General features: G+C 43.2%; 3 protein-coding genes, 3 long non-coding RNA genes and 1 other non-coding gene across 14 annotated transcripts; 3 read left to right on the top strand and 4 right to left on the bottom strand.

Moving 5' to 3' along the window:
• The first annotated feature begins 75162 nt into the window (after positions 1-75162).
• Positions 75163-199229, top strand: SPRED2 (sprouty related EVH1 domain containing 2). 6 transcript variants are annotated; one of them, XM_044926069.2, is made up of 7 exons: positions 88918-89356; positions 90385-90561; positions 163871-164048; positions 172699-172867; positions 175751-175815; positions 193547-193696; positions 195897-199229. In XM_044926069.2, exons 3-7 carry the CDS (start codon positions 163905-163907, stop codon positions 196560-196562), a joined length of 1194 nt encoding a protein of 397 aa, XP_044782004.1. In that variant the 5' UTR covers positions 88918-89356; positions 90385-90561; positions 163871-163904; the 3' UTR covers positions 196563-199229. The 6 variants fall into 6 exon arrangements, with proteins under 6 accessions (XP_006053591.1, XP_044782004.1, XP_044782002.1 ...); XM_044926068.2 differs by lacking the exons at positions 88918-89356; positions 90385-90561 and adding exons at positions 93758-95182; positions 95274-95346; XM_006053529.4 differs by lacking the exons at positions 88918-89356; positions 90385-90561 and adding an exon at positions 75163-75825.
• Positions 89345-94600, bottom strand: LOC123328552. The gene is made up of 3 exons (XR_006543446.1): positions 94468-94600; positions 90961-91086; positions 89345-89480 (listed from the first exon to the last, which is right to left on the bottom strand). It is a non-coding gene; the product is annotated as an uncharacterized LOC123328552 (long non-coding RNA).
• On the top strand, positions 186599-186671 carry TRNAV-UAC. Its single transcript has one exon. It is a non-coding gene; the product is annotated as a tRNA-Val (tRNA).
• On the bottom strand, positions 190384-196528 carry LOC123328551. Of its 2 annotated transcripts, XR_006639807.1 has the most exons (4): positions 196395-196528; positions 195396-195434; positions 190866-191060; positions 190384-190545 (listed from the first exon to the last, which is right to left on the bottom strand). It is a non-coding gene; the product is annotated as an uncharacterized LOC123328551 (long non-coding RNA). The 2 variants fall into 2 exon arrangements; XR_006543445.2 differs by having other exon boundaries at positions 190384-191060.
• A 36294-nt stretch (positions 199230-235523) lies between the features above and the next one.
• Positions 235524-240774, bottom strand: LOC112578089. The gene is made up of 2 exons (XR_006543444.1): positions 238096-240774; positions 235524-236844 (listed from the first exon to the last, which is right to left on the bottom strand). It is a non-coding gene; the product is annotated as an uncharacterized LOC112578089 (long non-coding RNA).
• Positions 240775-243009: 2235 nt separating this feature from the next.
• ACTR2 (actin related protein 2) lies at positions 243010-280762 on the bottom strand. Of its 2 annotated transcripts, XM_044926063.1 has the most exons (10): positions 280589-280762; positions 273224-273334; positions 271143-271157; positions 267520-267735; positions 264077-264149; positions 260591-260727; positions 259155-259304; positions 255849-255994; positions 248023-248155; positions 243010-244670 (listed from the first exon to the last, which is right to left on the bottom strand). In XM_044926063.1, exons 1-10 carry the CDS (start codon positions 280634-280636, stop codon positions 244500-244502), a joined length of 1200 nt encoding a protein of 399 aa, XP_044781998.1. In that variant the 5' UTR covers positions 280637-280762; the 3' UTR covers positions 243010-244499. The 2 variants fall into 2 exon arrangements, with proteins under 2 accessions (XP_044781998.1, XP_006053590.1); XM_006053528.3 differs by lacking the exon at positions 271143-271157 and having other exon boundaries at positions 280589-280760.
• On the top strand, positions 277618-278147 carry LOC112578088 (cytochrome b-c1 complex subunit 6, mitochondrial). The gene has a single exon (XM_044926064.1). The coding sequence runs from the start codon at positions 277684-277686 to the stop codon at positions 277957-277959; it is 276 nt and encodes a 91-aa protein (XP_044781999.1). The 5' UTR covers positions 277618-277683; the 3' UTR covers positions 277960-278147.
• Positions 280763-288358: the final 7596 nt, after the last annotated feature.

Below are 288358 nucleotides of genomic sequence, written 5' to 3'. Positions count from 1 at the left end.
CAGGCTCCTCCGTCCATGGGATTTTCCAGGCAAGAATACTGGAGTGGGTTGCCATTTCCTTCTCCATATATACACTAAGTGGGGGAAAAAATCCAGAATCCCTCCCCCAAAGAGCACAAAATGTATGATTATATTTATGTAAAATTTTAGAAATGCATACTGATCTATAGCAACATTCAGAAAATGAATAGTTGCCTGGGGATAGATAGAAAAGTGTAGGGTGGTTAACATGCTCAATATATTTTTTAAAAATATTTATGTATTTACTTCTATATTTGACTGTGCTAGATCTTAATTGTTGCATGCAGGATCTTTAGTTGCAACGTGGGGGATCTATTTCCCTGACCAGGGATCGAACCTGACCCCACTGCATTGGGAATGTGATGTCTTATCCACGGGACCCCCACGGAAGTCCCAATATGCTTGTTATTTTGACTGTAGTGATGGTTTCACAAGTGTGTACATTCGTAAGGTATATACCTACTTATCAAATTGTACATTGTAAACAAGTGCTATTTATGGTATGTCTATTATACCTCAACAAAGCTGTTTAAAAATACATATAATAGTTTGATCTCTAGGTTCCCTCCCCAACTCTGTGCAACTGGGCAACTGCTCTTCCACAATCCTGCTGTTAGACTCAGGCTGTTTTCTAGAGGAAGGTAACAGAGGGCCCAGGACACAGCAGGTACAATTGATGGCAAGGGAATTATGACAAAACATGAAAGTCTGTGTACTGAATACTGAGACTGTCAGCCCTCTAGCCCCACTTGGCTCCTGGAACCCCGGCAGCCAGGCCTATCTCCTCCAGGCAGAAGGCTGGAAGTCTTCTCTGAGCAATCCTATTGGCCCAAGAAGAAAGGCTTAAACACCGTGACACTGGAGATTTCCTAAAGAAACAGTCAGATAACCCTATGATGAAGTCCTCAATCAACAAGCCCCACTCACAAGATCAGAGCTTCTAATTGGCTTTAAAATATCCTTCTCTTTTACGTGAGCAGACAACTCAAGTTAGAATTTAACTATTCTGAGAACATAAAAGGGATAGAAAAACTACTTGAATGGGGGACTGGGGAGCATTATTGGAAAGATAGAGAAACGATTGTGTTCGTTAGGGAGCAGTCATTAGAAAATGCCCAAAATTTAAATTGCCTAAGAAGCAGCCATTTAAGCCCATTATTAGGTCATGCAAAGCTAAATATTAAAAGAACCAGCTGAAAAAATTGAAAATGGTTGCCTCTTGGGAAGAGAAAACACGAATGGATGAGGAAATTGCTTCAGCAAGTCTAGGAGAATAAGGTGGGTCTTTATGTACACCTGTAACTTTTATAAAAACTGGGGGAAAGTCAAACAGAGAAAAGACAAATGTCATATTATATCATTTACATGTGGAATCCAAAAATATGGGTACAAATGAACTAATTTACAAGACAGAAATAGAATTATAAATGTAGAAAATAAACATGGTTACTATGGGAGTAACCATTGATGCTTTTGAACTGTCGTGTTGGAGAAGACTCTTGAGAGTCCCCTGGACTAGAAGGAGATCCAACCAGTCCATTCTGAAGGAGATCAGCCCTGGGATTTCTTTGGAAGGAATGATGCTAAAGCTGAAACTCCAGTGCTTTGGCCACCTCATGTGAAGAGTTGACTCATTGGAAAAGAGTCTGATGCTGGGAGGGATTAGGGGCAGGAGGAGAAGGGGACAACAGAGGATGAGATGGCTAGATGGCATCACTGATTTGATGGACGTGAGTCTGTGTGTACTCTGGGAATTAGTGATGGACAGGGAGGCCTGACATGCCGTGATTCTTGGGGTTGCAAAGAGTCAGACACGACTGAGCGACTGAACTGAACTGAACTGAACTAAACTATGGGAGTAAGGGGGGATAAACTGGGAGATTGGGACTGACATATACATACTACTGTATATAAAATAGTTAATAATATAGATAACTGTGTAGCATGGGGAACTCTGCTCAATACTCTGTAATGACCTATATAGGAAAAGAATCTTAAAAAAAGTGGATAAATGTACATGTGTAACTGATTCATTTTGTTGTACAGCAGAAATTAACATTTTTTAAAAATGTTTATTTTTGGCTGTGCTAGGTCTTTGTTGCTGCTCTGACTTTCTCTAGTTGTCAAGAGTGGGGACTGCTCTCTAGCTGCAATGAGAGCTCTTTTCTTGTTGCTGAGCACAGGCTCCGGGCATGAGAGCTTCAGTAGTTGCAGCTCCCAGGCTTAAGAGCACAATCTCAATAGTTGTGACACACGGGCTTAGTTGCTCCAAAGCATGTGGGATCTTCCCCATCAGGGATCGAACCCGTGTTTCCTACATTGGAAGGCAGATCCTTTACCACTGAGCCACCAGGGAAGCCCAGAAACTAACATTTTGAATAAACTATACTCCAATAAATATCTATTAACAAAAAAATAACAGGGAGGAGAGAAAGAAATTTCAGTTCAGCTCAGTTCAGTTGCTCAGTCATGTCCGACTCTTTGCAACCCCATGGACTGCAGCACACCGGGCTTCCCTGTCCATCACCAACTACTGGAGCCTACTCAAACATATGTCCATCGCGTGATGCCATCCAACCATCTCATCCTCTGTCATCCCCTTCTCCTCCCGCCTTCAATCTTTCCCAGCATCAGGGTCTTTTCAAATGAGTCAGTTCTTCACATCAGGTGGCCAAAGTATTGGAGTTTCAGCTTCAGTCCTTCTAATGAATATTCAGGACTGATTTCCTTTAGAATTGACTGGTTGCCTCTCCTTGCAGTCCAAGGGACTCTCAAGAGTCTTCTCCAACATCACAGTTCAAAAGCATCAATTCTTCAGCACTCAGCTTTCTTTATAGTCCAACTCTCACATCCATACATGACTACTGGAAAAACCATAGTTTTGACTAAATGGATGTTTGTTGGCAAAGTAATGCCTCTGCTTTTTAATATGCTGTCTAGGTTGGTCATAGTTTTTCTTCCAAGGAGCGAGCGTCTTTTACTTTCATGGTTGCAGTCTCCATCTGCAGTGATTTTGGAGCCCAAAAAATAAAGTCTGTCACTGTTTCCATTGTTTCCCCATCTAGTTGCCATGAAGTGATGGAACCAGATGTCATGATCTTCGTTTTTTGAATGTTGAGCTTTAAGCCAACTTTTTCACTCTCCACTTTCACTTTCATCAAGAGGCTCTTTAGTTTTTCTTCACTTTCTGCCATGAGGGTGATGTCATCTACATATCTGAGGTTATTGATATTTCTCCCAACAATCTTGATTCCAGCTTGTACTTCATCCAGCCCAGAATTTCTCATGATGTACTCTGCATATAAGTTAAATAAGCAGGGTGACAATATACAGCCTTGACATACTCCTTTCCTGATTTGGAACCAGTCTGTTGTTCCATGTCCAGTTCTCACTGTTGCTTCCTGACCTGCGTACAGATTTCTCAGGAGGAAGGTCAGGTGGTCTGGTATTCCCGTCTCTTGAATTTTCCACAGTTGGTTGTGATCCACACAGTCAAAGGCTTTGGCATAGTCAATAAAGCAGAAATAGATGTTTATCTGGAACTCTCTTGCTTTTTCAATGATCCAAAGGATGTTGGCAATTTGATCTCTGGTTCCTCTGCCTTTTCTAAGTCCAGCTTGAACATCTAGAAGTTCACGGTTCATGTACTGTTGAAGCCTGGCTTGGAGAATTTTCAGCATTGCTTTGCTGGAGTGTGAGATGAGTACAATTGTGCGGTAGTTTGAGCATTCTTTGGCACTGCCTTCCTTTGGGATTGGGATGAAAAGTGGGTCATTATCTAGCTCATATTCAATATTCTCCATTTATGTCATAAATGTCTTTTTGCAGCTTGTTTAAATCAGGATCCAAACAAGATCCACACATTGTATTTGTTGGGTTTTTTTAAAGGTTTTTTAAACTGTAATTGTCTGCCCTCCCATACTTTCCCCAGACCTAATGTTTGTTGAAAAAACTGGGTCATCTGTAATTTTCGAATTTCCCGAATTCTACCTTCAGGTTGTATCCTGCTGGTTGGTGTCCCTTAACATATTTCTCCATCCCATCGGGGAGTGGATCTCTATCTGGGTCATGAAGATCTTTTCTGTGTAGTTCTTCTGTGTATTCTTGCCACCTCTTCTTAATATCTTCTGCTTCTGTTAGGGCCATACCATTTCTGTCCTTTATTGTGCTCATCTTTGCATGAAATGTTCCCTTAGATTCTCTAATTTTCTTGAAGAGATTTAGTTAAAGCTGAATAAAGCTCTTGGAAAGTCAATAGATAGGAGATGGCCATATATCCCTATTTGCCAAAGACACACCTGGTTTTCAGCTCTTAAGGAGGCTCTCTCTTGCTCTCCAGATACCTGTGTCACTAACTTGATAATGGGCATGTCAGGCTGACACCTCCTAAACCCACTGATGGACATTAGGATCACCTTAACGTGAGACAGAGTAGCCTCCTCCTGATGCCACAGGAAGTTCTCAGCACTGCCTATGAAATATCCTTGCCTCCCTCACAAAAAAGAAAACTTGAATCTAATCAAGTCTCTCAGTCAGGGTTTCTCAAAATTCACACTTGGGGACACATAATTTCTTGTGTGTATAGGACGTTTAGCAGCTTCTCTGGCCTCTACCCACTAGAAGCGAATAGCACTATCAGCTGGCTGTGACAGTCAATGTGCCTCTACACTTGGCCAAACGGAGGGGAGGAAGGAGGTGGCAATCTCTTCCAGGTGAGAACCACGGCTCTACATCTAAGTACCAACTTCCAGGAAATGGGATGGAGAAATATGTTAAGGGACACCAACCAGCAGGATACAACCTGAAGGTAGAATTCAGGAAATTCGAAAAGTACAGATGACCCAGTTTTTTCAACAAACATTAGGTCTGGGGAAAGTATGGGAGGGCAGACAATTACAGTTGAAAAAACCTTTTTAAAAAATCAACAAATACAATGTGTGGATCTTGTTTGGATCCTGATTTAAACAAGCTGTAAAAGACATTTATGACATAAATGGAGAATATTGAATATGAGCTAGATAATATCCGCCTGCCAATGCAGGAGACGTGAGAGATACAGGTTCGATGGCTTGGAGTAGGAAATGGCAACACACTCCAATATTCTTGCCTGGAAAATTCCATGGGCAGAGGAAGCTGGTGGGCTACAGTCCATGGGGTCGCAAAGAGTCGGATGTGACTGAGCACACACACACACAAGCATTATGGCACTAAGAGATGTTCATTTTGTGGGTGTGATAATGGTACTGTGGTTGTGTTATTTTTAAAAGCTTTCTGTTACAGATACACACGGCTGTATTAACAGATCAAATGACATAATGTCTGATTGCAAAGGAGGATGTTGTGGATCAGATCAAACGAAAATGTCAGACCACTACTGGTTACTGCAACTAACTAACGGGTACCTGTGCATTCATTAAACTTGCTTCTCTACTTTTGTGTATGTTTGAAACTCTCCATGATATTGGTTTTTGAAAAACCTGCACGAACTCTTTGGCCAACCCAGTAAAAACTTAAAAGAAAGAAAGTCCAAGAAAGGAATAAAGCATGGCTTACTAGGAGACACATGGTCTGGGAGTCTAGAACTTGGGGTTTTATTCCAGTTCCTCATTAAGCAGTCTGGTCATTTTAGTGGGAGAGTCACTGCTCTGGTCTATAGAATAAAGGTCTTGAGTTAATAAGAGGTTTTCAGAGATTCCACAGCATGCCTTGAAAAGTGAGTTGAACAACACCCCCGAGGACCAGAGTCTGAATCTGTAGTGGAGACCCTGGTGGTGCTCTGGCCCAAGGCTCCCAGATTCCCTCCTCAGCCCCTCGACTAGTTTAGAAGTAGCAAGATCAGCTGTGCTAGAACATTCTGAATTAGAAAGCGCCTGCTGAAAAAGGCTTGCGTCAAACCCCTCTTTGAGCGGCTGGGGCTGCAGTGTGAGCAACTTGTCAGGAAAGTGTGAATTACAAGTCAGTATTACAAAAGTGTTTATTTTCAGCCTTTCCCAAAAACAGTGAGAAAGAGGAAGGCATGCATAATAAAGCAGCTGGGCATCTGAGGCTAAAGTTGGCTCTTTCTTCTCCCTCCCTCCCAGCCTCCCACCTAGCTCTTTCCTGTGACCCTGAGGGCAGCGAAGTGGAAGAGGGTAGGTGGAGAGGCAGGGAGGAAGGAGGTCCGGCCACTCACAGTAGGGGTGCAGAGTGCAGGGTGACAAAGAAACAACTCAAGTCCCAGTCTTCCATCCCCCTGCCGAGCCCTCCTGCCTCAAAGGAAATGATTAATGAGGGACTGACCGCCAAATGCCACAAAGGAAGACCTTTAGAGAAAGTTCTCTGAAACATCCCTGAAAATAGCCTCCAAAAGACCTCTGCCCTTGCTTTGAAGAAGACAGAAAACATGCCTTGCCACCATGGGTAGAGCATCACCCATGGTGAAAGGAAGCTAGGAGTTTGCACTGATTCCCTCCCCCGTACTCTCTCCCCTGGACCTGAACTGAAACATCAGCTTCCCTCCCTCAACCTACCAGAAAGGCCCCCCAGTGGTCTTCGGCCCCCAGAGTGACCCTTCGCAGAGGCAAACCTACCCAAGCCACTCATGCTCCTCTTTAAGCTGTTTTCACATACCTCATCTCTGTGGGCTTAAAATCCAGCGTCTAGGACCTCCAGCAGAGGCAGTGAGTGCTGCTGCTGCTGCTGCTGCTAAGTCGCTTCAGTCGTGTCCAACTCTGTGCGACCCCAGAGACGGCAGCCCACCAGGCTCCCCGGTCCCTGGGATTCTCCAGGCAAGAACTCTGGAGTGGGTTGCCATTTCCTTCTCCAATGCATGAAAGTGAGTGCTAGAGATTTAAAAGCACCCACAGAAATCACAGGAGCCATAGAAGTCCCTGGATAAACCTAGAATGAATGTATGCATGTTTATAACATACATAAGCTGGCCTAGGTGTGGAACAAAGGAATCCTGCCCAGACACGGGGTTCTCGGCTTTCGGCCTGGTCCTAATGGCCTTTCCTGCCCTGCACCTTTCCAGTCTCCCCAGATCTCTTTGGTTACCGAACAGCAGCCCCCTACCCTGCAGAGAGTTATGTGGGAAGGGCTCCCCAATCTGAGAGCGTGCAGGGGATGGAGCGGCTTCAGGAGGGAACAGAGGGTTTATTCCTAAACTGTTGTCCACGTGTACCACCAATCAAAGCAGTCCAGAGGAAGAGACAAACAAGGACCCGAAGGGTGAAGAGAGCCCCGGGAAGCCAGTAGCTGAGCCAGATCCATTCTGGAGATGAAGCACAACCCCTGAGGGAGCTTCACAAACAAATGCTCAGTTACATCAGCAGCATAGGAATAAATTCTCCTAAGAAAATACTTAAGCTAGTTCAGATTAAGCTACTGCATTGGTTGGCTGTGTGCTCAGTCAGTCGGTCATGTTCAACTCTTTGCAACCCATGAGCTGTAGCCTGCCAGGCTCCTCTGTCCATGGGAGTTTCCAGGTAAGAATGCTGGAGTGGATTGCCAGTTCCTACTTCAGGGGATTTTCCTGACCCAGGGACTGAGCCTGCGTCTTTTGCATCTCCTGCATTGGCAGATGGATTTTTTACCACTGAGCCACCTGGGAAGCCCACTGCCTTAAGTTAGGATGTATTTAATTGTATCAGAATGCCTGCCTACAATGGGTTAAGCAATAAAGGCATTTAAATATCTCAGGCCACAAGAAGTTTGAAGAAGAAAAATATTTGCTTTGAAACACCGAGATGTCAGTATGCCAGAATGAACTCCACCATTTTCCAAGTCTCTGCCTCATGGTCATAAGAGGGTTGCCATAGCTCCAAGCATCACATTTTCAAACAACACCACTCTAAGACAGGAAGTGTAAAGGCAAACTCTTTGTCCACTACATTTTCTCTTTGTTATTAGAGAAAAAAGTACTTGTAGAAGTCACCAGCAGACTAGGTAGCATGCCTACCACTAAATAAATCACAGGGAAAGAGAACTGGTCTAAGTGTACTTGACTTAGATCAGCCATGCCTGGACCTGCCTTCCCTGAGTAGTGTTGCCCTTTAAATACTTGAACAAAATTTGAATTATTAGCATGAAAGAATGGAAGAGGGTAGGAAATGGCCACCACCGGTGTCTACCACAACTAAAGTCCCCTTTGACCCCCCAGCCTCTTCCTACGCCCTGGTGCAGTCTACTATTATCATTTGGACTGTAGCCTATCAGGCTTCTCGGTCCATGGGTTTTTCCAGGCAAGAATACTGGAGTGGGTTGCCATTTCCTTCTCCAGGAGATCTTCCTCCTGACCCAGGGATTGAACCCAGGTCTCCTGCATTGTAGGCAGACGTTTTACCATCTGAGCCACCAGGGAAGTCCATTCCAGACCTTATGCATGTGTATATACATATACACCATACACCATAATAAACAGTAGACTTAAGAGCATTTAATAGATTTATCATAGTGTGTGAATGTGTGTGTGTGTGTGTGAGAAAGAGAGAGAGCGAGATAAACACACCATCCACTCCAAGTATCTTTCTGCAATCTGCTTCACCATTCAAGGATACATCTCAGTGATCCATCCACACCAATATTTATTGATCTCTTCCATCCTTGTGACTGCTGCACCATGTTCCCTAGAATGGCTGTGTCACCGTTCATTTAGATACTTCCCCATTGAGAGCCTCTTGGTTATTTTTAGAGCAGCTTCTACTCACTTCTGTGCACACAGGCACTGGGTGTTCTCCATTTGACCGTCCAGCCCCTTTCTCTACTCTGTGTTCAGATTGCTGACTGCTGTAAATACATGAGCTGGCTCTTCTGCTCTCTGGCATCTGGTTGGGTGAAACTTATGTGAGTGGCCCGAAATGAGCCGCTGCAAGAGAGAGGAGTTGGGGTGTTTATTCCCCTCAGTCATTTCAGTATTTGTGGTTCAGTATTTGTGGCACAGTATAGGCTTAGTGGTTCCATGGCATGGGATCGAACCCATATTCCCTGCATTGGCAGGCAGATTCTTATCCACTGTACCATCAGGGAAGTCCAGGCATCTTTAATTGGTTGTTTCCAAACGAGAGAAAGTATTCCTGGTTCTCATAGTGCAGGACCAAGAAAATGCCATCTACAGGAACACCCCCTCCCCTCCCCACCCTGCCAGCCCCAGGACCAGGATAAGAGCTCAAAGGCTCCCTCTTACGACTCTGGGCTCTCCAGTACTTCACCTCATGCCTTCTCTTAAACGCAACACCAAGTTCTCTACTTTCGACCCTAGATGAATTTAGCAACCAGTTAACACGTTTCCAGAGCTTCAGCACAGCAGCTAAGAATATAGGCTGTGAAGGTAGATTATTCGAGGTTCAAATTCTGACTCCACCACTCACCAGCTGAGAGGCTGCTTGACAGCTCTTTAACTGTTCTGTGCCTCCTTTTTCTCACTGGAAGATTGAAATAACCCTATTACTTGTCTCATAGAGTTGTTTTAAAGATCACATAGTGATAGTTCAGTCATGTCCAACTCTTTGGGACCCCACAGACTGTAGCAGGCTTCTTTGTCCGTGAAATTCTCCAGGCAAGAATACTGGAGCAGGTTGCTATTTCCTTCTTCAGAAAGATCACATACAATCTATCTAAAAATACAACTAAAAGATCTCAACACAGAACCTAGTCTAGAGAGAGCCTCCAGTGCAAGGTTATAGATAAGGCTTGCTTGACACAACACATGTTGCTGTAGGAGGGGAAAGAAGTCATGGCCTTATCCCCTGGTAAAGAATCTGCCTGCAATGCAGGGGACCCAGGTTCAATCCCTGGGTCAGGAAGATCCCCTAGAGTAGGAAATGGCAACCCACTCCAGTATTCTTCCCTGAAGAGTTCCATGAACAGAGGAGTCTGGTGGGCTATAGTCCATGGGATACCTTCAAGGAGCCTACTTCCCCTGTGGTCCAGTGGTTGAGAGTATACCTTTCAGTGCAGGGCACAAGGGTTCATTCTCTAGTCTGGGAACTAGGATCCCACATACCATGGGGCCACAACTAAGACCTGATGCAAGCAAAAATAAATAATTCATTAAGTTTAAAAAATAAAAAAGTGTGCAATTCAGTGGGCTTTTAAAATTTTTAAATAAAAATAAAATATATCTAAAAGATCTCAACAAGAGCCTAGTCCAGAGAGAGCCCTCCACATGGTAATAGATATGACTCACTCAACACTATATATGTTTCTGTAGGAGGGAAAAGAAGCCATGGCCCTAGCCTCAAGGAGCCTGAAATCTGCTTTGTAAGACACGAAGAGCCTTCTTATAATCATGGACAACACAGATGACCCCATATTCAAAGAGCAGATTGCCTGATATAAGTTCCAGCGCAACAGTAGTCTGGTGCTCCTTTCACATATTTCACTTTTCACATTGCCTAACAGGTTCTAGACTAGACAGACCTTTGTTGGAGAAAGCTGAGTGCCGAAGAATTGATGCTTTTGAACTGTGGTGTTGGAGAAGACTCTTGAGAGTCCCTTGGACTGCTAGGAGATCCAACCAGTCCATTCTGAAGGAGATCAGCCCTGGGTGTTCTTTGGAAGGAATGATGCTGAAGCTGAAACTCCAATACTTGGGCCACCTCATGCAAAGAGTTGACTCATTGGAAAAGACCCTGATGCTGGGAGGGATTGGGGGCAGGAAAAGAAGGGGACGACAGAGGATGAGATGGCTGGATGGCATCACCAACTCGATGGACATGAGTTTGAGTGAACTCCGGGAGTTGGTGATGGACAGGGAGGCCTGGCATGCTGTGATTCATGGGGTCGCAAAGAGTCGGACACGACTGAGCGACTGAACTGAACTGACTGAACTGAACAGGTTCTTGAGGTTAAATGCCAAGCATTGTTGTTCTTGTTATGCCCAGTGTTTGCACACAGTAGGCATTCAAACGCGATTTTGTCTAAATACCCAAAGAACGTTTGGATAGCATATCAGAACAAGCACTTCTTTCCAAATTACTTTGAAACTGAAGCATCGTTTATTCTCATAACAACCTTGTGAGGTCGCTAATACTATGAGCACCTGCATTTTCCAAAATAAGGAAAGGAGGGATCAAAAAAAGTAAAAAATTAGCATCTTGTTCAAGTCATACAGTCACTTTACCATGGAGCTTGTCTGGGACCCTAGGTCCTTGACCATAAACGTGGAGCCTCATCCTCTACAGACCACAGAAGTCCATCAGCTGAAGAAGTATACCTTCTGTCAAGTGTCTTCTTCTGGCTTCTGCTGTGCTCTCTCTTTTTTAAACTTCCTCTTTGCTCTCTCTAGCTGAGACAGCTGGCTCCAGTTTTTTGTTTTTTTTTTCCTTTAGCCAAAGGGAATCTAATTCATTAGGATTTCTTTTCAGGGAGGCAGAGACTCTCCTATTTATCCAAGCTTCTATCAGACATATAAATGCATAATATAGTCATTAAACTCTGAAATTTATGGCACAGTCATAACCACACACAGCTATTAGCAAGTTCATTACCTCCAGTGGGAGATATCGCCATGCTTGCTACTCTCTCCTCTTCGCAAGGCCAGAGAAAGTAAGCTCATTGGCTATGGGAAATCTTTGTTTTGTCGAGGAATCCTCCTAAAAGCAGTTATATTACTGATAAATCATACTTTATTTGTAATGCATTGAAAGGCAATGTTTAAAAAAAAACTTTTATAAAAAAAAAAATTGCCCTTTGAGAAAAAAACTCAAACAATACTAAAATGTGTAAAGTAAAAAGTGAAAATTCTCAAGAGAATGAGAACATAAGCCACAACCTGAGAGAAAATATTTTCAAAAGACACATCTAATAGAGGGCTGATATCCAAAATATACAAAGAACTCTTACAATTCAACAATAAGAAAATGAACAACCTGATTAAACAATGGACCAAAGACCTGAACAGACACCTCATCAAAGATTTGTAGATGGAAAATAAGCATATTAAAAGATGCTCAACATCGTATGTCAATAGGGAATTGCAGATTAAAGCAGCAATGATATACCACTGCATACCTATTAGAATGTGCGTGTGTGTGCACTTAGTCGCTCAGTCATGTCAGAGTCTTTGTGGCCACATGGACTGTAGCCTGCCAGGCTCCTCTGTCTTTGAGATTCTCAGGACAAGAATAGTTGGAGAAATCATTCCCTTCTCCAGGGGATCTTCCTGACCCAAGGATTGAACCCACATCTCCCACATTGCAGGCAAATTCTTTACCATCTGAGCCACCAGAGAAGCCCCACCGGAGCACAAATTCAAATTGCTAACAGCGCCCAGGGATCTGGAGCAACATGAACTCTCATTCATTGCTGGTAGGAATGCAAAATGGTATAGCCACTTCAGAAGACAGCTTGGGAGTTTCTTACAAAGTTATATTCTCACCATATGATTCTGCAATTTCATCCCTTGATATTTATCCAAATGAGTTAAAAACTTATGTCCACACAATACCCTGTACACTGATGTTTATAGCAGCTTTATTCATAATTGCCAACATTTGGAAGCAACCAAGATGCCCTTCAACAGGTGAACAGATAAATAAACTGTAGTACATCCAGACAATGGAATATTAATTAGTACTGAAAAGAAGTTAGCTATCAAGCCATGAAAAGACACAGATGAACTTTTAATGCATTTTACTAAGTGAAAGAAGCCAATCAGGAAAGGCTACATACTGTGTGATTCCAACTATATGACATTCTGAAGAAAGGTAAAGCTACGAAGGTAGCAAAAAGATCAGTGGTTGTCAGGGGTTGTAGAGAGGGAAGGATGAATAGAGAGCCCTGAGGATTTTCAGGGCAGTGAATATACTCTGCATGATACTGTAATGCTAGGTACATATCATTATACACTTGTCAAAACCCTTAGAATGTACAACACCAAGAGTAAACTCTAATGTCAACTATGAGCTCTGGTTGGTAATAATGTGTCAGTGTAGGTCATTAATTGTAACAAATGTACCTCTCTGGTGGGAGATGTTGATGGTGAGAGAGGCTAGAGATATGGGGGAGGGAATGGATAAGCAGTATCTGCATCTCCCCCTCAGTTTTGCTATTCATTTAGTTCAGTTCAGTTCAGTTCATTCACTTAGTCATGTCTGGCTCTTTGCGACCCCATAGACTGTAGCACACCAGGCTTCCCTGTCCATCACCAACTCTCAGAGCTTGCTCAAACTCATGTTCATCGAGTCGGTGATGCCATCCAACCACCTCATCTTCTGTCATCCCCTCCTCCTCCTGTCTTCCTGCTATTCATTTAAAACTGCTCTAAAAATAAAGTATTTTTTAAAGTGGCTATGCCCCCAATCACACTCCCTATGTGTAATTGTTATTAAATGTTTAATGTATTTATTTCTAGTCTTTCTTCTCACGCACACATAACATGTGTGTGCAAATTTTTTAAAGGTCAGCAAAAGCTACATGAAAATGATTATATCAGTGTCTCCTTATAATGGTGGAAATACTTAAAAAGTATACAGTTGTTCAAATAAGGAATACAGTTGTCCCTCAGTATCCACAGGGTATTGGTTCCAGGACTCTCCCCCCTCCCACCATTCCCCTGACCCCCAACTCCCCTACCAAGACACTAAAATCCATGGATGCTCAAATGCCCTTTGTAAAACTGTATATTTCCCTATAACCTACATGTATCCTCCTGTATACTTTAAGTCATTCCTGGATTACCCGTACTACCTATTATAATGCAAATACTATATAAATAGTTGTAAATACAATGTGAGCTTCCCAGGTGGTAAAAATCTGCCTGCCAATGCAGGAGACTCAAGAGACTCCTGCTCGATCCCTGGGTGGGGAAGATACCCTGGAGAAGGAAATAGCAACCCACTCCAATATTCTTGCCTGGAAAAGTCCATGGACAGAGGAGCCTGGCATGCTACAGTCCATGGAGTCACAGAGTCAGACACAACTAAGCGGCCAAGCATAGTGTAAATCTATGTAAACCGTTACTGATGTGTGGCAAATTCAAGTTTTACTCTTCGGAACATTCTGCAATTAAAATATATATATATTTTTTTTGGGAGGAGCCAAGATGGCGGAGGAGTAGGACGGGGAGAACACTTTCTCCCCCACAAATTCATCAAAAGAGCATCTAAACGTCGAGTAAATTCCACAAAACAACTTCTGAATGCCGGCAGAGGACATCAGGCACCCAGAAAAGCAGCCCAACTCTTCGAAAGGAGAGAGAAGAAATACAGCTCCATCAACCAGAACATCAACACAAGCTTCCCTAACCAGGAAACCTTGACAAGCCACCTGTACAAACCCACACACAGCGAGGAAACGCCACAATAAAGAGAACTCCACAAACTGCCAGAATACAGAAAGGACACCCCAAACTCAGCAATTTAAACAAGATGAAGAGACAGAGGAATAGCCAGCAGATAAAGGAACAGGATAAATGCCCACCAAACCAAACAAAAGAGGAAGAGATAGGGAATCTACCTGATAAAGAATTCCGAATAATGATAGTGAAATTGATCCAAAATCTTGAAATTAAAATGGAATCACAGATAAATAGCCTGGAGGCAAGGATTGAGAAGATGCAAGAAAGGTTTAACAAGGACTTAGAAGAAATAAAAAAGAGTCAATATATAATGAATAATGCAATAAGTGAAATTAAAAACACTCTGGAGGCAACAAATAGTAGAATAACAGAGGCAGAAGATAGGATTAGTGAATTAGAAGATAGAATGGTAGAAATAAATGAATCAGAGAGGATAAAAGAAAAACGAATTAAAAGAAATGAGGACAATCTCAGAGACCTCCAGGACAATATTAAACGCTACAACATTCGAATCATAGGGGTCCCAGAAGAAGAAGACAAAAAGAAAGACCATGAGAAAATACTTGAGGAGATAATAGTTGAAAACTTCCCTAAAATGGGGAAGGAAATAATCACCCAAGTCCAAGAAACCCAGAGAGTCCCAAACAGGATAAACCCAAGGCGAAACACCCCAAGACACATAGTAATCAAATTAACAAAGATCAAACACAAAGAACAAATATTAAAAGCAGCAAGGGAAAAACAACAAATAACACACAAGGGAATTCCCATAAGGATAACAGCTGATCTTTCAATAGAAACTCTTCAAGCCAGGAGGGAATGGCAAGACATACTTAAAATGATGAAAGAAAATAACCTACAGCCCAGATTATTGTACCCAGCAAGGATCTCATTCAAGTATGAAGGAGAAATCAAAAGCTTTTCAGACAAGCAAAAGCTGAGAGAATTCTGCACCACCAAACCAGCTCTCCAACAAATACTAAAGGATATTCTCTAGACAGGAAACACAAAAATGGTGTATAAATTCGAACCCAAAACAATAAAGTAAATGGCAACGGGGTCATACTTATCAGTAATTACCTTAAACGTAAATGGGTTGAATGCCCCAACCAAAAGACAAAGACTGGCTGAATGGATACAAAAACAAGACCCCTGCATATGTTGTCTACAAGAGACCCACCTCAAAACAGGGGACACATACAGACTGAAAGTGAAGGGCTGGAAAAAGATTTTCCATGCGAATAGGGACCAAAAGAAAGCAGGAGTAGCAATACTCATATCAGATAAAATAGACTTTAAAACAAAGACTGTGAAAAGAGACAAAGATGGTCACTACATAATGATCAAAGGATCAATCCAAGAAGAAGATATAACAATTATAAATATATATGCACCCAACACGGGAGCACCGCAGTATGTAAGACAAATGCTAACAAGTATGAAAGGAGAAATTAACAATAACACAATAATAGTGGGAGACTTTAATACCCCACTCACACCTATGGATAGATCAACTAAACAGAAAATTAACAAGGAAACACAAACTTTAAACGATACAATAGACCAGTTAGACCTAATTGATATCTATAGGACATTTCATCCCAAAACAATGAATTTCACCTTCTTCTCAAGCGCACATGGAACCTTCTCCAGGATAGATCACATCCTGGGCCATAAAGCTAGCCTTGGTAAATTCAAAAAAATAGAAATCATTCCAAGCATCTTTTCTGACCACAATGCAGTAAGATTAGATCTCAATTACAGGAGAAAAACTATTAAAAAATCCAACATATGGAGGCTGAACAACACACTGCTGAATAACCAACAAATCACAGAAGAAATCAAAAAAGAAATCAAAATTTGCATAGAAATGAATGAAAATGAAAACACAACAACCCAAAACCTGTGGGACACCGTAAAAGCAGTCCTAAGGGGAAAGTTCATAGCAATCCAGGCACACCTCAAGAAACAAGAAAAAAGTCAAATAAATAACCTAACTCTACACCTAAAGCAACTAGAAAAGGAAGAAATGAAGAACCCCAGGGTTAGTAGAAGGAAAGAAATCTTAAAAATTAGAGCAGAAATAAATGCAAAAGAAACAAAAGAGACCATAGCAAAAATCAACAAAGCCAAAAGCTGGTTCTTTGAAAGGATAAATAAAATTGACAAACCATTAGCCAGACTCATCAAGAAACAAAGGGAGAAAAATCAAATCAATAAAATTAGAAATGAAAATGGAGAGATCACAACAGACAACACAGAAATACAAAGGATCATAAGAGACTACTATCAACAATTATATGCCAATAAAATGGACAACGAGGAAGAAATGGACAAATTCTTAGAAAAGTACAACTTTCCAAAACTCGATCAGGAAGAAATAGAAAATCTTAACAGACCCATCACAAGCACGGAAATTGAAACTGTAATCAAAAATCTTCCAGCAAACAAAAGCCCAGGTCCAGACGGCTTCACAGCTGAATTCTACCAAAAATTTAGAGAAGAGCTAACACCTATCCTGCTCAAACTCTTCCAGAAAATTGCAGAGGATGGCAAACTTCCAAACTCATTCTATGAGGCCACCATCACCCTAATACCAAAACCTGACAAAGATCCCACAAAAAAAGAAAACTACAGGCCAATATCACTGATGAACATAGATGCAAAAATCCTTAACAAAATTCTAGCAATCAGAATCCAACAACACATTAAAAAGATCATACACCATGACCAAGTGGGCTTTATCCCAGGGATGCAAGGATTCTTCAATATCCGCAAATCAATCAATGTAATACACCACATTAACAAATTGAAAAATAAAAACCATATGATTATCTCAATAGATGCAGAGAAAGCCTTTGACAAAATTCAACATCCATTTATGATAAAAACTCTCCAGAAAGCAGGAATAGAAGGAACATACCTCAACATAATCAAAGCTATATATGACAAACCCACAGCAAACATTATCCTCAATGGTGAAAAATTGAAAGCATTTCCTCTAAAGTCAGGAACAAGACAAGGGTGCCCACTTTCACCATTACTATTCAACATAGTTTTGGAAGTTTTGGCCACAGCAATCAGAGCAGAAAAAGAAATAAAAGGAATCCAAATTGGAAAAGAAGAAGTAAAGCTCTCACTGTTTGCAGATGACATGATCCTCTACATAGAAAACCCTAAAGACTCCACCAGAAAATTACTAGAACTAATCAATGACTATAGTAAAGTTGCAGGATATAAAATCAACACACAGAAATCCCTTGCATTCCTATACACTAATAATGAGAAAACAGAAAGAGAAATTAAGGAAACAATTCCATTCACCATTGCAACGGAAAGAATAAAATACTTAGGAATATATCTACCTAAAGAAACTAAAGAGCTATGTATAGAAAACTATAAAACACTGGTGAAAGAAATCAAAGAGGACACTAACAGATGGAGAAATATACCATGTTCATGGATTGGAAGAATCAATGTAGTGAAAATGAGTATACTACCCAAAGCAATCTATAGATTCAATGCAATCCCTATCAAGCTACCAACAGCATTCTTCACAGAGCTAGAACAAATAATTTCACAATTTGTATGGAAAAACAAAAAACCTCGAATAGCCAAAGCGATCTTGAGAAAGAAGAATGGAACGGGAGGAATCAACCTACCGGACTTCAGGCTCTACTACAAAGCCACAGTTATCAAGACAGTATGGTACTGGCACAAAGACAGAAATATAGATCAATGGAACAAAATAGAAAGCCCAGAGATAAATCCACGCACATATGGACACCTTATCTTCGACAAAGGAGGCAAGAATATACAATGGATTAAAGACAATCTCTTTAACAAGTGGTGCTGGGAACTCTGGTCAACCACTTGTAAAAGAATGAAACTAGAACACTTTCTAACACCATACACAAAAATAAACTCAAAATGGATTAAAGATCTAAACGTAAGACCAGAAACTATAAAACTCCTAGAGGAGAACATAGGCAAAACACTCTCTGACATACATCACAGCAGGATCCTCTATGACCCACCTCCCAGAATATTGGCAATAAAAGCAAAAATAAACAAATGGGACCTAATTAACCTTAAAAGCTTCTGCACATCAAAGGAAACTATTAGCAAGGTGAAAAGACAGCCTTCAGAATGGGAGAAGATAATAGCAAATGAAGCAACTGACAAACAACTAATATCGAGAATATACAAGCAACTCCTACAGCTCAACTCCAGAAAAATAAATGACCCAATCAAAAAATGGGCCAAAGAACTAAATAGACATTTCTCCAAAGAAGACATACAGATGGCTAACAAACACATGAAAAGATGCTCAGCATCACTCATTATCAGAGAAATGCAAATCAAAACCACTATGAGGTACCATTTCACGCCAGTCAGAATGGCTGCAATCCAAAAGTCTACAAGTAATAAATGCTGGAGAGGGTGTGGAGAAAAGGGAACCCTCTTACACTGTTGGTGGGAATGCAAACTAGTACAGCCACTATGGAGAACAGTGTGGAGATTCCTTAAAAAACTGGAAATAGACATGCCTTATGATCCAGCAATCCCACTGCTGGGCATACACACTGAGAAAACCAGAAGGGAAAGAGACACGAGTACCCCAATGTTCATCGCAGCACTGTTTATAATAGCCAGGACATGGAAGCAACCTAGATGTCCATCAGCAGATGAATGGATAAGAAAGCTGTGGTACATATACACAATGGAGTATTATTCAGCCATTAAAAAGAATACATTTGAATCAGTTCTAATGAGGTGGATGAAACTGGAGCCTATTATACAGAGTGAAGTAAGCCAGAAAGAAAAACACCAATACAGTATACTAACGCATATATATGGAATTTAGAAAGATGGTAACAATAACCCTGTGTACGAGACAGCAAAAGAGACACTGATGTATAGAACAGTCTTATGGACTCTGTGGGAGAGGGAGAGGGTGGGAAGATTTGGGAGAATGGCATTGAAACATGTAAAATATCATGTATGAAATGAGTTGCCAGTCCAGGTTCGATGCACGATACTGGATGCTTGGGGCTGGTGCACTGGGACGACCCAGAGGGATGGAATGGGGAGGGAGGAGGGAGGAGGGTTCAGGATGGGGAACACATGTAAACCTGTGGCGGATTCATTTTGATATTTGGCAAATCTAATACAGTTATGTAAAGTTTAAAAATAAAATAAAATTAATTAATTAGAAAAAAAAAAAAAAATATATATATATATATATATTTTTTTTGACCCATATAGTTGGTTGAATCCATGTATGCAGAACCCACAGGTATGAAGGGCTGACTCTAGTTGAGTAAACTATGACTTACTGCCAACTGAGCCCTGTACAGTGGAAAACTCTGGAGACCACAAGGTAGTTAGAATAGGGTAGTAGTTGTAATAGAGTCAAACAGAACTGGATTTAAGTTCCCATCTTGCTATTAAATACATACCTTAATTTTCCTCTGTGCCATAAAAATATTAGTGCTCCCCTGAAGGTTGTTTGTATAGATTAACTTAAAAGTGAGACTGCTTATGAAGTCCTCAGCAACATGCCTGGCACCTCAATGTTGCATTGGCCACAGTCCCTCCTTGAGGGTAGACCCTTATCTCAGTGATCCTTGCTCCCCAGCAGTTTAACTCCATGCCTGGCACAAAGTAAGCAGTAAAATAAATACTGGCTGCGTTGAACTCGAGTAGAATATTGTAAATTTTTTAAATCAATATTTAGGGACTTCCTTGCTATCCCTGGGTCAGGAAGATTCCCTGGAGAAGGGAACAGCCACCCACTCCAGTATTCTTTCCTGGAGAATTCCATGGACAGAGTAGCCTGACAGGCTACAGCCCACAGGGTCACAGAGTCAGACACAACTGAGCAACTAACAACATTGGTGGTCCAGTGGCTAAGACTTCACCCTCCCAATGCAGAGGCCTGGGTTTGATCCCTGGTCAGGGAACTAAATCCCATATGCCACAACTAAAAGTTCACATTTTACAACTAAAGATCCAGAGTGCCAAAACTAAGACCCAACTCAGCCAAATAAAAAAATTTTAATTAATAAAATAAAATCAATATTTAGAGACAAGCTGTGGGATTTGGGATTTCAAGGAAGACTATATTTAATAGAGAAAATGAAAGGCAGACATGAAGTTGGATGATATAGGAAAGTCGAGGTCAGGGAAGCCGCCACCGTCCTGCATGATGTGGCAGGACCAACGCAGGTAACCTCAGGTCCTGCAGCACCTAGGAAGTGACTCCCAAGGGGCTGCCAGGACCTGCGGGCCAGACCTCCCGCCTCCCGCAGCAATGAGCTCACCTCTGTGCTTCTGTCACGGCTGTCAGTTGACTCACTGAGAGAGAAAGAGAGCCCAAACCTGGGCAAAGAAAAGCAGAAAAGTAAATTCTGATAGGGGAGGAGGGAAGATGCTCATGACTCATCCTGCAGAATACTGCAGGAGCATTTTTTTAAAACTAAGAATTTTAGGGGTTTTTTAAAAAATAATTTTATTTATTTGGTTTTGGCTGTGCTAGGCCTTCATTGCCATGAGGGCTTTCATCTAATTGCGGCCAGTGGGGGCTACTCTCTCGTTGCAGTGCGTAGGCTTCTCACTGCTGCAGCTCCTCTTGTTGTGAAGCATGCGCTCTAGGGTACGCAGGCTTCAGTAGCTGCGGCTGGCTCCCAGGCTCTAGAGCACAGGCTCAGTAGTTGTGGTTCACGGGCTTAGTTGCTCCAAGGCACGTGGGATCTTCCTGAATCAGGGATCAAACCCGTGTCTCCTGCACTGGCAGGCAGATTCTCTAGTGCTGAGCCACCAGAAAAGCCTCAACAACTTTAGTTTCATATGACAAACAATATTGCCCATTGCAGAGAAGTCATCCATAATCTCACCAGTCAGACAAAAGCCCTATTATAACCATGGTCTTATTTTCTCATGGATCTTTTCCTATACCTGCATGCATGTGTCATACATGTCTCAGATATGTAACATATTACACGTGTGTATGTGTTTTCCATATATTACACCCTTTTATCATGTCAATAGACAATCATCCATGACATTGTTAATGGCAGAATAGAATTCCAGTGTCTGGCTAAACCATACTTTATGGAACCCATCATCAATTGTCAGACATTTGGGTCATTTCCAAAATCTTGCTCTCCTAAACAGTGCTGCCAGGAACTTAGAGCCGTGCAGTGACTGTCTGATCTTCTCTCACAGAGGGTGAAAGAGAATGACAGGCTGCTGAATTGACTTCAGCCCAAACCATCTTCCCCTCTCTCCACCCCACCCCCATGATACCTGGTCCTTTGGAGCTCAGGTGGAGGAAGCCACAGTCAAGATCTTGGATTCCTGAGGATTTGGCCTCCTCCCAGAGGGGTGTCTGAGCCTTTTTGAACCCACATAATTAGACACGAGGGCCCTGAAATCAGGCCAGCTCTCACCAAAACTGGGAAGCAGATGAAGGAAGCCTTGGTTCCCCCTAACTGCCCTCCCTAGTACTGTCCAGTCCTTCCAGGAGGCACCTGCCCACTGCCTCACTGCCCCATCTCAGCGTCTGACACCCTCATTTCTGCAGCTGCAACAGTAGTCAGGCTCTAAAAAGCCATACCTTCCAGTAATGTATACTTTTCAAGAAGTTCCTGTAACATCTTGGGTCAATCAAAATGCTTTGAACTAAACACTGTCAGGGGCACAGGTGGGGAAGACATTACCACTGCCCCCAAGCGGCTTATACTCTGTAGTATAGTTTCCTCAGTTCATTCAGTCGCTCAGTCGTGTCCGACTCTGCGACCCCACAGACTGCAGAGCGCCAGGCCTCTGTAGTAGTTTCTTAAGGTTGCCATAACCAAGTGGCACCCCTGGGTGTCTCAGAACAACAGACATTTATTGTCTTACAGTTCTGGAGGCTACAAGTCAAAAAGCAAGGTGTCTACTCCCTCTGACAGCTCCCTCTTCCCTGTGTCTAATGGTTGCCAGCAGCCCTTGGCATTCGTTGGCTGGAAACTTCACCCCTGCAGTCTCTGTCTCTGCTTTCTCACAGCCTCTTCCCTGTGGATCTGTGTCTCTTTGTTCAAATCTCCCTCTCCTTACTGGACAGTAGTGGTATAGGATTAAGCCCACTCTTATTTAGTGTGGTCTCATCTTGCCCGTGCACTGCAAATAGAGAAAGCCAGGGTGCAGCAATGAAGACCCAGTGCAGCCAAGAATAAAATAATAAATAAAGTTTTGAAAAATGTTTTTAAGAGGATCACATGCTGAAGTTCTGGGTAGATATGGACTTCGGGGGAACACATTCACCTCAGGACACATTCTGATAGAAGCAATGATGAAACAGAAAGAGTCATCCCCCCAGGCACACAACTGCCACACAGCTTTAAATGGACCAGGAAGGATCAGACGTGGGAGTGAGCACAGAGTGCAAGGATCTGTGAACCCGAGGGTGCCCGCGAGGCACCTTTAAGTCACTCTGTCTCACACCTCCTAGTCTGGCTATGCCTATAAATTAGATTTGCTGTGAGTTTCCACTGGGCCCACTGAAGCCCTCCAGTGGATTAAGGAACATTTCTTGAATTCTCTCCAGCTCTGCTCACAGCCCCTTTCCTTTGAACCATAGGTTCTGGAGAATATCAGGGGGAAAGACAGACCTAAATGAGGAACGTATAAAGGCAAAATTGCAATACCTTTCCCTCCAAAGTGCTGTGTTTTTACAGATCTTTTCCCTTGTCCTCTGTTATCTCAGGTTGTAAAAGCTGAGGGAGGGGCCGGAAGCAGCAGTCTCCTCTTGGAACCAATCAGCTCACTCTTTTCCTTCCCAGGCTGTGACACTGCAGGGCCCCCAGCTCTTGCGGAGACCAGGAGTACTCAGTGCTTCTCTAGAGTTCCTATGGGAGTCTCTGCGTTCCCAGAGCTGACCTTCAGTGCTGGAAGAGCCGGCGGAGGCTGAGATTTGAGCTTCACCCCAGCACAACCAATTCTTTGCAGAGGCAGCAAGGTTCTCATCAGAGGCGTGGGCATCAGACCTAAACCTTCCCCTTGGACCACTCCAACGAGGTTTATTAGCTTTCTCCACCAGCTCTTGTGACTAACAGGAGTAAATTCATCACAACTGCTTTCATCATAGCCCCCCGGCACATGGTCCCACAGGGGCGAAGACCCCTGAGCCCAGGCTCTCTTCTGCAGGCCTCCTGGCCTGAAAGCTCTCATTGACTGCTGGTGGAGAGCAGTCTGAAAGCACCAGGGAGGGAAGCCATTGGGAGCAACCCCTAAGCAATGAATAACAGGAGATGGTGAAGAACACCCCAGCTTTTTGCCCTTAAAGAGAGGCAGGGACAACTCTGAGCTGTGCTTTCGGCCCTTGCCCAGCAGGACTGAGCTCCTGATGCCCTCAGTGGTAACCTGTTTATTAAAGTATCCTGTACTGCAGACTTCCCTGGTGGTCCTGTGGCTAAGGCTCTGTGCTCTCCATACAGGGGGCCTGGGTTCAAACCTTGATTAGGAAACTGGATCTCGCATGCCGTAACTAAAGAGCCCTCATGCTGCAAGTAAGACACGGTGCAGTGAAATAAATTAATTAATATTAAAAATAAATAAAGTATCCTGTATTCTCTCACTTCCCTACTTCCTTCCGGTGCTTTCTGGAATCACCTCCCAAATAAACTGCTGCTGCTGCTGCTGCTAGTCACTTCAGTCGTGTCCAACTCTGTGTGACCCCACAGACGGCCTCCCACCAGGCTCCCCCATCCCTGGGATTCTCCAGGCAAGAACATTGGAGTGGGTTGCCATTTCCTTCTCCAATGCATAAAAGTGAAAAGTGAAAGTGAAGTTGGTCAGCCGTGTCCTACTGTTTGAGACCCCATGGACTGTAGCCTACCAGGCTCCTCCATCTATGGGATTTTCCAGGCAAGGATTTTCTACTTGCACTCAAACCCGGGATCCCAGCCCAGCTTCAGGGTGCCCAGCTTAAGACACCCCATGGTGTTAGTGTGCATTTCCCTGTTGAACAGTGATTTCCCTAAGGACAGGCCCCAATCATAGTCCTCTGAGTACCTGCCACGTGGTCCTTGCCAAATGCTATATATGCATTACCTCATCGCACCTGCCAAACAACCCTTATTATTTCCACTTTATAAATGAGGGAAGAGAAGCTCAGAAAGTTTAAGTCCGTCTGTCCAAGGTCACACAGCAGAGAAGCAGAGCCAGCATCTGAACAAGGAGGTCTCTTTCTGAAGCCTGCACTAGGCTTCAGATGTTGATGTCTGCTGTCAGGAATGGTATTTAGTTCATATTTAGGGAAGGAAGGAAGATGCTAGCAAGCAACCTTGGAAAACACTGGTACAAAATGGTCACTATTCGGATCCTGGAGATAGGGCTGAAGAGCAGTCAATTTCCCTAACATGTTTAAGATCCAGCGAGGATAAAACCATTAGAGCATCCACAATTTCCTCAAGTCCTTTTATCTATTTTTGGTTGCTGTTGATTCAAGAAGCATTTATTGATCCTATGGTGTCTAAGACACTAGACCAGGCCCTGTGGAGGATACAAATTCAAGGAGTATACCATCCACCAGAGAGAAGGGAGAATTTGGGGACGTATGGATAAAGATAAGGCAAAAATACCTGAAAAGATAAAGTGTAAGACCAGAGGTATCATCAGGCAGAAGTTATGCATTACCAAGAGAGATGATCAGAAAAGGGCCACACTTTCGGAAGAGAAAGTGACCTCTGGGAGCCGGAGCAGACAGACCACAGACAACTGGAGGATTTGGAGCTTGAAGAATGTAGACAAATTGATGGCAGGAACTGGGACAGGGAGGGAGAATGAAGGGGACAGACAGGTGAGCAAAACCACTGAGCAAAGAAATCAAGGCGATTATCTTCAGTATTCTGCCCGGACCCTTCCTCGAGTCAAAGCTAACTGGGGGGACGTCCCTGGCAGTCTAGTGGTTAAAAGGTCAGCTTCCACTGCAGGGGGTGTGAGTTCAATCCCTGGTAAGATCCTGCATGCTGCTCAGTGCAGACAAAAAAATAAAATAAAATAATTAAAGCAAATCAAAAAACCTAGGGTTCTCAAAAAAAGAAAAGAAAGAAAGAAAGCTAAAACAAATTAGGGATGAAAACAAGATGTTTGCCAGAAGCAAAACCGAGGTTACAGAGACAATCCCTGAGGACGTTAGACACATGGTAGTTCACAACTGCTTTTCCAGTCGAGACACGCATAGAGGATCACAGATCACAAACACAGAGGTCGCCTTTCCTTCAGGTCTGAAGGGTGACTGAGAATGATGACGCATGTGCCCGCCACAGCTCCCTGAGGCAAATGCTTGGCACCAGAGGACACTGCCTCACCGCCAGCTCTCTGTTGTGCTTGGACCACACCGCCTGGAACCTGGGAGTCACGAACTTTGGAGGTTGAAGATATTTCCCTGAAGGCTTGGCAGCCAGCACCTCATTTGCAGCTCACAACTGTACTGGGGGAGGGTTTCTCCTTTGCTTGCCCTCACCTTCTCCCCAGTGAGGGAGTGGGCACACTGGACAAGAAAGGGAAAAGCTCAGCCAAGCAAGTACTCTGCACGGTTCTGTGAAGAGGTTGGGCACGAAAAGCCTTGCGGGCTCTAAGAACACAGGCAGAACTCACTCAAAAAGACCTCACCCTGGCAGCGGTGTCCAGAGCTCAGACCCCCCCTTCCCAGCTATCCTACAACCACCCCCAATAAACATACAGTCTAAGTAAAAGCAACATGTGCTCTGGAAACACGGTTTCAAGACCTACCAGATGGCTGCCCCCAGGCCTCTTCCAGATAGAAATTCCATGGCCACCCTTCCTGCCAGCTCATGGGGGCAACTAGAGGTTTACAGCCAGGGTGCTAGGAAGACAAAGGCTGGATCCAGGTCGCAGGAAGTTCCAAAAAGCTTTGCTGTTTACTCAGCAAGAGCTTGAAGCTCAACCAACTCCGGCAGTGGCTGAAGTGACATTGTGCAGCCTACAGACCTACGCAGGGATGGCTTTCCCCACATGCTGCCACAGACCAGGGGAGGGTGGCGGTATGAAGGTCCGTGGGTTGCCCTCTAGCACGTGGGAGCAGAAGATACCTGTTTCTTCATCCTCTCTTTCCCCACCCCCGATGTTCCTGTCTTGTATTTCACAAAGCCTCTCAGGAGACAGCCAATTCAGTAACTCATTCCTTAGCTGCCTCTCCCACCTTCTGTTTCACTCTCAAACAAAGAACTCACATATAAGCATTCCCATCAAGCTCTGCTTTTGGAAGGGCTTCCCTGGTAGCTCAGTTGGTAAAGAATCTGCCTGCAATGCAGGAGACCCCAGTTCAATTCCTGGGTCGGGAAGATCCACTGGAGAAGGGTTAGGCTACCCACCCCAGTATTCATGAGCTTCCCTGGTGGCTCAGCTGGTAAAGAATCTACCTGCAATCTGGGAGACCTGGGTTCAATCCCTGGGTTGGGAAGATCCCCTGGAGAAAGGAAAGGCTACCCACTCCAGTATTCTGGACTGGAGAATTCCATATACTGCATAGTCCATGGGGTCACAAAGAGTTGGACATGACTGAGCGACTTTCACTTCACTTCTGCTTTTGGAAGAACCTAGGCTAAGGCGCTCAGGAACCTTCCAAGATATCACTGGACTTCTGAAAATGGCTCCCTAGGGCACAGCGGAGTGGGTTTCCTCCATCCTTGCTCACGTTTTTCTCAAATGTGAACCTTTCTATCATAACCAAGCAGGCATTAACTCTGAGACAGGTTCTTGGCACACCCAGCCCGAAGAAGGAGGAGAAAATGATCCATCTACCCACACCAAGAAGGCATGGCAAGTGAATTCTTCTCACCAAGTTTCATTTTGCCAGTTCACTAGAACCCATCTTGTGGGAGGGCCACTGACTCACCATGTAAAAATGGGAAGAGCGGTTTCATTAGAAGTGGGATGCTTCACACACCTCTTACGTACACACATCAGGACACAACGTGGGGTGACGTGGTTTGCCTAACATCTAAATGTCCTCAACTTGATACAGAGATTTTTAACCAAATATAGCAAAGAGGCTTCGATTGAGAATCTAGCTTCTCTTCTGAGGCAGATGATGCGTGAGAATTAGGGAGAGGGGTAGAGAAGTGGGGGAGAATGGGAATAGAGTTAAAATAAACCTGAAAGGAAAGAGCAGAATTCTCAAGCAGGGAGGGGAGGAAAACTTCATCTATATCTTCCGTCTGATACCTGAATCTGACCATAATGCCTTTCGAAACGACATAGGAAACATCTGGAAATATGTATGTCATGGGCAGGGAGGGAGGTTGAGTTTTGTCTGGGATATGAGAAATAAGATTACAAATAGTGAAGAAAAAAAGAGTAGCATTTAGTTTTCCATACTCATCACAGATCTAAAAGTCACATTTTAATCTTAAGACTTTGTTGTGATTATAACATTATCATTTTTCCATATAAAGACTAAAACAAAAAAAATATTTTGGAGGTTTTTGGAAGGTATGATCAAAAGAAAATTTTTGCTCCCTGCCTTCTCCCCTGCAGCAGGGGCTATCACATCTCCAGGAGCCTGGATATCAAGTCCTAGAGCATCTTGGAGTCTGGCTAGAATCATGAGCTGTGCAAATCCCACTCCTAAGTGTTTACTCAAGAGAAATGAAAATTTCCACTCGCAAGAAAACCTGTACACATATGTTTATGCACCTGTACCCAAACTGGGTACCCCAAATATTCTTCAACTAGTGAATGGAAACCAACGTGGTACATCCATACAATGTACTGATAATAGTACTTATTCAAAAAGAAAAAAGGAACCAACAGCAGGTGTATGCAGCAATAGAAGAAGGAATCTCACATGCACTTTGCTAAGTCAAACAAGCCAATTTCAAAGGGCTATATGGTTCCATTTATTCTGGAAAAGGCAAAATGGGCAGAAAACAGATTATTGGATGCCCAGAGCCACTGGTGAATGGAAGGAGGGGACTGACTACAAGGGGGGCCACGGAATGTTTGAGGGTGATTTAGCCACTTTAAATGTTGGTTGTGGTGGTAGGTTTACAACTGTATGCATTTGTTGCATACAGCTGTAAATTGCTCATAGAATTGTACACCACTAAAAAGGGTAAATTTTACTGTATGTAAATTATTGCTGTTTAGTCACTAAGTCACATCTGACTCTTTTGCGACCCCAACTTTAAAGAAAAAAAAAGACGTGAAGTGTGCAGTCCTCAGCCTGGGAAAGAACCTCAGGCCCACCACTTTCTTTTGTGTGACTTTGGACAAGTTACTTAAGCTTTCTGGGTCTCAGTTTCCTCATCTGTACATGAGGGTTCAATAGTTCCTACTTCATGGGTTTGTTACAACGATTCAGTGAGTAAACACACAGCCTGACACCCACTCAGCATCTGATCTCATGATGACCATTCAGCCAAGAGTCACTGCATAGTCCCTTTCTACTGGGTCCAGATAGCTCTTTACCACCCCAGGCCTCCCACCACTTACCCTCTGTCCAGCCTGGACTCCTGGGGAAAAATTGATGCCATCCCTTAGAATACTGGGAAGCGAGGGTTGGAATTTGGTGTTACTGAAACCTGGCTTTGAATCCCAACCAAAAAGCTGGCATCTCTGGGAGTTTTAAAACCTCTTTCCTGCAGCCCTAGCGGCGCCCCTCAGCAGAGCCAGTGAGCTCATAAAAGCCATGGCAGGCGGAAGATGCGTGGGCTCTTGCACTTGGGTTTGGGAATGGCAACCCACTCTAGTATTCTTGCCTAGAGAATTCCATGGGCAGAGGAACCTGGCAGGCTATAGCCCATAGGGTCACAAAGAATCAGACATGACTGAAGCACACAAGCATTGTTTGACTTCAGGTTCTAATACTTTTCTTTCTTTGCTGTGTGTGTGTGAGAAAGAGAGAGAAAGAGAAAGAGATTCTCCTAGCTAAAACTTTCTATTGTGTATTAATGAAAACCCTACTGCCCAATTAAACTCTTTTAAAGAAACTTAGTAGATTTTCCTAGCAGTCCGGTGCTGAACACTCTACACTTCCACTGCAGGGGACACAGGTTCGACCCCTAGTTAGGGAACTAAAATCCCACATGGCACACAGCATGGCTAAAAAATTTTAAAAAGATTTTCCTTAGTGAGGAAGTTCTATAGATCACTCCATTCACTACATTAAGTAACAAGATGTGCTGTGCTTAGTTGCTCAGTTACTTAGTTGCTTAGTTACTCTTTGCGACTCCATGGACTGTAGCCCACCAGGCTCCTCTGTCCATGGGGATTCTCCAGGCAAGAATACTGGAGTGGGTTGCCATGCCCTCCTCCATGGGATCTTCCCAACTCAGGGATCCAACCCAGGCCTCCCGCACTACACGCAGATTCTTTACCATCTGAGCCACAAGGGAAGCCCTTAACAAGATGAATCCCCTCTAAAGAAGTTTTTACTGATGAAGATCGATTAGAATGGAGTTCAGGGCCTGGACTGCACTGTGGGCAGGGTCTGGGCGTGCATTCGTTCATTCACAGAGGCAGTCACGCAACCAGCATGCAGGCAGCAGCCCATCTATGCTAGGGTCCCCTGTTTGGAGGGGTTGGGGCTGGGGTGCAAGAGAGAGTCACATCCTTCCTTCCCAACTTCTGCCCCTGCATGTACACAAGGGCAGCTACAGACACCTCACTCCTTGGGGTCCTGGGTTTCTCTCCTGTCATTGTTGAGGCCCATTCCAGACCCATCCCAGAACCTAGACGAGGGTGGTATTGCTGCCCTACAGAAGAGGAATGTTTTAAGGTTACCATTTCCTTCCCCAAGGGATCTTCCCAACCTAGGGATCGAATCCAGAGTCTCCTGCATTGCAGGCAGATTCTTTACCATCCAAGCCACTGGGGAAGCCCATGTTTTCTAACAGCAATGACTAATTTACAAGTTTCCTTTTCTTTTACTGCTTTGGAGCTACTTTGAAACTCTTGTGGACTAGAGAGATACACAGCCCCTCAGATGGGGTGAGGAAGTGAGGGGTGAGCATAAGAGGGCAATTGCTATTTATAAATTTTTTATTCCCTAAAATTTTTTTTAAATGTCAATGGTCCTAAATGATGTCAGGATGTTAGGAGTTCATATTCATGAGTTACAATATACTCTGTACTTTTCATATGTTTGAAATATTTCTTAATAATTTTTTAAAGACATACTTCCTTCTTTTTTAAGTAACTGAAACTGCGGTGTGGGGCATTCTTTTTTTATCATAGAAATGATATTTCTGTGTTTACCTGAGTAATCAATGTTTCCATGCTGATTCTTTTGTCTCTCTCTCTCTTTCTCCTTCTCTCTCTCTCTTTCTGTCTCTCTCTCTCCCCTCCAAATATTCTATGGGATGCTGCCTAAACAGCTTTGATGTTCAAACTGACTTATGACTTAAATCCTAACTGCCAGAAGCACGGTTACTTCAGTTCCTTTAAACGCTTCCTACTGGCGGGTCAGCTGTACCTCGGAATCCCCGGGGTCCTGGACTTCCTGCTGATGGCACAGCTTTGAGCTCTCTTTGCTCAAGGACAGGTTTGGGAGAGAACTCTCCCTAGCTGGGCTGGAAACAAGAAAAGGACTACATTTCAAAGGAAAGGGGGAGGGGAGGGGTGGATCAGCCTCGCCTCAAAGGCTAAAAATAATCCGGCTTTATAGACTTCTTCCTCCAACTAGCCTGGGCCGGAAATGGGGAGGGGGGAAGACAGGGTAGGATCTTGGCATCCTGTTAAGTGTGTGCTGGTCAGAAAAGAGTTAAACTGGGATCCTCCATCCCAGGTTTTCTCCCAAATCAGCCTCTTATAACTAGAGATCATCACTCATCTCTTGGGTAATAAATGAAATTATTAATAGGAGAAACCAAGTGGTGTTCTATCCATTTGTCCTGCCAGGAAGAGGAAAGCCCAGGCAGGCTGGGGATGCAAGGCAGCCTCCCTGAGCCTGTATACTCAGCACACCTGAGCCTGGGCACCTGGCATCTCCAGGCACAGAATCTCATCCTGGTAAGGGGTTTGAGGGCTAATGAAAATCCAACCCTCTCTTTCTCTAGAGGGTTTCATGACAAAAGAAATAATGGACAGCAACTGTTTTCAGCCTCCTCGAGGAAATCCAAGTGATGTTCCAGGCTACTTGGGTCAGATGCAAGCTTCCCCTTTAGCCAATCACGGATTTTTCTCTTCACTGGGTTTCATTTACTCCTGGGGTGTAAACTCTCCCAGTGAGACAAGGACTCCTTACTGTACAGGAGGCTTCTCCTCCCCTACACATATCTGGGTGTTTGTAAACCTGACCGATATTCTCTCCAGGACAACGACTTCCTTTACCAACAAAAGTTAGAGACATCCCGGAAGTCCAGTAGCTGGCAGGCACTGGGGAATGTGAAAGCTACAACCTGGACAAAGATTCTGTGCTTGTCTGAACCCTAGTCATGATCCTGAGCTGTGCACTTCCTTGTAACATCCAGTTTTGGCAGGAACCCTGCTAAGTCAAGTTTAACCAGAACCCTCCCCACCCTCAACACCTTATGGGGCCCCTCATCTTCTACCATCCCCAGGTGATGCCTGGTCACCCTGGTCTATCTTCAGCAAGAGTCCTATGAAGTCATTTAGCCAGAATCCCCATCACCCTTGATGTTTCCCATTAGTAAATTTTCATCCGCTGACCTCCATTCTGCTCTCTGGCTGTGAATTCCCATTTGCCCATGCTGTATTTTGAGTTGAGCCCAATCTCTCTCCCCAACTATAAAACCCCATTCACTGAGTATTTTTTCTTTTTTCTTTAACAGTCTCCTCCTGGATCCCTGGGGCAGACATCCTTCCCAGGAATGGTAGGCAAGGAGAATTTTCTGCTCCTTTGGATCCACCGGGTAAATGAACTACCTCCCTACAAACTAATTCTTCAGTGAGACGGCCCATGTGTGGAACCCCACACCACAACTGACTCCAGTAATTCTTCAACATGGGAATCTCACTTAAGAGGGCTCGAAGCTGCTATATAGCCAGTTTCCCTTTTCTTGATGAAAATGCCACCCCTGCTGGTTTTAAAGATGTATCAAGAATCCCAGCCTCCCCAACCCAAGTGTCAATGCTAAAAGTTTACCAGGACCTCTTATGCTACAGAAACATGTCAGCTTTTACATGGGGATGGCGCTGAATAAGGACAGTTCCATGCAACTTTTAAAAAATTGAACCTAATTGATTTATTATCTGGGTCTTTGCTGCTTTGCACAGGCTTTTTCTAGTTGCGGTGAGTGTGGACTACTCTCTAGTTGCAGTGCAGGGGCTTCTCATTGTGGTGGCTTCTTTTGTTGTGGAGTACAGGTTCTAGGTGCATGGGCTTAGTAGTCATGGCATGGTCTCAGTTGCTCCATGGCATGTGGAATCTTCCCAGACCAGGAAATGAACTCATGTCCCCTACATCAGCAGGTAGATTTCTAACTATAACATCACCAGGGAAGTCCCTCTATGCAATTTCTGAATGAGGTAAGAAGGTCATCGTTGTCTGGATGTGAATGCAAAAAACTGGCAGGTTTCTCCCCTTAAATTTCTAAATATACTCCTTTGAATTACTTAGAAGAAGGAATGTGACGAGCCAACATCTGTTGAGGGTTTTCCCATCGCCAGGCCCTGTGCTCAGCCTTTGCAGAGATCATCTCATTTAATTTACAAGGGTGGGACTAAAGTTTTAACAGGGACATGAAATGTTCCATGGCCACTCTAGCTTCACCAGTGAAGCTGGGATTGGAGCACCCGTCCCTTAGCTCTGCATCCGGGTCTCCCAACCACGACCTCCAGAAGGGCCCTTGTTGAGATGCAAGTGGTCCATGGGTGGCAAGTATACAAGAATAAACACTGGGATGACGCAGGAGATAGATGGGTCCTGGGCTGAGCTGCAGGTGTTTGTCCCCTGTGGACAGATACTGCAAGATAGAGGAAGAGGAGCTGAGCCCTGCCCCAACAAGAGACCACATATATCTCATTCTCAAAGTCAAGGAGGCCTCCCCAACTCTGCATGCGCAGGTAGGCTCTTTGGAGGTGAAAAGGGGAGTGATGTCAACCTACCGATAGGCCTCTTCGCTAGAATCCATCTTGGCTAAGAGATACGTGCACGCACACGGAAGGACCTTCAGATAAACAAATACAGACTCAGAACCAGACAAAGCAAGATGATTGGCCAAGGAAACCCCAAAGAATGCCCCATATAAATGATTCAAACTACCACAAGATCATGACTCTTTTTCTGAGCCTGCCCATGTGTCCATTCTTTTCCCTGTAATAAACACTTTACTTGTTTCACTATGTTCCATTTCTTTGTGGAAATTCATTTTTCTGAAAAGCCATAAAGGCCAGGGACTTGTCATTGGCCACTGGTCTGGTGGTTAGGAAATCCTGCTTCAAGCCACTGCAGGCCAAGGCCACCCAAGATCAGGAAGACATGTGCTTGAACCTCTAGGTCACCTCCGAACTTTTTGTGTGATTGTGAGGAATAGTACAACCTTTCCTGGCCTCAGAGATGAAAACAGGAAATAATGGTATTAGGTCAGCTTCCTTCACAAGGGTGGTGGATGGGTTTTACTGCTAATCTTTAAGGGATGCAGAAAGGGGTTAGGCAACACAGAAGGGAAGTTATCAAGATTCCTCGGGCTTGCCATGCTTCATAGAAAGCATCCCTTGGCCCAACTGCATTCCCCTTCTAGATGGTACCTAGAAGACCAACCTTCCCCACAGCCTTCCTGGGTTCAGTAAACACAAGGGAGTTTTGGGGGGAAACAACAAACTTGTAATGGGCCACTTAGACCCTCTTCCCCGGATCTCAGAGGCATCATTTATATCTCAAGGGAAGTCATAGGGGGGCCCCTTTTCTGGGTGCTGGAGGCAACAAAGAGGAAAAAACTTTTGAGGGCCTAGCAACACAGCCACTATCTTTGAAACAGTCCCAACAGATAGATGTCTGAGGCAGATCCTGAATCGTCCTCATAACTGGCATCACACATCTTTGATGTTTGATCTATCTCTTTTAAAATATATGCAATGTTTTCATTCTAGTCCTACCATGCCCACTTATCTTAATTAAAAAAAATACTTGCAAGGATGTCCCTGGTGATCCAGGGGTTAAGACCCTGTGCTCCCCATGCAGGGGGCACAGTTTGATCCCTGAATAGGGCTCTAAGATCCAGCATGCTGCACAGTGCAACCAAAAAATAAATTAATTAATTTTTAAAAATCCTTTGGATTATTTAGTCAAACTACTTCTCTCTCCCTCTAAAACCTTGAGTAGCAGTGTTAATTGTTGAGCACAGTGCCAGAAACTTGACAGACATCATCTCATTTGAGCCTCACCAGAATCCTAACAGGAAAATACAATGACCCCTCCCCCTGCACAGATGGGGAAACCGTTCTCCACGCCATTGCTGCTGCCACCATGCAGAGGCACAGGCGTTAGCCTGTGGTCCTCTCTCCTTGGGTATTAGGGATGAATCCCTTCCCCTCATTAAGAGTCTTTGTAAATAAAGTCATCTTTTAAATAAAAGGATATGTGAGAATTATCAATATTACCCTAAACATAATTTCCTCAAACTATCCACTTCTCTAAGATTAAGGAGCCCCTCCCACATCTTCAAAAGGCCTGAAACAGAAAATTGCCTTGGGTATTGCATTATTTCAGGTAAAGATTCAGTTTAATGCAGTGATTAAGCTGCTTGGATTCAAAGCATGGGTATAGGAGTTACAAATCCCTACTAAGCCACTGCCCCCTTGTGTGATCTTGGGCTAATCATTTACTCGCAGCTTCAGTTATTCACCCATAAATTGAAGATAATAATAGGACCCATTCATGGGTTGTGGGGAGGATTCAATGTGCTAACACACACACACACACACACACACAGTGTATCACAAAGTAAGTGATCAATATATGTCAGATGTTTTTATTAAAGAGATTTTGGATGGAGATTGCTTTAAGCAACTCCTTTTAGTCAACAATGCCTAAAACCACACTTCTAATAGTGGATAATAGACTGCTATTGATTTCAAATTCATCTTCAGATATCAGACCAGATCTACTGACATTTGACTATGAAAATGTGATCCCTGAAGCAATGTCTGGAATTATGAGTGTGGCAGTGGGTGTCACTGTAAAGTCTACTGACTTCTGTCACCCAACTGAACTTCTTTAGGAATCTGAAATCCATTTACAGGGAAGAACAAATCCACAAAGGGATCAATTACCTAAAATGGGGTGATCCCTCTGAGACCATGTCAGTTTCGACTTAAAAATAAATTCACAACCTAAAAGTTGAATTATGTTATATTTGGTGGGAATTTTTAGGGCTTCGAGCCCAAGAGGTAGCATCTCAAGTAACCCTAAGAGAACTGCTCTGAGGAGGTGGGGGGGAGGAGGGCGGGGGACGGTAAGCCAGGATATATAATTTTGAAACAAAGGGCAAATAGTCTGAATGTCAAAAAAATATTGTTAATCAAAGAAAACCAGATGTCTCAAGCTAAGGACTTTAGCGTCATTCTATGTATGGGAAGATGCAAGAGTCTGGGCTCACTGAAATCATTCCTTTGATATGCACCTCAGCCAGCTATCTGGAGCCAATATCCTCTATTTTCACATCCAGAGTTTTCTCAGGGCTCACCTTAGGGAGTGGTTGCGATCTGATGGCTGCTAGATCGCAGGCAATGTTCCATTTATTGTCAGCACTAAGCCTTGGTGGCCGCAGGTAGAATGAGAGCACAGTGGCCTTGCTCAGGTGGTGCCCTAATCACTCTCAACCCAGGCTGAACTGTCCGTGTCTGCGCCCCCCTCCCCTCCAGCCTATAGTCTCATCTCTCTGCTGGACCAAGAACTCACAGAGACGGGGCCATACAGGCTTCAGTGGTGGGTATACTAACTCTGACACATGGTACATGTCCTGTAAATCCTTTCAGAATGAATTAATGGGAGGCTGTAAAATTCTCTCCACCCTTCCCTAGGATATATCTGTGTAACCAGTGCCAGTCCTATGGTCTGTATATATGGGTCACGGGTCTTGCAGCCTTCTTTTCCCAGATCTGGATATATAGTTGCCTTTCAGCTAAGCGTAACCTCAGAAAAAATCAGGTCATTCAGGCACAATCTTTATATTCTTTATGTATTTTTAAATATTTGTTTCTATTTATGTATTTATTTGGCTGCACTGGGTCTTAGTTGCAGCAGGTGGGATCCAGTTCCCTGACAAGGGATCAAACCTGGGACCCCTGTATTGGGAGGGCAGACTCTTAGCCACTGGACCACCAGGGAAGTCCCTATGTATTTTTTAATTTTAATTACATACATATCTTAGTCTCCCTGGTATTATCTTTCTCAAATATTTCTTTAGCTGGACTAATTTAGACAAGTGAAAGGGAGTATCTATTTTATGTTGATTCCATTAGCTCTGGTTTCTTGATCTAGTTTCTGAATTAGGAGAAAGATGGGGAAGGGGCACCTTTCCACAGCCTTCTAGACTTCAACCTCATGAAAGGACATAGGAGTTATGACTGTTCTCCCAAAACTCTCATTAGAGTGTGTTCTTGTCTCCCTACTCCAATCCTATATATGAAGACAGCAGAGAAGTAACACACCAAATGAACTTAATAAGAGCTTCCCTCCATGGACTTCATGGAGCCTGAATCCCCTACCCATAAATAGATTAGTCTAGTGTCCTGACAGAGACCCTGATTTATCATCATTGACCCTGCCTCTTGCTGGCTGTGACATTTTAGATAACTATTTAACTTCCCTAGGCCTCAGTTCTTCATTTATAAAAGCAGGAGCAGCCTCCAGAAAAAATAATAATAATTTTTAGTGTTCTCTGTAATACGAAAGTCTGGATCACCCTTCACAAACACAAGGAATGATCAGTCTCCCTAGAAAATGCCCTCCATCCCCACAGCATGAGCTGGTGGGAGGTTTTAAGAACGAAACTTCCTAGGGAAAGAGAGAAGGTGCCAGAAGATCACAGATCATGCTCAGAACAAAAAAAAAAAGAGGCTGCAGAACTCCCTGAACTGTCTCCCCAAACCTTTATGGAGACATGAGGCTATCTCCCTGAAAGTTGCCTTTCCCTTGGGAACGAATAGAAGCAGCAGTTGTCCTGAAGTCATACCAATGGAAACCTTTGGCTTGAACTAGAAGCTCCTGATATATTAACTAATGTACGAACTGGCCCCCTCTGAAGGCAGAATATGTCCAGAGTTGCCTTAAGAACTAATAGTATACACCTTGTGCTCTATAATCCAAGGCTGTTTTGGATCTTAGTAATTATAAGTACATTTAAAAAAGAAAAAAAAATCAATGCTCTAAGCAGCCAGAAGTCATTGCTGCTGCTGCTGCTAAGTCGCTTCAGTCGTGTCCGACTCTGTGCGACCCCATAGATGGCAGCTCACCAGGCTCCCCCGTCCCTGGGATTCTCCAGGCAAGAACACTGGAGTGGGTTGCCATCTCCTTCTCCAATGCATGAAAGTCATTAGAGTTACTCAAACTTTCCTTCAACATATGTAGCCATTGGTTCTGCTGGAGTCTGCCTATGGCATTTGGGCTTGTGCAGACACCAAACTATTCAGCCAGCAGACAAATCATAGGAAGCTCCAATCATCCAATCAAGAGACCAAGAAAATATGGGTCATAAATCTCTGATTCTTCCACCGCTCACCAAGGACACGGTCTGGCCATCTTCTGACCTTACTGATGGCAGCTCTGGGGAGCTGGGATGGCCCGGGACCACTTTCTCTCCTCTTTCTCTAAGTTGTACCCTGAGACTGTAGTGCACAAATATCAGAGAACTTTCTTTTTCTTACAAAAAAGGTGTCCATGTTTCTCAGAGTTACCTGAGAAGTTTTTGTTTAATGCCTCAGCCTTAATCCTGAAAAGGTTCCATCTCAGAACTCTCTTTGCCTTTGGCCATGAGCAGGCTCCCAAGTTCCCCCCGTAAGTCTTGCCCTGCCCTCCGGTGCTGTGAGAGTTGGAAGTCACAGGAGCACAGTCTGCCTCTAAATCTGGGTTCACCAAGGGCCAGTTCTGTGGCCGGGGCTCCCTGCAGTGAACTGGTAGAGCATGGGGAGGAGGCTGTGTTCTCCCAGGTGGTGACTGGCATGGCGTTCCAGGCCCCTCAGCCTCCATCCTGGCACCACTGGATCTGAGGAGATCAATAGCTCAGCATCCACAACTCATTCCAGCAGATCAATTGGGAAGCGCTGCTGTAGAGCCTCTGCCCTCTAACCCATGGTTTCCTCATCTGCAAAATGGAAGCATAACACCAACCACACTGGGCGGTTGAGCCCCTGAGATTATTATGGAGGCAAAGTGCTCAGTACAGTGTCCGGCACACAGCGGGCAGTCACCAATGCTGGTGCTTTCCCGTTGCCCCTCCTCTATTTTGAAGTCCACTATGAAGGCCTGTAAGAACCATCTGATTTTCCAACTCTCAGATGGTATCATCTGTCAAAGCTTGTAGAGAGCTAGGATGAAGAGTGCCTTTCAGCCTTTCTTCTATTAAGAAAAAATTATCCACTGAGGCAACAGTGTAAATCAACTGTGCTGTGTGCTGTGTGGTGTCGCTCAGTTGTATTTAATTCTTGGTGACCCCATGGAGTGTGGCCCACCAGGCTCCTCTGTCCATGGAATTCTCCAGGCAAGAATACTGGAGTGGGTCGCCATTTCCTACTCCAGGGGATCTTCCCGACCCAGGGATCAAATGCACGTTTCTTAGTCTCCTTCCCAACCCAGGGATGGAACCTGCGTCACTTGTGTCTCGTGCGTTGGCAGGCAGGTTCTTTTCCACTAGTGCCACCTCGGAAGCCAGTAAATCAACTACACCTCAATTAAAAAAAGGAGAAAAGAGAACATTATCTAACACCCTTCCCATGTTGCACAAGAGCATTTCGAACAAGCCCACCTGCAGGCTATCTGATGCTCTACAGAGAGGTTCTCTAAGCGTGGCACCTGGATCAGCATCTGAACCTGTTAGAAATGCAGATTATTGGGCTCCACCCGGGACAGATTGAATCAGAAACTGAAGTTGGGGCTCTGCAACCTGTGTTTTATAAACTATCTAGGACGGCTGCACTGGTCTGAGGAAACACAACTTTGTGCTTACAAAACTCCCCGAGACAAGTAGCTATACAACTGTTGGCTGTCACAAATTAGCATATGTAAATCTAAGATTGTGGTGATATATACATTGGAACCAAAGCCTCCAATCAGAGATCCAGTCAGAGGACTGGAGATCTCATTTTGCTGTGCTTAGTCACTCAGTCGTGTTCAACTCTTTGCAACCCCATGGACTGTAGCCTGCCAGGCTCCTCTGTCCATGGGATTCTCCAGGCAAGAATACTGGAGTGGGTTGACATGCCCTCCTTCAGGGGATCTTCCCAACCCAAGGATGGAACTCATGTCCCTTAAGTCTCCTGCATTGGCAGGTGGGTTACCACTAGCACCCCTTGGGAAGCCCCTGGAGATCTCTAGCGGAAGCCTCAGGGCTGCCACCAAACAGGCAGGCGGAAACCAAGAAGGCAGAGGGCGGCATAAGCCGCATGTGGTTGATGGGCTGAAGGAAACTGGAGGCAAGTCTGGATGAGACAGACTCAGCTGCATGAGGCCTTAAGATCATACCTAGGAAGGCTCCAAGCCACCTGGGACAGCTTCAGCCTTCTAGCTAAGACTCAGGTCTCAGGTGGGAAAGGGTGCAAAACAGGTGAAGTGGATTAGGAGGGACAAATCTCCAGTTATAAAAAAGTCATGGGGGTGTAATCTACAGCATAAGAAATACAGTCGATAATAATGTAGTACCTTTGTATGAAGACAGACAGTTGCTAGACTTCTTGGTGATCAATTCATAATGTATATTTCATAATCATTTCATAATGTATCATTTCATTTAATAATGTATGCAAATATCCAGTCACTACATAGTACATTATGTAGAAACTAACTTAATTAAACTAACTTAATTAGCATCACTTAACTAACTTAATAAAACTAACTTAATAAAAACTTAATAAAACTAACTTAATAAAAAATAGGGACTTCCTAAGGACTTTGACCTTCCACTGCAGAGTGCATGGGTTTGATTCCCGGTTGGTGAACTATGATCCCACATGTCATGTGGCCAAATAAATAAATAGATGGATATTTTTAAAAACTGATCTCATAGAAACAAAGAAAACGAAAGAAAACAGAAACTAAACAAGAAGACTGATCTCCACTGGCTGACACTTTTAAGTCTTGAAGACCCCAGGCCTACCTGTCTGTCATGTGCTGTCTCCCCAGGTTACTGGCTGAGGCTCACTTCCCAAGCACCTCCTGGAGAAATCATGCTAATAGAAGAATCACTTTCTTAATGCTATGAAAGTTGTGTGTTCATCATAATTCAAATCATTGCCAACTAATGGGCTTCCCTGATAGTTCATTTAGTAAAGAATCCACCTGCAATGCAGGAGACCCTAGTTCAATCCCTGGGTTGGGAAGATTCGCTGGAGAAGGGATAGGCTGCCCACTCCAGTATTCTTGGGCTTCTCCTGTGGCTCAGCTGGTAAAGAATCTGCCTGCAATGCGGGAGACCTGGGTCGGGTAGATCCCCTGGAGAAGGGAAAGGCTACCCACTCCAGTATACTGGCCTGGAGAATTCCATGGACTGTATAGTCCATGGGGTCACAAAGAGTCAGACACCACTGAGTGACTTTCACTTTCAGTGAACTAACACCACTGGTACTCCTTTATTTGAAAATATATATATTGTTTTAAATTTTGATTGAGCTGGGCTTTATTATAGTGCACAGGCTTCTCTAGTTGTGGTACATGGGTTAGTTACCCCACGGAATGTGGGATCTTAGTTCCCCAACCAAGAATGGGATCCTCGTCCCCTATATTGGAAGGCGGGTTCTTAACCACTGGACCACCAGGGAAGTCGCCCTTGGTGATCCTTTTAACTGACTTTATTGTTCTGTAACCACTGAAAAGCATTTAAAAGTTTTTGATTATTTTTTTTAAGCACTGACTAGGCCAAGCTGGTAGTGTGGAAATGTGTTCTATTAATACTTGGTGAAAAAGGGAGGGGAAAGGGCTGAAGAGAGTGAGCCAGTGAGCAAGCCGGGAATTGTCAGGCACTGCAGCTGGGTACATCCTGCTTGGGCTGCCTGAAGGACTGACTGAGGAATAATTGGCAAAGCTCTGTGGGCTGAAGAGTATCTGTACAAAGCATGCGTGATATATAAAAAGAGAGAAAGAAGGAAGCAGTAGAGACGCTGATGAGGTTGTCTGGATTGGTATCGAGATATGGGTACCTATGAGAATTTGTGGAACAATCTTAAAAAGATCTTATGGTTTTCCAAATGCTTTTGTGAACACTTAGTGAGCTTTTGCTATGAGTGAGGTGTTAGGTCTACAAGGAGGACTTGAAAGTCCTCAAACAGCTCATGTTCTAGTTATTAGTATATAACCTCACCTGTATCTGGCCTATGGAATCCAAGTGAAATGTTTGCTGCAATCAGATTGATAGCATTGTAGATATATTTTCAGTGGAGAAGATTGGAAGATCAGCTTAATTTACCCTGTATAATCCTGGGGGAAGCAATTGAGAGCACAAAATCTGGAATCAAATTATCTGTTCATTAGCTGTGTGATCCTGAGCAAGGAATCTAACCTCTCTGTGCTTCAGTTTTCCTCATCTGCAAAATGGGGGTAATAATAGTACCTACCTGAGAAGGCAACTGTACGAGTTAGTTAATAATATACGTAAGGCACCTTGGAGAGATCTTGTGCTGTGTGCTTGGTTGATTGGTCGTGTCTGACTCTTTGTGATCCTATGGACTGTAGCCCGCCAGGCTCCTTTATCCATGAGGATTCTCCAGGTAAGAATACTGAAGTGGGTTGCCATGCTCTCCTCCAGGGGATCTTCCCAACCCAGGGATCAAACCTACATCTCCTGCATTGCAAGCAGATTCTTTACCATCTGAGCCACCAGAGAGAGATCTTGGCACTTAATAAACACTATTTGTGTTACCCCTTACTATCTTTAGTTTGTATAAATTTGGAGATCAACTTGAGAGGATATTTTACTCAGCCCTAGTTAAAGGAATGACAGCAGGGTAAGAAAATGGAGACGGCAAGGAGGTAGTTTTGCAAGGTCATTCGGTCAAGACATTGCTCTAGAAAAATGTCCTGGCATCTTATGGAGTCCCAGCACATCCTTTCTTGGTGAGTCAGAAACTGGTTTTGGCTGGCACTGTCCACAGGTTTATGTTCTCGCATGGTGCCCACACCTTTACCCCTTTGTGGTCTAACACCCCAGAGAGAAGCAGACTAACGCCATTCTCCAGACAAACCAAACCAGGAAGGAGCCATGTTAAGAAGCAAGTTTTAAAAAACAACAGTAACAACAAAACATACTTCATGGGGGAGACCTGCAAATAGAATGTTAATCCTTGACAGCCATCCATAGTGAGTTCCACGGCCGGAAGCCATCTGTCTGATAAGTCATTCAGAAAAGCTCCCCATCCTTGGGTCTTTAAAGATGAATGCCTATCAGCAAGAATGGCCCCAGCTGCGTGCCGAAGCCTCAAGGCCCTGACTTCTCTTCCTGGCTCTAATGTCCCTTCTGAAGTCATCCAGGCAAGTCACTTAGCCACTTAGTTTCCCTATCTGGAAAAAGGATAAACCATTCAGGTGCCTTTTGTTCCTCCTTATCTCCCTCGGGAGTCTAAGGTATCTGTGTACCTAGGAATCCTATCTGAAGTGTCCAGTGTTACAGAAACCAACAAAATGCCTGGCTGATTGACCAACAAAATGCCTGGCTGGATTCATTGATGTTTCAGGAATTTGAATAACTGGAGGATGTGGGAGTACATGTTGGGTCTGGCCCAGTCTTGTGTGATACACATCTGGTGATATAAACAAGGGAGAAAATCCTATCCTTTCCAAAAGACACTATTCTGAAGTATTACTACTGTCCTCTGGTTCCTGAACCTATACATGGCACATTCTTGCTCACTCCTGTATGGAAATACTTTCTTTCCTTTGCTCTACCCACTGTGCCCAGTAAGAGAAACGTGAGGCTGCTGCTGAAACCAGTGTGGCTTGGAAACAACCTTATTGTAAACCAAGTCTTCCAAGTTTTGAAGCCACAGGGTGTGTCAACAGGCACCCACCCACGCCTTCTTTACCACTTCAATGGAAAGCAAGCTTAGCCAGAATTAGAGGATTTGAAGCAACCAAAGAAAGTTAAAGCCAAAGAGAGACAGAGTGGGATTGTCTTAGTGGTCTGCTTTCAGACCTATTTACACTCCTGCCTGATCAAACAATACGTAGCTTGACGGACTTTATCTGGCATTAGAGTTACCTGGTAGTGTAGTAGTGTTAGCTGCTCAGTTGTGTCCGACTCATTGCAATCCCTCGGACTGTAGCCCACCAGGCTCCCCTGTCCACGGAATTTTCCAGGCAAGAATACTGGAGTCGGTTGCCAGTCCCATCTCCAGGGGATCTTCCTGACCCAGGGGTCAAACCTGGGTTTCCTGCATTTCAGGCAGATTCTTTACTGTTTGAGCTACAGGAAAGACCTTCAGAGTTACCTGGGGAGCTTGTTAAAATTCAGATTGCTGGGCCTACCCTAGTAATTTTGAATTCAGAAGGACCTCAAAAATTGCCTGTTTCCTACAGATTTGAAGGAGATACTAGCACTGTCCATCCAGGGAATCACATTTGGAGAACCATTAGGTCAAAAGGTATATTTTTACAGGTGAAAAATCTTATGTTGTGTCTAATTAGAGTGACCAGGTATCCTGGTCTTCTTGGGATTGAAAGTTTTCCTTTAATTCAGAACTTTTCCGTGATGAAAGTGGGATGCTTCTGAGTAAAGGAGGATGGTAGGTTACCCTAAAAATAGAAGAGATGCCGACGTCCTATCTTTTTAAAGTTTGGATTAATTCAGGAGGCTAACTAGTTAGTTAAGAATTTACTAAGTCCCAGAGGCCACATATGGGGATATTAGACAAAGTAAAGACAACAGTTGTAGTTCTTGTCCTCCAAAAATTTCCAAGATGAGTAACACATTTTTATTGACTGCCTACTTATCTGCTAGGTATTTGTGGGGGGTGGGGAGGGTATATTGGTACATAAGATAACACATTTCTGATGCTGGGAAAGATCAAGGACAGAAGGAGACAAGGGCATCAGAGGATGAGATGGCTAGATGGCATCACTGATGCAACAGACATGAACTTGGGCAAGCTTCAGAAGATGGTGAGGGACAGAGAGGCCTGGAGTGGCGCAGTTCATAGTGTCACAAAGAGTTGGACATGACTGGGCGACTGAACAACAACAACAAGATACACCTTGGACCTGCCCTCACGGAGCTGACTATCTAATGGGGAAAACAGGGAACCCAGTGAACAAAGGTGAAATGGAAATAATTTGCACCTTGAAGTAGAGTTATAAGGCTTAATCAAGTTAATGTCTGCAGACTACAACAGGGAACAGTATGTTACAATTATTATAATCACATGGCCCAAATCTTCTGAAAAGTCCTGATTTATGAGATCATATTTCCCAGTTATTTTTTCCCAGAGAGAAAAAAAGTGCCAGGAAGATAGAATGCAGGAGAACTGAGACTTAGTTCTGGCTGGGCTATTCACTTCTGTTTGACCTTGAAAGGGTCATTCATGTCTTTGCTCCTCAATTTCCACATAAGAATCAGATGAAATATTATTATGGAAACACTTTCAATATCAACAAACTGATTTATTTGGAAGGCAATTTATTTGGAAAGATATCTCATGAATTCTAGCATCACAAATTCCCTATTGCAACAAAAGTATTCAAATCAGAATAATTATCAAGAACTGTGGTTCATTTATGGAAATGTTTTTAAAAATATAGAGAGCCTTCTTGTTCTTTAGTCACTAAGTTGTGTCTGATTCTTTTGTGACCCCATGGACTGGAGCTTGCCAGGCTCCTCTGTGCATGGGATTTCCCAGCTAAGAATACTGGAGTGGGATGCCATTTCCTTCTCCAGGAGATCTTCCTGACCCAGGGATCGAACCCAAGCCTCCTGTAGGGCTGGCAGATTCTTTACCATTAAGCCACCATGGAAGCCTATATAGAGCCTAGGTGAGTACAAAGTTTTCACTTTAAAGGAAGGAGCTTCATGCTTTAAGATGAGAGTTTTCTGAGGACAAGGGGAAATTTTTTGAAGACTTAAAAATTTGCACCACTCTATTTGAATTCAAATTTCTAAAGCCAGAGAGTCTAACAAATACCTAAGTAGAATTGGGGGGGGTGGGGAATGCACGTCTAATGTGGCTTCTATTTCTTCATCTTAAAAAAAGTGTTTTTTGTAAAGTTGAAAGCTATTTAAGTACATTTTCTAAGGCTTCCTTTTTTCTTCACTGGGTATATGTATGTGCAGACATTCTAGGGACATAAGATATATATCTGAATCATGTAATCCCCTGCTGTCAACAATTAAGTAGCTTCCCAGGTGGCACAAGTGGTAAAGAATCTGCCTGCCAGTGCAGGAGACTAAGAAACGTGCATTTGATCCCTGGGTCAGGAAGATCCCCTGGAGTAGGAAATGGCACCCCACTTCAGTATTCTTGCTGAGAGAATTTCATGAACAGAGGAGCCTGGCAGGCTACAGTCCATGGGGTCACAAAGAGTCAGACACAATTGAGCATCTGAGCATGGCCCTTAGGTTAAGGATGAAATTACCTTGGACTAAGGATTGTCAACTCTGGCTGCTTTAGCTGAGGGACCCTAAAAAAAGAAGACAACCAGTATACCTACCTAGTCCCTCCTCCGACTGAATCAGAACCTTTATGGGTAGTGCCTGGATACTACAATTTGTAAAAGCCATGTGAAAAAAAAAGATGAGGGTACTTCCCTAGTGGTTCAGTAACTAAGACCCCAAGCTACCAATGCAGGGAGCCCGAGCTCAGTCCCTGGTCAGGGAACTAGATCCCACATGCCACAGCTAAGACCCGAGGCAGCCAAATTAAAAGGAAATAAATGAAAAGCCATGTGATCTGGTGCTTGTTGCCTCTCTGGTTGCCCCTGCCACTGCCCTCTCCTCCCTGGCTCTGCTCAGCCTCCCTGGCCAAGTCCTCGATCCTGGACATAGTCCAGGGCTTTTGCACCTGCTGCTCCTCCATCTTGGCTTAAGTTTTCCTTCCCTGACCTGCCAGAACTATACCAAATTGCTTCAGTGCACATGCTCCTAGCACCAGACCCTGGCCTCCTTAGCCCATCTCATGGCTGCCTGGCACACTTACCTGTGAGATCCTTGAGATCAGAGGCTGGTTGGTTTCTGCTCAGTATGTTTTCCCAAGCTCCAGTGAAGTGCTTGACAACAAGAGGCGCTCAGTGCTGATAACAAAAGTGGAAAATGAATGACAGGATGGAAACAGTCCAATATTTTATGTCACAGGTTTTAAGAGATTAAAATATATATTATATAAATAAATATAATATGAAATATATATATTTTTTTAAGTCATGTGCAAATCTAAAGAAGTATTGTCATAAAACATTGAACTTCATTTAATCTTAGCTACAGCTTTCCCAGCCAAGCTTCAAAGACAAGCATCATTTGGAAAATAAAACTACAGAACTAATATAACGAGCCATATCCTGTTGAGAGTTATTTTGGGAGGTGCCTACAAAAGGAGGGTTGTCTGCTGCCTTTTCAAGGCCACGCTAGGGATCCACAGTTTGAGGCCTCCCTTCCAGAGAGATTGTCTGAAAAAGGAGTTAGGCCTCGCGGTAACTACATGCAAATCCCGGTTCTGCTCTCATCCTGCTTCCACGGGGGCCTGACTGTTAGTTGGTCAGTTAGTTCATAAATAATGTACACATACATCCTCAGTCCCTCAGTTGTGTCAGACTCTTTTGAGACCCCCTGGACTGTAGCCTGCCAGGCTTCTCTGTCCATGGGATTTCCCAGGCAAGAATATTAGAGTGGCTTGCCATTTTCTTCTCCAGGGGACCTTCCTGATCCTGGGATTGAATCCAGGTCTCCTGCGTCTCCTGCATTGGCAGGTGGATTCTTTACCGCTGAGCCACTAGCTGTTCCTAAATCCAGAAATGCAAATCAACTGTGACTTCAGTTCACATATTCATAGCTTGAAACCTCAAGAGCTTGAGTCTGCCATAGCTGCTGCTGTAAGCCTCTGAAAAAAGCCAAAGCTGCTCATCTTACAATTAAACTGTTAAGCCACAAAACAGACAACCGGGTTCAGATCCTACTTCTACCTCTAATTACCAGTGAAAGACTTTATGCAAGTTACTTAACCTTTCTCTACTTAGTTTTTCTTGTCCCTAAAAAGGGTTTAACATTAATAGTACCGACTCGCATGGGATGGTTGGTAGGCTAAATGAATTAATACACATGACATCCTTAGAACAGTACCTGGCACATAGTAAATACTCAGTAAATATTAGTGACTATCCCTGTTGGTAGCATTTCAAGCACAGCTTAGACGAGGGAGAGGTTCCTGAGGGTGCGTTTTCTTCTGCAAGCCAAGCCAAGCGCCAGTTCACCAGGGAGTTTCAATCTGAAAGGGAAGGAAGACAATCTGCTTTGCTTGCAGCTACCAGGAGCAGAGCTCCAAACTGAAGGAGAAAGCCCCCAGGCTTTTAAGAAGGGTAAATATGTGCCAAGAGAAATGCATTTCACTTGGATTATGCCACCAGAAAAAAGAGAGGGGGGATTATATGACCTACAGATGCCCTTAATTTTAGTCAAGATGAATGTGAAAAGGAAGTATTGATAAAAGCCATTTCCTGCAGCTCATCCCATAATTGATGCCTAGCATTTGTACCCTATTTTGTATAGAGCGGAGCTCTGCTATAGTAGAGCAGAGCTCTCTATTTCTTTTTATTTGCTTTGAGCAGAGGAGAAGCAATCCCACACAAAGGAAAGTGTGCCAAAGGGAAACCAGAGGCTGGAATTCCCGGTTTAGTGTGACACCCACCTTCTCTGGACCTTGGTTTTCTCATCTATAAAGTGTAGAAGATGCACTGAATTCTCCCCAAGGTCCATTCCAAGAGCAAAAGAAAAATACTCAGAAAGACTTAAACTTTACAGAAAGGGGGATTAAGCTCTAGAAAAGAAAGCCAAGGTGAGTGGAGATGCAGGAAAGAGGGTAGATTAGGGATACAGAGGTAGGTTGCAGGATCTCCTACAAAAGGAGTGTTGTCTGCTGCCTTTTCAGGGCCACAGCTTTACAGCTTTCCCTATAAAGTCATCTGTTGTGAGACGCAGGTGTGGTCAGCATGAGGAAGCTGGAGATGGGATAGGGGGCTGAAGGAGCTCTGTAAAGTTTTGTTGTGATTACATTGTTTTTTCTTTACCCTGCCATGATTTATTATACATGCATAACTTGGGGAATAAACTGCTCTCGGTTCTTACCCACCTCAAAACTGAGAACAAGAGCTCTTGGCTCAGAATTTAGTCAAGTCACTTCCAGAAAGTTCAGGAGGTAAGAAAGTGTCCATTCATAGGTACCTGGCTCCTTTCTTAACCCTGGGATCTTGTATTACCTCTGAGAATTCCTGCTTGTCTATAAGAGGGAAATGTGAAGTGTGTGTATATGTATCTAGGAGATCCAAAATCACCCACCTACATTTATACAATGGAATATTGCTCAGCCATAAAAAGGAATGAATTTGAGTCAGTTGTAGTGAGGTGGATGAACCTAGACTCTCTTATACAGAGTGCAGTAAGTCAGAAAAAGAAAAACAAACATATATTATTGCATATATAAGGAATCTAGAAAAATGGTACTGATGATCCTAGTAGGGAACAGACTTGTGGACACAGCAGGGGAAGGTGAGGGTGGGACAAATTGGGAAAGTAGCACTGACATATATACACTATTATGTGCAAATCACTAAGTTGTGTCCGACTCTTGGGAAGTTGCTAAATAGCACAGGGAGCCCAGCCTGGTGCCCTGTGATGACCTAGAGGGTGGGATGGGGGAAGGGGAGGGAAACTTAAGAGGGAAGGGATATATATACGTAATTATGACTGGTTCGCATTGTTGTACAGCAGAAACCAACACAAAATTGTAAGTAAAGCCATTTTCCACTAATTAAAAAATAAAATAAAATCATCCACTGAAATTGTCAGGAGAATGATGGGAAAAGCTAAAGGTCAACTTAGAGAGACTATGCGTATTCCCCACACCAACACCCATTCCCTGCATCTTGTGCCCCAGAAGGAGAGAGAGAGAACAGATCACATGCCCCAGGTAGCCACTGGTCCAAGGAGGATGAGAGACACATGAAACACAGTTGAATCCAACCTGGTGCTTGGATCCCAGAGTGAAAAGCCAGCCTAGCTCAGCTAAGCCAAGCCAACCTGTAGACCTATGAGCATGCAAATAAAGGACCATTGTTTGAGCTTCAGGATAATTAGTTAGACAGCATAACTGTGGTGGTAGCAAACTGATACACTACTTTATGTCATAGGAATCCAACTCTAGAAAAGGGGGAGAAGGATACAGGCTAATACTTTGGAGTAGCACAAGCAGCTATTGTTCAATCGCCCAGTTGTATCCAACTCTTTGTGACCCCATCAACTGCCACACGCCAGGCCTCCCTCTCCCTCACCATCTCCCAAAGTTTGCCCAAGTTCATGTCCATAGAATTGGTGACGCCATCCAGCCATCTCATCTTCTGATACCCTCTTCTCCTTCTGCCTTCAATCTTTCCCAGCATCAGGGACTTTTCCAGTTAGTCGGCTGTTTGCATCAGATGACCAAAATACTGGAGCTTCAGCTTCAGCATCAGTCCTTCCAAAGAGTATTCAGGGTTGATTTCCCTTCAGATTGACTGGTTTGATATTCTTGCTGATCTCCTTGCTGTCCAGGGAATTTTCAGAAGTCTTCTCCAGCACCACAGTTCTAAGGCATCATTTCTTTGGCACTCTGCTTTCTTTACATAAGCAGTACATAACTATTTTATCTCATAAGCTATGCTGATTCACTCATTCACTTATTCATTCATTCAAAAGATATATAATAAGCCACCTTTATATTGAAGGCAGGAGGAGAAGGGGATGACAGAGGATGAGATGGTTGGATGGCATCATCAACTCAATGGACATGAGTTTGAGTAAACTCCGGGAGTTGGTGATGGACAGGGAGGCCTGGTGTGCTGAGTGCATGGGGTCGCAAAGAGTCGGACATGACTGAGTGACTGAACTGAACTGAATAAGCCACCTACTATGTTTTACACACTGGGAGCAAAACAGTGAATAAAACACATGAAAATCCCTGCTCCATCGAGCCTGTATTCCACGGAGCGTGTATGTGAGATGCGTTTGCTACAGGCGTCCGTGAGCAGAGGAAATGGTTTCAGAGCATCTCTACCTTGACACAGCCAACTCATTTACATTTGTTTAGCTATTACACCACAGGCTTTTAGCCATTCATGCAACCCAACTTAGTTCCCTTCTCTACTTCTCTTTTGAAAGGAATGACTTGCCCTGAGTTCCTACTATTTACAAGCGCTAAAGCTACATCACTTTTAATCATGACAAAATCTTTAGAGTGAGGTTAACAGTACAGATTTCCCCCACTCTCTAAAAGGAGAGTGTTCCTGTGAAACCTTTTCTAAGTCGAAATGGTGTAAAGCAAAGAAGCAATTACCTTAGGATGCATCTTGATAACAGATACATAGAGTAAATGGAGATAAAGCACAGATGCTCACAGACACAACTAAAAGCAGTGGGGCTGGATACTGAGATGCTGAGAGTGGTTCCCAGGAAAGGAGCTTGGTGGTTTCACTGTTGTTGTTTGAGGTGCCTTGCCTCTACGTTGGCTCCAGCAAAACCAATGTTGAATGCCTTTTTCACTTTTTACCTTTTTGTCTGAAAAATGAAAACCCTCTTCAGATTTCTTGCAGTTATAGAAAACAGGTACTTTTATAAAATTGAAGGGGCATAAAAGCAAACTTTCCAAAAATAGAGGATACATGTATTCTCATTATCTGCTTTAGGAAAGAGATGAGAGGTTAAGTCACACAGCTGAGAAAGACCTGGGATTTGAACCAGCTAATCACGATGGTGTGATCACTGACCTAGAGCCAGACATCCTGGAATGTGAAATCAAGTGGGCCTTAGAAAGCATCACTACAAACAAAGCTAGTGGAGGTGATAGAATTCCAGTTGAGCTATTCTAAATCCTGAAAGATGATGCTGTGAAAGTGCTGCACTCAATATGCCAGCAAATTTGGAAGACTCAGCAGTGGCGTCAGGACTGGAAAAGGTCAGTTTTCATTCCAATCCCAAAGAAAGGCAATGCCAAAGAATGCTCAAACTACCACACAATTGTACTCATCTCACATACTAGTAAAGTAATGCTCAAAATTCTCCAGGCCAGGCTTCAGCAATATGTGAACCATGAACTTTCTGATGTTCAAGCTGGTTTTAGAAAAGGCAGAGGAACCAGAGATCAAATTGCCAATATCTGCTGGATCATGGAAAAAGCAAGAGAGTTCCAGAAAAACATCTATTTCTGCTTTATTGACTATGCCAAAGCCTTTGACTGTGTGGATCACATTAAACTGGAAAATTCTTTAAGAGATGGGAATACCAGACCACCTGACCTGCCTCTTGAGAAATCTGTATGCAGGTCAGGAAGCAACAGTTAGAACTGGACATGGAACAACACACTGGTTCCAAATAGGAAAAGGAGTATGTCAAGGCTGTATATTGTCACCCTGCTTATTTAACTTATATGCAGAGTACATCATGAGAAACGCTGGACTGGAAGAAACACAAGCTGGAATCAAGATTGCCAGGAGAAATATCAATAACCTCAGATATGCAGATGACACCACCCTTATGGCAGAAAGTGAGGAGGAACTCAAAAGCCTCTTGATGAAAATGAAAGTGGAGAGTGAAAAAGTTGGGTTAAAGCTCAACATTCAGAAAACGAAGATCATGGCATCCGGTCCCACCACTTCATGGGAAATAGATGGGGAAACAGTGGAAACAGTGTCAGACTTTATTTTTTTGGGCTCCAAAATCACTGCAGATGGTGACAGCAACCATGAAATTAAAAGATGCTTACTCCTTGGAAGGAGAGTTATGTCCAACCTAGATAGCATATTGAAAAGCAGAGACGTTACTTTGCCAACAAAGGTCCATCTAGTCAAGGCTATGGTTTTTCCTGTGGTCATGTATGGATGTGAGAGTTGGACTGTGAAGAAGGCTGAGCGCCGAAGAATTGATGCTTTTGAACTGTGGTGTTGGAGAAGACTCTTGAGAGTCCCTTGGACTGCAAGGAGATCCAACCAGTCCATTCTGAAGATCAGCCCTGGGATTTCTTTGGAGGGAATGATGCTGAAGCTGAAACTCCAGTACTTTGGCCACCTCATGTGAAGAGCTGACTCATTGGAAAAGACTCTGATGCTGGGAGGGATTGGGGGCAGGAGGAGAAGGGGACGACAGAGGATGAGATGGCTGGATGGCATCACTGACTCGATGGACTTGAGTCTCAGTGAACTCTGGGAGTTGGTGATGGACAGGGAGGCCTGGCGTGCTGTGATTCATGGGGTCGCAAAGAGTCAGACACGACTGAGCGACTGAACTGAACTGAGAGAACATTTTCTTTTAGTCTAAAACCCTCCAGGGCAATGTCGGACTTGTGAGAGACAATAAGGTTCATCCAAAGAGGACTTTGTAGCTATCTATCAGATCAGATCAGGTCAGTCACTCAGTCGTGTCCGACTCTTTGTGACCCCATGAATCACAGCATGCCAGGCCTTCCTGTCCATCCTCAACTCCCGGAGTTCACTCAGACTCACGTCCATCGAGTCAGTGATGCCATCCAGCCATCTCATCCTCTGTCATCCCCTTCTCCTCCTGCCCCCAATCCCTCCCAGCATCAGAGTCTTTTCCAATGAGTCAACTCTTCGCATGAGGTGGCCAAAGTACTGGATTTTCAGCCTTAGCGTCAGTCCTTCCAATGAACACCCTGGACTGATCTCCTTCAGAATGGACTGGGTGGATCTCCTTGCAGTCCAAGGGACTCTCAAGAGTCTTCTCCAATACCACAGTTCAAAAGCATCAATTCTTCGGTGCTCAGCCTTCTTCACAGTCCAACTCTCACATCCATACATGACCACAGGAAAAACCATAGCCTTGACTAGACGGACCTTCGTTGGCAAAGTAATGTCTCTGCTTTTCAATATGCTATCTAGGTTGGACATAACTCTCCTTCCAAGGAGTAAGCATCTTTTAATTTCATGGTTGCTGTCACCATCTGCAGTGATTTTGGAGCCCAAAAAATAAAGTCTGACACTGTTTCCACTGTTTCCCCATCTATTTCCCATGAAGTGGTGGGATTGGATGCCATGATCTTCGTTTTCTGAATGTTGAGCTTTAAGCCAACTTTTTCACTCTCCACTTTCACTTTCATCAAGAGGCTTTTGAGTTCTTCTTCACTTTCTGCCATAAGGGTGGTGTCATCTGCATATCTGAGGTTATTGATATTTCTCCTGGCAATCTTGATTCCAGCTTGTGTTTCTTCCAGTCCAGCAGTTCTCATGATGTACTCTGCATATAATTAAATAAGCAGGGTGACAATATACAGCCTTGACATACTCCTTTTCCTATTTGGAACCAGTCTGTTGTTCCATGTCCAGATAATTTCATGGTATAATGAAAATGGTGGTTTCTGGTGACCCCTCTATGACTTCATCTTTTCTGACTAAATAAATGAGTTTCTTTTTTTCTGATTCAAATTTCATGAGCACATGTGGTTTAAGCCAACTAGAAATTCTTCAAATGGCTACACATCTCAGAACATGGAATCCTAATTAGAGCTTCAAATTTCTGGTCCAGAATCTAATCCCAAACCCTACTCCAAAAAAACAAAAACAAAATACAAAGCAACAGAAAACTGTTTGCCCTGGAATAATAATCTTAGACGTCAATATGAATAATCAAATATTAAAGATAATGGCTCTATGGACCAAATCTGAACATTAAAAATGGTGATAATAAAGGATTATAACATTGAACAAAAGGAAAAGGAATCTAGAACTCAGAGTTACACATTTTTAAAAGGTGGGATGGAATGCTTTTTTTCCAACAAATAAATGATAGATAATAAGTGTAGAAGGAATGAAATAATCAGAATATTACCATTTTCCAACCACTGATGAAATAATAAATGCTTTGAGCAAAGATTATCAGTAGTTGCTAAGGCACTGGGTAAAATGTTTGGAGAACAGGATATTTCTTGGTCTCAGAGTATTACTTCTCTTTTATTCTTCATTACTGACAAAGGGTAAAAAGTACCTTTACAACAGAACTATCTGATGGGTACCACCAAAACCAAGCAGTCAAAATTAGCATCACCAATAACAGGGCAAATTGATATACACCTCCTGAGGACTTGCAATGGGAAATCCCCAAAATGTCCATGTTATGTTCTTGCCAAAAAATATTTATCCAGAGTGCCTGATCACAAGGAAACAATCTGGCAAGTCCAGGTTTAAGCCATTCAAAAGGACAACTGGTCTGGACTCTTTAAAAATGTCAATGTTGTGAAAGACAAACAAGAACAACAAGTGAGGAGACTGTTCTAAATGAAAGGAAACCAAAGAGCTGTGACAAACCAGTGCAAAACAACGCAACAGCTGATCCTTGATTGGGTTGAGGGTGAGGGGCATGGAATGGGAAAGACTTTTAAAGATATTTCTGGGACAATTGGAAAACTTGGGACTTTCAGATAATAATATTTTACTAATTTTAGATTTTGTGGATATGATAATGAGATTGTGTTTTATAAGAAAATGTCTTTAACCTTTTGGAAAAGCATGATGAAGTGTTTGCAGTGAAGTACCAAGTTGTCTTCAATTTACTTTCTAAAGGTTTACCATGTATGTGTCTGTGGATAGTGAAGGGGTTCAGAACAAGCCTCCCCAAAATGTGCCGTTTCACCATGCGAATTATTCTGAGCTGAAGATAATGGACACCCAAAAGACGAAGGAAGAACTTTTTACCTCCCCTTAACTGCCTAAAAGAATTTAGATAGAAGGCCTGGCTCATAGACAGCTATTACCAGAGATAACTTTCATCTAAATGAGCTATCTGTCCAGCATGTGTGTGTGCTAAAGTCGTTTCAGTTGTGTCTGATTCTTTGTGACCCTATGGACTGTAGCCCACCAGGCTCCTCTGTCTGTGAGATTCTCAGGGAAGAATACTGGAGTGGGTTGCCATGCCCACCCCCAGGGGATCTTTCTGACCCAGGGATCGAACCTGCATCTCTTATGTCTCTAGCACTGCCAGGCGGGTTCTGTACCACTAGCACCACCTGGGAAACCCATTTGTTTGGCAGGGCGACCACCTAATTGCCAAACATCTGCTCTTCTTGCTGTCCTGAAACTTACCCCCTCTCCTTTGAAGTCCCAGGCCCCTATCCCATTACTTATCTCAGGGTGGCATCTAAGCTTACAACCACTCTTGCCCTCAGGTCTCAGATTCTTATGGGGGTCCCATGTGTATGTAATTAAATTCATTTTCCTCCTGTTAATCTGTCTTACATTGATTTGATTATTAGACCAACCAAAGAATCAAGAAGAGTAGAGGAAAAATTTTTCCTCCCCAACATTAGATAGATAAACAGATAGATAGAGAATAGACAATCTCAGTATGAAAGAAGAAAAGAGGATAGAAAAGGAAAGCAAATGCTAACAACTGTTAATCTAGTTGAAGAATCCATGGATTTCATTGCTTTTCCATTCAACTTTATTATAAATTTTTTAAAAATCAGAAAAAAAATTGAGGAGCAAAAAATAGAGGTGTTGGAACAGAAGACATCTCCATTCCTTACCTTGTTGGCATTTGAACAATGCCAAGATCTGAAACAGATCATCCTTGGAAGATGTGTTCCTATCTGAAACCCTGGGTCAGGTCAACTGCCCTCACCGCAAACCCGCACTGAATGTCTAGCATTTTAGTTCCGTGCCCTTGGAAGCTGACCATAGGGCACTGGCTCCTTCCTTGAATCTGGAACATCATGATGATTGTCTGGGGCTGGCTTTGACAGACAAGAGGATATTGGGCTTTGCTGGGAGACTGTGAAGGGTGAGTCAGGAAAAGAAGGAGATGAGGGGGCAGAGAGATGGGATGTTTGCAGCCAGGAAACAGGGAATGTGTGGGAAACGTGGAGGAGGGGAGTCTGGAAAAAGATGAAGGAGCAGAGGCTTATCTAAAACCACTTTCATACAAACATAGCAGCGGAAGTCTTATTCAGTCTTGTTTATTTACCTACCGCAGGTTCCCACTGTGAAGTAGGCAGACAGCACTTACCTGCATTTCCTCATCCTGCAAGTGAGCATAATTCCTTCCATATTCTTTCATCCAAGCCATCCTTTCCTTACAAACAGCTGGTCTTCTTCAAGTTAATGTGCCTAAAGGAAGGAACAAAAAACTTTAGTGTTGGCATACGTGTGGAGGCAGATGGTAGGAAGGCACAGGTAAAAACAGGAAGACCATTTCAGAAGTTTTACAGGCATCCCAGTGATGGGTAACGGTGTCCTGGACCAGGGGGTTACAGAAGTGGTCTGAGGCAGTCAGACTCTGGATGCATTTGCAGGCAGAAGTCAAGTGTCACACTGCTGCCTGGCCTACAAACATCACCGGCCCCTCCAAAGTCCCTTCAGCAGCCCTGTCTCTGTGGTTTACATTCTTCATTAACTGAAGGGTTTGGTTTTTAGAGCCACAAGGCAATTGGAGTAGACAGATGAAGGCAAATCCATCTTTGATCCTGGAAACTCAATTCAAAGAGCACACCTTTCTGATAAAGATGAGTCAGCAACCTCAGAGGAAGTTGGATTCAGCTCAACAAAAGGTTCCATCTTCTCCAGGAAGCCTTACTTCACAATGTGATGCCTGCCTCCTATGTCAAAGGCAGTGTCATCTATACCACTATCTTATCTGACATGAGTATTGTACTTTATCAATGTTTTACACTATTTGGATAGGTCTTTCCTAACTCCTGGACTAATCACACCTCCTGTTCTATTTTCCCATGGTGTCTTAGTCTTTCCCTGTTATAATTCTCACTATAGTTTGTTGTAGATATTTGTTTAATTATCTGAACTTCCCAGGTGGCTCAGATGGTAAAGAATCTGCCTGCAATGTGGAAGACCCAGCTTCAATCCCTGGGTCAGGAAGATCCCCTGGAGAAGGGAATGGCAACCCACTCCAGTATTCTTGCCTGAAGAATTCCATGGACAGAGGAGCCTGGTGATCTACAGTCCATGGGGTCACAAAGAGTCAGACACGACTGAGTGACTAACACTGAATTTGCCTTTCTTGCTAAATTGAAAAGCTTTATGAGGAAAAGAGAATGCTATACCTCTGGTACCTAACATAGTGAATTCTTGAATTCTATTCTTGAACTCTATTCAAGAATAGAATTTATCCCTACAAGTGAATGAGTAAATAATTAGTAACTTTTAATTTTCAAAACAACTCTTGCCAGGTGGGTGTTATTGTGTCCACTTCATCAATGCAGGGAAGGAGCTATTGGAAGAAGATGGTCATCACAAAGTTAGTTAGTGGAAGAACTAACTGGCAGTGGTAACCAGGTCCCAATCCTCTCCATCACACTCCACTTGGAACCTAGAAGAACCACCCATTCATTTAGTCAACACACACATTTTGATTATTCCTTACATGTCAAGCTTTACTTAGGGAACATATGCTCATGGAGGACATACTAAAAGGAGTAAGATTTGTGTTCAGATGTGGGAAACAAGAAGCAGAGAAATGGACGTGCAAATATGTAATTGCCTTATAGGGTGGTCAGTACCAAGGGCTCTCCTAGGAGGAATGTTTAAATCTGCCCGGGTGAGGGAAGGTTTTAATGGGTCCATTTCATTTGGGTTTGGGGGAAAAAAAAAAGTATTTTTCTAGGAACTGAGCAGGAAAGGTTATTAAAGGATAAAGCTCATTGCTGGCATCTCCAAAGTTGAATAATTTCATTTCCAGCTCTGTTACTGACTCTCCATCCTACTCAAGTCCCAGAAGCTGGCTTCAGGAAATGGAGGAGTCAGTCCCAGGACTCTAGGCTTGCTTAACTCAAAAACAGTCAACACAACAGGAGACCCATTGTGCAGAGCCAGGGTGCGTTTTGGGCTCACCTACGTGGGCCAGCATACATAGATTAAAACATCACCTATATGAATGACATTCGCTGGATTCAGGCAATGCTCAACTCTCACCGTCACACATGTGGCTCCAACATCTCATTTCAATTGATACATGAAATTTATTTTTGCTATAAATAAAAATGTAGGTCATCAGGTCATCTGACATGGAATAAAGTGAGTTACAACTTGCTGTGAGTAATAGAGCACTGGAGCAAGGGGAGACCACTGGTTTACTGAAGCAATGGCAACCCACTCCAGTACTCTTGCCTGGAAAATCCCACGGGCGGAGGAGCCTGGTGGGCTGCAGTCCGTGGGGTCTCTGGAAGTTGGACACTACTGAGCAACTTCACTTTGACTTTTCACTTTCATGCATTGGAGAAGGAAATGGAAACCCACTCCAGTGTTCTTGTCTGGAGAATCCCAGGGACGGGGGAGCCTGGTGGGCTGCCGTTTATGGGGTCGCACAGGGTCGGACACGACTGGAGCGACTTGGCAGCAGTAGCAGCAGCAGGAAAAGTCATCTCCTAAGAATATAACAGACCAGCCAGGGCAGTCAACTGTCCTTCTGAGATGTGGCGCTGAAGGCAGCCAAGAGACAAAGATTAATCTGTGAGCACTGTCATACCACACTAGGAATTAGGGACCAAGGGGCAGCTATGATCATAAACAGTTAATTGACAGGAACTTTTAAAATAAGAAGGCATAGTGATCATATTTACATTTTAGAAGGATAATGGACAACAGTATGTTAGGGGAGCAAAGGACAGAGGCAGGGAGATTGTTTAGAAGGTTAATGAAAAAAATGCCATGAGAGATGATGAGGCATCTATCCGGTTAATGAGAATGAAGAGGAGGAAATGGATTCAGAAACTATTTAGGAAATACAGTCATCAAGACCTGGATGACTAATCACATATCAGGGGTGAGAAAATAGGAAGAGGAGAGGATGACGCCTGAGTTTCTGACTTGGGAAAGTATCTGGATGGTGGTTAGAAGAAGAGAGAGAGCAGGAGAAAGAATCTTTTATGTGTGTGTATGTGTGTGTGTGTGTGTGTGTTCATCTTTGTAACTGTTGAAGTGATTGTGGACCACAGACATAGGTTTACAGTAGGTAGCTGGATATGTGATCTGCAATTTGGGAGAAATTACCTGTCTATGCCTGTGGCTGATTCGTGTTGATATAGGGCAGAAACCAGCACAACATTGTAAAGCAATTATCTTCCAATTAAAAAAAAGTAATCATTAAAAAAAAACATTCACCACATGTACTTTATCATTTTCTCTCTCATACATATTTACTATTACATACTTTAGTATGTACTTCCTTAAAATAAGGATCTTCTCTTACATAACCATAGTATAATCATCAAAATCAAAATATTAACATTGATCCAATGTTATTATTTAAACTATAACTTTTGCCAGTTGTCTCACTCCCGGGCTTTATCACAAAGAAAAATATATTTTCCAGTCCAGGAAACCAACCCAGAATCAAACATTGCATTTTGTTGTCATGTGGCTTTAGTCTGCTTTAATCTAGAAAGTTCCTCAAACCGTCATCTTTCATATCATTGACATTTTTGAAAATCATAGGGCAATTACTTGTAAAACTGTATTTGGGTTTTTCTGTTTTCTCGTGATTCTGCTTACATATTTTTGACTAGAATCCTACAGAAATGATATGATGTCCTCCTTGGGGCATCATTTTAGGAGGTGATCACTTGGTTAAGGGAGTAAAATGATACTGGTCAGATTTCCCTTCTACAAAGTTACTATTTTCCCCTTAAATTAAATTAATAAGAATGTGAGGAAGCTGCCTGGCAACTCCAATCAATGTTGTGCTGCTGTGTGTGAGCTCAGTAGTGTCTGACTTTTTGCAACCCCATGGACTCTAACCTGCAAGGCTCCTGTGTCCATGGAATTTTTCAGGTGAGAATACTGAAGTGGGTTCCCATTTCCTTCTTCAGGGGATCCTCCCAACCCAGGGATTGAACCTGCATCTCTTGCATCTCTTGCATCGGCAGGTGAATTCTTTACCACTGCACCACCTGGGAAGCCTATAAATGTCATGTTTCTCATCAAATTTTCATCTGCTGATTTTAGCATTCATTAATCTTGCCTGAAATAATATTAAGGTGACTGCAAAATCATGATTTTCTAATTCTGTCATTTATTCTGGAATTCATTACTTTTCTTTTTACTATATATTATATAGACCAACTTTTCTTCCTCCTCCATTTATTTGTTTGTTTCAGTCTCAACTCATGGATTCCTAGTTTATTCAATGAGTTAAAGTCAACAACTATCTTTACATATTTTGATGCTCAAAGTGTTGCAGGTTTGCCGTTACGGGCCCCTTTAAGCTGAATTCTGTGTCCTTTTGACATGTACCCATCCTTCTTTGAGCACTTTCCTTATTTGAGATGATTATTTTTACTAGGGCACATTACCATCTTGATAAAATCATGCTTCTGTTTGCAAGGAACAATGGGAGAAATGGAGATTGTGTGGGCCACCAGCTGTGTCTACCACACCTTGCTCCTCACCATCCAAGAGCTGGTGGCTTGAATCCAGGCCGACAGTCTTGCTTTGTTCTGACAAAACAACCTTGCACCCACATTTCAAAAAGAGCCTTGAGGCCTTATAATTTCATCCAGGCCTTTCCTCACTGTTATCCTTTACCACCATCCAAAATGAGTACTCCTATGGCCAAGGCCCTGTGTTGTACAATTCCAGGGGTTGTCATTCATATTAGGGACTATGAATGACCTACCAGAGCAAGGGCTGACAAACTTTCTGTAAAGGGCCAGATAGTAAATACTTTTAGCTATGTGTGGGCCATTTGGTCTTTGTGTAAACTACTCAGTTCTACTCTTGGAGTGTGAAGGCAGCCATAGACCATATGTAAATGAATCAGCATGGCTGTGATCCAATAAAACTTTGTTTATAAATACTGACATTAAATTCCATATCATTTTCCTGCATCATGAAATACTATTCTTAATTGTAATTTTACAAATGTAGAAACCATTCTCAGCTGATGGGCTCTACAAAAATAGGCAGCTGGTTAGAAACGACCATAGTTGTCCACTCCCTGCTCTGCTCAGCCCAGAGCTGTCCGAGGCAGTGGCCCTGCCTCCAGCCAGGTCTCTTCTCCCTTATCCTAATCTCTAATCTGCCACCCTGCTCTGGGTTTTCTTTCCAACTTCTGCCCTCTCCTTTCTCAGGCCTTTTCCTCTGTGCCCCAGAACCTCCATTCAATTATAAACAAATTTCTTTTCACCTTTTAACCCTTTAGTTCTTTCCTTAACAGCATAGTGACTGTTTTCCCTAAGGTACTTTCTTCCTCTGTTGAATTCTAGAACTGATACTATTCATTATCCCATGCCTGTGGGCATGGGAAGTGGTGTTGGCACTCTCTATATTCCTCATTCCTACTGCAAAAGCTTTTTTCTTCCACCCTCTCCAAAAACCCCTTCCTCAAATAATAGCTAACATACCCTGGGTCAGATTTTCCCAACCTCTAGCAGGTATGTACTATTATTATCCCCATTTTGCAAGAGCACAGAGAGGTTAAAGGTCATTCAGCAGGGCCAGGATTCTAATCCCACCAGTTCGCACTTACTACCCAGAAGTTACATGGCTATTTTTTTTAAAAATATATTTATTTATTTGGTTGAGCCAGGTCTTAGTTGTGGCAAATAGTATCTTTAATTGTGGCATGCAGAATCTCGTTACCTGACTAGAGATCCAACTCAGGCCCCCTACACTGGCAGTGTGGCATCTTAGCCACTGGTCTGTCAGGGAAGTCCCTTCGTCATGATTATGCACCATGTGGATAACTATCCACCATCCTAGCCCACTCTCCATTAGCAGTTTAGTGCATGGGCAGACACAGATGCACACAACTTGAGTCGTTTGAAGAAGATTTAACAGAGGAGCAATTTATAAAATGATTTATAAAAGTGTTGGGCAGTCTTCCTCAACCTTTTATCATTATCATCCACCCTAAGGAGAAAAACTAAATCAATTTACTGGTAACTTTACTAATTAACTAAATTAATAAAACATCCAGTTCACCCCGACCCAATCGATTCTTCCCACTACAGTGAAAGTTATCTTTCTAACTGGAAACCGTGGGTGCCTCTGGGACAGTGAACTGCATGGCTGGAGGCGGGCAAAGGGAAGACCTTTTCAGCTTTTGAATGTGGTACAATAGTCATGTATCATCTAATTTTAAAATAAAATGTAATTTTAAAAATTGACCTAAAATGCAAATATGGTCATTCTTTCTCAGGCTCAAAACACTTTTGTAGCCCATCTGCCTCCAAATCCAAATCCAAATTTGTTCACATGTCATATCAGGCCCTTCAGCATGTTTCTTTAGCCTCATCTGTACCACTTTCCCGGAGAAGGCAATGGCACCCCACTCCAGTACTCTTGCCTGGAAAATCCCATGGGCAGAGGAGCCTGGTAGGCTGCAGTCCATGGGGTCGCTAAGAGTCAGACACGGCTGAGTGACTTCACTTCCACTTTCATGCATTGGAGAAGGAAATGGCAACCCACTCCAGTGTTCTTGCCTGGAGAATCCCAGGGACAGCGGAGCCTGGTAGGCCGCAGTCCATGGGGTTGCACAGAGTCGAACACAACTGAAGTGACGCAGCAGCAGCAGCAGCAGTACCACTTTCCACCTTAAACCCTGTGTCAGGACATGTGAATTACTGAAAAGTGAATGCATTCCCTAAGCAATTTCTTCCTTGGCTGCCAGTTCTTTTTATATCAGGAATCCATTTTTTGTATAGGCTTCCCTGGTGGCTTAGATGGTAAAGAATTTGCCCGCAAAGCAAGAGACCAGGGTTTAATCCCTGGGTTGAGAAGATCCCCTGGAGAAGGGAATAACTACCCACTCCAGTATTCTTGCCTGGAGAATTCCATGAACAGAGGAGCCTGGAGAGTTATAGTCCATAGGGTTGAAAAGAGTCGGACACAATTGAGCAAATAACACTTAATGTATCTGTTTTTGTATGCTTACAGTTTTTACATCTTTAGCACGAAAAGCCTCCCCCTTCCCACTCTCCTTCCTCCTGCTGAATTCTTCTTCATTCTTCAAGATCCAACTAAAAGAACTCTGGACTCCCATGAAAATAGCTGCCCATCTTCTCCTCCATGCCACCGCTCTAGAGTAGGTGATTAAAAGCACAAGCTTTGACGTCAGACTTGTGTGGGTTTAGATCCTGGATTTGTCACATACCAGTTGGTGACTTTGGGCAAGTTATTTAACTTCAGTGCTTCCGCATCCCTGTTTGTAAAATGGAGATTAAAATACATAGTTCCTCTCTTAGAAGGAAAGTATTCATTCAGCAAATATTTCCTAACTATCTATCATACATCAAAACAGAAAAAAACTCCTGCTATGGCATAACTTAGATTTTAGAGCAGAGTTTGGCAAACTACAGTCCCTGCACCAAACTGAGTCACCTGTTTTGTAGATAAAGTTTTCTTGGAACACAGCCATACTCATTCATTTATGTACTGTCTGTGGTCACTTTCCGAGCTATACTGGCTGAGATTAATGGTTGTGACATGGATCACAGGGCTGGCAGAGCCAAAACTATTTACTTTTAAGAAAATATTTATTGTTAAGAAACAGTTTTTTAGCTCCTGCTTTGGTGAAATTGAGTTGTAGTTTAAAATTTAAAACATTGCCTGGCACTTGGGAAGCTCTCAGTAGATGCCAGCATTACTAACATTACTGCATACTCTTACAATAACGCTTAGCTGCTCAGTAACAGAGAAGTAAAGAGGAATCAGAAGTTGACCACGTGGAAGCTGCTGGAGGAAGAGTTTTAAGAAGGTGGAAGTGGTCAGCTAGGTTAGGTTACCAATCAATACTGAAGAAAGATCACCAGATTTAGCAATCAGATAAAGAGATCTAACCCCAGAGCAGCTTGGGTGAAGTTTTGTTGTTGTTGTTTAGTTGCTAGATCATGTCCGATTCTTTCTCGGCCTGGTGGACTGTAGCCTGCCAGGCTGCTCTCCATTTCCTTCTCCAGGGGATCTTCCCAATGCAGAGATTAAACTTGCCTCTCCTGCAGCTCCTGCACTACAGGTGGATTCTTTACCACTGAGCCCCCAGGGACCAACAACAACAATAAACCTCAGAGCAGCTTGTGTGAAGTGGTGAAAACAAAAGCTAGACTATGGTAGGTGTAGGAGGGAATGGAAATGAGGAAGAAGAGATAGGAAAGTAGAGATTATACAGCTACGGGAGAGCAAGCACTGAGATAAAAATGAACACATTTAATCTGCTACCAGCATTTTAAAAGATCTGCTAACCAAAAATATCAGGTTTGATATGTTGGAGTATCTGATGGTTTTTCTGCTCATCCTTTACCATCTGAGCCACTGGGGAATCCGCTAAGCTGTTTGGTGTTGGGTAAAAGGTTAATGGTTAAAATTTGAGTCCAGAACTAGAAGACAGACTTCAGGCAGAACCTTCAAGTCCAGGCTATTGAAAGATTTATGATGATGTTGCTGATGATAATGTTTGTTCTTTTTGTGATGTTGATCATTGTGTTAACTGGTGTGAAATGAGAATTCCAATGCAAACGATGATGTAAATTTGCTTACAGATTATTTATTGTTAATTGTGAAACAAAAATGATACAGGATGTTTTAAAATACATATTGTATTTTATTCAAATATATACTATATAAAGGAAAAAAGTCTATAAAGATACACATTCAGAGTATTAACAGGGGTTATACCAAGGAGGTAGGATTATTGAAATGTTATTTCCCTTGCAATATTTTTTTACACTTCAAATATTTGTACAATGAACAGGGCTTACTTTTATCATCACAAATAACAAGGGAACAAACCATCACATGTTAAGAGCACACAACCTATCAGTTCAGTTCAGTTGCTCAGTTGTGTCCAACTCTTTGCGACCCCATGGACTGCAGCACACCAGGCCTCCCTGTCATCACCAACTCCCAGAGTTTACTCAAACTCATGTCCATTAAGCCAGTGATGCCATCCAACCATCTCATGTGTACTGGTAAAAAGTGGCTTAAATAACAAGGACGTACTCTTACACATAACCTAGAGTCCAGAGGTAGGTGAGTTCCAAGTCTGGTTAACTCAGGAGCTCAACAACTTCAGGATTCTTGGTCAGCTCTTCTTTGACTATTTTGGTTTTCACCTCCTGGGAGCGCTGAACATCACTGGTAGAGGGGAGCACTCCCTCTAACCACATATCTCTCTTTTGTTCATAGATTCAAATCTTTCCCAGAATTTCCCTAGCAGACACCTTTCATTTTACTGGTCACCCTGTGACAGTTCAGTGTAAGGAAGCACAGAAAAAAAAAACAAACAAACACCACCCAGTTAAAAGAAGAAACCATAGCCACCCCTAAACCAAGAACTAGAGAAAGGGATTACCATCACTGCCCTAGACCAGCAGTGCTCAGTAGAATTTAACATGAGCAAAAATGCAAGATAAAAATGTACAGCTCCCTGAGTAGTTTTTGGAAAGCCAAAAGCAACTTTTCATTTTCCCCTTTAGGAATGAGCTTCCACATCAATAAGCAACAATGCCTCCCATCACCATAACTAGAACTAAGTGCCAAGGGTACATCCTGTATTATTCCAACAAAGGCACCTTAGTTATGGAATTTGGACTTTGAGTTCCTGAGGTATGATTTTGGATGTGACCCTGACTATCTGTGTGGTCTTAATGGAGTCCCTTGGCTTATCTGATTTCCTGTTTCCTCATCTTAAACCAGGTGGTTCTTTAATGTTCTTTCAACTTGAGTACTCCATGATTTTATTAATATACTACTGTTCAACTGTGGACCTTCCCAGCCCCTATCTGAAACCAGAAAGCTAGGCCAGCAGCACACAAGGAGTCACTCAGAAGGGCATTTTCTCTGATGCCATAGAGCAAAATTCACTTTTAGGGGAAAAGAAAGAAGGCAAGAATGATGATGTGTCATTCACTTACTCAGTAAGTATTACAGGGTACCCACTCATTAAAAAACACCTTGATGCTGGGAAAGAGTGAGGGCAGGAGGAGAAGGGGACAACAGAGGAGATGGTTGGATGGTATAACTGACTCAATGGACATGAGTTTGAACAAGCTCTGGGAGATGGTGAAGGACAGGGTAGCCTGGCTTGCTGCAGTCCATGGGGTCGCAAAGAGTCGGACATGACTGAGCAACTAAACAACAATTGTAGCCAGAGTGACTACTGGATAAGAGAGAAAAAGATGTGTTCTCTGCTCTCCGTAAGCTTGGGAGACAAGCAGATATCAAATTACAAAAGCTGTAAAGAGCTCTAGGACAGAAAATAATGAGAGCACGCAACGGAGGAGCACCCAGCCCAGCTAAGAGGAGGGCAAGTGATGCTCGACTGAGGCGTAGAGTATTTGGTTTCCTCTCCTGGCATCATGGGAAATTGCCTGGCCTACAGGGCATCTTATCCTATCCTTTATCTGCTTCTCTTCTCTGACTTAACTGTTTTTTTGTCCCTTTCTTTGGTGCCTTTGCTCAGCTGTCTGTACATCTGGGATCTGGCGAGAGGTCCACAGGGAAACTTACAGCAAACTGAAGGTTTTTATTTCAGATCCTTCCACCACCATGATTTCTATAATCATCATAATCACCTCCACTACCATCAGTTCCACCACCATCACACTACCTTCACCACTACCTCTCAACTTTTCATCATCACTTTCCCATCAAGAACACCACCTCTTCCACCATCAAAAAAGTATACAAGTGAGCTTTGCTTTAGTTCCAAAATGATGCATAAAATCTGAGTTAATATAATGAACAAATTAAGGGATGATTTTGCTTTGCCAGATTATTCCAACTATAGTAACCTTAAATAAAATTTCCCTAGTGTTTTTTATATGTGTTTTGGTGTTTTTGCTTTTTTTAACAAACATTTCAATTGTCTAGATCTCTTTAGGGATATACCTATTTTAAGAAGAAAAACATATCAGAGACAGGCTTTTCATGTGAGGAAGAAGGGAAAAGCATAAGTTCAAAAGGTCTCTCTTTATTTGCTAAATTATTGAGAAGAGTTTTATAGCATGCACAAATCTATTAAATATTAAGCACACTTAGTCACTTAGCCATAAATCAATGATTGTAAAGGCAGAGGTTAATTCTATCAATAGTACTCCTATACATAAATAGGATACCTATATGTAGACATATAATACTTATATTAAAAATATTTATTTAGTTGTATATTTTCTAATACATTTATCATATACTTGTATAAATCATTATAAACCATATGTGTGATCAATGTATATTATTATTATAAATATCCTTCTCTAATTGTGAAATTTGGGCTAGAGATTGAAGTAGACTATAAAAAGATTACAGATTCCTCCCATCCTTGTATGCACATCCCTTGCCATGTGACTCCGCTCCTCTTCTCTTCAGGAAGGAGAGTCTATTTCCCTGGGTCTTGACTTTTGACTCTGGGTTGGCTGTGTGACTTCTCTGGCTAATGAGACAGTATTAACAAATGTGATGCAAGTAGAGGCTTGAAAAATGCATGCACTTTGGGGTTTGCCTTGCTGATCTGGGAACCCTGCCACCCCCACCATGTGATCTAGTCTGGGCAGGCCTTCTAGAGGATAACAGATCTCGTGGAGCAGAGATGAGCTCCTCCAGCTCAGGCTAGACCAGTCAGCCTGCCAATCACCAGATACAGGAGAGCCCTTCCTGGCTCATCCAGCCCTAGCTAAGCTGGCTGAGGTTAGAGCAGTCACCCTGTTGAAAAACCGGAGACTCATGAGATAATAAAATGTTTATTTGGTTTTTGGCCACGCTGTCCTGCATGCGGGATCTTAGTTCCACCACCAAGGATCAAGTTGGCACCCCCTGTAGTGGAAGCAGAGAGACTTAACCAGTGAACAGCGGGGGAAGTCCCTTGTGGTGGTTTGTTACACAGCAAAAGCTAACTGATAAAGGGACCATATCTTACTGAATTTTGTTTTCCTCTTTTCCTTTACCCATTCCAAAAAGCTTGGGTAGAATGTTTGGTTTATTGGAGCCACAGTTGCTACAAACATATGATCTTTCATTTTCTTCCAATTCTACAAGTTTATGTTCTTTTATATTATGAAACATCCTTTCTCAGTTATAAGCTTTACAGAAGAAAGGGACTGGGGAATAAAGGCAGAAAAATGAGGCATAAGGTTAAGAATGTGAAGGGAACTGGTGATGTGAAATAGGGTGGTGACAATGGAAAGCTGAGGCCAAAAAGAGAGGCTGGTACAACTCATAAAATGTTGACTAACTTCCTGGGAGAAGTCTGTTCTATTAAGTCAGAATCTCTGTGAAACTCCCTGGCACTGACCCCAGACGTTCCTATGTGAAATTGCAAACATACATTCTAAAATTCCCTTATGTTCCATTACTTAGTTCCTCTCAATCTTTTTCACTCTCCTAAATATGGCTTTCTCTTTTGGTAGTTAGAATTATTTTGGCTGGAAGTGACAGAAGCCCAATTGATCTAAAAAGTCCAGATCATCCTCAAGTTTGAGGCAAGGTTGACTCCAGTTGCTCAAATGACGTCCTCAGGGAACTGTCCCTCCATTTCTATCTCGAGGTTCTGCTTTCCTATGTTCTAGCTTCCCTTTATATCCCTCAATCCCCGACATACTTAGTTGGTCTCAGAGTTGAGTGGTAACAACTGTCTATTGGTGACCAAGCCCTTCTCCTTTTACCCTAATCATGTTGAAGACTCTAAGATACATCCAATTTCCCAGGTCAACAACTTATAAGTTATCCCAGACCTTTCCATTAGTCTCCATATCTAATAGGTCAGAAAGCCAACTCATTTCCATCCCACTTGTGTCTTTGGAATTATTTTCCATCTCCATGGCCAATGCCACTGTGCTTTGTCATGAATTATTATTTCTGTCATGGAAGAAGAAAATTTCTCCCTAACCATCTTTTGCTTCCTGCAAATCATTCTCCATGCCTGGAGTAATCTGTTAAAAGTGTAAATCTGAGTTTAGCATTCCCTGCTTAAAATGTCTTATGAAACTTATATATGCTGCTCCATAAGTTTGGGGTACAAACATTATTCCATTTGGGGAGTTTTCCAGTAGATCACTTGAACCTCAGCTGCCATGTTGGCAGAGATCTTTTGTTGAGTTTCCCAGAAGCAGAGTCTGGGCTGGGGCTAAGTGTTGTTTTAGAGGCCTCATTGCTTCCCTGCCACTGGGCTCTGACTGAGCTCACTCTAATCTATTTTATTATTTGGCCTAATTTATAATAGTCTTGGAGTAGGAGATTGAAGATTGGTATCTTTCCTTCCAAGAGGCCAGGAAATCCTCATGTAAAACGCTGTGTACTTATTGCCAAGCTTGGCCTACTTTGGGTCACAGAGTGGGGCCTTGATGCAGTCATAAAGGATTCTTTTATGTCAGAGTGAAAAACTCAAATGCCTACAGGAGCCAGAAGCCTGACAGACGGGCCAGCCACCATTCATTCACCAAGAGTCAACTGTTATCAAACAAGAATTTGGCACTCATAGTTCCTTCATCTTTGGAGTATTTTTTAAGAGGAGCCAAAAATCTTGATTTTTTATGTGAAGTGGTCTGATTTTAAACTGTTAGTTTCTTTTTTTTTTGAAAAAAGGTATGCATAAACAGAATTTATCTGGAGCCTTATCTGACCGTGGGGCTATCAGTTTCCAAACCCCCAGACAATGGATGCCCAATGTCTCTATGTTTGTGCAACCAAGGGGACACTGCAAAGAGCTGGGACTGGACAAAGCTCAGCTGTGAACCTGCTCCAAAAGATTCCAAGACTTCAAGATAGTCTAACCTCCTTTAGCATGACCTCTGTTGCCTCCCAGACCCATCCTTCTCAGTCTTTCTGTTACCCTGGCTCCCCACCCTGTCCACCTTGGGGCTTCTGGGTTCACTGGGCTGTCAGTTATCTACACGGTCTCGCCTTCCTTCAGGATGTGGCTCAGACACCCTGTATTCTGGGGAGCCTTCCTTTCCCTGACCTCTGCTTTCTCTCCTGCTTACCTCATGTTTTAAAGGTGTCAGCCATTGCCCTAATGTTTTCTGTATAGGACTGTTGCCTCACCTTACAGAAAACCTTGGAGGGCAGGACCCTGGGTTCATGGTCTCCTATAATCCCAAAGCGTCACAAAGGACCTGGCATTTTAAATCCAGGTTGAAGCAATGAGCCTCTGGTTTGAAAAATAATGACCAGGCCACTGCCTTTCACTTATCGGAAATGCATTGGTGAAGAACCAGTCATTTATTTTGAGAAAATAAGTCGAAACTTGGTGTTTAAGAGAAAGGGTTAAAAAGAAAAAAACAAAAACCCTCTGCACACTATCATTTTTAAAACAACCATGTATTTGTGAATACAGTTGGGAAGAATAAGTTTTTGTACTTCCTCATCTTTGGACATAGCAGAAGCTTCTAAGAAACAAGAGAGTGGCTAAACTGACCCGTGGCACTGCTTTTCTTCCAGACCTCAGAGGTCCCCAGGGCTTTTACAGTTAGGGATGTCTGCTGCCTCCGAGAAAGGGAACCAGCTCCTCCGACTGAAGCAGCACTTCTCGGAGGCCGAAGGCGAGTGAGCAGCCACAGCCGAAAAGACCCTTTGCATAATCTATCTTACAATGAGGCTGTAGAGTTGTAAACTGAAACTCCAGAGGCAAACCATCAGCGGTTACGTTTTCTCGATGAGACGGTTGCCCAGCCCTGTCAATCATTTATTCTTGCTTTCTCTCCCTCCGGGACACACACACACACACACACACACACACACACACACACGAGGCTCGGTGGACCGCTGCCTTTTCACACACACATACACACACGAGGTTCGGTGGACCGCTGCCTTGACTCTGAGTCTCTCTCCTACACACACACACACGAGGTTCAGTGGACCGCTGCCTTGACTTAGTCTCTCCCCTACCTGAAGTGAGCCATCAGGAAGCAGCGAGGTTTCATTCATAATACATGAACTCAAGAGAGCAGGGAGGCAGGAATGAGAGCCTTTCATCTCTGCTATTTAAAATCCCAGCCTTGCAGCTGAAAGGGAAAATGACCCGGGAGTGAAAGCATCGGGGATGAAGTATTCACGATAACGGGACCAGCGAGCGCGTCAGCGGCCAGCCCGTCGGCTATTTATACAGCGCCGATTATGCAATCGGGCTCCAGCCATTCATGCCGGGATTGGGACGCCGCGCCCCGCAGGGGCATCGTTCCCGGACGCCGGGTCAGTTTCTAAGTTTGCATCATCCGTTTCTTTTCGAGAGAGCTTGGGTTTCCATTCCGGCCGGCGGGTCTGGTGCGGGGGAGGGCGGAGCAGCCGGGCTGCACATTCGTTTGGCACACCCAGGCACACACGACTGCTTGTTTAAACAGAAAAATAAAGGCACCCGAGAGCCCGGGGCGCGGCCAAGCTGCGCGCAAGGCTGGGCTCCTGGCAAGACCGGAAGGAACTGATAAAGCTGGCGCTAATGATACCCGCTCCCTCCCAGGTCGGAAGTGTCCTCCGAGCGCCGGTCATTGAGAAATACCGAAGGGGCAGGATGAGGGTGAGATGAGGACAGGCGGGGCGCAGCTGCGCACGCCTCGCGGGGCGGGGAGTCGGGGGCACTGCGGCAGTTGGGGGGCTCCTGAGGGCCGCGGTCGGGCGGCACAAACCACCTTAGGGCACAGTGGAGTCCTCCCCAACCACCCCCTACCCTGCAACCCCCCTAACCCTGGGGGAGGGCGAAGGGAGTCACTATCACCAGCCCATTCCCGAGAGATCTACACCAGCGCCCAGTCGGACCCAGACGGGCGAAAAGTGGGAGGACGCAGAAAGGGGGCGAAGGACAAGAGAGAGCGGATTGTGGAGGAGAAAATGTCCGCTTCTCCCCGCGCCCGTGCGGGGCGGGAGGGGACGAGGGCCGAGGCTTCCGATTGAAACTAGCACGCGGGTCTACTGAGCATGCCCGTCCCGAGGCCGCCGAGGGTCTCTCGGGTTCCGGGCTTTCCCGGCGGCCAGCCCGGAGGATTCGGAAGGGGGTGCTCCTCCGCCCCGGACTCGGGTTCGGAGGCGAGTAGCTGGGGGTCCTACGGGAGACTCCGCTGAGTTACCCTGAAGTGTGAGCAGATCGACATTACTTTTGACACACTGTACGAGACACCCTTGGGTTGCCTGCCCCTTGTTTTGCTGTTTGTCGGGGCGAGACAAGGATGTGGGTATTTAGCTCTTTTCAGCAATGTCATTAAAACTCTGAATCCGTGATATCCCCAATTATGGTAACTATCCAGTAGGCTTTGATAACACCCTGCTATTCCGATCAATAAACATCTGAGTTATTCACTCAATACCGCCATTTATTCTCGGAGCTGCCAGTCATAATTAGCGATTGATGTGGGAGGGGTGACCTGCTTGGGACATTTTCATCAAAAAGATTCCTTTTGCGTAATGAACAAGGCAAAAATTGGAAGGTTTTCTTTAGAGGAACATAAAGGACCAGGAGCGAAAGGGAGAGCATTTGATAATCCACTGGCTAAAGGGAAGCAAGGGTTGCCGTTAATCTCGTATTTGCAGTGTGCTTTACACAGTGCCTTCATTTTATAGCCATTTAATCCTCCAACAACGCTATGTTGTGGATATTACCTTGTTAATACAGGATAGTGTGAGGCTCAGAGAACTTAAGGACCTGCTGGAGTCTGGCAGCAGAACATCCAAGTTGGGACTTGGTGACTGTTGGACCTTGGAATGTTTTCTTTTGCTCCTGGGTTGGGCCAGTCATTCACTGTTATTAGCAGGGAGATGGATGAATGAGTTGTAATGACAGATTCAGCTTGCCTACCTGCAGAAAATAATCATCTCACCTGTAACCTTGTCATTTGAGTACTCTGAACTAGAGGGTGACGCCCATTGGGTGGATATTTCTGACAAGACAAATGTCCATGTTCCTGAAGTTCAGGAATGACTGAATACGACTTCTTTCAAACATTGCTGAGAACAGCAACAAATGGGCAAAGGTGAGAACTGGGTAGATGCCTTCACCTCATGGGGATTTAGATGCCAATGAGGTCTTGTTTTGTTCAGTGCTTTCTCATAAACCCTCAGTGGTCTCAAAGACTGAGAAAGACAAGTGTGGCCTTGGTATCCTTGTTTTATAAAGAAACTGAAGAATTGCTAAAAGCCTCACTCAGGGTCTTGGGGCTACTAGGAGGAAACCAGAACCTAGGTGTTCCTCCCCTGTCTAGTGCCCTTTTTACCACCACATACCAGCACTTAGCATGGAGTGGTTGATTGGGTTTAACCCCAATCTGTGTCCACAAAGATCATGGTTAAGATTAAACACAAAGCCTAGGGTAAACCACTAGTTTTCCCTTGACTCAAGGTGAAAACTCTTAACTTTCTTCAGAGTACTGTGACTCTCCAAATGCATACATATACCCTTTACCTGTGCAACATTTGAGGCATATATTTAGTCTTCTCTTAATTGGTTCAGTGATTGCCATTAAGTTAAAATTTTTTGTGTAGTGTCTTGGGACAGTCAGGAGAATCTAAAAGTGCTCGGAGAGCAGGAAGGAACAGAGACTATATCTCTTGCTCCCTAGCTAGACCCCAGAAGGAAATATTCACTGGCTATGGAATTTCTGGGACCCCTGCAAAGTAGCAATGTGAAGCCCCTAGTTTAAACACCATAAAGAATTTCAAAACTGCAACAGCAGAGCATCAAGCCAAGCAAAGACCCTGGCACAGTTGTGCAGGTTGCTTGCCCTTTGCCTAGACAGTGCTGTGTTTAAAAGTACGGGCCTATCCTGGCGCACGGTTCCAGGCCGGGTTAGGAAAATAATTTAAAAACAAAGGGGAGATAGAACAGAAGCAGGGGTCGCCACCTCACTGTGCCGAAGCCCATGGGGCTGGCAACCTCTGGGCCAGAAACTGGCATTCAAGGGCCCAGGACAAGGACTATCCTCCACCAACTTGAGATTTATTTAAAAAACATATTTGGATTTGCATTTTAACCTGGGAAAGTCCTTCATTTCTACCGGAATGCAAACGCTCCTGGCTTCTGCTGGATTTTTTTTTTTCAATGTACAAATAATGATTCCTTAAAAACGCCCAAGCCCCTACCAAGAAAAGAGATCCCGAGATTCACGAGAAACTGAAAAGCCTCTGCCATTCAGAATCTTGGCAAATGCACCTGTTCCGCTCCCACCCTCCCGACCCAAGGTGGGGTTAGTCGGTCTTCCGAAGGCCAGCAACCCTCCGGCCACCCCAGAGCTTCCTGTCTTCCCCCTCCTCCTCTTCCCTCCGATTTTTAATCCAGGGGTTTGGGAGGAGGGAGGGAACCGGAGGCCAGATGTGTGCGAGTCCCCCGCTGCCACCTCCTCCCTCCTCTCGGGCATCTTAAAACCCGGAGCGCTAACGCGGGAGGATCCGGAGTTAAACGCGGCGCAAACAACTCCGCTCCGGGGCTCCTCAGGGAGTGGAAGCCGGGAGGGACTTGGCGGGGGGCGGGGGAGGAGGGGGGGGAAGGAAGTCGGGCATGCTCAGTAGGCCGGACAAAGTTTTTTTTTTTTTTTTTTTTTCCTCCTTTTTTTTTTTTTTTTTTTTCGGTCGCAAGTAGGAAGCTTTTTGCACTCCACCACCTCTGGCCGCTGGGAAGACGTCATCGCTTCCGCCCTACTTCCTCCTCCTGTTGGCGGTGGTGAGAATCCAATATGGAGTAAATCGGTAGAGTCGAGAGATGGGGCTCGGACGGGGCGCCCTGCACCGCCTTCCGGGCGCACCTCCCCTGGCCGCCGAGCGCTCCCCGGAACCGTGATTGGCCCGGCCCCCCTGGGGCAACCCCGGGCCGAGCCCCCGCCCGCGGCCGGCCCTCTTCTCCTGCTCTCAGCAGTCCCCGCCGCTCCACCGCGCGCTTGTTTTTCTCCTCCTCTCCCCTACCGCCGTCCCCTGCCCAAATCTCCCCGCTCCGCCCGCTCCCGAGCCTTCGGAGCCCCCGCCCGCCTTTGCCCCTCGGCCCTGCGGCGCTCACTCCCCGCGAAGCTTGCCTGTGCACCCCTTCTCCCAGACCTCACCCCGCGCTCCCGTCGCCCTGCTTCCCCTTCTGGCTTCTGCGGCGCCCCCTTCATCTCTAGCAGCTCCCCCCAACCAAATCAGGCGATCTCCGGAGATGTGAAGAAGGGGGGTGGGGGGGGAGGATGAGCGGAAAGGAAGATGAAGGGAGCAAAGCTGCCCGCCGCGGGACAGGCGTCTAGGTGAACAGGAAAATGACCGAAGAAACACACCCGGACGAGTAAGTTTGGCCGCGGGGGTGGGACGAGGGTGCCCCGTAAGGGCAGCGTGGGGGCCGGGGCTGAGGACGCGGGCGGGGACGCTGTTTGGGTGAACTTGGCTTGGGGTGCAGCGACTCGCTGGTCTGTGGGGTGTGGGACGCGAGATTTCCCCCCTTGTTGATGAAGTGAGGAGGGGGCGAAAACTGCTGCAGGCTGGAGGGGGCGCGTGTTGGGTCGGCGGGCTGGTGGCCGCTGCAGGGGCCAAGGGCGCGCGGGTGACCTCCGGGCGGTCCCCGATCCCTCTCCGGGGACTCAAATCACCCCTCCTCTCGAGATCCTCGGCGGCGGGAGCGGAACACCTGACACCCCCGCTCCGGCTTCCAGGGGTCGGTGGGTTTTGACCCGGTGACTTTTGTGACTCTCCCGCCCCCTCCGCTAGCCCCGCGGTCCCTTCGGAAGCCCACTGGGGCCCAGGCTCCGCCATGTCGTTTTCTTGAATCGCTCTCATTTGCATACCACATTTTCATTCATAAAAAACACTGCGGAGCTAAGGGAGGACTGGGCGCGGGTTGCGATAGGGTCTGCGTGCACCCGGGTCCCCGCGCGGGCCGGCGTGCTGGAGCAGCCCTGGGGCCCCGCGGTGCGTGTGCGTGTGTGTGCACGCGTTTGCCGGCCGGGGACAGGCGCCCCGCGGGGTCTGGGCTGCTCGGGGGGCGGATCCGAGGGTGTGTGGCGGGGGAGGGTGGGAGCCTGCGGGGCAGCGCGCTGCGGGGCCCTTGTGTGTATATCTCTGTGTGTCTCTGTGTATATCTTTGTGTATATCTGTGTGTGCGCGCGTGCACAGGAGTGCGTGCCCGGCCCGCGGGCCCGAGGCGAACAAAGCTAGGGGCTCTTCGCTGGAGGGGCTGTCCGGCGGCCCCACCTCCCCTCGCGGGACCCGTGCCTTCCTTCAGCCCCTGGCCGAGGTGCAGCTTTTCGTGGACCTGCGGCCGCCGAGGCGGCTTTGCCTTTCTTCTGCCAGCGCCCGAGGCGTTTCCAATCGCGGGTGCGACTAGAGGTTGGACTGCCGGGCCGGGTGCCTGAGATCGTCGGCCTCGGGTCCGAGCGGTCACCGCATCGCGGCGGCCGCTGCTGCTCCGTGGCTGTGCCCGCCACAGCCACTTTTTTTTTTGTGAATAAGACGCTCTCCTTTATTGTCACATGATATCTCTCCCCTCCTCCCCTGCACATTCATAAATCCGGAGCCTGTCTCGGCTCCTTTCATTCAGAGCTGCCATTAGCCAAGGTAGCGGCGGCGCCGGCTGGGGCGCAGAGAGCGGGTCGGCAGCCACGGGAACTTGCCTAGAGGGAGGCCCAGCGTGTGTCTGCGCCGACTTGGGGGCTGCGGGTATCCAGCGCCAGAGGCCCCGGGTCTTTTGGCCCCGCGAGCATTGAGACCCAATGCAGAGAGGGGAAGTGACTCAGGGCTGGCCGGCGGGGAGGGCTTGTCTTGCAGCAGGTGATAGAATGCTGTGCTGTAAGCATCTACTCACTTTTTTTTTTTTTTTAGTGTCCCGTTGTCCTTTGGCGTCTGCTGTCGCCCGGCTGGGCGGGAGGGGGTGTTGGGAGAGTTGGTGTTTGGGAAAGGGTATTTCCTTTCTCTGGGTCCCCAGGGAGCTTTGGCTGCAGTAACCCCTAGTCTGCCAGACACCCGACTTAGGACACCTGTCCCATAAGTAGCCTGAGAGGATCTTACCTGGTGTGCATGTCCCATGTCCCACCACATCTGTTGGTCTTTCTATGTTAGACCTTTGCTTGGCCTTCATAGACTGTATCTTGAAATGGTAAAATGAAAAATGTTGCCCTTCTAGGGCTGAAATATGGGGTGGGGTAAGGAATATGCTGCTGGGCCTTGCCCCCTTTTGGACATGATTATTAATAATAAACAGGTATTTTTATGGGTCCTTGTTTGTCCCTGCACACACAAATAGCAGTAGTAGCAGGAAGGGAAGGTTGCCGTGCTCAGGGCTTGTTGGAGATTGATTGGTTCATCACCCTAGATTGGGGTTCCTAGCCTCCTTTGCTCAAGGATGCTGGCCTGGCCGCTTCCTTTCTAAAGCAGGTCAGCTTTGTATCCTATCCCATCTGATATCCAAAGCAAAGGGATTTCAGGTGGAATCACCAGCAAGAAATAAATATTTCTCTTCCAGGCTTTCAGAGCAGTTTGGCATGGAACTGGCTGTCCCTACCGCTGTCAGAAGCCCAGTTAAGACAATGGATATTTGAGGATAGGTTCTGGTTTCAGTTAGAGAATCAGAAAGCTGTGGCACCTTAGCCTGCTGCAAAAATGGCCTTTTCTGAATTACTTTTAATGCAATGACCTTGTCATGAGACAAGAAATGCCTGGTAAAAAAATGGGCTGCATGGGCTGTATAAACTGCCATTTGTGGACACTGTCCATTATATTGTTCATCGTTCTTATGTAATGGCGCATCAGAAAAATTCCTTTTAAATGCTGGTGCCCAGAAGAACGTTTCTTTCAGACTTACAGGGCATGCTGTGATTGGTTTTCTGTTTTGTTTTATTATTTACTACCACCGTCTCAAGCTCAGAGCTAAAATTTTTGCGTGGTTATGGTAGCCATATTAGCTTAGGTTTTTGCTAGATTTATTTCCCACTCCTCTGTATGCATTTCTATCTATTTTCTGTTTTCTGTTCTAATGGTTTTTATGTTTGAGCTTCCTCAGGAACCTTTTGGAAGTAGGCAAGTGTTACAAGGAAGTGACATCAAACTGGAAACTAAAGGGAGATATATTTGTGTCTTAGGTAAAATAGATCTTCCTGACAGCCCACATATATTTAAGGTTTTTATTAAACAATACAGGTATTTAAATATATTACATTTAGCAATAAATCAAAACCTTGCAAGTGGTAAAATTGTGCTTAATTTTTAAAAATATATGTTTTGTCTTCTAATATTCTTTTTTCTGTCATTTTAAAATTCCTCTCTAATGAATATATGCTTATAAATTTAGTAAAGCTCTTTTTGCTGATGGTCCTAAACAATAGCTTCAGTATAAAAAGTACCCTGACCCTTCTGTCCCTCTCCACACAGAAATGCATGTTAAGATTTATAACTCTAAAAAAAAAAAAAAAAGATTTATAACTCTACAGATTTTTTCAGTAAGTGAAAATTAAAGATAATTAAATTAAAAATTAAAGATAATTAAAATAATTCAATAAATTATTGAAAGTGACCTTTTGTACAGAAGAAATGGAAAAAAATTTTTTTAAATCATGTGTGTTTCGTCTATATCTTTAAATCACTGGATCATGGCTATAAATGATTTGGAAATTTGCAGACAAAATGAAGAAACTCTTCTCAAGGAGCAGTAACTCAAGAGCCACTCAGCTACCGTTCAGCTTTCTATTTTGTTGATGAACTCTTCTCGGAAACACACATCTTGCTGAGGATGGATTTATAACTCCGCCCTCACTCATACTTTCCCTAATGTTGAAAGGTTTCCCATTTGGAAAAAAACTTAAAAAGCTTAAATATTTTTTGCTGAACCATTTCAAAGAAATTAGACACTAGGACTCTTATATTCAATTACTTGAGCTTACTTTCCAAAAGATAAGCATACTCTTATGTGAAACCACAAGACAATGATTACACTTCACAGAATTAAGAATAATTCCCTGATGTCTTTACTCTCAGTCTCAACTGACTGAAAAATGTCTAACTGGTTATTTCAGCCAAAGGCCAAAGATCCTGCTTTAAATGCATTTGTAACATATGGCTCAAGGCTTAGCCATTTGGTCACCTTCTGATCCAAGGCAAGTTACTGATGTATCTCACTTTGCTTTTATCTGAGTGAATAAAATGGGAATAAAAACTACTGATTTCGTGGAGTTGCTGTGAGAATTAAATGAGCTAGCCTGTGTAAAGCTTACAGCACACACTAGGAATAACACAGGTTTCTGGCGTCGGCTCATCGCTGGACACCGAAAGAGGTTTTTTACAGTCTCACTTTCAAATAACCATGTGAGGGAGGTGTTACCACATTTAACCGATGAGGAAGCTTACATTACTTACCGAAGACAGCAAATATTTTTTATAGCGCTTTACTCCTTTAGTCTTTATAACAGTTCTATGCTGTATATGGTTTTGTTTGTTGTTTAGTCGCTCAGTCATGTCTGACTCTTTAGCCACCCCATGGACTGTAGCTCGCCTGACTTCTCCGTCCACAGGATTCTCCAGGCAAGAATACTGGAGTGAGTTGCCATTTCCTTCTCCAGGGGATCTTCTCAATCTGGGGATCGAACTCGTGTCTCCTGCATTGGCAGACGGCTTCTTTACCACTGAGCCTCCAGGGAAGCACATATGGTTTTATTACCTCCATTTATAGGGGGGTGAAATCAAGACCCAGAGAGGTTAAATAACCCTAGTAGGCTGTCTCAGGAAGGACTGTGTTTTCAAGCACCACAAGGTGCTATCTCAGAAGGGCAGAGGGTGGCCAGCCTTAGTCATTCTGACTTTAAAGCTCAGACCGTTTCTGCCCGTCATACTGTCCCTAATTCTTCTGAATTAGTGACATCCTGTCATTGCCATAACTTTTTTCACTTCCCTTATCTTCCCTGAAAATGCTATGAGGCACATACTGTATTAAAGTGAATTTAAGTAAACTTGGGCTTGTTACACCTTAAGAAAATGGAAGGAATGTGAATTCAGAGTTGATTATTACTGGAATGTTAGCTCTATAGTTATTGAAGTAAGTAGTTATGAAAATTAGACACAATGGAACAAGTATTGATCCCTTCCCTTTGCCTTAGCCTTAAAAAAGTAGGTGTGTTTCTGCTCTACCAGAATAGAATCCTGGAGTCGACTAAGAATTGGAATCTTGATCTCTTAGAAAATCTTGGTCTCTTCCTTAGAAAATCTTGAAAGCAAAACAAAACAAAAAACTTGGAAAGACCTTTAACAACTTATAAGCCAGGACATTGTCATTGTATAAAGTTAAGAGCCTACTGCAAGGTTATAGTCTTGGTAGGTGGTGGGCGTTCACTAACCTCCATCTGCTGAGTTTGTTTCCACAGGGATCTTAACAGATGCTACTTCCCTTCCAGCTGTACCTGATTCCCTCTGCTTTCTGATCCCTTTAACCAATAACATATATAAAAAGTGGATCAGTATCAGTATTAAAACTGTTCTTCTGAATGGTCCACTCGCTCATGCTGTTTATTCCAGAATGTTCTTTTCCTTTCCAACATGTGAAATCCTGCTCATTCCCCTACTACTAGCCCTGAGTCATTCCTCTTCTGAGGTCCTCCCGGACTTTCCCCTCCCTCACTCCCTAAGGAAAAATTGTGGACTCTTTATAGCACTTTCCCTCCACACTGTATGACAGTTATCACCATTTAGAGTTGGGTTTATTATACACAGCTACATCTGTCCCAAAATATGACCTTTTGGGATTCAGGGTTACTTCTGTTGCCTAGTTTTCTACTTGTTGGCCTAATATCATCAGGCACATTGTGGTTGCTTTTAATAAAGATCTATTAAGTTAAAAAAAACAAATCTGATTATTTTAAAATGTTGTTTTGTCCCTGTTGACAAATGCAATAATTATAATTGTTGTATTTGGTTAACTTAGGGTGTGTATAAGCCTCCTTCTGAGAAACTCCCATGTTTTACCTGTAGCCCTTGACGTGTCTTGTGGAAACTGGTTGAGAACTATCTGGTGTTGGTGATCTGTGATGCAAAAGTCAAAAGCGTTTTGATTCCAATCACTGTTGTGGGAACTGGGAAGTGGAAGGGTCTAAACTCAATAAGCCTGGTTTTCTGCCTCTTCAGGATAGTGTCTGCCGAGATCAAAATATTAACAATTTGCAATAGCTACAGGGTTCTCGTGGAGTCTTAACACTTGAAGTTGGAGACAGCTGTGCCGATGAGCGCCACTGTTGGCGGAGTTCCTATGTTACGGGGTGGAACACAAATATACAGTCTAACAGCAAAATCCTCAGAAACTTGAACAAGATGATAATAGAGGCGGAGCAGGAAGTTTTTGCATTTGGCTGTTTGTTTTGGCTTATTTTCTCTTAAGTAAATTGGGCTGCTTTTTTTTTTAAAAGACCCAGTCATATTGATAAACTTGTTAACTATTGTAAATGTTTCTTTTTGATCAGTATTTTTTAAGGCATTGTCTAAGGGCTTTTAGTCACTGGAGTAGAAGGAATATTTTGCACTGGTGGGCAGCATGCTCTGTGAAGCAAAATGTGTTTTCTGCGCGCCTGCCATGGTAGGCATGCACGACGGTTACCGCAGCTTGATGGGGTCCCTGTCGGGAAGGAAGTCAGGCCAGGATCTTAGTAAAATGCTTGATATTAACTGGCATAGGTCTTGGCTAAATTAAGGACCAACTGTTTTGTAATTACTCATTTCTCAGGTAATACACATGATAGCAAATCCTGCTTATGTTATTTATGCTACTTTCAAAGGACAGCTGAATATTTATTTTAAAACAGAATTTCTATGTTGATTGCCCCAAGAGCATGCAGACAATTAAGAATCCACCTGCAATGCAGGAGACCTGCGTTTGATCCCTAGGTTGGGAAGATTCCCTGGAGAAAGGAATGGCTACCCCACTCCAGTATTCTTGCCCAGAGAATCCCATGAACAGTAAAGTCTGGCAGGCTATAATCCACAGGGTCGCAAAGAGTTGGACACGACTGAGCAGGTAAGCACACACAGGAGCATACAGGTGAAGAAACAAATTTTTACTTCATCCTGGCATTTAGCAGTTGTGATTGAAGAGATAAAACAATATGAGCACCTTCAAAATGTATGGGTTTGGCTCCTCCTCTTTGTAAAAATAACGATTTTTCAAATTGCGGTTCCAATCTTAGATATATTTCCTGTGGTCCATTCATAAGTGCTTAAAACTTAATTATCAGGGTGAGTTGTTAAAATTGTCCTTCCTGGTTCATCCTTGTCTTTCATTTTCACTGTTTATTCCTCTTACTTTTTTTTCTCATTGCTTTGGCTCTGGCCTCCAGTATTGATTTTTCAGATAAACACTGTTTATTTTGTATTTGCATCCCACCCTGAGAATGCACCCAGAAGCTTGGCCCATCTGCCCTTCCAGGTGTGGGAATAATAGCTTATTGACCTGTACACCCATCTTCAGGCAGAGTGCTAAGCCCCATAGTAGGCTTTCTGCAAACATTCATTGATTGATTAAATGTTCATTAATTGAAAAAGTTTTACCTTATATAAAAAATTAAATGATTATTCATATTGTATGTACATCCAGAAAGACTTGAAGTTGTTTGTTTTTAAAAACTACTCAGAGGGGCAGGCTGCCATTATGGTGGTGCAGGAAACGTGGGCTTTGGGGTCATTCTCTACTTCTTTCCTCTTCTGATGCTTACTGTCAGTTTACTTACCTATGTAATAGCATCCTTCGCTCTCTTGCCACCGCTGTCTGGTCTAGAACTCATATTATCAACAGCGTTCAAATTCTTTCTAAAACAAAGCATCAGTAGGCTTGTGGGGGGAATGGATGAGGCTGAGAGTTCTCTTAGGAGTAAGCTGGCGTATGGCTTGTTTTGTCTATTTGTGTGCCATATTGGTGTTTGTGTTTATATTTCCATCCAGGGAATATAGTGGATGCTCGGCCAGAGATTTAATCATCTACATCCCAATAAGTTTACTCATTTTTTGTAGAACTTTTAAAGCTGAATAAGTGTAAATATAGTCTTAAACAGAGTAATTAAATGTCTCTCCTTTGTTTAATAGGTTAAATCAAAATCTGGGATTTTTCTTGGGCTCAAAATTCTGAAACAGGTCTGCTGTGCCTGGATGGTGTGCCCTGGCCTAACGCTACTTCTGGCCCCTAAGGCTAATGCTTGTCTTCTTGTTAGACTGTGGGTCAACAAGTTTCAGGCTTCCCAGGTGGCACAGTGGTAAAGAATCTGCCTGCCAATGGTGGACACACAGGAGTCTCGCAGGTTCGATCCCTGGGTTGGGAAGATCCTCTAGAGGAGGAAAGGCAACCCGATGCACTATTCTTGCCTGGAAAATTCCATGAACAGAGGAGCCATGGGGTCGCAAAGAGTCATACATGACTGAGCACGCATGCACAGATTTCAGATTAGGAGTCTGCTGTTTGTGAACCAGTTCTGTTCTTACATGTCTTTTTATCCTAAGGAAAAGTAGTGGATATCAGATGACAGGTGTCCATTGGAAATGTAGTATTCTCTGAATCTAAGGAACTTCACTTTAGAAAATACTTGGTCACTAATTGAAAAGCCATGTATAAATTATTTATTGGATAAAATAAATAGTAGTTAGGGTGAGACTGGAGGAGAGGGAGTGACTGGCTGCAGAGTGCCCTTCACTTACTTCACACAGTGTTCCAGCCACCTTCCTGCCAGACAGGACCCCAGCTGTGGCTCAGAGGGAGCCTTTGCCCTCGGGGAGCTTACATTCTAGGGCGCTAGGCACTTCCTTATGCCTTAAGGGCGTGACACCAGAGTTATCTGGATGATGGACTGATTGGCCACCAGAGGTGTTTGCCCTCTTCGTCCTCTGCAGAGTTACCCCTCAAGCTGCAGGCGTTGGGATTCCCAGATTTGGGGTACAGGGAACTCCTTGTTCAAAGCTTTAGAGGAGCTCCACACCCTTCCCAGATTCCCTAACAAGTTCTTGAGTAATTTTTAGGGTGAGTGTGTGTTGTGTGTTCATACACGTACACTCATGCACTCACATGTGGATGGATTTTGTCCATGAATCAACAGTGTCCACAGCTGCAGGCGAAGAAAAGATTCAGCCAGGTTAAGTATCTTGTCTGAGGTCACAGAGCAGGATTTGTTATTTTTACCCAGGTCCTTTGACTTCACATCTTGTGTCTGTAGAACAACTATTTATGAACAACTGCATAGATCCTCAGTTTTTGCAAAGAATCTGTTGCATGTACAGTTTGACTTATATTACCATTGAGCAAATGAAATAGAACTCTGTAAAGGGCTTCCTTAGTGGCTCAAACGGTAAAGAATCCACCTGTGTTACAGGAGACCCAGGTTCCATCTATGGGTCGGGAAGATCCCCTGAAGTAGGAAATGGCAACTCACTCTAGTATTCTTGCCTGGAAAGCTCCCTGGACAGAGGAGCCTGATGGGCTACAGTCCACAGGGTTGCATAGAGTTGGTCACAGCTGAAGTGACTTAGCATGCATGAACAGAATCCCATAAATGCCTCAGGACAGCGAGGTGACATTTTTTCCTCGCTCTCCTGTTCAGCTCTGTGGAGCAGAGAACCAGTACCCACAGAGATGGCATTTTCTGTACTGATACAAAGAGCAGTTCTACAGAGACTGCTTTTGGAAAGACAACCAGCCACCTTGCCCTTGATGGAGTGTGTGTGAGCAAAATAGTTAACGAAGCTTGCTGTTCATTAAGACCTGGTTTTAGCCTAGCTATTTTGAGAAGAGGATTAAACTTGAATGTGCATGGGAATCTTATAAAATGAGGATTCTGGTTTAGGAAGGCCTGAGATGCTGCCATTTTAACCAACTTCCCGATGCTGCTGGCGCAGATCCAAGGACCCCTGTTTGAGTAGCAAGAGCCTGTCTTTGTGATGACGGTGAGCTCCCAGCTGCCAGGTTTGTGTCTTCAGAGGCAACCTCACATACTTGGCATTTGGAACTTGCTGAAGAAGCTCATTGGTCAAGAAGGTGGTGTTTCCACACAGAGAGATATTATCAAGGGCCTGCCTTTACCCATTGTTGGCAGGACTTTCAGCTTTGAGGTGTAGCTTGATCTTTAGATGGTAAGGTGCTGGAAGAATTTTTTCTTTTCTTACGACTTAAAAAAAAAAGTTCTTGGTGAATGCCAAACAGCCCAAGAAATCCATCACTGAAAGAGAAATAGGAAGTCCCAGCACTTTGTGTATAATGTCTGTCAGCTGGCATTCTGCACCTTCCAGACAAATGGGTCTCCTATGGAAAGCCAGCCACCCTGGGAGCAAGCACACTCAGCCCTAGAAGAAATCACAGGAAGTAATTAAACCGAGAAGGTCAGAGAAAGAGGAAGCGGTTGTGTTGTTTCTGATGCGAATAGCATTGTTGTTCCTGGGGATCAAGATGATGATGTTTAAGTCTTCTGGAATGTGACTGCTTGGGGACTTGATTGTATTTAAATTGCAGCCCTTTTAGTTTATTCTTTTAGACTGCAATCTAGTTAGGAAATGAATTGCTCTTAGGTCTTATCAGGAATCCCCACGTGCCTAAACAGAAGTCTTAGGCAGCGAGTTGCTTATAGCTTAGCAAATTGCACTTAAATAAAATGAATGTCAAGACTATTAGAGGTTAATTTTAGGTGTCTGGAGTTCTCCCTAATTCTCCTGATTAAACACTTTAACATAATAGTTTCCTTAATTGGAATAATGATAGAATATTAGCATGCATATTAAACCATTTACCCAAATTTGAATAGGGTTAAAATGCAAATTATCCATCACTTGTCAGCACTTACTCTTTAGAGATAATTCCTGGGGAGAAACTGAAAGTGGCTTTCTACCTGAGGCAGCATTGCCAGGAAAGCCAAGAATAGACCGGAGGACTAGAATAAGACCCTTCTCCCCCAAAAAAGAAGTGCTGGAAATACCACCGCCTGTGATAGTAGTAAATACAACAAGAAGGTAGATGGAATGAGAAATCTGAAGTGAGCTGACTATGGACCCTTTCTGGTGGTATCTTCATTGGCCCATTGGTAGATTTCAGAGGAAGGTGATAAGAGACTTAAGGTCCTTCCCCAGCATTTAGGGGCTTCCCTGGTGGCTCAGATGGTAAATAATCTGCCTGCTGTGCAGGAGATCTGGGTTCGATCCCTGGGTCAGGAAGATCCCCTGGAGAAGGGAGTGGCAACCCACTATAGTATTCTTGCCTGGAGAATCCTATGGACAGAGGAGCCTGGCAGTCTACAGCCCATGGGACCGAAAAGAGTTGGACATGACTGAGTGAGTAACATGCACGCCCAGCATTTAGGCATCCACCTCTGAAGTCTTGAACCAATGCCTCTACCCAGCAGTTTCCCAAGTGGCTGGGGACCCATAAGCACTTCAAGTGTTGTTTGTGAAGCAAATATGTATATAGCATCACCCACTTACATGTATTACTCTTTCAATGTATGCCGTTGCATTTATAAAATAATAAAATAGAACCTCAATAAAATACTACTGAATTCATGGTGGATGTTTGTCATATTTTTCTCAACTCACAGTTGTTAAAAAATACGGCTATAATCTCTGGGGCAAGAGGGCTGGTCCCTTAGTTTTTCTGCCCTTGCATACTTACACTTAATTGGGAATCATTGCTGTGACCCTCATTCTGTATGTAAGGACATGAGTGTGGTCATTCAGGGGGCTTCCCAGGTGGCTCAGTGGTAAAGAATCTGCCTGCCAAGCAGGAGACCTCGGTTCGATCCCTGGGTTGGGAAGATCCCCTGGAGAAGAAAAAGACTACCCACTCCAGTATTCTGGCCTGGAGAATTCCATGGACATTCACGTGGGATGCATATGCAGAGGGTGTGTTTATACTCCGGGCGATTGAGGATTGGGTGGAAGGTCTGAAGGAAAGCAGAGGGCGTTAGTTGGAGGTGGGTGGGGGGAGTTGAAAATGAGTCAGGACCTTCCCCCACAGAGACTTGGTACAAAGTTGGGTCTTCTCATAAGGAGGAGGGCCTGGGGGAGCTTGTCTTCTGTCTTCCAGCTTTCCCCACTTTCTCCTCTTGCATTTATCGAACACCTGCATTGTGCAGCACAGGACTCTCTATTGTGGGGAAAAAGGATACACCCAACAGGAGAAGCTTTTGAATGGATACCAAGTAGCAGAGCAGATGGGGAGCAGTTTGCTTTGTGCAGCAAGTTCTGGGAGTTGGGAAACTTCGGTCCCCTTCACTTCTTTGCCACCAATGTGCCCAAGATGTCAGGTGGTCTCTCCGGACGTGGCTTTCTCGTCTCTAAAATAAAGGGATTGAATAGTAATGATACTGAAGAACTCTTGTAGTTCCAGTATGGTAAGGAGAGTTCTTTTTTAAAAAAAACTAATTGTATTTATTTATTTTTGGCTGTGCTGGGTCTTCTTCACTGCTTTCCTCTAGTTGTGGCAGTCGGGGGCTACTCTCTAGATGTGGTGCGTGGGGTTCTTGTGGCGGCGTCTCTTGTTGTGGAACACGGGATCCAGGGCGCAGGGGCTCGGTAGTTGCAGCTCCTGGGCTCTAGAGCACAGGTTCAGTAGTTGTGGCACATTCAGTGGATTCTCTACCACTGAGCCACCAGGGAAGCCCCAGAGTCCCTCTTTTAAGAAAACTTTTGTAAGTATAATATTCTTTTTAAAAATAGAGACAAATGCAAAGAAGTTAAAGTACCTCTTGCTGCACTAGCCAAGGGGAAAGTTCACTTTCATCCAGGTGACTTGAATTTTAGCGGACTCAGATAAGGATGGTGGTGGGGATAGTTGGGGAGGGGGCAGGTCAGGCAGGTTGGAGAGGAGGCATCCGGCGTCCAAAGGTTTCTTTCACAGACAAGGAAATCCCACCCCTGGGTATATGCCGGGGCAACTCTGAGAAAAAGCTGGTCCGGGTAGGTGAGGCTAAATTTTAGGCTTATTGCATGCCAGGCTATCAAAATCCATCTTTGAGCTTTCGTGCTTTAGGTGGAATGGTGCTGTTTAAAGTTCTGAATCAAAGAAATGATAAAGTGATGTACTGTCGGTAAATTCCAATTAGTTGGAGGCTACGGGCTAGGCTAGGCTGGAGTCAGAGAGGCCCCTAAGAGTTCTTACCCCACCGGATCTGGGCAGGGCTTTCCTTCTGGCTGTAATGAACCGAAGCAGGCACTGCTCTAGGAATCTTTGTTCTGAAGAGGTTGTTATGTTTATTGGAAGATAGGGAAGCTGTGAAATTCAAAGCAAAGTTAACCAACCTACTTTGTAGATCAAACTTTCAGGCTAGTAAGAAATCAAGTGAGGGTTTGGGGTTTTTCTTTTTGTTGTTGTTGTTTTTTTACTACTTCTTGTATTTTTACTATTTTTTTTTAGTATAGTTTAAATTTAAACTTTTTTTTTTTTTTTTAGTATTGTTTCTCCTGCAGGAACACAGCACTGCTCAGTTGAAATTGCCCTTGTGAAGTGGAGACTACATCGCCCTTTCTCAGTAAAGTAAAATGGTTGCGACTTGACCATAAAATGTAGAGCTGGAGAGCAGCTTAGGAAAATGCCATCTCCCTTCTTGCAATCCAGAGAAGTCGAGCGATGAACCCAGGGTCACACAGCTAGTTGGTTCCTTGGGATATGTAGGCAAGCAGATGTCATCTGCCCTTGGCTCCAGTCCTGTTTTGGGTGTTGTGTCAGACATTCATGACAGTTGTTACCCTGAACCGTTGAACTCCCTGGACACCAGAAAAAGATGATTATAACTTGTTCAATTTAAATAAACGTAGCCCGTGTTGCCGAGGAGCCATCAACATTGAACAGAGTGCCAGCCTCGGTCAGCCCCTGAACACGTGGAGAATAGGTGAGCTGCCAGACACTGTTCCTGTGTGGTTCACCTTCGGGTGGTAGGGGGGTCCCATATGTGTGTTTCAAGAACAGGAGGGTAGGGAGTGGAGGCAGAGGAGTGTTTCATTCAGCTCTCCATCCTGGGGAAGAAAAGATGAGGCCTTTGATGAGACGTTGAAATACACGTGACCAAGGTTTTTGCACCTGGGCACTAGCAAAAATGTTTGAAACTTCCCTGAGGCTTGTCCTTCCTCCCCAGCTCCAGGGACTTCTCTCCTCCCCATGTGTTTGCTTTTGAGGTTAACTGCCAAGGCGATGTGGTCATAGACAGCAGGAAATAATATTTGATATGCAGGTCTCAGGGGTGGGGGTGGGGGATTGGTAGATACCAGCATGGGAAGGGTGCCAGTTTTGGCACACTAGGGTGAGAACTCCGAACATTTCTAAGCCAACAGGTGCCTGTTACAGCAAAGAGAGGGAGGGAAGAGTTGACGAGCTAGTCATATAATGAGTATTTTTTATGGTAGCATGTTTATTTTAATTTTTGTAAGGCCGCTGCCCCACAAGTTAACTCTGATAAAATTGGGATTTTTCTCTTTACCAAATGAGATAGCCACTAAGTGTTATAACCGTGTAGAAACCTAGGCTTGAGGAAGAATAAAAATCTCCAAAGCAAGACACGCTCTCCCCAAGAGCCCACAGTCAAACACACATGCTGGGAAGCATGTGCCACCTTGCCATGATGAGATGATCCATTTCCCAGTCCTGCTTTGGAACTATAGTTCTCAGTCAGGGCTCCTCTTGGATAACAAGATTCATACTGCTTGTGTCAGATGGATAACGTGTACTTAAAAAATTTCCTTCTCTTGGTATTTTACATGCTCCCCCTTTAGTCTCCATCAGCTGGGCATCCTTCTTATTCATAGAGTAAAGGATCCCTTGTGAGCCTAAAGATTGCTTTGTGGGGTTTCAGGTTCCACATCACATTGCTTTTGGATCATCCAAACCATCAGGGCGGTTTGCTTATAAATGATTTGCCCACAGATCCTCCTTCCACAATCCTCTTGTTCCACATGGAGCAGTGCAGCAGTGACCAGGAGAAGAGACCACTGTGGTCCAATCCACCCATGCCCGCAGCCTGAACCAGAACTCCTCCCCAGACTGTCCTAACAAGGGCAGTTTATCAGTTTTAACAAGAGGCCGCAGGAGGAACATATCCAGGTTGGTTTGGCATGCTTTCTAGGACACAACATCTGTCTGTCTTTCCACTTTCACCTTTCTGTTCCCTAGACCAACTGAATTAGAATTTCACCCTCACACCCTGTGTCAGTATTTCAAAAAAATCTAGATTATACTGTGTCTTAGACTAATCAAGATTTGGAAGAAGGGAACACCCACCAAGCCTAGAGGGCTATGACCAATAAAGATGGCACCACACAAGCCTTCCTCTTTTGAAAGATCCCCCTGGGTGATGGGTGTTAACCAGACTTTATTGTGGTGATCATTTTTTAGGTATATACAAATAGCAAATCATGTTGTACACCTGAAACTAATATAATGTTAAATGTCAGTTGTAGCTAAAAAAAAATGTTCCCGTATCACTGCCCCTGAGTCATTTACCTGAGTCATCTGTCATACAGAAGGGAATTCAGGTCACACACATCCTTATCAGGGGAGGGGACCATTGCTGTTTTCCTTCCCACTCTTTCTTCATGATTCCATCTCATTCACGTTAGTAAATCATCTCTTAGGGAGGAAGATACCAAATTGATGGATGTTACATGTAAAGTGAAACCATAAGAGACAATGCAAAATAAATTCTAATTGTTGATTCAAGAGGCTTTTTTTTTTTTAATGAAGAACACTCTAAAACACACCAAAAAATCACCTACAGCTGTCCAAAATTACAACTGTTTTTTATTAACTTTTTAAAAAGTTTGACTGAAACTTTAAAAGCCCTAATAATTTTTTTCAGAAGTTTTCCTTAGTGATGTAATACAGATGCCTTTAGGATATGAATTTAGCTATTTTAATTAAGTAGTAAATACAGGAGTGTTTTTTTATTTTGTCTTTTAGGGGGTGGGTAGAATGGGGCCAGTTATTTTACAGGAAACAAGAATTGTTCTTGAATTTGATTTTTGACAAACCTTTTGTCTTTATAAGACCGGCATCTGTTTGAATTTAAAGGAAAACAGATATAGAATCATATGCTTTACCTAGAACTGAAAAATACATTGAGTTAAGACAGATGTTGCTAACAAAACTGATGCCAGGTATTAAGATTGTAGCTTGTCATCTGAAAATGTGGCACAGGATGTAAATGTGGGAGAGGTTGCAAAAGTGTTTTAATATCTTAGGAGAAAGTGTGAAGGGCGCTCTTAAAAACGGGAGAGTCTTGCACAACAGTGTGAACGTATGTACTTAATGTCACTGAACCATACACTTAAAGATGGGTCCAATGGTAAATTTTACAATGTGCATATTTTGCTACCACTAAAACAGGTTATTTATTTATTTTAAATGAGACCAAGTCAACTAATGACGTCATAAGAAATCTCAAAGACTTCTTTCTGGAAAAAATGGCCGTCTGAGCACAACTGCGTGAGCCGGAGTTGTGAAATCAAATCAATTTCACATCCTTACCTGTAGGTTTCCAGTTCCTGTCAATCTGTGCCTAGTCTCCTAGGCTCCCCTCTTCTACCTCCCCCCACCGCAAAAAACAGCTCCGCTCAAGACTCAAGACGTTGGAGGCAAGATAGACTTTGAGATGAGGCCAATGGTGCTAAAGTTTGTGTATCGCCTAAAGGTTCTTGCAGTGAGTGAGTGTATTTCTGCCTAACCTAATGAGTCTTGAGAAAGGATTGGAACCTCCCAGAAAGCTTTCAAGGTCCAGACGGCCTTGCAGGAGAGCTTACAGCGGAGCTGGCCTTGGGTGCGAGTGCTGTGGGTGATGAGCCCCTCCCAGGCAGGAGATCAGGATCACCGGGAGGCTGGCACAATAATAACCAGGGAAGCACCCATGGGTGAGCACTTCATGTCCAGAGCCTCAGTGGTGACAACCATATGGAACAACAGCACAAAAAAAAAGTGTAAAGAACCAAAGAGGCGTGTCAGCCCGTCTGCCTTTCCTCTGTTTGGAAAGGAGGAGTCAAAACCTGGCAGGCGAAATTCATAATCACTTAATTTAAGCAAACGCATGAGAACGAGTGTGTGCTGAGGCCATGCCCGTGAGAAAAACAACTCTCCCTTTCAACGTGTTAGGCTCTTGTTTATGTGAGACGTGCTGTTTTCCTCTTTAAGTCGTTTTGCTAGTGGCCCATGGGTGGAAACTGGGTCCATAGAGGCTCTGAAATGGCATACACCTCGAGTGGGAATATTAGCAACTTCTTCTACAGCTTTCGTGAATTTTGCAATAAAAATACCAAGTCTATTTTACCTGCGGTTCATCACTTTGGTTGTTGGAAATCTATAGTCCTTTATGAACTGTTTGTAGATTTGACACTTTCTGGCCTTGTCAAACGTGTCACCACGTTTGACACTTAATTTGGCACTCTCCATGTTGAGTAGGAAAAAAGCAAATGCTGTCATGAACCACTTTGATAAGCTTTGGGGAAAGGGTTACTCATGATTGAGGGCATATTTGCTCATGTGAGAGCACCCCACCCCAGGGATGGAAACGCAGGGTCTGTGGAGATCTTACTAATGCAGGGCTGGTAAGTAGGTGCTGTTCTGCTGCCCCAGATGGCTCTTCTCCCTCTGCCCAGATAATTCCAAGATAAGGGGCCCTCGTGCCAGGTGACATGGATATGTGGCCCTGATCGTCAGCAGCTTGTCTATGGAACTACTGTCCTCTGTGGCCATGACAGCCAGCTCTCTGCTGTTCTATCTCCCCGCTGATACATGAGGAGAGCTTCTGCTGCCCAGACACCGTCCCAGTCTCCTTATCAGTGTTCATGTCCAGCCGTGTGTCTTATAAAACAGGGATCCAGAACTGGAGGTGTTTCTCCAGCTGCTTCAGGCTCGTGGATGCTGTGCATGTTGACGTCTCCCTGACATGGGGGCTGTGGTCAGTGTAGAGATAACGGGCTATATGTGTGGAAAATGTGGCTCCCTGTGCTGAATGTGCACCCTTGACTTTGTGGATGGGTCTCAGCTGTTCTGGGGGAGCTGATCTCTTTCCCATTCAGAGACATAAAGAAGGCTCTCCTGTTGCCAGCCTGAGAACTTGCTGGGGTCAGTTATTGCTCTTGGATAATGGGCAGGGGGGGGAAAGGGAGTTCCCTCCTGCTTCAGAAGATCCCTCCGCTCCTGAATGAAGGACTCTGGTCTTCTGTGTTCCCCAGCTTGTATTCTTTAGTGGGAATAAGGAAGAACAGGTGAGAAGGTGAGTGAACTGCTTATAGCACTGAAATCGTAGTTTTTCAAAGCTGGTCCTGGGCCATCTACTCAGAGTTGGTAGTCTGGAGAGCTTGTTAGAATACAGATGTCAGCAGGCTATCCAGACCTCCTGGATCAGCCTCTCTGGGCATGTGGCCTGGAGAATCTGTATTTTTGAAAAGCTCCCCAAGTGAATCCTCTGCCTGCAAGCCAAAGTTTGAGATCTATTCCCTAAATTGTAACTATATCCTGGATGTTCGTTTTCTGAAACATCCAACTACGGAGTACTCAGGAATCTTAAAGGCCACCTTTGTGCCTTACTCCAGCCACCCAGTGCTTTTAATAGTTCCTGAGTGTGTGTTTACACTATCTGCATTTTATGAAGTCCATAAAGACATATTTACTCAACAAGTCACCAGCGCTCCAAAGGTCAGCTTCCCTCGATTTGTATGAAAGGCTCTTAACTCCAAAGTCAATTAACACCAAGATGGAAGCCAATTAAGACAAGGAAGTGAGCTGTTTAGGCCGACACTCCATCCCTAACTTTTGTCCCCTGTTGTAATTTAGTTTTACAAGTTCCTTCAGGCCAGTTAACTTTGCTTAGCTTATGCCTGTGTGGCCCGGTCCAGTGCACAGGTAAAGTGCCATTTGACAGGTCATCATGTGAGAGTGCTGTTTGAAGGCACGTAATTAAAGTAACGATTAAATGATACCGTGTCAGCACTTTGGCAACTGACCAAATCAGCTTACCTGCTTGCACGCCGCTGGGGTACCCTAGGAACGCTGGGGAAGGAGGGCAGGGAGACCCAGTCTCCCTCCGTGTGGCTTGTAGAGCCTGCTGTTGGGTGGCTTGCACGTCGCTGGGGTACCCTAGAAATGCTGGGGAAGGAGGGCAGGGAGACTCAGTCTCCCTCTGTGGGGCTTGTAGAGCCTGCTGCTGGGTGGCTTGCATGCCATGGGGTTACCCTAGAAATGCTGGGGAAGGAGGGCAGGGAGACTCAGTCTCCCTCTGTGGGGCTTGTAGAGCCTGCTGCTGGGTGGCTTGCATGCCATGGGGTTACCCTAGAAATGCTGGGGAAGGAGGGCAGGGAGACTCAGTCTCCCTCCGTGTGGCTGGCTTTGTAGAGCCTGCTGTGTTGGGTGAGTCTTGCCTGGGCCCAGAGCTGAGTCATTCCTCAGAGGATTAAGTGAGATAACCTGGGTTGCGTATTCAGCACAGTGCCTGGTACATGGAGCGCAAGCAGTTGAAAAAAGGCTATCTGCTACAGCTGATGTTGATGATTATAACATAAAAATGGAAAACCCTGAGAGAGAACGAACACTTCGGGTTAGCAGTTGCAGTAGTCGGGAACTTCAGCGGATAGGCATTCCACAGTGAAGGCAGCCAGAGCAGGCAGCCTCTGGACCCCTTCCAGATGCCAGCCAGCCAGGTGCACTGCCCTGAGACCCACTCCCCCAGGGAAAGGTATGGGCCATAGCTCCTTCTGATTTTTACTGTAGATTCAGTGCCTGACATCTTTTCCCTACCTTCTCATCTATGAAATTCTCATCCTTAGGAGCAAAAAGCTAGGTCCCCTTTTGATATGATTTGAGAACCATTTTCATCTATTGAGGTCAAGAACCAAGATGGTAAGTGCAAATAGAGATAAAAGGGAGACTGCCCGAGCACTGGATGGGAGGGGAGGTTGGGGGAGAACAGATACATGTATGTATATGTGTGGCTGAGCCCCTTTGCTGTTTACCTGAAACGGTCACAACATTGTTTAATCGGCTCTACCCCAATACAAAATAAAAAAGTTGAAAATTAAGTTAAATTTTAAAAGGGAGACTGCCTGAGAAGGAGGTTTGACCAAATGCCAAGACCATGTTGGAGATCCTGGCACTGCAGGGACGAGGGACAGCCCTGTCTAGGCTGCTTGCAGATTCTGACATCTGTATGTGAATTTATACTTTTTTTTTTTACTTTGCATTAAAAATTATTCTTGAAATCTTCATCCGGAAACTAAGTTTTTATTACTGTAGGTGAGACTGTTGAGGTGGATTTATTTTTTTTAATATTTTTGTTTATATATTTGACTGCGCCAGGTCTCAGTTGCAAGTGGAATCTTTAGTTGCGGCATTCAAACTCTTAGTTGCAGCATGCGGGATCTGGTTTCCTAACCAGGGATTGTACTCAGGCCCTCTGCGTTGGGAGCACAGACTCTTAGCCACTGGACCACCACAGTCTCTGTTCTTTTTAAAATAGTGTACAACATGTAAATTACTAAAGAGCTGCATTACTGCAGGAAAGCAGGGAGGCAGTAGGACCTCTCTGTAAAGACTGGAGGATTTAGACAAGTGCTGTCCAATGCAAATACCTCAGGAACTGCATAAGTGACATTAAATGGTCTGGGAGCAGTGTGTTTTAAAAAAAATAAATAGGTGAGATTAATTTTAATAAATTTTATTTATTTAACTCAACCTGTCTAAATAGTTGTTTCAATATGTATGTAATCAATAATAAAAATTGTTATTGAGATATTTTGCATTTTGGATACAACACCTTTGAAAGGCAGTGTATATTTTACACTTGTAGAGCACGTCGTTTGGACCAGCTGTATTCCAGGTGTTCAGTAGCCCCAGGGGCCTCCTTGTATCAACGTCCTTCTAGACTGAGGCAGGCCTGATGTCACCTCCTCTCTGTTACTTATTAGCCATGTGACCAGGGGTAAATCACCTGAACCATTCAAAACCTCAAGTAAAAGAGAAACCATAATATCTCCTTTCCTAGGCTGTTGTAAGTATTAAGTCCGATGATGTATGTTCCTAAGAATCCACGAAGAGGTGCTCTGTAATTGGCATCTACGATGTTGAAATCACTGTTAATTGCCTGGTGGTGGTTTAGTCACTCAGTCGTGTGTGATTCTTGTGACTCCATGGACTGTAGCCCGCCAGGCTCCTCTGTCCGTGGGATTTCCCAGGCAAGGATACTGAAGTGGCTTGCCACTTCCTTCTCCAGGGGATCTTCCTGACCCAGGGATTAAACTTGAGTCTCCTGCTGTTCCTGAGGGTATGGATTAAAGGATGAGGGCTATGATGAAAGCCAGCATCGGGGCAGTATTTATAGGCTGAAGGAAAACTCCAGAAAACCTGACAGATTCCTGGGACTGGAGACTGGGATTTTGTACACAAAAGCCTTGAAAGGGGACTTTAGGGCTGGCTGAGCAATTTGCAGCTCTACCACCAGTTCGCTTCCTAGGTGGTTCAGTGGTAAACAGTCTGCCTGCCAATGTTGGAGATTCAGGTTCAATCTCTAGGTCGGGAAGATCCCCTGGAGGAGGTCATGGCAACCCACTCCCATATTTTTACCTGGAGAATCCTTTGGATAGAAGAGCCTGGCTGGCTCAGTCATAGGGTCGCAAAGAGTCGGACACGACTGAAGCGACTCAGCACATGTGCACACATACCTTTTATGGGCTTCCTCGGTGGTGCTAGTGGTAAAGAACCCTGCCTGCCAATGCAGGAGACATAAGAGATATGGGTTCGACCCCTGGGTCAGGAAAATCCCCTGGAGGAGGACATGGCAACCCACTCCAGTATTCCTGTCTGGAGAATCCCGTGGACAGAGGAATGTGGCAGGGTTACAGTCCAAGGGTCGCAAAGAGTCAGACACGATTGAGGCGACTGAGCACGCACGCAAGGTGTAAACAGAAGGGACAGATCATGCCCGTCTGATAAACAGCCCCAGCGAGACAGGAGAAGGGACCCAAGAGACTGGATTTGTGAGGAACTCTCTCGAGCTGAAACAGAGACAGGTAAATCCTGTCGAAGCCAAGTGAGTGCGCATGGGGGATCTAGTGCCCCTCACCCATTTGGTTTATTGACTACCAAGATTCTAGACTTTGCCAAGGATTTGTGATGGTGTAAGATACCCTAAGGGACTCTGAGAAAGAAGGAGGAAAGTGGAGGAACAGAGGCCTGGCCTGGGGTGATGGCATGCTGGGGAGTTACCCTCCACACGTGGGCTATGTCATAACGTTCTGATAACATTCTTTTTTTTTTCTTCCTGCCCTTTTAGTCCTCTGCTTCCTCGCCCAGCTTTTGATATTTTTATTGTTCGTTCTGGAGAGTAAAATTACAACCGGGGCGTCACACCGTTTTGTGTTAGTAGTAGTATTTTAAGATTTAAGACACTGCCAACAGCCAAAGGGAGACTTGTTCTGGAACTGGAGTTCTGGGGAGTTACCTGTGCTCCCCAGGTGAAGCTTGAGCCAATACAGTGTCTTCACAGGTAAAAGGACAGCAGGATCCAAATTCAAGTTGGTCTTTTGATTTAAGCAAAACAGACACCAACATCTAGATTTGCAGAGCACGTGCGTTCAGGTGTGTGTGACAATCTTCTGTACAGCAGGACTCAGCATGGAAACTTCCCTGGTGGTCCCATGCTTAAGACTGTGCTTCCAACGCAGCAGGCATGGGTTCGATCCCTGGTCAGAGAACTAAGATCCCACATGCCACGCTGCATGGCCAAGAAATCTTTTTTTAAAAAAGATTCAGCATAAAATTACTTGAAATAAGCAGCATCCCTTCACTCAACCTGGATCAGAGAGAAGCTTTGTGTGCCGTGCACCCACCTCTTTGATTTTACTAGCTTTTCTCCTGCATCTGTGGCCACACAGCTTCAGGGTCAATCAAACCCCCTCTCACTGAATCTTTACTTGACAAGGAGAATTTAAATGTCTCTAAAGATTGTCATTTGATGGGTTTTCGCTGCAGACAATGTTTCCCTCGAATTCAGGCATAGATGTTAATTGCCCACCTCCCCACCACACAGACTCGAGTGTGCAGCAGGCACACACGGCGAGGGGGAGCCATTTGTTGTTAAGAAGTCATTGTGATTTGGGAGTTTTTCATTGTTAACATTAGCTGTGAGGTCAGAGGCTGCATTGTGTGACAGTTAACCATGAATTAAGTTGCTGAATGCCCCATTTAAGAAAGAGATTCAACTTTTCACTGCCCCAGGTAGTGTCCAGTGACTTGAAGCAGAAGCCCGCTTGAGCGGTGGGCGGGCGAGTGGCTGGTGGCCCGCCCTGCCTCACTCAGGTCTGAGTGCAGAACAGCGATCTTATCTCTAAGGAAGTGGCGGCTCCCTTTATCTGGCCATTCTGGTGGAACAGGTTCGCTCCCAGCAAAGGAGAACTTGATGTTAACTATTTCTGACCTGTCACACCTGCAGCCCAGAGGGCTGGTTTGTCAAGCAGAAGGAAAGGGAAATAAAAACACACCCTGAAGTCTGTTGCCATCTGCCCCTGACCTCAATAGAAAAGACCCTCCCCAGAGATAAAAAGTCAGGACATTTCAGGTGTGGTGCACAGAGGGTGTAGTGGTGGACTTGGTTTCCACGACCACTTAGCCCGTCCCATCGTCACGGCCTCTCTAAAAGCTCTTTGACATCTTTGAGACAAGAGTGGGTGCACAGATAAAAATGTGGGTTTCACTTTGCAAAACTAGGCTCTTCGATTTAGGGGAGGAGGAGGGGGTGGACACTGGTGTTGCTTACTGCATTTTGAACATTTTGATTAATTAATCTTGACCGCCACGGAGAGTGAATTCTAAGGAGGTTGAAGGACTGCAAAGTGTGTGGGTGGAGCTTTGGGTGAGCAGGATTAGGAAGCGTACTTTCTCATGTTTTCTCTGTGGGGCACAAGCTGAGGGATTTACTGCCTCTGGGATGGTGTTTGTGGCTCCGGGCGTTTTGCCTGGGCTCTGAAGGGCTGGCATCCACCTCTGGGCTGTTGCTCTTCCAACCTGGGGGTAGCATCAGGAGCTCCAAAGAGTGTCCATCAACAACATCTAGGCCGGAAGTGCCATTTAACAGATGGGGACACTAAGGCTCCTAGGAAGTGGAGCCCCAGGTGACACAGTGGGATGGCAGGGAAGTCTGGGCGGCTTGGTGGCTTTCTGTCCCCACGGGGATCATCCAAATGAGTGCCAGGAAGAAAGGGTGTGTGTGTATTTGGGGGGTTGCTGCCCATTGTAGGGGTCAGCTTGCAGAATTAGTTTTGAAGCACAAAAAGCCCCTGCAAGAAAGTGAGGACGGTCCCTGGGCAAAGAGGTCTTCTCAGACAGGCGGGATCCGGGTAGGAGGAGGAGGGCCAATGAGTGTGAGGACTTGTGGAGGAGCTCAGATGTAGCTGCTTAAATTAGTTCAAAGTGAGAAATGTAATTACTATACTTGCTCAAACCAAATGTCTGAACATTGTTATAAAACGAGGTGTAATCACAGAAAAGAGGATTGCTCCCAGCATTCCTCCCACAAAATCGCCTTTGTGTTCAGCAGAGCCCAACGAGTGCTGATTAATCTTCTGGGGGTGTTGAAGGCCCATTAAGTTCAGGTGTGTGTATTGGACTTAATTGGGTGGGGGAGTTTTCATCCTGCTCCTTTGGACAATCATTCACAGTTACTTTGTATTTGTAACGAATTCATGATGAAGGAAAAAAAGAATCATTTTTTAACATTTTAGCTCGGAATCCTTTCGAGTCAGAAGAAAAGAACTAAGCAAGAAGGAAAACGGGAATCGACAGCACTGGCCCTTGTTAACTGCTATTTTAGTGATAAAAGGAAAGATGAGAAGGATATTTCAGTAACTCCCTGAGAAACAGCTTTCTCTATCAATATTTTTATGTCAATTCTGTACTTGCCTCCACCGAACTGAGACGTGCTGTAAGAAGGCAGTTTGAGTCCTGATTCGGCCATTTGTTAGTCAGGTGACCTAGAGCAATTGCATAAACTCTGAGCCTTAATTTCCTCTTCTGGAAAGTGGGCTGATGGAGGTACAGTTAAATATCAATAGATCACCTGGCACGGAAGAAAATGCGTGGTAAACGTTAGCAAGCTGCCATTGTCATCCCCATCGTTTCTAATCATATTTATAACATTGTGTAAATACTGCACCAAAGATGGGAGGGAAGTGGGGAATGAAACCAAGAAAGGTTTCCAGGCCAGTTGTTGGGGAGGGAAGGAGAGATTAGTTTGGCAGAAGGAAAAGGCTGATGTCCAAGTTGGGGACCTGTATGTGGGATGACTGTCATGCCTGCATTTGCAAGAAACCAGTGCTGAAGCTGAAACTCCAGTACTTTGGCCACCTCATGCGAAGAGTTGACTCATTGGAAAAGACCCTGATGCTGGGAGGGATTGGGGCAGGAGGAGAAGGGGACGACAGAGGATGAGATGGCTGGATGGCATCACCGACTCGATGGACATGAGTTTGGGTGAACTCCAGGGGTTGGTGATGGACAGGGAGGCCTGGCGTGCTGCGATTCATGGAGTCTCAGTCGGACACGCCTGAGCGACTGAACTGAACTGAACTCGAAGTTTTGTAGACCTGCACTTGTACTCTTTGCTGCTCAGTGGCTTCTCCTAGATCTTGTGTCCCAGACTTGTGTGTGTGGTGGAGGGGATTGTTGACTCTCCAATTCCAGAGACCCCAGGTCCACTCTTATCTGTGTACCCTAGGGTTTAGTTCCAGGTGGACAGTGGGCAGTTTGCCTGTTTTGTTTGTTGCTGCATTTAGTGCCTGGTTAAGCAAGATCTGCCAAATGAATGAATGAGATCCAGTAGGAATGAGCATCTAATGTTAGATTATACGTGCTCCTTGAGAAAAATCCCCAAGAAAACTGTCTTTACTGAGACTGTTCAGCTGTCCAATAAGAGACAAACTTTTGAAACAACTTGGTTTGGTTAAAGATATGTTGTATATACTTGTGCTTACTTAGTTCCCCTGTAATTCATTAATATATTTAATATATGTGGTTAACTTTGTGAGTATATGTGGTTACAGCTTTTAACTTTATTTTACGTGGTTGCCTGCTTACACACAATCCTTAGAACTCTTAAAGGGGAGTATAATGAGCATGAATGTACCTTTTTTTTTCACACTGACAATGCTGCTGCTTCTGGAATAAAGTGTTTAAATATCATATTCACCTAATTACTGGTCTGACCAGCATAGTGCGAGCAAGTGCCTTGAGGTCCAGGCCTTTTAGACCAGGGCATGAAAGTAGGATGTGAGTCACCTGGTGGGGGGATCTTGTTGAGCTACAAGTTCCAATTCAGCGGGCTGCAAGCCTGTATTTCTGATGTTGACTGGGGGATTTTGCAGAAACTAATGCCTAGGGCCGGTGATTTGTTTTGTAAGTGAATATTGAAGCACCCCTGTTTGAATATCAACAACTTTTTTTGCATGTAATGTATTTATTTGAAACGTTGTGTATATCTTACTAAAGCATTGTAATAATTCGTGAGAGCGTGATAGGCAGTATAGCAGGCATCTCTGTGCAGGGAACAGAACATCTATTACAAGTATACTGTGTGCTTTCCCCCGGAAGAGCAGATTGTGCTTTCTGGCAGCTTTTTTTTTTAAGTCCTGTGGGTATTACTTCCTTTAAAATATATTCTTTTATTTTACCTGATAGCGGACAAGGTGATCTTTGTCCTTGTAGAAAGGACAAAGGAGGGCTCTTGTAGAAATGAGAAATTTTGTAATGTGTCACTTGAAAATTTTACAGTATTATACTTTCATTTATAATATACACTATACACAAGGTTGGAACAAAAATCTAATGGCGCAAAATGTGAATGATAACAACAATCATAAGTTGTATAATAAACCCTTGATCAGTTTTAAGCTCTAACAGCTTTCCACAGTGATGTTAATTGTATCTCCGATCAATAACGTTCCTGTAGCAAAAGACATATACAATAATGTTCTAGTAGCAAAAGCCATATATGTCTCCAGTCAATGATGTGTGAAGTTTTCCTGATACTGCTGCAGGCTGCGCTTTGGACCAAATTTTGAGTAGCCAGGCTCCTCTGTCCATGAAAATTTCTAGGCAAGAATACTGGAGTGAGTATTCCTTCTCCTGGGGATCTTCCTGACCCAGGGATGGAACCTGGGTCTCCTGCATTGCAGGCAGAGTCTTTACTCTAAGCTACCATGGAAGCCTCCTCCTATACTTTATCCTTTCTGGAAATAGTTGTTTCCTTAGGAGGGCCATTGTTTGGTTTGTACATGACAAACAGTACTGCCAAGTATAGCTGCTTCTTGAAACTTGGACGTTTCAGGATTCACTGTGGACCTTGAGTGAAGTCTGATGCTTTATATTTGGCTTCTGGGGATGTATTTGGGATTTTGGATGTAAATCAAATGCTAGTTGGTTCAGTGTTAGTTAAAAGTAAGGATTGTGCCAATAAATTCTTTGGCAGAGGTATAAAATGCCCCAAACATGGTAGATTCATTTCTGTTTCTCACTTTGACCAAATGTGCTCATCAGCCTCTAACCCTTTTTTGGTTAATACTGGCACAAATTTTCTGCCGTCTTGCAAAGTAAAAACCTTAATTATGATTTTTTTGCATACCTATACCTTGCCTGTTGATCTTAATAACTTCAGATGCAGCTGCTTTGTGGAATTACATTGCTGTAATTCAGGCACTCATATAGGTGTACACTTAACATCTACTTTGTCTTAAGATGCTGTGATTGCGTAGTGAACTCTGATGGGAATTACTATGTGTTTATTACTAAGGCTTCATCTCCTTAGGTGCCGGAATGCGCCCCCACCCCCAGGTGCCATTTCGTCTAATGGCTTTATGTACTATTCTGTGTACAGATGACTCAGGTTGATTCCTCCAGGCTGGCGATTCCCAGAGCTCCAGATTTGTGTCGGTATCACTACATGGATGTCTAAGATACATCTAAATTTAAATGTCCAAAACAGACCTTCCACTCTCCTGGAGCTGGGCAGCCCATTCACCCCCTTCTCCCTGTCACTGACAAATGACACACCATTCACTCAGTAGTCCAACTTTAAATTTGGGTAGGAGGTACCACTGTCTATTGATTTATATGTTCATGGTCAGTCTGCCTGTACATGCGCAGGAACCACATTTGTCTTCTCTAGAGTATACTAGTGTCACCTAGAAAGTACCTGAATTTCAGTACAGTAGAATCTTAAGTAGTTGTTAAATTAATGAATGACTTTATCTTGAATGCAAAGAACTTTGGCGTTCTGCCAACAGTTGGTATTTATTCATGACTGTTTGGGCAAAAAGTAAAATAACAAAAGGGAAAGTCACTCAGTCTGTCGGACTCTGTGACCCCATGGAATAGTCCATGGAATTCTGCACTCCACACTGCAGGCAGATTCTTTACCAGCTGAACCACCAGGGAAGCCCAAGAATACTGGAGTGGGTAGCCTATTCCTTCTCCAGTGGATCTTCCCAACCCAGGAATCAAACTGGGGTCTCCTGCATTGCAGGCAGATTCTTTATCAGCTGGGTTACCAGGGAAGCCCCCAAATAACAAAATAAACATATTATTCTTAAAGATTTTTTTGCTTTGTTGTATTGCAAAGAAGTCTTTTTACCATGTTGGAAGGTGAGGTACTCCTGCTGCTACTGCTGCTGCTAAGTCACTTCAGTTGTGTCCAACTCTGTGTGACCCCATAGACGGCAGCCCACCAGGCTCCCCCGTCCCTGGGATTCTCCAGGCAAGAACACTGGAGTGGGTTGCCATTTCCTTCTCCAATGCATGAAAGTGAAAAGTCAAAGTAAAGTCGCTCAGTCGTGTCCGACTCTTAGCAACCTCAGGGACTGCAGCCTACCAGGCTCCTCCATCCATGGGATTTTCCAGGCAAGAATACAGGAGTCGGGTGCCATTGCCTTCTCCAAGGTGCTCCTAGTAGTGGTCAAGTTGCTACATGTACCTTTAGAGTTACCTAAGAAAATGAATGGATATTTATGTTTTAATATCCTGATTGCTTTACCATTTATAATCAGTGAGTGGTCTAAATGTCAGCATTGATTTAATTAAATTATTGACCCACCACTACTGGCAAATACTTCTTGAGCTCCCACTACTTATGAATCTTTGTACTTGATGCTAGAAGGGAAAAGAAAAAATGGTATAATACATGGTGACTGACCTTGTAATTCTGTTTGTAAACATTCAGTCCTTGACTTCTGGTTAAACATAGTAAACTAACAAGTGTATGTATTTATATATCTGCTTCTTCCCAAAACCCTAATAAAATGACAGTGAGGAATGAAAACAGTATGAACCCAGAAACCTCCCAGAGAGATAGCAACCAAATCTTGCAAGATGAAATGCCAGTGTGTGAATGCTGGCTTAGCAGAGAAAGCTGAAAGCAGACTGCCTGCTGGGTGGGTGGTGCAAAGTTGGGGGTGGGATAGATGGCAGTTTCTGCTACAGAATTCTAAAGGCTAGGGTTCCAATGCAGTCCTGAACCAAAAACTGGGAGTGAAAGACCATTCCATCAGGGCTTGGGAGAAAGAAAGAGAACACCACACAATCCAGAAATCCAGCACAGAACAGAAATAGAGGAAAGAAGCTGCAGCCATGCAGCCAGTCTAGAGGGCGTGGTGCAGGATGGATGGTCCCAGAAGGGGTGGCACTTTGAGCAGAAATGCTTTTGATCCTATTGAGAGCACGTTTTTCAGCTCTGGCCCAGGGTGTAGATAAAATAGTAATCGATACACTGAAAAGTAAGCAACCATTTTAAAAGAAGGCCCGTTTTTAATGTAGGAATAAAACAAAGCTTATAAGAAAGAAAACATAACCATCACATTTTACAAGGTCCACTTCAAATATTTATATAATCATACTAAAGTAAAAGTGTCACTCAGTCATGTCTGACTCTGTGACCCCCATGGCTTGGGGCCTCCCAGGCTCCTCTGTCCAAGGATTTCTCCAGGCAAGAATACTGGAGTTTGCCATTTCCTTCTCAGGGGATCTTCCCAACCCACAGATCAAACCCAGGTCTCCTGCTTTGCAGGCAGATTCTTTACCATCTGAGCCACCATTGAAGCCAATAATCATACCACTGTACCACCAAATCTTGATTTAATTAAAATGTCATATATTATTTAAGGAGGAGTGAGGAGTGAAATTGTGGAAGGTGATGTAAGAGAGCTAAGCCTGAGAAAGTCAGTGGATAATCACTAAAATTGATGGCAGAAGGGCTGTGCATCAGTGGTTTCACTGGAAAAGTGTTTGTACCTGTATATCCTCTGAGGCTGCAGATAACCCTATCACATGCTTTGGAGGAAGTGCCATGTCTGAAGAAGTCTAACTAAGAGTCCCATCCTCAAGAAGCTGGCAGTCTGGTTAGAAAGGTCAGAGTCTGAATTAAATATAATTACGTTACCTTGTATTGTGAACAAAGGTCAAAAAAGTGCCAAAAACATTGTAGAAATTTGATGGGAGAAAGGGGAGATTTATCTCTTTTTTAAAAATTTATTTATTTTTAACTGAAGGATAATTGCTTTACAGTTTTGTGTTGGTTTCTGCCAAACGTTGACACGAATCAGCCATAGGTTTACAAATGTCTCCTCCCTCTTGACCCTCCTTCCCACCTCCCGTCCCATCCCACCCCTCTATGTCAGACTTTTACCTTGGTTTTAGGCACTTGAGAGAAGCTTCACAGAAGAGAAGGGGATTCAATTTTGCCTTGATAGATTGGTAGGATTTGGATAAAAAGGAAAAGAAAGATGTCCTAAACCACCTATGCCAGTTGCCAAGAAGAAGAGTTAATGTATCTTATTTGTTCAAGAGGGTGGCTACGAGGCCTGGGTCTATTACTTGGTATTGCTGTTGGCTGACTTCTGGCCGGCCTGGGTCATCTTCAGGGTTTCCATCCATGCTGGGGTGAGGGTCTCATAGGCCAGGCCGTGTCGATCACATAAGTCTGGCGAATGGAGGGTCAGGATATAATGAGCATCTGTTTCTATATCAAAATTTTTCTCTGTCAGTATTTCATTCAAAACAAAGAAAAGCCAAGTCTTTCCCTTTTCTTACGGCCATGACTGAATTTTTCTTGCATGAACGGTTCTTGTGTTCTTATTTAAAAGAAGAATTTGGCATATGGCAGACCTCCTCAAGCTATCTTTAGTTGGTTGTGGGGTGTAAGTGATTAAGAATGCAGCTGTACTTGTTACCAGCACAGGCTTTTAAGGAGTGAACTGCTAAGCAGACATGCCTGGTAGAAGTTTAGAATAGCCTCTTGGGATCCAAGATCTAGTTTTTCAAGCACAGGATATATAAGTCCCCTCCCCTCAGGATTGAAGCCTGGAGGGCTGTTTGTGCCTAGAGGCAGCATGACTTATTTGTTTAAAATGGCGGCCACTCTTGGCTCTGGTAGGGGCAGCCAGGCTTCACTTGCAGTAGACAGGAGGAGGCTGACTTCATTTTACTTTGTGTAGTTTGGCTTCAGTGCTCCTTTGGAATAAAACTTTCTTTACTTCTCCGGTGTGTCCCGGGACAAATTCATCTCTGTCCTGTTGCTCAGTTACACCATGGTGCTGGGTCCTTAGTCTTCAAAGCTTGGAACTCTCTCTTGCCTTTCCTCCAAAAATTTGTTCTTTCGCTCAGCAAATATTTACCAACGTTCTGCCCTACGCAGGACTGTGTGGCGAACACAAAGATGAATCAGGCGTGGGGCCTGTCCGTAAATGTCGTCAGCCAAGTCCAGGGCATCTTACAGTGGGGCAGACACTCAGGAGCTTTCACCGTGAAGGGCCCAAGAGTAAGGCTACTTGCTGTAGGTTTTCAGAAGGGGAAGGAAATTAGATGGGTGGGTTTCAGGTAAACCCCTCATGGAGAAGGTCACATCTGGGTTGAGCCTTGCAGGACAGGCTTAGCTGTGCAGAGAAAGAGGTGTTGTAGGTCAAAGTATTTAACACATGTTCAGATTGCAGAGCAAGAGGATGGATAGGACTCCGAAGAAGAGTAGTCAGTGCTTACTGAGTGCTCCCTGCACTCCAGGCACTTGACTGAGGCCTCACCTTTGTTATCCCATGTAATCCTCAGAGCAGCTTCTTTCCTGTGAACAAACTAAAGCCAAGGGACTTCCCTGGTGGTCCAGTGGCTAAGACTTCATACTCCCGGTGTAGAGGGCCCAGGTTCTATACCTGGTCAGGGAACTAGAGCCCATGTGCCACAACCAAGAGTTCACATGAACCAACTAAAGGTCCCTCATGCTACAGCTGAAGGTCCCGTATACTGCAGCGAAGACTGAAGATTGAGTGTGACGCAACCAAGACCTGGAGCATCCAAGTAAATAAATAGATAAGTAAATATTTTTAAAAAACCAAAAACCTAAGCCCTGGAGCACTTCAGTAATTTGCCCAAGGAAGCTCGTAAGTGTTTAGAATGGAAATTTGAACCCAAGACAGTCTGATTCCAAATCTCAAACCATTGGCCTCTTAAGACAGAGCAGGTATTGGCCAAGACATTTGAGGCAAAAAGGACTAGTTTGAAAGGTAAGATTTAAAAACAGTGGTTTGGGGCAGATGGAAGAAAACACCTTGAATGCGGAACTCACTCCTCTGTAAGCCATAGGGAGCCATGGATGGTTTTTCACAAGGTGTGAAGGGATTGCTGCAGGACTGTAAGGCAGAGACATTTGAGTTTGACACCAGGTGCCTGACAACCTTTAATGTCTCGCAACCTCATAACAGCCCTTTACGATGGTGTTATCCATGCCCCCTACTACCAGTGGGGAAACTGAAAGTTTAGCGAGGCTAAATGACTTGCTTCAAGTGGAATTGGGAGTGATGTGCAAGATGGACTTGAGGTCAGAGGCAGAGAGATCAGCCAGACCCCTGTGGGAGCCTATGAGAGATGGTGGTAAGGACCGGCTGGGAGGACAGGAAGCGCCAACATGGAACACTTAGGGTGGCAGCTAAGGATGGGGTGAGTCCAGTGGCAGAGGTTTCCAACTTCTGTCTTAGGGATGCAGTTGTTGGAGGAAAACTGGGGAGTGTCCTTGAGGGATGGTTGGGCTGGGATGAGTGATCGATGAAATCTGTGGAGGATTAAAGTTGGTGAGAGAAGAGCTTGGAGGTGCCAGGAATGGGGCCGCAGATGGGGCAACACTGGATACTTAGATCCCAAGTTGGACAAAAACCTAGGATGAAATTAAGGAAGTTGAGGAGGAACACGTGGATGAGCGACCAGTGGGCTGGACCCCTTAGGAGGATCTGGTGATAGAGGGAAGTTGAAAGATGTGGCAAGTCTTGGTCACCAGCCATCTCTGGACCCCTTGTGGCTAGAGTCAACACCAACCTGAAGCAGTCTCATTTTCCTCGTTTAGAAAATAAACATCACTTGGATTGGCATAAAGTTACCTAAAATAAGACATGGAAGTAGCATCATATGAAAACGTAGTGGTTTAAAAATATTTTTTTAATTCATATAAAAGGACTATCCCTTCCACCTTCTTTGAGTCTCACTGTGGTCAGAACTGGGCTTGATGTGCCAGGAGGTAATAAGCCAGACAGCTCAGGGCTCCTGGCAAGCCCAGTATCAGAAATGGACAGACAGCACAGAGGGAGGAGCCCCACCCCCACGGGCATTCAGTAAACTGCAGGGGAGTGCGCGTCTCTCGTCAGGTTCAAGTGAGTCAGGTGAGGGTTTGATGAGTGTCTATGAAACATACTGGTAAGAAACCAGTCTTCAGATAGTGTGTGTTCCGCCGTCAGATTTGGCTCAAAGGTAGTCCTCAGCTCAGGGGTTTATTGAGGCTGCTTTAAAACAGAAGGTCCATTAAGCCCTGTTCATGTCCATTCACAGCGGCTTCCCAACAGAGAAGCCTGTGCAGGGCGCCAGCAGCCACCTCCCAACCGTGACCCACCTCTAAAAGCAGCGCACTTTGCCAGACGCCTGTGAATGTTAAAAGCCGGGATTCATCTGTGGACTCATCTTTCCGAACCTAATGATGTGTAATTGTTTAGTTGTTGAGCTGTGGTTGGTCTATTTTTAGCAGATTAGCTACCTAGGAGGAAATGAGAATTTAAATTATTTGCTGGACTTTAAAAAATTTACATCTGAGGAGACGTCTTGTCCACAGATGCATATGACACAGGGAAAGCTTTTCCCACCCTGCCCTCCCCCAAACCCCCCAACCCCACAGCCCCCACAGGTAACAGTCACTATTGATTTTCATTTTACAGTTTTCTTGCCTGGGTACTTCTCCCACCTCCTTAAGTAGCCCTCACAGCAACCTTTACTTGTGTGGTTTTAAGCCCATTTTAGAGAGGAGGCGCCCAGGTTCATAAATTTTGTAGTTTACGAAGATCCCCCAGCTGGTAAGTGCGGGAGCTGAAGTCTGGAACCCAGATCTTTCTGACTGCACCATGGCTTTCTTCTCCCTTTATCAGGAGTAGCCTGTCAATTGGCAATGACAGTTGTTGAATGAATGAATGACTTCTTCAAAAAGACTAGTCCATATGCTCCCCAGTATGAGAGGATATTTGAGGTGGTTGTTTGGAGAAGGGGGCCACAGACCAAGAGACATCAAAGTCTCTCTTATATCTGGTAAATCCCTTTATTATGCTTATCACAAAGGCAAAAACTATGATTGTTCAACAAACAGGTATTTAGTAAAACTGTAGTCTCCAGCTCTGGATTTGGGGTTGGAGGCCCGGGTGGAGGGGCAGGTTGGGGAGAGGTGACCATTGCCCACGTAGTGTGCTCCCCGCAACAGTACTGCATCTCTGTGCAGGCAGCTAAGAGGTGGCTGAATGCTGTCCTCAGTGTTATTTTGGATAACATGATGCTACATTGTTTTGATCTCTGTACCAATAACTTTGTATAAGAAAAATAGCTAGTTAATAGCTAGTTCTGTGGAGAAGGCAATGGCACCCCACTCCAGTACTCTTGCCTGGAAAATGCCATGGACAGAGGAGCCTGGTAGGCTGCAGTCCATGGGGTCGCTAAGAGTCGGACACGACCGAGCGACTCACTTTGACTTTTCACTTTCATGCATTGGAGAAGGAAATGGCAACCCACTCCGGTGTTCTTGCCTGGAGAATCCCAGGGATGGGGGAGTCTGGTGGGCTGCCGTCTATGGGGTCGCACAGAGTCGGACACGACTGAAGCGACTTAGCAGCAGCAGCTAGTTCCGTGATCTTTTGCCTTTTGAGAAGGAGGCAAAGGAGAAATCGGTTTTAAACTCCTAACTGGCTCCTCATGGTTCCTTATTTTCTACTATTTAATGAAGGTAATCATCCTTTGAGTTCTGGGATCAGAAGGGCCTGATGGATCATCCACCATCTCATTGTGCTGCCCTCTGCTTTTATCCCTCAGCCTTTTCCTTCAGCTCCCAACAATCCAGACCACACTGAGGAAGCACAGGGCTGGGAAGGAGGAGGACTGAGTGTCCCTGGCATGTTCTGATTAATCCTATTTATTGTCAAATACAGTTTTTTAATGAGCTAATTCATTACTGAGAGTAGGTCCCATGTAAATCCCATTTCGATCCTGTGGCTGTAATTTCTTAACAATTTCCCCATTTCAACATAACTCCATTGTACCATGGGTTTTATGATTTCCTTAGAACATAGAGCCTTACCTCACATTTTATCTCAAAACTAAGAAGTAAATATTTAAAAAATGAAAACCTTAAAATAGTAAACTAGAAGAACTCATAGGTAGATGTTTAACTCATCTTTAAGGGAAGAATGATTGCCCACAAATAGAAGTATTGGAAGAAATTACACAGAAACTCAGTGATACATCTCCAAACTTTGGTTTGTGTGATATCACAAGACAATTTAACAGACATAAAAAGCAAAAAAATTGCCTTGCTTGTGATACATAGAATTAATATAAACTCTGAAGAATTCAGGAAATTACAAAAAGAGACACTAAGAAAACCAGTAGAAAAATAGACAACTTAATATTTTAAAAAATGCTAAGCTAACTGGCTAAAAGAGAACAATAAAGTTGGTTAAACACAGAACAAAATAGTCATCCCAACACATTACAAAAGTAATGCAGTGGAAACATAGTAGCAGTTTTATAGCAGTTATTCCCCAACTGATAAAGTAATGCAAACGAAACTATAGCCCTTTCAATTGTTATTAATTATCATATAGAAAAATATTAATACTGGCATGGCTTTAGTGAGGGTGCATTTTTCATACACTGCTGCTGGAAGTAGAATTTAGTGTACCCTTTCTGGAAAGAAGCTTGGTGATATATATCACTAAGTTCATCTTTATTCAAATAATTTCTGTTGTCACATCCCCCTTTGCAAAGGCATTTGTTTGTCTTCAGTCACTAAGTCGTGTCCGACTCTTTGCGACCCCATGGACTACAGCACGCCAGGCTTCCCTGTCTTTCATCATCTCCTAGAGTTTGCCCAAATTCATATCGGTTGAGTTTTTGATGCCATCCAACCATCTCATTCTCTGCCACCCTCTTCTCCTTTTGCCTTCAGTCTTTCCCAGCATCAGAGTCTTTTCCAATGAGTCAGCTCTTTGCATCAGGTGGCCAAAGTATTGGAGCTTCAGCTTCAGTCCGTCCAGTGAATGTTCAGGGTTGATTTCCTTTAGGATTGACTGGGTTGATCTTGCAATCCAAGGGACTGTCAGGACTCTTCTCCGGCACCACTGTTCAAAAGCATCAGTTCTTCAGTGCTCCACCTTCTTTTACAGAGACAGGGAGTAATTTGCCCACAGTCCCCACAGTTTTTGACAGAGTCTGGATGTGAACTCAGAGTCAGGGTTGTAGAACCCGTGCATCTCTACAGGTGTCCCCCCATTCCAGCCCTTTACTGCCGCTCTTGACAATTAAGTCATTGCTGCCCTCCACAGGCCACTGTATTGGCCATGTTAGATCATGTTAGTGCTGCTTCTCTCCAGCCCCTGCCATGGCCAGGACTGCCACTGACCTCCAGCAGAGGAAACACCTTCCCCCCATACGGAGACTCGGGTGGGGATTTCCATAGCAGAGTCAGTGACCTCTGGAGATAGCGTTCTTTCAGTTTTGCTGCATGATCTTGTGGTGAAGGGCTGGGTCCAGGTGCAGCTTTGGTTATTTCAGGAAACACTTCTCCTTTTCCTTTTTTTTTTTTTTTTTTTGTTAAGTCTGGCTCACCAGTCATTCTCTCTGAAGGTGATTTTGGTTCCTCTCCCCAGACCATCAGACATGTGTGTGCAAGTTACTCAGTCGTATCCGACTCTTTGCAACCCCCTGGACTGTAGCCCCCCAGGCTCCTCTGTCCATGGAATTCTTCAGGCAAGAATACTAGAGTGGGTTGCCATTTTCTTCTCCAGGGGAGCTTCCTGACCCAAGGATTGAGCCCCCATCTCCTGCTTTGGCAGTTGGATTCTTAACCACTGAGTCACCAGGGAAGCCCCAGTGTATCAGGATACCCGGCTTTGTCCAACTAAGACTCGTGATTGCAGGTTGCTTTGTCAGCAGTAGTGGTCTCTAGGTGGTGGATCACAGGTAGTATATATCTTTTTTGCTTAAAATATTTCAACAAACTTGCTTTACTTTCCAGATATTAAACATGTACTACATTTTGTTAAACTTATGCAGTTTTGCCCCTGCAGAAGTTCCAGCTCCTTCAAAATCTGTGCATAGCTGATAGCTTCTTAACCCTCATTCAAGTTTGAGCAGCTCCATTTCTGTACCTAAAAGAAATGCCTTCAGCCATTGTCTGAACTTGTACCTTGCTGAGAACCCTGCCAAAGTTTCTTGATAATTGTTTGTTTTGTCACATTAATTGAACAGTGAGAGGGCACTGGTATTCCTCATCCCTGAGGCAGAAACACAAAATCTCCATTTCTTTTTAGGTGTTTGTTGATGGGGAGGGATTTGTTTTGCTTTCAAATCTAGAAATCTGTTATTTGACAACGTTTTAGATACTTACGGAGACTGAGGTGTTTAGGCTAAAACAAAGTTTGAAGTTGAACCCTGTGTTAATGTTTTCAAAAAATCTACGTGTTTCCTTGTCCTCTTCCTTCCCAAAAGTTCAAAGTATGAGTCTCCCTCCTGCCCCTTAACACACTTTTAGGAGGTAAGAGGGAAATAAAATAGCAGAATTATTCTTAATTGTACAAGTAGGGTGTCTTCAGAATCTTTTAAGTTTCAAGGGAAAGACTGTGCTTCCCAAGGCAAGATGTTCCCTTTAAAAAAAAAAAGACTAATCTATCTTTGTATTGCTGCCCCTGGAAGGGGGATGAGGCATCTGCTGGGGCAAGAAGAAGGGAGAGTTGCCAGGTGAATTCCTGACGCTGGGGCACAGCTCTGAGGCAGAGGGCCTTTTCACCCATCAGAGGAAAGAGGGACAGGGGCCTGAGAAGGCAGAGCGAAGAAACAGCTGGGCCAGTCAGGATGGCCAGGTGCTGGTGCCCACAGCTCGCTCCACAGGGCCAGCATCCCTGAGGAGCTGTTAGAAATGTGGGGTCTCGTGTCCCCCTCCCCCACCAGAGGCAGATCCCTAGACGATTGGCCTGCACTGCTTGTGAACACTGGTTGAATTGGTGGCTTGTGTGGTTGCTCAGGATAGCAGTTTACCTCTCAGCCAGGGACACAGTGGGGGAGCATGGGCTGGGCGCTACACTGAGGAAGATCATAGGATTAAATTTATAATAACATATTCTCAATACATGATAAAAGTACAGAAATTTGTAATATTGGACCACATGCTCAAGAGTTTGGTTTTGTTTTGGGGACCTAGGAAATAACCAAGGACACACCAGGAGAGACTGTGTGTATGTAAGGGGAAAATTGCTTTCTCACCATCCTCTCCCTCCACCCTCGTTTTGACCCCTTGTCTGTGCTGGTAGAGTCTGCAGAGGAAACTGAGGGACTTCCTGTGCCACTGATAACAGCCCCTAAGAGCACATGATAAACCCTCCAGTGAGGGACACTAGGCCCTCCCAGACACCCTCACCAAGGTAGACTGCAGAGCTGTTCATGAAGGTCCTCACTGAGAAGTCTCCAGAAATGGAGTCACAAGCCCGTGGCCAGGACCTTGGCTAATCTGAGCACCTCCCAGAACGGATGGGAGGCAGGGGTGGGGATGGTGCGGCCCGCCCTCAAGGCGCCCTGGGCTGGCATTACCTCACCCACCTTTTGTCGGCACTGATAATGTTTCTGGCCCTACCCCTAATGGGAGATCTTTGCCTCAAGGGCTCAGATTCAGTTTGGTATGCTCTGGATTGACTCAGGTTAAACCTCTCCCCTCCAAAAACACTGTGTTAAAATACACGGGCCTGCACACAGCTCCTGGGTAAGGCTGGCTAATGCACTAACCTTGGCCTTGACACCAGCCTGATTGCTAACTCAGGGTGGCTTTTAGATGTTTGGTCTCCCTAGTTTTTCAGTGTTTGTAGATTCCCTTTTTACCTAAACTTATATGTTTAGGTTAAAATTTGCATTTTTAGTTAATCAGTATCAGTTCAGTTGCTCAGTCGTGTCCGACTCTTTGCAACCCCATGAACTGCAGCACACCAGGCCTCCCTGTCCATCACCAACTCCCAGAGTCTACCCAAACCCATGTCCATCGAGTTGGAGATGCCATCCAATCATCTCATCCTCTGTTGTCCCCTTCTCCTCCTGCCCTCAGTCTTTCCCAGCATCAGGGTCTTTTCAAATGAGTCAGCTCTTCACATCAGGTGGCCAAAGTATTGGAGTTTCAGCTTCAATATCAGTCCTTCCAATGAACACACAGGACTGATCTCCTTTAGGATGGACTGGTTGGATCTCCTTGCAGTCCAAGGAACTCTCAAGTGTCTTCTCCAACATCACAGTTCAAAAGCATCAATTCTTCTGCACTCAGCTTTCTTTATAGTCCAACTCTCACATCCATACATGACCACTGGAAAAACCATAGCCTTGACTAGACGGACCTTTGTTGACAAAGTAAAGTCTCTGCTTTTCAATATGCTGCCTAGGTTGCTCATACTTTCCTTCCAAGGAGTAAGTGTCTTTTAATTTCATGGCTGCAATCACCATCTGCAGAGATTTTGGAGCCCAGAAAAATAAAGTCTGACACTGTTTCCACTGTTTCCCCATCTATTTCCCATGAAGTGATGGGACCGGATGCCATGATCTTTGTTTTCTGAATGTTGAGCTTTAAGCCAACTTTTTCACTCTCCACTTTTACTTTCATCAAGAGGCTCTTTAGTTTTTCTTCACTTTCTGCCATAAGGGTGGTGTCATCTGCGTATCTGAGGTTATTGATATTTCTCCCGGCAATCTTGATTCCAGCTTGTGCTTCCTCCAGCCCAGTGTTTTAGTCTAGACAGATCCTGAATTGAAAACAACTCTGCAGTCTGTGTTTCATAGGGCTCATTACTTTAATATTTCTAATTTTGGTTAACTAAATGCTATTGTATCTTCACTCTGGAGTTTACATGTGCAGTATTACCCAACCTTTCCAGCTTAAGTCCTATTTATTTCAAATATAATTTGGAAGCACTTACCCAGTATATTTGCAATTTTTGCATTATTTTTCACTCACTCATATCAGAATTGAGTATATTTAGCTGATACTGTCCGTTCAGTAAACTGAGAACTAAGTATGCTTGCCATCATTTTGTGTGAAAAATAATTGATGAAGGTTATAAATTATTAGATAAAAAACTCAGAAGCCTCTAATGGAGGGAGTTCCCACTGCTTTTTCCCTGGTCATAGCTGGAGAATGGTGTCTATATTCCTTAACACAAAAAGTACAGCCAAGAGGCTGGAGCACAGACTAAGGAGGAGACTGTTCTGGTAGCCATTTGTAACTTCCATCTCCTGCATTCTTTACTGACAGCTGGGGAAACCAGCAATGAATGACCACATAACCCCCCCCCCCCACAGAACTAACCCTAACCCTTTTAGGATACTCCCCCACAAAATTACCCCATCACAGTGGAGGGCCCCCCAGACCCCACTTAGAGGCTTTATTTTATTGTTTTTTTTTTTTTTTTTTTAAATTTATTGAGTATAGTTGCTTTACAGTGTTGTGTTTCTGCTGTGCAACAAAGTGAATCAGCTATACATAAACATACATCCCCTCTTTTTTAGATTTCCTTCCCATTTAGGTCATCACAGAGCCTTGAGTATAGTTCTGTGTGCTATACAGGAGGTTCTTGTTATCTATTTTGTATATAGTAGTGTATATATGTCAGTCCCAGTCTCCCAATTCATCCCACTCCACCTTACCCCTGTAATATCCCTAAGTTTGTTCTCTATATCTGGGTCTCTCTTTTTGCAAATAAGTTCATCTATATCATTTTTCTAGATTCCACATATAGGGGTTTTAGATATTCAGAGTATTTGCTGAATACTTCACAATCAAGTTATTTTTCTTTAATATTGAAATCAGCTTCAGGTTAAAAAAAAAATGTACCTCTTGAAGAGCCAACAGTGGGAAATGTTTGCATGGCAGGGAAAGCGGGGCTCTTGAGGGGCTGTTGTAAAAGATGGGAGGCCTGAAACTTCTGAAACAACGAAGTGCTCAACACCCACAGAGTGACATCCAAAGAGTCAAAACCTGCAATGTCCTTCCTTAGACACACACCATGAGCCTTGATTTCTCTCTAAACTGGGAACCAGACTGTAAGGACGGAGATATCCTCTTGATAAATCCATGATGATGTTAAGACCTTACTGGGCTGGCAGCACAGTGCTGGGTCTTGGGTAATCAGAGGTAACCTTCGATTCTTAAGAGGGAGCTGCACAATAAACAGGGGAACCAATAAATGAGGAAAGTATAGATGATCTCAATGCCAGGAGAGATGTGACTGAGAACAACTGGTCCAGCCCTCACCCCGTGTTTAACCTGCTCATCAATCATAGCTGCTGCTGTTACTATGATTATTCTTACTGAGTGACTTATTGGGAGAGGAGGTTCCTTGAAGATCTTTTAATACCAGAGGGCACATATAGTTAATACCTGTGCTTTCTGATATAATATCCTTCCCTTCCTCGGCCTCACCGTCTCCCATAAGAATGATCAGATGACAATTGCTGGAAAAATCTACCTCGCCTGAATATGTAGAAAGCTGTTTGGGATTTCCAATATTTTTCTTCGTTAAAGAATAAAATATTGGGTCAACCTTTAAGGGGTAGTGGTGATCATTGTCCCTCTTTTCTGCTCCTTATCTCATTCTGCTTCTTCACTCAAAAGGAACTTAAGGGCCCATAAGCATTTTCCTTGAGAAGTTCATCATGTTAATGGAAACGAGAAACCATTTCAAGCTTTTAGGTGAGAACCCAAGTTTCTTGTCTTGAACTTAACTTCCCATTCATAGTTCATAGGGTGCATTAAATTAAACATGGCTCCCTCTCCCCTTGAGAGGTGGGAGGGTATGCTGGCTCTCCTGTTTCCTGTCCCTCTTCCATTCCTACCCCCCCCCACCCCACCCCACCCCCCACCCCCCCAGAGCTGGCTGCAGCCAGCAGGGTGGTGAGATTTCTGTCTCTGTGCCAGCTGGGCCACTTGTGAAGCCACTGCCAAAGTCAGTGTGTGCAGCCTTGGTGTCCAGCCAGTAGGTTTCATAATGGTGGTTAATGGAAGTTCCTGTTCAGACATCCTCAAAACTCGTGTGATTATTTCTCTGGAGAACCTGGGCATCTCTTATGGAAAAGCAAATCTTGAGGGAATTTTAAAAAAAATTATTCCTTTAACAGGTCACTTGGCAAGGTCATAGGAGGCTCTGTAATTGGCTGTTAGAGGCAGAGGGCAGTATTCCTAGTGGCTATTCAGTAGAAATTTGTAGAGACCTAGCTTCTCTGGTGGCTCAGATGGTAAAGAGTCTGCCTGCAGTGCAGGAGACCCAGGTTCGATTCCTGGGTCAGGAAGATCCTCTGGAGAAGGAAATGGCAACCCACTCCAGTATTCTTGCCTGGAAAATCCCATGGGCAGAGGAGTGTGTCAGGCTACACAGTCCATGGGGTCACAGAGAGTCGGACACAACCGAGCCACTTCACTTTCTTTTCTAATGTGTGTACCAAGTTTTGTTCTGGAAAGGTGGGAGGGAAGGGCGCAGAAATGGCTAAGCAATGAACGTGGAGCCCTGGGACTCTTGGCCTAACTCAGATGTGAAGGAGAGACAGGTAGATTAAACCATACCGTGAACCAGTGGAAGGGGCCTCTGAACCAGTTACCTGAGAGGATGGAGGGGAGGGATGCTGGTCACTGAGGCTGAGGAGGGTGAAAAGGGTTCTTAGTGGTGGCCGTGCCCACTGCCTGCTGGGGGGGGTCTGAGGGAGGCGGGTTGGTGGGGGCCTGCCTCATGGATGTGCAGCCATTGCCATCGCATGGCACTTCAGCTTACAAGGTCCCCACCACAATTTAATGCTCTGCTCTTGCCATTGTAAAATCCTTAATAATTTTCGAACAAAGGGCCCTACAAATTAATTTCCATTTTCAAGGGTCCCGCAAATCACATAGCCAGGCCTGCATAGAGAGTTAGGGCTGTAAAGATGGGCTGGACCAGACTGTGTAGAGCTCTGTCTTATCAAACTGGAAGAGATTTGGCTTTTCTTCTCAAAGCAACCAGGAACCACGGAAGGTATGGTGACAGGGGTTATAGACTGAGAAACGGAGAGGCTGGTGGGGCCAGGCGGGCTGGCAGTCGTGGAGGAAGGCTGATCATATCACACAGCAACAGACGTGGCAGAACGTCTGGAACGCCTGGGGGGAGATGGGCCAGCTTTGAGCCCTCGGGACAGAAGCAGAGGGGTCTGGTGGCGATGGCCAGGCTTTCTAGCAGGAATGTGGGAGGAAAGAGGCCCTGAGTGGTGGCAGCGAGGCAGATGTTTTGCAGGAGTGGGGCGAGGCCCTTTCCAGAAAGACCCGGAAATCTCTGGTGGGACAGCTTGTGGAAACACACGCTGCAGCTGCTCCACCACAGCAAATGACCTGCAGATCAAGGTTTTTGTCAGGATCGAGAGCTTCACTAGAACAAATATTCATCCAAAAATAAACTTCCCGTTCTTCCTGTTTTTATAACTTGCCTATTTCCTCCGAGTTTGAGGCTGGTCTCCAGTTCTGTGGGTTATTAATCTTCAGAGGATCAAGACCTCTATAGAAGTATTTCCTGTACATGTTTATCTACCCAGCCCTAAATTATTTTCTCCAAATGATAAGAGAACTTTTCCATACCCGGTGTGTCAGGCTTTTCCTTTGAAGGATCTCGATTTAGGCTTCCCAGCAAGTAAGGCTAAACCAGAAAAGCTTAGCCCCGTGCTCTGGAAGCCCAGGTGATGGTGGAACCTGCAGGGGATGTTGATGGGCATGGTCAGCGCACCTCCACCAAGTTAAAGGTGGCCTCTTTCTGGCCAGGGTCCTCAGGAGATACAATGACAGCTGCATAGAGCCCTGTCTGAGGACATTTAAATACCTTGCTGGGATTTCCCTGGTGGTCCACTCACTAACACTATGCTCCCAATGCTAGGGGCCCAGGTTCAATCCCTGGTCAGGGAACTAGATCCTACATGTCACAACTAACATCCCAACTGAGACCCCGCACAGCCAAATAAATAAATTTAAAAAACAAACAGATATTAAATCCCCTGCTGTATATCCACTGCAGAATAATAGCTCTAGAAATATCTCTGCCCCCTTGAAGTGTTGAATGTACCCCTCAGAGGACCATAATGTATTCTTGCATCATCCACCTTTCCTCTTCCTTTCACAGATGAGGTATACACGGTGTTCATGACTACTCAAAGAAAAAGAGAAGAGTCACGTTGAAGCTTGGGGCCAAGCTCAGACCCAGTAGACAAATTAGACCAGCTTGGTTCAGTAGGCCTGGGCACCTTACTCCTCGGCCCAGTGAGTCCACCTCTGGGAAACTGTCTTTGGTCTCCAGTTTTTTGTGCTTACCAGTCCCAAGGTAGCCACTGGTGGGTCTATTTTAAATGGAAGCCTTGTATAACTCTTTCAGAGGGAAGAGGCCATGGGGACCAGGCCGTGTGGGTGGCGCCTTGCACCGCAGCAGAACTTGGAGGACAGCCAGGGCCTTTCGCTGAGCCCTTCCCAGGTGGGGTTGGGGTGTCATGTTTTGCACCAGGCGCCGCCCCCTCCCCCTTGGCAATTCCGGTGACTAGATCGGGAACAGCCCCACTGCTCTAGACCCGCACTGGCTTAGCTGCTGTCCACCTGGGCTGCTGTGCACTTGAAACAGAGCTGGTGTGAACCCAACCGGGCTGTGAGTGTAAAATACACATTGGATTTTGAAGCCTTAGCACTAAGAAAAAAAATGTAAAATACCTCGTTGGTAATTCTTTCATCCTGATGAGTGTCGAAACGAAAATATTTTAGATATACTGGATTATGTCATCTCTATTTTCTAATAATGAGTTTTGCCACGGTTTCATTGCTTTTTTAACGTGACTGCTAGAAAAACTTCAATCACATGTGGGGCTCACATTACAATCTATAGGATGGTGCTGTGAGGTCAGCTGCCAGGTGGGGCTTCGAGGTGAAGCCCCAGAAGCTCCTCTCCCTGGTGGCCTGGCTGAGGGGTGACCAGCCCTAACCTAAGACCGCTCAGGGCTGTGGGTGAGACACCCTTCTTCCAGGTAGAGTGTTAACAGCTTAATAAGCAGCAGCAGGGATTTTTAAAAATCCTTTCAAAAGCACCCCTCCTCACTGACTTTTTTCTCCTTAGGCTTCTGGGAAGAAGCCTTTTTTTTTTTCCCCCAAATTCACAGCTCTTCCTCTCTGTCATCTTGGGACCTGTAAGGCGTGGTGAGGTCCAGGGGGCTTGTTTTTTCATTTCATTCTCTTGTTTAGGTTGTTCCTCTGCCCCCAGTTCAGGCTCCAGTAGCTGCCAGCCCAGGAACCCTCCAGATGGGCCTGGGAAGCCACTATTTTAGACCAGTCCCCAGGTCTGTAACACTCCCCCACTCCCTACCACCTTTAGAGTGGTTATTCAAATGTAACATATCTTGGGAAAACGCGAAGTAGATGTGAAGCTTAGGAAACCCCTGCTTTGAGAAGTACGGAACCACAGCCAACCTCCTAATGTCAGGATGGCCTTTCAAGAGAAAAGGGGGAAATTCCACTGGTGTTTGAAAGCCCCAAGTAATTCCCTGTTACAGGGAGGAGTTTCAGGTTGACTTCAGAGGTCCAGGAAGAACCTGATGGATTGTATAGTTATCATTTGCCAAAGGATATGACACAGTCGAATTTCTCTGCTTGGGCACCGGTGCTAACCAGTGGATTGGGGAGGAGAACCCTGCCCCAAGGTACTCTGTGATTCTTACATCTTCGGTCCGCACTGCCTGTCGTATACTGAACCTTTGCTGAGAACTAGCATTTATTATTACAGAGAAGGCAATGGCACCCCCACTCCAGTACTCTTGCCTGGAAAATCCCATGGACGGAGGAGCCTGGTGGGCTGAAGTCCATGGGGTTACTAGGAGTTGGACACGACTGAGCGACTTCACTTTCACTTTTCACTTTCATGCATTGGAGAAGGAAATGGCAACCCACTCCAGTGTTGTTGCCTGGAGAATCCCGGGGACGGGGGAGCCTGGTGGGCTGCCGTCTATGGGGTCGCACAGAGTCGGACACAACTGAAGCGACTTAACAGCAGCAGCAGCATTTATTAAGTGCTTACTCTGGTGTGATGCTCTTTATTACACGTACACGTAATTGGCATCACAGACTTTAAGATACCCCAGAGTAGGTGCCATTGTCTCTCCATTTTACAGATGGAGAAAATGCAGTTTAGAAAGATGAAATAAGTTGTCCGAGAACTCAGCTAGAAATTGATGGGGCAGGGAGAGCAGCTTGGACTGTGCGACTCGAGCTCCAAGTGTTTAACCATAGGGTGTCTCTCAGCACCACCCAGACCAGCCCATGGATGCGTTGCTCCATTCCACACAAGCATTGGTTGATTATCTACCCATCACTGGTGTAGGCTGGGGCAAGACACCAGGGGAGGGTTCAGTCCTGGGTTGCTGAACTAGCCGGGCTGAGAATTGAATATCGTGGGTGCTTCTGATCTTTGCTGGGAGGACAGCTGCTCACCCGGTCTTTGAAATGCTATGTGCTACACAACCTCCTCCCCATGTGTCGTGGTGGAAGGCCCAGGACCGCCTTGATAGATGTTCTCTTTGCCTCTCCAGGGTGCCCTGCCACTGTTGGGTTAGTGCATAAAGGGCAGCTCTGCTGTGGCTGCTGACTAGGTGAGGTTTGGCAGTGCGCCCAGGGGTTGAGAGCTGTATGCTCCAGAGTCAGACCACTCTTTTGGTTCTGCTGCTCTGTGGCTTCATAGGCTGGGTTCTCCATTCTCTGGGTGGCAGTCTCCCCACCGGTAAAGGGTGGATCCTCACAGGCCCTGTTTCAGATAACTGCTGTGGGGTTTCAAGAGGACACATGGAGGCACAGTGTCCTTGGCACGTCAGGTCGGTGTCAACTAACATTTCATTATGATTACTATTAATGCCATTTGCAAACTTCGGAAGATACTGAAGGACAGGTAAGTCTGATGTGTTGCAGTTCATGGGGTTGCAAAGAGTCGGACACAACTGAGCGACCGAACAACAATGACAGTGCCATTTGATGCTGCGTGATGGATTTTAATCACATAAAATGTACCATAGGATATGAGCATATAGCTTGAGTTTTGGGTTATTATAATGCAATTGTATCAGAGCATATAGTTTTGTATCTGAGTATATACCTTAGTACTTGGCATTTATCTTTCAAAGCTGTGATCAGGAGCCTCCATGCCCATCTCCATCTCCCAACCAATTCTTGAAACATTTTCGGAAACCTTTTTGGAACTCTTCAGAAGAAAAAAAAAAAAAAAAAAAAGATGATGATATTAAATATTTCTGTTGTTAAGGCAGGTAGATTTTGGAAATGGCCTTAAGTTCATCAGAGCTAAGTTTGGTGAGTAAGTCAAGAATAAGCTTTAGTGGATGGATCTAATAAGTTAAGAAATCGTGCTTAGCCAAAAAATAAAGATTGCTCTTTTTTTTTTTTTTTTTATGGCTCATTTATTATAAGACTAGCCATGAAGGTAGTTTCAGAAGAAGGATTCCAGGCAGCTTTGGCTTGGGACAGCATCTTTGAAACAATAGCAAGAGTCTTCTAGGACAAAACTTTAAAGGCAGGGGTTTGAGGGTGAGTGGGCAGTATTGACTAAGACCTGTCAGGCTGTGTTTTGGAAGTAAAAATTAGTCTTATTTACACCTACTGTGGGCTTCCCAGGTAGCACTAGTTGTAGAGAACCCACCTGCCAATGCAGAAGACACAGGAGAGGCAAGTTCAATCCCTGGGTCAGGAAGATCCCCTGGAGGAGGGCATGGCAACCCACTCTAGTATACTTGCCTGGAGAGTCCCTTGGACAGAGGAGCCTGGTGGCTTACAGTCCATAGGGTCGCAAAGAGTCGAATACAGCTGAAGATACTTAGCACACACGCACACACACCTATTATATTAACTACCAGCTGAGTTGGCCTTGCCTTTGGCACTTGTGTAGCTTCTGATGGAGCTGGCTGGGAGCAGGAGGTTTCCCGCATCCAAGGAGTAGAGGCCAAAGTCTGGCTTTGGCCCTGGGTTGACTTGTCTTCCAGGTCTGTTTACCCTTTGTGATACACAGAATTCAAATCTGAAGGTGTGAGTGTGTGTCTGTGTGTGCGTGTGTGTTTCTGTAGCGGAGGGTCCTCAGCTTGGTGTTCTTCACCAGGACTCTAAAGCTGGGCATGTGAAAAGGACTCCTCTCTCCTTCCGGGCTCCATGGAGCGGCTGGAGAGTGGCTCTCAGCTGAGGTTCACCAGGGCAGAGGACAGCTGCATGTTCCCGTGAAGCGATAGAAGAAAAGTTCAAGGGTTTTGTATCTTTAGGCTCATGGTGACTCACAGGTTCATCCAGGAAGGCTGGGCCACCAGAAGCCTTTGGATGATTTCCTACAGGTGAGAGTGCGTGGTGCCGTGTGCAGTTTATCTTGGAGGATGTGGCTGTGGAAATAGGCTTTGGAATTTGCTCTGCTGTCGATGGCCAGGCTGATGATGGTGTCATCGCGTTGCCTGTCCTGTGTAAAGAGGGAATACTTCAGGGTAGTCGTGAGGGAGGGTCAGAGGGTTCCCATCCATGAGGAGCATCCACAGATGGAAGCCCCCCACCTCTCCCAGGGCCCTGAGAATGACACCAGAATGAACCCCATTGCCACAGGAATGTGGGCACAGGCCCACAGTTGTAGAGCAGAATATGCCACCTGTTGCAGGAGAATTTCCCCAGTCCCTCTGTGAGGTGAGGCTCACACTTCCAAGAGGAGAATTGCCACTTCCTCTCTGCTTTGAATAAGGCCAGCTGTTAGGGCTCCATCGCCCAGCAGCTCTCACCCATTAAGCTGCCTAAGACCAGCCAGCCACAGAAGCTTTTCTGTAACGAACACCGTCTGGCATCAGCAGGACACACGTTGGCCCTTAATGCTGGGCGGGGAGGGCGTACAGTCGGTGGAACACTGCCTGTGAACTGCAAGCCAGATAACAGGTCCTCGCTTGTCTGGATTTAAAGTAGGCCCAGCTTCTGGTTTTTATCTATTTGCCAAGTCCCTGTTTTGTTTTGTTTTTTTAACTATATAGCTTTAGTGTCATCTTTAATTGCACCAGTAATTCAGGGAAGCTTGGCCCGGATCCCAAACTTGGGGGCCCTGGAGAGCCAACTGAGTAGACTAAGGTGGGGGGGGTCACAGGCGGACTCAAGCAGAGAGCAGCCAGCTGTCCCGTCCTCTCACATTTACTTCTTTTTCCTTAGCCACTCTGTCAGGTTTCTGGAGCAAAGATTCTCAAACTTTGCTTGTCCATTAGAACTGCCTAAGTAACTGAAAAAAAATCAAGAAATCCAAACCATATCATGCCCTCAAACAATTACCAAGAAAAAGACAAAACCCACAGAACTCCCAACGTGCAGCCGGGTTTGAGAACCATGTCTTACTTGACAGGAAAAAGACTCTTCTATTATGGGAATTTACTGAGTTGACTTGCTTTTGTGTGGTCACCCAAAAGGGGTGACCACCCTATCACCCCTAGGGGTTGAGCTACCTGGTCTCATCAGTAGTGAGGTCTCAGTGGAATTTAGCCATTATAACAACTGTTTTCTTATAAAGTGATTTACATAATCTCAAAGATAAAGAAGGCTGTATAATGGACACCATGTACTCACGACTCAGCAGTCATTCATCACACACTTTTGTTGGTGGGGAGGGGGTATTTTAAAGCAAATTTCATGCATCATTTCATCCATAAATCTTCCAATATGTATCTCTAAGAAATAATGACCTAAAAATATACCCATAATACTTATTGTCACACCCAAGAAAATTAACAGTAATTATGTAATTTCATGTAATAGCAAATCCATGTTCAGTTTTTTTTTTTTTCCCATTTATTTTTAAAATGCTCTTATACATTTGGTTTGTTCCAATTAGGGCCCAAAGAAGCATAATTCATTTTTAATGTTTGACCATAACCCTGGGGTAATTAAGCCATCACTGTGTGCAAACACAGGTAATGATGCGTGTGACCTCTGCAAGAAGGTGTAAATGGCATTTGGTCTCTTCGGTACTTTTCTTAGCCCTTCTGGTGGGACCTTGACCTGTCATGGAGGAAATGCTCATTGAGGCCCCAGCCACAACCACTTGTGTGCTGCTCTGCTTCTGCCTGAAGGCATGTTCCCTTTGGTAAACTTAGAATAGAACCTTCAGGATGCTTGTGAAAAAAGGATTATGAGTCAGCTCCATGAACAGCTTAGAATTTCCTGCTTCTGTGCTGGAGGCGGTGTCTGGAAAGGGCTCAGACTGCCCCTTGGGCCCTCTCTGGGCTCTGCTGAGGGGTCCTGTTTGCTACTGACTTTGGGGGGTTTACCTGGGATGTAGGCTCTGATGCAAGGAGCAGCCTACAGCCATCCCCAGGGGTGCAGATGGCTCTGTGCCTGCACCTCCAGCTGGACCTTTGGGTTTGGGTTCAGATAATGACCAGGGACAGACAGGATTGTTCTCTGCTCTCTCAGGTAGCACCAGACACCTCATAGTCATTGCTTGGGCACAGGGTCTGTGAGATAGAATGCTGTTAGAATGGTTAGCCCCTAGAATGAATGAATGGTGAGGCTTTGGGTGGGGGGGTGGTGAGCAGGAGAAGGAAAAGAATGCAGAACGAGCAAGCTTTTAAATAATAATTGAATTCCATCTCACTCCTTCTACAAATGTGGATGGAGTCTATATGTATCATACCAAATCAAAATGTCCTTTTATATACTTCCATAATTGTGTGTGTTTTTGCTTTAGAGGGGCTTTGTCTTGATTTCAGATGGATTTGCAGTTGTAAGATCTTCTTCTTTCTATCTCTGTACCATGGTCAGATAGTTACAGAGCAGTAAGTAGGCATCTTAATGTATAAAGGCAACTCTGATATATAAAGTTGTTCATCACAAGATTGTTTTCAAGGGCAAAAGGTTCAGAAGAGCCTAAATGTTCGTTAATACGGGACCAGTTAAGTAAACCATGGTGCATCCTTATAGTAGATATTGTTCAAATGTAAAAAGGGAATGAATCAGTTGTCTCTGTTCCCATGTGGAGAGATCTCCAGTGGATAAAAAGCAAAATCCAGAACATGTGAATGACATGCTACCTTTTTTGTGAGAAAGGGTGAGAAAAGATAAATTTGCGTAAACCGTGAAAGGATACACAACTTTTAAAAGGTGGTTACTACAGGTTTGTTGGGTGGAAGAAGGAATAGGACAGATGGGATGTCATGGTAGAATACCTTTTTATAGTTTGATTTATGAATCATGAATATGTTACCTAAGCAGAACAGTTAACTAAGTCAAAAAGAATAGATACATCTATACTTAACATTGTGCAGATAAATTGATTACTTATTATGCCCTGGCTAATCTTTTTACAGATTACCCTTACTTAAACAGGCCAGGTCTGTTATGAAATCGGCCAGTGAAGCTCCGGCCAGCCCAGGGAATGTGTGCCATGTTCTTCCCATGATGCCTTACTCAGCAGTAGATTATAAATATTTGGTGCTATTCGGCGGCCCATAGGCATTCCCCCTTCCTCATGCTGAAATATAAACCGAGCTGACAAGATCCAAAGTTGAAATGTAGGGGACAGGGAAAGTGGGCTGCCTGTGTCCTCCTGCACAGTTAGCGGTTGTCTTCTAAGGAGGAGGCGTGGTGGGTAGAGCTGGGGAGGGTGGGCGTGGCTTCCCTTCCCGTTCTAGTCTCTCTGGGTGTAATCTTTTGCAAACGTTGGCATCCTGTGCACTATGTTGTCTATGTTTGTGTTTATTTTCAGCTTCTATTCAGTGGCAGCAGAATCCCTCTGAGCTGAACTGGTTCCACCCTGATAATGTGGAATGTTCTAATGTTAAGACTTGCTCTTCATATCCTGCACATTCTCCGTAGCAGAGACAATTCCTCAGGGCCCGAAGGAAACAAACAAATGAAGTCCATGGAACAGTTTTCTCCCTGTTGAGTGGAGAAAGAGGAGCAGAGATGATATTTGGGGCGACTTCAAACAAAGAACACATAGGAACAAACCTTGTTCAAAAGCACTCTGAAAGATGAAATTCAAGGACACGCAGGACCTATTCTTGGCTCTGCCACAAACATACCTTTTATATTTTATTCCAGTGTGTGCGTTTGGGGCTTACTTTCTGGTTTTTCATTTATAAAATAGGTGGGACCCGCATTCATTGTCCATTCCCCCTCACTGTTCCATCTTAGCCATCCGATACTTGTTTTAATAAGACTTGAAGGCTGTCCTTTTAAATGGCAACCAAGTGAAGAGAGTGAGTAAGTCCTCCTCTGTCCCTGTTCTTCCTCCGGTGAGTGCCATACTGAGTACCGTGCTAGGGGTGGGTGCCGGTCAAGTTGAGTTTCAATCAGGGGCATGTTATCTCTCCCACAGGTCTCTTCCTCCTCTGAGTAGAGCTTTACACATGATGAAAATCACTCATGGTCGTAAGTACCCTTGACAGCTCTGTAGGAGGCCAGCATGCAATCTTTTGCCTCCTCCCTCCAGTCTTAGGAAGAAGGACCACTGCTTTGTTTTGTGTGTTTTTGTTTGTTTGTTTGTTTGTTTTTAGGACCACTGTTTTTACGATGGAGCAGGAAATGAGGTGGTCGGCTAGCATTTAGAGTCCATGTTGAGAGATGAATATGTACTGCATCTTTATTTTTTTATTTCATTTGTTTGGCCACGCCACATGGCATGTGGGATCTTAGTTTCCCTACAAGGAATGGAACCGGTACCCTCTGCAGTGGAAGCGCAGAGTCCTAACTGCTGGACCACCAGGGAAGTCCCTGTACTGCGTCTTCTAATACCAGAGTCACATCAAGGGGAGCAGTGGACCAGGAGACACACGTGGACGAAGGGTCCCCAGATCTCTGCCAACACTGGGGGCTGTGTTCCCTCCAGAGGGAGAGCCTCTTCTGTCTTTAAATATACCCAGTCTCTTGCTTCTGTTCTCTGGCTGAGCAGGTTGAATTTGGAAGGTTAACCGTGAATATGTGAGACTTCCCTAGAAGCCACCTTCACCTTAACTAGCTCCACCCAGAGCAAGGTCCTTTGTTTGGTGAAATACTTTGAATTCTTTCCTCCCCTCTTCCAGCGGGTTTTATCGTGACCACTCTTGGGGTTCCTGGGAAAGGGAGACACCTGAAGCAAGTTGTATGCTCACCACCTGTGCCTTCCCTACATAGACCTCGAGAAGTGGGTGCCTGTGTCAGTGATCTGTAGTCTTTATCTGATAGTCACAGTACATAGACCAGCAAGCCCCAACTCAGGTTCACTGGCCCGGTTTTTAAATAATCAGAAGCACTTTACAGAATAATGAGTGACTTTGGCTAACCTGATGGTGATTTACTTAACCTGCCACCTGAGAATTCTAGTGTAGGGACATATTCTGGACACTGTCATCTGCTTTTCTTGTTTTGGAATCATCTGGATGCTTTTCAAAAACCAGAAGTTAACAGTGTGACAGAATGTAGGGACGGTTTGGGGTTCAGCCAGGTAGGTAATTCTCAGTAGGGAGTGATGGGCTGAATGTCACAGGTCTCAGGCCCGTTGCTTTCCTGCTGGTACAGCTATATCTGCATAAGAAACGTGGCCACTGGTCTTAGTTGCCTCCTCTGTCAAATGTGGTTGGTGTAGAAGTAGATACCTCTGAGACTCATTTTAGAATTCTAGACTGCTCTTCTGGTTTTTAATTAATATCTAAGGCTTGTGTGCATGCCAAGTCGCTCAGTCATGTTCAACTCTGTGATCCTATGGACTGTAGCCCGCTAGGCTTCTCTGTCCATGAGGATTCTCCAGGCAAGAATACTGGAGTGGGCTGCTATGCCCTCCTCCAGGGGATCTTCCCGACCCAGGGTTTGAACCCGCATCTCTTATGTCTCCAGCATTGGCAGGCAGATCCTTTAGCACTAGCACCTCTAAGGCTTATAAGGTGCTAAACCCGTAAATTACTTACTTGCCCTTTGGGGATGCTGAACTAAAACGGGGGGGGGGGGGGAATCTGGCTAAGCCCTGCACACCTTATCTTTTGTGTTTTTTAAATCAGAAATGAATAAATAGAAAAACAGGGAAATATTATTTCCGAATTATTTATTAACAGGATTCAGGTAGTGGCAAAGAATACTTTAAATTAGTAAACACGCATCACATAACTTTAGACGCAGGTAACGCTCTTAAGTTCTACCACCGAGATGTCACTCAGGTGAATGTTTTTCTTCGTATTCCCTAAATGCTCTGCCATAAACCTAATACTTCTGTAATGAAGAAAAAAATACTCATTTCAAGAGTCTGTCACCACCTTTCTGTCGTTCCTTCCCTTTCTATTATCTTCATCTCCACCCTCTATTAAGCAATAAAGGATAATGTGTCTGTTGAATGAATGAAAGAAATTCAATCTGCCAAGGGTTTACCATTTGCCATATGCTGAGCTACAAAAGTTAAAAAAAAAAAAGAAGAAGGAAAAAAAAAACTTAAGCATCTCAAGTCCAATGGCAAAGGTAACATGCAAATCCTAGAGAGATGCTGTCACTGTGGTACTGATAGCCATGAAGATGGAGAAGAAGGTATGCTAGGCTGTTCCCTCTCCAGTCTGTCTGTGGTTAAAAGTTCTGTGAGATTATAAGGCTCAGCACCTGCCTATAACACAAGCGTGGCTAATGTTGACATTAGCTGCTATTGTTGACTAATGTTGGTAAGGAAAAGTCAGTTCTAGCTTTGGCATGAGATTCACATCCTTTAAACAAGTGGGTTAGTTTAAGCTGGCCTCTGAGATCCAGGGTCAGGAACATAGCTATGCCCCCAGCTCCTCAGTCTTGATCCTCTGGCATGGCCCAGCTCTTTACTCCCCTGTCTTCTCTGTCTGCTTGCATCACTGGGCAATTTTCCTGTTATCAGTCCATTCTCTGTACAACTTGGGAGCTTGAGAGACTAAACTAGTTTAAGCCCTGGGTTTTCTACACAAGGAAGGGTCTCTGCATCCTGAGGTCATACAACTAATGGTAAAGTCAGGCCCAAGCTGTGAAGTGAAGTGAAAGTCGCTCAGTCGTGTCCGACTCTTTGCGATCCCATGGACTATGCAGTCCATGGAATTCTCCAGGCCAGAATACTGGAGTGGGTAGCCTGACCCTTCTCCAGGGGATCTTCCCAACCCAGGGATCGAACCCAGGTCTCCCACATTGCAGGCGGATTCTTTACCAGCTGAGCCACAAGGGAACCTACTTGTGGCCCAAGCTACTGCTTCCCAATAGAATAAATTTGCAGGGTTTCATGCATGTGTGCTATGTACATAGGTGGATGATTTAAAAGTTACTGTTAGGAGTTCCCAGAAAAGATTTCTGTTTCCACAGCCAAATATCTGTAGAGCCATCTGACAAACAGGTGGCTACCATTGTCTTGGATAATTTTTTGGTGACCAGCAGCAATCAGGGTGAGTGGTTAGTCTCCAGTCTGAAGACTATCCCTGGAACTAGACAATGTTTGAGTGGCTTCGCATCTAATTCTGGCTGCAAGTTAGGAAAACAGCAGGGTGGGCTGAGCTGAACTGATGGAGATTTGGGTCCAGTATGTTCAATCTGTGCTGTGATCCTCATGACACAAGTGTACCTTGAGGAATAAGCCTCAAGTGTTAAGCAGATTTCAAGCATGAAGTGAAGAAGTGAAAAAGTGTTAGTTGTTTAGTCGTATCTGACTTTTTGTGACCGCATGGACTTGTAGCCCGCCAGGCCTCTCTGTCCATGGGATTTTTCAGGCCAGAATACTGGAGTGGGTCGCCATTCTCTTCTCCAGGGGATCTTCCTGACCCAGGGGTTGAACCCAGGTCTCTTGCATTGTACGTGGATTCTTTACATCTGAGGCACCAGGGAAGCCTAAGCAGAGATTTCAAGCATAGACCTACCTCACTGTTCAGCCTGGTGGATGTCAAGTTCACTAGATAGTTACCCCTGAGGCACTCCTGTGTGTGTTGAGAGAGAGAGAGAGAGTATGTATGTATGTGTGTCTTTCTACATCTTGAGGCGACTTCATCCCCTGAACTTAAAGTTCTACCCCTGGAAGCGTGACTTCTGTCTCCAGCCCAGGTCTCTGAGGCCAAGTCCTGTTGCCCTGTTAGTCCAGTCTGGAAGGTAACATGATCTGATGGACGCCTGGCCTGTGGCCCTACCATAGACCCAGACCCAGAATGCTTTTATGTATTCTTTGCTCATCAAGTCCATGGCTCCTTTAGTAATTTTCCAGGGTGGCGTTGCCATATTTCTGATGTATTTCAGAGTCCTTCTTTTATCAGTCTTGTTTGTAGAACATCCTGTTCTGAAAAAACTCAGACTATCTAACCTAAGTTGCCCTAGTCGCTCATCCCTCTTTTCTCCACACAAGCCAGGAACAAAAATTGTGGCTGTGTTGATATAGTCATATAGCACCCCACCTCAAAAGGGCACTGGGTAAATGTGAGTTGCTGTTGCCTTCCCCTAAAGATACCTGGCTGAATCCATAGGGCTTCCCTGGTAGCTCAGACATTAAAGCGTCTGCCTACAATGCGGGAGACCTGGGTTCGATCTCTGGGTCAGGAAGATCCCCTGGAGAAAGAAATGGCAACCCACTCCAGTATTCATGCCTGGAAAATCCCATGGACGGAGGAGCCTGGTGGGCTACGGTCCATGGGGTTGCAAAGAGTCGGACACGACTGAGCGACTTCACTTCACTTCTGAATCCATAAGCCCAGCTCTGAAAGGTTTTCACATCATGTGGTCTCTTTAAAAAAAAAAATCTACTTAGGTTAATAGCTCATATGTGTTTAATCATTGCAGATCTTCCGGCTCTTACCAAAGACATCCCTAAATTAACCATGAGCTTTGGAGAGAGTCTTACTTTACCCCTGTGCTAGACAGTTACACTTTAAAGAACACAGCTGAACACTGACTTGGCTTCAAGGGATATACGTCGCTCTGCGTGCCATCTCTGAACTGCTGCTCTCAAGATGTAACAACAGAAACCGTCTGCCTCCCTTCTCTTCCTTGACCAGCCCCGGCCCAGCCGTCATCCTTCACTTTAGTATGTAACACAGGCCATTTTCTATTGGACTGCCCTCACAGGGATGTTGATGTTTGCCAGGAAGGCAAGTGACCTCCAGAAAGACTAAAGTGCACCCCAGATACAGTCTCTGTCCCAGCAGCTGGCTACGACTGTTTTTTTGTTTTTTTTTGTTTTTTTGTTTTTTTAATAAGATAACTAACTGAAAGCAGTGTGAATGGTTTCTTTTGTTCAAATTTCCTCTCCCAGAGACCAGTCCCAAGAGTCCCTTCACCTGTGTTATCCATTAATGCTGTGGGTTTATTTTCCCCAAATAAACAAGCATTCCTGCCAAAGAAAATAGCACGATGGATGCAGTGATACATCTTGGGACCTGCCTTTGAGGCGTATTCTTCATTTTTCTGGGTTGGTCCACAGTCTCCTTCCTAGACTCCTGCAGGCAGCGGCCATGTTGGAGCAGCCCCCCATTTCTGAAGGCCCCTCAGGCAGTATGAATCCCACCCATGGCTGTCCAGCTCTCTTGAAAGCACCCTTCATTTCTGTTGGCACAGCTTCCTGAATGCCTCTTCCAGATCATCTTTCACCTCTTGCCTGAGGCTCTGGGGACACATGTGGTTTCAACATAATGCACAGATGTGACTTGGGGGAGGAGAATTACAGCTGTGGACTCACATCAGCTGAGGTCACTGGACTCTGAAATAGGGGAGGTCAGGAAGGAGGGGAGGCAGGAAAGACCAGCAGACAACCTCAGGCTCTGTAGATTTCCCCACCCGCCATGAGACAGAGTGCTATGGTGAGTGTTCTGCATTGTAAGGAAAGCATGAGCTACACAGCTCATGTGGACCAGATCAACATAAATAATAACTGTGCATCTGGTTCTAAATTGAGATATTAAGCAGATTAAGGGAGCAATGACCAAAACTTCTATAGGGAAAAGACCTGGTTCTTTATCCACCCAAATGGTGGTCACCAGGGGGTCAAAAAACTTTTTCTGTAAAGGTCTGGATAGTAAATATTTTCAGCTCTGGGAACCATGTGGTTTCTGTCACAACCACTCAGCTCTGCATTTATACCTCTGAAATGGCCACAGATGATAGGTGATCAGACCAGTGTGGTGACTGGCCACGATGTGCCTGCCCCTGACAGTCTAGGTTCATAAAACTTGCAGACATCCTCATCATTGTTTGCATAAATGAACGAGTGCTCTGTAAGTGGCCGGGCCATATGCTGAGTACTTACTGTGTATGATCACATTTATCCCATTCAGAATGCTTCTCTGAGGTTGTTAATAGTATTATGCCCATTTTACAAGAAGAAAAGGCTTAGAGAAGTTACATAAGTAAAGGCCATACAGGATTTTGAACCAAGATAATTTAACTCCAGGCTCAAGCTTCCTGCTATCTCATTTGGTAAAGAATCCACCTGCAATGCAGGAGACCCTGGTTCAATTTCTGGGCCGGGAAGATCCCCTGGAGAAGGGATAGGCTACCCACTCCAGTTTTCTTGGGCTTCCCTCGTGACTCAGCTGGTAAAGAATCCGCCTGCAATGGGGGAGACCTGGGTTTGATCCCTGGGTTGGGAAGATCCCCTGGAGAAGGGAAAGGCTACCTACTCCAGTATTCTGGCCTAGAGAACTTCATGGACTGTATAGCCCATGGGGTCCCAAAGAGTCGGACACAACTGAGCGACTTTCACTTTCACTTTCAAGCTCTTTACCAATACACACACAGTCTTTGGTACCTACATCATTGACGTTCACATTACTTTTATGCTTTTAAATCTTAACATTAACCAGTATTTGTACTTTAGCTACCACCACCCCCCATACATACATCAGATAATTGCTAAAACTCTTATATAATTTAATATATTGCAAGAATTAAAATGTTCTTCCCAGCGAGTTCTGCTTCTTAACGCCCCAAAATCAGTGCTCAGAGATGAATGTGTGAAGACCTAGGGGATTAAGAAGTCAAAGGCTGGCTTTCACATTCCAAGGCCCAGTACTGATAATGAGTAAGGTGAAGTGGAGCTGGGCCCACGCTGCTCCATCAGATGTTCTTGCCCAGGGACTGCCCCCTCTTAACAGAAACACCAACATCCAGTGTGAGCCATCAGCCTGCCCTGCACAGGTGCAGGGTCCTCAACTGGCACGGACGGTGGCAAGGGCACCGTTGGGTGGTCGGGAAACCTCCAGCAATCATCAGCTTGTGTGTGTGTTTTAGTCGCTCAGGCGTGTACAACTCTTTGCAACCCCATGGACTGTAGCTCACCAGGCTCCTCTGTCCATGGGACTCTCCAGGCAGGAATACTAGAGTGGGTTGCCATTCCCTTCTCCAGGGGATCTTCCCAACTCAGGGACTGTACTGGCATCTCCCACATTGCAGGCAGATTCTTTACCACCTGAGCCACCAGGAAGTCAGCCAAATAGAAATCTCCATTATAAAGCACAGAAACCAAGTCTGGACATCTATTTTGTTGTTACAAGTGAGGTAAGTTCTGAAGAAGACTTAAAGATTGGGAGGGAGGAAGCATTCTGTAACCCATGATCTACAGCAGTAGTGCTTTCTTCAACTCTTAATGATAGGAATGGGTGAGGGGTTCCTGCAGTCAAATCAGTTTGTGAGGTGCAAGACTAAACAAGCAAACTATTCTAGAGGATATAGTATATTTTCTTTCCAAAATGCGTGCTTGGGGGGGTTGTTTAGCTTTCACTCTGGTTTTGGAGCCTATTATTAAATTGTCTGCAAGGAAGACCCAATGAAGGGTCCTAATTCAGAGGCTTTCCCAATGTTCATTGTTGTTGTGGAGTCACTAAGTTGTATCCGACTCTTTGCAGCCCTGTGGACTGTAGCCCGCCATGCTCCGCTGTCCATGGAATTTCCCAGGCAAGAATACTGGAGTGAGTTGCCATTTCCTTCTTCTGGGGGATCTTCCTGACCCAGGGATTGAACCCGCATCTTCTGCCTTGACAGGCAGATTGTTTACCACTGAGCCACCAGGGAAACCCTTTCTAATGTTTACATTTAGGTCTAAGTTTTTTTTCTTTTAATAGGGGAGGGGAGCAGCAGCAGAACTATGGTGGTTATTAAATCCATAAACTTCTTTTGGTAACAAGGGTTATATATTTTCTTGTGTTTCTGTGTTTAACTTTATTTTGAAACTTGCAACTTTTCTCTAAGTGTGAAATGGATAGTATGAAGAACTCCTTTATATCCAAATCTCCATTTGTTAACATTTTACCATATTTGTCATATTCTCATTCTTTGTGTTTACATTATTACTGTTATTACTCATATTTTTAATTAATGAAATATGAATTCTATAGTTCTTTAATGAACTATGGATTTATTTCTTCACTACTCATGGAAACTCAGATTAGGCTGGAAGTTAATTCCACCCCCTCCCATTTTTACCTGTTGCGCTAAGGTCGGTTTTAGTTTGCAAGTATGTGAAAGGTTATTTTTAATCAAAAGGACCTTTTGATAAGCCTGTAGCTTACAGTCTAATTGAGGAAAGAATCTCAAAACTAGAAAAGCTTCAGTTCCAGGCCACATGGTTCTGAACATTTTGGATTTGTGAGGGTCACGTGATGTGGTATGGGGGCCATCATGACCGTTTGCAGCCGGTTTGCAGCCCTCTTGGGCCCAGTCCCTTGAGGACTGGGTTGGCTATTGACTGAGGTGGGAGCCTCGGCCTGATCCTTCCTCCTTTCCTATCCTAGGACCTCTGTCTTTCCAGTGTCCTGTGATGACTTGTCGCACTTTGAGAACCTACCTAGCGACACAGATGTTTTTCTAAACAACATCTAGTTTCAAGAGTGATTTCCTGTAACATAAATTGGAGCTTCCATATATGGTTTTTTTCTGGCCATAAAATCAAAGCTCTCTTCCTCCTTCCGGTGGTTTAAGTAATCCAATTTGAGTATAAAGTAAGTCGTGCAAACGTTGTGCCACCTGGTTGGTGCGAGAGGACTCAAATCAGACTTATATAACCTCGACTGGAGACTTTCCAAAACCATATAAGGAAGCTGGCAGGTCACCTCTCCCTCGTAATGTCAACATTGAGCTCACAACGAAGCTGGGGCTTATATCCTCAAAGAAGGCGTGAGGAACAGCCACCAGACAGGCTTGGGAGGTGAAGACACCAGGCTTTGGTTCAGGGGATGGGAGCAGCCCTCACAGTGGCCTCAGGACACATGTATCATGCCTTCCAGCTGGGAGCCCCCACACCCACCGGGCCACATATGATGCCCCCATTGACATGTATGGTGAGTTCATACTAACTAGAAAAGTGTCAGTACTGTTAGACCACAGCAACTGAATTTCTTTTTTAGTTTTTGAAAACATTTTGTTATGCAAAGTGTCAAAGATACTCAAAAGAAGAGAGAATAATGGAGACAATTCCCATATACTCACTAACCAGATGCAACAGTAATCAAGATTTTGTCCCATTTCTTTAAACTTCCCTTTTTGGGGGCCAAAAATATTTCATAACGAGTCTCAGATATTATAGCATTTCATCCCAAGCATACTTTTTCTTTAAAGTAGACATTTTGTAAACACAGTGCCACTACCCACCTAACAGCATTATCCCAGGGACAAAATTTTGACGTGTATCTTTTTTTTTTTCCCACAAAGCTCCTGCAACTTGGTAACCTTACAACATAAGAACCAAAATGCCTGTGCTAATTTCACTGACAACTTAAAAGAGGAGGGGAGGGGTCTTTGTTTTCAGTGCTGAACAAAATTATCTGGGGATGGGGCAGGTAAACAGCTTATACTTGTGGTTGCCTAGACTGTAGTCTTGGGTATTGAGCTGTGCCATTTACTCCCTTGGTCATTTCACAGTATCATCCATGATTGATCATCGTAACTTACAGGAATTTTTTTTTTAAACAATATTTTAATTGGAAAAAGCATCTGTCAGCTGTCAAGCTTCCAGCTTCCACTTTTGAGAAGCAGGATGTTGAATGTGAGTAATGACACAACAGGCCTATAAAATGCGGACTAACCCTCGGATGACTCATCCAGTGCGATGCAGTATATTTGTCAAGGAGACTGAATCATATATGGGGGAAACCACTTCTCAGGCAGCCAGCTGGTTCTCAGGTCCGCAAGAGCTGATCCATTTTTATCGGAAGCGCTGTAGTAGCAATAATGCTAATATCCAGCACTTGGGCTCTACAATGTAGAGGAAATGGCATCACCCGCCAGGTATGTGCTTACTGTTTACATGAACTTTATTTTCTTGTGGTTTCTCCTCTGCCTAATCTTCCTGGTGTCTGCTTTTAACATTTCTTAAGGGAGGGGGGAATTATTCTGATTTTAAGTAACTAAAGAGTGTGTGTGTGTGTGTGTGTGCGCGCGCGTGTGCCCACGTGCAAGGACAGACAGGTAACCACTGGTCTTTTAATCGACACAGATCTCTTATCCACTCATCTCCCTTTTTGGAAACAAATTTCTCCTTGCATGTTCAGATAGAAATGGTGTTAACCCAAACCTTTTAGTAAGCCCTAAATGATACTGCCTAGGAAACAGCAGAGGTGGTATATACCTTTTAAGGCGGGGAGTGGGGTAGCTTAAAACAAACACACAGAAGAATAAAGAGAAGATGCACTAAGGAGGTAGTCTTAACTATTGTATTTATTGTGTTGGATTTTTGTTTTTAATATTGTGCTTTTTCTTCTCCTCCAAGATGGATGACTTAGTGCCAGAAAGCTTGATTCCTCTACTAAGTGAATTCTTTTTTTGCAAATTAAAATTTGCTCATACTGAATTCATGCATTAACTTCTAGGTGGGAGAAAGGGTGGAGGAGATTGGTACCAACATTTAATTATAGCTTTCACATGATCTGAAGGATTGTTCTGCATAATTGGGAGGCTGTGTCGCCTGTCTGACCCTCTCTTCACTCACTAAATTTAAACAATGCCTGACTAGTTAAGGCACATATCTTGTTTATTTGAGTGTATTAAACATTCCTATCTGTGTTGACAGTCCATTCAGCGTCTCCTCATATTTTATAAAAATACTTTTTGTATCCTACTTGTTGGGGACAGATGCTATGGTTAGTTTATAGCAGTACTATTTATACTTTTCTGGTCTGTCTGTCCAGAATGACTGGGTCAGGACCCGAAACACAACTGCCCACAAATTTGCCTAAGATTTAGTATTTGTAGAGCAGCCCTGTCTGTGGTGGTAAATTCTGTTATCACTTGGAGAGTGTTAAACAGATCTGGGGTTACCAAGCTGGAAAAAAAGGCAGTCTTTTTTTCTCTTCCCCTTTCTTGTAAAGCTCGTAATAATGACTTGTTTTCCTTGAGGTATGTGTACTTTAAACTGTCAGTAAATGTATTAGATTTACTTATCTTAATACACTCAGAAATTGGGATGATAAGGTGAACCAGCACGAAATGGGTCTGCTCCGTGTGTTTCTGTTTGTTTTATAGATTAGTTGTTGTTGAGTCATTCTGTTGTGTCCAACTCTTTTCGACCCCATGGACTGTAGCCTGCCAGGCTCCTCTGTCCATGAAATTCTCCAGGCAAGAATATTGGAGTGGGTTGACATTTCCTTCTCCAGGGTATCTTCCCAATCCAAGGATCGAACCTGTGTCTCCTTCATCGGTAGGGGTATTCTTTACCACTGAGCCACCAGGGAAGCCCTTTGTAGATTAAGGGGTACACTTTTTTTAGAATGGCCAGTTTGTTTCTGGAGACAGGACCATCTCCAAATTTTATTAAATTTGTCTTCTATAAATGAAAGCCACCTGTTAGGCTGTAACATGCTAATTATGGTGAGGACAATAATGAGGAAGAACAGTATTTGAAATATGTGGGGGTTTTGCTAAGAATTTTCCTGCCCACATCTGTACTGCTTATTTTTATGTGTATGTCTACACATGCATATATAGTGAATATTTAATAATAGCACTTGGTGATATTAAAAAATACTTCAGATTCAAAGTGAGAGTCCTTTTCATTCCTTCTCATTAACTTTTTTTTTTTAAGTTATGGAAGAAACTCTTCTTTAAAAATGTAGCTTGAGCTGAAGCCTGAGTTTTGCCATTTAATAGTGAGCAGGGTTGTCTCTCCAAGCCTTGGTGGGATGCTACACTCAGCCCAGAGCTCATTTTATCAAAAGTCTTCAGAAAAATAATGTGACTTAATGTGAATTAAGGGGAGATTAGCTAATTTGTCCTGATTTTGCTAAAATCTTAGACTTTGATATCTTTTTTCTTTTTCCCCTCTTGAGGCCTACAGAAAGTATTTTAGGCAAGTATACGAAAACATTTACAGTTCTTGATTTATTAGTGTTTTTCTATGTCTGTGAAAACGTCTTGTTCTCCTGTGACTGGTGCAGTTGAGACTAACTCAGGTCTTGTCCATGTTATTTCAAGGCAGCGTAGACTTCTTTTGACGTCAGTTACTTTTTACCCTCTTGGCATATTGATCTCTACCATCCCTACAGGTTCTGGCAGCTCTTGGGAGCCCCTGGGAGGTTAAGCCCCATGAGCCACAGTTCAAAGTGGCCACCTGGTTTTCAGATTCCTTCTCTCCCTTTTGAGGGACGGGGGATACAAAGCACAGTTGGTACCTAGGGTCTCCCAGCATTCAACGTGGAAGTGATTAATAGATATTGAATGAGATGCCGCCCTTGTTCAGAGCTCTGTGCTGGGTGATGTTAAATTTTAAAAGGCTGTGATCTGGGCCCAGCCCCATCCTTGCTTTCATTCCCTCTTCAGTGGAGATCCGTCGTTACAGGCAACAGTTTCCTCCCGGGCTTATTAAGAGTCCATATTCCAGAGCCACTAATTGTTCTGTATAGAAGCAACTTTTAGCTCTTCCCTTCTGATTCTTATGAATCTATCTTTTCTTGGATGGCTCTCATATCAGAGAAAGAACTGCCCTACTCAAAAATTCATTTGATAGTTTTGGTGGCTGTGTTTTCTGAGCCAAGTAGATCGGTAGCCTTGGACAAAGAATTTTTCCCCCTTCTTCCTTGAGGGGAGTGGCAGTCAAGGAAAGTGAATTCTCAAAGTTTATAGTATCATGGATGTTCAAGTGACGCTGATTAGTAAACAGCAGGAGCAATCTTTCCCAATCTTTGAGTTTTAAAAACCCCTCCCCTTTTTCAGTTCAGTTCAGTTCAGTCGTTCAGCCGTGTCCGACTCTTTGCGACCCCATGAATCGCAGCACTCCAGGCCTCCCCGTCCATCACCACTCCCGGAGTTCACTCAGACTCAGGTCAATCGAGTCAGTGATGTCATCCAGCCATCTTGTCCTCTGTCGTCCCCTTTTCCTCCTGCCCCCAATCCCTCCCAGCGTCAGAGTCTTTTCCAATGAGTCAACTCTTCGCATGAGGTGGCCAAAGTACTGGAGTTTCAGCCTTAGCATAATTCCTTCCAAAGAAATTTCAGGGCTGATCTCCTTCAAAATGGACTGGTTGGATCTCCTTGCAGTCCAAGGGACTCTCAAGAGTCTTCTCCAACACCACAGTTCAAAAGCATCAATCCTTTGGCGCTCAGCTTTCTTCACAGTCCAACTCTCACATCCACACATGACCTCTCTCAAGGCAAGGAAAAACCATAGCCTTGACTAGATGGAGCATCTATTAAAATTATATTCTAATGACTCAAAGCTATAATGAGCTAAGTAACCATTTAAAAATACTATAGATTATCTATCAAATTAAAATCCTTATTTGTATTTAGAAAGACTTGTTCAGTGAGCCTACAGTCTGCTCTTGCGGTGCTTGGTGAATGATTTATGGATGTCGGGTTATAACTGTGGCCCCGGGGGAAGGCTGGATCAGCCTGTTGTCCATTTCCTGTTGTCCTTTGCTCACTGTTCTGCTGTTACACTGTCCTCCCCACATCCGGGGTTTATGGCCACTCTGCCCTCACAGTGGGTGGGATTACTAGCTGCTGCTGCTGGTGCTAAGTCGCTTCAGTCGTGTCCAACTCTGTGTGACCCCATAGACGGCAGCCCACCAGGCTCCCCCATCCCTGGGATTCTCCAGGCAAGAACACTGGAGTGGGTTGCCATTTCCTTCTCCAATGCATGAAAGTGAAAAGTGAAAGTGAAGTCGCTCAGTCATGTCTGACTCTTTGCGACCCCATGGACTGCAGCCTACTAGGCTCTTCTGTCCATGGGACTTTCCAGGCAAGAGTACTGGAGTGGGGTGCCATTGCCTTCTCTGGGATTACTAGCACTTGTAGATAAATCTTGTATCGTTTATCTGGAAATATCGGCTTTTCTATGTGGCTCAGAAAAGCCAGAGACAAATACAGAACCGGCTTATGGCATCAACCCTGCTCTTAAGGACATGTGAATGGGGTGGATGACCACTCTGTTATCAGACCAGCATGGACTCTTAATAATCCTGAGCATTCTTCCAGGTATAAGTTTGCTGATAGCCTGTTTGCCTTGTCATCTATGCCCAGATTGACTTAGGATGGAGAAGGGACAGTTACAGAAGCTATGCCCATTCGTAATTGGATTCTAAATCACCAGAATTTTTTTTTAACTAATTTTTTTTTTAATTTTTGTGTTGTTTGGCCACACCATGCAGCAGATGGGGATCTTAGTTCCCCAGCCAGGGATCAAACCCATGCCCCCTGCATTGGCGGCACAGAGTCTTAACTACTGAACTGCCAGGGAAGTCCTCCAGCATTTCTTCATGGCTAATGATCACCAAAGAGCAAGCACATGCCTTGGCACCTGGATGGCACTTCAGCCCTCAGAGAAAGCTCCTGGCCCGCAGGACAGGCTGCCTTCCTTATGCACACTCTGAGCGAAGCCCAGGGAGTTCTCTGCATTATCTTCACAGAGCTCTTTGCAGAGAACCACAGCAAGATACTATCTCTTTCCAGATTTCAGCCCCAAAGATGACTGTTCATTTTTAGTGTTAATTCATAGAATTGTAAAAATACTCAGATTGGAGATGTCCAAGTTGGATTTGGCTGTTTTGTGGCTTTCTTTTAAACACTCATTCCTTGTGCCCATCCCGTGGAAGAGATGGGGTGCCTGCCATTGCTCTGGCCCCATAGGGCCTGCTGTTTGACTGAGCCTCTTGAATTCCATCAAATGGAGCGCAGACAGCATGTGTCATAGAGGCTGCTTGGGAAGGGTGAGGAGCAAAATTAGTGTCTGTGGGTGGGCATGTGTTCTCATCACATCGCCAAAGAACTGCAGTGTGCAAAATCTGGCAGGAGCTCATTCCAAAGAAAAATAAAACAGCCCCTCTTTCTGCTTTGAAAAATATTTAAAAAAACATCACTAGCCCCCATGTTAAAGAAATGGAATCATTAAAAATGCATCTGTGCATGTATATGTAGGTTTTAAATAATTTGAAAAACTGAGGTTGGAATAGAAGAAATAAAAAGGTACTCATCATAAAAAATAGTTTTTAGGGATTCTGTCGCTCATTTGGTAAACACGACAAACTTTCTATTAGAACATAATTGGCCAAGGATTAGGGGAATTCATTAAGAGTTACCAACTAGGGGAAAGCCTGCTATGCTTGACTTCCGTTCTTCTTTGAGAGGATTTTGGAAGAAAAGCTATTTTTTGACTCAAGGAAGTCAATTACGAAGGAAATGTTTGTGTTTTTCATATATGCAATTTGCCTTGTATCCCAAGGAACAAAAGGGTATGCAACACTTAAATTCATATTTGAAACACAAGATCTCCCTTTGATAGTTACCATGAGAAGGTCTGACATTTTGTTTATCTCTCCTCATGGTACAGAAGAATATTTCTTAGATTAAAAGCATGCTTATAATATGTGTAGTTTGCACAACGGATATATACTACTTTCATAATTAGGGGAGAGTTTGTAGGGGTTTTTTAAACAGTGGTAATGTGAGGACAACAGAAATGTTCTTTAGCCAAAACCCCAAATTTATGAATTTCAGGTCATTTTTGAGTATACCTACTTCAGGAGCCCCCTTTTTATTTCTCAAGCTAAATGACTTTTTGTGTGTGGAGGGGGCAAAAAAACATAAAATTTACCATCTAAACCATTTTTAAGTGTCCAGTGTGTTCGTGTTACTGTATGTACATTATTGTACAGCACATCTCTGAAACCTTTGCATCTTGAAACACTGAAACTGTAACCATTAAACAACTCCCATATCCCCCTACCCCAGCTCTTCACAGCCTCCATTCTGTTTTCTGTTTCTCTGAGTTTCACTACTTTACTGGAGTTTAAAAGTGGAATCATGCAGTATTTGTCTCTTTGTAACTGACTTATTTCACTTAGCATAATATCCTCAGAGTTCATCCATGTTGTAACATATGATGGGATTTCTTCCCTTTTTAAAGCTGAAAAATATTCTGCTGAATGTGTTTTCTTTACCCATTATCCCCTGATAAACTTTGAGGTAGTTCCCACCTCTTGGCTATTGTGAATAATGCTTCAGTGAACATGGATGTGAAATTAACTGCCCTTTGAAATAGGATTTGACTTTCAATAAATGTGAGGGCTAATTCCTTGTGTACAAGCACAAGAAAAGGTGTCATCATGTCCAATCACCCTTTTCAGTTTGCTCAAGAGCTCCCATATCCTGAGTTTCTCACGGTGGGAAATGGCTTGATATGGAGCAGTTTTCAGTCCCAGATGGGGTATTTATGCTTCCCTCAGGGATCATGACATCCCTAGGGATGAGCTTAGTCCTGGGCGGTGGCTGAAACACACTAGTGAATGAGCTGGACTCTGGGTAGTTCTTCTTGATGAGACGTTAGGACAGGAGCCCTTTCATCCTCTCTCCTGATACTAGATGACAGCCTGCAGCATGGCTTCATGGTGTTGTGATTGCATCTGTTGGGCCACCCAGACTGCCACCTTACCTGTAAAGCTCTCTGCTGGGAGAAGTTGGCCCTGTCTGCTGGGTTGACTTGCCTTGGGCAGTAGTCTTTAGGTACCACTGAATGGGTGACCAAGAGCTTGGTTGGGCTCCCTGGAGTAAGTGTGTTGGTGATAGCCAGGAAGAAAGTCCAAATTCAGCAGCTTATTAGCCTCCAAAGCTCTCATTTTCTGTGAAGATCCCAAGTCTTACAATCAAATGGCTGTCAGTCTTCCTCATTAGCCCTAGTGTTTCTTGGAAGTTCTTTCTGAATTCAAACTAGAATATTCTCCTACAAATGAAACCGTATTTTAAGGAGATGGTGTTAAACTGTGGACCATCTTGGTAGGTAGTTGGCCTACACATTCTCCTTACCTCCCAATTCTTTTTATGGCAGGAAAGAAACTTCACAGAAGCACATGTACCAAGAGCATGGCTCTGTTTTGTAATATCTCAGAAGGAAATTGCCCTCATAGATCAAATCCTGTCCCTCTGTGTGTAAGTCAAGGACTAGCCAAGGGTGGCTACTGCGTGATGACCCTGTGAGCCTTGCCTGGTTCCTGCCTTCCTAATTAACTGCTGTCATTGCCACTGTAAGAGAAAAAAACGGTGACACTCGTTTACATTCCTAAAGCATTGGTACTGTTACGCTTGTCACACTGCATTGAAACCAGTCCTTGGGAGTCCAGATCACTTAAGTGCTTTCCGTTTGGTTTGTCTGCTTGCTTCCTGCTGCTGCGTAGCTGCTCAGTCATGTCCGAATCTTTGCAACCCCATGGACTGTAACCCAACAGGCTTCTCCGTCCATGGAGATTCTCCATGCAAGAATACTGGAGCGGGGCTTCCCTGGTGGCTCAGATGGTAGAAAGTACTGGGGTGGGTTGCAATGCCCTCCCCCAGGTTATCTTCCCAACCCAGGGATGGAACCCAGGTCTCCCTCATTGCAGGCAGATTCTTTACCCTATGAGCCATCAGGGAAGCTTGGTGAAAAGGTTCCTCAACCTTATTAGCAGGTGACTGTCAGGCTGCTCTGTTTTGAGCTATTCAAGATACTCAAGAAGTGCCAAAGTCCAAGGCTCCAAAAGGAAGCCTACCTCTGGAGTTTAGGAGTTTCTCCTTGCTTGTCCTGTCTCCCCTACCCCACACCCAGGTAGGAAAACTCTTGGCAAAACCCAGCCAGAGCCAAGTAGAACTGGCTGTTTCCACCCAAGGAGGGAAAGAGGTGTCTGTTAGGAGACTATGAGTGAGTGGTGAAAACCATTTGGGAATGGGTCTGTGATTCAAGTATTTTAGGAATTGATTAGGCTTTCGAGCACTGACTTGGGAATCCTGCTGCTCACCATTTTATGTTGTTCTGTGGGGAAAATACATTTTCTAGTTTCAAACAGCTAATTTACAAGAAAACTTTTGGGCCGGAACTCATTTGTGACATTGAAGCAGCCGGGGCCCAATGTGAAATGTGAAGTACACAGTGTTTGTCAGAGGTCTACAAGTAAATGTATCCCTCTATCTTTAAGCTATGCAGTTGCTTCATTACCTTTTCTTAACATTGTCCCCCTTTCTCTCTGAAAGTAGAAAAATTGGTACCGGAGCAACTGTCTTGGGTCAAATGATAAAGCCTGTAGGAAGAACCATTTGGGAAAAGAGAGGCAGATCCCTCTTCTCTTCCTTGCCTGAATTGGCTCCATAAGTATGTTTTGGAGATTTTCCTCCATGTGGCTAAGGAGAATCTCACATCCGTGGATGTGTAAACCCAGCTAGATGGCTAGATTGCGCCTGTTTTGTTCGAAGATCTTATTGTGTGTGTGCTTAGTTGCTTAGTTGTGTCTGACTCTTTTCAACCACATGGACTGTAGCCTGCCAGGCTCCTTTGTCCATGGGGATTCTCCAGGGAAGAATACTGGAGTGGGTTGCCATGCCCTCCTCCAGAGGATCGTCCCAACCCAGGGATCAAACCCAGGTGTCCTGAACTGCAGGTGGATTCTTTACCACCTTAGCCACCAGGGAAACCCAAAGATGTTATTAAACTTATTAAAACTCAATTTTCATCATTTTCTTGCTTTTTCGTAGTACTTCAAAAAACCAGGTTTGTTCCTGGGAACTTTATAATTGCATAATACCACTTGCAGTGAGGAAACATATCTGTTCATCTGTCATGGTTTCAGATCTTTGTGGTTTCAGACTTTTTCTTCACTTCGAAAGATGTTTTCAGTTGCATTTTACTGCTGAAAGTTTTCTGATACGCTTTTGTAGAATATTTCCTAACCCCTCTGACATGACTTTACAGCCATGTATTTTTTGTTTGTTTGTTTTGCTTTTTAAAGACACACTTTATTTTTATTTTTAAACACTTCATTTTATTTGTTTTATTTATTTATTTATTTTGTGGCCACACCTGTGACAATGTGGGATCTTAATTCCCTGACCAGCAGTCAGGAACCCAAGCTCCCCTCGGTGGAAGCGTAGGGTCTTAACTACTGGACTACCAGGGAAGTCCTTGGCTATGTGGTTTTTTTTAATGCAAAGTTAAAAAGAGGCCAAAGATGAAAAGGGACCTTCAAAGGTCATGGGGCCCCTCCCCCTCATTTTATAACAATACATGAGAAATTGGGACTCAGTGGTAGAATCCGAACTGTCTCAGCCAGGAGGGAAAAGAGGTCATTTTTGTTTAGGGCACTAGTTACGCCATGTAGATCCCAAAACAAGAATTGCCTCTGTTGGTGAGAAACTGCCAAACCAAGGAGGACTTCCCAGTCCTGCCCCCCAGCTCTGCCCTTTCTGCACGTGGCCATGCTATTAGTGATACCTCTTGTTTTCTCTTTGATGTTTTTAACGGTCAGTTGTGTATTTTAAGAGACCCATGAGAAAAACCTCTCTTATATACTCTATACAACCTAGCTGAGATAGGAGACCTGTGCCATAATTCTGGACCTCTTTAAAATAAAGCGTAGGAGGTCTGGGGTAGAGATTGTTTAGTGATTGGATCTTAGTCCTTTATCTGTCCCTAATGCCAGTAACCTTAAACTAGTCCCTTCTCCAGTCTGGACTTTAATTTTTCCATCTAAGTGAGGGATCTGGAACAGATGGTTTCCATGATTCTTTCTTGCTTTAAAGGTGTGTAACTAACTCGTGTGGCTCTTGACTAGTGATAATTGAAGACCTGAACTGCCCCTGCAGGCCCACCTCTACACATCTGGGAATGGAAGGGATCTAGAATTCTTTAGGGAGAACAAATGCTTCACATGTGCTTTTGTTTATTCAGTTTTTCATCTCTGATGAGGGAGGTGGCAGAATTCTAGGAGAAAAGGAGTTAAATGAATTGGTAATTCTTGCCTCCTGAAACAGTGTCCATGTTCAATGAATCATAATCCAGTCTGCCTGTCACTAACAGAACATGCTGATTTTCCTCCCTGTGAGTTAAATTATCACCTCCTTTTGAAAACAGGTCTTATTAAGGGCTGAGTTGTAAGAGATTTTGTAGGTTTAGAATTTCATACTACCATAGGTTGATAAAGTAGTTTCCTAACCTTTTGGCCAGGGTTCCCAGGTGACTCAGTGGGTAAAGAATCTGCCACAGTGCAGGAGACACAAGACACGCAGGTTTGATCACTGGGTCTGGAATATCCCCTGGAGAAGGGCATGGCAACCCACTCTAGTATTCTTGGCTGGAGAATCCCGTGGACAGAGGAGCCTGGCGGGCTACAGTCTATAGGGTCGAAAGAGGACCTGACTGAGCACAACCTTTTGGCCATGGTTTGCTTTGGAGTAGTGGGGCTTCCCTGGTGGCTCAGATGGTAAAGCGTCTGCCAGCAATGTGGGAGACCCGGGTTCAATTCCTGGGTCGGGAAGGTCCCCTGGAGAAGGAAATGGCAATCCACTCCAGCACTCTTGCCTGGAAAATCCTATGGATAGAGGAGCCTGATAGGCTACAGTCCATGGGGTCACAAAGAGTTGGACACGACTGAGCGACAGTGGTAGGTGGCAGGTGAAAAAACAGGAAATGTGTCCTGGATAGCGTGAGGAGAAGTAACCAGATTTTTCACTACCATTATCAGCTTCTTCTACGTTTAGTGTTGATCTCCATCTAGAATGAAGTGTTAGTCGCTCAGTCATGTCTGACTCTTTGCAACCCCATGGACTGTAGCCTGACAAGCTCCTCTGTCCGTGGGATAGAACACTATAAATTGTCTCTCTCTCCTATGTCTTCAAGTGTTCAGAAAAGTTGAAAGAAGTATACAGTCAAAACTACAGCCTACAACCACCATTTTACTGTTACTTCTTTATCACAACATAATCTGTCCATCCATCCCTCCTCCCTCCCTTGGTCCATCCAAGATGCCGTGTTATTTTTTTATGCATTTCAAAGTAAGTTGCTGATATTGTGCGCTTTCTCCCTAACCGTTTCAGCATGTGGTCATTAAGCTCTCTCTTCCTTTTTGTTTTCTCTAATTTGTTGAGAAAGAAAGCGAAGATTTTTGAGAAAGTCAGGCACGGAAGTTCAAGGGCTGCAATTTAAAGACCTGAATTGGAGATTATTAACTTGAAACAACTCCCTTTGCCATTTGTGTTTTGAAGCACCAATTTTTCTATTACATGTGTACTTTAATGTGGTGAGAGTTAATTTTGTTTAGTAACCTAACATTTCCATTAGCTGGCCTTTGGGGGTTTAAATGTGGATCGTAAATACCATTTTTGGAAGGGTGTGTAAAACAGAGGGAAAGTCAAAGAAAATTATTGCTTTCGGAGAAAAAAGTAGGAGAAGAAAGGGTTCTTCAGCAGCGGGTCATTTTGTTTGTTTCAAGTTGGTAATCCTTTGATCTTGATTAATTATGAACTCCACTGAACTCCAGGCTCAGTGAAGCAGCAGACAATAAAAGCAAAATCATAAACCTAGATTCAGACTTTGGCCTCTTGCCTGCCAGAACTCTCTCCCCACTTAGCACTGTGTGATCACCCTGAAACTCACCCTTTAGGACAGAACCATTTTAGTCTGTAAGTAGAGTCATTCTATTCTGGTTTGAATAAAATAAATTTCATTTTTTAAAGTGGTGTATTCATGTCAGAATTGTTCGTGTTTTAACGATTTTTGAGAATAACTCAGAAATCACCATTGATTGCCTTGAATGTAATGAACTGTTGTGATAAAATTTCACTATAATTTCCTAAAATGTTTTAGGTGGTCCTAAAATATCCATGTTAGCCATGTTAGAAAATCTGTGTATAAGCCTATGATAGAATTAACATTGAAATAGGGACTTTGGGAAGGTCATGGACACACTGCTATATTTAAAATGGATAACCAATAAGGATCTCCTGGATAGCACATAGAACTCTGCTCAATGTTATGTGCCAGCCTAGATGGGAGGTGGTTTGGGAGAGAATGGATACATGTAGATGTATGGCCGACTCCCTTCGCTGTGAAACTACCACAGCATTGTTAATTGGCTAGTTAGTTGCTCAGTTGTGTCTGATTCTTTGCAACCCAATGGACTGTAGCCTGCCAGGATCCTCTGTCCATGGAATTCTCCAGGCAGGAATACTGGAGTAGGTAGCCATTACCTTCATCAGGGGATCTTCCCGACCCAGGGACTGAACCCAAGTCTCCTGCATTGCAGGCAGATTCTTTACTGTCTGAGCCACCAAGGAATCAGCTATATCTCAATACAAAATAAAAAGTTTAAAGTTTGGGGAAAAAATAAGACAATCATTAGATCTACCTATTAAAAAAGCAAAACACAGCTACATTGATATAATAATAATTATATATTATATATATATATATTGAAATAACAAGATTGTTATTTCAGTAACTGTCTACAGCCCATGTGGTTCCTGAATGTACCTGGAATGAGAAAAGGAATGAGAAGTCTAGGCAGATTGGGGACACATTCAGGTGGGCCTGACAGCCTTGCCTGGTGAAGGAGACTTGTTGAAAGAGCTTAAATCAGAATTATCCCCCTCATGCTAGTATAATTGTATTTTGCGATGTGACATCCCAGAGAATTGTTTGATGCTGGGTTTTTAAAAAGTCTTTACTAAAAAATGTTTAACTTTTTTGAATTCAGTGGAATTGTACATTAAAAAAAAAAAGCTTTAATTGTATTATATTTACTTCCAATTCTAAAAATTTTTGTTGGTGGAGGAGGGTAGTATGAGTTACTTTCCTAGAGCCAGTATTTTAAAATCAAAAATAATTTAAAATCCATCCCAGGGACTTCTCCGGCAATCTAGTGGTTAATACTTCACCTTTCAGGACAGGGGATGTGGGATCAATCCCTGGTCAGTATATTAAGATCCCACATGCCCCAGGGCCAAAAAACCAAAACATAAAAACAGAAGCAATATTGTAACAAATTCAATAAAGACTTAGGGGAAAAAAAAAAAAGAATGGTCCACATTAACAAAGAAGAAGTCTTAGAAAACAACAAAATGCATCCAGAGCAGCAGGTATTACCTGCAGTGTGAGAAACACTGGGCTGGAAGAAGCTCAGGCTAGAATCAAGATTGCCAGGAGAAATATCAATAACCTCAGATATGCAGATGACACCACCCTTATGGCAGAAAGTGAAGAGGAACTCAAAAGCCTCTTAATGAGAGTGAAAGAGGAGAGTGAAAAAGTTGACTTGAAGCTCAACATTCAGAAAACGAAGATCATGGCATCTGGTTCCATCACTTCATGGGAAGTAGATGGGGAAACAGTGGAAACAGTGTCAGACTTTTGATTTTTTTGGGCTCCAGAATCACTGCAGATGGTGATTGCAGCCATGAAATTAAAAGACGCTTACTCCTTGGAAGGAGAGTTATGACTAACCTAGATAGCATATTGAAAAGCAGAGACATTACTTTGCCAACAAAGGTCCATCTGGTCAAGGCTATGGTTTTTCCAGTGGTCATGTATGGATGCGAGAGTTGGACTGTGAAGAAGGCTGAGCGCCGAAGAATTGATGCTTTTGAAGTGTGGTGTTGGAGAAGACTCTTGAGAGTCCCTTGGACTGCAAGGAAATCCAACCAGTCCATTCTAAAGCAGATCAGCCCTGGGTGTTCTTTGGAAGGAATGATGCTGAAGCTGAAACTCCAGTACTTTGGCCACCTCATGTGAAGAGTTGACTCATTGGAAAAGACTCTGATGCTGGGAGGGATTGGGGGCCAGGGGAAAGGGGATGGCATCACTGACTCGATGGACGTGAGTTTGAGTGAACTCCGGGAGTTGGTGATGGACAGGGAGGCCTGGCGTGCTGCGATTCATGGGGTCACAAAGAGTCGGACACGACTGAGCGACTGAATTGAACTGAGATACTTGAAGGGATTCCCTTGTGGCACTAGTGGTGAAGAACCTGCCTCCTGATGCAGCAGACGTAAGAGGATTTGATCCCTGGGTTGGGAAGATTCCTTGGAGGAGGGCATGACAACCCACTCCAGTATTCCAGTATTCTTGCCCGGAGAATCCATGGACTGAGGAGCCTGACAGGCCACAGTCCATGGGGTCGCAGAGTCAGACACAACTGAAGAGATTTAGCATGCATGCATAGATCCTTGACAGATAAGGATACAGAGGTCCCAGTGGTCGGTCAAGCAGATAATCCACCTAGGATCTATGGGGTACCAGGAGTCTCTAGTTGCCTGGACCCACAAGGGTGGGGAAATTAGGATTTCTTCTACTAATAGAGATTAGAGCAAGCCATTTTCAAATTTCAAGAAAAAATGATTACTTTCTTCATTGATTGTTCGTTTCTGATGATGAATGACCACACCCGTCCTGCCGCATCTTCTCCAGAGTTGACCTCAGCCAGGCCTGTCTTCTCCTAGCAGGGAGCATTACTCTCCTCAAGAGGTAGTCACTCAGGAAAGTTATATTGACACAGGGAGAGATGCCAAAGAGCCATTAAAAAATCTGTCTTGGACACAACTCCTAAAATTGCCTTTTGGGTGTTAAGATTTACTTCAGCCAACGCTTCATTGCCCAGGTTTGAAACTGCCCAGTGTTATGGTTTTACGTTGTACATTAACAGCATAACAGCCCTAATGCCTTTGTCTTTATTGTGCCCCAGTTAGAAGTGGTCTGTCATTATGGATATTATAGAGTTAGTATTCTTGTGGTTTCTGAATTTAAATGTAGGCAGGAAAGGTTTTTTGGCTGAAGAAAAAAAAAAAGAACTATAGCTCCATCCTTAAGGCATTGGATATGTTAAATAAGTAAAATCAAAAGGTTTGGGTAAGATTTTTCCAAAAGAAAAAAAAAAAGTCAAGAGCCACAGAAATAGAATCTAGCTGAATCACTCTTTCTCTGTGGAGGCTGTATGCATCCTCAAACTGCAGGTGATAAAAGCTTAGAGGTTAAATTTTAAATTGTGTTTTAAAGACAGTACAGTGGAGTGATTCTGATACTACTTTGTAAATCTTGCTGAGAAGGAAGCCCCAAAACCAGTGTTTTATAAGGTCACCTCCAGCACACCTGGGCACTGCTGTGTGCATCATCACCTCCCATTCACAGTGTGGAAAGGTTTGCTCTTGAAATTGGCGGTGTTACTGAGGCGAGGGAATGGGGGCCACCAGAAGCTCTAGCTTGCTTCAGCCAGCTGTAAGTGTTTCTAGCTCATCAGAGTGCTCCATGGTCAGTGTTTCCAGGCCTCAGGGATGTCAGAGGACCCCTAATTGTCTCTGGAATTTCCTCAACTATTTCCTCCCAGGCCTCTTAAGCCTCTGTCAAGATCATATGTTTAACTTCTAGCCCTGATCTTTGTTCTTTGTGTCTTGGCTTCCTTTCCTTTTCTTGGCCATGATGGATCATGTGAGCAGCAGCAACCCTCTACTTGGGGCAGCCGGCAGAGTCCATGCCTGTGGACATCCTCTGGGTGTGTGTTTCAGCCTCACGTGTCAGGGATGTTCAGTGCATGTATTTCTCTGGCTCTCGTGGCCTGAAAGTGTCAGGTAGCACTTGGAGACTGGAAAACACATCTCTTCACAGCACATTGTAACGTAAAGGAGAAAATTGCAGATAATATTGTAAGCAAAGGCATTGGCATTTATTTTGAATCACTGAAACACTAGTATTAAAATTTCAGTAGGAAAATAAAATACTAGAGGCCCATGTCTAATAAAGTTCAGCTTGCTCAGATTGGTTCTAAAGAATAATTTATAAATTATTAAATTTAAGAATCATTCCTATTTCAAGTGTCAATTGTGTGGCAATGCCTTTTATAATAATAGAGAAAATGACCCCTTATATGTGCACCAGAAAAAAGTGTGTGGGTGAGGAGGTCTGTTTATATGCTTCAGGGTAGCTAGGTAGCAAGAACAACAAAGATGCTGGACTTACATGGGGCACGTGAGGATGAGAAGGGGCACACCCATACCGCCCCTTCAGTGTCAGGGTGGGACACAGGAGGGCTCCAGTGGCCTTGCAGGACAGCAGAACTCACTGGGTATGATGCAAGATTAATGTAGGGATTCCTAGGGAATTCTCTGGCAGTCCAGTGGTTAGGGGGGGCTTCCCTGGTAGCTCAGCTGGTAAAGAATCTGCCTGAAATGCAGGAGATCCCAGTTCGAGTCCTGGGTCAGGAAGATCCACTGGAGAAGGGATAGGCTACCCACTCCAGTATTCTTGGGCTTCCTTGGTGGCTCAGCTGGTAAAGAATCTGCCTGCAACACGGGAGACCGGGGCTTGATCCCTGAGTTGGGAAGATCCCCTGGAGAAGGAAAAGGCTCCCCACTCCAGTATTTTGGCCTGGAGAATTCCATGAACTGTATAGTCCATGGGGTCACCAAGAGTCGGACACAACTCTTCCACTTTCAGTTCCAGTGGTTGGGACGCCTTGCTTTCGCTGCCATGCCCTGGAGTTCAAATCCCTCATGGGGGAACTAAGATCCTGCAAGCTGCCTGCCAAAAAATAAAGTGGGAATCCCTAAAATATTTTCTAATTATCTTCACTGCCCAGATTCTGAGCCCAGCACTAGCAAAGGAGGAAAACCTATTCACACTCCACAGTATAAGCAGGAACCTCGCGCTTTCAGCTTAATTAATTCCTGGATGAAGGTTATATCCCCTTGTCATTGCAAGGCAAGCACCCACCACCACCACCTTCCAGGTATCATATTATATATTGGGGTTCCATTCTGAAAACTCATTACGTGCCATTTTAAAAATACATAAATGGATCACAAAGATAAAAGATAGAAAAGCACTGCTGTAATCTTCTGGGGATTAGATAAGATGAGCTACAGCGTCTCAGAAATGCAGAGACACAGTGAAGATTGGATGAAGAGCCTGCTTTCTTCTCTGGGTAAATCTGATGCCCTGGTAGAGGGCCCTGGCGTCATCCAAAATTACAGTGTTGGTACCTGTTTGAGGTACAAGGATTCTTTTACTAGCAGATAATGGGGTAGGGCGGTTTCCAAGACAACTCCGTCAAGTGTACCTCATGGCTGATTTCATGGGTGTTAAGTAACTGAGGAAGCCTTTTTCTTCAGTGATCTTAGCTCATGTTTTAGCTCCCCCAACTCTAATTTCACGTAAACCAATTCTCTTCCTTAATGTTCAGAAAAGTCCTCTGCTTCTTAATGGCTGCTCATTAGTATTTGAGAGGAGAGCTGGTGCCTTCACCAGAAATGGCTCCTGCAGGTCTTACATCTCTAGCTGCTTTTCTTATCACTGTTGCCTGTAATGGCCTAACAATACAAATTTAGACAGTAAGCAGGCACCCAGTCCCAATACTTCATGGCAAATAGATGGGGAAACAGTGGAAACAGTGGCTGACTTTATTTTGGGGGGCTCCAAAATCACTTCAGATGGTGACTGCAGCCATGAAATGAAAAGACGCTTGCTCCTTGGAAGAAAAGTTATGACCAACCTAGACAGCATATTCAAAAGCAGAGACATTACTTGCCAACAAAGGTCCATCTAGTCAAGGCTATGGTTTTTCCAGTAGTCATGTATGGATGTGAGAGTTGGACTGTGAAGAAAGCTGAGCACCGAAGAATTGATGCTTTTGAAGTGTGGTGTTGGAGAAGACTCTTGAGAGTCCCTTGGACTGCAAGGAGATCCAACCAGTCCATCCTAAAGGAAATCAGTCCTGAATGTTCATTGGAAGAACTGATGTTGAAGCTGAAACTTCCCATACTTTGGCCACCTGATGTGAAGAACTAACTTATTTGAAAAGACCCTGATGCTGGGAAAGATTGAAGGCGAGTGGAGAAGAGGATGACAGAGGATGAGATGGTTGGATGGCCTCACCAGCTCATTGGACATGAGTTTGGGTAAACTCTGGGAGTTGGTGATGGACAGGGAGGCCTGGTGTGCTGCAGTCCATGGGGTCACAAAGAGTCGGACATGAGTGAGCAACTAAACTGAACTGAAGCAGGCGAGCACGTGTTCTACCTCCAGGGGTTTGAATAGAGCTGAAAAACCACATTATCACCATGCATAAAATTCCTTTATGTACAGCTTTCCTTGCCTGTAAAGTATGGATTATATACATTTCTAAAGCCAGTACAGTACTTTAAAAAAATTCTTAAGTAGTTGATACTTAATAGAACTCAAGAAACCACCACCCACTTAAATAGAATATGAACCATACCTTTGGCTTCTTAGCTCATTTGATCCTGCTGACATAGTCTGTTGATTCTTTTTAAAAAGATGACAAGATATATATTTTATGCACCTATATTTTATACATATACCTAATACTTTATATATATATACACAATTTGGTGAACTCAGAGCTTTTCTAAATCTATAAGCACAAGGAAGACTGGAGGTTGGTATGGTTGGGGGGCTGATTGCAATGAAGAGTGCCCACCCCACCCGCCACCCACCCCCCCCCCCCCCCCCGCCCGCCCAGGACCTGGTGTTATATTTGTCTCAGTGGGCGGCTAGGGGTTGTGCTGGGGCCAAGAGGGAGCCTGAGAGGCGCGATCCTTGCTAATCCCTCTCAAGGTCTGGTGAAGTGGAGAAGGATGGGAAAGAGGGCCAGGAGGAAGTGAATGTATGTTTAGCATAATGGAGAGATAAAGGAGCCCTGTAATCAGATAAGAGCGGGCTAAGGAGGGGGGCAGGGAGTATTTATGGAGGATGTAAAAGTTCCAGGCTCCATCTCTGAAGACGATCGGGGCGGGGTCAGAGCAGAGGGCCAGTTCCCAGATGGCAGATGGAAGGATTCTCTACAGGTGTGCCTGAAATAAAGGCTCGAACCTGTTCTTCATAAAGCTGCCTTGCATTAATAATTGCTGGAGGTCCATTTGGGGTTTCCTCCTGTTGTCCAAGGTCTGACAACCTCCCTGTCACTCTGTTTGTTCTCTGACAGCTGAAAAAGGCAGGCAGTCAGGAAACCCAGTCCTTTGTGGTTAGGAAGGCTGATCTTTTTTTTTTTTTTTTTCTTTTTTTTGAGAGAATTTACTTTTATTCTGTTTTTGTTTGTTTGTTGTTTTTTTGGCCACACAGCACGGTGATATTAGTTCCCCGACCAGGGATTGAACCCCGGCCCTCAGCAGTGAAAATGCAAACTCCTAACCACTGGACTGCCAGGGAATTCCCAGGAGGATGGTTTTTAAAGGGTGTGTGTGTGTGTGCACGCGCACGCAACCCCATGGACTGTAAAGTGTGTGTGTGTGTGTGTGTGTGTACGCGCGTGCAACCCCGTGGACTGGAGCCTGCCAGGCTCCTCTGTCCATTTTCCAGGCAAGAATACTGGAGTGGATTTGCATTTCCTTCTCCATTAAAGGACCTGATTTGTAGTTAAAAGTCAGCCTTTCAGCAAAAATAATTACGATGGCTATAATCGACCAAACTTCTCGTCTCAGGCACTTGACCTCTATTACTGCTTTTAACCCTCAGGACATCCCAGCGAGGTATCCTCTCTTTGTTTTTTGCAAATGAGGTAACTGAAGCTCAAAAAAGAATCTTCTTCAACTACTGAGGAGGCCAAAGCAGTGCTGACCTGTCTGGCTCTAAACATTGTTTACAGACAGGATGATGCCTCATCACCATTTCCTACAATTCCTTTGTTTACTTCTGTAATATGGTCCAGACAAGGCCTGCTTTTATTCTGAGGAGAACTTATTAGAACATAAAGGCCCGAGATCCAAAACTACTTGTATCACCTGGGAATCAGCACCCCAAAATAATTTAGCTTTGAATTTGTTCTTTCTATCCCTCCCCATCCTACCAATGGAGAAGGCAGTGGCACCCCACTCTAGTACGCCTGGAAAATCCCATGGGAGGAGCCTGGAAGGCTGCAGTCCATGGGGTCGCTTAGAGTCGGACACGACTGAGCGGCTTCACTTTCACTTTTCACTTTCATGCATTGGAGAAGGCAATGGCAACCCACTCCAGTGTTCTTGCCTGGAGAATCCCAGGGACGGGGGAGCCTGGTGGGCTGCCGTCTATGGGGTCTCACAGAGTCAGACACGACTGAAGTGACTTAGCAGCAGCAGCAGCAGCATCCTGCCAAAGGATGTCACCTATGTCTGCTCCATGTTGAGTGATCACAAGACAGCAAGTCCTGGTTTTACAAATAAGGCCACCTGTGGGCACCATAAAGCTTAGTCATTAAAGGAACCACCTTTGGTCAAATCCCCAGCCCAATCTGGAAAAGCCAGTATTACTCAAAATGCACCTAAAGAATATGGTGGTGTTTGGGTGGTGGTCAAACACCATTTGTAATGACTTTTTGTTTGTTTGTTTTGGGGTACAGCCAATTAACAACGTTGTGATAGTTTCAGGTGAACAGCAAAGGGACTCAGCCATGCATGTACGTGTATCCCTTCTCCCCCAAATTCCCTTCCATGCAGGCTGCCACATAACATTGAGCAGAGTTCCATGTGCTACACAGTACATCCTGTGGGTTATCCATTTTAAATATAGCAGTGTGTACACGTCCATCCACAACTCCCTAACTATCCCTTCCCCCCACCCCGACCCCCGGCAACCATAAGTTGGTTCTCTTTCTGTGAGTGAGAAAGTCTCTGAGTCTCTTTCTGTTCTGTAAGTTCCTTTGTATCGTTTCTTTTTAGATTCCACATATAAGGATTGTCATACTATATTTCTCCTTCTCTGTGTAATGACATTGATTCTTACGGTCAGTTTAACTCAAGTTCAGACACTAGGGCTCCATTCAGTTGGTGTTTGGACCCATGCCTGGAACTTCAGCAGGTCCTCATCAGTTACACTGGTTTAAATAGCTGAAACTTTCAGAAGCACTAGGTGGTGGTTGTTTTTGACAATAGCGTTTTGGGGAAAATTTCTTAAGCATACCAGCAGCTTTTTCCTTGTACAAATGAAGAAATGAATCTGCTTTTGCCTTTCCTGCTGCATCCCCCTGCCCCACAAATAAACCCCACATCTGGTCTAAACATGTTGTTAATTCTTTCCAGAAGGCGGCAGGGAAGGTGGGAAGGGAGTGTACCTTCCTTTATACCTTTCTGGTAGGAGAGTTCATTGTCCTCTCTGTTCTGGGTGGGGTGAGGGCCTGGATAACGTAAGTACACCACAGATAGGAAGCAGCTGGCGTGCGGCCATGCAGCTGAGTTATCCAGACATCCTTCGCAGCTTTTAATGCAGCACTTTATCCCCCTGCCTTGTTTCAAATAGCCAGTTGCCTCAGTTAATGCTGGCTGTTAGGGTTGTTGCCAGAGGAGATGGGGGCTTTTGCCCCACCTCAGCCCCAACATACACAGCACATCACAGAGAGGTCTGCCCTTAGGAAGGTGCATCAGAGAAGTCAGGGCAGCAAAGGAGATGCTGCAGACCACAAGCAAAGGCCAAAATGCACCGCCCCTCCACTCTGGAAGGCAGGGTTGGGGTGTTTTTTTGATGAATAATTTTTTTTTTTAATACTTTTTGGAAATAAGTGGATGGCACTAACATAAGTAATGCAAACTTCCCTTTTTCATGTTTACTTAATCCCTTCAAAGGAAGGGAGAAAAGCACACAGCTGCAACCAAAAAACTAAAAGCGTGTTTTAGCAAAAGGTGTAGAGAGTTTCTGTTACTTACCTTGGCCATTTCCTGTTGGGATGAACCCGCAATATGTTCATAGAAGATTTGAGAAAGCTGTTTCATACTGGAGAAGGACACATCCTGGAAACCCCTAATTTTTCTAGAATAAATGGGGAAGGAGGAGGAGCATATTTTCAAATTGTATGTAACTAAACAAATGTTCTTAATCTTTCTGATCTAAAGTAATATGCATGTGGAATCCTGAGGTGAATGGATTAATGATAGAAGCCTTGTGAGTTTTTAAATTCAGTGTTCCTATTAATAAAAAGGAAATCTTTAGCCTATCCCAGTTAAGCTGTTGTGGCTTATAAGCAAATGAGTATTGAACACTATTTTCTCAGGGATTTTGTTAGCTACAAATTTTTTTTTTGAGCCTGTTTACAAATATTGTCAGTTTAACTCTATCATTCCCCAACCCAGTACATATCAGACATCACTCTATGTTCTCAGGATACAGCAGTAAACAAGAAGGGCAAAGTCCCTGCCCATGTAGGGTTTACATTCTAATTGGGCAGAATGGGCTGACAAATAGGCAGATGTTGATTTAGTAGCACATAGAGGGGCTCGCAAAGAGTCGGACACGACTGAGTGACTTCACTTTAGAGAGACAAAAGGGAGGAGGGAACGACAGAGGACGAGGTGGTTGGATGGCATCACCAACTCAATGGACATGAGTTTGAGCAAGCTCTGGGAGATAGTGAAGGACAGGGAAGCCTGGCATGCTGCAGTCCATGTGGTCACAGAGCATCGGACACAACTGAGTGACTGAACAACAACAGAGACAAAACACGATGAGAAGGTTTAAGATAGGGGTGGAGGGTGCTCCTTTATACATAGCAGACAGAGAAGTCTTCTCTGATGGAATAACCTTGTACAGAGATGGGAATGAAAGAAGGAGATGAGCCTGGTTGGTGTGTGGAGAGAAGAGTGGGAAAAGGGGTTAGAAATGAAGGAAACGGCAAATACACACCCTGGGGTAGAGTGTGTAATATGGAGGACCACCAAGGACAGCAGGACTGAAGTGGGGTTGAGCAAGGAGGGGAGTAAGGTAAGCCCTAGGTTTTGACTTTTACTCAGAGTAATATAAGAAGCTATGGGAGGGTTTGAATAGACTGTCTTAATCTGAGTTACCTTTCGACATGTTTAGAAAGCTGGGCAAAAGTAGAAGTAAAGAGACCAGTTAGAAGGCTGTTGTAATTGCCGGAGAAGTGTTCTGGACATATTTCAAAGGAAGAACCAACAGGATCAGAGGTGTTGGGAATCACGAGTTCAACCTTAAAATGTGTTAATTGGGGTGCCTGCTAGATGCAAAAGCAGAGAAATCTCATGGGCAGTTGGCGTTACTCATCAGGAACCTAGGGAAGAGGTCTGGGTGTAGAGATGTGAACTAGGGCACTGTTAGCAGTAGGAAATATTTAAGTGTTGTTGTTAGCCCTAGCTTGGATCAGGGATGGTTTTAGGCCACAGTTAAAGGGGGAGAGGCAGCAAATACTGGTACCGAGTAGTAGGCATGCTCTTGGGTGCCAGTGCAGGGTCTCTTCAGAGTAGGTCTATTTTCTTAGTAAAATGAAAGCAAGCTCTTCCATCATCTGAGAGAGCGAGGGCAAGAGAACATGTGAAGCAGTTTTCTTGGGGATGGATCAGGGAAATGTAGCAGGATTCTGGGTAGACACACTCGGGTTTAGTGGTCAAAACTAGACCTATGAGCAGAGAAGAGTGCGGTGTTTGCCTCTATGTGCTGCAGCCTGAGGGCAGGTATGGAGTTAAGTGGATGGTAGGACTTCACCCGGCAACTTCACTGAGCAAAGAGAAGGCAAACACGTTTAGGTTTTGCATGAGAGCATCACAGCAGACCGAGGAATTTAAATTGGATAAATGGGATCAAGTGAGAACATGAGTGTGCAGAGAGTAGGGCACAAGAGATCCTTGGCCCCAGTGGGGTGACAGATTGGAATGAAAGAAGGAAAAAAGAGAGATCAATCTAGAGAGAGTGAACTGCACTGTTGAGAAATCGTGGCTGGGGTGTAGGATGCTGAAGACTGACAAGGTCAAGAGAGTGACCTAGGCATGAGTGGCTAAGACAAGGATATTGAAGGAGAACAGTTCCAGAAACTGAGAGGTCAGCAGCTTGGAAGGATCCTAGGTGTGAATAACTCAATTATGAAGAATCATACCAGAGGTCATGATGAAGAGATGGAGGGATAGTCAGCCCACTTGCTAATATCTCCAAGGAACGAGGGGACAAGACCAGAGATCTGAAGAAGATTGAAGAAATGCAGGGCGGGGGGCAGTCCATGGTCAGACTAGTGAGCTTCAGAGGAACTGGAGGGAGCCCTGTAGCCTGCAGTAGAGGTGAATACCCCCACCCATCATCTAGGCTCAGCAGGGAAGGAAGGCAGCCACGTGAATGGGCCACGTGACTCAGCCAGAGCACATTTTCATTTCTGTTAAGAAAATGAAAGGAGGGGCTTACCTGGTGGTCCAGTGGTTAAGACTCCATGCTCCCAATGCAGGGCACCTGGGTTCAATCCCTGCACAGGGAGCTAAATCCCGCCTGCCACAACTAATACCCAGTGTAGCCAAATTATACTAAAAGAATTTTTTTTTTTTTTTTTAAGTGAGAGGAACTTATATGAGATACCTGGAGTAGTCAGATTCATAGAGATGAGGAATAGGATGGTGGTTGTCAGAGGTTGGGAGAGAGGAGAATGGGGAGTTACTGTCAAATGGGCACAGTCTGAGTTTCCATGAAAAAAGTTATGGAAATGGATGGTTGATGTTTTGGTGATGGCCACAGAACAGTGCAAATGTGCTTAATGCCACAAAGTGATACACTTAAAATGGCTCAAATGGTAAATGTTCCATTATATGTGTTTTACCACAGTAAAAACAAGTGTGAAAGGGAGGACTGAGGAAGCAAAAGGGATGTTGGCTCTGGAGTCCCAGGGGCACCATAGGAGGGGAGTTGGGTCACAGTAGTGGATGAGCTGCAGGGGGTGGTGGGGAACCTGGGTGGCTTTGCCTGTAGGGGTGAGTGAGGTGCAGAGGGGTGGTCTGAGTGGTCTCTGGCAGATTGCAAGGTGCTTGATCAGGCTCTGAGCACTGGATCTGGGAGGGTAGAAAGAGGGTTCTGTGTTACTCTGCATTTTTGTTTCCTTAGAACCTGGTACCCACCTTGCATATAGAAGTTGGGAATATATGTTTGAAGGATTAAAAAAAAAAAGGAATGTTATAACAAGAAAGAAAACAGCAGGAGAGAATTTAATGGCCTTGTAAATTTCCCCAAAAGTGATGGAGAATGAAAAGAAGCTAGAGTTGGTCTCTGGAGGAGAAAGAGGATTTTTGGCCAATGTGCAGAACTTATTGCGAAATTGAAGTTTAGACTGGAAAAAATAAAGTCATAAACAGAAGGCTTCACATGTGTAAAGGATATTGGAATTGAAATATTTTCCCACCTGTATAAATGATCCCATGGTGAATTTGTGATTTGGGAGTGGGTTATTCTCTTCTTATGCTAAATCAGATTATTAGCTTTATAAAATGTTAAACCATGGTCATTCATTATAAACCAAGTTTTAAGGGTTGAAACCATAATGTCCTCTTATGTTAATAGATTTGTCTTTCCTAACTTAAAGATACTAAACTGTAGATAGCAGTTCTTTCATTTTATTGTTAATACTTCCGAAACTGGAGAATGTTATGCTTGCATACATCCTCAAAGACTCACAAATATTTTTTAACAACTGGGCATCTTTCCTTTTTAACTTAAATTTTATACTGAGTTTAAGAGTTTGGATTTTTCCCTGAGCATTGACATGGGTTACCTTTTAAGGTTGCTGCCAGGCATAGATTTTCTTTTGATGAGTCCCAAAAATGCTGGCTGTGGTAGCCTTGCTCTGTGAAACACATCCTTCAGCTCCAGACCATTGTCATGCCCCGTTCTTCTTGTTGTCGTTTTAGTGACAGCTATATTGTGCGTGTCAAGGCTGTGGTTATGACCAGAGATGACTCCAGCGGGGGATGGTTCCCACAGGAAGGAGGCGGGATCAGTCGCGTGGGGGTCTGTAAGGTCATGCACCCCGAAGGCAATGGACGAAGCGGCTTTCTCATCCATGGTGAACGACAGAAAGACAAACTGGTAATGGCAGACGTCAACGTGTGGGTTACATAGTAATGACTGATTTCTTGATGTTAAACCATAGCCCTTTTCCTGTAGGTATTTTTCCCCTTCTTTCTCTGACTTCAAAATCTTGCAAGAGCTTCCAAAGATGGAACTCCCAGAGCTGGCACCAAATTGCAAAACCTAACCCAGGCTTTCCAGCGAAGTCACTTTCCACTACACACCATATAACTCAGTTGCTTAGAAGTGGTGCGTTAGGCGGTCTTATTTGCGTCTTTGATTAATTAAGCTGTCTTTCTTTCACTGTAACAAGATGTTCGAAACAGAAGTATGTCCTTTATTATGAATCACATTGTAGTGATCTGTGAAGTCAGAGTTTTTTTAAATGGTTGGGTTTATTCATGGAGCATGCTGTCAAGGTTGGGCTGGTGAGAGGTAGAAGGCAAGGAGGAAGTGTCGTCCTGATAATTTTGTTACTTCTAAATTAATGTTTATCTTAAAGATACTGCAGCTTCTATTTCATCAGCTAATGAATAAATATATTTGGGGAAAGAAAGTAATGGAAAGCAGTGGCATTATACTTCTGTGATAATTCTGTATGCTTAAAAATATGCACTTTGGAGAGTACTCATGATCTCACAAGGATGGGGGCATTGATAGTTTATAACATACATTTTCATGAAGGAATTGAATGTCCAGTTCTGTTACGAAGGAATCTATGATATGAAGGGAAATTGAGTGTCTAAGTCTATTTTTAATTGGTGGCCTTGGACCTGGAAGAGCATGGTCCTCTGTGTATTTGATCCTGGAATATATACTCCACAGCCAACCATTGATTCAAAATGTGCAGGACCCTAACAGAGAAAATACAAAGACACCACAGGAATATATCTGGTACATTTGAGACCCTTAACAGCGGCATCTATTGAGTTTTATGTGCTAGGTATACAAATTTAATCTTCTTTTGCCACCACTTCTTAGGGTTTATAAAGGTTTCAAAATAAATAAGGCAGAACAATTTCTAAACATTATATATGGATTAATAGAAATGGTGTTTTCACACTTGATTCATTTCTGAAAGTGAAACAAAAATGTAAAGGGAAAATATTTTAAGAAATGTGGCCATTCAAGAAATTCCTTACATATAGTCAAATAGTTAAAACATTCTTGTTTATTAGATATTCACAATAAAGGCATTATACACTAACCCAAAAAAAGTAAAATACCCTTTATCCAGCATTTCCTTAGGGGCTAAGGACAACACTAGCCCTTCAGTTAAGGTACATCATTGTATCCTTACAGCAGCCTGTATAGTTATATCTGAAGAAACTAAGATTCAGAAAGACTACTTGTTCTGGGTCCCATCAGGGAACCTGAAACGAGTGTTTGATTCTCTCTCACCTGACCCCAGGTTTGATCCCTCAGTCGGGAAGATCCCCTGGAGAAGGGAATGGCTACCCACTCCAATGTTCTTGCCTGGAGAATTCCATGGACAGAGGGGCCTGGCGGGCTACAGTCCATGGGTTCACAGAGTCGGACACGACTGAGCGACTAACACCCTGAACCCAAACTGAGCCAAAGTCACATGTGCACAGCCACCTTTAACCCTTTGGTATAGTGTTTCCCCTTTGTGCATATTTTTACTTTTACCTAGCTATAATCAGAGCTCATAAACAGTTTTATATATCTCATAAGACATTTTCCATGTTGCTGGTATCAGGTTGATGTTCTGTTGTTTATTTGATGATCTCCTTAGTGTCAGATATTAAGATTGTCTCCCTCCCCCTTACCCCTGTATTTATCTACCTGCATTTTCCACACTTGCTGTCTACTTGGAATAATCTGCAGGGAGGTCAAATTTTTATGGCTTTTGATACTTATACAAAGAGCTGTTACCACCATATACGAGAATTTTCTCAGATATTTTAAATCTTTACCAATTTGATTAGGATAACTGTGGTATCTTATTTTTGATCAGCAATAAGAGCAAATGTTTTTCTGTTAAACACTGTGAATTATCTGTCAATGTCCTTTGCATATTTACTTTTTGGGGCCTGACTATTCTCCTTGATATGTATGCCCTCCAAGTATAACAAAGATAATCATCTTCATCTGCCATTTTTACTGCAGATATTTTTATAATCTGTTGCTTGCCTTTTTTATTTTAGTTGGTGGTGTTTTCCTACAAAAATTTTGATAGAAAATTTTTTTCACTTTTTCCTTTTTATTTTTATTGTTAACTACTTTTATGTTAGCAGATTATCTAACCTGAACAGTTATATATTTTTAGGTCTGTTTTTTCCTGGTATTTCTGTGATTTGTCATTAGAATATGTCAACCTGAAATAGCCTTTAGATTGTCTATTAATAATTCAGCCCCTTCATTTTATAGATACATTTATAAACTTGTTTCTTATCACTGGCTTGAACATAATAATTGTAAAGTTCTACAATTTTGTTTGAGGCCCTTTAAGTAAATAATCTGTTACATTTCTGCCACATTCTAAAGGAGGAGGATACTATTATTTCTAGTTTGTAGTGGGGAAAGTCAGTGCTCCAGGAAAGAATCCACTTCCCCAGTCTTTGGGCACGTAATCATTAGAGACAGCTCCTGGACCATTTCACTGTGAAGCTAAATCTTGGTCCCTCCATTCCAGCTCGGCATGGGAAGAGGGCAGTCCTGGCTGTGGACCAGCTTCTGTTGTGTGTTGGCTATTGCACAAGGATTGTATGCTTCGTCCCCTCCTGTCGGGTTTCTCCATCACTCCCTCCCTCATCTTGTCCCCTTTACGTTCTGTGACTCTACACTTTGAGACTTCTATAAATTATGTCACTAGTTAAGTCAGACCCCTGTACACCTAGGTGTGCTCCTTCATCTTTCCATCCCTCACTTCCCCGTTTCACGTGAAACTGGGAAGTTTCACGTGCTGGTAAATTCTGGACTCCTAAAACACACACACACACACACACACACACACACACATACACACACACGCTTTTGGTCAAATGATGACTCCTCCTTTGGCCTCCAGCTTCCATAATGCAGCACTTCTGCCCACTGGAGGGTATGAATACTCCTGGAAGCTGTGCAAACAGGACAGGTTGTTGAAGGACACCCCCCACCCCCCGCCCCCGCCCTCAGTAGTGGAAAGGCAAGGAGAAGGTGGAGATCATTTTGGAAATACAGAGAATGGATAGTATCAGAGTTCTTGGTATTCCAACCAGAACATGAAGTACTGTCTCTGGTAGAAACCGTGTTATCAATAGATTTTCCAAGGTAGTGCAGTTCTAGAATTCAGCACATTGGTTTTTGTTATTGTTATTTGAATTTTGTGTTGACACCTGTGAACTTGTGTTGATGCCATTGTTTCTATGGGAAAAGTCTGTGTTGCAAGTATTCATTCACACAGTTGTTACTTTTTCTAAGTTGAAGACAGTCACGTTTTCCTGAGAAGTTATATGCAAATTAAAAATTGCTGAGTTGAATCTTATTTTGATGGATTAGATGCTTTAACTTCTTAAATGAATCCTATGAGAAACTACCTTATGAAGATTAATCACAGAATCTAAAAGGTTGATCATTCCAGTGCAGGTCTGTGATCACTCCCACACACATTTAGTGGCAGTTCCAGCTGGCAAAACTATTTGAAAGGCAATTTGGCAGGATATTAATTTTAAATGTGTATTCCTTTTCACTTGGCAGTTCTACATCTAAACTCTATCCTATGGAAATATACTTACCGAGCTTTATAGATAGCTGCAGTTCTCAGACATTTTTGGCCTCAGAATCCTTTTACTCTCTAAAAATTTATTGAGGACCCTAAAATGCTTTTGTCTGATAGGCTATAAGCTACTACTATTTACCACACTAGCAATTAAAACTGAAATTGTTAAAAATCTTAAACAGTAGGGTTAGCATAAATGACATTGTTTCTGGCAAATAACTATATAGCTATTTTCCAGGAAAAAAAAAATGATTAGAAGAATAGCATTGCTTTGCATTTCTGCAGAGCTCTTTAATATCTAACCTAGTAGAAGATAGCTGGATTCTAATATCTACTCTTGCTTTCAGTCTGTTGTAATATGTTGTTTTGACTGAAGTATATGAAGAAAATCCAGCCTCACACAGATATGCAGTTGGAAGATGTAGAACTATTTTAATAGCCTTTTCAGATCATCATTGATATATTAACACTTCGATCTAAACCAAAACTCAGTTTGTAGTAGTTTCTTAAATGCAGACTCTGAAACCTTTTCAGACTCTTATTACATTAAAATCCACTGATTCACCTTTCTCTTTGCATCAATCTTTTACTCATTCCTGATTTTGTAACATCATGCATTGGTCATTTGGAAAATAATGGTTTACTGAGTTACACAGATCTTCCAAATGTTGATACACTTAAGTATACAGTATCAAAAAAAAAATCACATTTCTTAATATCACCACTAATATCATTAGAATAGTCTTTTTAAGTATTGCCAAGCTGTCCAAAATTCTAATTTTCACTTGAAAGTTCAAATTTTATTATTGTCAAAAAATATCTCCTTGCTTTCCTTGAGGTGACAGGTTCACTGTGTTCATCTTCAAAAAAAGGTACCCAAGTGTGAATAACCATAATTCATCTGTAGGTTGCTCTTTCAAGTAAACCCGATGATTCATGAGAAAAGCAGTTAGTTCAACTCACAACGGCAGCAGTTACGCATGTTTTCCTTGAAACAGTCATCACTCTTCCATATGCAGCGGAAGTAAAAAGGCTGTGAGAGATACTCTTCCCTTTCCAACTGTACATTTGTGCAAAGCCCGAGTTTCTTCTGCTTCAACCAAAGCAACATATTACAGCAGATCAAGTGTGGACACAGGAGAATCCAGTTACATGTACATCCATTTCATCACACAAAATGAAAGATGTGTATTCATGGGTCACGATTTCAGTCATTTTTAACTGGTTCATTAAGGACAACCCTACATAAAACTGGCTTTTTTCCACTGTGTGTGCCAGTGGTGAATCCAGTGGCTTTGGTACTGTTTGGTGCCACTGCCGGGATTTGATTGAGCCTCAGCACAACAGTTTTACCCACCGTTCCTTTTGCAGCATTAGCAGGGCTGGCAGCCCAATGGAAAAGCAAAAATGTGTTAATATATGAAAATAGTTGTGCCATCCTGAACCCCTTGAAAGGACCTGGGGTTGTAGAGGGAAGGCTCCCAAGAGCCCAAATACCAAACTTTGAGAATATGTTCAAGAATGTTCATTTCAACATTGTCTTTAAAAGTGACTAGTTAGAAATGACCTTGAATGCCCATTAGTATGGAGAATGGCAAAACAATTCTCATATATCTGTTCTGAGGAATATTACACAGCCACAAAACACAGTCCTTTTTTACCTTCCTGTATCTCTGAGACATATTTTTGAGGAAAAGGCAAATTGAAGACCAGTGTATAGGTGTGGCTACATTTAAACAGACTCACACACACAAACTTATATGAGTACATAAAGAAGCTGCAGGAAGGGAACTAAGGTAGTGCCCATACTGTCAGTGGGCAGCTCTGGAGGTAGAGAGGTGTCGAGAGGACAGACAGAGAGAGCTGAGCAAGAATGGAACCTTCATGGACTCAGCTATATTGAACCTTCGACAGTATGGATTCTTTTTGAGACCCTATAGAGTGTAGCCCTCCAGGCTCCTCTGTCCATGGGGATTCTCTAGGCAAGAATACTGGAGTGGGTTGCCATGCCCTTCTCCAGGGGATCTTCCTGACCCAGGGATCGAACCCGCGATTCCTGTGTCGCCTGCATCTGCAGGCGGGTTCTTTACCACTAGCGCCGCCTGGGAGGGCCCCTTCGCAGGCTGCTTCTGCTAAGTCGCTTCAATCGTGTCTGACTCTGTGTGACCCCATAGACAGTAGCCCACCAGGCTCCTCTGTCCCTGGGATTCTCCAGGCAAGAACACTAGAGTTGGTTGCTATTTCTGTCTCCAGTGCATGCATGCATGCTAAGTCGCTTCAGTCGTGTCCAATTCTGTGCGACCCCATAGACAGCAGCCCACCAGGCTCCTCTGTCCACAGGATTCTCTAGGCAAGAATACTGGAGTGGGTTGTCATTTCCTTCTCCACTTCACAGGCTGGTAAGATTTTAAAAAATGGAAGAGAAAAATAAAGGAACACCAGTGACTATTTCATTTTAATCCAACTAAATGACCACAAGTTTCACAAAATGTATTGTTTGGTTCATCATCTAGAAGGTTATTTACTTTCATCACAGATTGTGAAACAGCAAAATGATATTTGCTGGAAGGGACAAGACAAAGAAATTTTTTTAAAAACCTCTCTCCCATCCAAGAGTGCTTATTAGGAACTGTATTTGCATTTTCTTGCATGTGCTTAGATTTTAATGAAAGCAGGTGCTCTAAAATAAAGCCAACTCTATGAATTCAGGTGAAGATTAATGTAATTTTTTTTGTCAAATGCAACAGATACAGTTCAGAAGGCAATAGTATGTACCAGTCTGAGAATGTTAATACCTTCAAATGAGGGATGAAATACCTTCAACAAGAATATATAATCACTTATGTTTCTCCCCATGCCTCTCATTGAAAAAGCCATTTTTAAAAGCCTTTCTCAAGTTTTAGTCAAATTGCCAAACTTCATTTTAGAGGATTAATACCTATTATGCCAGAACTTCACTAAAGGGTTATACCTGTTATGAAGATTACAGTATTTGAATGTTATCATTTTTGTCATTAAACTTACATAGATATATAATGATATAATTTTGTTGAAGAGGATAAAGAGATTTAAGAGGATAAAGAGATGGTATCTGGTCTCTTCCCCATCCCTCTTCCCACATAGCTTAGATGGCCAAACTTTACTTTTCTAAGAATTTATTACACTTCTCTAGGAAAATGTACCTTTGGGATAATCTTAAACTCAGAAAATGTCAATGAAAGACTAATTTTTTCACCAGAAAAATATGGAGAAACTGGAAATGTTTGTTTTTACAAAAAAGTTTATTTTGAGATTTTGCATTGAGACTATTAAATTCTAAAATAGATAACATTTGTTAGCTAAAGCCTTGGTTATTTGGATTTCCCCAATTTGGAATGGGGCTGGGCTGACATTTAATCATTGCGCTATTCTTAGGGGAAAATGGCCATAATAAGCAATTTAATCATAAATAGAACTGTGTGAGGGGACCATTGTCTTCCTTCAACACAATGGAATAAAGTTAACTGCTTGCGATGCTTGGATAGGCCAGTTTGACTATTATGCTCATCTATTAAGTTAGAGAACATTTATTAGGCAATAATTTCTCTTTGCTTAGATGTATTCTTGAAATTTTATTCATTTAAAGACATTCTCTAATTTTTATTAATTTCACTCTTTCACTTAGTCTGAAAGTAATAGTATCTCATTAAATGTAGAACTTTGCTGAACAAGATCAAAGCTGGTAAAAATTAGTGAAATCATTTGATATATACATAATGAAACTATAGAAATAAATATTGTTGATATTTTGGAGCTATCTATGAATAAAGAATAGAGTTTACATTCACATGATTTCAATGCCTCTTTTATTCTGTAATGTTGAACTCTGATATCTTTGCCAGCAGTATATAGAGGGAGTTATTTTATAAGACATCTTGATCTTTTTACAGTCTAGTTAAAGGAACAAGACTAAAGCACATGAAACTCTTAGAAAATAATATGAAATCAAGTATTAAATTGTGAAGGTGATAAAAACTGAAGTAAAAGAGTAAAAAAACATGATGCAATATTCTGGGAAGTACGTACAACCCTTCAGGTTCCTCACTGTTCAGTGTTTGCAGAGCATGTTCGTGTATATGTTCTCATTGATAATGTTGGTGTTATTTCCGCTTTAGAGATAAAAAGATCAAAGGTCTGAGACAATCTCCTCCAAGTCATAGCCTAGTGAAAAGGCAGTTCTGAGACTAGATTGCTAGAATGTTCTAATAATCCAGATAAAAGGTTTATTAGAGACCTTAGATCAGGGTGGTAGCAACTGAACCAGGGTTGATACAAAATATACTGAAGGGAAAATGAAATGTACTTGGTGTTTAACATAAACAGGGGATAGAACAAGCAGAAGAGGCAAAAGGAAACCATGGAGATTCAAGCCAGAGAAAATTAACAGAGGTTGGCATTGCTAGATAAGAAGCTGGCATAGGAAACTAAGGGCAGCAATTTCAGAGCAAGTTAGTTATTTTCCCAGCTTGTTGAATTTGAGGTCACTGAGAAAGGGCATTAGGACAAGAGAAGGAGGATTGAGAGTCATGAATACAAAGTCCCTGAGGGAAAAGCAGTCAACCTAGAATAGAGCAAAGCCCCAAGACTGGGCCTCAGCTTAGAGCCCCACTCCACCCCACTCCACCCCTCCACCCCCAACTAGGGGCTGGAGAAATGTAGAGCATGGTTAAGGAGCAGAGCAATACAGCGAGGACCACCAAGTTGGGGATGGGGGGAGCAGCAATGAGTGGATGCTCAACAGAGGCAGGGAAAGCCTTCCTCTAAGAAGCCTTCACAGATGCACGAAGGCGGTGGGGGGTGGTCATCAGTTGCCATCAAAAACAGTCATTCCTATTTAGATTTTTGTAACCAGACAGCATCGTGACTATTTAAAAAGTAACCCACCTGTGTGTTTCAATCCTCCAGGTGGTATTGGAATGCTATGTGAGAAAGGACTTGGTCTACACCAAAGCCAACCCAACCTTTCATCATTGGAAGGTCGACAATAGGAAGTTTGGACTTACTTTCCAAAGCCCTGCTGACGCTCGAGCCTTTGACAGGGGAGTGAGGAAAGCAATCGAAGACCTAATAGAAGGTATTGAATTTATCACTGCATTCTCAGTGGGGCTGTGGGAAGTTTCCAGGTTCTTTTTAATCCCAGTTGTCTGCCATCACATATTTGTGGATTATTTGCAGGAGGGCTGGGGGCCAGGTTGGTAGAGGCCAAAACTGTAGGAACATCCAAGGATAAAAATACTCTAAGTGACAGTGCAGTGGAGAAGGAAATGGATTTCAGAATAATGAGTGATTCCAACTGGTTTTTTAGACTGCTCCGGAAAGACAAGTTCTGACATCCATGTAAATGACTTTTTGATATATTTCACCTTTTCCTGAGAAAAAAGCTTGGGTGCAACCTGTCTTGGTCCAGAGGTGGAGAATGGATTCTAATGGGCCCAGAAGAGGCTGTAGGCCTTCCCACTGTTGTGTAACGAGGGCCCAGGGGTACGGCTGCCACTGGAAAGGAGAAGGAATCTGTGACTCCTCAGTCTGTGAGTGAGCAGCTGGTGGACACTGTGTGGCATTTAATCATGGCCTGAAAGGCTCTAGGGCAGTCAGTTCTCAGGGGATTTTCGAGTGTCCACAGATGCAAACACACAAATTCTCCATTTCGACACATTCAGTTATCAAATCAGAGGTTTCAAGGTGTCATAGCCAACCTGTGAACAAAGAAATATCAAGAAAGGCACTGCTGCTGCTGCTGCTGCTACTAAGTTGCTTCAGTCGTGTCCGACTCTGTGAGACCCCAGAGACGGCAGCCCACCAGGCTTCCCCGTCCCTGGGATTCTCCAGGCAAGAACACTGGAGTGGGTTGCCATTTCCTTCTCCAGTGCATGAAAGTGAAAAGTGAAAGTGAAGTCACTTAGTCGTTCCCAGCTCTTAGCAACCCCATGGACTGCAGCCTACCAGGCTGCTCTGTCCATGGATTTTCCAGGCAAGAGTACTGGAGTGGGGTGCCATGCCTTCTCCGAAGCAAGGCACAGTAAAGCCATATTCAGAATTTGGTTAGATTCATCACAAAAGAATGTGTATTTCATGTGTATAAGAGAGAAATGTTTTCTAAAGTCATTTTCTTCATTTGGGGGAGAAGAGAAAAGCAGATATCAAAAAAAAAAATCTCTTAAAATCATCAGGGAGACAATTCTAGCTGGAACAATGAATCTGAGAACTACAACCACGGGGGGTGGACAAAATGAGTAGAAACCAGTGTGTACACCATAAGTCTGACACAAGTGGATAATATTTAAAATCTTATTATTAAACATAGCTTTTAAATGTTTAGATGAGAAAATAGCTCCTGTATTATTTTCTTTTATTTATTTATTTGGCTGTGTTGTGTCTTAGTTGCAGCATGTGGGATTTAGTTCCCTTACCAGGGATCAAACCCGGCCCTGCTGCATTGGGAGCACAGAGTCTTAGCCACTGGGCTATCAAGGAAGCCCACTCCTGTATTACTGAGAGAAGTTTGTACTATATCCATGTGCTTAATCACTGAAGCCACACACAAAATTTGGTTCTCTTAATTTTTTCTCATACATTCTACCTAGCTCTGTTCTATCAAACTTGGTTTAAACATTGATGGACTAGAGTGACTCAAATAGTAGAGATATAAGAGTCTCAGAGCAATAGGAACTGCACACATGGTATTATGGGACTTGTTTTTCCTCCTCTGAGCCTACATTGGGAATTTAAATATTTCTCATCCCTTTCTGATCAAGTCTTTTGAGTTCAATTTTATGTTAATAGCAAAATACTTCGTAAATGTGCATTTCATAAGGCCTAACCAAGAAAAAGGAGATGATACAGACTGAATTTCTCTTTTGGTACTCTATCACTTATGCAAATGTAAGCATGTTTTCCCTTTTTGGCCATTAACAGGGTTAGTTAATTTGATCCACATAAATGGGGTGCTATTAGGAGGGAAAGGAAGAAGTTACATGATTTGCCTACCAGAATGAAGAAAGAGATGAACAAATAAATCAGTTGAACTGTAAATAACCATTTCATTCCCTGATAGAATTAACTGGGTTTTTGTGTTTTTTTGACATTATCCTAAATGTTGACCTGCAAAACTCACTGCCAGTATTGCAAGAGAAAAGCCTTTTTGCCCAGGTACCAGTTTAGAAGGTGGCTTCTCCCACAGTCTGGAGTTTATAGTGTCTAAATTTCAGAAGAGGAGGCGACCATACTAGCTCTTTAGTTCACGTCCCTCTGTGGGTAAATGAAAAGCCCAGAGATCCAAGTCCAGTTTCACAGTGCGATTGTGGCAGGTCTAACCTGGGCTCCTCCATCCAGTGCTTAGTGGTCGGGGGGTCCTTCAGAGCCGGGGGTAGGCTCTCTGAGCACCACCTCCTCGGCACCTCTCCGTGTGCCTGTTCTCTACTGATCAGTGAGGACGTTTGAGGGATCGATTTGGGAACAACAGTAAGCAAAGCTCATTTAGGGAACATGCTGGCTAGAATCAATTAAAGAAGAGCAAGTTAAAAGTATGTAAGGACTTCCCTAGCGGTACAGTGGTTAAGAATGTGCCTGATAATGCAAGGGACACAGGTTCTATCCCTGGTCCAGGAAGATTCCACATGCCGTGGATCATCTGAGCCCGAGCACCACAACTGCTGAAGCCCACGCACCTAGAGTCTGTGTTGCACAGGAAAAGCCACCAGTGAGAAGCCCGTGCATCGCAACAAAGAATAGGCCCCTGCTCGCCGCAGCTAGAGAAAGTCCACATGTAGTAAAAAAGACCCAGAGCAGCCATAAATGAATAAATAAATTATATTTTAAAATTAAAGCATTTAATTCCCAAGTAACATTTCTGCTGGTGATCCACATATGAAAGGAGTAGGATGTGGTTTCTTTAAATGAGTGGCTTTGACTTATCCTCTTTGGAAACACTTTTTTGTGGTTTTTGTGTCTTTTTTAGGCTCCACAACATCATCTTCCACCATCCACAATGAGGCTGAGCTTGGTGATGATGACGTTTTTACAGTAAGTTCCCATGGTCTTTTGCTTTCCACATGAGTTGGTGAATAATCAGAGGTTCTGTTTAGGGGGCATGAGAGACACTTGGCAATTTGGCATTTGCTGTTGCTGTTGGGATGTTGTCAGGGAGATCTCTGTCTCATCATAATTTCGCTGCCCTGGATTTGCTCTAGCCCCTCGTGTTCCCATGATGCTGCAAGGCATATGGTGTCCGCCCTCCTGGATCTGTTCAAGGCCCTCTCCCAGTCTTCCTTCACATTTAGGGTGAACAGCCATCCTGGTTTGCCTGGGACTGTCCTAATTTTAGCACTGAAAGTCCTTAGTCCCACAAAAGACATACTTCAATCCCTGGCACGCTGGGACAACTGGCACCCTACTCTTGGAGTCTTCCACCTCCCTGGCATGGAGGGGGCAGGGGAGCAGCCTTCCTGATGAGTGATTAAATATCTGATAAGAGTCCTGAAGGCTGAGTTGAGGTTAGGGCCAAATGTGCTAAGGCAGGAAATGGCTTGGATATTTTGACATAGCTGGCATTAATGGGATGTAACTGGAGACTAAATGATTTCTCAGCTTGCCCCTTCACTAAAATTCTGTGCTTCTAGAAGTTAAACAGTTCAGAGTGCACCTGCCATGTGCTTGATGCAGTGAGGAACTGCAGGGCAGCATTTCAGAGTCTGGGCCTTGATGCAAAGGAGGAAATACATTTAAATTGTAACCTAGGATACACATCCAGTAGACACCCCAAACCAGATCATATTTCATGCCCTGCATTCTGATTTTTCCCTCTTCTTTTTTATTTTCTTCTGTTTCATTATTAAACTTTTCAAGCACACAGGAAAATTTAAAGCCTAAAATTTAAAGTACAGTGAAAGCCTGTAGACTTTGTATCTAGAGTCAGCAGTGATAACGTTTTACCCTATTTGCCTTATCTCTGCATATGTGTCAGCTTGCACACAGGTATTTTTTCTGTTGATCCAGTTGAAAGTAAGTCACCTCTAAATAACTTGAGCATGCATCTCCTAAAAAATAAGATATTCTTCTGCTGCTAAGTCACTTCAGTCGTGTCCAACTCTGTGCGACCCCATAGAGGGCAGCCCACCAGGCTCCCCCATCCCTGGGATTCTCCAGGCAAGAACACTGGAGTGGGTTGCCATTTCCTTCTCCAGTGCATGAAAGTGAAAATTCAAAGTGAAGTCGCTTCAGTCGTGTCCGACTCTTAGCGACCCCATGGACTGCAGCCTACCGCTCCTCTGTCCATGGGATTTTTCAGGCAAGAGTACTGGAGTGGGGTGCCATTGCCTTCTCCGAGATATTCTCCTACACAACATCGTAACTGGACCTAAGAAAATTAATAGGCATTTCATAATATCCCGTAATAGTTCCCCAATAATTCCTTAGTTGTCCCAAAAGTATCTTTTATAAGCTGTTTTTTTTTTTTTTTAATTTAGTATTTTAAATATTAGTTGCAACCCTGTAAACACGATTCCTGACCCATTCATCCTGCAACTAGTGATTTGAAAAACGCAACTCTGGGAAGACAGAGGTGGGTGAACCCGGCTCCATCCCTCAGGGAGGTAACCAGATGGTTTGGACAGGGAGGATATGGCCCTGTGAGAGGCTTAGAAACCAGCACAGACTGTTAAATGCTCTGGCCCAGGATGGGCCTGGGGGTCAGAGAAGACCCCTGGGAGCTGAGGCTGGACTTTAATGGTGTTGGAACAGGGTTGGGAAGGGGATTCAGGGCGAGGGGTGAAGGCGGCAGCAGGCTGTACGTGGTGAGTAGTCTAAGCATTGCAGACCCCAACCTGGCATGAGCAGAGAGTGCTTGTCGGTGGCAGTTGGGGGCTGAGTGTCAGGAAATGAACTCAGTTGTGCCTCCGTGGAGCGGCTGGTGTGATGCACTCTGAGCAGGCTTCCTATAGCGCTCCAAGCAGATCCTCTCAACAGTTGGCATGTTGCTTACATCTGTTCCTTTGTCACGTTTGAGAGACAAACAACAGCAGGCGGGTTAAAAGGTGGCTTCCTGTGCTCCAGAGCAACGCTGTCATCCACAGCTGCTTCCCAGCTACCTGCCAGCATGATTTATGGAAGCGGGAGCGGGCAAGAGGGACTGGGGCCATAGAAGCCGGCATCCCTGCTGGGTTTGTCCTTTAATCCACAGGGAATCGACGTGCTGTTCAGGGTAATGCCAAACGCCTGGAAGGACATGTAGGAACTGCCCTGCTGTTTCCCGGCACTTGGAAACTCACAGCGGGAGAAGCACGGCTTCATTGTATTCCCTGTGGGCCCTGCCGTACACAGTCCTTACCTTCATTCCGCTTGTTTACACACAGGGGCCTCTTAATAACAGTACCTCCCTTCCCCAAGACAAGCCCAGCCACGAGGCCAGTGACCATTAGCAACATCCCATGTAAGGATGGGAGGGTCGTCAGGGGCTGACGAACCAGGTTTCCTGTTTGTTCACAAGTTCCCTGTCATGAGACTTTTTGTCCTAAAGAAGTCAGGGATGTCTCTAAAAGCTGGAGCTGTGGAAGTGAGCAGCCAGGTTAACACCTATAGAGGCTATGGCTTCCCAAGGTTTGTTGCATTCTAAGGCTGATGTCGGTCGGAGAAGGCAATGGCACCCCACTCCAGTACTTTTGCCTAGAAAATCCCATGGACAGAGGAGCCTGGTGGGCTGCAGTCCATGGGGTCGCTGAGGGTCGGACACGACTGAGTGACTTCACTTTGACTTTTCACTTTCATGCATTGGAGAAGGAAATGGCAACCCACTCCAGTGTTCTTGCCTGGAGAATCCCAGGGACGGGGAGGCCTGGTGGGCTTCCATCTATGGGGTCACACAGAGTCGGACACGACTGAAGTGACTTAGCAGCAGCAGCAAAGCTGATGTCGGTAAGACAGGGATTAGGACTTTGAACTCATTTAGAAAGAGTATAAGTGGTGATAGACCCTCTTACAGCTTATAATGAGCCAGAAGGAGAATTTCTAAGAGAATAGTGTGTATAGGAGAAAACCTTCAGAGGACGGAACCAGAAGGAGATCTCTGTTTGTGCTCCTGGAGCCAAGGGTTCCCTCTATTCCAAGGCATTCCTTGGGACCAGGAGGAAAATAGGACACTGAACAACACAGGGATGCATGTTATATGTTGGAGGATGATGTGGAGGAGGGGGCAACCCCAAACCCCCCCAGTGGAGAAGTTGCTGGGCTTGGGTGCTCAAAAAGCATGGCTGTCTCTGCTCACAGTTTCCTGACTCCAAGCCCCTAAACCAGCCTGTCTTCTCAGGATGGTAGAACCATGTTGCAAGTCCTCCACATGAAATTAGCATCCAGCTCAGCATGTGTGAACGTGCATGCAGACACACACATAACTGCCCATGCGTTGCTAGTTGCCTTTACAGTCCTCCCACGCCCCTCCTGCCACCAGCCTGGTGTGTGTCCACATCTTTGCCGATGGAGTCACCACCAGAGACTCCAGATTAGCAACTGCTCTGATTTTCTGGGTCTTGGACTGTTTATCCATCCATGTGTCTTACTGTTTCACCCTCAACCAATTATGATTGTTTTCTCTTCTTTCAAATCCTATAGCATTCTTGTTTATCCCTCTCTTGCTACTTAAAAGCCTGCTTCTTTTTTGACTTTCACATTTTATCTGCTGAACAAGTAACTTTACTTAGCTCAAAGCAGGTTATTCATCGTTATAGTCTCTGTAACCCTATAAAGCTTGGCTGTATAGGTGCTCAATAAATGAGTGATCTGTACCCCAATATACTGTATAATAATCACAGGGTTTCATATTTTATTCATTGTTGTTATTCAGTTGCTAAGTCATGTCCAGCACTTTGCAACCCCATGGACTGTAGCACATCAGACTTCTCTGACTTCACTATCTCCAAGAGTTTGCTCAAACTCATGTCCATTGAGTCAGTGATGCTATCTAACCATTTCATCCTCTGCCACCCCTTTCTCCTCTTGCCTTCAGTCTTTCCCCATATCAGGGAAAGAGTCGGCTTTCAAAAAGCATCAGCCCATGCTTTTTGAGCTCCCAAGCCCAACAACTTCTCCACCAGGGGGGGTTGGGGTTGCCCCCTCCTCCACGTCATCCTCCAACATATAACATGCATCCATGTGTTCCAGTGAGTCGGCTCTTTGCATCTGATGGCCAAAGTGTTCATTGGCTTGTTATCCTGCATACTTAGTCATTTCAGTCGTGTCCAACTCATTGCGACCCCATGGACTATAGCCTGCCGGGCTCCTCTGTCCATGGCATTTCCCAGGCAATACTGGAGTGGGTTGCCATTTCACTTGGTGGTTTTGAGGGATTTTCAGTAGCTTTATGTCATATTTTTCTTGCTGTGTTTTCTGTTGCGTCCACAGCTAGGAGGTGAGGTTTGAGCATCACCACCCAGTCTCACCCTTTGGCTGTTAATGCTCCTTGTCATCTCCCATCCAGCCCCATCATCTCTCCTCCCTGGCAGACCTCAGTTACTGTGATCCATCCAGGTGAACAGAAATACCTAGCTGGCCAGGCATTAAATATGGATGGGTGGCGGGGCGGTGCGTGGATTCTGATGCCTGAGTCACATGATGCAGATTTATGAGTCATGCAAAGAATATAAAGCAATGACAACAAAGGCTAGCAGTCTGCAGTGGGCATTTGGAGGCATCGCTGAGAGTCAGCATACTCCCATCCATGCCCCTGGCAGACGGCTTTCTCTCTTCAGAACCAGGGATCCTTGAGAGGGACAGCATGGAAAGACCTTCAGTTCTGTACCCTCTCATTGCTTTTGTCTTGTGGGGGAGACGTGCTCTAGTGTATCTTGTGGAGAAGGCCCCCATGAACTTGAGAGATGAGCAGTGTGGTGCCTTGGAGGGGCCAAGCTGATTTGCTCTGCAGCCTGGGGCTGGCCACCCAGATCCCTTCAGTCGAAGCCTCTGGGGCCAGAGGGTTTGGAGCCCTTGGGGAAGGAGCTCAATGAAGATGGGGAGAGAATGAGTAGAGAAAATGGACTGTATAGAACTAGAGAGGCTCTGGGTTTTATGGTCATTTAATGAACAATTTTCTAAATTCCTATTTTGTAGGCTTTGGTCCATTGAAACCTGGCGGTTTCTTTACTGCCACAGAGCTCTAAAATCACTTCTGAATGTTATTAGCATCTTCATAGCTAGACAGGGAGAATTTTAATACGATCTTGGGAGAATGCAGCTGCAGGGCACACGGACTTCAGAGCAGGCTCACTGAGAATCTGTGGTCAAATGCTGTCGGTGCTTCAGCTGTCATTGTGCTGAGTGGCTGGATTCTGGCTCTAAAGCTGGGGGATTAGGGAAATATTTGCTTTATAGAAAGATACTTGGGGGTGTATAAAATAGCTAAGTCCTCATCTTCCATAATAAGAAGGTCTTAAATAATATCCCAATCTACAAATCAAGAACGAGGAGTATAATAAGATGCCATTGAAAAGATGGAGAGAAATGCAAGAAGACAGAACCACAAGAATTGGGTTTATTTCTCTGGGGCGTGAGAAGCTGTCTCACTTGTCTCACTTGGAGAGGGGCAAGATTGCTATTAGAGGTATTAAATGATACACATGTACTGATTTTTTTAAATTTAGTTTTAATTGGAGGATAATTGCTTTATAACATCATGAATCAGCCCAAAGTATACATATGTCCCTTCCCTCTTGAACCTCCCTGCCACCCTTCTGGGTTGTCACAGGGCATTGGCTTGAGCTCCCTGTGTTACACAGCAACTTCCCACTCGCTCTCTGTTTTACATATGGCGATGTATGTTTCAGCGCCACTCTCTCAATTCGTCCCACCCTCTCCTCTCTCCGCTGTGCCCACAAGTCTGTTCTCTATGTCTCTGTATGTATTCCTGCCTTGTAAATAGTTTCATCAGTACCATATTTCTAGATTCCATGTATATGCATTAATATACAATATGTGTTTTTCTCTTTCTGGCTTACTTCAGTCTGTATAACAGGCTCTAGGTTCATCCACCTCACTTTAACTGACTCAAATGTGTAACTTTTTATGGCTGAGTAATGTTCCATCGTCTATACGTACTACAGCTTCTTTATCCCTTCATCTGTCGATGGACATGTAGGTTGCTCTGTGTCCTAACTATTGTAAACAGTACTGCAATGAACACTGGGGTACGTGTGTCATTTTCAGTTATTGTTTTCTCAGGGTATATGCTGAGAGCTGGGATTCCTGGGTCATATGGTAGTTTTATCATTCGTTTTTTAAGGAATTGCCATAGTAGCTGTATCAATTTACATTCCCATCGACAGTACAAAAAGGTTCACTTTTCTCCACACCCTCTCCAGCATTTATTGTTTGTAGTTTTTTTGATGATGGCCATTCGGAGACTTTTTTAAAAAGGAAAATGAGAGGGAGTTTTCTCAGGAAAGGTGGGGCATGTAGTCAAGGGAGAAGGGAGAATCCAGTAATCCTGATTAGCTACAGAAGCCCTGATTTTCCCTTCTGGGGGCTAAAGGGACTGAAGATACACAGCAGAGGTTGAGTTCTGTGCTCTCGGTGTTCTGCTCCTCCCGACTAGTTTTTTCTGCCTTGTGTTAGAAAGCAGTGTGTCCTAATGACACATGAAAAGTAAGAGAACTGATGTGAGTTAGCTGGAAACGTTTGGCTTGCGGGAAGGCGAGAACAGCTATAGACATGCCAGCTCCTCAGAATTCTAGGTCTTGGAATTGAAAGGGATTTTGAGTTCACATCAGATAAGTCAGCCTCCTTCCTTCTGGCCGACAAAGTAAGATTGGCCCCATTTTGTAGACACAGTCGTGGAAGCCACTCCATGTCAGATGGAGGACTTGCCTGAGACAACACAGCTAGTTCACAGCAGAGGAGCAGTGAACACCATCTCCTCAGCATTCCCATTCATCACTACCATTTTTCTCTTCCTCTGTTGAATAATTATATTTATGGTTTTTCAGCTGTCCTATTTTTTATACATCATCCTTATACAAGAGTTAAGTTTTAGGTTTCTCTTGGACCCAAGTTGGAAAGGGGAGAAGAGATAAGAGAATAAATATGTGACCAGTGCCCCATGTGGCACATCCATATGACAGACTTGAAGCCTGAGCAAGTGTTACAGCCCCCAAGTCCCCAGAATAGCAATAGGAAGGCATACCCTAAAAAAGGTTTCGGTTTATTCTCTCACCTCAGTATAGCTGCTGGATTTGGGCAGCCCCTCTCCACAGGGATTCCTCACACTTCACAGCATCCATCCTCTGTAATGAATTACCTTCTCTTCTGTGCACCTGGAATAGCACTAACTGTACGGTCCTTTGCAGCATTGGGAAGAGTCATTCATAGCATCTTGTGTGGGTTGGAATTCTCTCCTAGAACCCAGTTAAGAAAGGCTGGTTATATTTGCAGTGTCTCATCGTCCTTTAATTTCTCAGGTAGGCAGTCCTCCTTCATGTAGGAAAAATGTCTTTTACAGCATCATCAGCTTTTAGCCACGTGTTTGCCGAGACTGGAAAACATAGTTCTTCCTTGTGCCCTATGCTTGAACTGGTGACATCCTGTTTATCACCAGCTGTATCTGATTACTTTCTGGCTATTCAGAGCACTTGCTCCTAATGACATCTCCAACCCCTTCTGCCCACCCCAGGTGTTTCTAAAGCATGACTAGAACTGCTACTGCTGCTGCTGCTGCTAAGTCGCCTCAGTCGTGTCCGACTCTGTGCGACCCCATAGACGGCAGCCTACCAGGCTCCACCGTCCCTGGGATTCTCCAGGCAAGAACACTGGAGTGGGTTGCCATTTCCTTCTCCAATGCATGAAAGTGAAGAGTGAAAGTGAAGTCGTTCAGTCGTGTCCGACCCTCAGCGACCCCATGGACTGCAGCCTACCAGGCTCCTCCGTCCATGGGATTTTCCAGGCAAGAGTACTGGAGTGGGGTGCCATCGCCTTCTCCGATGACTAGAACTAGTTGAAACCAAAGTGTGAAGCAGCAGGATTGTGTTTTTTTTTTTTTTTGTCCTAGGTGAGCTTTTGAGTCTTTGCAAGTAGTGGTTATTTTCATTCTTGATTAAGTAGAAAAAATAAATTTGTGGAATTTTGTAAATGTCAAGCTTTTACTTAACAGAAGCAGAAGAGTGCAGAATGCCACAGAACTTTCCTTTTCTCGAGTTTGTTTTCCACTTAATCCGTCCCCAACACACATGAAATCCAAAGGCAAATCTACCAATTTTGTACTAAATGGGGTTTGTTTTCTGTTTTTCTAAGGGGATTTCGGCGGGGGTGGGGACGGTTAGTTATTTATTTTTTTAATTTTTCTCTTTGCACTGGGTCTTCATTGCTGCACTTGGGCTTTCTCTGGTTGTACCTCGGGGGACTCCTCTTCCTTGTAGTGCTCCAGCTTCTCAGTGCAGTGGCTTCTCTCGTTGCAGAGCACAGGTTCTAGGTGCAGCGCATGGGCTTGGCTGCTCCGCATGTGGAATCTTCCCAGACTAGGGATAGAACCTGTGTCTCCTGCATTGGCGGCGGATTCCTATCCACCGTACCACCAGGGAAGTCTGGAAAGGGGATATGTGACTCCTGCTTAGGCAGAGTTCAGAGGCTGGGGAGAGGCTGGGATTCTAAACATTTTTGACACTTCCATTTCTGCAGATAAAGTTACCAAGACTTGAAGAGGTGAAGCAACTTGTACCCAGCTCCATCCTTTGTTCACCTAGAATGCAAACTCCAGATCTGCTTGCTGCCTTTCAGAGAACGTTGAGAAAGGGAAATATTTATTCAATAAGTTTCAGTAGATTTCACATATATTAAATATACCATATTCTCATCATTGCCAAAAAGCCACCTAAAATGGACTTCGCAACTAGTGCGTTGGCTCCAAACCTCAGCTGACTCTTTAGTGTGATGTGGGGTTCTGCTATGCCCTCCTGGGAGCCCCAGTCTCATTTTAGAAAATCAGTTGATCAAAACTGTTATTTCTACCCTTGGAATTAAGGGACTGGGATAGAGGGGGGTAGGGAGAGAATAAGTAAAGGAGAAAATAGGTTGAAAATGTAAATTAATTCTACAAAGTTTAACTAGTAAAACTAATCTATGGTGGTGTCTTAAGAAAAGCAAAAATGTTTTGGGGGGAAAAACAGCTATGCTTTGTGACTGACACCAGGGAACAGCAACCCATAAATGCTGCTGGCTAAGGCCCAGCCCTGCATAGGATGGCATGGAAGTTCTCAGAAGACAGATGAGAGCTGCTTTATCTTCTGAATGCCAATAATTATCAAGCTCGCATTGCATAGTAAGAGGAGGATCTTTTATTCAACATGTAATACCTATAGTGGCTAAATTAAAGCACTGAAATGTCTAAGGCTCAAACAAAAGCTTTGAAATGCTCCCAATTTCAGGAAGGGCAGAGGCATTGTGCTAGCCCACCAGCTTGTGTCTTTCTTTGCTTACACATGTACCATCTCATCTGTTTAAGCTGTGGATAGTAATATACTACTATTTCCATTTTATTAATTCATGCAGAGTACATGCTCAAGGTTACCCAAAACCCACTTCCTGCTCACAGCCCTGCCAGTGAAACTAAGCTGTGGGTTTGAGAGTCCTTTCCTTTCATGTCAATATTTTACCTAACTTCAAAATTTAGAAACATAAAACTTTTTTTAATGTGTGGGAATTTTGGTTTTGTTGTTTTTGTTTCACAATTGACAAATGCCCACTTTTTCCTCTGGGTCCTGGATGGGATAATGTCTTAGAGTCTAGGACAGAGTCATCTCCTCTCCCACCACCAGCTGCCCCTCTCAGACCCACACTGCCTGCTAGCTAGCCCGGCTTCCTGCTCTACTTGCCTCTTCGAAAGAGAACACCTGGAACCAGTGTAAGCCCTGAGGACAGGTGAGCCAGTGTTATCTGTTCCCAAAGACCTGTTGACAGAATGGGGGACGTTCTGTTTACCACAGGGAAAAAGGATTGACCATAGATAGGCCTGCCATTCTAATAGCTACTGAGTGGAAAGGATTGCTTTGTTCAACCCCAGATCACCTGAGCTAGCAGCCTCCTGACATCCGCATCCATCCACTTTACTGTCTCCTGAGAGGCAATAGCTGCCCAGAGTGCCATGTGATCAGTGCCACCTCCCCATCCAAGGTGGAGACGGTGAAGAATCTGCCTGCAAGGCAGGAGACCAGGGTTCACTCCCTGGGTTGGGAAGACCCTCTGGAGAAGGGAATGGCTACCCACTCCAATATTCTTACCTGGAGAATTCCAGGGACAGAGGAGCCTGGCAGGCTAGAGTCCATGAGGGGTCGCAAAGGTTCGCACACGACTGAGCTACTAACACTTTCACACTTTCAATTTCAAATGCTCATGTGTATAAATAAAATGGAAACCCTTGCAATAGGAAGAATTCTTAATATTGCTTTGGTGGCATCAGTGGCTGAACTATATTTTGGTGGTAAGCTGCAATAAAAATAACACAAATTAGGGTCATAACTACTAGTTGCTGCTAAGTCACTTCAGTCGTGTCCGACTCTGTGCAACCCCATAGACGGCAGCCCACCAAGCTCCCCCGTCCCTGGGATTCTCCAGGCAAGAACACTGGAGTGGGTTGCCATTTCCTTCTCCAATGCATGAAAGTGAAAAGTCAAAGTGAAGTCGCTCAGTCGTGTCTGACCCTCAGCGACCCCATGGACTGCAGCCCACCAGGCTCCTCCGTCCATGGGATTTTCCAGGCAAGAGTACTGGAGTGGGGTGCCATTGCCTTCTCCGAACTACTAGTTAGCCATCTTTAAAAATTCAAAATATCTGGAATTCCCTGGCGATCCAGTGGTTAGGATTCTGCACTTACACTGCAGAGGGCCCAGGTTCAGTCCCTGGTCAGGGAACTAAGATCCCCCAAGCCAGGAGGCCAAAAAAATAAATAAATAAATCATCTATAAGACAGGGCTGCTGCTGCTGCTAAGTCGCTTCAGTCGTGTCTGACTCTGTGTGACCCCATAGACGGAAACCCACCAGGCTCCCCCGTCCCTGGGATTCTCCAGGCAAGAACACTGGAGTGGGTTGCCATTTCCTTCTCAAAGGCATGAAAGTGAAAAGTGAAAGTGAAGTCGCTCAGCCGTGTCCAATTCTTAGCGACCCCATGGACTGCAGCCTACCAGGCTCCTCCGTCCATGGGATTTTCCAGGCAAGAGTACTGGAGTGGGGTGCCATTGCCTTCTCCTATAAGACCAGGCAGAGTCCTGCTTTTATTAATCTGAATCAGTCCTGCAGCTTTTCTTTTCCCTGTGGCGATGACTTCTTGTTTTTTTATTGAGCTGTAGCAGGCAATGGCAACCCACTCCAGTACTCCTGCCTGGAAAATCCCATGGATGGAGGAGCCTGGTAGGCTGCAGTCCATGGGGTCACTAAGAGTCGGACATGACTGAGTGACTTCACTTTCACTTTTCACTTTCATGCATTGGAGGAGGAAATGGCAACCCACTCCAGTGTTCTTGCCTGGAGAATCCCAGGGACGACAAGGCCTGGTGGGCTGCCATCTATGGGGTCACACAGAGTCGGACACGACTGAAGCGACTTAGCAGCAGCAGCAGCAGTTGACACACATCCTGTGGCTCTTCATCAACTAAGCAATAGTCTTAGCCAAACTCCTCTGTAACGTTCTGAGGAGGAAGGCAGAAGGATCACACATACAATTTTCAGAGCTCAAAGAAACCTTGGAGATCATCCAGGGCAACTCCTTTACACCCGAGGACAGAGGCCCACAGAGCTTCAACAACTATCCCGAGACATACGTCCTCGCCTGGCCTGGAGTCAAGGTTCCCCAGTTCTCTCCTAGAAGTGCTATTTTTGCTTAACGTTTCTGTATGATTCCTGGATGACGCAGATTGGCTTCTTAAGCAGTGCCTTCACTTTATTTTCTGTGCCTTATTCAAAACACGTAGGCCTGTCACCCTCCAGAAGCAGCTGCTCGGAGCAGGCTTGGCTCTGCCCCCTGTGTGTTCACAACAGCTCATGTGCTTCTGAGGACACAGGGAGGATGAGGTGGCTGGACTTGTGTGCTTGCCTCTCTGGAGGTGGCATTCATCCCATTTGTCTCCATCCGCAAGAGGGAGAAGAAAATGAATGGTTGCCAGCCTTCCAGTGTTTCTGCTACCAGTGTGGACTTGGTCGGGCTGGTCGCATCTCTCTTTATTATGTGGAGGTTCCCGGCACCCACTCTTTCATGTCTGTACCCTCTGACTCTTGCTTCCACCTCCCTTCCCTTTCTTTTCTCAGCCTCCTGTGTTCCCTTGTTAAAGTCTTGTCTTACTGCCTTGTTAGAGGGCTTTAGAACCAGGCCACGCAAAGCTTATTACTCAAAATACATGTTTTTCTATAACCGTAGAAAAATTTGAAAATGTAGTCAAAGGTATACCCCTTAAAAGGAGGGCTAAATTTAGGTGGTTAAAAACATAACTCCCATACATAAAATAGATAAGCGAGAAGGATGTACTTTGTAGCACAAGGAACCATATTCAATATTTTTTGATAACCTATAATGGAAAATAATCTGACAAAATATATATGTGTCTGAATCACTTTGCTGTACACATGAAACTAACACAATATTGTAATTCAACTATACTTCAATTATTTTAAAAAAAGAAAGAACTCCCCAAAATATAGAAAACAGTGGAACACTGCCTAGCTCAGTTTGCAGGACTTGCATAACCCTGCTGTAAAAATGGGCAAGAAGAATTCAAGTAGAGAAAAACCGGAGTCAAACTCATTTATGAATGTAGATGTAAAGTTTTAAAGTAAAATGTTACCAAATCACATCAAATATTTGTAAAACAAACTTAATAAAAGACCAGTAAAGTAGATATCCCAGGCATGCAAAGATGGTTAATATTAAAAAAGCTTATATTAATGAAACAAAGGTGAAAGACCATAATCATCTCAATAGACACAGAAGAACCATCTGATTACATCCAGTATATTTTGGTGACAATCCATAGCAATCTGGGCTTCCCCAGTGGCTCAACGATAAAGAATCCACCTGCCAGTGTAGGGAGATGCAGGTTTGGCCCCTGGGTTGAAAAGAGAATTCCATGGACAGAGGGGTCTGGTGGGCTACAGTCCATAGGGTCACAAAGAGTTGGACACGACTGAGCACACACACTTTGCTATCTCGAATACAGAGAGACTTTGGAACTTTATAGCCACTCCAGTTATCTGGAAACGTTATATACGATAGAGAATTGTTAGAAGTTGTCCCATCAAAGTCAAGTTCAAGACAGCAAGGGCCATTCTGAAAATGGTTCCATCATGCTGGAAACCTTGGCAAAGATACAATAAACAAGCAGTTACAAATATTGGAAAGGAGACCAGACTGTCTTTTGTGGGTGATAGGAATTTGCTTAGAAAAACCCAGAGAATCACTGATAAAACACTTGAACTTTTATAAGGAGTTAAGCAAGGGGACCGGATCACAGGATCAGTAGCTTTTTTATAAAATCAGTAGTAACTGTTTAGAAAATGGAAATGATTAATCTCATTTTGTTTTTACAGTTACCCTGAGGACAATTTTAGCTCCATTTTACAGATGTGAAAACTGGAGTTAGAGGTCACCTTGTCCAAAATCAGACAACTTACAATTAGCAGAGAATTGATTCAAATCTAGTGTGCCTGGATTGAGACCATGATATTTAGTATTAGGACATTCCCTTGCATTTCTGTTGTTCGGTGCTTCGTGTTAGGTTACAGGCCTCTTAATCGGACACATCTTTAATAGCAGGCTTTGACACTGAGCTGGAGTCACACCCGGACCCAGAGGCAAGGTTTTCTGGCAGCTCGCACGGAGGTAGCAGTGGTTGTGCTCACACTTTCATGTTGCCCGGGACCTCCCACAAGCAGGCGGCACCCCATGGCAGTGTCTGGCCTTGTTCACAGTGGGTGGCATCAAAGGCTGTTTCTGACTGCTCTCTCTGACTCAGGAAGCCCGCACCAAAGCCAGCCCACTAAGCAGGCTGAGGTCCCCAAGCACAGAGGACCTCTGCTTTTGTTCTTCTTGAGCTCACACCTACAGCACTTCAGAGATTTCCCCCGCCCCACCAGGAAGGCGAGTTGAAAACGGCAGCCAGTATTTCCAGGTTGAAGGTGAAGCTCTCAGATTAGTAGGTGGGTGGGTGTCATGAGCTTGTGCGCGCAAGTGGCAGGCATGTTCTAGAATCTTGCTTGTTGAGGTGCATATGTGTACAGTCCAGGCTGCTTTTTTTTCCACAAGCAGAGAACGGGGGCATTCGTCCAGAGGTGCATATGGTGAAAGGTTTTCCGTCTTGCCTCTTCTTGGAAATAGCCTAATAATACATTCCTTTTGCTGGTAGACACTTGCCTCTTGACAAGATTTATCTGATATCACAGATAATGGAATAAGCCTCAGCTTCCAATGGAGCCTCTTCTGCATGCTTTAGCTCAGAGCAGTCGGGCGAGGGAGGCAGTGAACTGAGAGCCCACCTCAGTCTTCTGGCCTCCCTGCTCCTCTGTAGAGATTTGTCATCAGATTAGGAGACATCGAAAGGCCTTTCTCAGTCTCACATTCTCTGAATTGTCAGAAAATGGTCCAGGAAACTTTGCACTTGACTCTGCAATGGGAAGAGGCTGGTCCAGGCTCGGGAGGAAGGCTGGGAGCATCAGAAGGGGGCGTCGGATTGGCTGAGGATGACTAGGAAGTACTGGGTGTGCCTCATTTCTCAGAATGACTTTCCATACATTGTTAACCTGGACACAGGTCACAGAAAACAGGGTGGATTGGGGTAAACAGATGACTAACACAGAGGTGACTGTGATGTGTGAACTGGGTTTCTGAGAACTAAATGCCAAGTGCGTATTACCGTGTTTAATGCTGAGGTAGCTTCTAACCTAAGATGTGACTGTCACGTGGGTATTGGATAAGAGTTTAACCCTTGGATTTGAATCATACAGAAAGGCCCTTATCTACTCATTCAGAAAGTATTTACTGAGATCTGTAGAAACCTTTGTATTCTGAGGCACCACCCCTTACCACCTGGGTCTGTATAAATCAGGACACATCGTCTTACTAGGAAGCGTTGTACTTGTGTTAAGCTCACAAGATGAACACAGAGCAGGTGGCTCTCCTGGGCTTGATAAGCCGCTGTGTGCTGCATGGAGATCCCCCTGGGCTTGGCGGACGGGGGCTGTGTTTCAGTCCCGCTCTGCCAGTGGTTGCTTGCCATAGTTGGCAGGATCCCGAATTTCTTCAGGTGTCTGTGTTCCTGTGTATGACGTGGAGACGGTATTTTACCTGCACTGGTGGAGTCACGTGTAGCCAGTGCCTGGCACATCATAAGCCTTCACATAGTGTGAGACTGTGAAGGGTTGTATGCTTTGTTGTACTGTCAACTGGAAACCACTCATGTGTTAAAGAGGGCAGCAGTACCTCCAAAGACATAAGGAAAGAGGGTGGGTGCGAGTTAGAGGACGGACCTGAATTTGAAAGGAAGTAAAAATTCTGTGTGTCTAGGTTTGGTCTCTTTCAGTTTCCGGGATTTGAGGGGTAAGTAGCAACTCTTTCCTATCAGGGTTCTAAACCAATTGAGGAAAAAAGTGAAGAGACCCTTTATTACTGATGATGTGAGTCCCAGCTTACATCTGCAGGAAGTGGACATCCCAAGACTGGACCCTGAGATTAGACAGACCTGCCCTACCAGGCACTCGTGTGCTGGGTCTCCATACCCTCCCCACAGTGGGTGGGCCCTCAACCTTCCAAGGAGACCATACAGTCCCAAGCAAGGTTGCCAGCACATGCTATTTGCCAGTTGGGCGGCTCCCAAGAGGCAGAGGAGAGAAGTAGCAGGCTCTGAACACCCTGTTCCACTCTACCTGCTGTGGAGAGGACTGAAAGGGACAAGAGAGAGGCCAGGAATGTGGTGCAGGTAGAAGGCTGCCCCAGAGAAGGGATCGGCAGTGACAAAAAAGAAAGTGCACCCAACGGATGAACCCAGTGCATTCTGGGTTAAATTACTGAAGGGAATTGGCTCCTCTCTATGGGATAGCCTAGGGTGGATCAGGATTCAGGCTTGGCTGGATCCAGAAGCTCAAGTGGTATCTGTGGGATCCTTCTTCCCTTGGTTTTTTGCTTCACTCCATCCTCAGGTTCTTTCTTTCCCTGTACCTTCACCAGGATTCTAGGCTTACAGGACCCTTAGCTCTTAACTAGGTAGAGACAAGTATCTTTTCTGACCTGTCCATCAGAAGTCTCTCTGGATTGCCTCAGGGGAGAAGTGTGTGTCCATATCTGAATCAGCCACTAGATTGTGGGATTGGAAACAGGCATCACCCCCACATCACACAAACCAAACAGAATTAAAAATCCAGGAGGGCTGGGTTTCCAAAAGCATGCTGCACATGTCCACCAAGCTTTAAAAATTAATGTCAGTTGTGCTGCATAGTGGAAATACAGGTGTCTTTTATTTTTTGGCCACACTGTACAGCATGTGGGATCTTAGTTCCCCAACCAGGGATCAAACCCACACCCCCTGCAGTGGAAGCACAGAGTCTTAACCACTGAACCACCAGAGAAGTCCCTGAGTGTCTTTTCTTTTTCCTGAACACTTATACTCCTATTTTCCTGAGCATTTATTACTGTATAAGTGAACGTAGTGGAGGGGAGGAGAATAACTCTTATAAGTCTATTTGTTTTAACCTTGCCTTGCCCTGGAAAGGATTGATGACACTAACAAAAAAACAGTAAAATAAAAGGATATAAATAATCATATGGGGTAAGGGGGATATAAGGATGAGAAGCAACAACTAAGGAGTTTCTAGATGTTTACCAGAAATAGGACACCTCGATATCAAAGAAAATCTTTTCATTTGTGAAAAAAATAAAAGGAGAAGAATGGTCCATTACTCTAAGGAAGTAGAAGGTGGAGTGGAGTGAGGATAGGATTCGCAGGGGCCCTGGTTTTCAAGGCAGTTGCCCCAGCTGCATTTGACAGAGCCTTCTATGAGCACGTGGCTGCTGGGCCCCAAGGTTGTGGACAGTGACCATCATACCTGGGATCACCTGGGGGTGTGAAGCACCCGAGGTGTGTTCTGGGAGACAATGGGGCCCGTGCTCTGCCCACAGCCACAGTCTATTCTGATATCTGATCACCTTCCTAAGATACCTTCATGGAGGCTCCAATCTGGACTCGTCACCTCTACTGGGAAAACAGCTCTGTTCTCACCCTCCAGAGACAGTGACCCTCAGGCTTGCCTCCAAGCCAACGATTACAAAATTTCTTCCTGGAAAGCCAGTACCCATGATACCCCTGAGGTATCCTTATCTCTGAGACTCTCAGGCTGGGCTTAACCCCACAAAGAAACATATGGGTTTGATTTTTTGCTTGTTTGCATTTCCTCTGCTTGCCCAAGGACCTTAACCAGGGCCACTAACCAGTGACCATTCTTGATCCAACTGGAACGCACCCGCGAGTGGCCTGGTGTGCTGAGCCCTGCCCCAGAGCCAGTTGCTGCTCCCACAGTTGAGAAAACAAACCCAGCTTTCCAGGGGCTGGTGGCTGGGTTTCTCTGCCCATCGTTTTTAGACAACCAGGCCCTTCAGGGGTCCTCCTGCCTCCCACAGCCAGGATAAACTCAAGATTTCGGGAAGTCCAGCAAGACGCCACAAGTGGGGGTAGACGGTGTGTTAGTTTTGGGGCGGACTTGGGTTTTGTTTTTGTTTTTAATTAACTCATGGTTACCTCCTTCTACACAGACAGCTACAGACAGTTCTTCTAATTCGTCTCAGAAGAGGGAACAACCTACTCGCACAATCTCCTCCCCCACATCCTGTGAGCATCGGAAGGTTTATACCCTGGGTCACCTCCACGACCCATACCCCACGGACCACTATCACCTCGAGCAGGTGAGCGGGGATCCTATTCCTTGGAGGTCACAGGGGTGACCTCCTGATCTGAAACAGCTGCCTTGCCCTCCCTTCAGCCGCATGCCCGAGCCGAGGCCCCTTCTGTTCTCCTACTCTGTTCCCCCATCCCATATTGGAGGTGGTACAGGCAACTCACCCTCACTCAAGGGTTTTCTGTGTGCCAGGCACCTTGCCAAACCCTTCATGTGATTTATCTCCTTTAATCCTCACAAATTACCCAGAAGCAGGTCTTCTGCATCCCCAGTTGATAGATGAGGAGGCTGAGGCTTAGGGAGAGGGTCCCTGGTGGAACAAGATTTAGATGGCAGGCTCTGCTCACCCAGGATGCTACCCTGCCTCCTGCATTCCTCTGTCCAAAGGGTATGACAGCACAGAACCACAATTGGTACCGCAGAATACTGTATGTTTGGGCCGAAGGCCTGGCATCACGGGCTGCAGGCCCCAGCTTCCTTGGGGAGCTGTAGCTGGAATTCAGTAATATAACAAATATTTACCCAGCAGCTGTTTTTTGGAGCAAGTTCGCAAACTGTGGGGCATGGACTGGTGCCCATGTGGGTGATGTGGCCACCAGTCTGCTTTGAAAAGAGAAAAAGCACGAGGCACTGAGGTTTTATAACATAAAGCTAGATTTATATGACTCTTTTTTTCAAAATTGTTTTATTGGGTGTGTGCTTCCTAATATTTTGGCATGAAAACGTTCTTTGTAAAATCACAGTATGGTAGCAATAGATGGGAATTGACTTTTTGACTCTCTTTCGAAATAAATTAATAGCAAAGACTGTGTCAGCTCCCAAACTTTGTTTTGAAATACTGCAGGATTGTATTTTCCAAAGTTGGGGAAACTCTGACGTCAAGAATCTGGCAGGAATTAGGACAAAGCCTGTGAGACGTGGCCCTTGCCCTCAAGGAGCTCACAGTCTGGTGGGAAGTGATGGGTAAATTTAATTAGTGTGTGCTAAATTCTAGGATAATATTATAATGACAATATTGGCAACAGTTATCATGTGCATCCTCTGTGACAGAGCCTGCGCTTACACCGTTTAGATTCTTTCTCTTTGTTCTCACAATAGCCCTATGCGGTTTGATCATCAGGGAAGCGAAGTCCACGGCTTAGCGACTTGCTAGTAAATTCTATAGTCTGAATTCCAGTCAAAGCCATGCTTCTCACTCCTTAAAAAGTCTTCATGCTCAGAGGGCTTCTAAGGTGGGCAATGTCATTGTCTGCCACAACTGGGATGCCCTGTGCAAGGCAGGCTTACCTGGATCCACTCAATAACTGTATTCAGCACCTGCCACTCTGGACAAGGCACTGATGCAAACTGTAGGAGGCCAACCACAGGGATAACAATTTCATCCTAAGGGAGAATGCAGGTTAGGTTTGAAGTCTAGACAGTGTGGCTCTGGGTCCAGCCATCCCAGGTTCAGATTCCACTCTGCCACTCACCACCTGTGAGATCCTGGCAGGATTCAAACACTATTGGCCTCTGGAACCTGCACTCTTACCCTCTGTGTATTTGAGCATCTTATCTCCCCAACCAGATTACAAGGTACCTATGAGCCTCCATAGTCCCTGGTATCCACTTTTGCTTTTTTGAACATGACCCACAGTGAGACACACATTCTATATCATGGACTAGTATGCAGTTGTTAAGTACACACAGATAACAAATGTACTTACCTCATAATGGTCAATGCACTCCAGAGCTCTTCTGCTTCTCTGGGGGGAAAAAATAGTCTTGAGAGAGGATGGCCTGACAAAAACAGGTGAAACTAATCTAAGCTGTTAGAAATCATGGTGCCAGTCACCATCACCTTAGTGGTGGGAGGTCACAGAAGGGAGATAAGGATATTCTAGGGACATCTCAGGTCTGCCTTTGATCTGGGCATGTTCAGCTTCTGGAATTTCAAACTTTATTCTCACAGTGTGTATACCTACCCACATCTATGGCAAAACTGCAACAGAAAGGGGGGAAATGCCAGTCCCGACCCATTAACATGATTTCCTGACCCAGGAAGGGATTGAGACAATTTGAAATACATCTTTGACCTGCAAGCTGTTAAGTACAGGATGGGTCTGTTTCTTCAAGAAATGCCCTTTGCCAAGGTGAAGGATGCATTATTTGAAGATTGGTTTGTTTAGCTGCTGCGATAAAGTAACGTCTCCTTTTTCCTGGGGCAGCCGATGCCAAGGCCCTACCGCCAGGTGAGCTTCCCTGACGACGACGAGGAAATCGTGCGCATCAACCCCCGGGAGAAGATCTGGATGACCGGCTACGAGGATTACCGGCACGCCCCGGTGAGGGGCAAATACCTGGACCACACGGAGGACGCGGACTCCTACGTGCGCTTCGCCAAGGGCGAGGTGCCCAAGCACGATTACAACTACCCTTACGTGGACTCGTCAGACTTTGGCCTCGGCGAGGACCCCAAAGGGCGTGGGGGCAGCGTGATCAAGACCCAGCCCTCCCGGGGCAAGTCCCGGAGGCGGAAAGAGGACGGGGAGCGCTCCCGGTGCGAGTACTGCCGGGACATGTTCAACCACGAGGAGAACCGGAGGGGCCACTGTCAGGACGCCCCCGACTCCGTGAGAACTTGCATCCGCCGGGTGAGCTGTATGTGGTGTGCAGACAGCATGCTCTATCACTGTATGTCGGACCCCGAGGGGGACTATACAGACCCGTGCTCGTGCGATACCAGCGACGAGAAGTTTTGCCTCCGGTGGATGGCTCTTATTGCCTTGTCTTTCTTGGCCCCTTGTATGTGCTGTTACCTGCCTCTGCGAGCCTGCTACCACTGCGGAGTGATGTGCAGGTGCTGCGGAGGGAAGCACAAAGCGGCCGTGTGACTCGGTTTCCCTCCCAACCCTCTCCCGTCCACAGCCCCAAGGGGACTCGTCTTCTACATCTTCTCATCTCCCCCCGCTCCCAGGTACCCAAGGCGCCTTTCCAGCCTGGGGAGCCTGCCTGGTGGACTCAGCAGCACCCCCGCCGCCCACTCTGCATCGGCCACACCCAGGCACACGCGCACAGTGTTCTAAGGAAAGGACTCTCTGCCTAGACGCTCCTGTATTATTAACAATCTGTAATCAAGCTAACTATCTCATACAGGTGTTGATTTCATGTCCTTCCTGCCCACCTTGTCCAGTTTCAAGGCACCTGCAGCAGGAACTGCTGATTTTTTTGGTGGGTTTTGTCGTTTTTTTCCCCAAGAGCTCCAAAGGCCATCTTCCTCTTGGTTCTAGCTTGCCTGTTGCTAACGAGCTTGCTTCCTCAAGTTCCTGTGGTAATGGATTGTCGGAATGGTGAAACCCTACCATTTTTGAACCTGTATTTTTGAACCTGCAGTCAGTTACTATGTATAGGAGGTGATCTAGTTAACAAAATTCTACCACAAAACGAGATCGCTTTAACGTTTCTAAAGCCAAACTTCCCATGTAAGCTGCAGTTTCTGTCTAGAGCCCATCATCTTGTCTCTCTCGACCAACACCCCCAAAATCTGTCAGTTACTCACTGATGCAAAACATTCACTCCTAAAATGACTGAGAATTGAGCCTTAACTTCAGATTAACTTGTGAGAATCAGGAAAATCCTTTAAACTGCATTGTATCCTCTCAGACCAGGGCTAGAAAGGGGATTTCAGGTTTCTCTGAGCCTCCCCACTGACCCTAAAGTAGTAGATCTTTTTAAAATTATGTCACCACCACTTGTAAAAATTTAGCAATACCAGAAGAAAACGCTAATGAAGTAAGAAATTTTGCTCATTGTTTTGCAAACCAAATAGTCTCTTTCAAACAAACCAGTGTTCTCCCGAACATGGTCCGGTTAAGAAACACTAAGGTTGTGGTAAGTAAAACTTCAAAGGAGCTTTCTTTCCCCCCAGTGGCTATTTTCTATTAACTGGGGGATTTTAAATGTCATCAATTTGAAGAGTGGTGGCTTGCATTCTGTTCTTGGGTTTGTCATTTTGTTTTCATTTTGGACTCAATTTCACGTCACCAAATTCTTCGTTTATACTTAGGAAAAAACAAGGCCATATATAAAAAATCCTTCCAAATGCCTAAGTGTCTTTCTCCTGCAACCCTAAACCCAGACTTGCCACTTTGACTGCTCGGATGGTTAGTTCAGCAGTCTGGGTCCACCTGTCGCCTTGCCACGTAGAAGGCTTCTAATTAGCTGGAAAAGAATATTTTTCTAATATAGTGCAAGGAATACCCAAATCTTACTGCAGAAAGGGAAAAAAAAAGTGAAGAGTGGTTACCTATACCTCGCATTGTACAATCAGAACACCGTGGAGAGCACAGGGGACAGGCTCGTCTGCGCCGGCTGTTCTTCCCGCCATGATCTTCCTGTGGCTGCTGCCAGCTGAGCGCACAGCCTCATTCCTCTCTCCCCACTCCCCGCCCTCAACCATCCCTTCTCTACTGCACACAGGACATCAGTCTCCAAGGAAAGGGACTTTTTTCCCAGTCTGCCAATCATATTGGGAAAGTGCTGGCCACGCTTACCTTCATGGGAACATTCTCAGCTTACCTGAGAGTGCTTTGCATTTCTTCCTCAGATTATCCATGTAAATACCCAGTGTGCTTATGAGTTTGTTTGGTAGGTGTTTTCGTTTGTTGGAGTGACTGGTTTGGGTCTTCCGGTCTGGGAAAGGGGCAGAGATCTATTAATCTGGTGGTGCAAGACAAGAACCACTTCCCAGCTTGGAGAACATCTAGAAAACCTTCCGCCAGCCTCCAAATGCTGTTGAGAGACCATCTTCTCCCCCAACTCAACCCCCATCCTGAGGCATCTCCTCAGGGTCTTTCTCAAGGTCTCCTCTCTACAAAGCACAACACTAATGTATGTTCTGTTAGACCTCAGTTCAAGTGTCCCTATTTATTTCAGTAAGAACACACCTGTTCTGGCCACTTCTTGTTTGCCATGTCCGTCTAGCCATCATCTGTTTCTATCTTCCTTCGCCCCTTGTCCTTTTCCACCCCTTTGAAGAGTTAACGCTGGTGAATCTTAGGCCGCGCATCCTTTTTGGTTTGTGAAGAAGGCAGCGGTGAAGGGCACAAGGACAGCCGTGGGGACATTTTATGTAAATACGTCTCTCTAATTGCCACACTGCAGCCAAACAGTCTGTCGTATTTTCCCAGTCAGCTTTGCCATACTTAACGTCAATCATCTGAGAGAAATTATTCAGATTTTATTTTTGTATCTGTGGTAACAAAACATTAACCAAAAGATTTTCTGTTTGGAAGCTTCCCCTGATCCCAACTATGAAGCTATTTGCTCACATTAACAAATTAAAGTGCCTGAAGCATAATTCATTCTTTACCTGTATACTGAAAACCCCGTTGTATTGATTTTTTTATAATAAGCCTTTTTACCTCTGTGTAAAAAAATATATATACAAGTGTATGATGTACATTTTAGTTCTTAACTTTTTTTTATGGTTTCTAATATGTATGACCAATGTAGCCATTGCTTTAAAATGTACCATGTAAATATAAACACATCCTATCAGAGCGCTGGCTTTGGGCTGTTTCTCTGGCTGGAGACAGGGTGGCATTTGAGTCTCTGCGGACGTGGGAGCTCTCGCACACAGGATGGGAAGGGGCTTCCTTTGGAGAAGGATGTGTGGACACCAGTCTGTTTTTGTGAGGCCATTCCCGCCTCTGGTTATGTCATATTCCCCAGGGGAGACAGCAGCTCCTCGGGCTCAGATGCCTCAAGTGAAAAGAATGCCGTATGTCACCACCCGGGGAACACCCCTCCTCCTCTCCTGGCTTCCCCCACGCGTGCTCCTCAGAGGGAACAGCTGCACTTCCTCTGAGTTGTTTTCAACTGGTTCCTGCTGAACCTTTAGAGTGTGTGTGCGTGTGTGTGTGTCTGTGTGTGTGTGTGAAGTTTGGAACACAGTTTCTCACAGAACTCAATTGTTAAAACTATAAGATCCTTAGTCTCCTCAGAGTTGTTCGATTTTAGTGATATTTGGCCCACTTTCAGTTCCAAATGGGCTCTTTGGATGCTCAAATGTTACATGCAGTGACAATACCTTGGAGAAAATGAAGTGTGGGGTCTTTTAAGGGTCACAGAAGAGCGTTTCCGCTTATTCTCTGGAAAGCCAAGTAGGAGCCCTAAAAAGAGATGTGTAGAGGGGCCCCTTCATCCTAGTCTCAACTCTTCCAGAAAGGCGTGACATTTCCAAACTGCTGGCAAAGATGAAAAGCAACAGGAGATGGTGGAAATTAGAAAGTGAGGGGAAAGCAGCCATGAAGATTGGTAATTAAGAGATCGTTGGAGAACTTCATGAGAGTTCGTACATAAACTAGGAGGCACACAAACCAGATTATAGGGGGTGAAAAGTCAACATGAAGGACATGTAAACATGGACATCAAATGTAAAACATGTTTTCAAGAAGTTTGATGGTAAAGGAATAGTGGGAATGCTCTGAAGGACAAGAAGAAAAATAATATCTGCTGAGACAATATGCATACATTTACTCATAACAATCTGAATAAATTGCTCTGATTTAAAAAGAGAACTTGGAGACACATCCAGAGTTTCAGGGGGCCCAAGATCACCTGGCCCTCATGCCACCCCACAAGGCATGTCCCTCCTGGCATCTCTGTTTGGAGCTGAGGAATGGAGGTTTAGAAAGGGTAAGTAACTGGGACTTCCCTGGCAGTCCAGTGGCTAAGACTCTGTGCTCCCAAAGCAGGGGGCATGGGTTTGATCCCTGGTTGGGGAACTAAGATCCTACATGTCCCACAGTGCAGCCAAGAAATAAAATAGCTACTTTCTTTAAAAAAAGAAAGAAAGGGTAAGGAACTAAAGTAACCTGCAGTCATAAGAGGCAATGACCCAACCAGCTTGGGTTGACTGACTGCAGGTCCTTGCCAGGCTTCACTGATAGCTCTGCTCATCCCCTCCCCATTTGTGGGCTTAAAAAGTGGACACCAAGCAAGAGCCTTGCCTACTCCTCCCTGTTCCCTGGGGCCCATCAGGCTGCTACAGGATTAGTTTGGTGCCCTACGTGCTCAGCCAGCAGCTGGGCACACTTTATCCACCATCTCCTTCAACCCTCTGTGGAATAGTTTCTACTTCACAGGTGAGGACACAGGGATAGAGAAACCACATGAACCGGTCCCTGGACAGTCTTTCTGCTGTCACTAGCCACTAGCCTTTGGGCAAGTGATGTCACCCTTCTGAGCCTTGGTCTCCGCAGGTGTAGCAAGTGAGATAATACACACCCAAAGCATGTCGTGGGACTCCGTGATTACGGTTCGCCTGTCATTACAGCGCAGCATACAGGAGGTGCCCCTGTATGCCCAGCATACAGGGTACTCCTTCCTTCCTCAGCTTCTCCTCTGTTCTGGAACCCTGGGAAACCCCAGGAACTGGAAAGGACACCGTCTTTTGAAGCAAAGGAGGCTGAAGCCATTATGGAATTTTGTGAGTATTTAGACCTACAAAATATGTGTGCTGAGATTTCCTTTTCTTAACCTCTCTGCAATACTAAACTAGGTTTCGATTCCTGGCTGGCCCTCCCAGACCCCTTCACAGCCCTCGTGATGGCTGCAGAAGGGCACTGAGCTGGCTGATTCCTCAGGAGCCAGAGCACACAACTTGCCTTACCAACTGCCTCCTGAACCCCCGGCCCCTTCTGTGGCATTTGGGGTGTGAGTCAGTGGCCTCATCTTCTGGGCCTCTGTTTCTCCTACTGCTCTCCCATTGCTAGTTACCACTCACTCTTCATGGTGGGCACCCCCCAGAAAATCAGACCTTCCCAGGGAAGAGAGTGTTGGTAAAGAATTCTGATGCCCAGGGACTAGAGGTGGTTTGTTATTTGAGCACAGCTTTCGAGCAGGCTGTCACAGTGCATCCTTTTGAAAGAGTGGCCAGAGCTTATAGAAGTGTGCAACTGCTTGCAGGCATTCTGACTGCAGGCCCACTGGGCTTTCTGATTTGTGGGGTTAGCTGGTTAGAAATATCACACTTTGAGTGTGTGTGTGTTAGTCAGTCAGTATGTCCCGACTCTTTGCAATCCCATGGACTGCAGACCACCAGGCTCCTCTATCTGTGGAATTCTCCAGGCGAGAATACTAGAGTGGGTTGCCATTCCCTTCTCCAGGGCATCTCCCCAACTCAGGGTTCAAACCCAGATCTCCTGCATTGCAGGTGATCCTTTACGGTCTGAGCCACCTCTTCAGGCACAAACCAGATGGGTGGACTTAAAGGAGAGGACCCTGGTGACATCTTGCACCACCAGATACCAGGTGACCTTGCAAATCAGGGTTTTGCCGTGTCCTCAGCTAAAGAAGCCACTAGTGTTAGCCGTTCCTTCCAGGCAAGTTGACCCCTCTAAGGGCAGTATTGGAACCAGGGTGCGGCTGGGATTAGAGGGTGGAGAGTAAGTGACATGCTCTGTAAATTTATAAAGAGGAAACAAGCCAGTTAGCTATGTGACAGTCACGCTCCATACGCTTTTCTTCTCACTGTGTCTTATCTCTTTATTCCCCCTAGTTTTGGAGGAGGGCTCTGATTATTATAAAAGTAATTAATACACAGTTATAAAAATGTCATAGGCCACAGAAGTATAAAAATGAGCATCTCCTGTGGGCCTGTTCACGTCATCTTCCCTCTCTGTGTCCAAATTTCCCGTTTATAAGGGTATTGAGGCTTCCCAGGTGGCGCTAGTGGTAAAGAACACACCTGCCAATGCAGGAAACTTAAGAGATGCAGGTTCAATCCCTGGGATGGGAAGATCCCCTGGAAGCGGGCATGGCAGTCCACTCCAGTAGTCTTGCCTGGAGAATCCCATGAGCAGATGAGCCTGGTGGGCTAGAGTCCATAGGTTAGCGAAGACTCAGATACAACTAAAGTGACTTAGCATGCGTGCACGTCTAAGGGTATCAGTCATTAATGGATTCAGGTCCACTCTGTGGCCTAATTTTAACTTGATTATATCTCTGTAAAGACCTATCCCCAAATAAGCTCACTTTCTGAGGAAAGAGATCAGGGCTCCATATGAATTTGGAAGAGACACAATTCAACCCATAACACTCCTCTGTCCCACCTAAAATAAGCTCTGTGCATCCTTCTAGATTTTTCTGTGTATTTGTACACAGATGTGTGTATGCGCACATATATTCTCTTTGGAGAGGAACAAAAATACAGCTGTGCGTCTACCTACACTGCTCGAAAGCCATTCTGTGCCTTCTGATTGGAGAATTTAGTCCATTTCCATCTCAAGTAATTATTTGATATGTATATTGCCATTTTGTTGCTTTCTGACTGTTTTGTAGTTTCTCTGTCCCTTTTTTCATCTCTGGCTCTCTTCCTTTGTGACTTGATAATTTTCTTTCATGGTATGGTTAGATTACTTTATCTTTTGTGTGTCTACTATGGGTTTTTGCTTTGCGGTTACCATGACACGTACATATAACCACTTATAACAGTCTATCTTAAGGTGATTACAATTTAAGTTTGAACATATTCTGAAAGTCGACATTTTTAATCTCCCCACGCTATGTTTTCTGTTTTTGCTCTCATATTTTACTCTTTATCTTGTGTATTCCTTAGCTAATTATTGTAATTATGGTTATTTTTACTACTTTTGTCTTTTAACCTGCATACTAGCTTTATAAGTGATTAATCCACTATCTTTACAGCATTCAATTATTCTGAATTTTACTATATAGATATCTTTACCAGTGAGATTTGTAGTTTCATATGTTTTTCTTTACTAGTTAGCGCCCTTTCTTTAACATTTCTTACAGTGCTAGTCTAGTGACAATGAACTCCTTTAACTTTTGCTTGTCTGAAAACCTTTATCCCTCCTTCAAATCTGAAGGACATTTCTGGGCATGGAGTATTCTTGGTTGGAAATTTTTTCTTTAAGCTCTTTGAATATATCACGGCCACTGCCTTCTGGGCCACAAAGTTTCTGCTGAAGGTCAGCTGATAGTTGTGAAGTAGTTCTTGTGTGCAACAAGTTGTTTTCCTCTTGCTGCTTTTAAGATTCTCTTCTTGTCTTCAACTTTTGACATTTTAATTATAAAGTGTCTCTGTAGACTCATCTTATGTGCTGCCTATAAGAAATCCGCTTCTTATATAAGGACACACAGAGACTGAAATAATGGAAAAGGGTATATTCCATGATATGGAAATCAAAGGCTAGGATAATCTATTATATCAGATAAAATAGACTTTAAAACAAAGACTATAGAGGATTTCCCTGGTGGCTCAGTGGTTAAGAATCCCCCTTGTAGTGCAGGGTACACGGCTTCCCTGATCAAGGAACTGAGATCCAGCATGCCATGGAGCAACAGAGCCCATGATCTGCAACTACTGAACCGCACATTCTGGAGCCCACGTGCCACAACTGGAGAGCCCATGAAACACAGCTACTGAGCCCGGCACCACAACATGATGCAACCAAGATCCTGCGCCGCAACTAAGACCCGATGTAGCTAAAGAAATAAATAAAACAAAGACTGTAGCGATAAACAAAGAAGACCATTATATAATGGCAAAGGGATCGATCCTATAAGATGATATAACATTTGTAAATATTTTTGCATCAAATGTGTGTGTGTGTGCGCGTGTGCATGCACGCAAGCACGCGCACATGCTCAGTCATGTCTGACCCTTTGCAACCCCATGGACGGTAGCCCACCGGGCTCCTTCTTCCATGGAATTTCCCAGGCAAGAATACTGGAGTGGGTTTCCATTTCCTTCTCCAGGGGATCTTCCTGACCTAAGGATCGAACCCATGTCTCTTGTGTCTCCTGCAATGGCAGATGGTTTCTTTACCAGCTGAACCACCAGGGTTCATGCATGCTAAATCGCTTCATTCGTGTCCAGATTTTTGCAACCCTGTGGACTATAGCCTGCCAGGCTCCTTTGTCCATAGGATTCTCCAGGCAAGAATACTGGAGTGAGTTGCAATGCCCTCCTCCAGGGGATCTTCCCGACCCAGGGATAGAATCCACATCTCTTGTGTCTCCTGCACTGGCAGGCGGGTTTGTTACCACTAGTCCCACCTGGGAGGAACACCTAAATATAGAAAACAAATATTAAAAGACCTAAAGTGTGAAAGAGACAGCAACACAATAACAATAGGGGACTTTAATATTCTACTTTCTTCAATGAATAGATCATCCAGACAGAAAATGAACAAAGAAACAGCCTTAGTCAACATGTCAGATCATGTGAACGTAACAGAAAAATATAGAACATGCCATCCAAAAGTAACAGGATACATGTTCTTCTGAAGCACATGTGGATTTTTTTCCCCAGTATAGATCCTGTTAGGCCATAAAAGAAGTCTTAATAAATTTAAGAAGATTGAAATCATAGCAAACATTTTTTTCAACCATAACAGTATGAACTAAGAATGAATTGCAGTAATAAAGCTGGAAAATTCACAAATATGTGGAGATTATATTACCAAACAACCAATGATCAAAGAAGAAATCAAAAGAGAAATCAGAAAATACCTTGATACAAGTGAATATGGAAATACAACATACCAAAATGTATGAGTGCTGTGTGCTCAGTCATGTCCAACTCTGCGATCCCACCAGGCTTTGCAATCCCACCAGGCTCCCCTGTCTTTGGAATTCTCTAGGCAAGAATACTGGAGTGGGTTGCCATTCCCTTCTCCAGGGCATCTCCCCAACTCAGGGTTCCTTCTCCAACCAAAATGTATGGGGTGCAGCAAGAGCCGTTCTAAGAGGGAAGTTTATGGTGATAAATGCCTACCTCAAGAAACAAGAAATAGCTCAAATAGACAACCTTAATTTATACTTCAAGAAACTACAAGGGCTTCCCTGGTGGCTCAGTGGTAAAGAATCTGCCTGCCAATGCAGAAGACACGAGTTCAATCCCTGGTCCAGGAAGATCCCACATGCCGTGGGGCAACTAAACCTGTGCGCTGCAACTACTGAAGCCTGTTCACCTAGAGCCCGTGCTCTGCAACAAGAGAAGCCACAGCAGTGAGAAGTCAGAGCACCATAGCAGAGTAGCCCCTGCCTATTGCAACTAAAGAAAGCCCACACATAGCAACAAAGACCCAGTGAAGCCATAAATAAAATAAATAAAAATTTTAAAAAGAAACTACAAAAAGAAGAGCAAATGAGGCCCAAGTTGGCAGAAGGAAGGACATAGTAAAGATCAGAGTGGAAATAAATGAAACAAAGACTTAAAAGGCAATAGAAAAGATTAAGAAAGCTAAAAGCTTTAAAGTTCTTTAAAATGATGAAGCTGCCATACCTTTAGGTACACTGACCAAGAGAATGGACTCAAGTAAGTAAAATCAGAAATAAATGAGGAGACTTTACAACTAATAGCACAGAAACACAAAGGGTCTTAAGCAACTACTATGGATAATTATATACCAACACATTGTATAACCTAGGGAAAAAAATCTAAATTTCTAGAAGCATGCAACCTATCAAGATGGAATTGGGAATTCATTAGTGGTCCAGTAATTAGGACTTGGCACTTTCAGTGCTGTGGCCTGGGTTCAATCCCTGCTCAAGGAACAAAGATCCCACTAGCTGTGCTACACAGCAAGGAAGGAAGGAGGAAAAAGAAAAATTAACACTAATCCTTCTCCAACTCTTCCCCTAAAAAATAAAAAATAAGGCTTCCCTGTTGTTTCAGCGGTAAAGAATCTGCCTGGGCAATGCAGGAGGCTTGGGTTTGATCCCTGGTCCAGGAGGGTCTTACATGCTGTGGAGCAACTGAGCCCATGCACCGCAACTACCGAATCTGCACACCTAGAACTTGCGCTCTGCAGCAAGAGGGGCCAAAGTGATGAGAAGCTCATAGCCCTCAACTAGAGAGTGGCCCCTACTCACCACAACTAGAGAAAGCTTGCCCAGCAACAGAGACCCAGCACAACCTAAATAAAATTATAAATAAAAGAGGAGGAAACACAAACTCATTTTATAAGATCAGCAGTGCTCTAATACTGAAACCAGACAAGGACACCACAAGAAAATTCCAGGACAATAAGCCTGATAAACATAGATGCAAAAATTCCCTACAAAATCAGTATACAAATGACTGCTGCATTTCTAGACATTAATAATGAATTATCAGGAAGACAAATTAAGAAAATAATCCCATTTACAATCACAGTGAAAAGAATAAACTGCCTAGGAATAAAATTTATCCGAGGAGGTAAAAGACCTATACACTGAAAACTGCAAGACATTGAGGAAATAAATTGGAGAAGATGCAAATAAATGGAAAGATATTCTGTGCTCATGGGTTGGAAAATTTAACATTGTTAAAATGTCCATAATACCCAGAGCAATCTAAAGACCCAATAAATCCCTATCAAAATTCCAATGGCTTTTTTCAGAGATATGGAACAAGCAATCATAAAATTTGTGTAGAACCACAAAAGACCCTGAATAGCTAAAGCAGTTTTGAGAAAGAAGAAAAAAACTGGAGGCTCTCTGATTTCAAACTGTATTACAATGTTATAGTAATAAAAACAGCATGGCATCAGCATAAATTCAGACACATGGATCAATGGACTATAATAGAGAACCCCAAAATAATCCCACACTTACATGGTCAATTTATTTACAGAAAAGGAGCCAAGAATGTAAAATGGGGAAAGAATCGTCTCTTTAACAAATGGTGGTGGGAAAACTGGATAACCAGATGGATAAGAATAAAGCTGGACCACTAGCTTACACCACACACAAACATTAAGTCAAAATGGACTTAAAAACTTGAACGTAAGACATGAAACCATAAAACTTCTAGAAGAAAACGTGGGTGAAAAGTTCTTTGACATTGGTCTTGGTGATAATTTTTTGGATTTGACACCAAAAGCAAAGGCAGCAAAAATAAGTGGGACTACATCAAACTAAAAAGGTTTTGCACAACAAAGGAAACCATCAACAAAGTGAACAGGAAACCTATGGAATGGGAGAAAATACTTACAGATCACATATCTGATAAGGGGTTAAGATCCAAAATATATGAAGAACTTATACAAATCAATAGTAAAATCACAAACAATCTGATTTATTAAAAATGGACAAAGGAAATAAATAGACATCTTTCTGAAGAAGACATACAGATGGCCAACAGGTGCATGAAACAGCTTATTATATTAACAGTACATTAATCATCAGGGAATTGCAAATCAAAACCATAATGAGATATCACCTCACCCTGGTTAGAATGGCTATCACAGAATGGGCTAGGAATCAGACGAGAAATAACAAGTGCTGGCATGGATGTGGAGAAAAGGGAACCCTTGTGCACCAAGGAAATGTAAATTGATGCAGTTGCTATGGAAAACAGTATGGAGGTTCCTCAAAAACTTAAAAATAGAATATAAGATCCAGCAATTCCACTTCTGGGTGTTTGTCCAAGGGAAGTAAAAACACTAACTCAGAAAGATATATGCACCCCGGTGTTCATTCTATGAACGGTATTTACAGTAGCCAACTACACACACACACACACACACACACACACACACACACGAACATCACTCAATATTATTTAAAAGACAGAAAGCTTGCCATTTGTGACAACATGGATGAATCTTGAGGGCGTTATGCTAAGTGAAATAAGTCAGAGAAAGATAAGCACATATAATTCACTTCTATGTGGATTCTGAAAGGAAGAAAAAAAAATGATCTCATAAATACACAGGACATATTGGTGGTTTCTAGAGGGAGGGAGTGTGTAGAGGGCCAAACGGGTGAAGGGAGTCAAAAGGTACAAACTTCCAATAATGAAATAAGTCCTGGGAATAATGTATAGTATGGTGACTATAGTTAATAATCTATACTGTATATTTGAATGTTGCAAAGAAAGTAAACTGTAATAGTTCTCATCATCACAAGAAAAAAAATGTAACTACATGTGGTGATGGACTTACTGTATTGATCCTTTCACAATATATACAAATACGTAATCAGATGTTGTACATCTGAAACTAGTATGTTATATGTCAATTATAGCTCAATTTTTTAAAAAACTATGAGAATACAGATTTCTTCCATTAAGTCAAACGTTAAAGAGACTTGCAAATGTAAGCCAGTGACTCTCTTCTCACTAAAATATTTTTTAAATTTGGAAAGTAGTTATTTTTCTTTAAAAATGTTATTTATGTCAACATGCAAAGGGTTTATTATCTAAAATAAAGTTTTAATAAATACTTTTAATTTCTCAATTTCAGTTTCTAATGTAATCATATCAATAACTATACCCTAGTCAAACTGAAGCTTTTTGAAGTCCTCAATAATTTTTATAATGGGATCCTGAGAACAAAAAGTTGTGGCCTCTTCCTCTCTTTGGTTAAAAGGCTATTTCTTAATTCTGCCCTTTTCCTCTTCAAATGCAGTTTTGACTCTGGCTCTTTTGGGGACTATATTATCTTCTTATTTTTGCCAACTCTCATTGTATCTCTTCTTATATCTCAGACTGTTTTGTTCCTTCTGTTTCCTTCTTCGGCTAGTTCCACTGAGACCATATCTTCTTGCATCTCTCAGAGGACACACTGCAGCCCTTATCTAAGATCAGCATCTGTTTCTTGTAGAAAAGTCAAAAACAGTCATGTTCAGAGAAGTCTGCTGCCTTCGGGTCTTGAGGACAGTTTTTCTCTCCTTCAGGCTCTATGTCTTTCCATTGGTCCCTTGTTGGAATTTTTCCATCACATGAGAGAGCCCTTTATTCAGATTCAGTCTTGGCCATCTGACGAGGTAAATGCAGTGTCCTCAGCCTCCCTCTTGGGTGCTGGCGATTTTCTCTCGGGAATCGAAGCCTGCTTGACTCAAACACTCATGCTGGTGGGCCTTGTCTGGGGTGTCTCTGCACCACACCAGGGCTACTCTTCTGCTCAGCTCTCAGGATCTCTGATTAGGTTAGGCTGGAGAATCAAATGCAGCTTGCAGATCTTTGAACAACCATTCCTAGCACCCTTCCTGGCTTTGTTTGTTTGTTTTACCACTGTTGATGTTACTTCCTCTAGCAATTAAACCTCTGAAGATGACGCATGCCTTCAGCCATCCTTCTCTCTCGCTGTGCTGCCGCCTTGCCATTTAGAGAGAGGCAGTAAAGGAGGATGAAACTAGGTTTTGACCTTGAAGATAATTCCTGCCTACCCAGATAAAAGATCACCACTAACAAATAATTTGAGTAAAACAAAACTGTTTCCTTCCTGCATGGGGGCTGTCTGTCCCATTCTGGCTCAGAGGGGGCAACCCAAGTGGTATGAAATCCAAGAATGTTCTAAATGCATCCCAGCGGACAATGTGGTTAGTGAAAAATCTGCCTGGAGTTTGGCTCCCAGCCTCCTCTTTGGTCATAGGGCTGTTGCCAGGTTTCATATTTGTGTGGGACTTTCTGGGAATCTTAGGGAATGCTGTGCGGGGTATCAGGTGTGTCTGGTCTGCTCCTGCACTCACCTGGGTGTCTTTGGGAGTTATATTTGTGGCTTGATGCAAAAACCTTCTCATGTTTTTGTCTTCTTTTGTCAAGCCTGGGTAATAGCTACCTCTGTCTCATGCTCACCATGCTCCATTAGCAACTGTGGCTGCCTTTTGAGCATCTTCCAAAAGGGCCTTTCCTTGCCAAAAGGGAGAAAACTGATCATGTCTGCTCAGCCTGAAAGCTGACATTGTAGGCCATCACAAAAACCATCCTGTGCAGTGTGCAGTGGAGGAGAAACACGGGACCCGCGGCTGTGGTCCCTTTCTGACTCTCCCCTCTGGGGCCAGGTTGTGGTGTGGTTCCTGCACGCTGCTTTTGAATGAATGTCTTTGCTTCTTTGCTGGCTTGATGCAAGGAGCAGGAGCCACTTTGAAGATGCCTCAACTCGATGGGGCCCAGGTATTTACATAGTGGCCTTTCATTCTACGAACAGCGTGCGCCTCTGCAAATATTTTAGGCCTCCCTGCATGCTTGCGGCCCCTAAGTGCCATTCATCAGCTTTTAAGTTTGTTTTGCAGGCAGTGAGCCACTGAGAGGGAGGCCTGACTCAGAGCACAGGGGGCCTGGCTGTCTGCTGCCGCCACCTCCTACCACTGCAGACTTGGCAGGGAAGGAAGCAGTGGGTTTTACAGCTGGTGTTTTTGGTTTGGGGAAAAAAAGAAAGAGAGAGAGAGAAAAGAATTTAAAAAAAAACACCCTGCACATGTCAAATGACACTAAATCTAAGTGTATATGCTGTATTTTGGACGAGAGAAACTGCATGTTTTGCATGATTCATCACTCCTCCTGATGATAGCAAACAAGGTTTGCACTCAGCCGCATGATATTTCGGGAGTTTGTTCCAAATGCTCTGGAAAGACAGGGAGAAGAGGTTCCTCACCCCTTCCTCAGAAGGAGGGCCGCGTCTGGGCTAGGTTAGGGCAGCGAGGCTTTGCTTCTGCTCCTCTCGTCCAACTACAAAGATTCTCATTTTCCTATCAAAACCTGGGTCAGCTGCTCCATGGGTGCAGGGGGACCAGGGTGTGGGGATGGGAGAAAGCCAGGCTTTCCTGGTCTGACTTGAGCCTAGAAGTATGTGTTGACAGCGCGAGATGGGAGCGCCCTGCCCTTGCTGCCTCCCAGCAGGTGCGTTGGGCTCCCGGGAGGCGGCCGAGCATCACCAAGGCAGGGCAGCCGGTGACCAGGAACATGCGGTCTTTCTAGGATTCAGCCTTTGCAAAGTCACCAAACCATGGTGCGCTGCACTGAGGCTGACACATACTTTGGCAGGGGCGATGGGGCTTCTGCCCAGAACTGGGAGTCCCCAGGGTCAGACTGACCTTCAGGCTGCAGTTTGGCCCAGAGGAGGAAGGGTTGAACAGTGGATGGTTGGGGAGGCCTCTCTGGACAGACACTCTGGGACCACTGGGGCCACGAGAAGCAGGCTGACCCTGGGACCAAGGGCACAGTTAGGGCACCGGGGGAGAGTCTGGCGGCAGCAGGCCCAGGCACCCCACAGCCCCGTGCTCACATTTACTGTGAGCGGGGAGGACCTCTTCATGGCCTCAGTCACAGGCACACTGCAAGTTCACTGCCAAAATTAGGCAGCCCTTGGAGCCTCATACGTCAGAAATTCAGAACTTCACTTTTCCAAATCTGCGTTAGACTCAAGTTGGACAAAACAGAGAGCTGAGTCCAAAAGTTAAAATAATTAACTCTACCATTAATTTTTATTTCTTACCTTGAGAGGCAGTTTCAAGCATATTTGCTTTATCAGAAAATCTTAATAATAGACATTTCTCCAAAGGAGACATACAGATGACCAGTAGGCACATGAAAAGATGTTCAACCTCACTCATTTTTAGACAAATGCAAATAAAACCTATAGTGAGGTACCACTTCACACCAGTCAGAATGGCCATCATTAAAAAGTCTACAAATAAATACTAGAGAGGGTGTGGAAAGAAAGGGAAAACCTACACTGTTGGTGGAAATGTAAGTTCGTGAAACCACCATGGAAAACAGTATGGAGGTTCTTCAGAAAACTAAAAAAAGAAGTATCCTATGACCCAGCAATCCTACTCCTGAGCATATACCTGGACAAAGCTATAATTCAAAAAGATATATGCACCCCAGTGTTCATAGTAGCACTATCCCCACAGTAGCCAAAACATGGAAACAAACTGAATGTCTATCAACAGATGAATGGATCAAGAAGATGTGGTACATAGATACAATGGAATACTGCGTGTGTGCATGCCCAGTCACTTCAGTCATGTCCAACTCTTTGAGACCCCATGGACTGTAGACCACCATGCATAGAGACTCCTCTGTCCATGGGATCCTCCAGGCAAGAATACTGGAGTGGGTTGCCATGTCCTCCACCAGGGGGTCTTCCCAACCCAGGGATCAAACCCACATCTCTTATGTCTCCCACATTGGTGACAAGTTCTTTACCACTAATGCCACCTGGGAAGCCCACAATGGAATACTATTCAGCTATAAAAAGTAAAATAATGCCATTTGCAGAAACATGGATGCAACTAGGGATTATCTTACTAAGTGAAGTAAGTCAGCAAAAGACAAATACCATATGATATCACTTATATGTAAAATCTAAAATATGGCATAAATGAACTTAGCTACAAAATAGAAACAGACTCACAGACATAGAGATCAGACTTGTGGTTACCAAGAGGGAGAGGGGGAGAGAGAAGGATGAACTAGGAATTTGGGGTTAGTAGATGCAAACTATTATACTTAGAATGGGTAAAAAAGAAGGTCCACTGTATAGTATAGGGAACTAGGTCTAATCTCCTGGGATAAACCATAATGAAAAAAGAATATTTACAAAAGAATGTATGTATGTATATAACTGAGTCACTTTGCTGTACAGCAGAAATTAGTACCTTATAATCAACATTATTTAATTAACTTCAATTAAGAACTGTTAAGATTAAAAATGTATTTGTGTCATAAAATATGATATTATCTTTGCTTCTCTTAACATATAAAACACAACCTGATATTGTATTAAGCCTTGAAAATGTGCTAGTGTACCACAATTGAAAATAAACACAATCTGAGGATTTTCCTGGTGGTCCAAAGGTTAAGAATCTGCCTGCCAACGCAAGGGACACAGGTTCGATCCTTGATCCAAGAAGATCCCACACGCCACTGAGGAACCAAGGCTGTGCACCACAACTACTGAGCCTGTGCTCTAGACCCGCGAGCCACAACTGCCAAAGCCAACAGGCTCTAGAACCGACGCTCTGCAACAAGAGAAGACACTGCAGTGAGAAGCCTGCGCGCTGCAACGAAGAGTAGACCCTGCTCTAGCAACTAGAGAACGCCCCCGAGCAGCATTGAAGACTCAGTACAGCCAAAAGAAATACATTGATAAAAATTTTTTTAAAAAGAAATACCCATATTGAAGGCATAAAATTGACAATAAATTTCAATTTATGTAGAAAAAAATATTTGCCTTGTAATAATATTCTAAGGTTAATTTGTTGTGTGGGTTTTCTGTATGTGTATTTTATTTGGTAATAAGATAGTTAAGAAAAATAAAAGTCCGCTGCAGAAGAACTAGCAATTGAGTAGCCCCTAAAAGCTAATATTGGTTCCCAAGTGAAATGAAAGTTGCTGAGTTGTGTCCGACTCTTTGAGACCTCATGGACTGTACAGTCCGTAGAATTCTCCAGGCCAGAATACTGAAGAGGGTAGCCTTTCCCTTCTCCAGGGGATCTTCCCAACCCAGGGATTGAACCCAGGTCTCCTGCATTGCAGGCAGATTCTTTACCAGGTGGGCCACAAGGGAAGGCCAAGAATACTGGAGTTGGTAGCCTATCCCTTTTCCAGCGGATCTTCCCAACCTAGGAATTGAAACGGGGTCTCCTGCATTGCAGGCAGATTCTTAACCAACTCTGCTGCTATTAGCAATAGTTACCACAGGCCTATTCGTGCAACCCACATTCACCTGGCCCCACTAGGCTGTGGCTTGACAGACACATGTACTGGTCAGGGTGACCCATGGAACACCCTCCCCCCACTGCCTCATCTTGCAATTAGGTGTGGCCACCTGCCTATATCTGGCCAATGGACAATGAGTGGAAATGACCTAGAGAGACATTTAAGAGTCAGCTCTTAGTGTGACCCTCCTGTGTTCTCTCCACACACCCACAGCACTGCACAGCCCTCCTTCAGGGCAATCATAGAAGCCACCCACTAAGGTGAAGAACCATGAGGGGAAAGCAGATTGGGTCACTGAGTCACTACAAAATGAACAGCTGACATGGGGAACAACCTGAGTCAGAAACTAGATGAATAAGAAAAAATAAATCTTGGTATTTGGCCAATATAATTTTGGATTTTTTTTTTTTTTTTTTTTTACCAACAAAGACTGTCCTGACTGATACAAAGACAGCAGCATGAGAAATTTCCAAATGAGACAAAAAGTCAGCTTCACTCAAGTGAAAGGGAGACAAAAAGGTGACCAGAGGATGACCCCTCCCCTTCTAATGGCTCTTGCACATCCTCCTCTGGTCTCCGGAGGGGCTTCAGGGGCTTCTCAAGCCTCAGTACAGCCTAGAGAAGAGGCAAAACTCCGCTGAGCAGCCTTTCTTGATTCATGAGGAGGCGGTGGAGGGGGCAGTGGATGAGGAGATGAAGACCCCACTCTGCCCTGCCCCTCAGGCCTCCCCACCGTGTTTGCTCTGTGACCTTGGGCAAGCTGCTCCACCTCTCTCTACTTCAGCCTACACCCCCTTAGGTGTGACGGTCCCCACCAGCCTGGGGTGGCAGCAGAACAGATGACCTCTGCTGCCTAAGGGTGGTGGGATGAGATGGTGGCTGGAGAGAGGATCCCCTGCACTCAGCATTCTTGTTCTCATGCAGAAGTGTCCCTGGGGTACCTGGCAGCGCTGAAGTCTGTTACTATCAAACCGAGAGGGCAGTACAGAGGGGATGTCCCAAAGCCAAGAGCCTGCGTGCCCCCTGGGTGCCATCCGCAACACCCTAGAGATAAGTGCACTTGCCGCATCAGTGATCTGAAAATGACCCCAACTATCCCAGGATGTCATCTTGCTCTTGTGATCAAAAGCACAACATTGCTCTCACACACAAGCAGGGGCATTTACCTGAGAAAGACCAAGAAAGATCTAGAAAGCCCTAAATGTCTCTGAAGAGCAGACTGGTTAAATTTGGATATATCCGTGTTATGAACTGCTATGCAACCATTTAAAGGCCAGGCGGCTGTCTCCATACTAACGATAAAGCCATCCAACACCGTATTGAATGAAAGAAAGCCCAGCGCGTGCAGTAAGGAAAGCGCACGGCCACTGGACATGCACACGCACACATTTAGACACACAAGCATGTACACGTCTTTGTGTGTATTCTCTACAGCTGGAAGGCAACACAACCAATCAGTAGTGGTGGCTGCAGTGAACTGGGATCTGATGAGACAGAACTAATTTTAATTGTAAATTCTTTCATCCTATCTTTTACCACGTGAAAGTGAAAGTGCTAGTCACTCAGTCGTGTCCGACTCTGTGCGACCCCATGGACTGTAGCCCGCCAGGCTCCTCTGTCCATGGGATTCTCTAAGGAAGAACACTAGAGTGGATTGCCATTCCCTTCTCTAGGGGATCTTCCCAACTCAGGGATCAAACCCAGGTCTCCTACATTGCAGGCAGATTCGTTACCATCTGAGCCACCAGGGAAGCCCATCTTTTACCATATATAGGTATATTTGGTTTTCCTTACCCTTATAGTTTTTTGTCAAAGAGAGGAAACACTGGCTTTGGATTGCAATCCTAGATTTCAAGCCAAGCTTCATGTCATCATAGCTGGTGATCTCGGGCAAACCTCAGTTTCCTCATCTGTAAAATGGGGTAACAGTAGTGCCTCCCTCACTGGATTGTTGTGAGGATTAAATGAGATCATGCGTAAGAGTTGTTTAGCCCAGGGCCTGGCACCCATTAAGCATTCTTGGCATCCATTCATGATACCCATTAAAGCTATTTTTGATCAAGCACAAAGCTCAATGTCCATTTGACCACAGGGCCCAGCTATCTGACAGAATCATTAAGACCATTCCTTGAAGAGCGAGTGTTGGTATTGGTTTTAATATTTTATCACCTGGCAGCATCTTCTGGAAAACACTCATTTGCCTCTTCCTGTGCCCTGCCCAGGCTGCTGTTAACAGTCTCCAAAGCCTTCTTTAAAAGTGTGCTTCTCCATAAGGTTTCCTAAAACTCCCACTCAATAGACAGTGTTGATGTATAGCTGGGTGGACATCCTTTTCTCCTTGAGCTTTTACAGAGGATGTGAGGGGAAGGGCTCTTCTTACCAATTAGAGAGAAAAGACTCTTGAAGCCATTATGTGTCTGACACCAATTCAATTACCCCGTCCATGGCCTGTGCAGCTCAGCACTTCCTCAACTTCATTAGCGCTGCAGCGCTGCCCCATCCACCCTTCTCTGAAAGTCCTACACCACAGAGGACAAACTCCACCGTGACAAGTCACTGCAGCATTTCTACCTCCTGAGAAAAAGGGGCCTCCCAGGCTGAGAGGAGGGCCCACGTGAGGTTGGGGGGCCCAGTACAACCCTACTCCAGCCTGCTTCCCATCACTGAGTTTCAAGCGATCTTAGAAACAACCTTGGTGCTCCCAGGTAGGTGAACACATCTCCACGCGGGGAGGGTGGGCCACCCCAGTTCCCAGGGGACAGAAGCTCCTGCCTTTGGGACCCTTTCAGACTGCACCTTGGTGGTTCATCTGTATCCTTCATGATAAACTGGTAAACAAATTAAGAGGAGGTAAAGAAAGAAAAAAGGAGGGCCAAAGAGTGAAGACAAAAGAGAGCTGGAGAGAGAAAAGTGAAAGTGAAGTCGCTCAGTCGTGTCAGACTCTTTGCGACCCCATGGACTGTAGCCTACCAGGCTTCTCCATCCATGGGATTCTCCAGGCAAGAATACTGGAGTGGGTTGCCATTTCCTTCTGCAGGGGATCTTCCCAACCCAGGGATCAAACCCGGGTCTCCCGCATTGGAGGCAGATGCTTTAACCTCTGAGCCACCAGGGAAGCCAGGGAGAGAGAAATGTTCCCTAAATAATTAGGGAAAGAAGCAAAAGCACAACGATACACGAAGACACAGAGGAAATTCTATTCAGCTGATTATCGTTTCTAGTAAAAGACTGACTGTGATTTGTGGTAAATACTCTCTGGAATAAAACCAAAAGAGGAGGAAACTGAGGCTTAGAGAGGTCAAGTAATTTGACAAGGTTAAGTGACAAACCCAGTTTTCTCATCTGATCAAAATGATCCCTGAAAGTCCTTCCTCTAAGAAAAAGTAAAAATATAAACTTCTGTTTCTGGGGGACTTGCCTGGTGGTCCAGTGGCTAAGACTCCATGCTCCTAACATAGGATGCCCAGGTTCAATCTCTGGTCAGGGAACTAGATGCCACATGTCCCAACTAAGAGTTCACATGCCACAACTAAAGCTCCTGCATGCTGCAACGAAGACTCAGTGCCTAAGTGTTTTTAAAAATAAAAAACAAACTAAAAAATTACTTCTGTTTATTTTAAATAATAAATATTATTTATTTATAAATACATTTAAAAAAATAAAACTAAAAGATAAACTTCTGTTTCTGTTCTGCAGTCTTAAGAAATTCAGCACCGTTTCCAGGAACTGAAGCAGCCTGTTGTACGCCTTCCTCTGCTGCACAAAACTATAAGTGAGTAATTTTTGTATTGAAAGGGAAAGTGCTAGTGGCTCAGTCGTGTCTGACTCTTTCCAACCCCCTGGACTATAGCCTGCCAGGCTCCTCTGTCCATGGGATTCTCCAAGCAAGAATGCTGGAGTGGGTTGCCAATCCCTTCTCCAGGGGATCTTCCTGACCCAGGAATCGAACCCAGATCTCCCGCAATGCAGGCAGATTCTTTACCATCTGAGCCACCAGGGAAGCCCATTTGTTTATCAGTCACATTAAAAACTGAACATTACACTGAATAAAAAAAGCAACAACTTAAGAACATGGGTTGTATAGTCTACTTTGTCTTACTCTTTTTGTAAGCAAAATGGCTCTAGTCTATCCTACTGCTCGACAGAGCCCAGCCACAGCTGCTTTGCTTGTCTGTTGTACCAAAGATTATAAGAGGCTTGTGGAAAGGAACTGTGCCTTACACACCCATCAAGCATCCATTCACGACCTGATTGCTGAGAGTAGGAAGTGCATCACAGGGAGACTGTGTTTTTACAAGCTGCGATCCTGGAACTAAGGGAATGCTCTTGGAGGCCCTGGTTGGCACTGAGGGATAGGGTGCTTGCCTTTGAAAAGACCACTGGGCTTGGACTGTGAGCATCTTGGCATCATCCACAACACAGTAGAGACCAGAGGCCCTTCCCCTCCCGGGCAGCTGTGAGCTACTGGATTCATACAGAACCATGGAGGAAATGGAGACCATCTGCCTCCTGAACTAGGACTGAAAGTGAACTCCTCGCTGCCATAGCCAGTGGAAGCTCAGAGTTCTACTTAATAAGGAGGACAAAGTAATTATGATGGCTCTGTATCAATAGTCAGGAACTAAAAGTCATATCAACTACATTTGTATCCCTAGGGCCCAGCAGAAATCTTGGCACACAGTAGATGTATAATGCATGAATAGCCAATCCTTGTGAGATCTTAGTCATCAGATGAAAATTCATTTCCTTTTCATAAGTTCTACTATTTTCAGAAGTAGAGAGTGGGTTCTCACCATTTAGAAAATTGTTTACTCCCATGAGAGAATAGAAATTCTTCCTTGTATCACATACTACTCCCCTGCTCCATCCCTCCTGTGGCTTCCCATCTCACTCTGAAGAAAATCAGAGTTCTCACTGTGACCCTCAGTCCTACAAGGTCTTGCCCCCACTGTCTCTCTGACCTCATCTCCTACCACCCTTCCCCTCTTTTACTCCCTCAAGCCACACTGGCCTCCTTGGTGTTCCCCAAACGTGCTCCTGCCTCAGGACCTTTGCACTTGCTATTCCATCTGCCTGAAATGTTCTGCCTTGAAATCTATGCCTGGCTTCATCCTTGACTTCCTGTAGGTCTCTGCTCTATACTTCCACTTGAGAAAAGCTTTCCCAGGTCACTTTATCTAACACAGTGGCCCCTCTCCATCTCCCCGTCTCACATTCAATGCTTACACTACTTTATCTTCATAACATTTAAATTTTATATATATATATAGATAGATATAGATATAGATATGATGCTATTATTTATCTGTAGCCTGTTTCCTCATGAGAGCAATAAGGGAAAAGATCTTATCTGATTCCCTCCTGAATCTCCAATGCTTAGAACAGTTCCTGGCACATAGCAGAAACTCAAGAAATATTTGTTGATTAAATGAGTGAAGGTAACCAACAAATTTGATGGCCGAGGCTACCATACCTCCTATGGATTCTCTCCAAGTGAGATTTGATTGGTATAGATTTCAGAAACAGAATATTAGAGCCAGAGGAGATCTTTTGAGATGGTCAATTTCTGCCCTTGTAGGGCCCTGCAGGGGCTGGAAACGTGCACACCCAACACCTGCATGAGGCCTGGAACTTCCCGCTGATGGTAAGGAAGACACCTTGATGGAGAGAGAGATTCCCAGCCCGGTATTCTGTGGTGTGTCTTCTCCACCATCACTAGGCTCAGAGCAAGAGGGAAATCTCATAGATGGTGAGCACCGTTCTGAGAAAATACATTCGGGAAATCCTGGCTAAGGCCAGTTTCCTTACTTCCCAGGGCTGAGGTAAGCATCTGTGCCTTGTGATTTTCCCAGGTGGGGTGACTTTAGATTCTTTTCTCAAACCTTTTTTAACCCTTTTCTGGAGAACTGTTTTTGTGGGATTTGTGTACTCTGGAACACAATTTGGAAAACACTGGTCTCATGCTTTCTTCCTCCCAAAGTGCCATCTGAAGGTATGTGAGAGGCTGTAGGACTGCCGGTTGCTTTGCTTACCTAAAGAACCCAGAGATGGGACTTTTCTTTGCCACAAAGCCAGGCTCGCCAGCATTCTCCATCTCTTGGAGGAACCCCAAAGCACACTGCTTTCTACATACTTTCTGCCTCCTTCAAGGCCCCCTAGACCTGAACCAGCTCCTTTCAGCATCTCTGTGCTCTCCACACGTCTCACCAGGCTCATCTTTCCCTCTTCCAAGCATCGCCTTCACCACCTGCCTCCCGCCTATCTCCTGAGGCCCAGCTGGGAGTCCCAGCTGGAAGTGCCCCTCTGCCATGCCCTGCAGGTAGCCACCTTGCAGGGAAGCACTAAATAGCTGGTGAGCCTCTTAAAGGAGATAAGCAGGTTCCTGAACAGTATGTAAAATATGGACACATTGCTGGCAAGTTCACATCCGTCTACACAGAGAAAGAAGAGACTAGGAGATGTCTGTTCTTCACAAGGGTGATGGTAGTTATCTCTGGGCAGTGGGCTCTGGGGTGGTTTTTCCCTCCTTTTTAGATTAGCTGTATTCTTAAATTTTTCCATGTGTGTTTTAAAGGGAAAAAACCTCAAATACGTGTCACAGACTCTACAGCTGTCATCCCGTTCCTCAGTCACTGCGTGACCTCAGAGCACGCAGCCTCTCGAGTTCCTCATCTCAGAGATGCCCCACCTCGCTCCCTCTCTGAGGTTCTCCGGGAACCACCTCTGTTCTGTCTCTAGATTGCAAGCAGCTGGAAAGCAAGCAAACTCCTCTGTGTCCCACCTCAGCATCCTCCCACAGGCTCATGCAATGCCTTGCACGCTGCAGTGTTGTGATTTTTTATTACTGCAGGTGCTAAATAAATCCTCAGTGACGGAGCCTGGAGCCAAACACATTTATCCTTGTCACCTCTCCAATTCTGTGCAGCTGGAATGGAGCCCAAGGCGCAGGAGATGCAATAAATCTGCTCTCCGGGCTCCACCCGCTTCTCCACCAAGCAGATGTGGTTGCCGGGAGCCAAGGCTGGAGTGATGGACTCAGGCTCTGTGAGTTGGGAGTCCCAGGGAAGGGCTGGCCAGCTCCACAAATTCCCCTCCCAGGAGGTGTGAAAGTTGGCTTTTGGCAGTGATTTCCCCAGAAGGAAGGAATGAGGCCCTGACCAGGTGCAAGGGCAGCAGGTAAGAGTCATGCCTGGACTCAGCCCTGCCTCATCCTGTGGTCCCCACCACTGTGAGCCAGGACAATTCCTATTACTGCTCGGGCCTCACTTTCCCCATCTGTGAAAAGGGACAATAGCACCTCTGTTTTGGATTATCATGAGAATTAAATAAGATTATGGATGTATAATCTAGCACATAGCGAGTGCTTATAATGATCAAGTGGTATCTCTTAAAATGGTTTGAGAGACTTCCCTGGTGGTCCTTAAGACTTTGCCTTCCAATGCAGGGGTTGTAGGTTCCATCCCTGGTTGGGGAGCTAAGATCCCACATGCCTCACAGCCCAAAAATCAAAACATAAAACAGAAGCAATAATACAACATTGTAACAAATTCAATAAAAACTTTAAAAATGGTCTACACCAAAAAAAAAAAAAAAAGATGGTTTGAGGGTCCAAAGCTAGTCCTAAATGAGAAAGTAGCCTCTAGGTGGCTTAGCATTCAGGGCTGGCTTACTGCCTAGGAGCCCCCCCCTACCTGCAGGGCTATCCAAGCTGCTGTGGATGTAACTCATTTAAAGCAAGATCCAGTATTGACACTGCGGGCCCCATCTTCCTCCTCTGCTGTACAGTCCTGAGTGGATTGATGAAGCAAGAACTGTCTGTGGTACATTTTTTTGTGTGCCAGACATCTGCTAGGTATTCCACATCCCTTGCCTAAGGAGGACATCCGTCAGGGTGCAGACGAATAGACTGGGTCCAAAGATACACACACGGTAAGTGGTGGCATGGGGACCAAGTGCTGCTGAGGTACTCTGCTGGAAGTCTGCTCACCCCTATTTTGTTTTGCAGACTCTGGAATTTTCCATGCCATTTGTTTTACGCCATTTGTAGCAAAAGCGTTTCAATGCATCTTGGGAAGGAATGTGCTAATGGTGCTATATACAAACTCGCTTCTCCCATATCTTAGCCACACGAAATGCCACGCCTTTAAGTAATTCTGAAACATTCTTCTCAGGATATTTGTGGCACAGGGCGGAAGCCGTTATTGCCTCCTGGCAGCTGTGTTGCTCTAGGTTGCTGCTGCTGCTGCTGCTAAGTCACTTCAGTCATGTCCGACTCTGTGTGACCCCATAGACAGCAGCCCACCAGGCTCCCCCGTCCCTGGGATTCTCCAGGCAAGAACACAGGAGTGGGTTGCCATTTCCTTCTCCGATGCATGAAAGTGAAAAGTGAAAGTGAAGTCGCTCAGTCGTGCCCGACTCTTAGCAACCCCATGGACTGCAGCCCACCAGGCTCCTCCATCCATGGGATTTGCCAGGCAAGAGTACTGGAGTGGGGTGCCATTGCCTTCTGCTCTAGGTTAGGGACTGTGATAGCGAGCTGGAGCTGGGTGCTGACTGAAGTGTTTCTACCAAACCCTGTGGGTGACTTGGACCCTCCTCAGTGTTCTCTCAAAACTCATTGTCAGATTGGAGGGGAGAAGACGAGATCCACCAAGTGCTGAACAGTTTCCTGACATGAGGAAATGGTCAGGTGCTTGGTGACAGTCGCTTGAGGAACACAGCTGGGGGGTGGGTACTCAGCCATTTAGACACACTGGAGTTTCACATTTGACCTCTGGCTTCCGATTAAGGGACAGAAAACCTTTCAAAGTCATTTGGTATTTACATAACTAGTTTAAGGGCAATGGTGGACATGGAAAATCCAAAGTCTACCTAGATTACTACTTTTTTTGATTTAGGTCAGTGGTTTAGTGCTTGTTTAACAAATATTTTGTAAACTCCTTTTAATATCCCAAATGAAATTCATGGATTATATAAGCCAACTGTTGTTGTTGTTGTTGTTGTTGTTTAGTCTCTAAGTCATATCCAACTCTTTTGCAACCCCACGGACTGCAGCCTGCAGGCTCCTCTGTCCTTGGGATTTCCCAGGCAAGAATACTGGAGTGGGTGGCCATTCCCTTCTCCAGGGTATCTTCCCAACCCAGGGATCGAACCCGCATCTTCTATATTAGCAGGCAGGTTCTTTACCACTGAGCCACCAGTAAAGCCCATAAGCCAACTATACACATTAAAAAAATATTAATGTAATACCCTAACTTTAACACAGTTTTTCATGTGAGAATTGCTGACATGGGGTCATGTAACTCTTGAAGTGCTGTCATGCAATTCATCCCAGGCTTGTAGATGTTCAGCAGCATCCCTGGCTTCTACCCCAAGTCATGACAACCAAAAACTCTCCAGATATTGCCAAGTGTCCCCTGAGGGGAAAGTCATCTTCCATCAAGAACCACTCCTCTGATATAAAAGATAAACAGGTGATAATGTATAATCAAGTAATACATGTTTCAAACTATACATGCTCAAGTATAGATTACAACCTAGATTTCTTATCGTGTACCTATGTGTGTGTGTATACATATGTGTGTGTGTATATATATATGGCAATATTATAACAATATTTTCAAAACAACAACGAAATTCATGAGCTTCATTTCATGAATCTGCCAATTTCTATCTGGTTCAAGGTCTTTTCAAAGAAATCTCAAATCTCTGTTACATGTTTCAGTTCATTTCACTGCATAGTACTGCCTTACGGCATTGAAACCCTCTTCAGAAAAATTTGTAGTTAAAAATGCTTAATGCAGGGCCTTCCCTGGTGGTCCAAGGATTAAGAATTAGCTTTGCAATGCAAGGGACGTGGGTTTGATCGCTGGTTGGGGAACTGAGATCTCATGCCACAGAGCAACTAAGCCCCTCACATCATAACTAGAGAGTTTGCGTGGCACAATAGAAGACCTCACATGATACAATGAAGATATAAGGCAGCCAAATAAATACCAATTTATTAAAAAAATTTTTTTAATTAAATTAGAAAAAAAAGAGAGCTTCCCTGGTGGCTCAGTGGTAAAGAATTCGCCTGCAAATGCAGCCGTCACAGGTTCAAGCCTTGGTCAGGGAAAATCCCACATGCCATCGAGCAACAAAGCCTGTGCACTGGAACTATGGAGCCCATACTCTAGAGTCCGGGAGCCGCAACTACTGAGCCCCCAGGCCACATGCTGAAGCCCTTGTGCCCTAGAGCCTGTGCTCAGCAACAGGAGAAGACACCGCGGTGAGAAGCCTGTGCATCACAGCCAAAGAGTAGCCCCCACCCACCGCAACTAGAGAAAAGCAATGAAGACCCAACACAGCCAAAAATTAACCAATTTTAAAAAGGGAAAATACTGAAAATCTAAAAAAAAAGAGAAACGTTTAGTGCATGGAGTCAGCAACCTGTACAGCATAAGTCACACCATCATTGCCAGACAAGGTCTTGCTTCCATTTAAGTTTCTCTCTATGGAATGGTCTTCTAAATTATTGGGCTTTTCAGTAACTTTTTAGAACTTATTTTCAGAATTACCATGTTCTATGTATTGCTGATTTACCTTTGCAGTGTTTAATATGGGAGAATATTCAAAAGTCACGTAAGATGTGAAACAATTCTTCTTGTGTGAGAGTCTCCCAAACACTGCGGGACATCCAGCTTCCTCCTCATCTCCAGATGCCAATGGGCAGGTCAACCAAAGACTACATCCACCAGTTTCCAAAAATGCCACCTCTGGAGCACCACAGCTTCTGCTGATTATCCCAGGCTTATGAGACCACATCCCAGATGTGGGTCACTGCCACCCAAGACTTCACCGACAAGCATCCACTTCATGGACACAGATTCACACGTCCTTGCCACCAGCTAGTGTTGGGGGCATAACATGGGTACTTCTATTATCTCCACTGCTAATATCTTTACTACCTATAATGCTTCTACACAATTTTTATTAATCATGACTCACTCACTGAAACCCTCCATGAATGGTACTAACAAAGGTAAATAGGTAACATTTGTTGAGTGTTCCCTGTATGTCAGACCCTGGATGTGTTAGTTTTGCTACTTCATTCAAGCTTCACAATAACCCTATGAGGTGAATACTATTATTAGCCACATTTTATAGACAACAGGTTTGGTAACTAGTCCAAAGTGACCTGACTAATGAGTGGCAGAATTAGAATTTGAACCCTGGCTCTTACTCTATTTGTTATACCATTTTCCCAGAACTGTCTTCTCTGTATTCAATGTAAGTAAAATGGCAAACTTATACCTATGGTCAATTCATCTTCAAAAAAGGAGGCAAGAATATACAATGGAGAAAAGACAGTCTCTTTGGCAAGTGCTTTTAGGAAAGCTGGACAGCTGCATGTAAATCAATGAAGTTAGAACACACTCTAATACCATACACAAAAATAAACTCAAAATGTCTTAAAGACTTAAATATAAGACATAATACCATAAAATTACCAGAAGAGAACATAGGCAAAAACATTAACATAAATCATACCAATGTTTTTGTAGGTCAGTTTCCCAAAGCAATAGAAATAAAAGCAAAAATAAACAAGAAAGAAAGAAAGTGAAGTTGCTCAGTCTTGTCCAACTCTTTGCAACCCCATGGATTGTAGCCTACCAGGCCCCTCTGCCCATGGGATTTTCTAGGCAAGAGTACTGGAGTGGATTGCCATTTCCTTCTCCAGGGAATCTTCCCGACCATGAGACCTAATCAAACGTATAAGCTTTTGCACAGCAAAGGAAACCATAAACAAAATGAAAAGACAACCTACAGACTGAGAGAAAATATTTGCAAATGATGCAACCAACAAGGGCTTAATTCCAAAATGTACAAACAGCTCATACAACTCAATAACAAAATAAACCAAACAACCCAATTTAAAAAAGGGTAGCAGATCTAAATAGACATTTCTCCAAAGAAGACATATGGATGGCCAATAGGCATATGAAAAAGTGCTCAACATTGTTAATTATTAGATAAATGCAAATCTTCCCTGGTGGCTCAGACGGTAAAAGCGTCTGCCTACAATGTGGGAGACGGGGTTCAATCCCTGAGTTGCGAAGATCCCCTGGAGCAGGAAATGGCAACCCACTCCAGTACTCTTGCCTGGAAAATCCCATGGACGGAGGAGCCTGGTAGGCTACAGTCCATGGGGTCACAAAGAGTCGGACACAACTGAGCAACTTCACTACCAAGTGCAAATCAAAACTATAGAGAGATATCACCTCACACCAGTCAAGAATAGCCTTCATTAAAAAGCATACAAATAATAAATGCTGGAGAAGGTATGGAAAAAAGAGAATCCTCCTGCATTGTTGGTAGGAATGTAAATTGTTGTAGCCACTATTAAGAACAGTATGGAGGTTCCTTAAAAAACTAAACATAAAGTTACCAGATGATCCAGCAACCCCAACCCTGGATATCTAGAAAAGACAAAAACTGTAATTCTAAAAGAAACACCACAATGTTCATTGCAGCACTATTCACAATAGCCAAGACATGAAAGCAACACAAATGTCCAGACATATAAGTACATAAAGAAGATGATATATAATGGAATATGATATATTCCATATATCAGAGGATATATAATGGAATATTACTCAGCCATAAGAAAGAATGATATCATGCCATTTGCAGCAACATGGATGAACCCATAGATTATCATGCTAAGTAAAGTAAGTCAGACCAAGAAAGACAAATATCATGTGACATTACTTATATGTAGAATCTAAAATATGATACACATGAAATTATTTACAAAACAGAAACAAATGCACAGAAATAGAAATCAAATTTATATTGACCAAAGGGGAAACTAGTGTGGGTGGGATAAATTAGAAGCTTGAGACAAGCAAATGCAAATTTATAAAACAGAAAAACAACAAGGTCCTGATGTATAGCACAAAGAACTATATTCAATATCCGGTAATAAACCGTAATGGAAAAGAATCTGCAAAAGAGTACTAATGAGGTGGATGAAACTGGAGCCTATTATACAGAGTGAAGTAAGCCAGAAAGAAAAACACCAATACAGTATACTAATGCATATATATGGAATTTAGAAAGATGGTAACAATAACCTTGTGTACGAGACAGCAAAAGAGACACTGATGTATAGAACAGTCTTATGGACTCTGTGAGAGAGGGAGAGGGTGGGAAGATTTGGGAGAATGGCATTGAAACATGTAAAATATCATGTATGAAACGAGTTGCCAGTCCAGGTTCGATGCACGATACTGGATGCTTGGGGCTGGTGCACTGGGACGACCCAGAGGGATGGAATGGGGAGGGAGGAGGGAGGAGGGTTCAGGATGGGGAACACATGTATACCTGTGGCGGATTCATTTTGATATTTGGCAAAACTAATACAATTATGTAAAGTTTAAAAAAAATAAATAAAATAAAATAAAATGAAAAAAAAAAAGAATATATCTTATTCAATTTGTTGTATGTCAGAAAGTAATACAACATTATAAATCAACTACATTTCAAAAGAGAGGGAAAAAAAAGTAAATAGCAGCAAAGCATACTTTTATAAAAATTTGTATGTGTTTATACCCAAAGTTTATTGGGTGAGCACAGTATACCCTCAGCACAGTCCCCTACATTACCTGTTCAATAGTCCTATGTACTTGGAAGAATTGGAATGGAAGAAGGGCTATTTGGAAAGTGACCTTTGCAGCCCTGAAAGATTCCCCATTATGAAAGAAATATTGAGCTAAATTCACCATACCCAGAATGGCAGACAGGTTTCATCTCAAGTCAGCAAATTGATTGTTTGTGGCTGCCTAAGGTTGAGAAGGACTTTTAAGGCACGTTGGAGGCGTCATCAATTAGTGGCACCCCACTCCAGTACTCTTGCCTGGAAAATCCCGTGGATGGAGGAACCTGCTAGGCTGCAGTCCATGGGGTCGCTGAGAGTCAGACACGACTGAGCCACTTCACTGTCACTTTTCACTTTCACGCATTGGAGAAGGAAATGGCAACCCACTCCAGTGTTCTTGCCTGGAGAATCCCAGGGACGGGGAGCCTGGTGTGTTGCAGTCCATGGGGTCGCACAGAGTTGGACATGACTGAAGCGACTTAGCAGCAGCAGCAGCAGCCTTGGCTAGGGAAGGGCAGGCAGTAGCCTCATGTCAGGAAGTTATTGTCCCTGCTTCCCTAGGCAGGAAACTGTACACTTCAGAAAAGTTTTAAAAAATGAATAGAAATTTTTGGTGCAATTCTAAGTTAACCAGAAAACTCCAGTTTTTCAGAATATCCTTCTCATGTAGCCATAGAATCATCAAGGTAAGAAGGACCTTCACAATTAGTTAGACTTACCCACTTTAGAAATATTTGCAAAAGAAGGAATAGAAACAAGAAAGAATTTTCGGTGATGAATTCTAAGTTCACCAGAAAATTCACTTCCTCAGAATATTCCACTCATGACTCCTAGATGCTGAAGGCAAGGAAGAACACGTGAGATTATTGAGACCTGTGGTTCTCAAATTTGGCTTGCAGCGGAATCACCTGGGAACTTCTGAAAAATTCTAATGTGTCTGGGTTCTGATTTCACTGATCTAGGAATAGGCCCAGGAACTGGCATTTTCTTAACATTTCCCTCCTGGTTCTAATACCCAACCTGGACAGAGAGCAACAGATCTGGTCAAACCCCTCATCCTACAGATAAGGAAATGAAGGCTGAGAGGAGAAGGTTGGTTTTCCTGGGGATGCAGCTGGGGTGGGGGCAGAACAGATTCTGGTCTGGGTGTGCAGTGAACCCTGGGGTCCTTGAGGCTGCAGAGCTGCAGTCCTAGAGCCCAAGTCAGTCTCATAACCTGAGTCCCGTTGGCCCTTTTCCTGACAGCCACCTTTCCGGCCAAGTGTGACCACGAGCTCAAGACAGCAGTCTTGTTGCTGCCTCCACCCCCTGCAGTGGATCCCTGGGTTGAGAAGGTCCCCTGGAAAAGGGAAAGACTACCCACTCCAGTATTCTGGCCTGGAGAATTCCATGAACTATACAGTCCATGAGGTCACAAAGAGTCAGACATGACTGAGTGACTTTCACTTCACTTGGGAACCAATATTAGCTTTAGAGGCTTCCCTGGTGACTCAGAGGGTAAAGCATCTGCCTGCAATGCTACAGACCTGGGTTCAATCCCTGGGTTGGGAAGATCCCTTGGAGAAAGAAATGGCAACCCACTCCAATACTCTTGCCTGGAAAATTCTACGGACGGAGGAGCCTGGTAGGCTACAGTCCATGGAGCTGCAAAGAGTCAGACATGACTGAGCGACTTCATTTTCCTTTCCCTTCCACTCCCTGCTCCTGGCATTTCAAAGACAGCTCCAACGTTTCCCATTGGGCCTCTATTGCAAGGTGTTTCCTGCCTCTTGCCATAGGCATCATACTGTATGACTTGCTGGTCTTTGATGTCCCTTCATAGCACTGGAAACAAGAGTGGGATCAACAAACCACCTGCTCTACAGACACCTTTAAAAGGTGGAGGTAGGAAATGAGAAGTGCACTAATGTTTGTGCAAGGCCTCCTGAGCACCAAGCACTTTACATATTTATCTTCTTGATGACACTGGAAGGGAAATATTTTTACTCCATTCTACAGATGAGGAAAGGTGGATCTGAAAGGTTAGGTGATTTGCCCAAGGTCACACGGCTAGCGAATGGCAGTCAGAATTTAAGCCACTTCTCAAAATTGCCCTCTGCAGCCTCCTCCATCAGTGCAGTGTCCCAGTTCCTTAGAAGACAAGGTATATCACCCCACAGACTGCTTGTTGGTTAAAAGGCAAAAACGGTCACTCTGCAATAGAGAAGCCTGCCCACGCATTGATCAGGTGAACAAAAGGAAGCATAGCAGATGGACATCACCCAAAATGACTTATGTCACTTGGCCAATGTTATACAACTTGAACCTCGTCACAAGGAAACATCTGATGAACCTGAATTGAGGAACATTGCAGAAAATCACTGGCTTCTGTTCTTCAGACATCTCAATGTCCACGTCAAAGCTGAGGAATGGTTCCAGAGTAAAGAAACAAGGGAGAAGACATCTAAATGCTGTAGGTGGTGTGGGATTTGATTCTGCACTGGGGTGGGGGACATGTTCTGAAAGTTTGTTGGGCCAGTTGACAAAACTGAAATATGGAGAGTTCAGTTCAGTTTAGTCGCTCAGTCGTATCCGACCCTTTGCGACCCCATGAATCGCAGCAGCACACCAGGCCTCCCTGTCCATCGCCAACTCCCGGAGTTCACTCAGACTCACGTCCATCGAGTCGGTGATGCCATCCAGCCATCTCATCCTCTGTCATCCCCTTCTCCTCTTGCCCCCAATCCCTCCCAGTATCAGTCTTTTCCAATGAGTCAACTATTCGCATGAGGTGGCCAAAGTATATGGAGTGTAGAAGAGAAAAAAATTACGGTAACAGTGTTAGATTTCTTGAGTTTGATTGCCGTACAGTGGCTCTGTAAGAGAATATCCTGTTCTTAGGAAATACACACTGAGATATTAAGAGATAAAGGGCACGATGCCTCTCAAATGGTTCAGAAAAAAGTAAATATTGCCACAATGCTTTTGAATTGTGGTGCTGGAGAAGACTCTTGAGAGTTCCTTGGATTGCAAGGAGATCTAACCAGTCAATCCTAAAGGAAATCAACCCTGAATATTCAAGGAAGGACTGATGCGGAAGCTCCAAGACTCTGGCCACCCGATGTGAAGAGCTGACGCATTGGAAAAGACCCTGATGCTGGGAAAGATTGAAGGCAAAAGGAGAAGGAAGCGGCAGAGGATGAGATGGCTAGATAGCACTCAAAGGACATGAATTTTAGCAAACTCCCCAGAGATAGAGGACAGAGGCGCCTGGTGTCTACAGTCCATGGGGGTCACAAAGAGTTAAGACACAACTTAGTGACTGAACAACAAAGCTAGTAGAGAACGAATTTTGAACCTTTGGTTTTATTTGATTAAATAATTCTACAGCCCCTGACATCAAGGAAAATATTTTGCAGTGTGGCGTTCTTAGTTGCTAATACTTCTGCTTGATTTCAGAAGTGACACAAATAAAATTCTGATCCTTCACCATCTGCCTCCTCATTCAACTCACAGCTTTTCTAGGAAAGGGGGAAAGCCCTACTATGAACTTGTCTTACTTTACGTTCATTTATAAATTCCTCCACATTTCCTGGAAATTTATTTGGGATTTTATTACTCTCACCGTATTACTAGGGTGAAAAAAACAAACTCAGCAGGACGTAGCTGAGTACACGCTCTGCTCTCCTTCTGACCTTCCATTCCTATGAGAATCTTAAGTCGGATGCTCACTCTACCAGATGGAGGAGGACTGAGTGGAGCCTCTCACTTGAAATAGAAAGCCATCTTTAGTTTGACAAATTCTGAGCCAGCCTCTACTCTGCATGGTACACAGAGCTCTTGTATCGGACATTTGAAAGAATAAACACATTCTATCCTACTGAACTAAATGTTTCGGAAATACCTCCATGTCCTTCAGTGCAAAGTATAAGACAGAATTGCATCCTGGGGACTTCCCTGGTGGTCCAGTGGCTAAGACTCTGAGCTCTCAGTGCAGGGGGCCCAGGTTCGATCCCTGGTCAGGGAGCTAGATCCCACATGCTACAACTAAGACCCAGAGCAGCCACATAAATAAATAAAATTTAAAAAAAAGAATTGCATCCTGGCCATTTGGGGCATGGAGTACCTATACGATGGGCTTCTCAAGTGGCTCAGTGGTAAGGAATCCACCTGCCAATGCAGGAGACGTGGGTTCAATCCCTGGGTCCAGAAGACTCCCTGGAGGAGGAAATGGCAACCCACTCCAGTATCCTTTGCTTGGAAAATTCCATGGACAGAGGAGCCTGGTGGGCTACAGTCCCTGGGGTCACAAAGAGTCAGACATGACTGAACAACTGAGCACGCCTGTATATACGTATATTAGTTAGGGTCTTAACTGCAAACAACATAACCTGCCCTGGATGGTTTAAGCAGAAAACATTACCAAGGGATACTTGGGAGCTCTCTCAATTACTAAGGGGACACCTGCCACCTCCCCTTCCAGACACAGCCTCTGCTGCCCACATCTATGACCAGATGCCTTGAGTTGCTCTGGTGCAGTCCTGTTGCATCCAACCCCCTGGGCAAAAAACTATTCCTCTGGGGTCTGCTTACTAAGAAGGAGTGTCTGATAGACAGACCCTCCCTGCAAGAAAGGCTGGGAGGCATTAGTGACCTCTGTCTCAAGGAGGCAGCACTTACAATGTAGAAAAGCCACTAAACATGGGAAGAGAGTTCCAAAGATGCTTGGTGGCCAAAAGCATCATGACCATTCCCGAATACAGCACCAAAGAGGCAACAGTCCACCCAGGAAAAATGCCCAGCTGCTAGGCTTTCTTCACGCGCTCTTGTCTACTGTGCTTGCTTTTGCAGTCACTGCCTTCTCTCTCTTGTTCTGGCATTCCAAGGCTTATTTTGAATATGAACAATAAAATCTGGAAACTCCTCAAATCTTAGTTCTAAAGTGAACTTTTTGAGGAGACTGGAAGCAATAACTGTTTCAAGCACCTGGAAATCTGTTGCTTCCAGATGAGAAGGGGCCCAGAAATGTGGGATTTGGCCACAACTACTGTGTCTGTGCTGCTTCCCTGGTGGCTCAGTCGATAAAGAATCTGCCTGCAATGCAGGAGACACAGGTTTGAGCTTTGGGTCAAGAAGAGCCTTTGGAGAAGGAAATGGCAACCCACTCCAGTATTCTTGCCTGGAGAATTTCATGGACAGAGGAGCCCGGCAGGCCATAGTCCTGTGACCGGCAGGTCACAAAGAGCAGGACACGACTGAGTGACTGAACTATTGCTACTGTATCTGTGCTACTGGCCATGACCAGGGTTTTCCAGAATGCGCTTTGCATTGTATTAATGAGACAGGAGGTGAGAGGGAGGCAATGATTATGAGAGGTACTTGGCACTGGGTAGATAAAAGTCCACCCCCATTTCCTTCCTGTTAGACTTCCCTGAGACTCTAATATGCTGCAAGGGAGGCTCAGCCAGTGATGCCCTAACTCGCTGGACCACACAGAACACCTGGGCCGTAAGGTATCTTGTGGGGACTTGGGTTTCACCAAATACTCTTAGGGAAATTCCCTAGGCTGTCTCTCACCTAGGTTAGAGCCCTTGCAGAACACTTGACTTCTTCCAATTCAAAACTCAGCGACTTTCATGCAAATACAAGTGAATTTAAATGTCACTGGCTTCAGACCTGTTTTGAGGGCTACTTGAAAAGGGAAGAAAGGATGACACCTGCAGACATGTAGTTCCTTTCAAGTTCTCTTGAATGCCTTGGGAAGTTTCTTCATGTCCTCCACTGTCTGATTTAGGAGATGCTGCTCGAGGGTTTTCAACAATGAGACTTACATGCAAACTTTACGATTAAATGACTGTAACTAACACAGGGTAAAAGAATGCTATCCAGTGAGGAAAAAACGATGTTTCCTACAAAGTCAGTACATAGGAACTTTCAAATGTGCTTATATTGCACAAACAGAAACAAACATTGTCATGAGTTGATTTTGGTTGTTTTCTTGTTTTGGTTCACTATCAAGTTCAACTTGACAGATCTTCAAATTAATTCAACACTTATACATGTACAAAACTTGCAAAAGCTTTGGCTCCCATGCGAGCTGGCCCTCAAGCCTCTCACCAGAACAGCTGCACTAGGCTGATACTTGCGATTGCAACATTCCATTTGGCTTAATAATCCTTGGCACCCTTTATATTGAGATAATTTAGTAGCCTATTAAAATGCCCACCACTCCTACTTTTTAAAGGTGTTTATTTGGTTCTATCCAAATCTTTCGACATTAAGATGTTGAAAAAACCGCAACTCTGAGGTGCTGTCCACAGCATTAATCCTAAAGAATCTTTGATTAGAAAAGTACTGAATTGTGAAGGTCACCAGGCAACAGTCCCCTTCCTCTAAAATAGTTTCTGCTGGAGACTCCTTCATTTGGAATGGGTTTTGATGAGCACTTGAGAGATCATTTCATACTTTTTATTCATATATTCACTTCTTTTAAACCATAGTTTTTTAAAAAAGTGATCAGTTATTTTCAACTAAATCAAATAATGTATATTTCATCCTGTCATGGAAAACTGAAGGCAGACCAGCAATATACACGGCCTTGTGGTGAAACCTGCTAGATAGACTTTTAAACAATTTTTGTATAGGACTTGATGCTTCTAAAGATTCAGAAGCATAAGAGGAATCTGTTTCCAGGACCTCTTTAAACCAAGCCAGGCCCTCCACCCTCTCCATTGCTTTTTTCCTGGTATTTCCATTTCATATGAAAACATTTAACCCAGGTCCTAACCCTCAACTGTCCCATGAGTATGTGAATTACAGATCCTTGCACATCTGAAATACTCTGCCTGCAGCTTTTTTTGGTTTTGCTTTGTTTTGTTTATCCTACACAACTTCCTTCCTTCCTTCCTACCCCTGGCTCCCCAGGGCTTTTAGAGATAGGCTAACCACTAATCACGTCCTCCTGCAGTCTTCCTGCAGCAGGAGGGAGACCAAGAGCCAGACTCCTCCCTCTGCTCCTGGCCAAAGGGGGTTGAAAACAGTAATGGCCATCTTAAACAGCACTGCAGGGATCTCTGGGAGACATCCTTGAATGCAGGGAGCAATCGAATTTAAGTGACACACAGCAGCCCTGAATGGGAGCAGAGTCACGGTCTCCAGAAGGCAACATCTCTTCTACGGTTTAGCCTCCACAGACGGCTGGCCTCCCATTAGGTCATTCCCCCATGGATGACAGTCACTCTGAGAGCTTGCTCATGCACTCGCCACGCTCCCGAGCATTCCACACAGGGCAAGTTCTCAGCAGATTTAAGTGATTCAAATGTTTCCCCTCCCCAAGTGTTCTTTGCAAGGGCCATTTGGATTCCAGGGGCCACTGCTAATCATAATGACTGACATTCTTTCCATTTCTTGCCTTCCTGTTGGGAGTGGAGATTTTGAAAACTCCATGGATGAATTTGTCAAGTTCTGATCTAAATTCAGGGCCAGAATGAACACCTGCTAGGCAACGACTCCCCCCTACCCACGCCCCACAAAAAAGTTTGAGCTTGATAAGTCCTCAAAGTGTGTGTGACAAGCCCCTTCGGATCTAAATGCCTTTGCCCAGCCGACCGCTCACTCACTTGTTCACTCCCAGTCTCCACTTAATTTTCTTCATGGGAATGGTTTGCTATAAACAGAAGAACAAGTTCTTACGGAGCACTTCATATCAAAGCGCTTTTTAAATGGCACTTGGGATGTCAACCACTCCGTCTGGGCTGGGGCACTTTACTCATCGGCCTGGGTTAAATAAAGGCACACAAGAGACAAGTGCTTTTTCCCAAGGTCCCCGAGGGGTGGGGTCATCAAGGCTTGGAGAGACAGACTGACTTGATGACCATCATGCGGAACTGCTGCAAGGTGGCGTTGAAGCCAAGGTCATGCAGTCAGAGATGCTTGCGTTTCTTAGCTCTGAGCTCCTGTTCCGGTGACTGTATCTGTTATGTGTTTTCCTATCTGCAAAGTGAAGGTAATAAATCTGACTTAAATTACAAGAGAATGCTAGTAAAGTGCCTGAGGGACCGCACCTGGATCCTAGTGTGCGCTGAGGAAAGGGTGATGGGTGATGACCATTACAGGTTTGTGTCGCCACTTCATCCTTGTTGCTAATGCTTGCTGTGTGACTCCATTAATGAATGTAGGGCCTGAAGACCCCTGTTGGCTCAGTTTACAGAAAGCCAAAGAACTTTAAAAGTTCAAAGGACACTTAGGTAAGATACATTCTTAGAGACTTCCCTGGTGGTCTTAGAGACTTCCCTGGTGGTCCAGTGGCTAAGACTCCATGCTTCCAATGCAGGGGGCAGAGGTTCAATGGTCCCTGGTAGGGGAACTAAAATCCTGCATACTGCCCAGTGGCCCCAAAATTTTAAAGATGTATTCTTGTTCTCTGAAAGGCCGCAAACCATGATCCTTTTCCAAAAGGGATTTCAAAGAAATGGCATTTGAAACAGATGAGACTGGCAACGCTTTCCTTTGTAAGTAAAATTAAGATATAATAATAAAGGAAGCCAGGTTTCTCAAGGCATATAGTAGGGAGAGGAGAAAGACAGAGATTAATCAGGAATCCAAGAGTCCCTGTTGGCGAAGTTCTAGACTGGACAGCCCTTATCTTCATTCTGTTAGAAAACTCTCGATTAAATGAAAGCTTTTGGAGGAAAAATGCCCAGATTTTTATCATTGAGGGTGTAGCTTAATTCTGAACAAAACTTCCCAGGTTTCTGATTCAGAGCAAATGTTCCCTTCTGGAGAGGGTCACCTCAGTTTCTGGAAAGAGGGCCAGGTATCTGTGCCATCATTAGCTCCCCAAGAGGTTCTCAGGCACCCAAAAGTTTGAGAAGCACCAGCCTGAATGTCGCCAGAAAGGCTAGGAGAGGAAGAGTGGAGGTGTGGGGAAGGGAACACCCCGGAGACTTGGAATTCTGTCTTGGTCTGAATGGAATCATTGTACACCGACACTGTCACAAATCCAGATCTGGGGTAAAAGGTGTCCTCATTTCTCCTCGTAAATCAGCGTCGATGTTCTTGGCCAGCCCTCTCCTTGCAGGGTGGGTGGCTGTAAGTTAAAATGAGGGGCTTTTTTTTAACTTTACAATATTGTATTGGTTTTGCAAACAAACAAACAAACGAGGGGCTTATCTCCTCTTCGTCTCCTAACCCTGTCCTACCTTTTGCAGATGTAGCTCTTTCTCTGTCTGCTTCACAACTAATTGTTCCAGCAGACAAGCTGCGAGCCTGAAGAAAACAGGATATATTCTTGGAAGTAATTACTGTACTAAAATTGAGTGGGGAAAGGCCCCAGCTTTTGAAAAAAATCAGCTAGTGAAGCAGCACTTAGTTTCGTTTGGCAGTTAACAAAGCTTGAGTTCTAAGAGTTTAAGGTGTCACTTCATAGCATGTGGGAACAGCAAAGGTTTTTTTGTGATGGGGACCGTATTCAAAAGTTTTCCAGTCTCAATGATTTGATGGCAGACATGGGGGAGGGAGGGCCATAAATCTAAGCTTCTATAGACTCTAAACACATGGGAATTTCATTACATAAATCTTTCCTGTCATATATTTGTTCAAAAGACCCACAAATGCAACAAAACAGAACTTTCCTTTAGAATGCTCAAAGAAGACTTTATTTTTTTTAAAAGACCTTGCAGAGTTCCACTGGCTGACACTACAAATCTTGGCTTCTTTTGAATGGGATGAACAGAAACATGTTTAAGGCCTAAGGATGCTACATATATAAAATGGAAAAGAAAGATAATTTTCAGCCAACTCTTTTCTGAGAATAGACTTATTCAAAACTTTTAAAAAAAGACAACCATGAAATAAATTGTCACATCATTTTAAAAGAATGGCAGCATAAAGTCCTAAGACTGTTTTCCAAGCACCGCCTCCACTTGTGTTCAAGAAAAGGCAAATAGCATATCCACATTGTGAACAGCAAGCACTCTGCTTTGGGGAACCTTGTAATTTTGCAATCAGTTTTTACGTCCCAAGAAAATATAGTGATAGCAGTCATTAAAATAACTATTGGACATTTATAAACAAACACTTCCACTTTTGGACAACCTTTGGGCCAACACTGAGAACAAACAAGGCTTCTAAACATCTGCTATGCATTTTTAGCTAACTGTACTATCAGACATGGTGCTTAAAAGGTTGAACAATACTTGCTGTATGCTCTTGGGTGAAATGGAAAATTTAAGAGAACCTATCATGGTGAAAACAGTAGGAATGAGATATGCAGGCAAACAAGAAAATGCATCCAGCATCAACCACACACTCTCCAACCACAGAAAAGGCTAAAACTTACCAATATGGGCTATGTAAGAATTAGGTTCAGAAGATAAGTCACTTCCTATTCACCCAGAGGGTCCACCAAACTCCTAAGACCGTTCCTGCGCTTAAAACTAACCACCCGCTCACCTACAGCTGGTTGCTTGTTTCTCTGGTGCATGGTACTCACCTGCAGCTGGTTACTTAATTCTGATACAGAGTAGCTACATGGCCTCCTGTCTCCTCTCCATTCAAATCTCTGGCTAAAACTGTTCTCACCAAAAACAGCAAATGCAAGAGTAAGTTTTTGTTTCTCCCTCTAGTAGTTGTCAATTAACATATTAAAATTTCACAAACTTCCTAATTATGTAATGAACTGAGCTTACATTTGAAAAGAAAATCAAAACCCGAAACAACTATATATAGGGTTTCCCTGGGTAGCTCAGGTGGTGAAGAATCGGCCTGCAATGCAGGAGACCCCGGTTTGATTCCTGGGTTGGGAAGATCCTCTGGAAAAGGGATAGGCTCCCCACTCCAGTATTCTGGCCTGGAGAATTATAGGGACTGTGTAGCTGGTCTCCACATTGCCTCCACCTTCCTTTGTATGTTAGTTGCATGGAACTTGAAACAGATTTCTTCTTTAGAGTAAAACTAAGTCTGTGGTAGATGGGCTCCTTGACTGGACTACAAATCATTTCAATCCATAGAGCTGCTGTACTAACTTGAGTTCAGGGAGCTGGGAACCACGCAAGTCAGAAGCCAAGGAGAAACCATCTATAAAAACAGTAATTTTGGAATAAGCACTGGATATTTGACCACTTCTAGCACCCAAGTCGCATCTGGGACTCAGAATATTGAGCAGCCGTCCCTGTGCAATCCAGTAGTTCTTCGCTGGTTATCTATTTTAAACATAGCAGTATGTACTTGTCAATCTCAAATTCTCAATCTATCCTGCCTCCTCCCACTTCCCCCCATCCCCTGTAACCCTAAATTGTCCTCAGAGTCTGTGAGTCTGTTTTGTAAATCACTTGTATCTTTTTTAAAAGATTCTACATATAAGTGATATCATATGATAGCCCCATAGCTACAAATGAAGGCCCAAATTTCTTACACTTCAAACACTAAGATGGCATGAAATATGAAAACATAAAAGTTAATAGAACTAATTCTCACTCAGGAAATCCTTCGATTTTATTTCCCATAGACAGGAAATTTTCTTGTGCAGGATAAACCTATAATAAAAATTCCAACAACCCCTGTACATCAAGGTACTCATTTAACAAAAAAGATCAAATTAAAATGTCAACCTTTAGTTCGTATTAATACCTTTACATTTGAATATTTGTGATTACTTTTTTATGCATGGAGTTCTTACTCTTGAGAGTTGGGGCCCTGTTTCAAACCTCTGTTCCAGGAAGTACAAAGCAGCTGACTAGTTTCCTTTTTACTCATCTTAAACAACAAAAAAAGCATTCAACAGGTAAAAGCGCAACTTGATATTAATGGCAAACAGCAGTGTTCTCAGGGGTCTACCTTAGCCTTGAAAACTGTGCCTTATCCTTGTGACTGGTTTCTGCACATCCCAAACCTTTCTAGTTCATGCAAGCCTTGTTAAAATACTCTAATCCATCTATTTCAAGGGAAATTATTTGCAGAGTCCTTTCCAGTCTTTCTCTTTTCCTCTAGTGGGTTAGGAGTTGAGTGTAGGTATGAGAAAGACAGGCCAGGAACTCTGTTCTGCCCAAGGGAAAAGAAAGAGGATTTGGATTCCCTCTACAGTTAGATGGGGCTTCCCTAGTGGCTCAGATGGTAAAGAATCTGCCTGTAATGCAGACCAGGGTTTGATCCCTGGGTCAGGAAGATTTCTGAATGGCACTCCTGTACTCTTGCCTTGAGAATTTCATAGACAGAGGAGCCTCACAGGCTACAGTCCACAGGTCACAGAGTCGGATTGAGTGACTAACACTTTAATTTAGCCAGTTAAAATATTTTACATCTGCACATAACAAAAATTGAGATACAGTAGGTATAAGATTTATTTTTTTGTCATTGCTACAGTGAAGATGATTTAAACGAAAATATAATACCTTCTTTTAACTTAACTTTGTATGTTATTTAACCAACGAAGAGCAAGATGCTTAAGGATGCTTTTAAAATGTTAAGTTTAATGTGAAAAAAAATCACTGGAACTTACATTTGGCCCTCTAAAAAACGGGTTCCACATTTGAGGATTCAATCAACTGCAGATTGAAAATATTCAGGAAAAAAAATTCCAGAAAAATCCAACAAGCAAAACTTGAGTTTGCTGCATGCCCTAGCAACTGTTTACACAGCCTTCACATTATATTATCAGACAAAATCTAGGAATGATTTACAGAACACAGGAGGATGTACGTAGGTTACACATAAATACCATGCCGTTTTATATAAGGGGCTCTGGCGGCCTTGGGGGGACAACGTGGGTAGTGTCCTGGAACCAATTCCCTGCTGATGCTGAGAGCTGCCTTATTTACATCCCAATTCTACTTTCATTCTATAGCTAAAGTTACTGCAATATGGTGGGGTTAAAAAGCCTGTAATTTGGCCTTTACAACCTAGATAGCATATTGAAAAGCACAGACATTACTTTGCCAACAAAGGTCCATCTAGTCAAGGCTATGGTTTTTCCAGTGGTCACGTATGGATGCGAGAGTTGGACTGTGAAGAAAACTGAGCACCAAAGAATTGATGATTTTAAACTGTGGTGTTGGAGAAGACTCTTGAGAGTCCCTTGGACTGCAAGGAGATCCAACCAGTCCATTCTAAAGGAGATCAGCCCTGGGTGTTCTTTGGAAGGAATGATGCTAAAACCTGAAACTCCAGTACTTTGGCCACCTCATGCAAAGAGTTGACTCACTGCAAAAGACTCTGATGCTGGGAGGGATTGGGGGCAGGAGGAAAAGGGGACGACAGAGGATGAGATGGCTGGATGGCATCACCAACTCGATGGACGTGAGTTTGAGTGAACTCCGGGAGATGGTGATGGACAGGGAGGCCTGGCGTGCTGCGATTCATGGGGTTGCCAAGAGTCGGACACGACTGAGCGACTGAACTGAACTGAAGTACTTAACACTTTCCCAGGTCCTTCTCCCACCTCCTCCACTTACCTTGGATGTAGCATTTTCAATCTTCTAATAGTTCAAGAAATTTTAACTGGAGGAAAAAAGTGATCCTACAAATACCCCAGGTACTGTGGGTGGTTGGACAAGTCCAAGGTTAGACAGCATGTTAAATACTGAGATAAAATCAATCCTTGAGTTTCTCGTTCACTTTTAGTTGGGTACCCTCCTTAAAGGTTCTAAAATTAGCAGTAATCACCACAGTCAATTGTACACAGTTTGCGGTTAAAGTTTGTGGGTGGAAAAAAACTGTGAAGAGCACCAAGACATTCATTGTATCCACTATGACACCTAATACAGGGCCTGAGATTTTCTTCCTCTGAAACACGGAGAGAGCGGTCACATGACAATTTAGGTGACCAGGAAGAGACTGCATATGAGACACCAGAGGATGTCCTGGGAATTCTGGCAGTGAAGGGGAGCCATGAGGTTCTAGCATTCAAGTTCATGGAGTAGGAGAAACAAAAATACCTGCATCTACTCCTCAAAGGCTGGTATAAAAGTAAGAAAGGGTTGGCTTAATACATTTTCATCTGTCTTTAGCTGTTTTCTTAAAAACAACATGCCTAAAAGTCTGCAGAGGTGAGCTAAAATGTCCTTGAGAAGAGGCATGTTCATATAGGTCTCTCAAGCATTTCTAACACTGACAAAGCCTCCTTAAATCTTCCAGGAGACAAAACAGTCTCCTAGAGGGAAAAATGTCTCTAATGGAGCTTTAGCTGTGACTTGCTCTTATTCTATTTTTTTCTTATGCATTTAAAATCATTTCAGAAATTAAGAACATACCAAAAGGTAAGTTCTTTTTTGTCAAATAATTTGACAGTGAACTGAACTTGGCCTAACAACTAGCATAAAGTTGTCAATCCGTCCTGTGTTAGCAAAAATGAAAATATGAATAAAAATAAGAAAATGAAACCAAAGAGAAATACTATCGAGAGGAAAAACAAAGACAAAATTCAAATGTACTTTGAAAAATCTGATTTTTTTCCCTCAATCAAAAAGAAGTGTATTTATGTTAAAATCAGGATGTTTGACTTTCCATTGATCTCTCAAAATACTTTCCAGATATTGCTGACAGTGCTCAGAACTGTGTAAAAGTTAACATCCAATACCATATTAAGGAAAAGAGTTCTAATGTAGGACTTATTTCTAAGAAACCCTTCTCAAAGGTCAAGGCATTGGCAATTCTGATTTTAAAAGAAAAGAATTTTAAACATCATTGGGAATTTAAGTGACAATGGTTTTCAAGAGCTATAAATCACATCTCTTTTAAAACAGAAAACACTTTCATTTCTGAAGGGCTCATACCTGACAACTCCAATTAATGATATTTCCCTACCCCACCCCCAAATCACTATACTAAATGCATTATTTCACCTTAGAATAGGAAAATTTAAAAATGTAATTAAAAAATTACACTCTCTATATATTAATATTTTAACGGTCATGTTTGATAGCAAAATTACAAAATTAAAACCAAATTCTACATTCAAGGGACAAATGTCTTCATTGTTTTATTTAAGAGTCTATTCCATTCTTTGTTGTTTTCTATCTCCGTATTTTAAAATCATGATCAAAGGTCAGGAGTCAATCCATTTACCTGAAATAAACAACTGGTAGATACTAGTTCTGCATTGATGTCCTTTAACAACTCAGTTTTCAAAAGTCTAGGGGGATTGGTAAATACATAATTTAGGAACATTTTAGAATTTCAGCGTAACTCTGACACCCACGTCACTGAAATCTTACAGACATTCACAGGCTTATTCACGTGTAATGAAGCATGTCCAGCATGCAGGCAAACTTCTTTTATTTGTTCAAATTGAGGTAAAAGAGACAAAAAAATACATAATATTAACAGAAGTGATACAATCTCTTATTACTTTATTTTTCAATTTAGAAGGAATTCAAGTCTGGGTACTATTTGATATTTTTTTTCAGAGACCAAGCAATACCGACAGGATTCATAAATATGATTTTCTGACAGGAAATCTGCAAACATTTACAAAATACCAACTTTTCTTTCAAGCCTAAGATGGCTAAGATTTAGTAGTTATGATTAGTTTTTTCAGTACAAGTACATATTTAAATCTTGATTTTTGGGGAGCCAACATTTTAAATAGTCATATTTTACTCCACTTTCAGGTTTTAAATCAAAACATACCAACAACAAAAGAAAATCAGTGAAAATTACCCAACTGGCAGAAAGTCCCATATTTCAATGTTATTTTTAACCCAATAATTATAACCTACTGCCAGTAATTATTTGTATGTATCTACTTGTTTTTATTAAATAAGCACTGGTCGGTTATATAAAAGAATTTTTCAAGAATGGTACTTGGCACTGGGTTACTTTAATGCTTCTGGTATAAATAGAAGTACTTAGAAAAAATACCAGCTCTTAAGCACTTTTTGTCTGAAATTTGAATTTCCAAAAGCATTTTTTCAATGTTACTTTTCCACTGATAGATTCTAGGGAGTCTAATCCCAGCTGACATGGTTAATTTTAAAAAACAAATAAAAAATCCCCAAACCACATAATAATGGGACACTACACCTGCTTTTTACATCATATGGAAACAGTTCCAGGCAGACCAAAAGTAGAAGAAAACCTGCCAAATCAAAGTATTGTAAATAAAGTTCATCGCCCGTACCCTAGAGCAGAAAAGCTCAAAAATCAAAAAATGAATATCAAAAGTCTACCCCTGTCCTCCACGCAAAATCCCACCCAAACAGTTTAGTTCTGAGCCTACCATTTCCCTAAAATGTTAACACCAGAAGCTTTAAGGTACTTAAAGCTGCAGCAGTACTGTAGAAAGCACCACACTACAGAGGAAACTCCACAAAGGGCTCAGCAGCCGCCCACCCAGTCCTGACCCCAGTAATACGTAAAAGCTCCTGTTAAGTTTTTTCTTATGCTAATAAAGGCATACCACCTAGTGTGCTAAAGACTAAAACTAGCAGCATTAGAGCAGTAAAGTGAAAATAGGAAGCCTACAGGAATGATCTAAATGCCTACTTAGAAGAAACAAAGCAGCAGACAGGACCCTTGCCCTCTCCCTGTGTTCGCAGGGAAGTGGTAGAATTAAACAGTCAGATTTACCCACATGAACACAAACTTAACACAACTTCCGCAAGACACCAGAATAAAACCTGACCTTTCCAGTCAAAGGGCACAGGCAGACAGGCCTCTTCCAGGTCCTGGAGTTGAATGAGTTCAAAGACTGGCAGTAATGGAAAAAAAGAAAGCACATTAGGGCGTGATGGGAACCAGCTTCACAGTTTATCGAACCGTCACCCCGAGTTTCTCCAGCACACGAACACCCTTTTCTTGGTATTCCTGTCGGGTCATCCAGAAGTTGTCTTTGTCCTTCATGATGTCCGCTAGAACTGCACCTCCCAGGAAAACCATGTGCTTCCTGCGGGGCGGGTCTTCAATGCGGATCTTGAATTTCTACAGGAGAAAGAGGAGACAGTAAAATGTCACACGTGCATGGTGTTTTCTATCTTATGAAAATGACTTTTTCTTAAATTCTCACAAAGGTCCTGTGATGTATACATGTGAAGGAGAGAGAGACCTTGTGTAACTTGCCCCACGCACAGTCAGGAGATTGCAAATCCATCCCAGTGTGTTTAGAACACTCCCTACCTACACCCGTGGCCCCAGTGTTAACTGCACCCCTTGTCACTCTCAAAAGCATCTTGATACGAACAATGAATTCCACGGTCACCCTACTAAAAGCCCAAGTACTGGAGTCCTGGCTGTGACAGGTGTTCCACTGATGGGCAAATCATCCAGCCAGCTAACAAGTGAAGAGTTGGGATAAGAGGACTTCTACTTTCTTCAAGGTCTTATGCTCTTATGATCGTAGTCCCAGGCAACAAAGATTTAAGTTCTTATAAGCAAAGCTCATTTTCTATTGTCTCAAATTCAAACAAATGTTTGAATAAACAAGGCCAAATATGGTCAAGATAAATTATGAGGATGTTGGAAAAAATGAACACAGTAAATAAAATTAAAGACAAGCAGGAAAAGCTTTACACTCTGTAGCCACTCTTAGCTGTCTAACAAGGAGAGACCTTCTGTATGGTAAGTCAACACATGCAAGAGAAACCTTAAAATGAAGTAGCAGTTTTATTTACAAAGTCACAAATCGTGCAAAAAGACTCAAAATAGCTACGTCATCTTAACTGTCTTTATGTCACATACATGAACTGTAGGATCTGTCATAATATATGACATAGAAAAACACCTGTTGACTGATTAATTCTGAGGCTAACCTACCGTTCTAACTGTTCATTACTTTTTCACTCTTAGGCAGGGGTCTGCAAACTTTTTCTACAGGGATCAGAGGATAAATACTTGAAGCTCTGCAGGACCTACTCTGGCAATAGCTAAAGGCAGCCAGAGACAGTGTGTGACAACAGGTAACATATTAGGTGACAAAGGAGTCCGCTTGGCCATGTTCCCAAAAACTTCATTTGTCAAACAGCCAGGTCTGGCCTGGGCTGTGCTCTGGCCACCCTGCTCCTGGGGAAACCTGGCTGGCCCTTGAGGACACCGCTGCCCTGCAGCTGTTGCAACGGGCTGCAGTTTCTCACCACTGCCATTCCAGAGACCCTCAGAAACTCGCCCTTCTGGGCCATTCCAGCCACCACTCTCTGGGCCCATGGTGTCTACAGAGCCTCATGCGGAGGAATTCTCCTCAGACCTGCTCGGTGGCGCGTGGGCGCACTCTCTCCACCACGTCCTGACACCATCCTCAGTGACACTGTCCTTCTCTGCCTTGCTCAGCAGAATCCCATTTCAAGTGATCAACTCTCTGCTCTTCCCCTGCCCTCAAGTAACTGAGCGCGGGGTGAGAAAAACTCAACATCCACTTTAAGCTTTACCTCAACTGAGCCCCTCAGAGATGCTCAGCAACCCCATGACATTTCTCTTCTCTCTTCCACTCTCTAAGACACCACTTCACACCTCCTCATTTGTTTTACAAACATCTATCAGCTCCTCCCTCCTCTGAGAGCCTCCTAACCCATCCTGCAACGGTCACCTTTCTTCCTCCCTTTCCTCAAGCAAGTACTCGCCACATCAGACTTAATGATCCTTTAAACAAATCAGATACTACTTTCTCTGCTCAAGATCCTCCCAAGACTCTATCTCATTCTATCTCAATAGAAGGAAAGCCAAAATCTTTACCATGGCTGAACAAGACTTGCATCCTGACTACCTTCCTCTTTTTTTGGTTGTACCATGTGGCATGTGGGATTAGTACCCCCACCAGGGATCAAACCCATACCCCCTGCAGTAGAAGTGTGGAGTCTTAACTACTGGATCGCCTGGGAAATCCCCTGACTGCCTTTCTGCACTCACCTCCTAGTCCCCTCCCGTGCTTACTCTGCTCCAGCCACTCCTACACACTCCCCGTAACTCAGGACTGTTACTGCCTGGAAGATTCTTCCCCCCAGAGTCAGGCTCCTCATTCCCTTCAGCCTTTGTTCAAAAGTTATCTCATTGGGCTCCTTCTCTAATCACTCTTACCTGAAGAAGCACACTTTCGAGCCCCTAACCTGACTTTTCCTCATAGTGCTTATTACTAACCAAAGTATTATTCATAGTAAAAGCAGAGATTTTGTTTTGTTCACCACTGTTTTGCCCAGACAAGTGTTTGGCACATAGGAGTTCAAGTAGTATTTGCTGAATAATCATCTAAGACTGATTTTAAATTATATGTATAACTCAATAACATCAGACAGACGAGTGAAGTACTTCAACAACATGCCTCCTTTAAGTCTTTTAATCGGTTTAATGTATGAGTCCATACAGAATTTAATTTCAATAATTTCAGTCACAAATGAAAGATGTATTGTAGACAGACACTTTACCATCTGAGCCATCAGGGAAGTCCTAATATAGTGTCTCCAATACATAAAGCCCTCTGTATGATGTAATCTCATTATCTAAAACAACTGATCAAAGTTGGTGAGATGAACCTCAGAGATTTTTTTTAAAACAAAATTAAAATGTTTTACTTTATACTGCTTTTCTTTTTTTAAATATACATTTATTTATTTTAACTGGAGGCTAATTACTTTACAATATTGTAGTGGTTTTGCCTTACATTGACATGAATCCACCACGGGTGTACATGTGAACCTCAGAGATTAACTTAGAATTAGATGACTCCTAGCTGAGCACATAGTATGTATAGATAGTGTACTTCACACATTCCAGGGTTTGTAGAGAAAAATCAATGTCAAATAACCATCAACTGTTACACCCTGGTTTAAAAACTTCTTTCCACTCCATGTATGAACAACTATCATTTAAAGTCTGTTTTAAGAGCTATGATTGTTGACACGGATGCAAAAGAACTGGAGACTATCTGATTGGGGAGATAAAAGACATACGCAACAAACAGCCAGAAAATAATTTTAAATCAGAAATACGAAACAGTCCAAGAGTAGCACTGAATGTTGATGACATAGTAAAAAAAAAAAAACAAAACCCAACAGCCTTGCTCCACAGTACAGCAGGTTCTTCAGGCTACTGGTTCCAGATGAACCGAAACAGATGTCACTGGACCCGGCCGTCTCAGTTCACTGAGTAGAAAGGTGAGCTGGCACTAGGACCGCTGAGACAAAGCTCATCTTGAAGCACTTACTTCTACTCTTCAAGGCTGCACTGGGCTGCAGCAGACGTTTGTTTAGGAAGACTTCTTGCTCCCTCTGGTGGTTGTCAAGATTCACAAGCTATTTTACAGGGTTTTAACAGTATGCTAACAGTTGGAGTATTGACTGATACTTACAGAAAGTTTTTCCACATCACCCTTCAATACTCGTTCTAAGTAAAGCTGTTTAAGCTCTCGTTCCAACCGGGATGGCAGACCAGGGTACATAGTAGACCCTCCAGAAAGCACAATGTGCTTATAGAACTCAGATCTAGGAAAACACAACAGGTATTCATTAGGGGTTTCAGATTAGGAAAACAGTATCTCAAGAGCTGCTTTTCTTTACATTAGCCTCAGGTTGCTGGGAGAATTAACTAAAATTCAACATGTAAACTGCAGGGCTGAATGCTTGCTATTACTACTATAAACAGATAACAAACTATATATAAAATATCTATTACCATTTTGATGACAATACTCCTAAAGCACATAACACATTTTCTTGCAAATGTAATTAAGTCTTTCAATAACGCCTAGTTCACATAACAAAGGAGCGGTATTTGGGCTGGGCTGTAACAGTGCTTCCATGGAGCCACTTAGATGTGGTTGTCTACTAAAATAAACTATATTCCACCATGACTCCACTTCTAGCTTTTGAATTTTTCCATTTGCCTTTTGTAGTTTTCCCTTTTGTTCCTCTGCTTTGAGGCCGCTGGCTATTATTTTTGGTTAGATTGATGTGCTTGCTTCTAATAGCAGCCCTGTCTTTCTTCCTTAAATATGCTGCTGGTCATGATACCAGATAATCAAATCTAAAATAAGTGCAGATGGAGTAAAAGTATTAACAGTATAATCTAAGTGAGAGTCGGAGGAGCTTTTTTAGTAAAACTCAGGAGCTAGGTTGTATCCATTTTGGCTTCATTCAAACTCGCTTCCGGGTTTTACTTCCTTTCAGGTTCTCAAGGGCTCAGGCTATTGTAATTCTAGCTTCTAGAAGTTTTGTATTATATTTAACCGCAGATGCATGCATGAATGTAACATAAACTAAGCAGCTGAAGTACAGCTACATGTGGTATATGCCCGTGAGCATCTACATGTATGCTTTCAATACACTGAACATGCAGAACAAAATCTGAGTGCTGCAACTTTCCGAGGCTAGCAACGTGGAAAGGGAACCGACCTGACTCCAGTGCTTTAGCATCACCAAAACTTCAATCACCACCAACAGGTATGCAGTTTTATATATAATCTTGCTATTAGTGATCATTACATCAAGGGACAAAAGCATCTACCCAATCCTCATTATGAGAACTTATCATAATTATGAAGTCTAAGTTAGACTTCTGATCATCTTCCATTAGATTTACAGCTTGTTCTAAGCCAATTGCTATTTTTACTAATTACCATTATTGTCCTGTTCCCCACCCTCCCACAAAAATTAGGCAGTTATTTCATTAGGGTTAAATAAAGAAGTAAGCAAACACTTGCTTAGTAAAATGTTTCTGAGTGAATTTCTCAACTTGGGTGAAGAGGAGAGCTTTCTGTGACAAACTCAAGCTGCAATAAAAGATTATAAATCTTCTTATATAACTAAATAAAACCAAAATTTTATGTGGCCAGAAACACCAGAAGAGAAAAATGAAAAATTACAAAATATCTGCAAATGGATCACAGAGCTCAAATAAAATGAACTTCTTTAAAAATTGAGAGGAAAAAAAAAATTACAAAAATTTTACAGATAACAGGCAAAAGCCACAAACAGATAATTCACCAAGAAAAGATATAAAAATGGTCCATCGGGCTTTCCAGTTGGCTCCAGTGGTAAAGAACCCGCCTGCCAATGCCGGAGACATAAAAGACTTGGGTTCAATCCCTATGTTAGGAAGACCCCCGGAGGAGGCCATGGTAACCCACTCCAGTATTTTTGCCTGGAGAATCCCCATGGACAGAGGAGCCGGAGGGGCTCCAGTCCAAAGGGTTGCAAAGAGTTGGACACAAGTGAAGCAACTTAGCATACAACACACAGAAAACTATATGCAACTTCAATCTTAAGAGAAATGCAAATTAAAATTACATTGATGTATCATTTCTCATTCATTAGACTGACATGCAAGTAAAATGCTGACAAACTCTGTGAACAGCTGTAGTGTCCTCAGACATGACTGTAGGAAAGAGAAGGGAATTGAGCAATAACAAAACCACACGCATTCGCCTTTTGACCCAACTATTCCCCGCTCAGGCATTTTTTCAGGACATACATCCCAACAATACAAAGATACAGTGTGCACAAGGTTATTAATTGCAGCATTATCTGTCAGCATAAATACTGGACCCTACCTAGATAACCAGGATTCACTGAAGAAGCCATTATATGTACACACTGGAAAAAAGAACAACAACAACATATAGGAAGTGGTATAAGATTGTTTAAGATATATTAAGAGAAAAAAACAAAGTTCAAAAGAGTATTCACAAGATGCTACCTCTTGTGTAAGAAAATAAGAAATAGAAGGAGTAGCACTAAGGTGAAAGACAACAGGTGGGGAGAATAATACTTCTGAGTGTGCTTTCTTTGTTTAGTTTTAACAGCCTTTTCAGAAACCAAAATTAAAGATGAGCTGGGAATATCCTGTGCCACAAAACAGAATGAAATAGAACATGTTCAGAAGAGATGAGGGTGCAAAGAAGAGCCCCTGGAGAAGGAAACAACAACCCACTCCAATGTTCTTGCCTGGAGAATCCCACCAACAGAGGAGCCTGGTTACAGTCCATGGAGTCCCAGCGAGTCTGACATGGCTTAGGGACTAAACGACAAAGCACACAGAGGCCTGCTGCAGGGGCTCTCACAGGCCAAACCAGGAACAATTCAGCACCAGAATGAAATAAGGCAGGGATAAAAACTATAATCCACTGAATAAAATCACAAGTCCATACTGAAAATTAACAAAAACAAAGGAGAAGAAAAGGCAGTTCCTTATGCGAGAATGCCAACTAATAAATAGAGAAGGAATGACAGAATTAGAAAATTCATCTTTTTGCAACCATCACAATAAAAATGGATTTAGGCAAAAACCATCAGTTGATGATAAAAGGGGTGGAAGTCAGAAACTGATGAAGAATAGGAGATTTACACAGTCTCAAAAGTATTTTCGGGCTTCTCTGATGGCTCAGACGGTAAAGAATCTGCCTGCAATGCAAGAGACTCAGGTTCATTCACTGGGTTGGGAAGATCTCTTGGAGAAAAGGATGGCTACCCACGCCAGTATTCTTGCCTAGAGAATTCCATGGACAGAGGAGCTTGGCAGGCTACAGTCCATGGGGTTGCAGAGAGTTGGACACTACTGAAAATACTTTCCCACAAATAACTTATAAATCAGGAAAAAAAAAAAAAAGACAACCTATACAATGGAGAGGACGCTCAGAGGGCTCAAACCTTGTGCGCACAGGACCCGGGGACCTCACAGAGACTGAGACAGAACTGTGTGTGAGCATCTTCTGTGGAGGTACGGGTCAGCAGTAGTCTGCCGCAGGGACAGGGCCTCTGGGTGTGGATATGGCATAAGTCCTCTTGGAGGAGGTCGCCATTAACCCCACTATAAAGCTGCCAGAACTTACGTTAAGACTGGGAAATAGACTCTTGGAGGGTTCAACAGAATCTTGTGCACCAGGACCCAGGAGAAAGGAACAGTGACCCCACAGGAGATTTGCCTATGGGTGTCTAGGAGCCTCCAGCGAAGGCGTGGGTTGGTGGTGGCCTGCTGCAGGGTTGGGGGCTCGGACTGTAGCAGTATATGCATGAGATCTTTTGAGGGAGGTCAGCATTATCTTCATTACCTCCACCATAGTTTGGCTCAGGTAAATAGCAGGGAGGGAATACAGCTCCACCCAACAACAGGAAATTGGATTAAAGATTTACTGAGCATGGCCCCGCCCATCAGAACAAGATGCAGTATCCCCCTCAGTCAGTCTATCCCATCAGGAAGCTTTCATAAGCCTCTTATCCTTTTCCATCAGAGGGCAGACAAATTGAAAACCACAATCACAGAAAACTAACCAATCTAATCACATGGAGCACAGCCTTGTCTAACTCAATGAAACTGTGAGCCATGCCATGTAGGGCCACCCAAGACAGATGGGTCATGGTGGAAGGTTCTGACAAAATGTGGTCCACTGGAGAAGGAAGTGGCAAACCACTTCAGTATTCCTGCCTTGAGAACCCCATGAACAGTATGAAAAGGCAAAAAGACAGGACACTGAAAGATGAACTCTCCAGGTTGGTAGGTCCCCAATATGCTACTGGAGATCAGTGGAGAAATAACTCCAGAAAGAATGAAGAGATAGAGACAAAGCAAAAACAACACCCAGTTGTGGATGTGACTGGTGATGGAAGCAAGTTCCAATGCTGTAAAGAGCAATATTGCATAGGAACCTGGAATGTTAGGTTCATGAATCAAGAGAAACTGGAAGTGATCAAACAGGAGTTGGCAAGAGTGCATGTCAACATTTTAGGAATCAGGGAACTAAAATGGACTGGAATGGGTGAATTTAACTCAGATGACCATTATATCTACTACTGTTGGCAAGAATCCCATAGGAGAAATGGCGTACCCATCATAGTCAACAAGACAGTTTGAAATGCAGTACTTGGATGCAATCTCAAAAACAACACAAGGATCACTTCATTTCCAAGGCAAACCATTTAATATCACAGTAATCCTAGTCTATGCCCCGACCAGTAATGCTGAAGAAGTTGAACAGTTCTATGAAGACCTACAAGACCTTCTGGAATTAACACCCAAAAAAGATGTCCTTTTCATTATAGGGGACTGGAATACAAAAGTAGGAAGTCAAGAAACACCTGGAGTATCAGGCAAATTTGAACTTGGAGTACAGAATGAAGCAGGGCAAAGGCTAATAGAGTTCTGCCAAGAGAACGCACTGGTCATAGCAAACACCCTCTTCCAACAACACAAGAGAATACTCTACACATGGACATCACCAGATGGTCAATACAGAAATCAGACTGATTATATTCTTTGCAGCCAAAGATGGAGAAGCTCTATACAGTCAGCAAAAACAAGACTAGGAGTTGACTGTGGTTCAGATCATGAACTCCTTACTACCAAATTCAGACTTAAATTGAACAAAGTAGGAAAAACCACTAGACCATTCAGGTATGACCTAAATCAAATCCCTAACGATTATACAGTGGAAGTAAGAAATAGATTTAAGGGACTAGATCTGATAGACAGGGTGCCTGATGAACTATGGACGGTGGTTCATGACACTGTTTAGAAGACAGGGAGCAAGACCATCCCCAAGAAAAAGAAATGCAAAAGAGAAAAGGAAAGATATACCCATTTGAATGCAGAGTTCCAAAGAATAGCAAGGAGAGATAAGAACGCCTTCCTCAGTGACCAGTGCAAAGAAACAGAGGAAAATAATAGAATGGAAAAGACTAGAGATCTCTTCAAGAAAATGAGATACCAAGGGAACACTTCATGCAAAGATGGGCTCAATAAAGGACAGAAATGGTACGGACCTAACAGAAGCAGAAGATACTAAGAAGAGGTGGCAAGAATACACAGAAAAACTGTACAAAAAAGATCTTCATGACCCAGATAATCACACCATGGTGTGATCACTCACCTAGAGACAGACATCCTGGAATGTGAAGTCAAGTGGGCCTTAGGAAGCATCACTATGAACAAAGCTAGTGGAGGTTGATGGAATTCCAGTTGAGCTATCTCAAATCCTAAAAGATGATGCTGTGAAAGTTCTGCACTCAATATGCCAGCAAATTTGGAAAATTCAGCAATGGCCACATGACTGGAAAAGGTCAGTTTTCATTCCAATCCCAAAGAAAGGCAATGCCAAAGAATGTTCAAACTACTACACAATTGCATTCATCTCACACGCTAGCAAAGTAATGTTCAAAATTCTCCAAGCCAGGCTTCAACAATATGTGAACTGTGAACTTTCAGATGTTCAAGCTGGTTTTAGAAAAGGCAGAGGAACCACAGATCAAATAGCCAACATCCGCTGGATCATCGAAAAAGCACGAGTTCCAGAAAAACATCTATTTCTGCTTTATTGACTATGCCAAAGCCTTTGACTGTGTGGATCACAATGAACTAGAAAATTCTTTAAGAGATGGGAATACCAGACCACCTGACCTGCCTCCTGAGAAATCTGTAGGCAGGTCAGGAAGCAACAGTTAAAACTGGACATGGAACAACAGACTGGTTCCAAATAGGAAAAGGAGTACATCAAGGCTGTATACTGTCACCCTGCTTATTTAACTTCTATGCAGAGTACATCATGAGAAACGCTGGCCTGGAAGAAGCACAAGCTGGAATCAAGACTGCCAGGAGAAATATCAATAACCTCAGATATGCAGATGATATTACCTTTATGGCAGAAAGTGAAGAAGAACTAAAGAGCCTCTTGATGAAAGTGAAAGAGGAGAGTGAAATAGTTGGCTTAAAGCTCAACATTCAGAAAACGAAGATCATGGCATCTGGTCCCATCACTTCATGGCAAATAGATGGGGAAACAATGGAAACAGTGACAGACTTTATTTTGGGGGGCTCCAAAATCACTGCAGATGGTGACTGCAGCCATGAAATGAAAAGACGCTTGCTCCTTGGAAGAAAAGTTATGACCAACCTAGACAGCATATTAAAAGGCAGAGACATTGCTTTGCCAAAAAATGTCCGTCTAGTTAAGGCTATGGTTTTTCCAGTAGTCATGTATGGATGTGAGAGTTGGACTATGAAGAAAGCTGAGCACCGAAGAATTGATACTTTTGAAGTGTGGTGTTGGAGAAGACTCTTGAAAGTCCTTGGACTGCAAGGAGATCCAACCAGTCCATCCTAAAGGAAATCAGTCCTTAATGTTCATTGAAAGGACTGACGTTGAAGATGAAATTCCAATACTTTGGCCACATGATGCAAAGAGTTACTCACTTGAAAAGACCCTGAATATGGCAAAGATTGATGGCGGGAGGAGAAGGGGACGACAGAGGATGAGATGGTTGTATGGCATCACCAACTCAATGGACATGAGTTTGAGTAAACTCCAGGAGTTGGTGATGGACAGGGAGGCCTAGTGTGCTGCAGTCCATGGGGTCGCAAAGAGTCAGATACGACTGAGTGACTGAACTGAACTGATACAATGGAGAAAACAGGAAACTTCACTAAGAGTTTAACACTAGTAACACCAAACAGGAGCAAACTGACATCACTTCTGGATGTGATAACCTAAGAGGGACACATCACTTAAGTAGTGTTGCAGCCAAAAAGGCACAATCTAAATTTAATCATGAGAAAACATTCATACCCAAGCTGTAGTCTGCAAAAATATCAATGTCATGAAAGACTGAGGAATTACAACACATGAAAGGTTACTAAGAGACATGACAACTAAATACAAGGTATGCTCTTAGTTCTGACCCTTTACCAGAAAAAAGAAAAACTGTATAAAGGACATTACTGGGACAAAGAACGAAACTGAAATGAGGGTGGCAGATAAAAGTTCATCAGCAATCAATCCCCTGAACTCAGTAACTGCACTGCCGCTATAAGAGAACAGCCTCATTCCTAAGAACCACAAAGTAAACATTAAGGAGTAAAGAGGACTTACATATTCAACCTATTCTCAAATGACTTGAGAATAGGAGAGAGAGAAAGGGAGAGCACACAAACACGTAGATTGCTGAAATCAGAAAAATGGAAAACTGGGTAGTGTACAGAGTCCTCCCTTCTATTCTGGAAACTTGCAACGTTTAAACTATTTCAAAATAAGTTTAAACGCGCATCTGTGACACAATGATATATGTCATTCAACAACCAGTGTCATCCTATCAAAAACTCGGGTGAGACAACAGACAACTTGGTCACTCTAGCTATTTATATTCCATCTATTTCTGATAAGCTACTTTGAAACAACCATTTCTAAAGTACCTGGTATCAATGTCAGCCGCCTGGATTGTGTTAAAAAGCAATTCAGCAACACCTACTCCCTCGACATTGATCAAGTGAGGCTGAAACAGAGCTTCCGGTGCTTCAAACCTCTCTCCCCCGACTTTGATAATGCGGCCATCTGGGAGCTAGAGACCAAGAACAATCAGGTATCAGCAAAAGATTTTAAAAGTTCCCAGTATTCTTTAGATGCTAGTATGCCTGTTTTATAAGCAAAATCATTAGCAATATATTTCTCCCAAAATACATTTTTGAAAGAAGACAAAGTAAAATACATTAAAATAATTTTTTTTATTATCATGCTCTGTTCTGCTTTTGAAATGATACGTCCTGCCTCTCCAAACAGTAGGAATTTCTTTAAAGAGTCACCAATACACAAATGTGTGATGTCTACAGGTGTGTGCAAGTGAGCACTACAGATAGTGCTGATCACCCACAGCAACTGGACTTTTGCCGGAGTCAATGCTGCTTCTCTTTATCATTTTAACACATTTTTGAGTTTATAGATTTTTACCATGTAACACAGACACATTCAATTAAAAATTTTAAATTTCTTTCAACAAATAATTATTCTGGGGAACTATTTTTTTGCCATCAAATACTTTATATCACGTGTGAAACTTCTATCAAATCATTTAATCCAAGGAAAATCTTATGATCAAAAAAGCTTAAGGACGCTAACCTATTTTTTAGCAGGCAATTCTGTTGTATCCTACTTACTAGGTTCTATTAAATTTTTAAATAGATAAATATAATGTTAAGAAAACAAGATTTAAGCAACTGGTAAGATACCACTAACATATGACCCTGTTAACCCTTAAGTTACATCATGTTTATGTTTAATTAAATGAGAAATGTTAAACAAAAACTCTCTCACAATTCACAGAATTGACCTAAGTAACAAGCATGCTGGTATACACTGGCATTTGACACATTTCTATATGACAGACCAGAATTAGTTTTACATTAACATTTCTAACAGTATATCAGTTTAAAATAATGTAATTATAGTAACTATATTTAGATTCCCAAACTCACTTTCCAACATGACAAAGTATCTCAAAGCAAGTTCTTAAAGACATTCACTCCACGTTTGCTCTAACTGTATACAGTACGTGCAACACAACCACATCTTTCAAAAACTCCACAATTATCTTTTTATAAACTTTATAAAAAAAAATTTTTTTAATTTACCCTTAACAAAATAAACGCAACCATCCAGTGACTTTAAAAACCACATGAAATCACCCAAGATATATGGGAAAACTTCACATGGCAGAGTATCATTAGCATAAAACATCTATACCTGGACAATGTGGCTTTTCTCAAAGCTCTGGCTGGAGATCAGCCCAGGGGCACCTACCCTAGGAACTACTTACCTTTCAGAACTGTTAAAACTGTATGCCTCCCAATTGCTCTGCACCAAACCTTATCCTATCCTCTATTTGTCCAGTATTTCCCCTCTTCATCAGTTCCCGTTTATTTGTCACAAATACTTTTGTAACCTGCCTCAAATTCTGAGAAAGGAATAAAGAGATAAAATATGTTTTATACTTCTAGTTCCCTTATCCTCTGTCTCATGACACTTTCTTCCAAAGTCAGGTAGACAATAAATTATAAATCTAGGGGAACTATCAAGAAGGCCTCAGGAAAGAATCCCTAGGGCAAATCTGTAGATGACTGAGTTGCAAAGTATTGATTTATTGTCTATTTGGATCATTATCTTCTAAAATGAAACAACATAACTTATAAAAATTTTAAATTATTTTTAAAGTGACTATTTTGTACATATTTACGATATGCTCTGTTTTATATAATTAAATGGTGGAAGAATACTTGCTTTTATTGCCTATCACTCAATTTCAGTTTTGGTGGCTCAGTGGTAAAGAATCTGCCTGCCAAGGGTTCAATCCCTGGGTTGGGAAGATCCCCTAGAGAAGGAAATGGCAACGCACTCCAGTACTCTTGCCTGGGAAATGGCATGGACAGAAGAGCCTGGCAGGCGTCCATGGGCTCGCAAAGAGTTAGATATGACTTAGTACTCTTGCCTGGAAAGTCCCATGGGTGGAGGAGCCTGGTGGGCTGCAGTCCATGGGGTCGCTGAGAGTCGGACACGACTGAGCGACTTCATTTTCACTTTTCACTTTCATGCATTGGAGAAGGAAATGGCAACCCACTCCAGCGTTCTTGCCTGGAGAATCCCAGGGACTGGGGAGCCTGGTGGGCTGCCATCTATGGGGTTGCACAGAGTCGGACACGACTGAAGCGACTTAGCAGCAGCAGCAGCAGCGACTAAACAACAGTAGCAGATCAAGGACACAGTATGGAAGCACTTTATACCCAGATGAAAATGACAGACTTAAGGCAGCAATACACTGAAAATTCAACTCCTCTGATATAAACTATAACTTGGTTCTAAGAATCATTAGTTACAATTTCAAGTTAACATTTGTTCTGAACATCTCATTAAGAAAATACTAAGTCAGGAAGACTGCCACCTATTGAATTGTTAAAGCAATTCTATAGGAAGACCATTTTCCAAAGTATCTTAGAATACCAGTCCCATGAAATGCTGAAGAATACCATAATCATACACAATTCAGCATATCAAAGGTTCTGAGAAGTCCTTTAATAAAGTGAAACTGACTGTCTCCCAAACTTATCTGACAATGTAACCCTTCATTTTAATTTCTGTCAATACCTACTAACATCTCAGAGAAATAACATTATGTGAAACCCATGCTGAAAAATGCTACTCCAGGTACTGCTGCTGCTAAGTCACTTAAGTCGTGTCCGACTCTATGCAACCCCATAGAGAGCAGCCCACCAGGCTCCCCTATCCCTGGGATTCTCCAGGCAAGAACACTGGAGTGGGTTGCCATTTCCTTCTCCAATGCATGAAAATAAAAAGTGAAAGTGAAGTCACTCAGTCATGTCCGACTCTTCCGACCCCATGGACTGCAGCCTACCAGCCTCCTCCGTCCATGGGATTTTCCAGGCAAGAGTACTGGAGTGGGGTGCCATTGCCTTCTCCAACTCCAGGTACTAGAATCTCAAAATAACATTTCATATCTAACTGTATCCTAAAGTAGAAAACAATATATGATTCCTGCTTTATTAAATCATAGTATCATAATGTAGAAAGACATTAAAGGTCATATATATACAAATTATAACAACCCAAACCCAAAGTACTGGATTCCAAGAAAACCTCCTTAAGCACACACCAACAGTCACTGTCGCCCACTTTAAAACCATATATATATATCATACACTGGATATACTTACTGTGTAAGATTCAACCAATACTGTGGTTTCTAAGGCCAGTTTCTGCTCTTGCTCAATATTATATCCCACATAACACAATTTTTCTTTAATCATGCGAACCGTTTCAAAATCAGCAGAATGGTTGAAGGCATATCCCCGCAACAGAAGCAGCTGGTACAAAAAAACAGCAGTTAAGTCCACAATTAATCTGAGTGAGTTCAAGTCCACAAAAGGGATTAATGCTAAGCATGTTACATCAATACCAAATACAATGGACAGCAGAACCTTAGCTCTTACTATTTCAGAAAGGAGAATATTACTCACCATAAAAGAGTTTACATTTCACTTTCACAGAAAAGTTTCATAGGGAGTGACAGAATTTACAGTTCACAAATAATAAATAGGCAAAACATCTATTAATAAATAATATTTTAGCACTGGATTCCTATAATCTGCAATTTACTCAGTCAATGCCATAATTGTGAAATATGACTGACACATATTAGAGGGGCAATAGTATTTGTTAAATAGACAAACAAAAATGAGAATTCAACCTGACAGGAAAAACAAAACACACACGATATACATCATAAACAAATCAGACTTTTCACATAAAAAACTAAAAATCCTCTGATCTTTGTGTTTACAGTCAAAAGAAAACTTTTGGGCAATACTTTGGCAGTCACCCTCAAACAGAATTCTGGCTTAGAATGATAGTATAATTCTCATTACCAATATTATTACTAACCCAATGTCAATACGAAGACTTAACGCAACCCAGAACAGTCTTCCCACAGTAGTACCAGTGACATATTGGACCTTATAATCCTTTGTTGTGGGGGATGCCCTGTTCATTGCAGAATGTTTAGCAGCCTTCCTGCAAAGATGTTAACAACCAAAAATGTCTCCAGGCATTTCAAAGTGTCCCTGGAGGAGCAGCAGCATCCCTGACTGAGAACCACTGACCTGGAGAGAATGTACTAAATACAGAGTTCTGGAACAGACAATATTCTAAATCTTTCCCCCACATTACAAAAACCACACATGCTTCCAAAGAGTGGCCCTAAATGTATACTTTATCTAGCAATGTTTTAAAGAATATCATCACTAATTACATTCACAAATAATTTTTAATATACATCTTGTTCAAAGAGGGTTTTACGGCTGAAAGGCTGCCCAAGTTGTTCAAGAAAGTCTTAAGAGTCTTCTTCCACCTTTAACATACCTCTCTTCCCATTCCTCAGGAAAGGCAAATTATAATTACGTAATGATGAACTCTCATTAGTACACAAGAGATCATGTGTGTGAATCTCATACAGATTTTTATATGAATAAAGTACTGGGCCACTTCTCTGGTGGTGCAGATTCACTAGAATCCTGAGGTGATACATTCAATTTTAAGTAGATATATATACAAACTTACAAAATCTAATTCCATGATATTCTCTTTTGCTTACCTTGATAAGATATCTGGTAATATCCCTCCCAGCAATATCCAGTCTCCTGGTAAGGTGAGGGAGAGAAAAGCCTTCATACACTGGGCAAATGTGAGTCACACCATCTCCAGAGTCCACCACGACTCCAGTTAATAAACCTGTAGAAGAATCATGAAGTTGTAAACAAAAAGCCAAATCAGAAATCAAAGCCAGCAAATTTCAAGTATTTCAATATTCAAAGATGCTGGCTTCTTTACTAATTGATTAGAAACATCACCAACCAAAATGGTCTAAAAGCTAGCATTTCTTTATTATTTGCTTATTTTGCAGTTTATTTCTAACAGACAGACACTGAAGTCAGTGTTCTCTCACATGCCTCCTGTGAGACCTTTAGTCCAATCATGTGCTCCCCCAGTGATGGGAAGAAACAGACCCTCAGACTGAGGACTGAAAAACACAACATGGTCTTTAATCCTAACTTTAATCTTGATCCCTGAATTCCCCTGAAGTCAAATTCTCTGAAGTATCATGGATAACTTTTATGAAAACCACTGTGAAGGGTAATTACACAAGTTAATAGTGAATCTGCTGAAATAATCTAGTTCTTTATTATTATTTTTGTCATATAGTATATTCAAAACTCTGCTGTTTGGAAAATTTCTGTTGATACAAAATAGCTAGAAATCTGAGAATAACTCATCTTGACTAGCCAAAGAATCACTTCAATTATTCACCAAAATCAAGAAAGACACTGTCAGTTAAACTTTTTAAAAAAAGACCAGCAAAGAAGCTATCTTCTCTCTTGCGAGTGCGTGCGTTCTAAGTCGCTTCAGTCGTGTCCAGCTATTTGTGACCCTATGGACTGTAGCCCACGAGGTTCCTCTGTCCATGAGATTCTTCAGGCAAGAATACTGGAGTGGGTTGCCATGCCCTCCTCCAGGGGATCTTCCTGACTCAGGGATGAACTCATGTCTGTTACATCTTCTGCACTGGCAGGTGGGTTCTTTACCACTAGCCCCACCTGGAAAGTCTCTTTGTTTCTCATTATGTGCTATTTAACGGTATAAATGGGGACTTCCCTGATGGTGCAGTGGTTAAGACTGCATGCTTCTAATGTAGGGGACACATGGGTCTGATCCCTGGTCAGGGGGGTGTGGAATTAAGATCCCACATGCTGTGCAGTATGGCCAAAAACAAAAATAATAATAAAAAAATGAAATTTTAAAAAATATATAAAAGTACAAATGACTGAAAGTGTTTCACCTTTTGTGCCAGAGTTAATTCAGGTAAAAAAAAATTTTCTAAATCACATTTTCTAGCAGTTTTTAAGTCTAATGATACTTTTAACCAGAATATGCATTATCTACAGTTGCTTAAGCTTATTATTTTATCACTGTCCCATCCCTGAATAGACTCTCCCTCTTTCTTATTATGCACAAAACATCTAATTTATCTCTGAACACATTTATTCAAACCATCTCTGACTAAGTTCATATAATTTGTTTTTCCTTGACTGATTTTGCAATGTTCATAAAAAAATCATACTGCCTCTTAAGGTTGCTTTCTTTTAAACAAGAGACTTTCTATTGCAAGAAAGAAGAATCCACAGTATCATTAATCCAAAAATGCTCCCAGTAATACCAACTAAAGCACTAGATTACTCACTCTTTCTACTTCAATTCTGAAGGATTCTTTAAAGCTCAATCTAGTTCTTAACTTTTCATTCATACCCTCCCTGACCATTTTAACCTCTAACTCAGACTCCATAATTCCAGTTATTCCCCTCAATCCTGTACACAAAATGCAGTCAGATATACTTTCTTGAATCACCATGTCACCTCTCTTATTCAAAAACCTTTCCTTGTTCCAAATGTAGCTTCTTACTTTTTTGATTTAACTGGTAGCTTTTAGCCACCTTGTTTTTATGCAAAGTGAAGAGTTCTCTTCGGCTGAAGAGTTCTTTTGATTAGAATTACTGGATTATCACTTCTCAAAACTATGAATTAAATATTTAAACAAAAGCAGCTAAATATCAGGAGTTAAGAGAGGATACCTTCTCCTTGGACAGAAATAAATTTATGAATATTGCTAGGAATATCTGTTAAGGTCAATTTTATTCAATTAAAGCAAAAATTCATTTCGGCAGAAGTGTCCCATCTCCACCCCCTAACTGGAATCACCAGTTTCAAAGCTTAGATTCAAAATTTTTAATGTCTATTTTTCCAAAGTATTTTCTAAAATAAATTCTGAAATGTACTTAAAAAAAAAAAAGAAACACAATTTCCTAGATGCAGACAAACACTAGCTCCTCAGACCCTGGCTATAATGGACTAAAGGGCAAGGAGACCATACGTAGCTTATCGAGTAGCTGACTCACTGCCTTATCCTCTGCCCTAAACAGAATGCCAAGCTCATGCCACACTTGGTGAATGAATAAAGCCTCTTTAAAAATTTAATTCTCCCCAGGTATTTTCTTAGTTATCTACATGAAGTAGTAAAGACAGCTTTAAAACCTAGTACGTATTTTGACAAAGCGATTTTTACTCATCCATGTGTAGAATCAGATGAATCACCATACTATTAAAATCTGTTTCCTAACACAACTGACCCTTGAACAATGTGGGGGTTAACCTGCATATAACTTACAGCTGGCCCTTTGCATCCCGATTCAACCAACTATGGACCTTGTAGTACTGTAGTATTTACTACTGAAAACTATCCACGTATAAGTGGAGTCATACAGTTCACATCAGCACTGTTCAAGGGTTGGCTGTACTGTCATAGACCACGTAAGTACTAAGGCTTGACATTCAGTTGTCACCTCCTTCAGAAACCTTCTCTGACATGCTAAATCAATTTCTGTACCTTTCCCCCATTAAGAGTCTAAGTTCTTAAGGGATCTTTACATTTTAAGTGCCCAACAGGCTCTGAGCACGTATCTGATGGCCTCATAAGTTCTCCACAAGATCATCAGGATACAGAGTTCTCCCTACATGGCTACTATTTTATTCCCAGTAGATATGGAGGCAGTTACTAATGGCAGTATCAAGAAAACAAAGGATAAATAGGTCCCCTCCATTAAACCCACTTCAGAAGTTGGGAAGGTACTCTCAAACGTCTGTCTTTTCTTTTATATTTAATCTATTATGTATTTGACAAAGATAATTTTATATGAACCTTTCTGGCTTTTTTAAACTCTTGACAATTCTGAGGACAGATTCCATGTTCGTTTTTCCCTTCAAAAATTTTCTTAAATAGCCTAAAAGAAGAAACTTCCTACTTATTAAAAAAAACTGAGAAGTTTCTTAAGTCCTTCATTGTTTAGTAAAGAAAATTAAAATGTGTATATTTTATTTGACAAACTGTGGAATATTTGAATAAATATAAATATATGAAACTGAGCTTTCTGGGACTTAAAACTTCCTGAGAAATCAAATTCCTCCGACATAAAATACATGTAACAAATGTGTGCTGAATTAATGATACTGAAAGTTAAGCTTCACCTACCTTGAGCATACAGAGTCAGGACTGCCTGGATGGCTACATACACACCAGAAAACTGGTAAGTTTCAAACATTACCTGAAAGTGCAAAAGGAAAGGGAAAACATTAGTATTTAGAAATTACATTATACATATAATGTAATATATATATATATTAATATATGCTTTCTTGATGGCCAGAGTGGATTAGCTGATCAAAATAGAATCAAAGGACCCAAAAGAATCTTCCATTCTCTTCAGCTGTTTCTTGCCTCTTTTAAAGTCCTGCTGTCAGACAGCCTCAATTTTGAGGATGGATTTTTTTTTTTTAAATACACCGAGTCCCCAACCATTTCTTAAGTGCTACAAAGCAAAGATTTCTGAGAGTTTTTAACTAATGGCAGATTAGAGTGAAACAAAGTGTTCTGTTTTTGAACAAGACCTTCTCAACGCATGTCCCTTAAGGGAAATGTCTTTTAATTCAAAGACCAACTATACAAACTACTTAACTGCCAACCTTCCCATCCCTTTCCCTCAACCTGGGCCAAGCAAGACTGTGGCTCTACCTCCAGGTAATAAACGGTACAGCAGGGAAACAAAACTAAACAATTCTTGAATGCTGGCAGATTCAGAAGCTGCTCAGCTGCTGAGTCTGCGCCCCACCCTGTGCTGAGGTCCACTGCAGGGATGAGGAGCTCCTTCACATCCTCTCTGCTCACAATGCTGCTCATTGTCCATATCGCAGGTTGGCCAGGAATATTCCGTAGGATTTTCTCTGTCATCCACAGTTAGCATTCACTGACTGGCAGTGCAGACTACCACTATGAATATCTGATATTTAGAAATTTTACAACTGACCACAATGAGAATGATATACAGTTTAAATTTTTTCAACTCTAGGGAATTCCATAGTGGTCCAGTGGTTAAAACTCTGTGTTTCCACTGCTGGGGGCATGATCCCTGGTCAGGGAACTAAGATCCCACATGCTATAGCCAAAACAAAACAAAAAAACCTCTAAATCACTATTCTGTATACCTGAAACTTAACACAGCACTGTAAATCAATCATACTTCAATAAAACTAAATTTAAAAAAAAATTTAATCCTAATAAATTAATAAATTTTACAACTCTGAAACACAAACTCATCAATTAAGCAACTAAATTTTCTGACTAGTCTTCTATTCCATCATCCTTTATCCCCCTGCTACAGGGATGAAATTGGTACACAGCTGACCCTTGAACAACACAGGTTGTTCTGAATTGTGCAGGTTCATTTAATTGAAGGTTTTTTTCAATAAATAAATACTACACCATCACATGATCCAAGATCAGCTGAATCCAGGGATATAGAACCTGGGATACAGAGGGCAAATTATAAAGTTTTACACAAATTTTGACTGAGGAGGACTGGCACCCTTAACCTTGTGTTGTTCAAAGGTCATTTGCATTTATCAACTGTATTTGCATTTATCAACTTGACAGTCTGTCAAATGTGTTTTTATTCATAAGATCATTAAGAAGTATTTGTAGATCAGAAACAACTTTCTGAATGAGATTAAAATGGGGCATTATCAATCATAGTCAAATTTGTATTTACAAGTAAAAAAGAGCATTGAACTAAGAAGAGTCCTTAGAGTGTGTAGTAAGACTAATTCTTGTAATTTCTCCAGTTTAAAAAAAATATCTGTCCTAGTCAAATAGTTAGTTAGTGGATGACAGATATGGTGTTTTCCACTACATAGCAAAAGCCATCTCCCTGAATTTTCACTTGAAAGAAAACTTGGTTTCCATTCTGCTACTGTATTATTTTTTTGAAAGAGGTTTCCTTGTCTGGTAACCTCTTGATTCAATACAAAAATATCTCTGCACTCTGTTTTTGCAATGCATTGCTAAAAATAAAGAGCAATTATAAATGACTACTTATCCATTACAAACTATTAGTAACTATAAATCATTTAGAGTATAAAGCACAATTAAAATATAAATACAATAAAGCCCATCTTTCATAGTTTCAGGGGTGGCTAGGAGGGGAAAAAAAAATGAACCATAAGAAATGATATGGATTCTGTAGCTAAAACCACAATCTCAAAATTTGAAAATACAAAAATTTTAAATCTCTTCTAAAATTTCCATCAACATCTCAACATAGTCAATGAGTAAAACAAAACATTTACTTACATTAAGCAGTATCTGGAACACTAATAACATCCAAAGTAATTAAAATTTCCTACCTCATATATAACAAAATGAAAGATAACTGTTGAAAAGTTACCCATCTAAAGTATTAAGAATGTAGATTTTTTGCTCTTTAACTGCCTACCTCGTTACTGTTTCCACCTCCCTTCCCGAGCCCTCCCATCTCCCTGGCCCTCAGCATTCCCCCACTGTCTGCTATCACTTCTTTGGTTAACTATATTATCTATATCCTCGTGACTCCCAAGTTTATACCTCCAGTCTCAGACTTTTTTCCTGAACTTGACCTTATATATATAACCATTTTTGCTTGGATGTCTAGAGGAAACCTAACATGTCCAAAACTGAACTCCTGATCAATTTCCCTCCCAAATCCTGTTCTACTCTCAGTCTTTGCTCAAGTGAAACTTTCAGAGTTACCTCTCTATCACATGTATTTAAGAAATCAGGATTTTTTTTTGGCCCTACCTTCAAAACAGAGCCACAATCTGGCCACTTACCATTACCTTCTCTGCTATTACCCCTAATCCTAACCATCATTATCTGGGTGTCTAGATAACTGAAAAAGTCTCCAAACTTGTTTTTCTTCTACCCTTGCCTCCTTATGTTCTACATTCAACACAGCAGCCACAGAAACCTCAATCTGTAATAGCTCTTCCTTGTAACAGCCCTACATTTCACTCAGAGTTTAAATCTAATTTCCTATAAGAGCCTACAAGGCCCTAGATGATTTGGCCCCGTTATTTCTCCCACCTCATCTCCTATTGCTCTCCCACACTGGCTTCCTTGCTGACTAATATGCCACACTTGCTCCCATTTCAAGACCTTTACACTGGTTACTCCCTTTGCCTGGAATGCTTTTCCCCCAGTTAGTTACTGGCTAACTCCCTCCGTTTAAATATCACCTTACAGATATGTACTACCACAACCTATGAAAAATGCAGCCTTCCTACATGTCCGATCTCCCTTACTCTTTCCCACCCCTCCTTCAGCATCTAGTATCTTCTAATAAACCATTCAATTAATTCATTTTTTTTGGGTCTATTTTCCCCTGCTAGATGGTAAATTTCATAGCAGCAGGATTCTGGCTTTGTTTACTGGTATATTCTACTTATAATGACTAACATATACTTAGGTGCTCAATAAACAGGATCTGGGAGAAAGTAACAATTATTCTTATTTCCTTTATTCTCAACAAGGTAAGATAAAACAAAAAAATTTGCTTTAATATCACATCACAGAAACATATATGCACAACCCATCTAAAAACTTACCTCTACAATCTTCTCTCTGTTTTTGGTTGGGTTCATAGGAGGTTCTGTGAGTAGAATTTTACAATTCCTGGTATCTATGTTAAGTTTTTCTGGTCCAAATGTGTAGTCCCATAGGTGTTTCATGTCATCCCAATTTCGTACTATGCCATTTTCCATAGGGTAATTAACTTCTAACATCGAGCGTAATTCACTTGCCTCATCACCAACCATAAGATCCTAGAAAATTATAATATCAAAGCTTTAGACCAAATTTTTGCATAAAATACCATCAGAAAATTATCCTCTTATATTTTGGAAAACTGGGGAATAATTAATTTTAATATTTCTGGCACTTTCAGATAAATTTCTTCATTCCACAAGTTAAAAAGTCGATCTCTTCTTTAATGAACAATGTCTTGCAAATCTTAATCATAAATAAGTTTTTATGTACAATGTGGTTTAAATCAATAAATTGACCTTACCTTTAATAAATATGTTTCCAAAAGAAGAGTATTAGCACAAATAAACCCCACATTTTCATATTTTGGAGGGGTTTGTATGAGGTTTCATCTCTTTCTTTTGCTCAAATGTTCAAAAAATAAGGCCTGTGATATGTGAGATAGCACATCAGGGGGAAAAAAACTTGTAGAAAAATGCTCAACGCATGCAGCACATTTCTTTGTACTAAATATCAAAATGATAAGTGTAGTACCATACAGCATAATGAGAAGCAAAAAATAAAATGATTTTTATTATACTGTAATAATGGATATATGCACCACAAACTTGTAAATTTCACAAACGTCTACCTAGGTATGCCTCAATTAAAACTGAAATTAAGCTTCAATATGTGCCCCACCAAGATGAAAGATAATTTGTAGAGATACAAAAAATTAAGATACAGAGAAGAAATTCTTCTTTAAAATTATCTCATAAGCAACATTTCCAAGCTTAAAGTATAATACTGGAAAACTATGCTATCACCCAGGAAGCAGAATACTCACAAGTCTTGTCTTCAACGAGCACATACTTAAGATGACCCACATTTCAAAAGTCAAATTTTATGTGTATAAGGCTAATGATGTCTCAGAATTAAAGCTTACTTTAAAAATTGGCTAGTCAAAATACTCAATAATCCTGAGTTAAACATATATTGATGAATTTTTAAAAAATGCTAGTATCAAAAATAGCTATTTGCTGTAAGATCTTAAGATGTTTTAAAACAGAAATTTAAATAAATATATGACTTTAAAATTTTTTTAAATAATTATTTTACAAAAGAGATAAGAAAGAAACCAGGGTGAGAACTCTATTTAAAGACAACAACAACCAAAAAAAAAGAAAACCACTGGAAAATCCACTGAAAGCAACAAAAAGGAAAAACAAAGTTAAAGCAGATGCTAGAAATATTCACTAAAATGTTTCTATTGCAACTAAATTTCATGTAAAATTAATGTACCATGCCTTAATACTCAAACTTCTTAAATATTAACTATTTAGAATTATCTGATACAAAAATGAAAAACTAAAAATCTTATATTCGAGAACTCTAGTAAATGACATGCATTTGTTGAATTACTTAGGGAAAAGAATACTGTTAATTTCAAATACATTGAAAGACAAGCTACACTGATGGACAGATGGATAAACTGATAAATATGTGATATATCAGTACAGTAAACATTAATGTCAGAATCTAGGTGATGGATGTATGGGTTTCATGGTAAAATTCCTTTAACTTTGCTGTGTATTCCAAATACTTCATAATAAAATGTCAGGGGGAGGAATCTGTATCTCCAAATACCTATATGACTTCTGGCCATCAATATAATTTAATATATAATGTTAGTTACTTTTTTCTGGAATGTATCTTTCTGTGTGTTATACAAGGTAGTAATAGATTAGATAATTAAGATGGTTTATATCACTGATACATATTCACAACTATATTTCAACAAATTTAGTATAAATCTGGTCTAATTACATCTGACTATTTATTTAGTTCTTATTCCATGCAAGAATAGGGGCCTACATATGTCTGATCTAATACCAACTCAAAAGTGTCATGTGTCTACTTCTAGGGCACACATACTATGAAGAATTAACTGAAAGAAACATCTGGCATCAAGTATCTTACCATCCCTCTGAACAAAGAGGACATTTAAAATGGAAGAAAACAAGTGTTAACTTGTCAAATTAGTGCAAACATTCTTGAGTAACTCAAGCTACCTAATTCAAAAATTTATCTAAAATTTTATTCCAAAAAATCCTAAAACATAGTTTTCCCTAGAACATTTCAACTTCCCAAACTCCAAAATGCTAAGAGTTTTATGGAACTTGCCTTCATCTTCAAGATCAAAATTACAAGCAGTCAGATCAGGCCTTGTTTTTTTTTTTTTTTACCACCCACCTCATCACTGGACCTCAAGCCTAAACCATCACCTGTTATCTGAAAAAATGAAAAATTACAGTAACTGTCTGAGATGCCATTTTAAAGGCATTTATATTTTATGAAAAGCAAGCAGTGTAGATGAGATATGCCAAGAATCATTCTGAACAATATCACCTCAGCTTGGAAATCAGAGCAAATATACTCTAAAACCACAATTAAATTCCTAAGAAAGAAATTTCATAAAAAGCATTAAAGAGTTCTCTGCAAGTACCCTCTTTTCTTACTCTCCTTAGGATTTTAAGACAAATGTATGATCTTTTATTCAGAGATAGAGTAATTTCCAGTTTTCCATGTTTTTGTTTATTCAAAAGAAAACTTGCCACTAGTTTAACTAGTTACTGTTACTAGCTAAAATACTTATCACTAGAAAGGCCTGATATTTATCTCTGTCAAAGTTACTTACAAATAATATTAAAAACAAATGAGAATATCTACTATAGAAAAACTTAAGACTATCACAGAAAAATATAATAAAAGACTCAATTGCCGGGATGTGTCTAGTTCTAGTTCAAATGAAAAAGGCACAATGGTTTTTATTTAGAGGGAAAATCCACTGTCAATGGAAAAGTCTTACAAGACTTTGACCTTTTTCTTATTTATAATCAGGTAATGTAAAATCTGCTCATAAATAAGGATAATACAGGAAACAAATCAATCTCTTTTTCTCTCCTTTACTATTTATAGTTCATTGGCACATTACAATCTTACCTAGTTTATTAAATACACATATGATACTGTACCAGATGCAAATATATACATATATAGGCTATGACAAGCAATGTTCAATTTAACAGTGGTCAGTAAAGTGAATTGATCCAAGTGCAACAGCTTCACCCCACTTTTCTGGATCACACACATCCTAAAGAAAGCCACTTGGTTTCTAACATAATGCACACTACATTCCATTTTAATTGTAACATTCATCTACAAAAAACACAAGGAAAACAATTCAAAACTATGTTAGTAATTAGTTCTGGTTTGGTCCATTGTAATGTATGCAATCAGGAGAGTATAGGACTTAATTAGTTGCTACCAAATTGAAGCAATGAAAAAGGTTAAAAATCAAAGTACTTAGAAATTAAAATATGGAATCACCCCCCTCCCCAATACTAAAGGGACACAAAACAACAACTACTGTCCCACCAAGCAAAAGTGGAAAACAAACAGAGAGCATGTGTGTAACCTCACTTACCATCTTTTTGTTATTCTACTTCAACAGGTCAAGAAAGGTGAAGAGAGAGAAGGTAGAAGTGAGAGTCAGAAAAGGCCTAAATAAAATCCTCACTGAAATTTTTAAACATACAAGCAATAGAGACAAATTAGGTCGAGGCAGATGCAGTACTACTACAGTTTACGGAGTTAATAATTAGGGCCAAATTAACACGGACAGTTATTACCTCCTGAATGAAAGTTAACTCATTAAACAATTTAAATTTCCAGTTTTCAGTCTACCACATTTTAGGTAACAAGACACAAAAAGTATAAATCAATCCACTAGGCATAGGTATTCCAAAAAAGTCAAATTTCTTTCATTTGTTACTGAATTTAAGTACCTTAATTAAGGAAAATAAACAGCAGAAAAGGTCTAGCTGAATAGGTAAAGGGTGTGTAGAGTGATTTTCCAAGCTCTAGTAGTCAAGTTAAATTTGACACAGTTCTCTTTTCTTTCACTGTTTTCTACTGGAAGAACAAATTAACTTGAAAGACTTAAAAAGATTAAGCAGATTGAACAGAAATAAACCAACTTAACAGACTGACAAACCATACAAGCAAATGCTACTGGGGAATTCCTTAGCAAAAATGTCTTATTTGTATCAGCTAGACTCATTTCTATCACTTCCCCTTAAAAAGCAAGAAAAGTGGGAGTGAAAAATACAAGTAATTATTTGTGACTATGCTCGACAATAAAAATAGCTATATGTGATGTAGCTTAATACCTCAAAAATGTTATTATCCATAAAGAATATTCAAAAACCATTCTTCTTTAAAAGGCTGATACTGAATAAACGTGACTTTCAACATTATTAAAAATCTTTATCCTTATCACTATTACTAGCTAAATTTTAAGCTGAGTTCATTTAAGATGGAATTCAATCAGAACAAAAGGAGTTAACAAAAAGAGAATATGGGATTCTATAAAATTCCCAAAAGACCCTAAAAAAAAAAAAACCCAAACCAAAAAACTCTCATATTGAGTATCCCTTCTGATTGTAATAAAACAGAGGCCAGAATCATTCACTCTTTTAAGTCTTTAAAAACATTATCACAGAACCTAAGTTTCAGTTTGTATTTTTATTCATCATGTAACTCAATCCTCTGGTCCCAACAGCAGAGAGCTCTTAAGCAGCAAATGTCTACTATCTATTACCAGCTTTCTAGACACCTCAAACAAACGTCCCAGTGACGGGTACCTTAACTTAGAACCTAACACACTCTCTGAAGTCTTGTCAAGGACTGTCCAGATAGGACCAACGATGCTAGTCTGTTCACAAATGATTCATAAAACAGCTTCTAAATTCTACTACATTTTGTATAACCTAACCTAATCCCTAGGCTATCTGAAGATTTTAAGTCAAGTGGTAACCACTGACTTTTGATTGTTCTTTTTTTTTTCCCCTTCTAAAATATTGTTAACTCCCTTTTGATTTCCACCTCCTTTAATAGAAGATAAAAATCTATTAAGGTCCAATCTCATGTTAAGAACGGTTCGTAGGCCATGACAACATTCCCGCCCTTCTCCTTGTCCTAAGATAAATGATGCAAGGTCAAATAAAGACTTGCACAGCTTCCTCCTGCACACTATGGAAATCAGTTATTATACTGGTGAAAAAAGGAACCAATAAGATGCACACTCTGTTTTTCCTGACTAGCTATATAAAAATGTAGGGGCATCAGGCCATGAGAACATGTAAGAAGTTTCAGCTCCCAAAGAGACACTAACCCTGAATGACAAATATATGAAATTGAAAGACATAAAAATACCAGGCTGATTTCTTTTAAAATTATACTATAGGGCTTTAAGTCACTAATACAGCATTCACATCAACATAAAAATCTTATTTTTATTGTATTCAGAGAGTAATGGCTACACTTAAAGTCAGACGAAATTACTTTCAGTTTCTGTACCTTTCTTCACGTGTTGATAAAAATTTAAAATATAAGAAATTCGGCCCTCCTCCTTTGCTTTTCAAGGCATCAACATCTTAAAACTACTTAATTCAAAGAACACTTCAGTAGGTTTTGCTCCTCATTTATCAATAAATAAAATATTACCTTGATTTCAATGTTTCCCACTTTGGTGGTCGATCTGATAATAGGTCTTCCAACCAAAGCTGGGAAGATATGTTCTGGAAAGTTAGAGCCTGCATATCCACACTTCACAAACTGGAAAAGAACAGTAAAAAGTGGGTTAGTGTCAAAGTATTTACACTATTATCCATTTAACAACTGCATCTGAAAAGTACTGCTTTGCATTTATATAATATTCTAAACTTTTGGTGCTTTCAAATTACCCAAAGTAATCACCAGGTCTATCATATCCTCCATTTGTTTCCTTCATGGACCTACTACTGGAGTTCCCATTTCTTGACTGGTTAACGCTTAGGGAAAGCCTCAAAGGACCTAAGCTGAGCAGTGCATGCTGGAACCTGCTGCCTTGATGCACAGCAAGGAAGGGACAAATTCATTCAAAGAATGCTAAGGATTTTTAAAAGAAATGTCAGAAAATGGACAGAACGAAAGCAGACTTTCCTTCATGTCTGGCAATTCACTTAAGTAACATTATTTTCCAAAATGGGAAAATCAAATGGCATCTGGACCAGCATCAAGTTAAAATAAACATTTATTAGGCATTTTTGGCTATTTACATTTTTATATTTAGAGAAACATTTAGTAATACCAGGTGACATAAGTTCATATTTAGATAGTGTACTTCTCCAATGAGGATGTAGCATTGATTCTAATAATACTTCCACTTTATGAATAAGAAACAGATACACTAGGAGATTTAATGACTACAGTAAAACTGAAAATAGAACCAAGGGTTTTTAATGCTTGTATCAGTAATACAGTCTGCTTAGCCTTATTTTTAAGAGCAGCCATTACAGGAAAGGCAGTTAAAACTTCAGGGTGGGAGGAAGAAGCGATCTGAGAGGGGCTGTCACCAACCTCTACCACTCCCTTAACAAGATTCCGTGCAAGGTACAGTACCCTGTGCAAACACTTTTGTGTCTACTGATGAATCCCAAGCACCTAGAGCAGAGTCTGACGCATACCAGGTGCGTATTATTTAACTGATCAATAAAAATGAAGTTTTGCTGCTGACTCAAGAGTACAATACTATGATTATTTTAATATAGAGAATATGTTCAATATTGAGACAATCTATTGTTCCATGGATTTGGCACCACATTCTCTTAGAAGAATTTAGGAGAAAAACAATATCTGAATGTGACATATGACAGAAATAACACAAAAGTGCATAGAAAGCTGTTACATACAAGGAACTGTTTTGTTTGATGGTGGTAAAAGCTAGCAACAACCTGAAACTCACTGACTTCTGACTAACCCTCTAAAATACAAATTTTTTCTATTTCAAAGATACCTTTGTTGGAAATGATGTTGATGAACCACATTTAATTATAAATAGCCTAGTACATTCTGCCATGCATAACTGCAAGTCTTTTAAAAATAGTACTTTAAAAAAATATGTTAAAATCATGTCTTCAGCAGACTGAAGCTACTAGTCTGAAAAAAATCTGTCTAAAATTTAAAAATTGCACATTTTCAATACCACCTGAATTCATATCCCCTCATTCATGTTCACATTTTAGAATTTACATAAAATATACCATTCAAATAGGTTTTATTCCAAACCCACAAAACCTAGTCCTGCTCAGTTTGCCACTGAACCTAGGTTTTCTAAAACCTAAAACTATGATATGATTCTTTCTGGATTACCTCCAAGGCTGAAGTTAGTGTGATATGATGGCATATGCAATAGATATCCTGCTTGCTCATACCTACTTCTACTTGAATAGTGGTTGATAGCAAAGAACAATATACTTCCCACCCTAAAAAAAAGTGTTTAACAGAATTCAGAAGTGTTAGTTCATTTTTCCACAATATCTTCCCAAATAATTTATCGATCTGACCCAGAAAGAGCTGGAGCGACAACTGCAGCAGATAAAGAATAATACTTAGTATTTTCTAGTCTATTCAAATTAAAAGGAAAAAACCTCTTACACTCATCTCTTCTAAATCAAACTCTCTAGTCCTTAAGTCAAAAGCCAGCTCACTTGATGTGAACTGAAATCAGATGTAAGACCAGAGAATCTCTTCTCATTATGCCACTATATTCATATTTCTACATAAATAAAATGTCATGACCACCAGACAAGTATCAGCTTTAGTCATAATTTATACATATATTCCAAATATAAACAACAAATACAATGTACACATTAAATTTTTATGTAGTGACATAATGAGCAGATAAACACACTAGGTGAGACAAAAGTGTCCACGAGTATAAACATTCTTAAAGAAAATTGTAAAATGAATGAAAAAAAGAATCTACACATTTGTAAAGGCAATTTCAGCATATTAAATGCAAACCAATGATTTACCTGAGAAATCTTAACACTAGGTGAAGGTGGGAGGAGGAGCCTGGGATGGAGCCTAAGTCAAGTCGTGTCTGTCCCATCCCCCCACCCCCCCCACCCCCTCAGGCAGTCAGGAGGCTGGGGAGGTAAAATTCTTGTTCCAGCATATTTCACAGGACAACATATTTGCCAAGTGCCTAAGGTAAGAAGACAAAAATTAAGAATTCCTAAAACTATAAAAATAACTCCGAACTACTATTCCTGTGCTTCATTAAAAGATGAAGGAACTTCTCTGGAGGTCCAGTGGCTAAGACTCTGCATTCCCAATGCAGGGAGACCAAGGGTCAGGAAACTAGATTCCACATGCCACAACTAAAGATCCCATGTGCCATAGCTAACCTGGTGCCACCAAATAAATGCATTAATTAAAATAAATATTTGTAAAAATTATTAAAAAAATGGAAAGTTGGCTTTTAGTTCAAATTAAAGACAGCAATCACTAATTAATGAGATTATTTACTCTGATTAAGCAGTAGTTTATTGGAAGTAGATGCTGCCACAGTAATCCAGTGCTAGAATTCCTACAGCGAACTAGTGTTTGGTCAAAATGGCAATAGCCGCGCTACATCACATTATTTCAGATGTCAACGCAGTAGCAGTTAAAATAATAAGAATATAATTACAGTGATCTATTTCTCAGTCATATATAACCAGCAGACAACCTGGCATTTCCTTTCTTGCAAAAAAGCCAGTATTTTTTTTTTTAAGATCTAAACCATAAGGTAATAATATACAAAGAAAATATTCTTTTCTAAACTACTTGTTTGGCATAATTTTAACTCATGAAATACCTCCCCTCACTTCAATCATTTAAGACCTCGTGACTTAGTTCTCTCACTGTGTGCAATAAGGCTGTGTTTAAGAAACAGACTTTACCATATATAGTTTCCTCTTCATAGCACTGTGGTTTAAACAGGCTCCCTTACTTCCCACTGAGTCATCAAATGGTAAGAACATGAACAATATCATTTTCTTTCAAGAAAAAAAAAAAAAGCCCTTGTACATTTGCTCTAAAGGTATCTTTCTCCCCTCAAAAAACAAACTGGGATTTATAAAGCTTCATTTGGGCTTATTTAATTTATATTTTTCCTTTATTATTTTAAACAAATGGCACTGATATAATAATTTAATTGCATAGTGATTACTCTGATCTTAGATCACCAAAATATTTATTCTCTTTATTCCAAAGCATTTTCTAGGGCTAAACTACTTTTGATTTGGTTCTACTTCAAACACTCCTAAATCCAACATATAAATTTGTTTAAGCCTGATAAAGCAAGCTGTAATCAACTACAAATGTGAACTGTATAAGTACAATTAAAAAAAAAAAGTGTAACTATCTTAACACTACCAGCTACTCTGTATCACTGGACCCTAAAAATTATAACAGTCACACAGCAGGTGCTCCAGAAGTCTTCACTGTAGGTAAACCAACTCAATGTTGATGAAATCACCCAAGTTTGGCAAGAAAATACACAACATCAGGGGCCTGGGCCCAACCCCTGAAAGGCACCTACGCCGAAGCAGATCTCCACATCTTCACCTATCTGGCCACTTTCCCCAGCTTTATTTTAGGTGGCGGTTTATACAGGCTCCATTTTAGGTTTGGATGGTTATGATGATGAAGTGCATAAGGTATTGGAATCGGATGAGCTTTCCTCCTCTAGGAGGCCCTACAGAGGCCCTGGTCAGCTTGGGAGCTGGAGAGGTAGAGGAGCAGGACCACAATCTGGCGTGTGATGGTAAGAACTCATCTGCCCTTAGGGCTTTCCATTTAGGGCCTGCCAGAGAGGCTTAAAAAAAAAAAAATCAACTTCTCAAATGGCCTATAATTTTAAAACCTAAAATGTGTTAAGAGGCAAGTTGCTTTACAGTAACAACTATTCTCATAAATTTTTAGAAACTAAATTTTAGTATCTTCTTAATCACAGAGGAATCATTAGACCTTCAGGTACCTAAATAAAATCAAGAGGACTATGAAGTATAAGAAATACAGACTCGCTTTTTGATCCTGAAGTGGAATAGGTGCCGCTGTTGCTGCTTGTGTTGAGTCCAGAGCCGCAGCCGGACATGGGGCTAGAGAACGAGCAAAGGATGCTGACTGGGTCCGGAGATCCCGAGGAGGAGGAAGAGGAGGAGGAGGAATTAGTGGATGCCCTAACAACAGTGAGAGAGCAATGCGAGCAGCTGGAGAAATGTGTAAAGGCTCAGGAGCAGCTCGAGCTCTGTGATGAGCGTGTATCCTCCAGGTCACAGACAGAGGAGGACTGCACAGAGGAGCTCTTGGACTTCTTGCATGCAAGGGACCCCTGTGTGGCCCACAAACTGTTTAACAGCTTGAAATAAGTGTGCATATTTGTTCACCCCAGCCTTCATCACCTGGGCATTGGGATATTTCCTCATAGTTTTGAACATGATGTTTATTTGTGTAACTAAGTTCATGTGAATCTCAAGGATTTTGGCTTAGGCAAGTAATTTCTGTGTAATTATCAGTGATTTCATCTTAATAAAGTCCAGTGATCAGCAAAAAAAAAGAAATACAGACTCTAAGTGGCTCCTAATTCTCTAAATTTTCAGAAATATCATAGCATTCTTGACTACGTACTACATCAGAGCTTTCTTCATGAAGTTTCTTCATGAAGTCAATCATGTCCTATAGAAAATCTGGATAGTTAAAGTAACTAGAAATACAATGCCAAATATTACAAAAGGTTTTGTTTGAATTAACTACACTTTTCTACTTATGTCACAAAAACTTATCTTTTGTCTTAAGGAACAAGATTCTTAAATTATAGATTAGACATAAGGCTAATCAGATATACAATGAGTTTTCTAACAAGCTAATGAAACAGTAACATAAAACTAATTATGGGACTTGCTTCCACTATAGGGGGTGTGGGTTCCGTCCCTGGCCAGGGAACTAAGATCCCCACATGCCACAAAGCCCCCCAAAAAAAAGTTTAAGAATGAGAAAAAAAAATTTTTTTAATTAAATATTATGAAAAAACATATACTACAAAAACTGGTTTCACTGTCCTTCAAAGAGGAGGAATCCATTAAAATATAACTGACTTCAATTTCTAAAAAAAAAAACTGGCATAGTCACAAAAAAATACATTAGTATCAATTTTTTAAAGATTTACATTTATTTAGATGTCAATTTGAGACTACGGGGGGGGCGGTGGTGGAATTAGGCCAATTTTTTTTAAAAAAGCACCTTTAAAGTGAGTTTTAACTGTAAAAGGAACACATTTATAATTTCATTTAAAGACAGTTTAACATTACATGGTTTGTTAAAAAATAAAGAACATTTTCCCAATAACTGAGTCATGAAGTCCTTCCCACCTGACCTTACTCTTATCCCTAGTCTCACAGATAACCACGATGAACATAAATTTCTCACAAATCCCTTCAAAACTTTCACATACACATACACATTTGTGAACACATAAATAACTTTAATAAAGAACACACACATAAATGAAAATAAATTTTTTAAATGTTTCTGTGGTGATGAAGCTGCCTCTTTTTAAGTACTATGCTATTTTGTATGAAAGTGAAAGTGAAGTCGCTCAGTTGTGTCCAATTCTTTGGGACCCCATGGACGGTAGCCTACCAGGCTCCTCTGTCCATGGGATTTTCCAGGCAACAGTACTGGAGTGGATTGCCATTTCCTTCTCCAGGGGATCTTCCCAACCCAGGGATTGAACCCGGGTCTCCAGCATTGTAGACAGATGCTTTACCATCTGAGCCACCAAAAAAAATGGTAACACTCTTCTTACTCTCATCCATTTTCAACTTAGTTCAGATAAAGCTAGTATAATCATTGCTTGTAAAAATTCAATCAAAGGCAGTATTATGGCGGTGAATATCAACTCTTTTTTCCCCTCAACGATCCAGTTTCCAAAGTAACTTGAAGTTCATGCAAAATCTATTTTAATTCATATATTACATTTATGGAAGGAAGGGGATAAAGTGACAAAATACTGCAGCTTGAAAATGGTTAGAAATTGCTGTAATGCAGGGGGAAGTGATCACCACACAACTCACCCAAAATAACTAAGAGTTCTGTATTCTAATTTGATGACTTCGCTGCCTAAAATATATTTTTTTTAATTGGGGGGAGGGGCGACTGAAAGAAACAACTTTCAAATAATGTCTAAATCGGTGTTTTACTCTGATTTTTACAATTATTTGCATTTTAGGATCTTAAATACTAACATTAACCAACAAGTCTGCCAATAAGGGAAAAAAGGAGGAGGGGTACCCAAACTGATTAACTTCCCTAAGGTTAGTGGAATTAATACTTAGGCCTTAAAGGATCAAGATCAACCACGGAAACATATTGGTCTCTGGGGGGCTGCACCTGGGCCAAATATCCAGCATGGAGAACAAAAAGTAAATGATGCACAACCGATCTGGCCTTCCATCCCCTCAGAAAACAAGAAAACAAAACAACAAAAGCCTCAAACACTGCGAAAGGACTGAGGTTCATTGCATGACAGCACTTCCCTTTTTTCTTTAAACCCGTTTCCTGCCTCCTGTTCCGTATCTTCAACTCTACAGGAAGAGCAAGGCCTCTTGGTCTTTTTCCTTTTTACACACCGGCGACCCTGGAGAATGAAGCCCTTTCGCAACGCCCAAGCCTAGCCTTTTACCCCTCCAGCCCTCGAGCCAAATTCCTGCGGCTAGAGCGCTGGGCCGGCCCCGGCCCGGTAGCAGGTGGGAACCCCATCCATCGCCGGCCTCGCCCGTCGTCCTGACCCCGAGCTGCGGGAGTGCCCAGCTCGGGGCTACTAAGGAGTCCAGCCCGCTCGAGCCCCACACCCAAGCGGGTAGAAAGCGCTGGCCAGCGCCCCTCGGCCCGGGCGGCAGAGGGCCCAGGGGTGCAGCTCCGGGCGCTTTAGGCCCGAGCGCTCCCCGCACATCCGCGCCCCGGCCTGGGGCCGCTGCAGCCTCCCCGCCGAGCGCTTACCCCGGTGCCGTTGTCGCACACCACCACCTTCCTGCCCTGGCTGTCCATCGTCCTCCCGGAAGAGAGCCGGAGCCGCAGCCGCTGCCGAACAACCTAGAGCACCCACCGTCCGTCTCGTTCCTCTTCCTCCTCCTCCCTCTTCCTGGCCCCGCCTTCGGCCTAACTTTTCTCCCCCAACCGGAAGTAACCGCTGGGTTTCACCCGCCACCTAACAAACTGCCTGAGCGGAAGAGGCGGGGACGGGAGGAAGGAGGCCGAGACTGGCAGTGGTGCACTCCAATAATAAAAAAAGGAGCCCGAGGCCCCACCTACGGCGCCAGCCCGGCTCCCGCGCCTGCTCCGCCTTTAGGGTCGCCGCCCTTCCGGGTTCTGCCTGTGGGCGTCTTGTTCCCGACACTTTGGTGGGCAATAACGGTAGCCGAGCTGCCAGGCGGTTTGCCTTGCTTTCTAAGACTTCGCAGGAGTTCGGGGTTTCCGAAGGAGCTCGGGGTTTCCGAACTCCTCTCAAATATGGTGGCATTTTTAAATAGATTAATGTCATTCATACAATAAATGCTTTTTGAGTGTAACAAGTATTTATTGTTACTTGTTTCATATGTCTATACTAGACATGTATTAACTAGACGTGTAAATAGACGGGGGTAGGCCCAGATCACGTAAGTCTTCGTTGGCAGGGCCGTATTTGAAAATAGGGTTGCCCGATTTCAAAGTTGAGAGCCTAGGTTCAAACAGGTACAATAGGGGTGTGAAGCAATATGGTGCTGCTGGAAGGTAAGTGGTGAGCAGTGAGGCTCACCTAACTAACGGCAATCCCGGACGAGATGGGTTGGACTGGAATCGGAGGGATCTGTATAAATGCACGATTTCATGTGTCTGTACTAGACTGTGTCTAGTGTAACAATAAATGCTTGTTTAGTCTAGTATAGACACATATAGACACGATTTCATGTGTCTATACTAGACTTCATGGGAAATAGATGGGGAAACAGTGGAAACAGTGTCAGACTTTATTTTTCTGGGCTCCAAAATCACTGTAGATGGTGACTGCAGCCATGAAATTAAAAGACGCTTACTCCTTGGAAGGAAAGTTATGACCAACCTAGATAGCATATTCAAAAGCAGAGACATTACTTTGAAAACAAAGGTCCGTCTAGTCAAGGCTATGGTTTTTCCTGTGGTCATGTATGGATGTGAGAGCGCCGAAGAATTGATGCTTTTGAACTGTGGTGTTGGAGAAGACTCTTGAGAGTCCCTTGGACTGCAAGGAGATCCAACCAGTCCTTATTGAAGGAGATCAGCCCTGGGATTTCTTTGGAAGGAATGATGCTAAAGCTGAAACTCCAGTACTTTGGCCACCTCATGCGAAGAGTTGACTCATTGGAAAAGACTCTGATGCTGGAATGGATTGGGGGCAGGAAGAGAAGGGGACGACAGAGGATGAAATGGCTGGATGGCATCACTGACTTGATGGACGTGAGTCTGAGTGAACTCCTGGAGTTGGTGATAGACAGGGAGGCCTGGCGTGCTGCGATTCATGGGGTCGTAAAGAGTCGGACACGACTGAGTGTCTGATCTGATCTGATCTGATACTAGACTGCTTCTCAGTTTCACTCTGTTCTTTTATCAGTAGTTTTCAAACTTTATAAAGATGAAGAATGCCTTATTTAAATTTAATCTTAAGTGGAAACCAAGTATATTAAAATAGGTCAAAATATGGGAGTTCCGTGGTGGTCTAGTGGCTAGGATTCTGTGCTTTCACTGTGGTGGCCTGGGGTTCAGTCCCTGGTCGGGGAACTGAGATCCCACAAGCTGAACAGCCAAAATTTGCGGGGGAAAATAATCAAAATAAAACTGCCATAGTTGTTGGAAGTTTGAGAATTTAGGATGGGTTAAGGCCACAGGGAAATCTGTCTTCCTTGCATCTGCTTCTGTAGTCATTGAGGTACCACAGCCTGCTGAACTTTGCAGTGGTTCATAAATTACACATCTTACTTTCGTGGCCAGGTGTGCTGCAGTTCATGGGGTCCCAAAGAGTCAGCTATGACTAAGCGACAGAAAACCAACTTTTGTGGCCTGAGTGCTAGTACTGTGCAGTTTTCCTGGAAGTATATTTAATTGGTCTCAGCAAATTGAATTCAAGCATTTCTGTGTCCTTTTACTTTTGCCCTTTATGAAATGTAATGGATTACTAATTTTTACTTTTTAAGAAGTAGCATTTGTTGTTCTGATTATAAAATCAGTACATGCAGATGTTAGAAAATATCAACAAACATCTATTTGCTACACTAATGAAAATGCAGTAAAACCCCTTGATTATGCAAATTCAGATATAATACTCTTGGTGATGCTCATGTCTTCTGTACCAGCCTCATCCTGATCATTTCACTTTGCTCAAAATAATGTGACCTCACATTTTAGGTGATTGAATTGTGTGTGTGTGTGTGTATGTGAGAAAGAGGGTTTCATTTCTAGCCTTCTGCTGAAATTTTATGTATATTATTCTGCACAGAATCTTGCTAGGCAGGTATTTCCTTTTTACATATGACAAAATGGGAGCGTTAAATAAAGTCTACCAAGATCTACATACAGAAATAAATATATATGCCATCAGCGAACAATCTAAAAATTAAAGAGAACAATTTTATTTACAAGAGTATACGAAAAATCCAAATAAATATAATGAAAGTAATTCAAGACCTATACACTGAAAACTACACAACATTGCTGAGAGAAATCAAAGATCCAGGTAAATAAGTATACCATTGTCATAAATTGAACACTTGTTAAGATGACAGTTCTCTCTTCAAATTGATCTACAGATTCAATATAATCTCTATCAAAACCCCAGCAGTCCTTTCTCTTTTTAGAATTGACAAGTTGGATTCTAAAGTTTATATGGAAATGCAAAGGAACCAGAATACCCAAAGCAGTTTTTTTTTTTTTAAACTTTACATAATTGTATTAGTTTTGCCAAATATCAAAATGAATCCACCACAGGTTTTGAAAAAGAAAAGTGAAAGGGGCAGACTTCCACTGTTGCTGCTGCTGCTGCTAAGTCACTTCAGTCGTGTCCAACCTGTGCAACCCCATAGACAGCAGCCCACCAGGCTCCTCTGTCCCTGGGATTCTCCAGGCAAGAACACTGGAATGGGTTGCCATTTCCTTCTCTGAGACTTCCACTATCTGATTTCAAAACTTACTATGAAGCTACAATAATGAATACAGTGTGGTATTGGCACAGGATAAATGTATAGATCAATGGAACAGAAAAGACAGCCTAGAAATAAACTCTAACATTTATGGTCATTTGATTTTCAACAAATGTGCTAAAACAATTCAATGGGGAAACAGTAATTTTCTTTTTACACAAGTAGTGCTGAGATAACTGAATATACAGGTGTGCTCCTGCTACTCAAGTCACTCGGTTGTGTCCAACTCTTTGCGCCCCCATGGACTGTAACCCACCAGGCTCCTCTGTCCATGGGATTTTCCAGGCAAGAATACCAGAGTGGGTTGCATTTCCGACTCCAGGGGATCCTCCAGACCCAGGGCTCAAACCGATGTTTCTTGCATCTCCTGCATTGGCAGGTGGATTCTTTACACCTGGAAGCCCCAAATTTTCATGTATAGTGGGAAAAGAACTTTGATCCTTACTTCACACAATACATAAAAATTAATTCAAATGAATTGTACACCAAAATGTAAAAAAGCTAAAACTACACAATTTCTGGAAGAAAACAGGAGAGAAATCTTTTTTTTTTTTAAAATTATTTATTTTGGCAGTGCTGGGTCTTAGTTGTGGCTCTTGGGATCTTTGTTACAACATGCATGTGCTCTGTAGTTCCCTAAACAGGGATCAAACCCAGGCCCCCTACATTGGGAGGACTTCCCTAGGGAATTGCAAGGGGAAAAATCTTTTGATGTTGAGTTAAAAATGACCTAGATATGACACCAAAATCATGATCCATAAAAGAAAAAACTGATACACTTAATAAAAAAAAATTATATATACTTAGTAAAATATAAGTATATAAATAAGTATAAGTATAAATAAGTAAATAAGTATATAAATAAGTAAAATATAAGTATATAAATAAGTATATAAAAACATAAGTATATAAATAAGTATATATTTATATACTTAGTAAAAAAGTAACACTTTTAAGTCATGTATTAAGAAAAAGACTAGCCACAGACTAGAAGAAAATATATGTAAATCACATAGCCAACAAAGTACTTGTATCCAGAATAAATTCAGGATACCTAGGGACTTCCCTGGTGGCTCAATGATAAAGAATCTGCCTGCCAATGCAGCAGACATGGGTTCGACCCCCAATCAGAGATGATCCCACATGCTGAGGACCAACTAAACCCATGTGCCACAACTATTGGGCCTGTGCTCTAGAGCCCAGGAGCTACAACTGCTAAGCCCACATGCTGCAACTACGGAAGCCTGAGTGCCTAGAGCCTGTGCTCCACAACAAGAGAAGCCACCTCAATGAGAAGCCCATGCACCTCAACCCAACTAGAGAGTAGCCCCCACTCTCCACAGAAAAACCCATACAGAGAAAAGAGAAAAACCTATGCAGCAATGAAGATTCAGCACAGCCAAAAATAAAATTTTTTTTAAACTTAAAAATACTTATAACAATAAGAAGATGCATTATCTAATCAAAAAGTGGACAAAAGATTTGAGTAGACATTTCACTAATGGAGATATACATGTGAAAAGATGCTCAATGTCATTAGTCATTAGGGAAATGATTATGAGATACCACTTTATACTCACTAGAATATCTTAATCAAAAGGAGAAAAGAACACCTATTGGCAAAGATGTGGAGGAACTGGAACCCCCAAACATCACTGGTAGGAATGTACAGTGGTGCAGCAACTTTGGAAAGCAGTTTGGCAGTTTTTCAAAAAGTTAGACATAAAGTCACTATACCTAGCAATTCCACTCGTAGATACTATACCCAAGAGAAATGAAAAATTGTATTCACAAACGTGTACACCAATGTTTGTAGTGGCATTGCTCATAATAGGTGAACAGTAGAAACAATTCCAATGTCCTTGAATTTGTGAATGAGTAAACTGGTATATCCATACAATAGAATAGTGTTTGGCAGTTAAAAGGAAACTACATGCTACAACATGGATGAAACTTAAAAATATACCAGCTGCAAAAGACTCTGTTGTATGATTCCATTTATATAAAATGTCTAGAAAAAGCAGATGTGTAGATAATAGGAAGCATATCAGTGTTCGCTCAGGCTGGGAGCAGGTTTGGCTGAATATAGGCAGGAGAGAACTTTATGGGTTGATGGAAATTGGTGATAGTTAGTCAATGGTATAATTCACGAAAATCATGAAACTGTACATTTGAGAATTGTAAATTATGCCTTGTAAATTCCACAGAGTTGTTTTTAATAATTGTTACCTGCCCAAATTCACAAAACTGTATCAGAACCAGGAATAGTTACAGGTGTGACTGACTCCAAAGTTTCATTCATTCAGGATTTAGGGGAACTTTGGAACTGCCATGAAAAACCTGAACCTCTAGTTGGCATCTCAGTTGGAAATGACTTTCCTAGCATTTCACCTGGATCTTATTTAGCTTCTGTGCTTAAATAGGAGTGAGTCAGTATGTTTTTGTGGTTATAGAGTAATACAATAACTGTTAAAATTCACTCCTACTCATTGATGTGCATCCTACTTGAGTTGAGAAGGAAAATACTGTCTCCAAGTAATTAAAGTAAAATAAATAACCTAATTATTTTCTCTCCAGAATTTATAGATAGGAATGATTTCCTTGGATTCCCTTAAAAATGCAGTGATTTATGTCTGCAGTTTCTAATTTAATAAGCACAAAGTCACCTTGGGAATGTTCTGAGTAACACTTTAATTCATTCCAAAGGTGTCCTCTCATTTAGGAAACTGATAGTGTTACCACGTCTATTATATCTTATTCTGTATCTGAAGAACTCAGAAAGAGGACATCCATATCATTTATTTGGTTTATATGTCTCTTAAGATTATTTTGGGCTATACTACTTCCCCATCTCCTTCCTATACTATATTTTGGGTGAATAAACTGGACCGTTTTGTCTTCTGGATTTTCCAACATTCTATATTTGGCTGACATGTAGTATCATTTTTCTTGTTCTATTAGCCTCCATATTTTTTGTAAACTGGTAGTTAGATCTAGAAGCATGATTAGATTAAGATTCAGTTATTTTGGCAAAAGTATTTCATAGGCAGCAGTATGTACTTCCTCTTGTGTCACATTTGAAGAAATATGTCTGGGGGTCCCATATTTAGTGATGTTAAGAATATTGAGTAATTAGCCTCCAATTAGAATAAATAAATTTATATTTAAAAAATAAAAATATGAACATACTCAAGAGTCAAACATTTGGTGAAACAGCACAAATAAGTAGGTTAGACCTCTAAAGAAATGTGTTTGGATTCTATTCGAAGGCAATAAAAGGCATTCAAAGAAAAATAAAAAAAGAATATTGACTGGATTTTGGGGGTCCCAAATGACCTATTACAGAATTTCCCCAGGAACTTGTCACTTAAGCAGATGGGAGTTTAAGCAGCCATCAGTGATTGTTGCCAGATTGGACCAAAAAACAATCAAGTAGTTTGCCTGACCCACAGTTTCTCATTTTCAAAGCTAAGAGGTTTTTACCTAATTAGCCACTGCATTTGCTTTCAAGTTAAACACTTACAGTTTTGAAACTAGACTACTTAAGTGTTTCTTTAAATCAAAAAAACAAATCTCATAGGCATTGTGAAAGTGAAAGTGAAGTCGCTCAGTCGTGTCCAACTCTTTGTGACCCCATGGGCTGCAGCCTACCAGGCTCCTCTGTCCATGGAATTCTCCAGGCAAGAATTCTGGAGTGGGTTGCCAGTTCCTTCTTCAGGTGATCTTCCCCACCCAGGGATCAATCCTGGGTCTCCCACATTGCAGGCAGAACTCTTTACCAACTGAGCCATCAGGGACGCTTCTCATAGGCATTACGTATATCTGACTTACAGTTTTACTTGACATTTTATTTATTTTTTAATTTTTAACATTCTTTTTTTCTTTTGGCCAATCTCCGTGTGATATGGGACCCTAAATCTCCCACCAGGGATCAAACCCGTGGCCCCTGCAGTGGAAGTCCATATAATAGATTATTATTCAGCCAAAAAAGCAGGGTAGTACTGCTACATGCTACAACATGGGTGAACTTTGAAAACATTGCACTAAAAAAAGCAACCAGAGACAAAAAGTCACATATTGTGTGATTCCACTGATATGAAATATCCAAAATAGGCAAATCTTTAGACACAGAAGATAGATTGTCTAAGCTTAGTGGCTTGTGGGGGAGAAGTAGAGAAATGGGGAGTGAGTGCTAATGGGAAAGAGGTTTCCTGCGATAATGAAATGTTCTAATATTGCTTGTGGTGATGGTTATACAACTCTACTCTTACAGTGTTTTTTTCTAATTTCATTGAGATATGCTGTACTGCTTAGTCTCTCAGTCGTGTCTGACTCTTTGTGACCCCATGGACTGTAGCTATCAGGCTCCTCTGTTCATGGGGATTCTCCAGGCAAGAATACTGGAGTGGGTTACCATGCCCTCCTTCAGGGCATCTTCCCAACCCAGGGAATTGAACTCGTGTCTCCTGCATTGCAGGTGGATTCTTTACCATCTGAGCCACCAGGGAAGCCCAAGAACACTGAAGTGGGTAGCCTAACTCTTCTCCAGGGGATCTTCCTG

The sequence above is a fragment of the Bubalus bubalis genome, chromosome 12 (assembly GCF_019923935.1).
Source record: "Bubalus bubalis isolate 160015118507 breed Murrah chromosome 12, NDDB_SH_1, whole genome shotgun sequence".
Taxonomy (NCBI): domain Eukaryota; kingdom Metazoa; phylum Chordata; class Mammalia; order Artiodactyla; family Bovidae; genus Bubalus; species Bubalus bubalis.
The sequence above is the reverse complement of the archived record's forward strand: the minus strand, read 5'-3'. Positions and strand labels throughout refer to the sequence as shown.

Excerpts from the sequence above, each read along its gene's own strand:
- SPRED2 (XM_044926065.2), top strand. The coding sequence starts at position 95,133 with ATGCCAGCCAGCCAGGTGCACTGCCCTGAGACCCACTCCCCCAGGGAA. Across the intron at positions 95,183-163,870 it reads ACCCACTCCCCCAGGGAAAG|TGACAGCTATATTGTGCGTG; the intron begins GTATGGGCCATA and ends TTGTCGTTTTAG. Across the intron at positions 193,697-195,896 it reads ACCACTATCACCTCGAGCAG|CCGATGCCAAGGCCCTACCG; the intron begins GTGAGCGGGGAT and ends TTCCTGGGGCAG.
- LOC112578088 (XM_044926064.1), top strand. The coding sequence starts at position 277,684 with ATGGGGCTAGAGAACGAGCAAAGGATGCTGACTGGGTCCGGAGATCCC.
- ACTR2 (XM_044926063.1), bottom strand. The coding sequence starts at position 280,636 with ATGGACAGCCAGGGCAGGAAGGTGGTGGTGTGCGACAACGGCACCGGG. Across the intron at positions 260,728-264,076 it reads CCTGACTCTGTATGCTCAAG|GTTTATTAACTGGAGTCGTG; the intron begins GTAGGTGAAGCT and ends ATTCTTCTACAG. Across the intron at positions 255,995-259,154 it reads TATTGGTTGAATCTTACACA|CTCCCAGATGGCCGCATTAT; the intron begins GTAAGTATATCC and ends CTTGGTCTCTAG.